Source organism: Serinus canaria, chromosome 3, assembly GCF_022539315.1.
Source record: "Serinus canaria isolate serCan28SL12 chromosome 3, serCan2020, whole genome shotgun sequence".
Lineage (NCBI taxonomy): Eukaryota > Metazoa > Chordata > Aves > Passeriformes > Fringillidae > Serinus > Serinus canaria.
Genome location: NC_066316.1, coordinates 66,713,454 through 67,001,811, shown reverse-complemented (window position 1 = coordinate 67,001,811; position 288,358 = coordinate 66,713,454).

The following is a 288,358-nucleotide window of genomic DNA, read 5'->3' as shown; positions in this document are numbered from 1 at the left end:
TTTTTTCTAGTGTGACACTAGGAACTAGTTCTGTTAGAACTGCTAACATATTAGACCCCTGAGTATCTTTAAACAGCTGCAAAATATGCTCTCAAAAGGAAAAAAGAAAACCCCTTTTTCTTTCCTCTAAATAGGAAGGATTTTTCCTAAGAATTTGGGAGTCTATGAAAGTATCAAGAAGCTAGGGAGGCATTCAAATTTTTGTTTTAAATCAAACATATAATGATACTGTGATCATCCGTGTATTAAATGATGGGACTTCTCAATAAAAGCAGACACAGGTACTCTGTTTACATAGTGCTACAAAATGTGTTTGCTTCCTTCTTCCAAGTGGGATAGACAAACCTGTTTATAAAATGGAGGTCCCAGACATTAAAAAGTCACAACAGTCCTTTTCATAACTTTTACATTTCTTTAACTTTGTCTTTTCTTGGAGAAAATGGGGGTAGTCTATGGTGTTGGGACAGCCTGAATTTTCAAAGTTGGAAGAGTGAAAGCTGTGCCAATGCAACACAAAATGCAATTATCTGTGGAGAGGGGATGGGTGATGTGATGTGCACAGAGTGCCATGGAAAGGTGTTTCACAGGACCAGCCTTGCTTTTGAGTGATGTGGCTCTGACAAACTGCAATCTCATCGTGTTCACCTGGTGTGAGTCATCCCACCTTTCTTTTTTAATGTTATATCCTACTCTATTATAAGCTACAGAATCTCCTTCTCTTATTGCATCTACAACTTCATAATCGTGCTCTGAATTCCCTCAGTGTTTTTATTTGCCAAATAGCAGTGAATTGTGCTGACTTCCACATATTTACTCAGTATCTTATTTTAAACATTCTGCTGGGACTGTCTCAATATTCAGGTTACACCATTTGCTATCCTCTTTTGTCTCAGCCCCCAAGGAAAGTGATTCTTCCTCCCCTCAGTGTGGCGAATCATTGTTTGTTTCCATCCTTTGGAGTGTAATCCTTTTCACAAAGGATATTCTGTGATGGATTGATTTTGCCTCAGATGACAGTTTAGGCTCTGGAAAAACCTTTTTGATGAAAAGGTGGGGTTCAACAGGTCGCTGTATGAATTGTAGGTACCAGTCTCACATTTGTGTTTTGGATTTTGCAACTTAGTGAGTTAATGAGCAAAATAACAGAGCCTTGCAACTCCTCTAAGAGATGTACAGGAAGCTATTTACAAATGGGTCCCCTCAAAAAAAATGAAACTATTTTTTTCACACTGAATTGATAAGTGTTTGGTTTCATGTCCTCTCCTGAATTTCATTCCATGTTGTGAAACAAGAGTTTAGTTCAAATAAATGGTTCCTTCGGGGCAAGAAGAAGGAAAGGAAAATATTTAAATGCTTTTACACTCAAGGTAATGTATGATTTACAGTACCTGGTTATCTTATGGCAACTGCTGACAAATTCCACTTGAGAAAGAAGGAATAATTTGTGGAAGTTGTAGTTGTAGGTAAAAAGCTGACATAGTCTTATTTATAAGCAGAGTTCTGTGTATGCCATATTTTAAATACATAGCCTCTTCTGCCATTGGGTGCATGACCTTCTACCTCCTGCCTGTTAATGCTGAAATAAATATCTAATTTTTTTTATTTCTGCCAAAAATAGTTTCCAATTTTTGTTCTTGGTGAATAATTTCCATGACTTCATCATGCTTATTCAAGAACCAAACTAATTCGTTTTATAGTTTCTTTGATAAATCATGTGTGTGATTTTTGAGCTCTTAAATGGCAAATAAACTTGTTTAAACTTGATAGCTCTAATACAGATATACACTGGAAACATGGAGTTGAGATTTCTCTAAGGCTGACCCACAGTCCACACAACATGTTGCCCTTCAGCTTGCCAACAATATTAAAAAAAAAATCTTGGCATTAGTCGTGAACTTTCTACGTCATTAACACTCAGACAAATGACTAGTCAGAGAAAAAAACTAGCAGGAGGCATCATCATAATAATGCCTTTGTTTCTTCTACTCAATTACCCTTATTGCAAATGAAAGACCAGTTCAGCTTCAAACAAGACTAAGATTTTTTTGAACAAAACGTGCTCTCCAGAACAGGAGCAAATGTACTTATTTTCTAAGACAACAAACTAGACTTGGTCTCATTTGCCTTTACACATAAGCCTTTGAATATGAGGCAGCTTTTGGCTGTCTTCTGGGTCACATGGCATGAGACACCTCAGTTTCCACATGAAAGGCTCCACCTTCATTGCTCAGTCCCAGCAGACTGTGCCCAGCAGGCAGAGGCTAGAGATGATGATTTCATCAATGGAGCTGCATCTCTGCTTTGTAGCTGGCAGAAAATCGGGAGCTTCTTTCTCTCTGTTTCACTTTCTCTGCCTTTGTAAGCAAGTGATAACACACACATCATTACTGGAAAGTCTGTTTGAAGTCTGTGGTGCTTGTTTTGCCCCTTCTCCCCCTCAGAGAGGTGAGAGCCTCCTGGAACACAAATTGCCTTCTGCCATCCACATTTTCAGCTCATTTCTCTTTCCAATGAAGAATCAAATTTTAAAAAGTCTGTGAAGCATTCTGAGGAATTTCTGAGTTGTTGGGCTGCTTGTGTCCTATATTTCTTTCCTATGCTTTTAGTAGAACTGGAAGCATTACCTTGCAAACTTATGGCTTGAATGTCTCTGTTATTTAGTAGCTGTACCCAACAAGAACAAAACCCATTAGTTGAGCATGACCTTATATTTATTTAAATCTTTCTAACACAATACAGCATTGTCAATAGCTGAACACATCAGAGCTAGTGGATTTGTCAGGATATCCACCTCCTTCCTCCTGTTTCTACTGTATGACTGGTCTGATCATAAGCAGAGTTGGTGGCTGCCTAGGGCATCAAGCTGAAGGGAATGAAATTGCTGCTCTTGCCCTCCCTTTTGTGGATATCCAGAAATTCCCCAGTTGGCTGTGGGTGCTGCTTTTCAGGGAGTGTGTGGTGGATCCTGCCTGAGTGGCAGCAGAATCAGCGAGCTTTGGTTCTTGCCCTGGCCCCCGAAGCATGCACTGACCTGAACTGAAGTTTATTTTTGCTGAAAGTACTCTGACATCTCTGCTGTCTTCCCTGGCAAAAAGCAAGAGCAGTATGGCATCCTTGGACTGCATTCAAACTTCCCTATGTTGTGTTAAGCAGGTCAGCATTTTAATTATTTTGAAGTCTTTGTTTTTCATTTGTTTATTCACCATATTTCATTATCCTCAAAACAATGAAGAAAGATCTATTGAAACAAAGATCCCTGTAGCAAAGGCCACAGTGTTTTTTGCAAAAAAGGAACTTGAGGTAGAAGCTTAGTTTGAAAAACTTCTGTATGAATGGTTGTAACTTAGTTGTTAAGTTGTTCTTTTAAACCACTGAAATCCAACACTGTGTTTGCAATTTCAAATATTTTCAATACCAGATTGGACGTTTATACCCTGTTTTGCACAGGGGGTGACAGAAGAATTTAAAAACAAATGCATTCAGCTGGGTTGCTAATGAGCTTCTAAAACTTCTGATGAGCTTCTGAATTTATTTTTTTTTTGCCTCTGTTTTTGGTTTTTTTTTTGTATAAGGGCATTGTATGTTTACCAATCACTTAGTTGTATCCCACCCTGAGACTGCATCAGGCTGCAAACATCTGCAGGGGCTGTGTGATTACTGGAAATGCACTAAGCACAGTAAACCAGACAAACAATTTGACTATTCATTTAACAGCAGATCAGACAGGAAATTTTAATGATGGTTGTGGGTGCAATGTGACAATTATGGCACAGCCTCTAGAAGAAGAATTGTGTGCTGTTTTGGATGCACAACCTCTCTGTTAGATTAAATGAAGGCTGTGTGTAGCAGTAATAGGGCATCTTCCCTGAAATTCCATCTTTGAACTGTCACTGAAGACCACTAAAACAGCAAACAATGCCAGAGACCACTGTATCAGAAAAGAACAGGCAGCATTGCTTCATTCAGTCCTAATTTTTATCTGTTTCATCAACTCAGCCAAGAAGGGAATCTTAAAGGTGGCAATCAGAGCTTTGTAAAACTGAGTGAGTGCTGCATATACTTTTAAAAGGATAGTTATCTGCAGTTTAGGAAAAATGAATTATGCTTTTTTTCTTTGAGATAAATCTTTTCATCAATATTGGACTAGGTTCATTAAACTTTTTTGAGTCCTTTTTGAGGCAAGATGCAAGAAATACATTTATACCTTAGAGCTGGTAACTTGGGCTACAGATGCCCCTGATTTCGAATGGTATTTTCTTCTTTGCAGACCTGCAGTTACCCATCACATGAACTATTCTCATTTCAGAGTACTCACTGCACAGCCTTTTACTTAATACTAAATCATATTTGAACTTCTTAGTACTGAAGGAAAATATTGGCTGATAGCATTACACAGAGCCATAAACAAACACGACTTTTAAAGCTACTGCACTAGGAAGACATTTCCTATCAATTCAGACTACACGGACACAGTCTTTAAAAAATGCAAACTCTGCAGTGCAGCATAAGGCAAACCTCCCAAAATGTCTCACAAAAAGACCATTTAAAAACATCATCTCTCTAACCATTTAAAGTATGTGAGCAGTGGAATTCCCCTGCTTCGCTGCCAGTTGTAAGCAATACAGAGGGGTGGGGGAAATATTTTGCTAATAACAGTGTTTCCATTGAAATTGCTATCAACAGTATCAGCTCAGTGCCAAGAACTTGGGGAGTAACCTTCCCCCGTGGCTGCCCGCATGCAGCAAGAATGCATCCTTCTCGCCACCTCCCTCCAGATGCTCATTACAGCGCGATGATCTCTCCACAAGTGTCCATTGTGCCATAATGAGCGCCAGGACTCTCCCGCGGAGCAAACACATCAGATAAGGGTGTGGGAGCCTGTGAGCAGCCCTGCAAGCGTGACTGCTTGTGCTGCAGGTGCTGGGAATGACTCGGGATCTGCTCGGCAGCACGGAGGGGCAGCTGTGTAACACTGGTTGTGCCATGCGCTCTGCAAGCCTTCCAAGACTCTAGTCTGGTGTTATGACACTTTTTAAACACCCATATGGAATCATTTCTCTCTGGGATTGTTCTGCTTGGTTCAGAAACAGGGAGCTAGGAGAAAAAACCATGGAATTTATTGTGTGAAAATAGAATTTTGACCTGTAGTGAATTTATGTTTGTTGAGGATGAGGAGGAATTTGGTTAACAGGACAAATACTGTTTCCAGTATAAAACAGTCATCTTGTCAATTAGATTTTCTGATCTGTAACTTAGCCAGTTATAGTACACTTTTTTTAATGAAGCCATTTTTAGAGAACAGAAGTGATGGTCTGTTACCATCTAAGAATGCAAGTTTCCATAATTTAGATGCCAGCTGGATTTTTCTCAAGCAATCTCAAAGCTTGTGTAGCTCAAATATATTTTTTGTATCCTCCTTTTCTAAGGTGACCTACCTACTCTCTGTGTAAATGCCTAATCTGCATTGCCTTTGCAGATGACAAAGGCAGAACTTTACCAATATTTTTACTAATATTTTTGAAAAAGACATATCTGAGCATTTGAAGGAGTGTAAGGAATGGAGGGTGGCTTGCACATACACAGCTGGTTCCCTCTGATACGTGTTGGTTGTGTTAACGTTACCCTTCAGGAACACCAGGAACCATACGGGGGGCATTAGTTTTTAATAGTTGAATATTTTTCTTTTTCGTTCAAAGAATTCAAAACAAGAAAACATGCTGTGATCCACCAAAATAGTGTGGGTTTGTTTCAGGAAATGGTTCTCAAGTCCTGAGGTAGCTAGCACAATCACAGGTGAGGATGCTGGAGGGACAAGTCTCCCTAGGAAACTATTTGGGGCTTTCATGGATTTCTGGTCTCAAATTGAGACAGCCCCAACACATAATCCCTGTCCAGAGTAGTTCCTGTTTAGCTGAGGCCCGTCTCTCAGAAGCAAGAGCTGAGTAATATCACAATGTGGCTACACCGGCTTTGGCTGAGGTGGTGGAGTTCTTTGCAGTGGCGCAGTGTCTAGGGCTGTGTTTTGGATCTGTGCTGAACACAGGGTTGATAATACAGAGATATTTCTGTTATTACTGAGCAGGGCTTGCACAGACCCAAGGCTTTTCCTCTTTTCTTGCTGCCATGCTGGTGAGGAGGCTGGGGATGCACAGGAGGCTGGGAGGAGACATGGGTGGGGCAGGTGATCTCAACTGACCAAAAGGATATTCCAGACTGCATGACATTATGTTCAGTGTATTAACTGCAGGGAATTAGGAGAAAAGGGGGGACATTGGGAGTGATGGCATTGGTTTTTCCCAAGCAATTATTATGGGTGATGGCACCCTGCTCTCCTGGAGATTGTTGAACATCTGCCTGCTCATGGGAAGCAGTGAATCTATTCCTTTTTAAATTTTGTTTGTATGCAGAGATTTTACTTTCCCTGTTAAACTGTTTTTATCTTAACCCAGGAGTTTTCTGGCTTTTACCCTTCTGATTCTCTCCCTGAGCCTGCTGATGGGAGAATGAGAGTGGCTGTGTGGGGTTGGCTGCTGCCTGGGGTGAAATCATGACAATGCCCAAATGAGATCTAGAAACTCCATGGGGTAAGTAGCCAGTAAAACAGAAAAATGAGACAAACTGGAGGCCCATGGAGAGCTAGGCCAAGTGACTTGCTTTACTTGGCCTGTGGGACCTTTCAGTTTCAATGGAAAGAAGGCCTGGATGAGTGCCTGTATAAGCCAAAGCTGTGCAGAAAAGGGTAAACACATTCAATCTTGCTATATTTGTGGTAGTTCAGAAAGGGAAGTAGTAGGCTTGGCTTCTTTCAACCAAGTCCTTGATATACCCTTCAAAAAAGACAAATTGTGTTCCAAAAAAAGGAATGTCAGGAGTCCATAGATCTCTGTAATCCACATAAGACAGGATGCAAAAGATGTTTTAATGAACCAGCAGTGATCCCCACTGCTCTAACCTGGTCCTTACTGCTCATGTAAAGATGTACAGCCATGACATTGCTTTGCCTTATGAAGGTCTCCTCTCCTCTTGAGTAATAATTGTTGTTTGATTGGTGTGTTGATTGGAGACCTGTTACATGGTGGCCCATCATATGCTTATCTGCTGATGTTATGTAAATAGAGAGTGATTGGCTTCTTATCCAGTAATCAATAGCTCAGTAATGCAGTAACTAATCTTTTTTAAGCACGCAGTGTTGAATGGAGTTGTGCTCATAAACTACACAACTCCAGTCATTTTTCCAAGGTACTAACCTAGAGTAAAAATACCATACATCAGAAATCACACAGCATGAAATAGGATGTTCCAGTATATTGAATAATTTCTCAGTACAGCATCAATGACATTTAGAATAGTGAAAAGGCAAAAAAAAAAAAAAAAAATGCTCCTTTGGCCTGCACACATTGAGTTTGACAGTCTGTTTATATCCCTTTCTGCACTCTATTGAGTTCCTAAAGAAATAGCAAAATGTGAAGTATAGACAATGGACAAACAAGCAGAACCAGTTATTTGAGTATTCTGTTCAAAGATACTTAATTTTAAACTAAATCAAATTTGGGTTTATTTGTCAGCACATTTGTCTTCATTTCTTCTGCTAAAGATCTAAGCTGCTTTATTGGCAAGATCTGTGAAGAGCAGATTTCAAGAATTCACTGAAGCCAGGTGTCAAACTGTCTGTTTACTGCCACATTGTAAACCAACAATCAACATGCTAAGATGATTACTTAAGAGAGCCTGAGCCATACAGGGTAGGTGTTTTTCTGGCTGGATGAGGAGGCTGGAGGATGTTGTGAGGACCAGAATATGTCACATTAAGTAGAATTGTGCACATGTAAGTTAAATCCATGGTGCTGTGGCTGATCTACAGGAACCCTGATTCTTTGCTAAATGTATGCCAAGCATACTGGGCTGGGAGTCAGGTGAGAAGGGCTTTGGTATTGGTTTGATGATTATCCTGTGCTGTGGCCTCGTGAGAGTCACTCCACCTTTCTTTTTTATGTGTTATTTATTGCTTTATACCATATAATCTCTACAACAAAGACCTTGTCTTGGCTTCAGGAAAGGAGTAGGATACCTGAAGCACCATATTGCAGAGAAGAAACCCTGGTGGCATCCAGCCTGTCCTGGAGGAAATACAAGGTCAGTCTCAGAAAAAAAAGGGAGACTCTCTGATGGTACTGCCGTGTTCCTGCTCTGTTCTTAGAGCCCATACACTTTGAATTATTTCTCCTGCATTAGTCCAGGAGCAGACACAGACCTTCTGTGAGGTTCTTGTTATAGGTTTTTGTGCAGACTGGGTCAAAGGAGATCCCAGTCTCAGCAGAGGCCTTGTGGGAATATGGGAACACAGACATCAGGCAATAGTGGGATTTTTGTCTGATTCCTCGAGGGGCTTTAGCAGGAATGAAGTGCCTGACAGCTGCTGACTCTGGGCCATTTTCAGTCAAGCAGGATGTATAGACAATTTGGATCAGGAGGCAAGATATCTAGTGACTGCAAAACCCTCTAGGGAAGGAAGAGGAAGGATATTTCTGGATGGGACACTTTTATTTGGATCTAGATTTTCCTCCTGGGGACCTGACTTCAAATTCTCCTTAGGTTCCTTTTGGATTAACTCTTTTTCTTGACTCAGGACTAATTTAAATTCTGACTTGTCTTTTATTTTAGTTCTGTGTTCTATTTTTGGTTTAAAGACACTTCTCTATAGCTATAACAAAATCTTTTGTGGTACAGTTCTCCTGCAGTGATTAAAAAACCAGTATGTTATGTCATGTCAGTAAAAGCAAGTAGTAGCTGCTGTAAGAAAAAAAACTAAACAATATAACAGCAAATATTTAATTGCTTGGGGCTTTTTAGACTTTTGAGCTTTCAGAAAAAATATGCCATGGAATTGAGAAGTTTGGATATTGACTCCTTCCTATAAGCCTTATTTGCCTCCCACTGCTCTCTGTCACGATACACAAAAGATGTTAGGAGAACATCAATTGAGATCCCTCCAGAGAGCTGTAATGGAGTTACTCCTTTAAAAGTCCTGGACTAAGTAGTTGATAGGTTGAGATCAGTGTCAGGTTTGAATTTCAGCTTTTTCAGTTAACCTAAGAAAGCATGTTGGTTTTGTCTGTAATTTCCCATTACCTTCCACCAGGCAGGAAATTTGGGAAATTCATATGGTTTTCCATTTTTATGAATGTAAAATCACCCACAGAGACTTTTTGACCACATCTCCAAAGTCTATACCAAAGGCTATCTCTTATTTGGATTTTCCTGCAAAGCTGACCCTTGTGCAGAAAACAATTTAAATCTCTGATTTGGTGGGAGTAGAAAGGAAGGTGCCAAAGTAATTTATGCTGGACAAAAGGGAAAGAAATTGGAATTTTGACAGACAATGTAGATAGAAAGAAGGAATGAATAGATCTGCAAATATGTGTGTAATTTTTTTACTTGGCTCTGCCTTTAATTGCTTGTGACATCAGAACAGAGAACTGGATCTGAGGTTCCTTCAGGCAAAGATGGTCCACCTGGCACACTTGTCACCACCAAGATTAGTCTCTCAAAATAAAAGAGAAAAGGTGCTGTGCTTGCTTCCATGAGTCGAGCACACCTCTGGAAAGCTCCAAATTTCAGGCTCCATGGAGAGCTGAGCACTTTACTCCACTCTTTCTTGTGGGCTGGAATTGGGGCTGCTAGGAGAGCCTGCCCTGCCCTGCACTGAGCCAAGACACTCAACCCTGGCATCCTCCAGCTGCCTCCAAGGCAGTGCTGCAGCTGTGCATCCCCGAATGCTGCAGCTGTGCATCCCCAAGTGCTGCAGGAAGGAGTGGGGAGCTGCACCAATTCATATGGTTGACAGCTGAGAGCTGCCTAACATGATCAGGATGAATCTGTTACTCAGGCTACATGTGGATCTGCATAGATTTGTCTGATAGATTTTAATACTTTGCTCATGCCTTCATGCAAAACCAAATGTACAGGCAAGATCTTCCTTATTTTGTTTTTATATATCTCTTCATTCTCCACTACTTATTTTATATTTCCTTTTATGACTCTCTTGCCATAATTACTTTTTAAAATGTTTTCGTTTTTACTAAATAATAAATAATTTTTTTGTCTGAAGAATTCCCTGTGCTGCACCTATCCTATCACATCCCAAATCCCAGCTTTTGTCAGAAAACTCTCCTTTCAAGGTACTTCCAATACTGAAATTTTTGTATTACATAAAGAAAACTGAAAGAAAGCAGAATCAATACAAGGGGGAAAAAGGTAATCTTAGATAAACAGAATCTCACTTGATGAATCTACTTTCACTGGTCAGGAAGAATGAAGCTGTACAAAATATGTACAAGTTCATATTTCATCTTCTGTTTTTACCTTTGCTGTCTTTGTGCTTCCTTTTATGGTTGCATTTCAGAGTGGAGCACTTTGATTTGTATCAGATTTCTTGCACAAGGCTCTTGCCTTTCCTCTTCTTGATGTACATTTCTGCTGTGAGATCTGGAAGGAACAAGCCAAAATCGGTAGTGGCTACTGACTTCCTGAAGTTGCTGCATGTGAAGAGTTGTTTTAATAAAATGGTTGGTTGAAGAATGGTTTTTTCCTGCTTGCTGGAAAAGATGTCTGATGGGCTGATGTCTGGCATCCTGAGTGCCTCCATACAAATTTGATAGAAATGCACAAGTCCAATATTATGCCCATCATGGATCCTGGATGAGTTGTTACCTCCCAGGGCAGAGAAGATTTTTAACTCCCTGTCTTTGCTCAGCTTCTTTCTGCCCATCTCAGGATTGAGTCCTGCCATCAGGTGAAACCTCCCAGCTCTCACAAGCCCAGCTCCTGAACGTGCTTTTCTGAATTTGCATAGAGTAGAGTCAAAGAATACTCTGAGTGGGAAGGGACTCAAAGGAGGATCGTGGAGTGCAGCTGCTGGCTCTGCACAGGATGTGCATTAAACTGGAGGAGGAGAGGCTGCCTCTTACATTGCCCTTGAGCAGAACACAGTGTTTAGTGGCCTGCTGGCTCAAAAAGAAGTTCAGTTCAACATTGCCACAAAGGAGACTTCCCAGCCTGAAAAATCTAATTTTTAATTGTTATGCTAAATCAAGGCCTTATATTAACAATTGTACTACTCTAATTTCATTATTTGAAATTCTGCATTCCTTGATGCCCAAACATTTTTGTCCCTGAAATTTAAAGACAAATTTTTATCATTGTTTTGCATGGATAATTCTCACAGCTGCTGGAGTATGGATTTCCACCTTGTGTCCATGATTTACAGTAGAGACAAAACCCTACAAGGCACAGAAGAATACAGTAATTAACTGGATGTCCTCCAGGGGCTGTCATACTGTTACACTGTCAGAGCATGTGCCTGTGTGGAAATCAATTTCCTCCCAAGCATCAAATACTATTTACTCTATCAAGTAATTTACACAGCCATTTTGCACCTGCATATAGATCAAATTTTAGTTAGTCTTTTCTTCAGCAGCTAGTCCTATCTGAACATATCTTTCACTAAAAGAAACCATTGGTCAATCATGCCTGACTAGCTTGCCTTTACATTCCAGAAGTGACAATTGTTCAATTTTAAATTGTTAAGAAAAGAATAAATGTATCTGCATTACTAAAACATATTTATGAATTAAAGTACTGATACAAACACCAATCACTCCTACTGATGAATGAAAACTTTGAAGAATCTTTCTCAAAGGAAAGGAACTGCACTCTATGTCTGCCAGCGCTCCTTAATGACAATGACCATGCAAAGCATCTGTTTCACTATATAGCATCTCCATAAAGAAAACTGAAAAGTTAACACAGAAACATTATTAACACAGAATTTTGTGTGGCCCAGTTACCTAATTTTTACTTTTATCTGCAAATAGCCCTGAAAATCTTTGATAGGTAAAATGGGTATATCTGTTGCTACTTCTACTAATAAGCCTCAACAAAGGAGGCCATGCTCTGCTTCTTTCATGTGTCTTGAGTAATTTTTTATATAATTTTCAAGCCAGAGGCACAGACAGCAGCTGATATGACTTATCCACAATTATTTTTCCTGTTTTAGTATCTTGGAAAAAGCAGTTCAGTTCAATCAAGAGATCTCTCCTAATTGTGTTTTCCACAATGAGTTAAATTTGCTCTTTCATGGCTTTTATCACATATCAAGAGGTTTTGGAATTAACTATCACCCTGTCCTCTCCATCCCCTTCCCATATACTGTGTTTTAGAGCTGGTGTCCACACCATGGTGAGGCCTAAGTTTAAGTGCTTGTTTAAGAGAGCATTTGGGCTAGGCTTAGCTCCTCTCAGTGCTTGATGCAGTATCTGCATTGATGGCGCTGAAGACATTTAGTTTCCTGTACTAGTTTAGCTCTCTGTTAGAAATGTCGGATCCAGAACTTTGCCAAGATGGATGTAGACCACAACTCTCTTTTGAAAAGTTTGTACCAGCTTAAGTTTGGATAAAAATGAGGATTAAGTTATGAAACAATGTGATCTCTTAGTGCAGGAAAATGATGGTGAAATTACCTTAGCGTTTCCTACAAAATTAAACTGTTTTTAAATGTAATTTTGTCTCAGTAGACATTTCATACCCTGTAGATATGAGACCTTGTAGATGCAGATGTTGAAATGCCGTCCATCTGAGAAATTTCTGACAGTGTTTTGCATGTGAGGGCGTACTAAATCTCTCACTATCCATGTGGTCAGCCTGTGCACTTGTGCCTTTACAAACAATACTGTCCAGGGTCTGAGTCTCTGAGAAGCAAGCTACTAGCACACCATGAACATACTGTTTTAAAAAAAATATTTCAAATAATAGAAGAAAACTACCTAGAAATGTTAAATATATTTCTCCTCCTTCTGCCACCTTCTTCTCCTTGGGAAAAAAATCAAAGAAGTTGAAAATATTGTTTTTCAGCCTATATGGCCATGAGGCTTTTCTGTGTTGCTCAAAACTAATATTAATTACAATCACACTGTTCCCTCAAACTAAAAAAAGAATGATTGTTTTTTCTCATGCATAGAGTCCTTTTAATTTCTGCTGGTATTTGACTCACAGTACTTGTATGAAATTGTTAATGAAATTCATAGGAAAGCAGGGAAAGTGAAAGAAAACAAATGGTTTGTTTCATTTCAACTGAACCAAGGGCTGAGCAAAGGCTCGAATATTTTTCCTCTGATGTACGTGTATGGCTTAGATTAATATATTGCCAGCCTTGCAGCATCATACTGTCTTTCACAGAAAGCAATAGGACTTCCAACCTCTGTGCTCTGTGTTGGGATTGAGCTGTCAAGGGGTGAATAGCTATGTCTAAAGACAGAGGAAAGGCTGAGCAGAAGACTCTTGTGGAGCTCATTGCCTGAAGGACACTGCAAGTGCTGAAGTGGTGACTGGTGAGCTCAGTAAAGAGAAATCTGTTTAGTGAAATAGCTGCAAAGTGAGTCTGGTTTTAGACAGGTATTTGCAATACAGAAGAAGGTTTGGGTTGAACAGAACATTTATATTCTCCCAAGGCATTCATGTTCTTCAGCTATTATCAGTTGATGAAGAGATTGATGGAAAAAGGGAGTTTACCAGGGGTGGTGCCACCCCTGTAGTTTTTTTTTCTGTTGTTGTTTTCTTTGAGAATCACCTCTGGAATCAGTGTCATTAAAAAAATGCTTAACTTACATTTTTATAACCTCCTGTCTGGAGCTGTGATGATTTCTCTCTAGCTTCAACTCAGGGACTTGGGTTTAAAGCGCTTTACTATTTCTAGGCCATGTTGCATGTAACCAGAGCACATAACGTTATTAATGCAAAACTTAAGCATGTGTTTAAGTGCTCCTGTGGATGGTGGCCAGAACAGTCAGCTATTTACATGCATAGTGACCAAGGCCTCAGCAGTGCTCAGTCAGGGCTTCCTTCTACAATCCAAGTAAACCAGAAAAGAAAACAAATATCTCCTTCTTCATAACCTGTTTGTTATTACTGTGAACTCAAATGCTAAAGTTCTCAGGAGATAGGAACCTTCTTACCAGGAATTTTTGCAGATGGACCACACTGAAACTGTTGGTCAGCTCATGGCCTCAGGTCTAGGTATAATGTATAAGACTTCTCTTTCCAGTCTGTCTCTTTTGTCTGAGGGACTGAATTTTCTAAATCCAATGTAATATTTACAATAATTTATAATTATTTATTTTATCCCCCAACTTATGTAGAAATTCTAGAGGACTTTTTAATACATGCACTTGAATGTTAATGGAAAGCATAATAAAGCAGAAATAAGGGGTTGAATATACTGAATTCTTATTCATCTTTATTCTATCAAGATTTGTCTGGATTTCTGCAACTGCAATTGCAAATTCATCTAGCATAAGGACATCTAGGAAAATTCATCTAGCATAAGTATCCTTCCTTCCTTCCTTCCTTCCTTCCTTCCTTCCTTCCTTCCTTCCTTCCTTCCTTCCTTCCTTCCTTCCTCCTTCCTTCCTTCCTTCCTTCCTCTTCCTTCCTTCCTTCCTTCCTTCCTTCCTTCCTTCCTTCCTTCCTTCCTTCCTTCCTTCCTCCTCCTTCCTTCCTTCCTTCCTTCCTTCCTTCCTTCCTTCCTTCCTTCCTTCCTTCCTCCTTCCTTCCTTCCTTCCTTCCTTCCTTCCTTCCTTCCTTCCTTCCTTCCTTCCTTCCTTCCTTCCTTCCTTCCTTCCTTCCTTTCCTTCCTTCCTTCCTTCCTTCCTTCCTTCCTTCCTTCCTTCCTTCCTTCCTTCCTTCCTTCCTTCCTTCCTTCCTTCCTTCCTTCCTTCCTTCCTTCCTTCCTCCTCCTCCCTCCCTTCCTCCCTTCCTTCCTTCCTCCCTTCCTTCCTTTTTCCCTCCCTCCTTCCTGTCGTCTTTGCACTGACCCTTTCTCAGTGTCTTTTTTATCTCTTTCCTCACCAGAAAAGTTCAATGGATTTGAGATTCAAATATCTAAATATGTTTACTGCCAGGGGCATTGTGTGGTGTAAGACATCTAAGCCTCATAAAGGAACTGGTGGAGGTCTAGAGCATCCACAGCCATTTGAGATCTGGGGTGTCCCTAAATGTCACCCATAAGTACTAAGATCTAACACTAAGCAATCGTTGTGGGTAACCCATTGTGGGTGTTTCAAAAGCACACTCTGATATTTAGGTAGCAGACATCTGCACTGTCAATGCCTAAATTTAGGTGGCTGAATCTGGAGCTGGATCTGACCCTTGGAATCCCTTTTTTTTCCAGGTACCTCAGCATTGTCATACTTGGGATGTGGCAGTAGGAGGGATATTTGCCAGAGGATTTCCTGAGTACCCCAGTCATTGCCTTTGGCAGGTCAAGCCTCTCCTGTGACTCCTTCAAAGCTAAAGAAGTATTGGAAATGTATGTGTGGTAGACTGTAAGCTTTCCAAAATAATTAAGTAGTCTGAAAACAGAGATTAACTGTGTAAATAGAGACAGCACTGTTGAAAGGAAAAGACAAACACTGTGACCCACATTAGCTGCAAAATTGAAGCCAGTCTGGCTGACAACAGTGGTTTAAAAACAAAATAGTACTCTTCATTTACACAGAAAATAAAACATCTTCATTATCCCAATAATTTTTCTCTAAAAACATTTAAGGGGAACAGAGTCACACCTAGTAAGAAACAGTTCATAATCACAGAGAATCACTGAATGCTGCTGTTTGATGCACTTTTCCCAAGTGTTGTACAAAGTAGCCATACAAACTCCAGCTAATTATCTATGTCAGAGTTATTCTGTTCTAATAGATGGCTTGAAGCATCACTGCACATGGGTGATAGTTAAAACTACAAGCGACCCTCAGAACCAATTTACAGTAGAGTGGTATTTATGCACTGAAATTGTAAACAAGATACCCAGCAAATTAGCACCTTCCATCTTCAGACTCTGCAACTGAAGTGCAGTTGGAAAGGATGAGCTGCTGAAAAAGCAGGATTAGGGGGATGGAGCGAATGGCTGTCACTCACTTTAAGGAAAACCTAACAAGTGAAGCGCAAACTGAGCAGCACAGGAAATTGCTGCATATGCTTCAGAGAAACTCAAAGGTCTGACTTTTAGGGGAATGCCTGCCTGGAGGCTACCTCACCCCTAACTGCTGTTTGCCTTGGCACAGCATCTCCTGCCTCCACCCTGGTGATGACTCAGTGAATCACATGGGAATTGGTGCATTTTAGGATAGCTCCAGACTATTGCTACTGAAAAATGCTGAATTTATCACAGGGCAAAGTGGCAGTAGAGGAGGTCTTCAGCCTCTCCTAAAAACCCTCAAGAAAAAGGAGATCTAGAGATTTTAATTTCCACTCTCTTCTAGGCCATCAAGAACCATGTATTCCCTCTCTGGTTGTCCAGCTGCATTTGGTACTGGTTTTGCTGCTCTGCTTGCTAACAGCTGGGGATCCTCCTCTGAGGAAGAAAACAGCTCTCAGGTGCTGATTCATAACAACTCACCTTCTCTGATAGTTACTGGAGGGCAGTTCAAAGCTGTTTGAGATGCAGATCCTGAACACAAAGAGGGTATGGGTCTCTGATCAATCATGTGCTATCTTTGCAAGCCCCAAATGGATGCTTTAGATACCCTGTGGTACCTCAGAAGTCCTTACCTCCAAATCTGTGTGCATCTGAGACCTAAGATGTTTATATAACCTTGGCTCTTTAGTTTAATTTCCTCCAGGGAGATTGTGGTCAAAATTCCAGCTGGAATTTGAAAAATGAGCTGAAGAAAGGTATGTTTAGTACAAGTTTGTAAAACCGCCAACTTAGCATTTTGATAAATCACTCACCAATACATGGCCTAAGAGCCAGTGAAAATACTTTAAATACTGACTTTACTCATGGCAAACACATAGCTGTGTTCTCAAGTCATTCTTGGATTCTTGGATCTCTCTGTAGATGGATGACGCAGCTGTACTCTGCATTCTCTGAGTTCCACAGAACATCCTTGAGTCAACACTGTCCATGGGCTCTGATGCAGCTGGGGTGGATGGAGAGCTCTTTCAGCCACAAAACTAACCTCGTGTGTGTGGGAAGCCACTCTCCCAGCTTTTGTGGGTCAAAGCACTTCTTTCTTGGCACTGTGTGGAGTGACACAGCCTGTGTGATGGTGAAACAGTTAATATCACAGTGGCAAGTTCTTTGCCACTCTAACTTGTAATCACCTCCCCATCTTTTAGGGGCTCTCCTCATGAGCAACAGTAGCTGTTGCAGAGCTGATTCAAATCTCTCAGAATTCCATTATCTGCAGTCTCTTTGTAACTGCAGGAGTTATTTCCAATAAAGTAATTATTTTATTAATGAAATCTAGCATTAACGCACCATAAAATTTGAGCACACACCACTATGTCTCATTCACTGCAATAGCAGTCATCATCTTTAAAGATTACATAGAAGAATGTGAGTTTCAATTATAAGGCACCTCAGTAAAAATAGAACACGTAGCTAACTGCAGCCAGTTAAGTGACTGAAAATAGTGTGTCTATTGGGAGGAAAGAGTGTGCTCCTAACTATGTATTTTTTTCTTTGCCATTCCAATGGCACTCCAGATAGCATATCAAGCAATATGAAGACAACCTTTGTCAATTCTCCTCACACTTACAATCACCATTGTGGATACTCAGCCCTTGCACATGACATGGTCTAATGGAGTACAAAGCCAGTTTTATTCCTTGTTTTTGCTGTGTTCCTTTAGACAGTGTAAGGAAAAACCTGAGGCAAATCATGAGAAGTCAATCAAAGTGCTTGTGTAAATGTATTAGTCTTCAGTGTTTATATTGATTTTAACAAATCACTGGCATTTGTTATGTAGCCAAATGTGTTATTGTTCCACTGGGGGCTCATAGCCATATACAGCTAAAGCAAGGAAATGTATTGTTTTTGGGAGTGCAGGGTTTCTTTGGGGATTAAGAAATCCTCAAATATTTCAACATTTTCTGGAGTGACAAGTGCAAATAGATAACAACTATAGTAGCAGCAAACTCCCCTGAGAAGCACAAGGGTCCACACCCACTAAGGAAGATTGGTGTCCCTTTCTGGGTCTGGAATTTCAGTCCTGATTTCAAAGCCTCTGGTGGGATGGAATAGAGCCATCACTTAGAGGCAGCTGGGCTCACCAAAGTTGGTGAGAGATCCACCTCTGTTTGAGGAAAAGTGGGGATTGGAGCCAGAAGGTGTTCCCTGAGCACAAAAGACATGCATGTAGGTAGGTGTGATGGACTCACTGTTTTCAGTGAAAACCTAGCAAGTGGCAGTGGTGCTGTGCTTTCCCTAACACGTCACAGTCTGACCACATATACACCAACAGGACAAGCTTTTTTTCAGACAGTAAAGGAATCCATCAAAGTTTTGACTTATTTATGAAACACGCAAAATAGCCATGGAAGGAAGACTGACACTAACCTTAAACAAATTAGTGTTACAGTAACAGAAAACATCCCAGATTTTTTCCAATCCCACACTAGGATAAAAACAGATACTTGAAGACAGGCCTCTGTGGCAAAATGAACCATTCCTAACTATTACTATTGTGCTTTACAGACTGCTGAAGATTAAATGCATATGAGGACTACCACAGCCTAGGCTTCAAAGCCAAACAATCATATTGTCATACATGAATTCGTCTGGCAATTATACTTAATAGAAGACAGAAAATACACTGATGCCATTACATGAAAACAAATACATACAAGACTTAAATCAGTACAGACACCACCCTGCCTGAAACTGGATACTATGAATGCAACAAGCTTGAGCTTCCTCCTGGAGAGCTTGGAGCAGGAATCCCAGCAGTGGTGATCTCATGCTGCTCTAAGCAGGTTGGGCTGTCTGTGGGGTGCAGAGCAATGATCTCTGGAGAGGGGAGGCTGGGCCAGGAGCAGCAGAGCAGTATTGAGTTGGTGCTGCAGCCCAGCTAATGAGTCCCTCTGCCCTGGCAGTAGGCCAAGCTCTATGCTGTGCTGGTTTGCACAGTGGAGACAGGATTTTCTTGGTGCTTTTGAAGCCAGTGGGAAAAAGAACATATGAATTAGCTGAGTAGAGACTTTCTGGGCAGTTATTTAAGAGGTAAAGCATTCAAGCAGCTTGCAATGTAGCTGTAATGCAAGCAGGCCAAATTAGGATATTATCAATATCAGTCCATGTTACCTGCTGGGCCAGCTTCTGCTCCTGTCTATGCCCATTTGACCCCTGAAAGTGCAGGTAAATTTGACATAATTTTTACAAAATTAGTAAAATAACTTAGAACTCAATCGGTTCTGACTAGGATGAATCTGTGCACAAAAATAGTCTTTATTTTACACACCTAATGTTGAACTCTTTCTAAAGGCTTGGGTTTGTCTTTGATTACAGGAAAAATTATCTAAGTGTCATTGATGATCATCAAGTGTTTGACAGCCACATAAACCTGGAATAATTATAATGTCTTTTTTTCATGTTATCTCCTATTTATTTCAAAGTAGCAGAGAACACAGATTTGATTCACATTTGATTCAAATGTTGGAGTAAGTTATTTTTGCTGTACATCCTGCTGCCTGCAATGCATATATATAGATATAGATAGATATAGATATAGATTAGATATAGATATAGATATGGATATAGACTAGATATAGATATAGATATAGATAGGTATAGATATAGATGATATAGATTATATAGATAGATATAGATGATAGATATAGATATAGCTATAGCTATATCTATAGCTATAGCTATAGCTATAGCTATAGCTATAGCTATAGCTATAGCTATAGATATAGATAGATATAGATAGATATAGATATAGTGAAAACTGTGTGCTGGGCAGCAACTGAAGGTGAATTCCATGCTGTAAAGGCTAACCTGCTGCCCTGCCAAAAATGTTTTCAGTGGTGTTGCAAATGTGTTATCTTTCTAACCACGTGCTTTCTGCTTCATCCTTCATCTCTTTCCTTAAAAAGTGAATTCTTTCCTCCTGTTTCTGAGGTTAATATCCTTTTGATTTTCATATCTTGTTGCAGCAAAATTAGGCAAACTCCAAGCCTCAATATATCTGGCTGATTTGGCTTGGTTTCTTCCCAACTGCATTAAAATGGCTTTTTCTGTAGCATTAGCACCTGGATTAATTTCTTCTGCCTGCATCACACTGCAGCTGGCTCCACAATGGAGCTGAAATCCAAGGGGTCAGTAATTTAACACAGAGCTACAGTGATGGCAGCACCCCTTGCTGGGTCCATGTTGAAAGCCTGAATGCATAATAAAGTTGTTACACAGGAATCCTACCCTTTGCTGTAAATCCTTATGCTTTACCACTGAATTCAATAAAATTTGTATTTGTGGTTTTCTTGGCATTGCCTCTATCCCAAAGACAGACAGATGCACTGGAGCTCACAGGCTTTGAGTGTCCTTGCACCACAGCCTGGGCATTAGTGGCTATTCTGTTACTGTCCTGCTGTGTGGATAATCTCATGTGTTCACTCAGTCTCAGAAGCTGCAGTAGCTTTAACCCCTTCTCTGTTATTTGGAGGTATTTCTCAAATTACCTGTGTCTTATCTCTCACAGAAGCTAAAATCATGCATCCTACCATCTTAATAGAAACCTCACAAATTTTGAGTTCCAGAGTTTCTAGCTATGATGTATAATTATCCCTTTCTTCTTCTTTTTTTTTTCCAAATATTTTGAGAATCTCTATCTTGTCAAAAATGAAATGCAGAAAAGTTTAGTGTATCAACAACACTTCACGTTTTTTAACGTGTTCTGAGATTTGTTTCATTTGTTGTTGCCCTGACAAAAGTAATATACTAGCTGTGTTCTGGAAAATACATTTTACTCCCTTGGCATTTTATTCCCCTCAGGAGGATAGAGAAAACCAGCCAGCAAAAAACCCTCAAACAACAAACCTCTTTGCAAGCCAGGATAACAGCAACAAAATGTTGATTATCTTATCATTATCTCCCATGGTCAGCTGTGTGTATATAAAATTAAGATCTTGCACTTCTTCTATTCTTCAATATATTTTATACACATGTGGATTCCACAGGAATCAACTCTGCAAGTTGGTTTGCTCTGGTTCTGGTTCTGCTGTGTTTATACCTTTAATCCCTTCGGTGGGAGTCACTCTACCTGTTCATATTACACTTGAGATATTGCAGATACTCATGCTGTGCAACAGCAGAGGAGAGCATGTTTATAAATATTTTTTCTTTATTAAAAGGTGCTTCAGCAAATATTGTAGCACTGCATACAGCCTTACTTCTGGGATCCTTCTCAAAAGCAGTTCCATTCTGCAAACCACGCTCTCTCTTGTGTACCACAGATCTTTTCAGATACATCCCAAATTCAGCAAAGTTAAAAGATTTTCCAAGAGAGGATGCCAACATATGAAAGAGGAGAGAAAGTGAGGACAATTAAACATGAATTCTTGAGGTCAAGGGTCACATTTGCCAAGTTAGGCCACTATAACTTGACTAAAGATTTTATTTTTAAGATTTGATGCATTTATTTCAGGAAAGAATTATTTTTTATTGTATTTGGATGGTCTAAGGATTACTTGCAAGTTTCTGTAAGACCAGAAAGGGAATAAAAGAAGCCACGACCAGTGTTTAGTGGATGAATTTCTGAACATTTATTGTGATTGTAGCTTCATTCAACAATTTACTTGAAGAGTCATTGCTAGGCTAGGTATCGTTTTTGTTGATGCAGGAAATTCCCTCCTCTCTTGTCAAAGAGTTACATGCTATTGTTCCCTGCAATAGCAGGATGAACAAGCACAAGAAACAGAAAATAACACAGAAAATGCACCTTTTTTCTAGCATTCATTTTTCTAGGCCATGGTCTGAAATTGAATTTGTAATTAAATCATTACTGCAAAACTTTCATTTGGGAAACTTTGTACTGGTGAGCTACTAAAGCAACAACTATGGAGCTGCTGCAAGTGGAAAACAAGGTCTGATCTATTGTCCTATGACTACTCAGCTTATTCTGTGATTCTGTGTGACTAGGGTCAAAATTTTAAAAGAAATAATCTCAGTGGAGTGCTTGAACTTGTGTCCCAGGGTCAGTCATCAGAGTGTGAACGTGCTAAGGCCACTGTCTCCTTATAAAAGATGGAAATTCTTCATGGGCTACAGCTACACCTGAGAAAATATATCAAAGGTGAAACCTCTACAATTTTCCCTTTTCTAGTTTCTCTTGAAAATGTTCTACAGGAAGATCAAGGTTCTCATTTTGATCTAGGTCCTCCTTTTCATGAGGAGAAATGATCTCTGATGTGTCTTGCCTGTCACAAGTGGACTGAAAAAGTCGAAGGCTTTGAAAACTCTCAGGTCTGTGGCCTGACTTTTACAGGTTGTAAGCATTTGTTTCTTCCAGTTCATTGTCAAAATGTTTCTCACTATTCACACTTATTTTCTAAGCTAGGCTGTGTAGATGAGAGTTATAAAGGAGCTGCTCTAAATGACAGTCCTGTCAGTCTCTGAACTTCCCCATCATCACCATCTCTTTGCTGGTTCAGAGATGGTGGCAGAGAATTGTTCTGCATTGGCTTCTGCAGCCTAATGGCACATCAGCTCTGCTCTTCTGACTGTCTCTTACACCTTGTGCACAATGGCTGAAGACTTAGTCATGAGTCTGGCTAACCAGAGGTCCCAGGTGGCTGGGTGCTCACCTAAAATAGGGGTATGAAGGAGGATCTGGGCAACTACAGACCTGTCAGCCTGACCTCAGCACTGGGGAAGGTCATGGAGCAGATTATCCTAGTGCCATCATGTGCCATCCCCTGGAAGGGGGATCAGGGGATCAGGCTCAGCCAGCATGGGTTTGTCAAAGGCAGGTTCTGTTTGACAAACCTGATTTTCTTCTGTGACAGAGTGACTCAGTGGATGAGGGAAAGGCTGTGGATGTAGAGTGGCCAGCAGGACCAGAGCAGTGATGCTCTCCCTGTTCTTGGTGCTGGTGAGACTGCAGCTCAAATCCTGCATCCAGTTTTAGGCCCCTCACTACAGGAAAGACATTGAGGTGGTGGAGTGAGTCCAGAGAAGGGCAACAAAACTGGAGCAAAAGTCTTACAAGCAAGGGAGTTATTTACCTGGGACAAGATGGCTTAGGGAGACCTTATTGCTACCTGAAAGTGGGTTGTAGTGAGGTGGGGGTCAGTCTTTTCTCCCAAACAGCAAGAAATATGACAATAGGAAATGGCCTTAAACTGTGCTAGGGGAGGTTTAGATTGGATATTAGGAAAAATTCTTTCACCAAAAGTGCTTTCAGACATTGGAACAGGCTTCCCAAGGAAGTGGTGCAGTCACCACTCCTGGAGGCATTTAAAGGAAGTGTAAATGTGGTGAACTTGGCAGTGCTGGTCTAATGGCTAGATTTGAGGCTCTTACAGACCTTTTCCCACTTAAACTACTCTATGGTTCCATAATCCTGCTCTGGCCTCAAATCCAGATCTCTCTCCATCATGGACAGGAACCACCAGCAGACCCTTGCCCTCCAGAGGGCAGAGGTGAGGTGTCCTGTAAACACTTCCTAAATCCCCAGCAGAACTGAAAGCATCATACTGAGGCACTCCACAGATCAAAAATGGTGGGTTTGCTTCAGCTGATGTTGTTGGTGGCTTGGACTCATGGTTCTCAAGCACTTAGTCACCACTGGAATTTGGTAAATGTCTAATGAAGTGATATTTGCTTCTAAAGTGTTATTAAAAATAGCATTGGTAAATAAATCTCTAAAGCTTTTTATATATATATGTATTTTAGGAAATATGTTTGTATCCTTCTTTCTGTATATATTTATTTCAATTACTAAAATACTCACTGTGACAATGATTGATGTATGTCATTAATATTCCAGAAAATATATTGGAATATATCAGTGGTTCAGAGGTTTGTTTATATTTCATGTGGGTGACATCAGTGGTTTTGAATAAGTCTCCTGCAGTTACCATAGAAACAGGATTTCCTCAAGTAGCACAGCAGAGTGGCGTGATGTTGAGTGGGGAGTTCTAACATTTAATTTTTAAATTAAACTGTACAGATAACCAGTAGGGAACAGTCAAACCTCCAATTTAAAATTAAAATGATGATGAGCTCTGCTTTTCTGTGTTGAATGTCACCTCCATGATACCTGACCTAACAGCTAGCAAGACTTTATGAGTTCTCAGTCTGCAAAGATGCGAGCTGACAAATATTTTTCATACATGCAAAGCAACCTATAGATGATACCTGTGAAAAAGGAACCGGCTTCTCACACAGCAGTACAGTAGCACTGCACATTTTGATATGGGCTTATTTCCATAAAAAAATAATGGTTTGTTTGTTAGTAACCTAAGTATTTTCAATTAATTATAAATGTTGCCTGTAGATCAATATGAAGTATTCCTAGAACCTGATGTTAAGGCATATTTTATGTGAATGACAATGACTTTCAGGGCAAATGGGAGCTGCTTAGTGGATCACCATGGTAACTGCAGTGATAGTATATGCTTGACTACAGTATTAGTTTTCTACAATCTGATCTATGGCCTGGTTTGAAGAATCATTGCATAATCATTTATTCTTTTAATGAGGAAATAAAATTGATCGGTTCTGCAGTTCACTTTTCCAGCACAGCACAGCACAGGGCTTTCCACTGTGTCAGAGAAATTACTAAAAACAAGAGTTCTTCATCTGAATTCAAAATCTCAAGGAATTGAAAAGCAACATCACAGCAGAGCTTTTCTTTCCCCTCAGTTCTAGTGAGTCTGTGCTCCTTTAATCACATTACTATCAGATGTGAATAACATGAGGACCAATCTGGAGAGAATTACAGCACACATAACTATTTTTTTTTCATCCTTTATTTTTTCCCTTTCCCCAGATCAGTCCATTTTACCCTGTAATGAGAACTCTTGACCATTGAATCCAGGTCTTGATCCTTAAGTTCTTATTCCTACCAATAGCTGTATTATGCATTGTCCACGCTTGTTTACTTCTGGGATTTTATACATCCTCAAAATGAAGTCTGTAAAGGGGAAAGCACACAATTTTCTGTCCCAGAAGAAATGCAGGTGTTGAGTTATGGCTAAAAGATGTTTTGAGGTACTTCCTCTACTACACAAAAAGAAAAAATGGTTTCTCAGGTATAGACTCACATTTGAATGCAAAATCCCCTCTGAATCACCAAACACCATCAGGATGTCAATAGCCACGAAATGAAAATTCAGTCCTGCTGAAACAGTTTAGTGCTTATAGAAAACACAGTGGGTGGAAGACAAACTGTATGTTAAATAGGAAAGCCTAAGCATAATGCAAGCACTGCCTTATGTGGATACTGTTCTTCACTTCAGCTGCTCTGATCAAGAAGAGCTTGCTGGTTAGAAGATTAATCCAACCATGAGGAGGCACCCTTTCATTAAAAAGTTTTGTGAACCATACTGCTTGTTTCTGTGAACCTTTCTGTGGTGAGGAAAAACCAAGACCCCCATCTGATTTTTACATAATTGCATATCCCCCTTAAAAGCACATACTTGTAATCAATCATTCCTCTCATTTGAAATCCCTAAGGAAATAGCAAGTTGCTGTCACTTATGAGCAACTTGGCTTTGCAATATATCACATGACTTAAGCTCCCACACGATGCAGATTCCTGCCCCGGGGAAGTAAAGAACCCTGGCAGGCTGTGGGCAGGCTGGTGGCTGGGGAGCAGCTCTCTGGGATGTGCTGGTGCCCTGGAGCATGAGGAGCCATGCAGGAACCAGCAGGAGCAGAATCCATCCACACAGGAGTGGGATTATCCCCTTCTGGTCCACTCTGGAGAGACCACGGAGAGGTTCAGTGTCTGGGTTTGGGCTCCCCTCCATGTAAGATGTGGGCAAACTGGTGTGAGCTCATCAAGGGCTCCAAGCCAGATGGGCCTGGCTCAGCCAGGGGCTCAGATGGCTCCAGAGGGGCTGGCAGCAGACAGAAACCTAACTATGGGCAATGGAGATAAGAAAACTTCCTCAAGTCTCTGAAGGTGAAGCACATACAAGGAGTCATCCAAAGGTCCCTGTCTGGAGCTCCAGGGTCCTTTTCAGTTTGTTCTAGGAGGAGAGTCCCCTTCCTGCATTTCTTTCCATGTGGATCTTAGATGTGCAGTAGTGATTTGAACAGGTCTGAGAAGACCTGTAATTTTGAAAAAAAATTTTATTTCACACCTTTCTCTGGTGTTTTGATGGACCTAAAATTACATTAAATTGTTCCTTTAAGGAATGAATTTTAATTCATTCTGTTATGTAGAAAAATACATGTTTCCAGAATAAATAAAAATACAGGTACACAAACTGAACTTTCCTCCTTTTAGTTTTTCAAGAGCACTTCTCTTGAATCAGAATTTTATTTCGCTGACATACTATTTATCCTAAAGGGATAACACTGAAGTACCTACCAGGCACTTTAGTAGTAGTTGCTGTAAGAAATTGTACTAGTGCAGCCAGAATAGTGCTCCAGAAATATTTGCTTTTTAAAACCTTCTCTAACATATCTCTCTTGCATTGTACTGGGGACTGCAAATCCCATTCCAAGGGAAGGACAGGTGGCAGCTGTCATTAGAAATTGGGATCAGGTGAAGTCAGTGCAAGCTTCTTAGTCACACTGTTACTTTCCTGTTGCTATCTTGCATATCCCATGGCAACTTTCAGCTGGGCTGTCTGCTGACTTCACTTTAATTCACAAATTACACCTGACTCAGCTGCCATTTATCTCCACAAATAATTTTTTTTTTTTTTAATTTTTTTTTACGTCTGGAGTAGATTTTACAGCTTCCCATATAGCCAGGGAGGAAATATATATATTATGGTGAATTCAGTCCAGGGAAAACACTCCTTAGTGTAAGTTTTAGTAGAGGCCTTTTACAGCTGAGCCTGCTAATCCAGTTGAGACCTCATAGTGAGCTTGTCATCAATAATGATTCAGAGAGAAGAAAGACACTGGGGGTAGGCCAGATGGGTGTGTCTTGTAGAGGTCAGCAAAGACCAGGGTGGATCAGCAGGGCTGGAGGGGAAAAGATGCCCTGGCAAACAGGCAGGGTCTGTTTTGTTGCTTGGGCATTTCTGCCAGTCCCTTTTGAAGGCCATCAAAGGATCCCCAGTGGCCTCTGGAGCACACCCAGTGTGTACATGAGGGTAAGAAGGACAAAGGAGTGAGTGACTATTGAACTACTGACCCTTTGACCACTGCACGTATTTTGAGGCATTTCAAGAATTTCTTTGACTGATAATGAGTGGAGTTATGAACTGTGTTCTGGCCAAAGTGGAATGAACATAGTACTGTGTGTGAGTTGTAGGAAATGTAATAAGTCATAAATAAGAATGTTGCCAGACTTCTGAGAAATTTAAGGAAAATTCTAAAAAGAATTAGCTCTGTAATTTTTGATGGTCTAATGTGTTTTTACAGTATTCTTGGCAGACCAAAATATCTAATAATCTTTAGATGTTTAGGAACATTAATTGTGCCTTCTAATTGTGTCTGAAATAATTCAATTATATCAATTATATAAAAAAATGCAAGGAATGATAATATAAATCTCAATTCTTGGGCAAGCAATAAAGAAACTATTCTTATTGATCTATCAATAATCCGTGTTTTGTGCTGCTGCAATTTAAAATGTCAAATGTGTATGAATGACTCCATTTATATGGTAGAGCTTATCTATTTTAATCCTTCCAAACAAGTTTAAAACAAGTTTTTGATCATTTCAAATAATTCTCTATTTCATCATTCCTCTGTGCCATTCCTTTGCCTTTAACCAAAGAAATTTAGAGCTGGTTTTGGTCACTGCTGGTTTTTACATGATTATCTCATACTAATTTCTTTGCTGTAGGTAAAGGCAGAGAAGACTGTGATTTCCATTCCATGGACAAAACTTTATTATATTTTTTACTTATTACCATTAAATCATGGGTTTTCAGTGTTTGAGACAGAAAGAATAAATACCTTTTTTGGCTTGACCTATTAAAAATGCTTCAAGTCTCATAAATACTATAGCAGTAGATTTATTTTTAATTATTTATATCATGCACTATCATGTGATACCCTATAATGTCTTTGCTTTACTGCATTTTAATAGATAAAAATATCTTCTGGCACTGAATGCTCCTGTAATACGTGTCTCGACCAAAGTAAGGTCTTTCCATCTTGTGCCTGAAGATATGTTCTTCCTTAGTTTCCTTCCCATAGGTAACATATTTAGAGTTCATGTGACTTATTTAGTGTCAGGAGACAACTCTTTTACAAGTTCTTTATTCAAAGAGTGAATTTTAATAAACTGTACCTAAGATTGCACATGAACTTTCATTGTTAGTGTCCTTTTTCAGACAACTATGGCTGGTACTGAAAAAAACAGGATTCAGGAATACTCTGACAAGAAACATCTTTTTAATTTCTGACAAAAAATATCCTAGAAAAGGGCTTGTCCAATAGGAGGCTCTTACAGCTCATAAGGTACTTCCTGAAAATATTGGACTAGGAGAACTTTAAGTTAACAATTATGATTGTCCAGTAAGGAACGAAACTAACAAGATGAGCCATTTAGACAATCAGATAAGATTAAATTCAAAATATGGGTTTTTTTTTTTTATGATGGGATTTTGACAGCTGAAGCCTCAAACCAATAAAAATATATTTAGTGGAAAATTTCAGAAGAGGGAATGACTGCATGGTGGTTAGCTCCTAAATTGAAGAAGAGGTGAAAGTCAATTAGCAAATGACTATAAATAATTCAATGTACAGTATTTTGTTAATTTGTGAAAAGAATATAGCTTTGGGATTACTTTCAACATACATTGGTGGTTGTGATATTTGGTTGGTTGGTGAGTTTTTAAATTTTTTTTCTTTTTTTCCTTTTTACCTCACAGTCAGAACCAGACTAGCCAACTAACCTTCTTAAAAAATTCCAGACATCTATTTTTCTCTCAACTCTTCAGCAAATCTATGGGGACATGTTTTCCACATCAAACCCTGTATGAAATTCAGCATACAAGATGCAATGCAATATGACAGATGTCCATGTGGACAACGCTAATGAAATGTGATTTTGTCATGAGCAGTAAAAACCTGGACATCAACTGCAGTGCCAGAATAGATGCTGGTGTGCAGTAGATAATGTGAACAGATAAGCAGCTGAAATGCAATATGGTAACAAAGAAGGGCAGCAAAACTTTGGTTTCTGTAGGCAGAGGGACCTTATAATGGATTTGGGAACACTAAACCTTTCTGGGCTGAATATCTTTTCAGTCTGATCATTAAATATCTAGTCTAAATTAATAATCTATTCCTTCTTTCTCTTTCAAAGAGAGAATATATGCTTTATGACTGATTCAATCTTCCAATCTCAGATAAATATCTCTATGGAATAGATTATATATCAGTATTTCAAAAGTAGAGAAGAGAATTAGGAGCTCATACCATTATCTGTCTAAAAATTTAAAATTAAAATCAAATCCACCTTTGCCTTAGTGCATCTCCAGCATCTGGCCTGAAATATTTTGCTTTGCACTATGACTGGCATCCCATCCACATTTTGGAGAAGTTGCATTGTTCAGGTGTATAGACATATGCTTATATGGATATAAGCACTCATATTTGGCTATTTAGCATCTGAAAATGTGACATTTTGTTATCTGTGCTCTTTTTTAACTAGCTAAGCAAGGACTGTGAATATGATCATGAATACATGGTTATCCCTTGCTTCTTCAGTGAGTCTGTTTTCCACAAAGAGCTGTCAAGGTGGTCACTGAAAAGATTTGGCTGAGGACAGTCTGTTATTTACACAATTATTCCTTTGCTGTTGAGTTTTCTCACAAATTTTTTTCCCAGATGCTATTTTGTGTGTAGTTTTAGAGAAAATGAATACCAAGACAGGGATCCTGGATTGCACAGAAATTAATCTTGACCTTTTATTCTAAAGGACATTCCAGGTATTTTTTTACAATGTCCTTATTTTTTTCTTTAAAGTGTGTGAGGATTTCCAGTTTTTGTTCTTTATTGTGTATCAATGTCTGACTAATAAATAGAATTATTTCCTTATATATATATAAATATATATATGTATATGATATAGTAAATCATAAATAAAGTCCTCCAAGTACATGTCTGAGCATTAGAAAAAGGTTTTTAATATTCACAGACTAATGTGAGACTAGTAGTTTTGCTTTTAAGCTGAAATATCATATCAGTGGACATCTTAGTTGGTTTGGGAGCATGTTGAAGGAGCAAAGTGGAGGTAAGAAAAGTAGAGGTAAGTCTGTCAGCAATCAGCCTTACGTGTCGTCTTAATTATGTGTAATAGCTCAGTGAAAACTGCCACGGGTGTTAAAACGAGAAGAGCTCTTAATAGAAAGGAAAATATATTGCTTAATATTCCAATTTGTAATAAGAACTGTAACTTGTTATTGTGAGAAAGTTTTAAGGTAAATTAGGATGACATGAGGATGCATCTATCACTTTAAAATGCGCATGGTGGATCCCCACATATTTGGTCAGAATTACTCAAATTCAGTCACTTGTTCATCACTGAACTGGTACTTGGGGGTGTTCACTACCTCTGTCTGATTTCAGATGAGCTGCAAACAGCACCAGTGAAGGGAATGATGGTAATGATTCAGCAGAGTGCAGAGATAGGGCTGTCGCAATGAACTGTAGCTGACCTGTAGTTAAATGCAACTGTTGTACCCAATTTTCTCAGGTCAGAAGAAAAATTACTGGCTGATTGATTACTAACTGGCTAAAAATGACTGACTGATTGAAAACATAGCCTGGTATCAACACTGAATTTTAGCTCTGTGGCACAAAAGGGCTGTGGCTGTAACTCTAACTGTGAGAATGGTTGGGACAAAGTAATACAGTCAATACAGATATATTTCAGCATTATTTTTTCAGCTGGCCTGGTAAGACATCTGATTGTGCACATGTGGCAGTTTGACCAGATGTGACCGCATTACTATACACAGTTAGGCCTCTGTTATTTTCAAAATTATATTGAGTTACCATTGCATCATTTATTTTGTAAATCCAGTGTAGATATGCCTATAGATTGTTTATGACCCGTGTCATTTTATGGGTTTTATGTGACAAAACACAGCCTGGACCTGCATAGTTTTCTGCAGAATATTTACCAGTTGGCATACCAGAACGAATGGTGGGAGGCCATCAAACAGCTCATCCAAGCCTTCCACCCATCTGTCCACTTGCTGTTCGTGGAACATGTAGTTTTTTTTATATTTAATGATTGAACAGTTTTCTGTATATCACATTTTCAGTTTTCCCAAGCAATGCTTGCATGCAGCACTTAGTGTTCATTTAATGCTCATTTCCCAATGTGTAACTTTGTGTCTAACTTCAACTGGTTAAAATAAAAAGTAAGAAACACAATGTAAAATATTTATTTGCTACTTCATTTTCTCCTAATTTTCATCAGCACTGTCCCTCCCTAAAAGCATCTATGTTTTATATTTATATATATAGGGTTTTTTCCATTAGGGAAAAGCTTCGTTTAAATATTTTTTAGGAGAATCTTGTTCTGTCTGCATTGATTATAATGTTTCTAAAGAAAAATAAGTTTAGTGGTACTTTCAGGTACATTTTTTAAGGAAATTAATTTAATTAGTAACAGGTGACTTAAGAATTAACTACTGAGAGAAAAATGTACTTAAATTCATAGATGTGGTAACTGAATGTATTAAAATAGAGCAACATGTATTGATGTCTATATCTTTCTCAGTATATTTGCCATTAAATGTTTTATAGTCTGCAGCTGTATTTTTTCTCCTACAAATATGTGATGCACAAACCCAGTGGATGCTGCAAACATTTCAAGTTACTTTGAAGTAAAAGTTTTTATTTTTCTTTTTGTTTGTTTGGTTATTGTTAACCTCAGTGAATTAATAGTCCTGTGCCTTGGAGATGGCTCTCTGATGCAAAAGGCATCACCAAAATATCTGACAGTTGCCTCTGAGCCCATTGTGTTTGAAGCAGGCAGGAAACCTCTCTACTCAGCCAGCTTCCTCTGTTTAACAGCAGTATATGTAGGACATTCTCTGCTCCAAAAGTCGAGCTGCACCCGGCAGAAATCTCCCCACGCACCCTGTGGGAGGCTGTCACCTCCCCACACTGGCTCTGAGTGCCCAGTCTGCCACTGCACCTGATCCTTACTGCAGAGTGTCATCCTTTTTTTTTTTTTTTTCATGTCTTACTTCTGCTCAGTGGAAGCTGGAATGTTTCTGGTCCCTCTTTTTTCTCAGTTTCCTTGAAGTTTCTGATCTTACATTTTCAAGATGCTGAAGTGAGATATTAGATCAATGGAAAATTAAGCTGTGTGAGGTCGTGCTAGATCATCCATTACATTCCCTATTTCAGTGTAAGATCAGCTATAAGTAAATCTTTACTGATAGATGTCTCCCCAACTTTTAAAAAATGTCAATCCATGTATTTGCCTACCTTTAGAAAGTGAGCTTTCTTTTCTTTCCAAAAGTAAAACTTTATATGTAGAGGTGCAACAAACCTATACCAGTCTTGCCCTGGTGGACAAAGGAAATGGTGTCTTCCCTTTTGATTTGTACCCTAGTTTGTAATCTTTGCTACCGGGGGCCTTTCAGTCATCTTAAGAAAAATCCTCTTTTCAGTTGTGTATCATAGTAATCTTCCTAGACTTTGGACCCTTCCTCTTTTCCACAGAATCTCCTCTGCTCACTTATGCCTTCCTTGAACTGTGGCGCTTCCAACTGGTGATGTACTTGAGTGAAATTCCTAATTCTGCATATATTGGGAAAAACTTTATTTTCATAATTAACTGTGATTCCAAGACTTTAATGTACTAATTGCCGTTTGGTCAGCGTTTACTCCTTTTGTGTTTGCAGTTGATTAAATTTGTTTTGACCCAGTTATTTTTGCTTCTATCCACACAAAAGAAAATCTTTAGTGAGTATCTCCCCAGAAAGAGGAATAAATAGGAATTTATTTATTTTTATGGCTGATAATCTTACTCAAGATTTGAAAAGTTTATAGCAATGATCTGGATGTCTCCATCACCATGTCTTCCTTTACTTTGTGTCTGCATCTGCATGGTGACTTGCTGGCTTACAAAAGCCTGTCTGAACTTAAGCTAAAAGCGAGAGATGTGCAGCTCATACAGAGTGGCATCCACCAACCAGCCGTGCCATGAAATACCTACAAACAAACAGCATGAGGGTGTCATCTTCATCTGCTGAACTGTGCTGCATCGAAGGTAATTGGGGTCTCTGAAGCAAAATGCTTGTCACAGGGGTAAAAAGGGCAGCAACATTTTAATCTCATTGCTTCTGAGACCACAGGAGTCAAGTATTAGCCCTTTTCTTTCTACGTATGCTTACTATAGATTGCGGTGAATTTATATCTTTACTGGAATGGGAAAATGTATTTGTGTGCACGCACGTGATCACACACTTAAGAGAGCAGTTATTATTAGGCAGCATTCCTATGTGGTCTACATAGGATAAAGATGGATTTGGCATCATGCAGGCCTGTTAAACTAGCATGAAATGCATAAAATGTGGATGCTTTATTTCTAACGATCTCTGTAATTTTAAGCCAATGGGGGACTCTGAAAAGGGCAAAAAAACCCCAAAGATTTTAGCTGGGTGGGAAAATAGGATTACTTGGTGAAGCTTTCTGCTACAGTAAGTTGGAAAGAATTTTCACAGATAATTCTTTGGCTGATATTTCCCGGCTGACTTACAGACAGAAGGTGACATGTGCAGCTAGGATTTGCCTGTTAGTCCTAATATGAAAGCAGAGCTCCTCCCAAATTCCACATGGCACTGCTGCAAGCCTCTGGGAATTATGTCTAGCTCTACTATTTTGGGAAATCATTTTGTCCTGGTAGATGCACCCTAGCTATGCGCTTTAAGTTTTCTTTACATCCAGCCAATGGTTGAAGATTCTATAATATTCAGTGAAATCAGAATAAAATGCTTAATTTGAGCTTAATATTAAAATTTATAACAGAGACAAGTAACTCATGACTAAGGCATTCTTGATCAAAAAAAATCAGTAAAACAAAAAGTGGCTTGTCTCATTTTGTGAGCAAGCTCTTCTGGAGTTTAAAGGTTCTTTGTCTTATCTGACACTTCAACGAGGCGAATCATTTAGTGAATTAAAGAACGCATGCATTTCCCTTGCAGATTACTTTTAAGTAATGAACTTAGTGTTTGGGCAAAACAATCAGCTTTACTTAATGGTGCTTTGAAACGAAGTCTCTAAGAAGAAGCTGAGTGATTTCTGCATGACTGCATTCCATGTCATCATCTGGTATGAAAAATGCATTATGCTCTCACTTCCTTCCTCTCTAAGCAAACTCAATTTCCAACACCTGTGATTTGAATAAACTGTACACAGACTCTTATAAAAGAACTCAACTGTAAAAAGGTTATGGATTTTTAGAACTGCATTTTGAAGTCTTATATACCCACATTACCCACAGGGAGCATGTGAGGCCAGCAAGCTGTAGGAAAGAAGTCTCTCTGTTCATGTAACACAAGTAACACAGTGAGTAGAAATGCTGCCTTGTGAAGCAAGGCAATGAACCAGAGAAGCAAAGAAAGTGGTCCTAGGCAGGGCTAGCATCTTTCCCCAGCTGGAAGGAAGTCTGGTTGGGATATGTGGCGACAGCTTTGCTGTTGTTCTTATCCCCTGCTGGCAGTAGCTAAGCAGTTGTCTACTCCAAGAGAGGGACCTGTGGGTCACTCCTTTCAGTCACGAAGACAAAGCACTTGAAGTGCTTGCTTGGTTTGACCTTGAGCTGCCTGGTCTCTGGGTACTCTGTCACTCTCACACTAACTCACTTTTGCCCTCTTATTTTTCTTGTCTTTCACAAGTATTTTCCCTAATATATTTTTTTGAGTGTGAGCTAAACCACATATCATTAGGTTGATTTTTACAAAGCTATCAATGTTGTACCTTTCATGGTTTGGGTTATTAGTCTTTTCAAGATTGGGTATTTTAGCTATCAGAATGCCAGAGTTCTGTGGAATGCCTAGTGAGCTCCTCTTTTTCATCATTGTATTTTGTCTGGTTATCTGATGACTTCTAAGTTCACTTTTTTTTTAATTTGTACAGTAATTCATGGTAATGATATGTATGAATCTTGGGGTGTTTTGAAAACTTGAAATCATTATCTTTTATCAATGAGGAAAGAATTGATGGCTTGGTGTTACAGAACAATAAGCTAAGGCTTTAATTATCAACTGATTAAAATTAAAACGCCCTTAACACCAAAAAAATGCTGAGTTAGTTTTGTTAAAAATACACTTATCTGAATTGTGTATAAATTATGGGAAGAGTGTGAAAGTGGTTTTAGTGATTTTAGTGACCATACTGGCATCTCACACGTATCATTAAAGTTTTTCTGCTTTCCAGCCATCTTAATTTTCACATGAATATTTTAAACAAGAATCTCCAAAGTGTGCACAGAAATACTACTCTGTAGAACAGATTGCTTAAGTCAATTAAATTAATTATTAACATTAAACATGTCATTTCAAGGAATGTTTTCTGCATTTTTGCTGCCTCCAGCATCAAAAAGTATTCATAATTACAGTACCTGGTTCAGGAATATAAGTAATTTAGTTCAAAAATATATGCTACCCATACTTTTGTAATTCCTACTATGAAAAATGGATTTCTTAAATCTCAGAGTTGAAGGTTTCGTGTTTTTTTTTTATCTTATTGCTTGCATTCTGACATTTTGAGACATTGTACATGGTTATCTTACCCACTGCACTTTAGGAAGAATGGCACAAGTTTCTGATCTCCTTCTGTACTTGCCAGCAATTAATCCTGCATATCCTGTAATTCATCCACTACATAGATGCAGTCAATTTTCAGAAACCAAATGTCTTGTGACCTCAGGATCTTGTCATGCCCAAAACAGGCAATATATCTGAAATAAGAGCAACAGGACTGTATTCCCTTCAAATTTGAGCAGACATTGCTTGTTTTAAGATCAGAATACTTATGTGAAAAGAAGCAGCTCTCTTCTGTTTGTGGACCAATCTTGTAGTGGTAACTCATGCTAGAATCAAATGTTTATACACTGTTGTTTTGGAGGGATGCAGTGTTTTAAAATGAAGAGGAAGGAGAATTCTGGCAACAATAAATCAGTCAGTCTTGCTTTGCTAGCCAGCAGAACACCAGCACCTATAACTACTTAGCAGATAATGAGGCAATAAATAAATCAATGAGCAATTCAACTGACTGGCCAACCAACCAGCAAGACCTGATTTGGCAAGAATTTCACAAGACAGGATCATGATTAAAAATGATCCTGACAAATGGGAGGAATAATCAGAAATCAACAGTGGGTCAGAGAACAAAAAGCAGTTAGTAGTACAAGACTGATGAAGAAAAGCAAAACATTTTTTGTCATGTTTTGCTAAGAATTTATTTAAAAGGTGATGAAATTTATTATCTAAGATGATGCTTGGAAAGCCTTGATTGGGTACTGCTTCCTGGAATTGTTACCACTGCAGTTGGAAAGGATCTATAGACTAGTGGTGGAAATAGGAGCTTTGGGAAACAACTTTTAAGGACTAATTTAAGGAATCAGAGTTTTTTAATATCTAGTAAATAGGAGACTAAATAAAAAGTGGGAGATGTGGTAACAGTTTTATAATGTGTAGGAAGCCAAAATGAATAGGGGAGTAAATGTATCTCTGTTTCTGTAGCTGTCCTCCAGAAAGATGTAGTTGTCCTCCAGAAAGGTATAGCTGAGGTTACACCTGTGAGAGTTAAGGAATTTCTTCAGAAGGTTATAGAGTTTCCTTCTTAGACAAATATCTGTCAGGGATACTTAGGGTTTTTTTCATCTTGTCAGTGTGTGTCAGTATCTGTTCCTGCAAGTTTGGCACTTCTTTGCTCTGTGAAAAAGCTGTCAATTTCATAGGGAGAAGGGTACCAGCACTGTAATTCCATCAGACCTTGTAGCTAGTGGAGGGTGACTCTGCTAACTGGATGAACATCTAACTGGTTTATTTCTACTAAGAAAGAGCAGGCTCACCTTTATTTTATGCATGAAATAATATATGTAGTTTTAAAAGCATGTCCATTCATTCTATTTTGACCTTATCGTGTGTGATTACCAGATTCTCTTTTCTTCTTGTTCCTTTCCAAGTTTCTCTGAATTACTCTAATTAAGTGGAATAAAGATAGATTTAGGCTAAAGGATCCTGAACAGAAGGAATAGTCTTATCCATCAGATAAATAATTTCCTTGTAAACTGAACAATAACGTTAATTTGAAGTAAGTCTTCATTTATTTATGTGCCCAGAAAAGGCAAATGCAGATTGCCTTTTCAGGAGCAGATACCTTCCTGTTGAGAGGGTAGATCACACCTTGTGCATTCAATTCTGACTCACAAAAGATTTTGACTATTTATCTTTAGCTGCCATTTTCAAAATCAAAGTTCTAATTCAACATTACAGATGAACAAATGCTCCCATGTTTTTATTGTTTTTATCTGAGACTTCCTCACAGAAGTCTGGGTGTATTTCCAAGGTGTGTTGCATGAGGATATGCACACCTGTGCTATGTATGATACATTCTAAGTCTGTTGGGTTTTCTGCCCTGACCAGAGGTACAGGTGCAGCAAATCCTGCACATCTGTAGCTATAGGAACTAATTATGTAAGCACTGTGTTGGAACTAAAAAATGTAACTTAAGTTAACTTCACCCAATTTAACTTAACCTGAGACATATCACATTTGTTTTCTTGGGGAGAGCATTAGCACCTTCCATAAGTGATAGAACTTATCTAATGAGTCATAGACCCTTTTTTGGACATACCCCATGTACTGATATCATAGGCAGAGACAATGGGTGTACGAACAGATATCCTACACTGGTATCTATTTACTAGCATAAATAGTCATGTAGTCATAGTTTGCTTTCTTAGGCCACTATAAATCCAGGCCTGTAGGTTATTTATGAGCCACAGTTGTAACTAATTCTCCTGTATTGTTTAAGAGAAACAGCAAAAGACATGAGCAAACATAATTTGAAATAGGTGTTCAAAATGTGCCAACCTGAGTGAGCTCACTCAACTGAGTGAGCTCATAGCTCTGTAGTTGACCTGCTGCCTGGGAGTGCATTTATGTTCTTAAACAGAAGACCAAAAGGGTTTGGCCTTCAAACACATATATGGTAGAAACTTACCAGACAACACTCAGTAATGCTCTTAGCACAAAAAACCCCAAACTTGCAAATTAATCTACATGGAAATGAAGATTTTTTTCCTCTGTAGTCAATATATATGAGCTGCACTATTGAGTGGTTTTCTGCTGTGATATGGTAAGATTATGTTTGGAAGCCTTTATTCATGAGCAGACATAGATGGATGTTTCTGCCTATTATAATTAGCAGTTTCCAGCATCCACTATACTAACTTGTGATCTCCAACTATTTGAAAATATGTGCATATCTTTAGCAAAACTCTTTCAACTTCCCTGCAACTTTGAGATGAACCTTAGTCAATTTCAAATATGAAATACCAAAAGAGACTTTGTTGTCATTAAATAACCTAGATAGGTATACACCGCTCCAGGATGGGAAGCATTTTCCTTGTTTATTTGTCAAGTTAAAAAGCAATGGATTGGGAGTATGAGCAAAGAATAAGGGTTTTAAAAATAATGAGAGAGATTTCCTAGATTGGTGAAATGGGAGAATTCTTTGCATTAAAAAGCTCTTGTCATTTCTTCAAACACACATGATAGAAAGCACAGACAGTGCTTTAAATTCCTTTCCTTAACAGTTGCAAATGCCCCTGAAAGAATTTAATCAAGTAATTTAACAGTGCATAGCTTTACAATGATGATTTTTGTGTAAGACAGAATTAAATTAAGCTCTCCAAGTTTCATGCTGAAGTGTAGACTCCATATTCCAAACAGGGAGTCATGAAGATCCAACTGAAGCATAAACTAAAATGTATTAAAGAGACAGAAGTTGACCTCCAGCATTGAATTTTGGATTGCTATGGGTGGGGGTGAGGAGCCTTCTTCCTGTTTATTATAAGTGATGAATAAATATTGCAGTGTAATGTGATCACTAACTGAGTGTAGGTCATGCCAACATCCCTGAATCTGTGTGTGACTCTTTTATAGCAGAAATGTGGTTCCAAGAACATAGGAAAAATAATAGTTAATGAATACATCCTTTGCACTCAGCTGGACTGGGCTCTGGTGCATGAGTCTAAGGCAATAATTATGGCCTCTTGGTGATTTCTGCCATTATCTTGAGTCAGAAAACAAGTACTGGGCAGATTCCCATGAATAAGTGATGAATAAGAAGAGAAGGAGACCAGTTAATGTGGCAGCTATAATATCATGGCCTGATAATAGGGTAGCAATATAAAAAAATTATGGAGGTGTGTTATTAGAAAATGGGACAGGAGAGAATAGAAATAAAATAAGAGATAATTATCTTAAAAGTTAGAGACAACATTTATTTAAAGGGTCACTTTAGGGGAAAATTATATAATTTAATTTTTTCCAAGTCTAAATTTCCTCCATTATTTGACATACAGCTGAGTTTTAAAAGCTTCCATTTCTTTTCTAAATGGCACCTTTCATTCATTTCAATACATCTTTATGTTTGCAATGGAAATCAACACATAATTTGAAGCTTAGCTTTAGCACAGATGTCTGTTAATACTGCTTATCATCTGTCCAAATCTTTTTATACAAAGAAAATGGTGATTTTAATTGCTGTAGCTCATTAAGTTTGAATGAGACTGAATAAACATCGTATTTAAAAATATTGCAGAAAATAATGTGAACTTTAAAAATAATATGATGTTCTAGTAAGACTAATATGGCATATTCAGATGTCTTAGAGAATTATTCTATTCAGCAGTTGTACAAAACCAATATATACATATACTTGCTTTCCATATTTCTAATTTTCTACATATATATTTCATTTTTGTCCTCTTCTAGAAAAAAAATGCTGCAATTGTTAAGGTTGTTTGTGCTTTTATTAAAAATCTACAGGTAAAAAAATTGTTTTAATTTAACTATTGCTAGACCCATTTTGTTATTACCTTCAGCATGTTCAGGCCAGATATTCTATGTACAAGATTGTTTCAGAGAAGTTCTTAGCTGAATTGTGAAAGGAAGAGAAGTGATGTGCAGTCATGGAAGACTTCCTAAAGTTTGGTCTTTATCACCTTTAGTGGGAGATAAATGTCTCAGAGCAAAATTCAATATTTCCAGATTATGAGGATGAGAAAATGTTATATCACCCATATGGTTGAAAGCTTTTCATAAGTGAAGAAAAATTATAAAGATATTTGTTATACAGATTAGAACCTAACTATGGAATTTTTCCATATTTGACATGTGATACTGAAAATTAACTGGACGTAAATGATTTTTATCATTTTCTGTTAATTGTAAATGTTCCCTCCATGGCAGTGAATTTTAGAATACTTCTAAAAGTCCTTCCCACAGGTTCCCTTCTTCTTGGTTTAACTCTTCATGCTTCAAACATTACTTGCAAATGAAAGAACTGGAGGGACTTCCATCAGTGGCAAGAGCTACAGCAATTAAGTTAAAGGTGAGATATAAGTATTAAATTGAGCATTGCTTGCATTGGAGACACCCATCACCATCTAGAAAACAACTGTCCATTCCATTTGGGAGATCTGACTTCTCATAGGGACTTTAGTTATGAGGGCTGCCAAGGTCAGGTCCAGGTCTCCCTTGAAACTCCTGCCACATTTAAGCTCAAAAGGAGCCTGTTTTTTTTATTGCTTATCATGACTTTGGTGGAGGCTTTTGGACTGCTTGAGCCATAGGCAAGTGAGGTTGGATGAAAATTGCCATAAATATCTGGGAAGATGTCTAGTTAACTTCCAAAACTGTTGAACAATCTCACATTTTGCCACTACTTAAATCCCTATCTTTTCTTAAAATCTCACCAACCAAACCCTAAACCAATGTATTTTATATAGCAAGATTTAAAGTAAGGCATTTTAGAAGTTTTATTTCTTGAATGCTATTTTTGAGTGCAAAAAAAAACTGGGGGTCAGATCCTATTTTAATTAGAAAACCCTCAGACTGGAAGCCACATTTCTGATTTTCATGGCAGATGTGTAATTCAGAGCAATTTATGAATAACACAAAAGGAAACTTTTCTTTTTGCACTTGACAGGTTTTGTTAAATGATTAGTTTTCTTCAGGCTGAATTCTACTCTGAAAAGAAAATTCCATCAACAATCATGCTCCCTATTGCTACTTAGCAAATGCTTTTTCACTTGTTTCCATCTTTCTTCATTCATGTGAAAAACTAATGGAAAAATTACATACTCATAACCCGAATATGAATGATAATTTGTTGCATGCAAAGTAAAAAAAATAAAGCACAGGTTTCTTAAAGTAAAGCAAGACCAGTGAGTTTAGAGGAAAAGGATGAGGGGGGGTAGTCAATACTGCAGGTTTAGAGAAGTCGGACACTAAATGTTTCATTGTTTTTGTTTCTAACTCATGCAAGGTTGGATGCAGGCGTTAGCCTTGAAGTGGGTGTATCAGGGCAGGTGAGGCATCTCAGGTTATATGACATTGATTAAATCTTTCTTGATCACTGACATTATTTAGTATCTTGAAATTGAAAGCTTTATGGCTGAAAGTACTTAATTTCAATTCCAGAGATATGTGGCAGCAGAGATGGTCTTTTAGTGTAACTGTTCATTCCTTTGCCTGAATCTAGAACTATTTTCAGACTATTCTTTTTTTCAGGATATCAAGGAAGAAGCGATAAATGTGCTTCCAAAATGTGTATTAAGTCTGAACAAACATGAAATTTAAGTCCAAATATACTTTAGGTATTAACAGGCTTAAATGATTGATGTTGGCCTAGTTTGTACTTAGGATGGCTTTTGGGACAGGATGGGATCCTCTCAGATCCATAGCCTTAATTTAGAGGGGGACAAAAACCTTTCAAGGATTAATGTAGTGTAGAGCTATGGATACAACAATGGTCTTATAAATAAGAGGTTTTGTTCCTTTCAGTTTTTTTACATTGTAAAGTAGTATGACAGAGCTCTTCAGCAGACAGAAAAGGAATCTTGAAGTTATTCCGAGACAGCTTAAATAGATGAGGATAAAAGTTTATGCCAGGTCTTCTTTTACTCAAATCATTAGTGGCATCTCTAAATGGTTAAAAAAAAAAAAAAAAGAGTTGTCAAGTCATTTAATGGGGTTTTCTCTTGCAGCTACCCCTCCTCCAGCAGATTTTGTGTCAGAGGTTCTAAACCCCTTTATGTTTTAAAAAAATTAAAGTGAAAATCCCTTGCTCTTGTCAGTGGAACTTGCTAGAATGAGAATTGTCACAAACGAAAGTATATTTCTACAAAGAGTGTCTAATGACAAAAGAAAATATGAATCTGGTAGATGAGATTGTTTGTTTTAATTTCAAGTGCTTTTTTTCAGATTATTTTAATGAAGAATACATTTCCGGAAGGTCTGGGACACTGCCTAAATCCCTTTCTTGCTGGATATTTCCCATGCCTTTCTGATTTTTTTACTCTGTTGCATATTGCCTTGGAAACCCAAAAGGAGCTTTTCCATTGCTATGGAAACAAATCAATATAACTATATTTACATTTTGTTTGTAGACCAAATAGTGTAAAAGCCAAAACACATGCCTGCATGGATAGAATATGATATATAGTTGGGGGTATTTGTTGTTTTCTTTTTAATTAAGAGAAATATTAGGTGATGCTGAAACACATATTTGTTTTGTTCTGCTGCAGGGGAAGAAGAGACCATTCCCACTTTCTGTCATGTGTTATTTCAATTCATAGGTTTTACAGTCAGTCTTTCAAAGATTATGACACTAATCTCAGATTAACACTGACTTTGGTTTTGTAAGTGCTTTAACTGGTATTTTACCAAACCTAAATTATATGCTCCTCTAAATGGCAAGAATGTAGTTATGTTTTCCTATAAACATTGGAGAATTACTGTCTTAGTCTGACAGCTAGAAGAGCCTTTCAACCCACACTAAACCACAAACCCATACTGCCACCTTCTTTGCTACCATATTACCTTCCCAGAACTGTTGGCAAAACATTTTACACTCTTGTTTGACTTATGAGGGGCTCAGAAAACCTCTTCTGAGCTTTTCAAAGACCATATTCAAAGAAGAAAGCTGTAATTTCTGGTTAAACTATTCAAAAAATGACTACATATTTTTTTCTTTTATATTTTACTTTGATAATTTTCTCTGACTGGTCTCTCTGTAAAGTGCTCAATAAACTATCACTGTTTTATTCTTCTGTGTCTTTATACACACCTTTGTATAACTGCAGAATCTTGCAGTAGGACCTGGTTTTGACTGACATCAAATGTGCTTTACAATGAACAAATTACAAAAGCAAATTTACATTTTGCTTTTGCACAATGTAAATTTGCTTTTTGATTAGTGACCATGTAGAATTTTCAATGCACATACACAAAAAAAATACACACGCAAAATCTCATCCTTCCTATCTGAGGAACTTCACTGATGTGGGAATATCAAGCTAAAGTAGCAGTATATGACTTTATCATGAATATGCAATTTAGCAAGTATTTTCATTGGTTTAAAAACTACACCTACTGAAAGACTTCAAATGTATAAAAAGTTGGATTTTTAGTCATAGGATTCTGTGCTATGGCTCCATTTCTGAACTTGCATCTATACAGATAGATCCTAGCTCCTCTGTGAAGCTCTACTGACTTGAAGAAACAAAGCAAGCAGTCAGTGGGGCACAACAAAAAATTCAGGGTCTGTTCACAGGAATTAAATGATAAATGCAATACACAACAGTTTTTGCATTTCCTCAAGCTGAAATTCCATTTATATCAGCCTGCTTTAAACAAACTGGTTTAAGAGATAATATGCAAAGCCAAGTCAGAGGTTATTCTGCCAGCCTGAGCTAAGGCAGGATATTTTCTAATCAAATGTTTTGCCCATATCTATCTCTTTACATGGAAACCGTCAGGTTTCTGTGGCATTCTTTTTTTCTGATTGTAGAAAAATGCTCATTTGAAAGTATTTTGACCCCTATACCATAACTTGTTGAACTGAAGCCAAGAGTGAAAGATAAGAAGAATATTGATGGGTATGGACATGAGTATTTAATTACAAGGATTTTCTACTTTTTCCTGTAATATCCAGAAGCTAATATAAGTTGCATCTGGCAGGAATCTGTACATTCTCAAAACATTTGGGGAAAGAAGCACATGTTGGCAGATTTGAGATGCAGGGTCATTTCAGGAGTAAATAAAGTAGCAAGTGGTGAAGCAGATGGTACTTCCTACCCCATTAGGGTCCTGTTAGAGCTCACAAGTCATGAAAGAGATGAATGCATGTACCTGACATACCTCTAAAGCATACCTGTCCCAGAAGATTCCCCTTTGGAATCACAGGAGGAATTATCCTCAAATTTGGGGAGACAAGGAGCAAAAGTCACTGAAAACCCTAGAGCAAGGTTCCAGAAATGGAAGTCCATTACAGAAGTCCAGAGCAAGTTGCTAAACTTCTCATTCCTCCACTTTGAGCTCCTATTCCCATTTTACATCATCTAATTTTTTTTTTTTTAATTAATGTTTTTAGAAGGCCCAGATTTAATCACCCATAGAAAGACACAATTTTTTTGTCTCTGGTATTTTTTGGAGCAAGGTTAGAGTGGGTGCAATCCAGGTGAGTAAAGAAAAATGAAAATATTCCTAGTCTCCCATTCTGTAGGCATGTGCTCCTTTCAGAAAAGTGAGTATCTCTATTGAAATTGCTGAACTGCTCACCTGGGCACTTTTCCAGAAGTAGGATATTTGGTATTCATTCTGGATTCATACTCTTGGAAGTGAAAGTTTATGCAACTCAAATCTAATTTAAAATCTTAACTTAAAGTTTTATTAGTTTAATATTTATAATTAGATTCCACCATTTGGTTTTCCTGTGTGTTTTCGGTTTTCACAGTGTTTTCTTAGCCCTTCAGGTTTATCTGCTCTCTTGTGTTCTTGCTGCTGGCTATTGGAGGGAATGAAAAACAATTCCTGAAAATATCCTTAACAGAGATCTATGATATCAAATGTCATTTGCTGGTCACAAAAAGACGGGAGCATTTTATTTCCAGTGATTGTTAAAACTAAAGCACAGCACTCCTGGAAATACAAGGCACATCCTCCCGGACACTAAAATTCCTCTAATCAGATGAACTTAATTCAGTGATGGTGAGATGCTTAATGGTATTGAGTATTATCAGATAGACAAAGGGAGAGATGGAAATAAGCCAACCATACTTTTAGGATTGGCCTTTTTATTTTTTTCCTAATCTCTTGATTGCATGTAGTTTACCATTCAATCTTGCTTAGTTTAATTTGTGCTCATTTGCTGTGTAGAGTGATCTATTTGATACTTCTCTTTCTCTGGGTGGTCTTTATTTATTGAATAGTTTGTTCTGTGATCTTCACCTCATTTATTTTTCTTGTGAAGGGTGATTTGATAGTTAGGACTACAAAGTCATTGTTGATATGTTTATATTTATATTTGGTTTTTTTTTTTTTTTTAAACTCTCATTTCTTCCTCTCTAAGGATGAGGGGATGGTCAAACATCTGATACTTGTCTTTTCCTAGCAGACAGGATTTCCTGACAGCATTAACTTCCCTCCTTTAAATACCTAGGTAGGGTGAAGATCAGTTGCTCAGTCAGCTTGTAAAAGGTGTTGATATGTATGAGAGAAAGATGTGATCCTACTGAGTTTGTCTAAAACTTGTGAGGTGGGGGTTTGGTTTGGTCTGAGGTTGAGCACAGCCACACATGGAAAGCACATTGATGGATAACTCCTGTGTGTTACACATGTCAGTAAAAATGACCAGACTGTTAAAACTGCCAAAGGTCCTACTGCCTAGAGGAGGTTAGAGTAGTAATAAATCTTGCCAGTTGGTTTCCTGCAGGCAAGGTACAAATATTTCCATCTAAAAGTGAAAAGCACAAGTCTTTATCATCACTTTGTTTAAGATAGAACAAAATGTCAAATGACTGAGCAGATCCATGCAGCCTTCTCATTTGATTGCTGTCACAGGAGGAGTTTGAAACATGGCTTTGACATGCATCCAAAGCAATGACTCCCTTCATGCTTTATGTGGAAGGTGACAATGCAGTGATAAAAGTATTCTTTACAATGGAAATAAATTTTTTCACCTCTTTCCAATCTGGTTTTCTGGGCAGTGGAAAGGGAAAAAGCCAAGAAATCAGATCATGAAAACTTTGGTGAAAGCCTGACCACCCTGTATTTAGCTATCAAAATATCTGAAAAGCAATTTTAACAGTTGACAGAGAAAACTGAAAAGTTTGAGCAAATATTTAGAAATTAAAACTGCTCTTGCATCCAAAAGAACAGATGCTTCTTTCTGACAGAGGACTGGCTTTACAGGGGCTGTTTGAAAGCACTGATACAGTGACATGATATGCAGCCCAAAATGAGCTGGAATAACACATACACACAAAAAATTACAAGCTATAATATGAAAAAGGACTATATAAGAAATAGACATCCTAGAAAATTAAAACCTAAAAGAGTAAAAAAACAATGTTCTTTCATTGTATAATGCTAAACTTTGCATTAACTATAGTAGAAGTAAGATTTAAGAAGGATCTGTGATTTTCAAGATGACACTACATCTTTAAATAAAAAAAATATTTTCCAATCACTTTCTTGTGCCTTGTTTTTCCCCTGACACTAAATTTTTTTCATTTGAACTGTTTCTACAGGTCAGAAGTGTGTCCTAATTGATGTGGCATGGCAGAGTATGGCTCATTTTCAGCACAGCTTGCAGGAGAATTGAATGACTTTGATCACTATTAATAGGAGTCCTACCCCCTGTCTCTGCTCAGTGTGTGCTGAAGATTTGCCCCAATGTCAGGACATATTTGCAGCACGATAAAAGCCTTTGAGAAACAAGCAATGTTTTATGCAGGCTTGGAGGGCAAAGGTGGGGGTGGGTAGAAGAAGAAAGAAGCAATTTTCTGCTTGTAAAGGTCACATCTGATGTGGTTTTGAACTCTGCGGCGCTGGAGATAATCAGGTGAGACAACTGTCATTGGTGATTCAGCCTGACCCTTGTCTGCTTAGGTTATAGGACCTGTGGGTCTGGCATAACCTCAATTTACTGGAGACCATATCAATGTCTGTCAGCATCTGAAAGGAGGGGGCCAAGAGGATGGAGCCAGGCTCTGCTGGGTGGTGGCAAGCCATAGAACAAGAGGCAATGGGCAGAAAAGGATGCACAGGAAGTTCCACTTGAACATGAGGAAGAACTGTCCTGTGCAGTGACTGTGTGTTAGAACATATTTCCCAGAGAAGCTGGGGGGTCTCCCTCATGGGAGGTATTCAAGCACTACTGTCTGAACACAATCCTGTGCCTTATGCTGTGGGATGATCCTGCTCCATCAGGCAGGTTGGACCCTCTGTGGTCCTTTCCAACCTGATCCATTCTGTGATTCTGGGATTTTTCCACTGAAGACCAAGGTAACTGGCATTTTATCTTGATATTCATCTCTTTTGACTGTTATTAAACAAGAACTAGAGAGTCCAGTAGAGTAACTCCTCTCCTTTGTATTTTCATGGGGTTCACTGGCTCCCCCTCCATTTCCCCTCCCTTATCTTGGATGTTTGTCTATGCAGATATTATAGCTTGAATGGCATGCTGTCTTCTTTTCTGATTTGTACTCTGACATGGAGAAGTAAAACAAAGAAATTACCTCATCAGCAAACAAATTGCACCATCACTCTTGATATCCCTGGTCATCATTTCTGTTCCTGTTTCCTACAAGACCCAAGGGCTTTGGATGAATAACAGTGGGGAAGAACCAACACAGAACATGCATGTTTACCATGACAAGAGAGCTTTGGGCCTTGAAGCTGTCTGAGGAAGGACTCAAGCTTTTATGTTTTTTGCAAGGAAAGGTGCTGAACTGGCATATTGGGTGGAAAATAAAAAATATACTGTAGCACAGAAACATTCTTACAGCACATCTGCCGGAGAAACTAACAGAGGGTGGCAAGACATTGTTATTTTTAAAACAAATGTACCTTCTAATTAGAGAATTTGACCCCAAGTCTGTGTCTTGTCATATGTCACTAAGAAATTTGCTGTACCTTAAAATTGCTGTACCTGTGTGGATTTTTTTTTAAACTTTTTCTTTTCCCTGAATCATCGAAGCATTATCTTGTTCTTGTTTCTTTCAGAAATTATTACATTTGTCATATATTTAGTTTTGGAAAACTGCCATAATTTTTATTTCATCATGCAAACTCATGTCTTAGCTGGACATCTATTATTGTCCCTGATGGCCTGAGGGTTGTATCAGACACTATTAGTTTAAAGAATGTGACTTTAAGCCCACCTAAAATGGGAAAGGTTAAACTCTGTAATTAATCCACTACACTGGGTGAGTGACACCGCACACGAACATCCACTTGATACTGTGAAGTTCTTTATCTTTTTTTCTCCCTCTCTAAAATTGCCATGGTGGAGCCCTGATTCATGTAAAAATTTAGGGTCCAAATGTTAGGTTTTCATTTGTTTACTCCAAGCTTTCCTTCCCTTTTTATCTTATTTTGGGGACACTTATAATTTGTGTATGTTTCTTATTTTTCAGTACTTTATGCAGGAATATTTGGCCTTCAAACCTCCACACCATTTTAGCCCTGGAAGTGCCAATGCCTAAACTCGTGTGTAAGCACAAAGAGCCTGCATCAGCCTTTCTTATGCTGCCTCAGAGAAACTATTCTAGTCCCAGATTATTCCCCAGCCAGCACAGCTGAAAAAAAAAAGGTGGCAGTGGATTCGATGGGATATTTTTACTGAAGAGATAGATGTTTATAGGTACAGTAGCTCCAAATAATAGCAGCTTTGATTAAAGTTGAACTACTTTATACCAGCAGGTGTGTTGCCAAACACTAGAAGCAGCTTTTCAAAATTTTTTTCGAATTAGTTTAGTTCTGCTCAGCTGTTGACTGAAAAGAGAAGCCAATGTAGATCAACAAAGGTTAAATAACCCAAAACCAAAACAGAGCCCTGTTCTCCAGATGTTGCCATCTGGTCTCCAAGATCCTTTTTACTTATTAATTTCTCTTTAAATCCCTCCTCAAATCCCTTTTCTTTCAACCTGACTGCAGAGTTCCAAGTGGGACAGAGTAGGCAGTGGGCTTTTGTTTTGCTTGGAAAACATTCACACCATCACTTCTTTGAAGAAATGGCTGCATTATGACTGACGGTTTTCAGACTTTTTTCCCTGCATTTGTTTGATAGCAGCCTCCAGTGACTGCTGCAGCTGGGAGCAGAGGCTTGCTGCAGTCAGAGCCAGCCTGCAGGAACCCTGCAGGACCTTGGAGCACCTGCCCCAGCCACAGGACCTAACACCATGGGATGGTTCTCCTCTGCTGACAGGGCCAAGCCCAAGGATCTCTGCATGGAGGGTGCAGCTGGCCATCATGGCCATGGCTGCTCACACTACTGCATTGTGCAGACCTCCTGCTCTCAGCCCTGTGCTGAATGCAGCACCTTCTCTTCCACTTCTGGTTTCCTGCCTGGTCCTGACGTGTAGCATCACTCTAGTATCCCACAGCTCTCACAGGTCTACCTAATCTACAAGATAGGAGAGGATCTGACACTGCTGCATGTCACAGAGCTCTTTCCCTACACTCATTGACAACTCCACTCCAAGCTTAATATCAACTGGTTTATTTGCTGTGGGTTTTTTTTCCTCACATTTCTTTCAATTATTGTGCGTTTACACATGGTAAATGAAAATTGCTGTCTGCAGAGAGTTCTATTTTGCTATCAGTTAAACTCATGTAGCATGGCTGGCTTTTGAAGTAAGCCAGAAGTGGTGGTAGTGATTAGCTTTCTGTTGGAAAATTTTCCCATTCCTCAGAGAAGAGTGCAGGGAAATATGCTGGTATGCAGACATAAGTTCACCATGTAACTCATCATTGCAAGTCAGTGCTTGCTGCCTCTGACTGCTCACAGCCTTTTACCAAGGTGGTTCAGTATGATCCTACCTGGATCTGTCCCTGAAACCACTTTGCCTTTAGGACACAAATACCAGATAAGAAAGAGTCAGCCTTGTCTTTAAGGGGTCTAATATCTCCAGATCCTAAACATGAAAGACCTGAAATTCCAGTTTGTAGATCAACATTCTTCAAGTGGGAGCAGCTGTGAAATGGGCACAAGCTGCAAATTCTGAGGAGAAGCTTGAAAGCCAAATTTTTCTCAGACACTTTATGAGTCCTTGAGGAGCTGTGCTGTAGCTTGTCAGCTGTCATACTAAAAATGCCCAACCCAACCACCACTGATTTTTGTCTGCAATGTAGGCAGTCTTTCCTCTTTTTTTTTTTTTTTTTTTTAAGAAGGAAGGCAATGTTTATCTCTTGACATTCTTTCCCATTCCATTGCAGCAGAGAACAATGATACTGCAGCCCAGTTACTGTTCAATTTGAGTAGCACAAGGAGAGAGAACATGTAGAATAAAAATCTGCCAGCTTCCCGAATTCCTGTGCCTGCATGTTCCATTAGGGATCCAAACAGTTAAAGATCTATGAAGTAAAACTGGATCTTGTACTGCTTTGGGGCAAAACAAGACTGGCAGAGCTGTTTGAAGGTGATGGGATATCTCTCTGCCAGTGGAATGGGAGCAGAAGGATGGCTTTAGGGCCCATGTGAAACCCATTGCACTAAGTAGAGATTTTTGTTTCCAGCAAGGGCATTTAATCATGTCTGAAATGCCTGTCTAAAGGGATCTGTAGTCCTGAGATTATCTCTGTAAACTCCTGCAATAATAAAAATGGCTCCTCTCCAGAAATGTAGGCCCCTGTGATATAAATCACAAACCACTATGGAATAGCAGTTAATCTACCAGCAATCCTGACTTGTTTCAAAAGAGGCAACACAAGCCCATTCTGTCGTCACAGAGCCCCAAACACCTTCAAACTTGGCCCTTTGCATGATTATTCAACAAGAGTGAATAAAACTGTCTTACATAGCACTAAACATTTCTATGCTCTGACATAGGAGGAAAAGATTCATCCTGGATTTTGTCTTGTACTACACTGCAATGGCTCTCTGTGGCAATAGCACCTAGGTGTTACCACGACATGAACAGTTGCACCAGGGAAGGATCAAATATCTTAGTTAACCTGAGGAGATTAATTTAATCAAATTTCATCCTTTCAGAAAGTCAAAGGAGAATTTCAGTTTGATTCTCCAAAAGTATAACCTGGCTCCAGACATCCATCTTGCCCATTGAATTTAAAAAGTGAGGGGTCCTCCTGTCCAGTTATGGGGGGCATTTAATCAGCCCCCCATAACTGGACAGGACTCCAGAAAAAGCAGGAAGGGCTGAACTCCCACAAGTTTTTCTATTATGATTTGATACAAGCTGCCAAAAATGATTTATTTCAGAATGTGTGAAGTGTGCTTTTGGCCTGAGAGATGTTGGTTTTCATAATGTCACTGTGGAAACTGTTGACAGAACAGGCAGAAAGTGATCCACTTATCCCACAAGATTCAGGAAAAAGCAGTGCAACACACAGTCCGTGCTATTCAGGGATGGCATTCAACGAGACTAAATTCTGGGGGTTATGAATACTAGTTAGCCCTCAAGGTGCAGGTTTAACAGTCAGTGTAGCAATCAATTATACATATCTCATTAAAAACGGTATGAAATCTATGCAGACAGAATCACTTGTAATAGTGAACAAACTGAAAAAATATCTCTAATAAAGACTGATAAAGGCATTATGACATTTTACACTAAAGCATCATAATTTATTACACTAAGATTGAAATGTTACATGTTGTTAAATATTGAACACAGCTAACAGCTGACTTTTTATAAAGTGACTTTCATTTTTTCTAGGTTAAAGATGGATGATCTCAGGCAACAGAAGCTGTAATTGTGACCTCTTCATTTACTTATTTAATACCTTTCACAAATAAATGATGGAAACTCATTTTGATGAAACAGCCATCTCAGCACATCCCTGGAGTAGTAAATATGAAAACCACCAGGAGTTCATCACTTTAGGTGAGCCACCATTCAAGTTGCATCGAAGTTTTTTTTCCAAGTGGGTGACAGCAGAACTCTCTCAGCAACAGGAGTAGCTTAAATGCTGTTGGCACCGAATATTTGAAGACAGCATGATTACCTGGGCACTCAAATGCATGGTGAAAGACACCCATAGTATGTAGGAGGTATGATCCAGCAACAATCTTGCAAGCCCTAAGCAATATCCCCTGCAAAGAAGGATTTAAATACACCTTGGGCACTGTCTCCTTACTATCCTAGACTTCAAGCACATCCTTCATACTTATCCATTTTAGCACATCACACTTGAAAATTGGCAAATGTTATCTTGTTTTAGTTTGGCTAAATTAGAAGATCACTGATCACTGAAAATGCCTAACTTCTCTGTATATTTTTCTTATCTAGTAATAATTACTGAATCCAAATTAATAAAATAGTTTCCTTTTCTTTTTCTCTAATCAAAAGATGTAATTTTTACCACAAGTAACTCACAAATCTTATTTTTAGAGAAAAAAGCAACCGAAATCAAAACAACTGAAAAACACTTTTGATGATATCCAGTGGTTTTTTTTTGGTAATACACTTCATCTGATCAAGGATCTACTTATTTCAATTTGACAGTGTTTTTTCCAGGGGGTATTAGCATTGCTCCATACACACTGGAAATTATTTGGAAGTTCACCTAGATTAGATGTTTCCATGCAGTACACCACAATAATAAAAGCAAGAGGGAAGGGTAATAGGTCTTGAGTTTTCTGTTTGTTGGAGCCCAAGTTAGAGCAGCAGTTAGATGCAGGCATGACAGTCAAATATCAGTGGTTGTATGGCTACTTAAACTGCCACTCTGATAGGAGCCACGTCCTGTTTTGTTGTCTGGAAGGTATTAAAGAAATAAAAGCAGATATGAAGACATTCTTCAACATATGGCAACATTTTTTCTGCAAACCACATTCCACAGTCGACACTCTCAATGCGAAAAGCATTTTATATGCTTCTTCTTACCACCAGCTCATCTGTCTTTTAACCCTCTGGGGAATTAAATGAAAAATCCCTGTTACAGGAAGGTTAAGGGTGAGATTTTGTAGTATAAAAGGCAGGAAATTCAGAGTTAAGAGTCTATTGTATCTTGGTAATAAGTTCCTTTGCTATGACCCAAGGAAGGTTGATGAGGTACCCAAGCACAAGGTAACCTTTAATCTTAAACTTGGGTGCCTTGCTTAAACACACTGCTGAAACAGGACCCATGTGATCCTCTCCATCTATTACCATTTTTGGAAAAAGACCAGGATAATACTTAGCCTGAAATATGTTTCACAGGAACTTGCTGAACACAAATTGTGAGAGTGTGTTGCTATTAACCATAGGCTACAAAAGTCTGTTGGGTGTTGCTAGCTCTTATCTGGTGATATTGATAATTGCTGTCACCTTCTAGACATCTGCTAAGACATAATCACAAGAATGTAACTGACAGAGAAATCTCAGTGACTGGAAAGTGAGTGGAAAAATTGAAATTTTTTTGGCAGGGGAGTTTTGACTTTCAGAGACTTGTGGCTGGAAGTGGTCACATTTTATTGCAAGAATATAACAAATATCTGCTAACAATGGCTCTCAGCATTGGCACAATTACAGTAAAGATTTGAAAGGTAGAAAAAACTTGCAAGAAATCTAGAAGTTTTTCATCAACACTACAGTGATGACGACAAAAGTAAATTCCAAATAGCAAAATGACCAATAGGACCCTGGAAAAATGTATTTGCAATCTTCACTGATATAGTGTACCACTGAAGAATTACAATTTCACAGAAACAAACCATTTTGTTTAAGTGATAGATCTACATATTTATTGTAAATGTTTAAAAGATTTTTGGAGGGAAAATTACCTCTTTTTTTTAAAGGGGAAGATTCTACTTTCATATTCCCTCCCGCTTCCTCTTCTATGAAATGGGAAAAGCTAGAGAAAAGTACAGTTTCTTCCTCAGCACAGTCAATCAATGTCCTGGGCGCCAGGGGTTGTATCCTTTAAGAGATGACATTGATGAGACACATCAGGTATGTCTTGGGTGAAATGCAGGTTATTAACCAGGAACATGCACAAGGGCCTATTGCATTCATCAGGGAAGAAAAATGTCAATAGCAAAGCAATCTTTTTGTCCAAGCACCCAACTCTTCTCTAGCAAAGAATTGGATTTTTTAAGACCTCAGATTCTGGTTTCTCCTGGACCTGTTCAACATCAGCAGCTTGGTGTATTCCTGCCTGGTAATTACTTTTGTCTCTTACACCAATGGAGGTGCCTGCTGCCACAAACAGCAAATCCCTTTGCTCCCCAGGGATAGTTCTTTCACAGATTTCTCTCCAGAAACTAGTGAGACCCCATGCCAAGGACAACAGCTGCCATTTTCTCTAGTGATCCTTCTCTATGAATGGAGAGTATTTGAATCTTCCATTGCTGTGGGCTTTGGTTCTTGAACACTTCGAGGTACATTAAGAAAAACTGTCATTACAACAATGAAAGCCTACTAGGAGACTGTCATAATCTTTCACTATAATAACATGCAAGAAAAATTTCTCTTTATATTGTAACACTTATTTCACTCCATCCTTATTAGTGTGGATTTGTGAAAGTTAAAAAGGTTTCCCAAAAAAAAAAAAAAAACCAAAAAGTAAAATTGCCTATTTGTCCTACAATGTTTAGATTAAAAAAAAATCATTGTTTTCAATTTCATTTAAAAAACCCCCAAACAATGACAACACAAAACCAAAAAACCCCAAACCAAAACTTTTAAACCTTACTGGAAAATGTCTTATTTTAAGTTTTATTCCTTTAGAAGATTAAAAATTTTATTTATATTTTTTCAATATATGCTAATTTGAGTGACACTTTAAAACATTCTGCTACTTCTGACATGTATTATACACAACTAGGTGAAATATCATAAAATTACATTTCAAACCCAGTGATCTGGAAAAATTATTTTTAATATTACTGCTTTTAAAATGTGGGTTACTGCAATTATTAAAAAAGTAAATCACAAAAAGTCAGCAAATAAATTAATATACTTAAATAACTAAATATACTTTAAAAAAAAAATGGAATTATTTGGAAATATCTTCAAGAATTCCTAGAAAGTGGTATTGTTTCTCCAAAACTGGAAATGAAGTAGCTTTTCAGTTTTCAGAAGTGTGCTTAGATTGAGGGGTGATTGCATCTTTAGAGAAGACTGCAGGCATCTGACTGTTCACCTGTCAAACAAAAAAATATCCCTTTAAGACAAGATTTTCTAATTTAAATATACTTTTCTCCCCAGTCAAATGCTTTTTATTGATTTTTTTTTTTTTCAGACAGACAATACCAGTATCTATGTAGACAGATTCCAAAGAGGGCTGGGAAGGAAAATCCTTATTTGAATAATCCTGAAGGATAGATTTTAGTTGAATTTCTTGCATTTGACACCTCTGCTGGGTAAGCCCTTGAAACAGCACTGGGTGTTTTTCCATAGATCATGCAGTGCTCTATGGGTGCATGATATGTATGCTGATAAAAAGACTTATCTCCTTTTCCATTTGTGTTGGTATTTCCCTCATTTCTGAAACTCACAAAACCCCAAACTACTGTTTTCTCTGGTTACAGAGGCTGACTTTAGAATAGAAAGCTGCTCTGTTAGCAGGCCATTAGCACTTCTCCTGTGCTTAGAGCTTTGTCTCCAACCTCCAGTGTAATTAGTAGATAGAGTCTGTTAGAGGTTATAAAGCAATCACTGGAAAACTAAGACTGCTGCAATCTCTGAAACAATGAGATGACAGAGGTAGTTGGGAAGTGCAGAATGGAGTTTCAGCTGTCCCTAAACAAGCCAGCCCCTGAACATCATTGCAAAACCGTGCCAAGTTCTCAGCTGTTTCCCTAACTGTAAAAAGAACAAAGTTTTCATCTTGCACTATTTACTCATCTTCACCACACAGAAGAAGTCTTTTAAAACTTCATGGTACCTATAAAAGCAAACTGCTCTTGATGTGTTCATCCCCCAGCCTAGACTGAAACAGGAGTCACCCCAACACAGGTGCAACACCTTGCACTCAGCCTGGTTAAACCTCATGAGATTTCCATGGGCCAACCTGGGTTAAACCTCATGAGATTTCCATCTGTAGCTTGTCCAGGTCACTCTGGAGGGTATCTCATTCTTCAGGTGTGTAAGGTCCCAAAAATCTTACCTATCAAGGCTTTTAAAAGGCTTCTGGTTGTTCTTGTACTCTGAGTTGGTCGCACAGGAGAAACACCAAGAAGACATTCTCAAGAGGCAAAAAAAAACAAGAAAAGACTTTACTGGAAGCTTGAGAAAATTAGAGAACTTGTAAAAAGTTTAGTGCAACATTCAATCAATGTAAAATGCTTTTCAAAGCATTATCTTACCCCATTGAAAGTAGCAAACTTTAAGGCTGTCTGATTTTAAGTTGCTCAAAAATTTTGAGAGGACATAGTTAGAAGGAAAAGAAAGGCAAAAAAAAAAAAAAATATGAAAAACAACACATACAGACACCAGTTCCAGGGATGTTCAGCTGATAGAAATCCCCAGAGAAAGGAGAGTTAACACATATGCTTGCCTTGTGTTCAGCCTTAAATAACCCTTGGCCTTCCTGGGCTTGTCCCCCAGGTGGGATTTCCAGTCATTTGGCCAATTAGGAGCTGAGTTAGGGGCTCCAGGGACAGGTGTGGAGCATTGCCTCCAATGTGCCAGTGACTGGCAGCCAGTACCAGGCTCTAGAGGTGGGGGGTGTAGAGAAGGGCACTGACTCACCGAGGAAGATCTAACCTGCCCCTTCCTCCCTTCACATGCACTCAAAAGGTCTTGAGACATCCAGCTCTCCATTCTCTCCCACAGGTTTGTCAACTGCACCACACAGCTTGGTGTCATCAGCTAAGGAGAGGAGAGTGCACTGGATCCCTTCATCCCTGTGGTTTATGAAGATATTGAATAACTCTGCTCCCAAACCAGAGCCCTGAAGGGACACCACTGGTCAGCTGATGTCCATCACGACTCTGAGCTCTTGACCGCTACCCTATGGATGCTGCCATCCAACCATTTTCTATTATGTGACCTAGAATAAAAAGTGGACCCCTTTTTCAGTTTAGACAGGCAGCACTGCTATAGCACACAGGCAGCAGTTAATGGGGTTGGTTCAAAGAGCTGTAAGTTTTAATTCCAATGGAGGCTTTTCAGTGACCCAGCCTGCTCTCCCCAGCAATACTCTTCATTCAAATCTGCATTCTTGTGGGCAGAGATTTTATCTCAATGCCTCAGTACCTTTCAGTGTTCCCACTGCAGACAAAAATGCAAGCTTCAACACAAAATGAATCTTTAGTTGATGTGGCTGTTCCTCTATTCTCTTGTTTTCATGATGCATTTGTGTGCTTAGCTGCGAGCTACAGCAGAAACTGTGTGTGCTGATGTACTCACAGGTTCACATGAACGCTTACTTCTTATCTATTTTATGTGAAGAAAAAGATTTAATTCAAAGGTTTCACCTGGTAGAGTGAAATCTTTTTAATAAGATTGCAAGATTGGTTCTCTGTGTGTCTTCAGCAGAATTTTCTTGATATCAGCAGTTATTCCCTTGGTATGTTTTTGTAATATATGGAAGTCATTTACTATATGAAAGGTTGTTTATGACCAAGGAATTTACTACAGTGCTACAACTGGACGGGGAAAGTTCTGGTGTTACTTCAGAGACTGAGTTTATTTGTTAAAAAAAACATCAAAACACACTCCCAAAAACCTTACATAGGTTACATGTCACCTAAGAGGTCTATGACTCCCTGTTGCTTTTATTGTGTTCCCACAGGCATAGGCTAAACCAGACAAACTCACAGATATTTTCTCTTGCACACAATTGTTCAGAGGAAGAGTGAGGAATGCACCGGGACTGGCAGCATTTTACCTTCTGCCTGCTTTCCTTGTTTAAACTGGAAATATGTGCAGTCCAATTTAGCTACATAACTCCACAAAATGCAAAAGTGACAAGTTGTGTGGGATTTATTGCTCAGTATGTATGTTTTCAATGAAGTAAACAACATATTGACTTCAGGGTTTTAAAAATATGATTGCAAGTTTGGATGTTCAATAGTGATATCTTCCAGGTGGCTTTGATAAAGACTGGCTCAAATCATCCCCTAAGGATATTTTGTTTTGAAAATGTTTATACTCTGCTGCTGAATACTGGTGCTAAAAGGTATCTTAATTTTTTAGGTTATTTCTTACTTATTGTTAGGAATAGGTGGTTGTTATAGATAAAGTTTTCATTTTCTATGTAAATAACATTAGTAGCAAAATGCTTAGCAAAAATACTGTGCTCCTTTCCCCTGAATATTCTGAGGAATAAATGGTTCTCTACTGTATATTAATGCATCTCTATTAAGTGATATGAAAACTATCATTGACAGAAAAAAATTCTAGTAGTATTATTCTGCTTTTGTGTCTATTTGTTGTGTAGGTACAAATGTCTAATGATCCATCCAGCTAACTAATGTGCAACTACAGTGAAATATTTTTTTCAACATTTAAGGATATATAATGCTCCAACACCTATGAGTGGCAGAAAAAACCCAGCTTCAAATCTTATTTCTGGCCTCATGACGCAGTTCAGGAGCTATAGATCTTAAAATAGACAGTGTTTTACTCTTTGATGGCTCTGATAATGTATCACTTTATTGCATCACATATGAGATCACACAGAAGATCTCTGTAACACCGTGAGCCATCTCTGGAATCCTGCTCAGTGCTTGCTAACAAGCTAATAGCCTTGTTGTCTGGGAGACTTATTTTTACATGAAATGGCTATCTGTTCACTCTTAGAGTTACTACATGTGAAAGCTATCAGCTCATTTTGAATCCATCAGCCTTTGTAGGTGATAATTTTTGCCAGTTTATTCTATTTGTGGTGATAGAAGCCATCTGTCCCTCTCTGCTTTGCACATGCTCAAATTAGTTCTTGCATATTAGGGAAACCTTTTCCCCTTTACTGTTGATGTGCAGTTGCCATATTGATAGTAATTATAACACTTTCCCTTAAGAAATTCTTTTGAACTCCACCCTTTCAAAAATATCTGCCTTAATGGGCTGCTTATTTCTAGCTAGAAGCATGATTGAAATGTTTCATATTTCTCCAAGCAGTGACTATTAAATAATTGATAGTTGGAACAAATTCCTAAGCTGCAACTTAATCACTAACTTCTCAAGCTACCATTTGTATTGGCCCAAACCGTGAAGCACAGCTTTTTATTTAATCAGGCCCCTATAATGTATTTTTTCCAGAACAATTGCAATCTTTCTCCTTCTCATGAGGCCCTTATCCCAGAGGCTTGCCTTGCTACTTGCTAATGGTTAAAATGCAGCACCCATGAGAAAAATCTGCCACAGCTTGGCCTTTGGGAAGGAGGAAGCACAGACATTGTTTTGGCTTTCCTGGGCAGGATTCTGTACCTCACTCTGGCCTCTTGTTGATGAGAACCTCGCTTTGTGTGCAGCAAGCTCACTCCCACCGTTCTGCATCTCAGACCTGGTGCATCCCACAAGGGTGGAGTGCTCCAAGCTGTAACAATATGAGGTTGCTGGCGCTCTGCAGGTCACTGTTTTCTTTGGAGGCAGATGGTTATTGTGCTTTCCAATAGAGCAATGGAGTCCCTCTCTGAACAGCATGACCCTGGCTGCTGGGACTTCCAAAATACCGTCAAAAGTATTTTTTGTTGTTGCTGATGCTGCAGAAAGATATAAGTCATGGCTGGGTAAATGCAATGAAATAACACCAGGACAGATATCAGTTACTTACACCTCAAAAATTTCAGAGCTCAAACTAGGCAAAATTTGGACACTTAATCTGACACACTTCATATATGCTTTTTCTGATTTCTTGCAATACCCCAAGGGGTTTCCTGAGAGATTTCTGATATTTACAACCTCAAAATTTAATCAAAACAGTCCTTATGCTATTCTACCTAGAATCCAATATTTCTAAGAAATGCAAATGCAGAAACAACTTTTTAAAGACATTTTCTTTTGTTTTGTGTATTTAACTTGTTTTAAGTGCAAGAGCCTCAGCCTTTAGTTGACTAAGACATCATAGTTGTGTATCTAAAAAAAAATCAGCATTCTTTTATAACTTGCATATAAAAAGAGGTAATTTATATGTAGAAAATTGGAACAACCGATATTTGTTTTGGAATAGAACAACCTACATTTGCAACACTGGAAGAAACTTTATTGCAATGGGCTGAGGAAATAAGGGAAACATATCCAGCAGTATCCTTGAAAACTCTTGCCAGGGAGCTTCAGGTATTTGGCATGTGTTGTGAGTTAACCAAGACACCCAAGGGCCCCTAAATTTGCTGATAGGAAACTGGGTGTAGTGGGCAATTCAGTCTTGAGGTCTGTAGAAGGAGCTTTTGCCTCTGAGAAAGAAGTGTGTCCTATTCCTGCTGACACCAGGAAACACCGAGGAGGTACTGAAATAGATCTTGTCAGGAATCCCCATGCAGTCACAGAGCTGTAACAAAAGTATGATGCCAGCACAGATATCAATCTGCAACATCACAACTAGGTAATAATATAAGGTCATGAGCCTGAGATACACTGAATTAATTTAAATTTGATCTCCACAGAATATGACACCCCTGTGTTTTCATCTGTTAAACTCGTGTGTCTTTAGGATCAGCACAAAGACCTTCAAAGCATATGTTTCATGTCTGCTAAATAAAGAGCCAGCAGTTGATGCACCATAGGAATCTGCTCAGATGTGCATGCACCAAGGTTACCTTAGCAGGCTTGAGCAGTAGTCTTTTACCTAATTCAAATAATGTAGAGACACAAAGGTACAAATATTCTCCTGTATTGTGTTTTGACCTATTGAAAAAAAAAAAAAAAAAGGAGAGAGTCCTACATTCCTAATTCTTACATGACTGTCTCGATGCAACCTAGGAACATGGAATGGATTACCCTAGTCTAGGTTGCTGGAGGGCATGAATGGTTCTTAAAAGGAGAGTATTGGTTGGACTACGTTGTGTCTGGTTCAGCAGCAATGTTGGCTGGATTCTGTAAAAGCCCCTTGTGACTGGGATAAATTTAAAAACATATGCACCCACTTTGAAAAAAAAAAGTTTGTGGTGGGGAACATACTTCTTTTGGCATGTGGAATGCTGGCTGAACAATATTCCTAAATAGAACAACTGGAAAAAGAAAAGGCTTTCTCTCCTAGAGGGAAAAAGTTGTCAATTAAATATGGACTAGATCATCAGGTGTTGCTTGATGAATTTAGCCTGTCATGGTAAGGCTATACCTACAACAACTATTTCTAAGTAACCAATCTCTTGGTTCCACATAATTCAAACTCCTTGGGTCTCTGAAAGTTCTTCTTAGGTTCTTGGTACATAAAAGGAAATAGATCGTTTCCTAAAGGAGTATTCCATGCACAGCAGGACACTTCTTTAACTAAGTATAAGTTTTGCAAAAAGAGTATGACAATCTGTGCAAGTCTCCTGGGAGTAGAAAGGTGGAAAGTCTAGTGCTGAAGTCAGAAATGCAGATTACCCTTGTCTGACTCAGATGAGTCACATTCCATACATTTTCAGACATTCTCCACTGGCACATGCAGTTCTAGCTGTTGTCACATGTAGGTTGTCTAGTATCCTTTATCTGCTATTGCAGAAGGAGTTCATTTGGTGCCTGCCTTTTTCAAAGTTTTCTTTGGAATAGGACTGCGCATCCTTGGTGAGGAAAGTTTAGAGCACCAGTCAGTGAGAGGAAGAAATTATGACGTGAATGGGGAAACAGGACACTCTCTTTCCTATTCTCCACAAGGGTGTGGTTGGGGAAAGGTACATCTGCTGACCTTCATCTATATAATGTGAGTGGGAAGGAGCAAAATTATTCTATTTATATTCAGAAATCCGGCAGCCTTCCAACAGATGTCAACTCAGATCAGTACTTGACAGAAGGCAAGGAATTTTCTTTACCCTGAAGTTCAAAACATGCAGCAGGTATAGGATAGGTTTGGCTGATTCCTCCAGTCTCCTGATATCCCAGGTAGGTTCAGCTCCTCCTTGGCTGGGGTTAAACCACAACACGGTGCTAACCCTTCCCAGCCACTCCAGGCCTGTGTTTTGGCACTGGAAGAGAAGGATGCTGGTTCTTCAACAGGTGCTGCTGCTGCCTCTGGGAAAACAAACAACATCCCACTGTGGACTGCAGATGTTTGCCTCTGCTACCTCCCCCAAGGCATCCTACCTTGAACATGTTGGGACAGACCACAGCTTTCTGCAATAGTTTGTCAGATGCCTCAGATTCCTCCATGGGAACATGCTGCTGTCATGCAAGATGATGTGTTATTAATAAGTTTGCCTTTGTCCCACTATTCTAAAAATACACAGATAATGTTACAGAGGTTTGCACAGTTTGCCAACACGTTTGGCCGAAACAAAAAGTTTCTTCTAGTGAGAACTAAATCCTGGGAACGAATTTTCCATTGGGTTCAATTAGTGGAGTCCCATAGAATATTTTATAAGAGTACTGTAATAGGAATAAAGTATTTGAATTCTAAAAAGACTTTGAAATTGGGGTCAGTTTGGGGCATTCTGCTTCTGCCCATGGTTAGCCAAGCATATTATTTTATTGCCTGGGAACAGTCTTGGAGGAAAATTCTTACCTACAAGATACAAATTTCCCTTTAAAAATCACTTCACTTTCAAGGAAGCTTATGCTGTGGGAGGTCACTGTATCGTCTCTCACATATTGCTCTGCTCCTATTCCATTGCAGTCTGGTTTCGATGACTGAAAGAACTCCCAGATAAAAATAGGAAGGTATGGAAGATACCAGGAGAGAGAATTACCTGGATCCACGCAGAATTCAGCAGTCCTTACTGCACTTTTGTATATTGCACATCACCATCTGCCATGTTTTGCTTTAGATTTCCTAGATGTACAAAGAAAAGTTTACTTTGCTACTCACATGGCCTATTAAGGGACTGTGAGTTTATTCAACATGCTTCAGAGTTATTATGTGTTGTGCCATGGATCTCAACATGCGTTGTTGCAATTTGTCAGAACTATTGCCAGATGTCCAGAAAGCTCTGTTGAGTGTCCAAGTGGGAGGGAAGGGGAGAATGGAGGAGTGAGATTCGTTCATTCTTCGATTCCCAGTGTACTGATTGTCACGGGAGATTGCAAAATACAAAGAGAAGGGAATGTCACACCGTTTTGCATTGTAAAGTTTTTTACAGCACCCAAACCACTTTGCATCATCCTCTTACAGGCCTTACCAGGTCGGAAAAGATATTACCTGGAAATCCTAGTACACCAATGATCTTAACAGCGCAGGACTGATAGCAGCAATATTTTAAAACAAGCAAAACTTGGGCCCTCAGCCCGGTGGCCTTGCCACTGCCACAAGCACAGAGCTTTGATAAAATAATGGATGCCATATGTTGTTTCTTAGAAATGTCATGCAGTTTGAGTAGGAGAATAATTTTCTAGTCCAAGAAAGCTCATGGGGAGCAGAAAAGTCAACAAAAAGCTCCTTAAGAAAACAGTAACATCTCCTTACCACTAAGCCCTTGACTTATTTTGCATTTTATTGAAAATTATTTGTAAAAGACATTATCTGGTGACCAAACTCAGTAACTTTCTCAGCTGATTCTCATTGCAAAAATCTTTATCTGTTTCTGCTTTTTATTTGCCATTTCTGCAAAGCTCGTGGATTATTATCCGTAATATTATCAGGGTCATCACAACTGATAACTAGTTTGCAAATGACTGGAGATTTAAACTGCCAAATATTATTTTCATTTTTCAGTTCAAAAATATGAGCTGGATGTAGAAACCATCTATTGTATTTTTCATGAAGCACTGTTTTTCTCATTAAGTGCTTCTCAGGTAAAAAATATTTTGCAAAAAGAAAATCATGAGTGGTATAGTGCCAGTAGCTCACGGGATTATGGCCATTTTGTACTGACATTTTTCGTTCTTAACACCAATATGATCAGTGCTATCTAAACAGTGCAGAAAAGAACAGCCTTGGGCGTTAGACTGAAACCAGACAAAGGAGAAAAATCACTTTTCTTTTCCTTGAGTCTAGAAAACATTTCTAAGCTCTTTGGAATTATTACAGCCTCGAAATGTTCTTTTTTTTCCCTCCACAAAATGCTTCCTATCTTTTGGGTTTTTTGCACATCCATGGGAGTGCTTTGTTGTAGGTAAGAGTGCTTGAAAACACTTCAGAAACAAATTTAAGTGCTTAGTTCTGCGAAACTTTGAGATACTTCTTGCTCAGATAGCGACATCCCTAAAAGCTCTCTTCAGTCAAATGGATAGCAATTTTGATCAGGTTTTCTCAGATATTCTGGATTAAGATATAGGTAAATATGACCATTCTTCAGTGTGCAGCAGGCAGTGGAGAAAAAGAAAGTGATACAGCAGATACTGTAGGACTTTCTTTCATAGCTTTTTTCTCTTTAATGTTGAATTTACTGTTTGGGAATCTGTGTGTGTGCTTCTGTGCTAGTATTTACGATACAAATGTAATTTTTCTTTTTTCATTTTGTATTTCTGCAGCTGAATACAAAAAAAACCCCTACAAATAACTTGCAAACAAGATTAAAAATTCTACAATTCTTTAGTAGAGCATAACAAGAAACACTTGCCTGATTCTCTGTTTCTCTTATCATTTAACTTGTACAAAAAAAAATATCATATGCAAGAGAGTACAGAGAAAGATGTAGAGGAAAACAGCTCTTTTTTTTTTTTTTTTTTTTTTTTTGAGTAGGGATGGCAGCAAATATCATATTAAGGCCATAGTTGGCTTGATTTTCACACATTAGTTTGGCCATTATGTGTATATATAGGAGCATATGGGAGAGTTACTGCTTAGGGCAGATGGGTCATGTTCCCCCGGGACATTGCATGCAGAGTGCTCTCTTTCAGACCATCTAAGGCTGCAGCAGACCTCATGCAGGTCTTTGAAAAGGTTTTTCTCCTCTAGTGAATTTGCCTGTGTGATTTGGTTGTGCATGAGATTGTATCTTCAAGCTGTCTGCAACTGGGCCATTCTTATTTAATAGTCTTGGTAATAAATGGCATATGCATTTTTCATATGGGTCTAGTGTATGAGGGCATGTATTTTTTTCACATCAGTTGGGAGCTGTGTCTCTACATATCTCTTCCTGAACGGTGTTTTGAAGATTGTAGTTCTAAATTACTCTTTTCATACTAATCAGGTACCTTACAGATAGAAAATTAATGTATTTTATTCCCTTATGTGTCAGGGAAAACTTTAAATAGTTGGTAAGAATTGAGTTCTAATAGTACAAAAAGGTAATATTTAAAAGTTTATGTGTCTTAGCAAAGCAGAAAAGGTGGAAAACATGCCTGTTAGTCTATTTCTCCCATGATAATTTAGAGAAAAAATTCTTATTGCCTAAATAACCATGAGGTGAAGTTTGCTTGACTGTCCTATTTATGTGCTGCCTGGATGAGTTCCTTGATAGCATTTGTTATAAAGGGTAGGAGAGTCTAAGGTTAAGGCTCTCAGATCATATATGAGTCCAATAATTTTTTCAATTTAAATATGCTGAAGAGCCATAAATCCTTATATAAATTTGGGAGAACTTGTGCATGGTCTAGCTCCTGGAGAATAAAATTGACTTTACATACTCCTAACATGGTGTGGAGCATCACTCTTGAAAAACCTGTTCTGAAACACATGGTGCAAACCACAACATATTGTGTTTCACTGCTGAATGGCCACTGGTTAATGGTTTGCTGCTGCTTCTGCCCCTCTAATTTGCTCATTAAGTCTTGTGACAAGTTTCTGGCAGAACTTCTGTGAACTGGACTTAGGAAACCGTTCCAGACTCAGCCTTTATGTGAGCACATTTAATATTCCACCAGATTCCAGGCATGCATACCTTTTAAAGACCATAGGTGACAAAAGAAAATAGTCATTCTTGCATAAAAAGTTAGGCTGGAAGGGACCTCTGGAAGTTTTTCAATTTATATGATGATACTAAATTTAGGCGAAGAGGAAAATGATAAAAAACTAAGGGCAAATCCTTGGCAGGTAAATGGATTAATGGTTTCTTCACTGAAAAAGGAGTTTGTTTCTTAGTTGATTTATAATTTGAATGAAAATTATTTAGGCTGATGATGTCTAGTAGAACTTGACCACCAAGTAGCTTTGTTCAGGTTCGAAGAGGGTTATAGGATAATTGAGGCAGGAAAGGATTCCAAGAGGTTTTGCATGTCAGATCTGAAAAACATCCAAGGACAGGGATTGGACAACCTCTCTGGGCGGCCTGTTCCAGTGCCTACTCTCCTCATGAGCAAAATGATTCTCTGATACCTAGTCTGATTGTCTCATTTCAGCTCATGCTTGCTGTTCCTCACCCTATTGCCCTGCACAGCTGAAGACCCTGGCCCCTTCCCAGCTGCCTTCCTGTAGGGACTGGAGGCTGCTGTTGGACTTGTGTAGAGCCATCTTCCTCCAGGATGAGCCAGGCTGGATCTCAGTCTCTCTTGGCAGGGCAACTGCTCCAGCCCAAATCAGCTTGGGGGTCCCTCCCTTAGCTCCTGGAAATTCATGAGTGTCTGCTCTATATTGAAGGGCAGAAAGCTTCATGCTGCATGCTAGATGTGGTGGAAAGTACTGAGGGGAGGAGATTAATTCTGGTACTAAATAGTTGGTATGTTCATGTTCTTCATCTGGAGGTTGTATTTTTAAATTTTTATCTTTTGATTTAAGAAAATGATTACACATCTACTATGAATTTCATTGTTTCAACAATAAGCCATGTGTTCTATATATTGACATTCTTATTAAATATGTACTAATGGCACTTCTGAATAGTTGAAATAACATCGTGTGGTTCCTCTGGTTGAAACTCATTAAACAGTTCTAATTAGTGTTTCATGACCTTATCTCTTTTTAAACAATAAAAATGATACATTGCTGCTTTTTGTACTTGCTTCATTCAGAGATTAGCTGGCCAAAAATGTCTAATGTATGCATATGTCATTTATTAGATAAGAATTTGAAGATACTCTGCAGGATTCATTTGTGAAGCTGATTTTGCTTCATTTATTTTTAGAGACATACTCTACTTCCATTTAAACAGACTCAAAAGCCAAATATATGATTATCCTAATGGATAACTAATTATATATTAATTGAAATCTTATTTCTGCCAGTAGAAGCAAACTGTAATTGAGATATTTCCTTTTCTATCAAGAATAATATCTATCAAGAATATTTTCTAACACTTATTACCATCAGAAGACATTATGCTTCTGTTTAATTCCTTTTTATTACTTCCACTAGAAATCTGAGCAGTCAGGCATGAACTAACTTAGGTAAAATAGGAACTGATCTGTATTCCAGTTGAAAGACATATGCTATTGAACCATGGTTGCTTTAGATCTTGGAAATTTCTATTATCTTAGATGCTGAAAGAGCACAGAACAATCAATTAAAATTAAAATAATTTAGTGTTCATTAAAGCTGCTAGATTGACAGTTTTGCCAAATTAAATCTTGCTTTTTTTCAAAGGGGAGATGGTTATAACACACACAAGGATGACACAAACTTGTACACAGCATCTGCTAATATGCTTCAAACCTCACCTCAAGGAGGAAGAAATGGTTCTGTTTACATGCCATCCTGTCCCTAAAAAGCAGCTAATTTTTCTGGCATTTTTCATAATCCACTAAGAGATTCATTAGCTTGAAGTGAGAGAATAATTGATTTTTTTAGTTTCAGTGGCAAAAAAAGGAGAAAAATGTTTCATTTTAATAGAAATAAAACCATTTCAGTTATTTTCATCAGTCATTTTATATTAACCTCAGGAAAAAAATGGCATTAAAAGGTATCTTTTGAAACTGGTAATAAATGACAGAGCAATAAAGATCCACAATTATAATGTCTATAACTTCTGCACTACTTTTATGATCAGCCAATTCACTTATGGAGAGACATAAGTTCAGATTTTCCCCTGCAAAATGTGAGTGAGGTCCTGTGTTCAGGAAAGCTTTCCATTTCCTTCTGTGGCTCATGGAGTAAGTAGGCTGGAATTCAATTTCCCATGATGTTTCAGTGATTTTACCCTTTAGAGTCACTGACTAATGAATGGCAATAGTCCACAGGAGACACCTCAGTGGTCTCTGCACTGTGGCACTGGCATTGGCAGTACCTAGGATGAGAAAATAACATGAGAAAAGTACTCTGCAGCCAGAGTTAAACCCCGAGTTCAGCCTCTGAGACTCAGGCTGACAGAGCTGCACTGTCTTGGCTAAATGAATCTCTGCTTTGGCCACACGTGTGAATGCAACCCTTCATTTGCTTACCTCATATTACAAGTGGATAGAAATAAAATATTTCTGAATTCCAGAGTCAGTTTAGGACTGGAGTTTCACCATTTTCCTTTTGGCTGCTACTGCTAGGTTAAACTGTATAATTTCGGTATCTGTGAGAAACATTGTCCCCCATGTTCACATACACAAATTTTGGGAGAAACTACCATGCTGTTTCACCTGTACCATTAAAGCAACACAGTCTAAATTTGTGGAGAAGAAGAAAATATGAGAAATATTTTAATTCATATGCCTTATATACTTCTGTTGTTTGAGATCTGAAGACAGAGAGTGCAATCACACACAGGCTCCAATTCTGCTTGTCAAAAGAAGTATACAGTGACACTGAGTTCAGGTATATTAGCACTGCAAGAAAAGGATAAATTCACCTGAATGGAAACTGCCACTCACTTCTGGAATTACATCCTACTTTGAACATTTAAACTTAAATGCCAGAATTTAAAAATTAACAGTAGGATTGAGTCAGGTCAGCATTTACTTGGGAAATACAAGCAAATTTCAACCAAGGGTTTCATGCAGAAGACATCAATGACTCTCTAGAGAGTCATATAGCTACTCTTTTCAGAAAAATCCAGTATTCTGGGGAAACCTATAGCCAATATGTTTATCAGTGTTAAAATGGTCCATTTTATTGCAAATTTATGTCATCAAATTATTTTTCCTACATTATGTATAATATCCATATTGTTTAATGACAGAACATCTCTGAATAGCCAAATTGAAAGTCTACTTGTTAACATTACTCACATCTTCATGTTTATATATTATGTTTGTGTAAATAAAATTTGTCATTTACGAACTAATCAAAGGTCTTGATACAAAGACTTTAATAGTCTTTGGAAAAAATTTTTGATAGATATCTCTTACATGATTCCTACAATGGATATGAACTCGATTCATACACCTAATTTTCACAAACATCATTTGGATAACTTTCCTAACAAATAAACCTTTTAAATGGCATGCAAAAAGTATAGGTAACAATAAAATTTATTTTTTTTCTAGTAGTTGTAAAAACTCAGTCTGCAGAAAATTCTAGATATTTTATGTGGACAAGTCATTTTGCAGTGATCTGAAAACAAACAGCAAATTTTATTTTACATCCTAACTTCTGTGGTCTTCCAATTGTTTCCAGCTCTTAATTTTTTTAACCTGAAAACCTTTCTTAAAACTTTTCTGGAAGGATGTGGACAGGTAAGGTCACAGCCTCTGTGATGATTTCCACTTCTTTAACTGTTCCAGCTATACCTTCAAATAATTCCTGGCTTTTCAAGTCTTTTCACATTGCCAAAATCACACCAAGGGAATTTGTGTGGGAGCAGATACACACAGCTGTGCATAAGCTTTACTTATGGTCTGATCTCAGAGGAGAATCTGTGTGTAATGTCCCTAGGGAGCCCAGGTTATGTAGCTGGCACCTTGACCTCTGTCTTAAGAGTTTTTGAGTTCCATTTCCGGCACAAAACCTTGCATAACCACTGTCATCAGACAAAAACAACGCAGACACAACCTTGTCCTGTCCCCCAGTGCCGTAGGAATCAGAGATCTCTTGGCTGGTCAATACTCTTATGCAAAAATCCTGTAAGTAGATGTCTTATAGTTCAGTTGCCCAGTCTAAACAGCCTTCAAAATTTGTCTTAGGATTTTTTAAAAAGGGAGGAAATATAGTGATTGTGTTGTTCATTATTTAGATATAAAACTACCTTTATAGTCTCTAAATGAGAGAAGCTGAGGAGACAGGATGATGTGAGTGGTGTTACTGAAACTGTATTGTTCCCTTCCTACTTTCCCTCTGTTTTATGCATAAGTATTGGAACTGATGACAATTTCTTAATTTCAAAATTGGAACTAATTTTTATTTCTCAGAATGTTAAATAGTATTGGAAAAGAACACACTGGAGGGCTAAAAAGTCTTCCCATAGAAGATGAGAGGGAGAACATAGTATGAGGCTTGGAAACAAACCGCAGAAATAATTTCTTTCCAGGTGAGAATGAACAGATTTCCAGTACTTTTTATATGGGGGACTTTGACAGTGTCACCTCAACTTTTCAGAGTGCCCCGTGCTGTCATTTGGGAGGTGACAGGAGTTACGCTATTAGCAGAGCCTCCAAGTGACTAAGGCATTGTGGTAATGGATATAGATCCCAGCTGCAGTCAGGATCAAATGGAAGATAAATGGGCTTCTGTTATCCTCAGCCCATTTTCCAGGAAGCACACTCCACTCAAGTTTGACGTGCACTTTGAAGAGAGGGAGGTTTTGTTTCTTCTTCACAATATGCTGGTACATACCATATGTCTGTCTCAGACTCCCAGGGAGAAGAAAAGAGGCAATGCAGTGCTTCCAGGCAGATTGGACCTGGTGTCCCAAGAGGGATTTGCAATGTACCAGCTTTTCTCCTTCTAAAGGGCTAATAACAAGGTAATGTCTCCTATAAAAATGCTTTTGTGGGCACATACAAATAGACAAATGCAATGTTAACATTTAATAACCTGTAGAAAAAAACCTATAACTTCTTAGGAGCAGAGCTGACTTGTTAATTTTACATATAAAGTTGAAAAAAAACGATCAAAAATAGTCCCCTCTTTATCCTTAGTGAGAAGCTGATAAATTAAATGAATAAAAGATTATTTTGGAACAAGAATGCTGCTTTGTCTTGTTGCATTCTCTACCCATAACAATCCTGTGTCATATTTAAGTTTAGTTTTCTGAGTAATAGGCAATCTTTCCAACAGAGAGTACAAGTCAGCAAATCAGGCTTTGATTTTGCCACTTCAACCTCTGTATAATTTAAAGATTAAAAAAATCATCTATCCCAAGACTTTTATCTGTAAGAAAAGATGCCTAGTTTGAAAGGAAAACAAAACATTTATAGAAATATTGCAAAATTTCTATCTGCTTCAAAGCATGAACAGAATCCCCACAGGCTGATAAAAAGAAGGTGCCTCTTGCCTGCCATACAAATGGAAAGTTCAGTTCATAAAGCTGTTATGCATAATTTCCATGGATGTTCCATAAAGTCTGCTTGGGAGTAACATAGAGGAAAAATTAATTACCTGCTTTTAATATTCATTAAGTCTTTTTTCCCCTCTGAGCATGTGTTGGAGCTCAACAGTACATTTCCAAAACTGCATAAACCCAGGAACAACAGCTAGGTGAGGATTATGCATCAGTGCAGAAGGACAGTAAAGGAATATTGCCTGCAGCTCAGCTCCTGCCTTTGGGCTTGCATGTGGCAGAGAGGGTAATGCAGCTGCAACCAGGGCACTCTCTGCTTACTCCCTGGTGTGTGGGAAAGGACAGCATTCCCTTGTAGCTGCTTTTAAGGAAAGAAATGTTCCTTAAAGGAACAGCTCAGAGGAGCTCCTTCTTATCTTTCCAGAAGGAATCATGATACAAGATCCAAAAGGAATATTGCTGCAAAACTAGCAACACTTCCAAAAGATTAGATGGTTGCAAGAACAACTTCAGATTCAATTTCTGGGCCTGCTTACAGCTTCCTGGATAAACTTAGGCATGCCACTTAATCTTTTTGTGCCTTAGTTCCCAATCTGCAATATGAAGATAACACTGCTTTCTTCCCTTCAGACTTTATCTTTTTGGAAGTTCATTGAAGCTTTGGGCAGCTCTGTGGCTAGCTATTAATTTGTGATAGATTTATCTGCAGTGATGCTGAGAAGAACAGGAAGAAAATGTGGGTTAGATTTAGAACTGCAAAGACAACAAAATTTTTGCTTTGCAAACACATAAAAATATTTTTATTACCCAATCAGGACATAAAGTTTAAAACTGAAATTCTTCTATAGATAAATTGCCATATGTTGAATCATTTCAGCACCTACATCCCAGTAGGTGCTATCTCTCTTACTTAGCAGGGAAACAATTTTGTATCATAGGATTTGCCCTCTGTTGACAGAGTCCATTCCATAGGGCAGAGTAGAGGGAATCTGAATTAGGATTGTCACAGGGCAATGTGAGTGTCAGAGGCACCACATGGACAAAGGGAGGCCAGAAGAACTGATAAAAAACAATATCTGGCAGCTCCTTCAGTGAACACTGCTCTGCCCTAAGCACTGACTGAGTAAGGCAGAATGCTGTAGAAGTTGGCAACTGTGTAAACAAAGACTAAAACACAGTGCTTATAGTCAAGGTGTCCAAATTAAGGCAACCTCTGTCATTCCCTGAATTGAGGAAAAGTGTTTACTAAATTAGCATTTCCCAAATAATCTCTAATTTGTATGCCACTTCCTGCCTTTAGAGAGATGAAAATATTACAAGGATTTGCTTTTTCTAATCCTTTCCTAGAAAAAGCCAATTTATTTCTACAAAGTTGATTAAAGGATTCCTCCTTCAATGGCTGTATTCTTTACATTCTTCTTTAACCTCTTAGCAAATTTTAAAATGTAATTACTTTTATACTAATACCTAGATATGTAAAAATAATTAATTCACAATCCATCATCTTCTGAGAATAGTGAGACCTTGTCCTTGATCCCATTGAGCTCATATAGTTATTACTTTTGCAAATGCTACTATTATTTATCATGTTTATAATTTCTTTTTTGTGTAATTGTGGTGCTTTTAAGATAAAATGGACTGAATGAAACATGAAATCACTCATCCTGACTCAAAGAGACCAGGTTTATAAAGTATGAAATATAATGAGATTTGTGAAAAAATGGTGACAGCTTGCAATATTATACAGAATATCTGTCTACATGGTATCACCTGGCTTGTTGTAGTCATCCTTAACTTTAGGACAGAAGTTAGCCTTTGGATTTTTGCATGATTTGAATGGAGGTTTAATCGTCTTTGGAAAATAATTGTATTAATAATCACACTTGTGAATGGTGCTGTTCTGTATTTCTTCTACGGTAGTTAGCAAAGTTCTAGAGGTTTCAGAGAGAGCTCTCTTTTATTATCAATATACTTTCTATAAAATTTCAAATTGAAACAAATATGGGGAGATTTTGATGCCATCTTACATTTCAGTCATGCACAGCTTAATTCTTCAAATAGCCCTGAACCAGTTGGTCTTGTTTGCTCAAAACCTGACTGCTTTTACCTTTGTCTGAGTTAAACCTTTCTAAACAGAAAGTGGGGGCCTAGTGATTTCTTCAGTTTCTTAGAAGCTCCCAGCAGCAACACATCTAATGATGTGAAACCACTTTCCCAGCAAATGTGTGGAACCACTTTCCTTCTGGAGCATGTAGGACATCCTTTTTCCCTTTATCTCTACTTGCTAGTCTTGTCTGGTAACAGAAGTGACCTTCACTTCTGACTGAAAACAGGTGCAAAGGAATGTGAAGTATGCATGACTGCCAGGTGCTTACTGAAAGTCTACCATCCTTTCAGAGGCTTCTTCAACTTGACCTTGATGTGCTTCAGACAAGTGCTGGAAGCTCAATGCTTTCAGTTCAAAAGAATAAGCAGTATCCTTTTGAGCTTACAGGAAATTTAGGTTGTTTGGAATTTTTAGTTGAATATAAAAGACCAGAATGTTTAGAAACAGGTCCAGTTCTAACAGGCTTGTAAAAATACGAGGAGCCATACTTAGTAAGTCAGTCTCCTGGAGAGATGGGGGGAGAATACAAGTATTTTATGTTGAGCACCCTTTTTTTTTGTTTTGTTTTGTTTGTTTCCAGTCATGCTAGAGACAAAGAATTGCAAGTAGTCCCATAATTACATATTTCTGTACATGGCAAGAGCCAGAGAAAATAAGAATAAAGAGAAAGAACCTTTTAGAACACTTTCAAAGTGAAGATGTCTTGATGTTAAAACAGCACTGTTCCAACAACTGTGCTCAGGAACAGTGCCTCAGTTATGCTTTTAGGTCTTAATTCCTTGCCAGCTTCTTCCTTGACCCCAAAGAGCTGGAATTTAAAGCTGTTCTATATTGGATGACATGCTTTTCCTCTTTTGAAGGACTGCAGATCCCCTGTCACAATCAATCACTTTATTGTAGAAGAGATTTGAGTCCTAGCATGTGAGTCACACTTTCCCACTCTACTAAACAGAAAAGGCCAACAACTATTTTCTTGTTCAACTTTTTCACAGCAGTTAGGAAAAAAATATACAAAACAAGCTAATGGTGTACTTCAACTTGCCTCTGAACTGCAGGTATAGTTTATTTAGTCCTTCTTAGAATCCCAGGTGTGTGACATTATCTGGGTCCTGCAGGGAAACTTTTTTTCCCCAGTCTCACATTATTTTGGAAAACATATGTGGCAATCTGCTGCAGTTTCAGTTGTGAAACACTATGAGAGCAGATGATAAGAATCATAGGACCCTTTTCCAGGTTGGAAAGGACCTTGAAAGATGAACTAATCTAACCTTTTGGGGAAAGGGAGCCTGGGTGACATTATTAGGCACTCTGTCCAAATACATCTCAAAATCTTCCAGAGATGGAGTCTCTATCACATCCCCAGAAAAGTTGCTCTGGTGAGTGATTGTTCTTGCAGACTGTAAAAAATGTCTTTTCTACATGAAGATGAAACTTTTCACAGTGAAATTTGTACCCATTGTCCCTTTTGCATGTGGCTTCTTGTGAAGAGATCTCCTGTCCTCTTTGCAGCTGCCCTCTAAGTATTGGAATACTGTGAGATGCCCTCTGAACCTTCTTACAGGGAGAGAAGACTTGTAAGATCTAACTCTTTCAGTCTTTCTCAGAGGGCACGTTCACCAACACTTTGGTCGTCAGATCTCAGTTAAAGAAATAGAGAAGGCAACTCTGAGTGTTTGCCCTCCTTGTTGCATAATAATAAAATACCACGAGCCCAAATTAGAAGTATATAGAAAAATACAAAAAAAGATACAGAAAAGAGCCTTAATTCAATAAAATTGCATTAAATATAAAATATATGCATCAAAACCTCACAGGTTTGTCTCTAATATATTTTAGCTACAAATAATTTACATTTTGACCATTACCAGGTTAAAGTAGCAAAGTCAATGCATGTAGCAAACATTTCACCAAGTCCATAGTGACTGGGGAATAAAATCTAATTTGCCTAACTAATGCTTATTTTGTGAATGTAGGTGGGTACTTCAAGGGAGTTGCTGCCATTTCTCCCCTGTTGGCCATCCAGATTTCCTGCTTTGACAGGATGTTACTAACCAAGCAGAGTGAGGAAGGGACTGGCCAGGAGAAGGAGCCATCTGAAATTTCTGTGGGAAACTTCACAAAAATCTTACCGCTGAATTTCTCCTGGTGGGTTTATTGGTGTTGTTTTGGAAGTGCTTTCTAATGAGAACAAAAGCATCACCTCAGCAAGTGTAATCCCGTTAGCCTGACATGTTTCTAAGGTTGGAGATGTCAGAAATATGTTTCAAGTGTGTTTCAGCTTGAGAAGCAGCTGGAACACATGAGCAGATGCATCTGAAAGCGGAGGCAACCTCTGATTTCAATTTAAGATGATGTACTGCTCCATTAAAAGACTTATTCAGAGGCATCCTGAGCTTTCAGTTTGGAAACTGTAGCTCTGAAACTGGGTGAGCAGTCCATAGCAGACTTTAGTGAACACTGCATCCAAGACACAATATCAGGAGATAAGTACATGTGGCAGCTCCCAGGAACATGTCAGACAGGCAGATGCTGTGTGAAAGGAAGATATATTCTTCAGCTTGGCAGCTGGGGATTGTGGTTGTTCATCAGATGAAGAAGCATAAGAAACATTATGTGATCTTACCTCTTATGCACCCATTTTACAAAAGCTCCAGAGAAACACTCCCATGCAAACACATTTAATAGTATCCAAAGCTAGAGAACTAAATATGAATGTAAGAGACTAAATCCACAGCCTAATTTTCCAAAGTCACCCACAAGCTCAGCTGGATGTCTGTATTTATTTACCCCCTCCTCCCCCCCAACCCATCTGTTTCTGACTAGTCAGCACCTCTCTGAGCAGCAAGGCCCAGGGATCTGTGTGTGCTGCGGGGTTGTCTGTTGGCAAAATATTAATGCAGGGAACACCACAATTATTTGCCATAGTAATAAGCATGGGAAATGAAGACAGGTTCAAAATGTGATCAATCTAGTCATGAACTGGATGGTAGCCATAGGAGTTAATCACAGTGTGGGGAGCTGGGAAGGAGGAGGCAATGCCTGTGATTGGAGCTGGTAAGGAATGAGGAGGAATGCTGTAAAGCTGTGATGAATTAATTTGTAGAACTCACTGATACAACCTATTATCCATGTAGAGATTACAAGGTAATCAGTCCCAACACTCCATGGCAAAAGGTGAGCAGTAGATGAGGTCTCTGTACACACTTCCACCCTGAGGTTTTCCTGAGCTTTGTGTGCCCTGTGGAACATTTTGAGCCTTATTCTCAAGAAAGCAATGAATATCACCTGAGGACATCTGGTTACTTGACCCTTGTGATGTCCTTAAGCCTTTCATTCCAGACAGAAATCTGTACTCTCTGGGGCTTATATTTCTGTTTCATATTTTGAATGTTATTTTTTTTTCTTCTCTCAACCTGCATTCCAGACACAAAGACTGGTTCATTCCTGCAGAGAGGAAACAAACCTAAAGGATTCTCTAGCTCTCTTTGCTGGCTTCTGGCAGCTTTTCTCAGGCACAAAGCAGACATATCCCATGCAAACCTTCTAGTGAGGCAGTCTTTGGGGTCTGTGGACCTCTTACATAAACCTCAGCAGTGTCTTGGCAGTGTTTGCACTGCCAGTGCAGACACTACTTTCTCACACTGGCTCCTCAGGCCTCCTCCCTTTCCATCAGCCAGACTTTGTGATGTCATGCTTACCAGCAAATATTTCAACAATTAGTCATCCAGTGGAAGGTGTCCCATGGCAGAAGTGTTAGATAGTTTCTAAGGTCCCTTTCCACCCAAGCCACTCTGTGATCATTTTATGATCTTCATTTTCTGATCTCAGTTAAAGAGGAGTTACTTATATAGACTTATTTTCCTAGTTATTAGACATGTTGTGAAGCTAAAGTACTCTGTGCTCGCTTAAAATATGGTGCACTGCTACTAAATGGGGTGCTAGCCTTTCAAATGCTGCCTGTGCAAGCTGATCTTGTTAAAAATATTCTTTCTGTCCCCAAATTTATTTTGAAGAATAGCTGGAGGATTTCAAACATCAATGCTTCAGGAATAACAGGCATGCTGGTTCACAGATAACCAGGCAGCTTTAAAGCAGTTGCAGCCTGACATGAGAGTTTTTCAGTTCATCGGGTGGAAGGCAGTGATGTCTCAGCTAATAAGCCTGTTTCTCTGTTCCACATAATTAGAATGAACAGGGACTGCAGAGGCTGCTGGTCTCACCAAGATATTCCCTCCATCAGGGAGCTGTTTTCAATTTTTACCTGTGAAAAATGAAGAATCTTTGCACAGTTTCAGAGATATTTGCTTGTGCAAATGGACTTTATTCAATTAAAAGTAATAGTATGAGATATTAGCAACCAGTCTCCAGCATTGAAACATCCTCAATACAGAAAAATGTCTTTCTTGCAGTCATTCTGTAGCTCAAGAAGTTTTTGACTGAAAGAGGTGATAAGGCCTGAGATATGTAAAAGATGAGTAGAGTTAGTAACCCCCAGGTTCTGCGTCATCAGTACATCACTCACCACAGACTGAGATAGGATCTCACAACAAATCTTTATTTTCTGTGAAAAAAGAATTGTCAAGTGTAACTGATTCAAGAAAAAAACATCCTGCACTGGAATTTTAGGACCTGCACTTGCAATATCTCTGTTGTTACAGCACTTTATGGCCTGTCTTTAACTAAGCTAATGCTCAAAAGGAGTTTGAGCTTGTATTTTAGAAAATATAGATAATCTTATGCTTCCTATTCCTCTACTATGGGAAGACAGATCTTTTAAACAGTGAAATACAACTTAATATATCCTTGTGACGCTGCTGATGAATGACAATGTACACACCTAACATGACAGGTCAAGAAGACAGCAATTGTGTTTCTCCAATCCTTCCTTTCCTTCTATAATCATATTTCTTCCAGTTATGATTCTGCTTAGGGCAGGGTTTCTTCTGCTTTGGCCATGGCATTCTTCAGTGTGAATGTGGATCATATTGTGCTTGATTTTGTCTGGAAAAGCAGTATGTATTTAGGATTTTATTCTTGAATGTAATACATGAGGATCATGGTGCCCTTCCTCTACAGAAATCAATAGAATTGCTGTGACAAGACCATTTATTTTTACCCTGCCATCTTAGGAATAAAAACCCTTTGAATATGTTAAAGATGGCTCAAGACAAGTAATTATTAGACAAGTAATTCTCAGGAGAGATATCAGTGGCCTCAACCCACAAAGAACATTTACTGTAAAACAACAAAAACCTCTTCAAATTCCAGGGAATGAACAAAGGCCCATTACTAAGTCTATTTCAGTAGAAGAGAGGATTATTTGATTGAACATTATGGTGAAGACCAAAACAAAGTATCCATTAAAAGTGTTTATTGTTTCCTATCAAACCCTCTGATCCTCTGTATCCAAATTATTCAAGTTCCAGTTTTAGATGTTTCAAGGCAGACTCTGATCTTAGTCACATTGCTGTAAATAGGATGTAACTAGAATGTCCTTCCCCTGTAACATCTGTGTTATTAAATTCTGACTTATTCACAAAGATTGCATTCAGAAAACTGGCAAATGCAAGTGTGATTTCATCCACTATGAATTTCTCTTTGCTGACAGCTTTGTCCCTCACACACTTGAGCAGAGGCATCGTGTAAACAGGGACACTGTTCAGTAACAGGCATGACTTTTCTTTTGGACACCTCCCCAAGCAGCCTGACATATCCTCTCAGCAAACTGTGACAGCAAACAGAAGCCTCCTTCAGATATTGCCTGTGATGTGAATTAATGTCTGACAGTTTCTTTTGATCTTGGCACTGGTGGACTTAATCAGGGATATCCCACCTTGTGTGGCCAAAGAATTACCACTGGTGTCTCTCTAATAAAGCAGTTAGATATTTGGTTCAAATTTATTGGCCTATAATGAACAGATTTGCTTTAGTTCTTCAGGATTTAGAGGATTTTCTTTTTGCTTTATTCCCTCATATTACATTTCTCTTAGCCAGAGTGATATTTTATGCTACTTAAATGACACACTTACTTAACAGCCTAAGTACCATTATTATGCCTTTGCACACCAACAACTGATACAAAGTGCTTCTTAGAATTTTCTCCCTTTTTTTATCTGGGTTTCTTCTGCTTTGATAGAAAGGAAGTTACTCCCTGCCAGCAGAAAACAGGTTATTGCAACTACCATGAAATACTATGGTAGTGCTGAAGGGTTAGGCAAATTCATTCTTTAAAAAGATAGAATGTTTGTTGTGGTTGTGGAGAAGTAGTATAATTAGCTTTGTGCTACTATTTTGGTGTAAATATGTGTCCATTTAACCAGAAATTCTCTTAAATTTTAATCATAAACATAAATATTTCAGCTGTCTCTGGGAATTATAGGCTGACTTGCTGTACTGTACCTCAGGACCGCCTACACAAAAAGGATTTCAATGTTAAGGCTGCTGGCAGCGTTTGTGGTACCTAAATTAGGTACTGCTGTCTGTGCTGCAGGGATACTACTCCACAGTGTGGGTTGCCAGCATGATCTCTGGCACTGTTTTATGGAAACTCAGCCAGGCAGGCCTCCTCTGATAGCAATCATTGCCTGGGGACTTTAAATGGGAGGAGGAGCTGACATGAGCTGGTTTGGGCTGGGGGATGGAAGTCGGCTGGGCTACAGCTCTCCAGTGGTGTGAAGACTGAGGGACTGTAGAAGGGACAGGTTTGGTATCCAGGGAAGTTCATATCAGAGGCACATGTCAGGGGTCTACACCTAAATACAGCACAAGTCCGTTTGCTGATGTAGCCAAAAACTTCCATGTCAAGTTGCATCATCAAAAGCTGTCAAGAGGAAAATTAATCACAACCTCTTCCATACTGATCCAGGATATGATGTTCTATCCATATCCTGAGACTAGCCCTATTGATATCCAACTTTACTCCCTGCTATTAAATTGACCCCTTTAAAATTACACTGGCAAAACCTGGTATAGCCTAGAGCAGGACCTGGCCCTTTGTTGCTGGAAAAATGAAAAAAGGAGGTATCCTTAGCAAAGAGGTAATGAGAACATATTGCTGTGTTGGTTTTCACTGCCTTGGGACAGTTCTGTCACATCATTGAATGCACGGGGGAAAGTGGTGTAGCTTGGGAGGGGCAGGATGTGATTGATGTGTCACTGTTGCAGAGCCATGTTTAGAGGTGCACCAGCAAGCTCCAGATGTTACAAATGTTAGCATCTCCAAATATTGGAATATATTTGGATTGTTTGTGCTAGTAGGTGTTTTTAGTGGGAGTTTATATTATTGTTTCTTCTTATTTTAGTAGTGACTGTCACAGTCCTGGTGAATTCTTTGTCAGAACATTTCCTTTTGGAGTATCACTTCAGGCTAAAATAAAATCCTTTTCCCAAACAGAGCTTGCCTTTTTTTTCTGGTTTTTATTTATTTTTTTTTTTTTTACAGAATAGATACAATGGGCTATTTAAGTGAATTCTATTGACTCTGTAGATTCAAGTCTTAAAGTTCATTTTTTATGATCTCCTCCTTTTCATTTTAGTATTATTCTGCTTTTCCTTTTTGTACTGTGCATATCCTATTTTGTTCCACTGAAATAATTTTGTAAGAAATCTTTCATCAGAATAATGCTGTCTATTCACTCATCACAAGCAGAGTTTTGTTCTGTGAGCTTTGGCTAGCTTACATCCACACTCCTACCCTTCCAGTGATTACTTCCAGTGCCAGCTGGGATACCTATTGCTGAGTTCAGAGCTGATTAACTGAACAAGACAGTTGTTGCTCCAATTAACCTACTCCATGTTTCAAGGGATTTCATTTTTTTTCATTAAGGAAGCAAGAAGTGGAGGTAGAGACTTTCTTTAGCCAAATTGCTCCATCCTTCTCCCCACAGGGGAGAAAACAAGTCAATTTGGTGAACAAAGAGCAATCATTACTGGACATCTGTGGCTAATAACTGGGACACAGCAGAAATTTGAGGGCTGGTTCCTAACAGCACATTGTATATTTTGTTTGCATATACAAAGCTCCTTGCCAGCAGACTGTGAAAATAAAATTTCCTTTAGCTGGTTCACTAAAATTTGCTGATTTTCTACATGACAAACAAATGTGTTAAATAATTGATGTAACCATGAAGGTGCTCTGCCTACATGCCAGCTTTCAAAATCAATGTGCTTTGCTTCACAGAAGTGCTTTACTTGTGTAATTTGCTACGTAGAACTGTGACTGACCTCTGTGGAATTGCAGAGAAAGTAATGTTTCCATTACTTTCCATTACATTCCAAGTTTCCCCTTTGCACCCTCTCTATAGGAAGAAGTAAACAATTGCAGTCCTTGTCTTCTAGCACAATGCTGACAAACAAGCTCTGGAGAAACTTGGTAAGCAGCACAAGAGGTTAACACACCCTGAGGTTCCCTTCATGCCTTTATTGGTTGTTTCTACTCGCACAGCTCGGTCAGCAGGAGGGAGCCTACATCCAGAACTGTCCTGGGAAGGAGACCACAAGCACACTCAGCACCTCTGTGTATGTTCAGGGTCCTGTTCAGGTGGCCTGGATATTCAGATCAGCTGCATGAAACTCAGTTCAGCCTCACAAGCTGTTTCTGAGGTTGTTGTGAATGTCGGTGGCTGAGGCTGTGGGGTGACAACCAGCTGTGTGGCTGCAGCAAAACAGAACACAAGTCTCTGCATTTTCTGGTGGAGTTACATCCTGTAACCCCTGAGCCCCTTCTTTGCTTTAAAATATTGTTAATATTTCAGTTAAGTAGTCATAAAGGTTTGCAGGGTTTCATGATGATGGTAGTGATAAAAATAGTTACTGATGTCACAGTTAGCTCTCAGCCTTTGCTGCCTTCCCTTTAGGGGAAGACATTGATCAGAAGCAATATGTAATAAGAGCTTTGTTTGCTAAAGCAGTGTGTTGGTATCTATTCATACAGCTGGCCTGGAGCAGACTATTACTGAATCAAAGGAAATGCTTGGTTTCAATATCAGCTTTTGTTCTGATTACAAATAAAATTTAAAAAGCAACCTTACGACATATATAACGTATTTTGGTGTCAGCTTATGTGTGCTCTGTTCTGGCTTGAGTCATAAACCAAAGTGCCATGGGTGTCCAGCTCCAGAGAACCTTCCTCCAAGGGCTTACTGCTGGGACACAGACCTTGTGCCTCCTGGTTCCCCTTAAGTTCTCTTCCACCAAAACTCCCCTGCCTGTGGTTTTATTGGCTTTTACCAAAACTGAGATGCCTCCATAAAATGTTTCAGTCTTTCAGCTGAAACTCTTCTATTGAAGCACTTCCCAGCACCCCTATTCATTGACAAATGCACTGTTTATTTATTAGTACGCTGCTGTTTCACCTCTGACTATAGCCAAGAATTTAAGCCACATCAACTGAAAGCACTTGCATTTGTATGTCCAAAACGTAGTGGCAAATAGCTTCTGCCTTTCTCTTAAAGAGCTACAGCCTTGTACTCCACACATGATAATTCACAAATCTCATTAAGACACAGTTTGTATATGAGGTCAGAATCCAAAGCCCTCTATTTTTGGTGGCAGCTACTTAAATACAGGACCTAGATTGATAGATTGGACCAAAACAACCACAACAAAGCTACACTAAAATGTTAATTATATCATTTGTAGCTATTTTTAAAATGCAGCGTTGTGATTGTCAAGCAAGTGGGAAAGGCAATTTCTGTGTTCTTCTCTGCAGAGTAGGTAAGGTATTCCAATATGAGTTTCAGAAACTGGAATTCCTCAGATTCAAGTCTCTTGTTCATACAATTCCAAGCAGTGAGGTGATATTCAGATTTTTGGATTCTAGCTGACAGTTTCAGCTGTTACTGCAAAGCTTTGGGAAAAGTTGAGGAGGGCTGGTCAAGATCTTTTCTAAGACCCTGTCACTGTGAAAAGATATTCAGTGCTAGAACAAGAAGGGGAGGGGAAAAACTGCACAGACAGATTGGTAAGGTAAATGGGGCCTTCTCTTGTAGCTCCTATTAAAAACAAATTTGTGCTTTGGGCTGGTGTAGCAACTCTTTCTTTTTTTTTTTTCTACCTTTTTTTTTTAAGATATAAGGACCCCTGCAGAAAATATACTGCCTGTTTTACAACATTAATATGATAATCTGAGATACTCTACTGACTTACCTTAAGGGTATAAGTGCACAGTGAGGTTAGAGTCTCTATCCTTCACTCACTCTGTTTGCTTATAATCTGTCCCTTCAGGCACTTCCTCATTTCAAGACACCTTCTCTGTCATAATAACAAAAACTCTTTACATCAGAAATAAAGTCTTTTGTGATTGATTCTTGTGTCTCTGACATATCTGTGCACTGCAATACAATAAATGAGCATAAAGTCTGTGTGCATTATACACATGGAGAGAAAAGACCATTTATGCCATTTTTTGGAACAAAGCATGCCCACTAAAAAATGGAGAAAACAGGCCTTGAAACACAACACTGCAAAGCGAATTATAATAGCAAAGGTTTTCAATGCAGTCAGAGATCTTAAAGCTGTCCAAAGGGTTTATTTAACTTTCCTATCAGTGCAGTAGCCCGTGGTGATTGCATCAGTCAAAACATGATGCTCCTCCTTTTCCACTGCATCTCCCTGCCTTTCACACCACCTCCCCTGCTCTGGTCCTAATGGCTCAGAGAAGCAGCACCAATGAATGTGGTCAGTGATGTACTAAAAGGCACTTTCCCCACACTATAATATTGAAACCTGAGGGATGGGAGGACAAGAAAGTCAGCTGCTGTTGTCAGTGGTTCAGGCTGGGGGTCCCTGCTGGCCTGTGCCCTGCTGTCAGTCCCTCTGCCCTGTCCCCTGGGCCCAACCAGCAGGGCCATCCATCATTAACAAGCAGGGTGTAATGACTTGCTGTGCCTCTCTCAAAGGCAGAGAAAGAGGGAAGAGGCAGTTTAAATTTCAGGGGGTGGTGTCAGGAGGGGTTTAATCAGATGGCAGCCTCTCCTGATTGCTTATTCCAGTGTCAGCTCCCAAGCACAGACAAGCTGATATTCTGAGCTCTCCCTGAGGTTCGTCTGGAGTCAGTCAAAATATAAAATATGAATATGGAAAGCAGTAATCTCTTCCTTGCCAGATCAGAAGCATGTAAAATCGAATGCCCTGCTTGACAGTTCTTTCAACATGGTCCTGTGTTCTGAGAAGTCATTTATTTTTGTATTTTCCTCCTGTAAATATGTAATTAATGCTGCTGCTCTGTTTAGAATTCAGCAGGGTATGTGAATCTCTGTGATAGGAAGCTAACAAAAGCTCAAGAGCTAAATCCTGATTTCAAATGGGTAGTACAGTGACCCAACACAAAGCACAGCCTCTCTGGAAACTGAAACCACAGGAGACATCATCTTAAATGAAATGTTAGACTTTGTCTTAAATGAAATGTTAGTGTCTGTGTGAAGCAGACTGTCTCCACTGAGGCATGAAACAGTTCCCTCATGGAAAATCATTCACTGACATCTTTAAGGGACTAGGCTTTAAAATTTCTATCCCTTTGTAACTGAAAGAACCATTCTGCAGAGTATTCACAGGAGGCTGGTAAGAAATTAAGTTACAATTGTATTTACATTTATTATAAAATTAAAATTATATTGTTCCTTATCTCTACTTGGCCTCATTGTATATCACTTGCTCCAGGAGTCCCATTGCAGTGAAACGAGAGTCACATTGAGTTTGGTGTCAATACACACAGCAACAAGGTTACTAAACTAGATAAACTAGATAACTCTAGAGATAGCTATTCCCACAGTTGCACTACTTCCTGAGATCTGTTCTGTTCCAAAATGATGTGTCAGAAAGAAATGTGACATTTTTTCCAGGCTGTGTGACAGCCTGAGATAATTTTATTTACCTCTGTGAGAGTCCATGTGTAAGACTTCACTGCTTAAGCAGAGTGCTGACACTGGGACAACCTTATGGTATTTCCAAACTTTATGGACTTGGAAATAACTCAGTGCACAAGAATGCTTTTACAGAGATAATATGTTGTCCAGTTGGAGATACTTAAGTACAGGCAGAGTGAACATCTGCAAAATATAGTTATAATATTGCAATACCTTCTGAACAGCTGTGGCAAAATAAAATTGCAGAATTTATAAACTTTATTTTGGGGCTGTGATATATACTTTTTATGGAGCCTTGGGTATACTCAACACAGAAAGCTCCCATGAATAGAAATACATACAAACACCTAGGAATAAAATAAACATATTATAAGGCCTTTACCTTGAATATATAGGAGTGATACAGCCAGCATGATGAGAGGCTGCAGAGCTCTGCAAAAATGGAGCTGTAACCTCCATTTTGTTTTGCACTGTGCCATGGTGGCACATTCTCTTCACTGAAGAACAGATGCAGTAAAAATGTACATTCATAATGGCTTGTCTGTGTAATTTTTCAGAAAATGCCCTGCAAAACTGGGCAACACGGTGCAGTGAATCTATTCAAAACAGTGTGGATGATGATTGATGGTGTGAGACTTCAGAGGAAATATCATTGTTCAGTAGGAGCTCTTGCAGCTGAATGTTGCATCCAATAGTTAGTAAGTTCCAGGTGAAGTTCTTTGTTGGGAACAGCTGTTCTGTGGAAACTGCTAGGAGTGCTTAACAGAAAGGGCCTTGGAATGAAGTGTTGTGATCCAAACATTTTACAAGCAGAAACTGCTGCTCTTAACTTCCCAGTTTGCATTTTGGAACATTAAAAATGTTCCATATTTACTCTTATTCTAGATTCTAGCCATTGCTTTCCAAATTATCCCCTTCCAAAATGTTTTTATTCTTTCAGTTTCTCTCGAATGAAGACTTAGGGTGGACTAAACTAAAGCTGACAAAATATTGGAGGATGCTTTCATTATCAGGTGCCCGGCCAACAAAATGGGAGATGAAAATCATGTTGATATAGTCAGAGTTAGGTGCATGGGAATAAAACACTGTAGTTCTGTACTTCTGCCTGCTTAGTGATTGGCTTTTTCCAGCTGGAAGAAGGAATAAGTAATTACTGTGGACAGCTTTGTGCCAATGCCAGCTTCATGCCTGGTGCCAGCCAGAGAGGTTGCAGAAAGGTGGAAACAGCTAGGGAAGGAAAAAAAATCAAACCAAAACAGAAAATAGCTTTGTATCTTCATAAAAATTCATACATGCTCAGTGCCCCAAAATGTTGGTTCTGCAGTTTTGCTCTCACAGAGAACGAGCAGAGGACTGGGGAAAGGTACATGGAAAGGTGACTGGTAGCTTCCATAAAGGGACTCAGGAATACACAAATATTTTTCAGTATGGAAAAAAGTATCAAAGGGAGAGACAGCAAAATGATGACAACAAAAGCCAACATTGTAAACTGGATATTTACTGCTTTTCATAGCAGTGCAACTAATGGAACCACATTAAATAACAAGATAAAAGGTCTGAGATAGACAAGAGTACTTCTCTCTGTCAAATTTTCAAGATTGCATAAACGGACTAGATACCATTATTGTAGCTTTTTTAATAGTCTCTGTTATATTTTCTGGGAACTTTGGAATTACAATAAACCTATGGTATGATGCAATAAGACATTTAATCAATTCAGCTGTTCAACTGGAAATTGAATTTACCCTGTGAAAACATGCTTTCCAAAATGTAGCTGAAGAAATGAATTTGAGGTAGCCTTTAACCAGTTTCAAAGAGCTCAGTCTGAATGTTTCTCTGTAGTGCTCCCTTGGAGTCTTAAACTGCATTTCAGTGAATGGCCTGAAATTACAAAAATTGATTCAATTCACATGCTCAGAAAATGTATTCAGTCAAAACACTTCTCCATGCTATTTCCTATAATGAAGGGTTTGTATCTGAAGTACAGTTGTTAAAGAATGAAATAAGTTTTTATTGAATTTTTGAACACAAACAAGAAAATGTCTCTTTTTTGCTGTAAACACTTGACTTTATATTGTCTAGCTGATACATTAGATACACTTGCCCTACCTGGAAGAAATTCAGTGCACCTCTCTATCTTGGCCTTAAACTTTGCATGAGGTTTTATCCACACAGAAAAGTTAGTGTACAGTGAGATTTGTGTTCCTTTATGAGTTTTACATCACTTCACCTTCCTACAGGAGTATTTGTAGCAAATATGAGCTATGTGCAAAGTTGTTACTCCACTGAAAAGTGGAAAGGAAATGTTTTGCACTTAGCAGACTATATTATATGCTTATGTATCAGCCTGTAAAGGAGTCTTGTGAAGACTCCAGACCTTCCCTGAACACTGAATTTCTTAGATATTGCAAACCTTAAAGCAAGGGAAAGAGACACAAGAGGACAGTATATTAAATGAAAATAACTAATGGAAAGTACTGATTAGAGAATGCATGAACTACTGCCCTTAAATCAGAGATAAAACTGTTTATAAGTCCTCACACTACATTATGAACTGAAAAAGAAGTTAAGAAAGTACCAGGCAGTTTATAGTTTTTGTTCATCAAACAGCTTTTGTAACCATGGGTTATTATTTTCTAATTGAGCCAAGCAGCACTTTGATTGCCCTACAATCAATCATAAGAGAGAAACTCTCAAATGGTCTTATAAGCCTGATTTATTCTGACAAAAACCTCCTTCAGCAGAACTTTATTGTGTATTTCTCTATTCTGCATTGTAGCCTGTGCTGATGGGGTAAAGTACTTAAATAGTCCAGGGAACAGAAGCCAGAAATCTTATTCCTAATGGAAGGAATGAAGATTTACACCTAGAACTTAAGGGGAACACTTAAGGGGAGATACTATGTTTCAGTGCTACTTTGGAGATCAGTTATATGCTGTGTGCAAAAAAGACATTGGTGAAACTCAGCTTTGAAATCAGAACCCAGGATTCCTCTTCTGCTGCCTTCTGCATATTAATCTACCACTAGGTTATGGCTCCAGGATGTCTCCTCCTTCCCATCTCTCTAGGCTCCTAATCCTTGCATTCCTTTTTGCTCAGTTACACAACTTTTGTGGGAGCAGTGGAGAAACTGCCATTTAGTGGGATATCAAACATTAGTTCTTGGGGGATAGGAGGGGTCTATCAAAATTCCTTTAGCCTCCAGAAATCTTGCATCCCAGCTTCCTCCCAGTTTCCAGGACATATTTCAGGTACTGAGTTCTGTGCAAATGTGTCTTCTTCTCCCCATACTTTAAAGAAAAGCCCATCCAAACAAAATGAGTTTCAACAGGTCTTTGTGGAGGTCTTTTAAGTTTGGGTTGTGGCCAATGCACCATGAAGAAGAAATCCTCTGCTTTTCTCTAGGTGTCCTGTAACTGCAAAGTGCCCTCTTTGGGTGCCCTTGGGGTAGCATGTGAGTGAAAGAAGGCTCGTGATCCATACCGATGTTTCAATTGCACTTGGAATAAGACCAGGGCATGCATATTGTTTAAAGCTTCCAGAACATTTATTTAAAATAAAGCTCTAGATGAAAAAAGGAGTGACCATTTTTTCATTCAGTTTTAAATTTCTGTATAAATATGCATATATTTGCCAAAACCAGAGAGACTTATACAGTAGATAGAGAACTGATAAGGAGATGTAAAATCCTTGCAATCAGGCAGAAAAGCAATAATTTAGTTGACTGATATTAATAAATAAAAAGTTGGTCAATAAACAATTTTAAAGGTGTTTTATTGAAGTATAAAACACTCACTAAAACAAAAAAACAAACTAGTGGAAGAATCTTTCTTTGGGAATTTTAAAAGCAGTCTGGAGAAATGGTGGAAATATAGTTTAACCATTGCACTTAAAAGGTGGGCAGACTAGGTGACCTAATTAAAAGATAAGACATGACAGGGTGTGCATTATGGTCTTGCAGGGATGTGCTTTGGTGCCTTTAAATGTAAGACAGAGTACATAAAGCTGTTAAACATTGTGATGTGTCACCACTAGATTTTACAACCCCTCAAATCTTGTTTTTAAAATATTAATTTTCAAAGGTAAACCATCAATTATTAGAAAGAAAAACAGTCTCCACATAAAGCAATGACTTTTCTTTTCTTTAATGCAATTTAAGTTTGTATTAAGGGAAATTGTCTAGACAGGGTTTATTTTACTAATTCTCAATGACAATAATATTTAACGAGTTAACAAAAATGTGGTGAAATGCAAACATTTAGTATTTCAGGCTGAAATAGAAATGCATGTAGGAGGAAGGGCTGTCTGGGAGAGAGGACTTACAAGCCCATCAGGTTTTCCTGCTACCCTTCTTCCTAACACTGTTGCTCTCTGAAGGCAGTAAGCATTGAAGGAATAGTATAAGGACAATGGGGCCATTTAGTGGCTGACATCTTGCAAGCTTAAGACACAGAATTTTTTTTATGAGTTTAAGGTGTGGGGTTTTTGTTCCCATTTTCAAATGTCCCCTCCTCTTCCCCCCACCCTCCTCAGCTTCCCACACAGATGTGTGTCTGCTAGCTGCCTGAAACACTGCAGGTGAAGGTCAGAGTTTCCCATCTAGAAATTTGCAATATGAAAATACTTGTGCACTACTACTTCACGCAAGGAGAGTGACAACATTTCCTAGTGGCATCTTCACTGTGCTTGGGGACATGGTCCAGTAATGCACACAGTACTGCCAGTTAATGCTTGGACTACATGATCTTTGAGGGCTTTTCCAAGCTTAGCAATTCTAAGTGTTTTATCAACAATTATTGCCAGAAGTGAGCTTAGTCCTTGACTTAAGAAAATAAAGTGAAAGATTAATGATAACTCTTGGTATAAATTAAATGCTTATTTTTACTCCTTACCAGCCATGACCAACTGCTTTGTAGCCTGTTCACCATTTCCAGTGGTGGGTCTTGAGTCTCCTTGGTTCCCCCATGGGCTTTTCCTCTCCCTGAAACCTAATGAAATTTGAACTACACAACATTTTAATTACTTGGTAACTTGAAAGTCTGTGTCCCAAAGGCCAGCCTCACACAGGCCTGGCTGTATGAACAGGCCTGACAAATCACCTGTGTTTCTGAAAGGTTTGGGGCTGATTACATGCTGTTTATTTTGTTATTTAAGAAGGTTTAATAGCCCTGGGACACTTCATGGGGCCTTGTATTTGTTTTAAAGTGTGACTTTCAAAACTTTGTTATTAATTGAAGAATTTTCATTCCTGACACAATGTTTATATTACAAGGAAATTTTAAAAAGTTTTCTAAAAATTTTACTGCTCTGAAAAGGGAAAGGAACTATTCTAGGATTTCTGCGGGATTTTAATACTCTTTGTGCTGAATTCAAGTTCATTTGGCATTTTACATGAGAGAAAGAGAAACTTGGAAGGTAGATATTGTGTGTCAAAAGCAAAATTATTCAGATTCCATTTCTACCTTAATCAAAGACTAGATTCAGAAAAAACACCCCAAACCTTATACTGGCAATTTTAAAAATATCTTCTGTGAACCAATATACTTCTTTATCTACGTAGCTGTGCCTGATAGAAGCATATCCATGGGATTTCTAAGTAGATCATTGAAATTAGAAGCATAACCATGGAATATCTAAGTAGAGCATTGAAAATTCATCATTATTTGTTCAGTGTGCTGGTCAGTCATGTTGCATTTGTATTTCTTCCACACTGAGAGAAAGAGTGATATATCCAGTCAGTCCCCATCACATTCTGCTGATGTGAATTCTGCATATTCCATTTTCAATGTCAGCACAGTCTCCACTGTGTCTCTCAAAACGCAGCTTTTTCTTACAATCTCTTACATTTCTTCCTATGACCTCACCACACATCCACTTAAATACTTTACCAAAAATTTAACTGAGATTATAATCTGGTGACTTCATTATGAACTTGATTTATCTGTCAGCAGGTCTGCTGGATCCAGTGTTGGCAGGAGCTGTGTTTTCATCATCCAGTTGACTGGGTGGTGCTGATTTTAATTATTTCTTTTAGCGCTAAATTTTACTGCAAGCCTATACACATACCACACAATTACATTAGCTGTCATTTCTTTCTGGCTATCCTCAAAGCATATATTCCTCTCATTACCTAAGCATTTTTCATAGTTAAGCAATCAATTATATTCTCTTGTAGATTTCAGCTCCCTCTGAATGCCCCACATAAGGTATTTAGAAATATTGGATATCCTAATAAGCAAGATATGTTTAAAGCTGTTTGCATGGGAATTTTCAGAATTAGAAGGCAAAGAACTACATTTACTCAACAAATATTAATTTGTAGAAAGGCTATAAACAAAGAGGTTACCCAAGAGAAGGGATAGGAGGAGAATGAAGAGATTCCTTATTGCAGTATGGAGAAACCAAACGTGTTTTAGCATACGATAACAAGATTAGGATTTAGCAATCCTAATATCCATTAATATTCTGAAACAATTAGTTACAATTATATCTACTAAAGAAGTCCAATAATGATTTTCCTGTGATAATTTTGGTAATATAACAGCCTAAGATATAATAATAAAATTACATATTTATAAAAAATATAACTTTTTGGTAAAGGCTTAACTTTGGCATTTGAATAATGAAGTACTTCTCTTTGCAGGGCATAGTCATTAGCATATTCCATTCAGTTTTGGGGCAAAAGATGACCTTGTCTGAGCATGCCCAAAGAATATTAGTATTTCCAAAGCAGAAGGAGTCCAGAAATAGTTTGGGGACAGAATTTTGAAACTACATCCTATTGGTAGTTATCTATAAGAAGTCCTGCAAGAGTAGAAGAGGAAGCTGGATTTGCATTTCAACTCACCCTAAAAAACATTTTGGGCCATGAAAAGGAAGAGAAGCCAGCAAATCTGACCTTCTGTGAGATAAGGTAAGGACTTAAGATTTGCATAGAAAGATACTGACAAGGCCACAAAGAACCTCATCAGCTTTCCAACTGCACACTACAGAGAAAGATGGAACTTTGAAGATTTTCTAAGTTGCAGATATGTACATGCCTCTATCTCTTTCTAAAGATTTGCAGTGGTATTTTTTGCATTTGATAAATACACTCTCTATTTTTCTTTTATCTTAACTTTGCTTGCACTAAAGGTCATTGCAATATGATTAGAAAATTCAAAAGCCTGTTATTCTTTGAAGAAGAAATTCTTAAAAGTAGCATCATGACCTATCTCATGAAATGGACTGTATCATCTCATGTTGATCAGCTTTCAAATGATATGTCATGGAATGTCTAAAATATAACTGGATGTGCCTCTGTACAGAATGGTTTGGGAGTCGTCAACTCAGCTGCTTGCTGGCTAAAAACATTTTTAGGGCTAATGTTATTTAGGAAATTTTCTTTTGCCGTACAGCAGTGGTGGGAGTGCCTCAAATATATGGAACCAAAGGAAGCATTTAGCCAAATTAATGTAGGAAATCTAATGTCAATTACCAGGCCAAACCTTCTGAGTATGGGAAAGAGATTTACACAAGGAAAAGGAGTATCCCAGTTGCAGAGTAGATCACATCATACACAAATCACCTTTGTGGGTCTCAGTTTCCTCTTGCTATGACAAAATTTCTTCAAAATATATAGGATGCCATGGAGACTGAGATAAAGCCCTTAATCCTTGCTTTGCTGGTGCTGACAAAACAGATCTCTAGGCATACATGGGATGTCTGCATGCAGGAAATGGGACTGATGTGCACAAAGGGGATAAAGTGCTGTATGTCTGTAGTAGTCCAATGTCTTCCTATAATAGTATAGCAGGATATTAATTTTTCTGAACTGGCTCTAATTTAACTTCAAAAATATGAGCTTTAGGGCATGCTTATCATGAAGCATATAACTTTACAAAAAATATAAAAGCAGTGAATGTTTTTATGCCTGGAATGGCAGAAAGATAGCTTAGAAAAGATTTATAGCCTACAGATTAACTTCACAAATGTAAAGAAGTGTGAGCCTTTTATCTTCTATGCACTTTTGTACTGAGACAACTCTGAGAATCTTCTTGGACAGGATTCCATTTTGTTTTTCTTTTCTTCTATTTCTCATTCCCCATATGCTTCTAGCGCCATGTGCTTCTTCTGATGTTCTTACCGAACATGACAATTTTTTTGTTAGAGTTATACTATCAACTTGTATTGGCTGGTTTTGGACTGTATAGGTCACAGATTACTGGTTCATATCTGTACAGCAGGAATGCTATACAGGTGTGTTAGCTAAAGTGTGGTGTCTCATGGACTGCTGTCAGTGCAGTCTGGTGCCAGTGCTGCCTGGTGACCTTTGGAAATATTACTCTGAGGTCAGACATGTCTCAGTTGCAGGGGGTGCTAATGAGCATGCATTAAATCCAGGGGATGAAGGGATAGTTTCCTTTACAAATTTCACACCTAGCAGAGTTTCTTCCAGACCTATTCCAAGCAGAGCTACCATCCTCGCTCTCTTCCTCTGGGTGTCAGAAGGGTCCTGTGCTGGGGCCAGCCCTGGTAAGAAGAGGGGGTGGTGTTACTGGCAGCCTCGGCAAGGGCTCACCAAACAGACCCTGAGTGACTCCTGATGAAGCCAAGGATGTGTCTGTGTCCCGAGTGCCTAAGGGGACACTGTGTTACTCTGTCACTCAGGGCTGTGCATGATTCAGGGTAACTGAGACCCCAAAACCAGAACATCTGACTGAATTAATCAGTTTCTGTTGCCTAATTATTCACCTTAGTAATATTCTGAATTGCATCGTCACATATTCCTGAAAAATCTGCAAAAATAGGCAACCAGATGCAGAACATTTATATTTTAATGCAGTGTGTTTCTTAATGACTGCAAGTTAAGAATAAGACAAAAAGAAAAGAAAGGGAGATTTTTCATTGACCTCAATATGTTCATAGCTTCTCTTACTCTCCTCCTTGAAAGTAAGATATTTGAGTTACTCTCTCCAGAGATATAAATCGATGTTAATGCTGAAAGACAAAATAAAGTATTTATGTTTTCCACACATGTTAGTTTAGAGATGGTCTCTTAGGGGCTAACACATTACTTGCAATTTTACTTTAAAATGACGTTGTAATTGACTGCTATTAATCTGCTTCACTTGTAGGTTATGTGTACTAAAGAGATGATACAAATAGTTTTTCCTACTGATAAACATTCAATTGTCAATATAATTCAAGCTCAAAACTGATGACACTACTTTTTATTAATCCAGAAGCACTGATTCCCAAAGCATCCTCTACAGTCATTAAATAGTATCTGCTTACTATGGAATTTACTGATCAGGGCAATTAATCTCTTAGAAACATCTGCTTTGACTCAGAGCACATACCTCTCATTTATAAGTTAGAGAAGCATTTCTCTGGCTTTATGTTATTAGGCTTCAATTTATAGTCAACAAAAAGTTACCCACTGATTTATTAAGACTTTGGATTAGGTTTTTGGCTGTGGTGCTGAACAGCAGGGAAAACTATACCTCATCAGTCCTGTAGTGTGTCTGGAACATGATCATGCATACTGCACAGGGCTCACACTGCTTCCTTCATCTTGATAATCCAGGGCAAGGGAAGGCTTACCTGTGTTGTACAATGGAAAATAATGGATGAAACAAGTACATCAGGGTCCATTGCAGATGATACAGAAGTACTCCTGCAAGGAACCCTGTTTCTCTGCTGGGCTGGCATGACTCAGGCTATTCTCTAACATTTGATTGTCAACTTAAGCTTGTACACAGACAAAACTTGGATCCATCAGAGTCTTTGACTCAAAGCTCTGTGGAAATTTAGGCATTGTAGTTCTGGGTCTATTCCAGGCGTGGAAGCAGTAAAGCTGTATTCATCATGTTCTTCATGTATTAATGAACACCCTGCTGGACATGAGGGTTTGTATCCCGGGCATGGATGATCAAAGAGCGCATTACCTGCTCAGAGAGAAAGGAGAGGTTGCCAAACACAAATACGTGTATGTGATAGGCAGGGCATGTTAACTTGGAGTTAAATATTGAATTTTTAGACTATAAACTCCCCAGGATGCCTATTGACTTCTTATCATTAGCAGAAAAAGAATGTTGACAAAAAAAAAAAAAAAAAAAGGAAAACTGTGATTTCCTTACATGTTGAAAAAAACCCTGTAATATCTTCAGGATCTAAATAGGCTTTTCTTTGCTTTCATTACATAGTGCAAATGGTTAGAATTTTGGTATTTGACAGTATCACTTTGAATATTTTATTGCATTTCTGTAGAGAAGACCCAAACCAAGCTGTTGGAGAATAATGGAAAAAGAAAATAAACCAGAGAGAGACAGGGAAAAATGGAGGAGTGTACATTTGGGTTGATGACATTTGGGTCATTTCAAGTTAGGCTGTGGGATGAACAGATGGAGAGCAGCCCTGCTGACAAGGACTTGAGGGAGCTGTTGGAGGAGAGAGTGGACATGACCTGGCAATCCAGTTGCATCCTGGGCTGCATCCAAAGCAGCATAGCCAGGAGGGCGAAGGAGGAGATTCTGCCCCTCTGCTCTGCTGAATTGAGACCCCAGCTGGAGTGGAGCGCCCAGGTATGGGGTTCCCAGGAAGCACAGGAAGGAGGGAGAAGTCCCAAAGAGGGTCACCAATATGTTTAGAGGGATGGAGGACATCTCCTATCCTCTCCTAAAAGCTGAGAGAATTAGGTTTGTTCAGCCTGGGTTTGGGGCAACTTTTTGCTACCTTTTAGTACCTGAATGGAACCTACAAGAATGATGGAGAAGGACTTTTTAAAGGAGCATGGAGTGACAGAGGAAAGAGGAGTGGTTTCAAATTGAAAGAGAGTAGGTTTTGATTAGACCTTGGGAAGAAATTCTTTACTATGAGCATGGTTAATCAGTGGAATAAGTTGCTCAGGGAAATTGTTGATGCCACATCCCTGGTATATATTCAATGCCAGGCTGGATGAAGCTCTGAGCAGCCTGGTCCAGTGAAAGGTGTCCCTGCCTGTGGCAGGGGGTTGGAACTAGAGGGTCTTTAAGGCCCCTTCCAACCCAAGCCTTTTTGTAATTTTATTATTTAATCATGTTGATCTGTTGAACTACAGCTATTGGGATTCAATTAAGATAATTCTGAGATTATTTGTATTAATACTATGCTAATAGTTTATTTTAAAAGCTGGCCACAGAAAAATAATTGCTGTCTTTAAAATCATTCTACTGTCATTCTGTACTTTGTATAAATATGTTTAAAACAAATGCACAAATATCAGAGGGCCTAGGAAAGACAGAGTCACAAGTTTTCTGTGAGTGTCCTGAATCTGTTGGGTAGAGTAACATTTGAATAAAATTCCAGGAGCCTTTCAGGATTAAGCTAAGTTTGGATACAATACAGAGAAACAATATTTGATTCAAAGTTGGATAGTAAGCTATTCCAGTCTAATATTAATTACAAAATTTGCCCTCTTGATATAACTGCAGTATAGACTGGTGTGGCTCCATTCCTGTTCCTAGACCTGCCCATCTTTATTTGGAGCCCTGGCTCAGCTAAAGACAACCTACGTGACTAACCTTTTCACATTAACATCCTCCTGAAGCCCCTAGAGTAACATTTAAATAAAGAAAGGCATGCTCATGCATCTACAGTGTCATGCTCAATTCCCACCATGTTTTTTATTTTTAATATGTTACCAATCCATAGGTCACTGATAAATCTCCTGCACATTGCAGTGCTTGTATTCAGGAAAGAGGGTGTCACAAACTGCTGTGTATTTAAGGGGATTACATCCTTTCTAAGGAAATAGAAAACTGTTGTGAACAGTAGCCAAGAAGTTGCCTGGTGCAAACTGAAACCAAAATTGCTTTTCTGAGATGAGGTAAGCAAGAAAGAGCTGAGAAGGAGTATTTGGCTGATACAAACACACTGGCAGCTAGTTTGGTTTTTTTATTTTGCATTGTGGGTCCAAAGCATAATCCTGTTTTCATTGGCAGTGAAGACCTTAATGAGCATAGATAATTCTTGGCTGGATTACGCTACCAAAATCTCAGCAGTCTGCCAGTTAACTCCAGCAGCTGCACTTTCTCCAAAGAAGAATTACCTGGAAATAGATTGACAACACTGAACTGTCCCAAGTCAATTTCTAATGAAAGAAATTAGATCATTTAACTCTTGTTTTACCCCATGATACTGGGTTCTGTTATGCTTTGTATACTTTCCCAGAAACGAAGCAAATAATGTATAACTTGAAATAAAATGGAAGACTGCAAGCAATATTAGAAATCATTCAGAAGGCAGTGAAAAGATAATATTTGTTTGTTTCAAACTTTGAAAATGTAAAGCCAGACAATATAAATTACAGGTACTTTTCTTACCTGTTTCACTCTAACCTGGACAGGTTCAAAACTTCAGAAACTTGGGTAAAGAGACAAGAAGTAGCTACTTTGAGCCAGCTTGTGTATATTCATGAAAAGGAATTGCAGGCAATGAATTTCTGAAGTAAAGAGGTAGAGACACTAAGAAGAATGTGGTTGGGTGTGGTAGGTCACTTGCCTGGCTTTAGGTATGAGAAATCCAGGTAAGAGCTTTCTTGTTGGTCTTGAAAACCAATTCACTAACAGACCAAGCTGAGCCACACGGAATAATAAATCATCATCATCATCATCATCTATGCATTTTATCTATTACTATTTGTAAATATTTGCAAGATGTCAAAATACTCAAGTAAGCTGCATCAATATCCCAACAAATACAGAAATGACAAATTCACCATTTCTTCAGGGAAAAAAAATGAAGCCACATTTTTTTTTCTGTTTGAGGATCCTTGTTTTGGCTGCAAAACTTAAAGTTGTGGTTGTTCTGAATTCCTGCTAGAGAATTTGTTTGCTCCGCAGGATGCCCAGGGTTTCACAGTTTGCATGAACTCATTTCTCCTTTAATGTAACAGGTATATAGCAAAGAGTAAAAGAAAGGATGTGAAGTTACTTGTCTTACTTCTCCTCTACATCAGAAGGTATTTTGATATTCTAGGCCATGCTGATGGCATGAATCAACATATTCTTTTCTCTTTGTCAAAGAATTTTTAGTTTTGAGATACTTACTTAAACAAATCAGCTGTGCAGGAGAACCTAGGCTTAGGTTAAATCCCTCACATCCACAGCACTGCCTGAATAATATTCCTCCAATTTCCAGCTTGGTGCAATTTGTTACAAAAATGTCAGTAACTCATCTTTTCCTCTGTTTTAAATGACAACACAACCAGAACCTGCACTTTGCATTGATTACTAAACAGATTTACATTGATCAGCCATAGACAGCCATTTGAAACATATGAAATAAATCCTAAAAGTGTCAGTATGAACATTTTCACCATTCTTGCAGTCTTTATATCAGACCTTTGCTCTGGCAGCAAAGGGATTTCCATGCAGTTACTATCCACAAATTGGAACTCCAATAAAAGGTCAAATCAGCAGCAAAACCAATGAAGCTCAATAAACCAAAATTAAAAAAAAAAGGTAAAAAAGAAGGACCAGAGTAATTTATGCATGGTTAACTTCACTATCCAAGTATTATCTATTCACATTATGCTTGTTGTGCCCTGTTTTATTTGTAAGTCACGTGTAGATGCCAAGATGCAAGAGGAGTGTGCACATCAGGAGACACAACTGCTTACCCTAACCAGCAACCCTAACTGAGAATGGTAACACAAAGGAGATGTTGATCCTAACAGAAAACTGCAGGATTTTTCAGGTGACCTGACTCAGGAAGTGAAAGAAACACAGTTATTTGTATAGGTATGCTGCCAGGGAATTCCCTGAAGTGGTGAGACCTGGAGAACTCCTGGCAAGGGCTGGTGCTTTAAGCTGTGGAGCAGATCTTATCTCCCTTTACTTCTCCTGGTATCCACCAGGTTTCAAATATGCTTTGATCTCCACCCCTGCTGTAAACTGGAATTTATTCTTAGTTCCTAGCACAGAGGCAAGAAAAGAATGTTAACCTTAGCTCTTACAAAGTTTTAATGAGATGACACAAATAAATTCCTTAATCTAGCTAGAGGTTTATTCATGAGGTCTTTTCTTTCTTTAAATGAAAAGAAAAACAAAAAAATAATGCTGGTCTGACAAAAGGAAGTTATGTTTTTCCTCTGATTGAAAAGAAAGATTCCAGCTTGCAATAGCAGTACTGGCTTTGCCCAGGCATCCTGAGAAAACGCAGAAATGTAGGAATACAATTTCGAACTCGCCTGGAATCAACTTTCTCATGTCTCTGTCATTCAAAACCATGTGTTGTTTTGATTTATTCACATACAAATATCATGTTACGGAACTGTGGTGAGGAAGAAGCAGTGCTGTTTTCCTTTCAGTTATGCGATTTGCAGAGGGCAGGCGTTTCTGATTTTTTGTTGTCTTTGTCTGCATGTGATGTATATTCCTTGCTGATAAATAAACTTGTGTTAGGAGAAACCTTTTAAAGAAGATGCATTTGAGTCATTCAAGAAAAATAAAAGCTTGCAGAAATAATGTGCTCTGCAAGTTAACTGTAATTTTCAGGGAACTTTCAAAATGTTTACACTTAAAAATATTAAGAAGGAAAATTTCCCACCAGTCATTGTAGCTATTGCAATATTGTATGAATAAAAAGGTAAGCTTACTGATTTTGTTTTTCTTTTACAGTCTCTGTAATCTGCAGTGAACCATGAACTGCCTCCGATGGTTTAATGTTCCCTCTTCCATTATAATATCCTCTGCAAAGGGCAGAATACAAATAACGTGACAAGAAACAGTTCCTCATAATTTTACTCAATTTTCCCCCTTCCTATTCAGAATAATAAACCAGAGGCTGCCAGCTTGTGTGTCTTATTTCTGAGTTGATAATAAAAGATGGTACAGAGATGGCGGACATGGATCTGTCCATTTAGGTAGTTTAAATTGCAGCTTAATGGGTTAACTCCACAATAACCTAATTTTAAATTCTTTATCCTCATGTCTGTATTACTGATCCTAGTCCCACATGGATTCTCTTGCCATTCAATATTGAGAAAGTGCTTCTTTGTTTTATCTTTTAGGGACTAAATAACACTCATAATCTCTCCATAAGAAGCTGACCTCACTGGCTGCTGATTCCCCCTCCCTGCACAACCACCTGACACTGAGAGGCATGAAGGCATGGAAAGTGATAGTCCAGCTGCAGCGTGGGAGTGTCTGCTGGGTGGTGGCAGACTCTTCCAGGCAGCCATGGAAATCCCCTTCACTCTGCATCCCTTAAAACAACACTGACTAAAAGTACTAGTGAAGAAACTTTGAAGAATATTTGATAAACCTGTCCTGGCACAGGTTTATGAGACTTAACCTAAGGGATATCCTTAAGGGACCAATGTCTAAGTCAGTATATTATAAATGGCAGTCATGAATCTAGCACTTTTTCTAGCCATTCTTGCCCCACTTACTTAGAAGTGACCCAGGTGTGAGTAACCCCCCATCCCTTATCATCACTGCTAATTGCTGTTAAGAATTTTTTCAAAAGATCTGAGAAGATTTGGCTGCTTTTATTCCACTAAAATAAATCAAATAATAATTTATTTTTTTTAAACCACGGAACAGAGAGAGCACAAAATCTATGCAAGATCCTGTGTTAGAGAGATGCCCAGCAAGGAGCACAAAAGAAAGATGATGGCATCCTCCAATCCCAGTGTTTACTTCTCCAGAGGGTGCTGGCTTTGTCACTGCTTGGGTCTGGGCACACTCTTGAAAGTTTAGGAAATAGACAACCAGTTTTGCAGTGCAATGCTTGGGTGTAGGATTGGGCCTCATATGGCACCACAGGCAGCACAAACAATAAGTAATGGAAATGTCTGTTAGATTACATTTAGATTACATTTGTAATATTTATTACGGTATAAGTCTAATGTGAAACTGTGAAAATATCAGACTCACTGAAATCAGAGGGATTATATTAGGACTGCAGTGTTTTTTGCAAGAGTTTTATATTGGCTATATTGGTTAAGTATAGCCTTGTTCATTCACTTAGGAGGATTTCTGAGATTCATTAACCTTTCAGAGCAAGTTTCCTGCCAACTGTTCATTTTGTCTCAGAGATTAATTTAATTTGCTATTCTTTACTGCAAGCAAAGCAAGAGTTCAATTTGAGCTAAACCTTAGGCCATCCTGCAGTGAATCCCTTACAGGTGGTTAAAAGGAAGTGGTGTAAGAGAGAAAAGGAATTGTAGCAAAATGAAAATGTCTCAGGAACTTCAAGAGAGGAACCAATTAGTAAAGCAAGTCAGTATGAGAGTCAAAAGCACTGAGAAGGGTTCATCTGGTTATTGAGCCAGTTTCACACCAGCATAGAGCAAAAGTCGTAATGGAGATATGTTAGAGGAACTGGTATCCCCAGCCAGAAATTTCAGTGCAGTGCAATGATACACTTTTGTCTTCACAAGTGTTTCTAGTTCAGAATATTTTCCACGAAATTTGGAAGTGATATTCAAATCATATATTTATTTCCACAAAATGTACACCCATAAAATCTTAAAAAAAATTGAGAGTTTATTGTCATAAAGCCAGTGAAAAAGCTCTTTGGGTTTTCAATTTCATGAAGAGCCATTAATTTAACAGAATTCAGTCTGGGATAATATGGTTTTTCTAAAGAATATTATTTGCCGCGGGTGCTGTGTCGAAAGCACTCCCCTCCCGTCCGAGCGGGGGGGAAGGCGGCCGGGGCTAGCTCGGAGCACAGCAGCAGCTAGCAGCCAAGGGGGCACTACCCAGATCCCTCAGGGACGTCCGGGCTGCGCCTTCCTCGGCAGGACAGCAGCAACAGTATCGAAAAGAAGCGGCAAGGCGGAGAAGCCGAGAGAAAAGAGGGTCTTGACACGCCCGGTGTAGCTCAGTGATTTTAATGTATCATTTCTCCACTGTGTCCAAGCGGGAAAAGACAAGACAAAAGGGGGAGAAGCAGTATATAAAGGGGTGTACAAGAACCAATCGGGGGAAACTGAGGAGGGGAATTCAACATGACTGACACCAGGGGCAACAAGTGATACACGAACGAAGGAGGGGCTCAGGGCACCTGCCCAATCACCCCCTGTGGAAGGGAGAAGTTTCTGGAAGGATGGGGGGGTTTCAGGAGATGAACGGGGCTCTGGAGGAGGAGAAAGGGGCAGTTGCCAGGGGAACGGGGGTGGAGACAAGGGCTTGGCAGCGAGCCCAGACAGGGAGAACACCATTCGAGGGAAAGGGGGAACCAGGACTGAACCATCGAACTGGGTATAGGGGTGTAACTGGGTGAAAGCATCACAAAACAATACAAAACAGGGAAGATAACTCAATTGGGAACTGAACACACACCGCAACAATTATTGGAGGCTTTTTTTTTTACCAGGATATAGCAAAATAGATGATTTATATATTCAGCTAGCATAAACCCCATATTAATCAGAAGTTACACACATATTAGTAACCAAAAGGTTTCACTTTTTGTAGGAATATCCAAAAAAAATCTCAATAAACATCAAACATTTAGAGTTAAGGTTAAACTTCAAAGCAATTAAAAAAGTATTTGGTATGGAAATATGAGTTTGAATCAAGTTGTACTCTTTCACCTCCCAACCCTCAACACTCTACCCTGAAGTCAGACCATAAGGTGACATTTAACCATTTATTCCTAATAACTTTGATCACTTGGACTGGATTCACCTAATCTTTAGCCCAATTCCTGTTAGAAAGAAGGCAGGTATGACAACACTTTCTGTCTTGCCATTTATTTCTGAATCTGCTGGCCAGTTTTAAGTCAAGCTAACTAAAGAGTGGACCTATCTGAGTTCCCACCAATTTTATGGAATAAGGAACTAAACCAGAGGAGGGAAAGCTTGTAAAATCCTCCGTAAATACTGTAGCTGAAGGAAAGTCTATGGCATCAGTTTGTGCACTATTTTAGACACCAGAGAAGTTGCATAGTAGATAGACTTTTCTGATAAGGCCTGTCATGAATGGAGCTGCTGCTGGAGATCACAGGATACATGCCATTGCCCAAATCCAAAAAAACCCACAGTTTGTTACTTCTTGGTGGTGCCTCTTTGGAGTCTACAATGCAGACATATTTCTGTGTGAAATGCTAAGTTCATCTTCCCATCTGTTTGAATATTTCTGTACACTGTTATGGAGTAAAATTGGACAGTAGTCTTTGGCTCCAGGAGGAGGAATGATATGGCAACAAGCTTGGTGTCCTTTCTGGGAAGGAGCACAGGGGTTCTGACCTCCCACTGCAGCAGCCACCAGTGAACAGCTGGCCTCATTTGGTACCTTGACTGGGGACAGCAGTTCCTGGGTTTTGCCTTCTGGACAACAAAGGCTTTGCAGTTTCTTTGAAAGAAGCAGAATGCCAGTGGTCTTATTCCTGGTTCCCTTGCCTCCTTCCCAGTGGAGACCTTTCTCTATCCATTTTTCTACTGAGGTCTAGGAAGTGTTTTCCAGCTGAGCTGTCTGCTTTCCCCTTTGCACAAGAATACTTTGCGTTATGCAATAAATTCTTCAAACGTTAGAGAGTTAGACTGTGAGTTCTGGGCCCAAATATCTACCTCTTTTTGATGTAAGTAACACCTCACTTGCTGCTTCTATAGCCCTCAGAATACAACTGGTAAATGCCAGCAGAACCACTGGGATCGCAGGCCTGGGCATAGAAACTGCTGGAGCATAAATGCATGGACCTTCACACATGATATGAAGGTCAAGTGACAATTATTCAAGTTTAATTTTTCATCCACCACGTGAAACCTGTTTGCAAAAGCCAATGACCATCCTAAATATCCTTGTGAAACACCACTGCTGTTGTTGAGAGCTGCCAAATTTTGTAAAACTCTCCATTTTTTGCTTTTTAAAAATTCTTGAAAGGATTATAGATTCCTTCAGTACTATCTGCAAGCATTCAGCACTTCTCAGTATAGACAAATGTTAAGACATAATTAACTAAATGCCAGCTAAACAATTAAATCCCAAATATTAGTACCTGTCAAAATAATCCTGGTAGAGTAATCAGTAGGGATGGTTTTTTGCTGACATGCAATATGTTAACAAATGCAATGTGAAAAGTTTGTTATTATGCATAAGAGGTTTATAAAATGAAATTAAATAGCTCTTTGAAATAAGCATCTATTCACAGGTGTTATTTTAGCCAAATATCAAATATTTTGCTTGTCGATTACTGGAGGAATAGCAAGAAAAAACCACCTTTTGAGCCTTTTTTAATCCTTCCTTCATGTAAATAGAGTTTGGTTTTAATTCCAGAGTGTTTCAACATGGATTTTTCAAGTTACACGTTAGTTCTGTCTTCTCAGTGATGATTCAAGACAGCAACCAGTGATTTAAAAATGTACCAGCTCCTTATAACCAACACTGAGATGCTAAAGTAATAGGAACTTTATTTTCCTTTCCTCTGTTTTATGGCACAATTTATTGGAAGTTCACACAAAATGTCATGAGGAATTTTGGTCTTTGGAGGATAAAAAAAGCAACAGAAATGAAAAATGTTCTTGTAGTTGACTTACAGCTTTGTGTGAACATTAGGGTTTGAAGGGAGTCTAGAGTCTGAGATCTGAGTTGTAGCTGGATCTTAAATAAGAAATATGTTTTTGATTTGTTTTTGCTTAACTACAGTGATGGAGAGATGTAGTGCAGTAAGTGCATTCTGTTGTACAATCCCTGACCTCAATGATGAGGGAGAAAATGGGCTTTTGCTGTCAGCTTCTCCTCCTATTACAGATTTCAGTTTTACTCCAACATTACTTCCAGTCTAATTGCATTTGACCCGGCATTCTTGCTGTGCTGGTGTCAGGCAACATGTCTGGAGGCCGATGCAACAGCTAGTATTTATAGAATAAATATAATTACTTGCTAACCCCTAGAAGCATCAGCCTTATGAACTTCCCAGTTTTCATTAAAATCCAGGTTTCTTTCTACTTACCTTTGGAAGCAATACAGACAAGGTATTTATGTGTCCTAAGTGGAAGCTGTTTGCATTGAGAAATTAAGCTAGGAGATTAGAAGAAGGTTGCCTAATTTAGTGTAAATTCAAACTAAAAATAGAAGGTTGTGGTCAGGTGTAAAGACTCATGTGTATGTTTACTATCAAAATATTGATATATGCAGATTGCTGGTGTCTGCATGTTTGCAACTTAAAATTGCAGAGCTGTTTATATATTTGCACAACTTGGGGGATATACTGTTGATTCCTTGCTTCTTTCAATGGGGACAAATTCAGTCTTCAACATGAAAAGTTTTGTGTTTCTGCTGTTACAAACCAAAGATATCTATATCTGTTTGCTCACCTTTGCTTACTTACAGAAATTTTTCTTCATTTTGAGAAGTTATTTGACATTTCTGAATGGTAGCTTCCATTCCACTATTTTCTGATATTTGTTTAACACCTGAAATGAAACATAGGCTAGACCTGCTCTTTCCCTGTTTGGGGCAGAATTTTATTGCCACATTATCAGCATAATCTATAAACAATAAAATGAAATTTTCATTTCTCTAAAGTTATGCCTGGAGCACGTTGCAGTATTAGTGTTTTCAGGCTCATCTCTGCATGATTCAAAGTGCATCTTAAAGGATGATTGGCATCCTCAGCTTGGGGCTTGTGTTTTCACCCATGAGAGGTGAAATTGTAGAACATTTTGCAGCAGCAAGCTTTGCATTATGCATATCCATTACTCTCACAACTTAGAAAACGGCAGTGTGTGTGTGTCACAGCACAAGGGGGTGTGTATGCTGACCTCAGTTCTATCTTTCCAGCCATTTTTATGTAATAAATCAAAATAATCTTCAATGTGTTAGCTGGTTCATTTTTTTACTGCAACCTTCCCATTCCCACTCAAACTACAGCATAGCAAAAAGCTCTAATACAGTAGAGCATGCAAAGCTATGTATTGATTCACATATGTATCAAAAATCTGAAGGTTCATGCCTCTGTTCAGTGATGATAATTTTAGACCTATGGAATTTCATTACTCAGGATTCTATTTCATAAAATAAAAAATGAGCCAGTGCAAGATCCATCTACTGGGATCCCTTGATATGCAGTCCTGTGACTTTCCTGTGATTCACATTCCTACCTTTCCCCTCAAAATAAATTTTCTTTTCTGTATTTTAAGCCTTAGTGTAAGATGCTCCAAGCAGTATCCCTCCTTTGCCTGGATGCTCAGATGGATGCTTTTACATATTAAAGAGTATGAATCAATTATTTCTAGGTTTCTGGTAAGTCTTTCCTTTTTTGTCTTTGAGTTTATACTTTTTTTTTTTTTTTTTTTTTTTTGTAAGGATTCTATTTTTGTCTTGGTGTAAGACTGAACACTTAACAAGCACACAGGGATACACACAGGGCTGAGTGAGCCCTGAGTCTCAAAGGGATTGCTAGGTGAACACAGCTGGGGTCTCTCTAATTATATGGTAAAGTGGCTTAAGGCTCCTATTTTTTTTCTCTGAAATATTGGACAGAAAATGGCTGTGTGCAATGCAGAGCATGTGTGATGTTAGCCTGTTTATATTCTGGATGTGTCAGGCTTCCAGCACATGAGCAGATGAGTTTTCCAGCTCATGTACATTGAATCTAACAAATCCAACTCTGCAGTGTATGGATAGTAGAATGGGCAGGCTCAGAGGATTCATTTCCACCAGGAGAAGTGTGCTGTGCATGTGGTTTGCTCTGTGTGTGTCCATTTTTCTGCACATTACACAGTTGGGTCAGATCTGCTGCCAGGATTTCTGCAATCCCTTAGAAACATTGTCAGCAAGCAAGCAGACAGTGGCTCCTGCCCTGTAGCTGGCACAGTAGATGTGCTCCAGGCTTCAGCATTCTGCTGCTCCTGCACAGGCATCCTCAGGTCTGGATGGCCTCATCTCATGGAGATTATGTACTTCTGCTCAGCAGAGGTGTGGGAGGCACAGAGGAATCTGGTTTCAGCCAATACCTCCCTGATGTTTTGGCATCCAGGGGCATGCAGGATCCCGTGGACATTCTGAAATAAAGTAGAAATCCAACATGGAGCCCTGGCATCAGTGTTCAGTAGCTTTATTAACAATGCACTCCTCTTGCACAGCAGCATCTGTGCAGTGTTCTGCAGCTTCCTCACGTTCCCCTGGGCTCCTGCTGCGGTGTTTAGCACAGGACTGGTCCTGAGGTCTTGCTCCTGACTTTATGAACACAATTCCTCCCCCAACAAAAACAGTATGATGCCAGCTGAATGTCAAGGTTTTGCTCTTCACCTCTTTAAACATCTATGAATGTTACAAAAGCTTGTAGTGCTACATTTTTAATGTGCATCACATCTGTATATCTCTAGAATGATCTGTCTATATGAACAACAGCTGAAACACCTCGATCTGTAGGGCTGCCAAAACACTTTATGTACATCACATTAGTCAACACAGAAGGAACTGGTTATTTTTATAAGGAAAATGACACCAAGTCCTCTTTCAAATATTTGAAATATTTTTGGCAAATCACATTTTTATAATCCTTATACAGCTGTTTCATACTGAAATGAAACATTATACTGCACATGATGAACATCCCAAGACCTCCCCTCTGGTTTTATTAGCTCCTTTGCACAAACATAGAAGAGATGAGACTTAACATACACAAAAAGAAAGGCAATGTGATATAAACCCATATTTCTGTATGCAGTCAGCTTGTTATGCACCAGCATCATCAGCTTGTGTGGACCATGTCACAAGGAGGCACCCAAAATGTGAGGTGAAAGGAAGCAGAAAAATGTATGGTCCTTTATGGAACTGCTGGGGGTCAGCTTCTCTCCTGGTATGTTTGCCCAGTGGCAAGGGACTGCAGATGCTGCAGGTATCTGACCATCCCGGTATTCTGCTGTAAAAAAAGTCTGCAAGGTGTGATCTGTGTATTTGGTGTGACGGAATGCAGGAACGGTCATACCTGATTAGAGCAGAGCTTTGTTCATTTTGCTGAAGTAAAACATGCGCTGCCAGCAAGACTCAAAAGGCTGATACTTCCTTCTACCCTAGCAGCCCAGAAGCCAGTGATCACTGTGATGCAGCCTATCTTCTTTCTGTTTCATTTTTTTAACCTTTTTTTTCTTCTGTGTCTTGTTATTACCAATGGACCAAACCACATTGCTTTATACTGTTCCAGAATACCCATGAAAACAAAGAGAAGATTTACTCCAGACTTACACTGCTAGGATCAGTATCAAGATCTGGCACATTTTGTTCGTGAGCACTTCTTTTCTTTGCCCTCCCAGCTGAGTGGCTTCAGAGCCTGGAAAATGAGAGGCACTATTTTTAATCTCTCATTCAAACAGCAATGTGTCAGAAGTGGCAAATAATAGTTGCTTTCAATAGAAGAAACAACACACATTGCAACTGCTCCTACTTTAAAAGTTAGTCTTAAAAATCTCTTCATGTTGATTGTAATAATTATTTGTGCTACTCTAGCCAATAAACTTCAATTTATGAGTTTATTGTTAATCAATGTTGTAGTTATAGCTCTTGTTTTATGTGTTTGTGTGCATAAGTTTGTGAATTGTAAAATGCTAAGGAAACCACTCAGTAAGGTGTAAAAGATTATTTGGAAAATAAGTTTTCAAAGTACTTTACTAAAATAGCACATACAAATAATATACTGGAAACATTATCAATAAGGCTTGAAAATAAAGCGCTTATGTTTGCATGGATATCCTTAATCCTTATCCTTAATAAGTGCTTTTTTCCCCCTGAAATTTGGCCTATAGTAGATATTTGTCCTTTAACTGGCAAAAGGTTTGCATTAATGATAAGACTATGATGCCAGAAAATTTCCAGTCTCTGCTAAGGGATAAAAAGACATTGCATACTATAGAGGTATCAGAAAATAACAGTTTAATACAGGAAATAACAAACCTTATTTTCAGCTTTGTTCCAAGAAATGAGATTTGGGTTGATTTTGAAAAAAAACACCCACTCAAAAATATAATCAGCCAGAGGAAAGCGCTTTGCGTGAGAACATGAAAATCTGGCAGAGAAACAAGCAAATAGAAGCACTATTATACTGACGTGTTGGACAACATTGATAATGGGAGGTTTCAAATATCATATAAACAGAAGTAATGATACAATTAGATAAATGCTTTTCAAATTAAAGAAAATCAAAATTACCAATTGCCTTCTGAGACAAGGGGTGTAATGTGTAGGGAGTTGTGGTCCTTCACAGTTGACCTTCAAGCACTGAGGTGCTTCGTGATGCCAAGCCCTTGGAAGAGAAAGTAAACTCAGAGGTGGATGGGGAACAGGGTTAGGAGGGAGCCTGAAGTCTTACTGAGCAGAGGAATAGCTGACTAAACTATACAGCCTTTATTTTTCTGCTACAGCAGGAAAACAGTCACAAGTAACTGCTGGCTGAATGCTTGTAATCACAGCTTGGGTTACTGAGTGCAGTTCCCTTCACAGATCTTTGTGGACAACCACCCATTTTCTTTCCTGGGGTAAAATAGTTTCTTTGAGTCAGATCAGGAGGTTCTGCATTAATCCTTTCTTTTTTCAAATTATTAAAACACCATGCTGGGAGTGTATTTGCATAGCTGGCAACTTTATCACAAGCAGGGCTGAGCACATGGGGTCTGTGGAAACCTGCTGAGAAAATCCTGAGGAAAGCCTGGTGCTCTGATGTTGGCAGAACTTGTGCCAGGCAGAGCTGTTGTGGAGAACAGATGAGATCTGCACCCATTTCACACCTCTGTGTTGCTGGTTGTTTCCCTTTTAAATTTGTGGATATTGAGATGAAGAGGAAGACCCAGACCCATGTAGGGGTAATTAAAAATTCCACAGGGATCTTTTCCTAGAGCTGCTTATATCCCTAAGCAGTCTCTTAAGAGGCAAAGAAACCCCAGGAGCTTCCAGGTCAGCTAAGAGGATGTTAATTATGATTGCTATAAATACAGAGGAGCTCTGGATTGGTTAGTGTTTTTGTTATTTTCATTTTTATCTCTGAGACAAGAGGCTGAGGAAGTGCATACCCTGTCCCTGACCTATGTGTTCCTGGACACCTGACTGGAGGAAAAGCCTCAACACAGAGCAGAGAGAGGTCTGAGGGAAGAGTTAGAGGGAGAAGGGTTGCAGAGCCAGAAAAGCTGTTATTCAGATAGGAGCAGGAAGATCAACTAGCTGTGAAACTGCTCTTTTAGTGCCTTCTTTTTTTCACAGAGTCGATGTTTTCTTGGTGTCATCAGGATGTGAGAAAACCCCACTTCATTATCTGCTGTTTGGTGCTGAACATCCAACCAAGAGCTTATCTTTTATTTGTGAAAGGTGATTCTAAGGAAAAATATGAAACTGTTATGTCTTATAGTGGAAGCCTTTGACAAAAAGGTTCAGCTTCCTACCAGAGGTCTCTATTTTTTTCTTCAGGCTGAAACTATTATTCTGCTACAGAGAAAAAAGGGTTTGTCTCCCTTTCCATAAAAACTTCATCCATTTTAATAGGAAAAGAGGAACTTTTATCTTCTGATCCTCATCCAGACCTTCACAGTCTTGTAATGCATTTATCCTGGAAAACAGGGAAAAATTTTCCCCATATTGCAGATAGATAATTAAGGCAGAAGTGGACTAAACATTGATTGGAGCCCAGCTCAGCAGCCCCAGGATCAACACTGAAGTTCATGAACCTGAGCTACGAGCTATGCTCAAGCTGCTGCAAAGCAGGGAGGGAGCAATGCTCTGACAGCCAAGCACCCACATTTGTGAGTGTCTGTGTGGACCCAGAGCTCCTGCTCCCACCATCACCCTGTCAGCAACATCCTGAACAGCCACAAGGTACTTGGAGAAAGGATCTAGGTGACATGTGCTTGCAAAATGCCTTTAATGCCAGGCATAGCACAGTTCTGACTTTTGGTGGGCCAACAACATGCAGTGCAATGTGCCTGGTCATCCCTGGGAGGTTAAGGAAGGAGAGCAGTGCAGGGAATGAGCCCATTTCCTCTATGCTTCAGGACAGACCCTGGGTCCCTTCTCTCCTCCCAGATGAGCAGGGCTGGGCTGTGCACGCTCACATCTACAGCCTCTCCTCCTTCCTCTGGGAGAGCACTGCTCCTCCCTGCTTGCCTGTCCTGAGCTCCTCGTGGCAAGCCATCAGAAGGACAGAACTGGCAGTGGCAGCTCCTGCTGCAGGCATGTTTGAGGAGGGCTACTGTGTTTGTGGTGGGGAAATGTGGAGCAGGAGGTGGCTGCCAAGGCAGGCAAGGGGGATGTGGAGACAGATGGCTGTGTGCACCGGGAGCAGTGCCTGTGTGCAGAACTGCGTGTGGGAGTTGTGCAACTCGGAGCTGCTTCCCCCTGAGCAATCCAGGCTGGATTACTGCTGTGGGCACTCACCATCTCCTTCCCTGGATGACTCTGCTAGTATGGGGTGGCCACACAGCCAGTGACCTCCCCACATGCCTTATCTCTTCTTTCTACCCTTTGGTTTTGATTTGGGGTTTCCCTGGATGCAGCACTCCTTTCTGATTATTCTGGAAGCTCTTGGGGGATTTGTAGCAGCAATAATATATGGTAGGTTTGGCTGGGAAAATTCTGTTTAACAAAAAATGTTGAGGTTTGGAAACTTATTTTTGTTCTCTGTTGAAATAAAATCTAAGTCTTCCAAAAACTGTTTTGAAAATGGAGCAGAGCAATCTGTTAGGGACCCACTGGGTGGTAGGAGTTCCTTGTTTGGAGCTGAGCACAACAGGATTATGGGTCTCAGTCTCTGCTCCCCCAAAAGTGGGCCCTAGGCAGGGACTATTCAGAGGTGCTGCTCCTTTTTTCTGGTTCACACAGAAATTCCATTCTGGATGTCATTACAGAAAACCAATATATTTTCATTAGAAAAATTTCATTGCAATGAATTTGGATTTTCTTTTGAAGAACTCCAGGTCAACCTGAAGCTGGGGCCATGCCACAGAAATTAAGTTCTGCAGGTTCTTAGCATTCATTTAAATTTTCTTCTAAGCATGTGTTAGGCTACATAGCTTAACTTGGTGTTTATTTTTTTAATTTTAAAATGTGCCATTTACAAAATAACAATATAAATCAAAAGCACAGCCGCTGAACTTCTGTGGGAAATGGCCTGGCTTGCCTCTCAGCCACTGCTTGCCAGCTTCACTTCAGAAAGTCATCTGGCTCTGGAGCTGCCTTCAGAAATGTGCTGAAGGGATTCCAAGGCATGTACAAGATTAGCAAAAATCATTTCAGGAGCAACAACAACACAGCTCTCCACCTCAGGGCCCAGCCAGGCTGGAGGGGAGAGCCAACAGCAATCTTGTGAAATTCAAGGAGGATCAATGCAAACTCCTGGACCTCTGAAGGAAAAACCCTGCAAGGGTGGAAGCTGGGGGTGGCTGAGCTGGGGAGAAGCTCAGTGGGAGTTTCTGGTGCCCTGGGGCATCATGAGCCATTCATAAGCCAGCAGATACCAGACATAGTCCATCCATGCATCCTGGGACTGGATTTACCCCCTGTACTCTGCAGTCATGAGACCACAGCCCAATACAGTGACTGGTTTTGGGGCTCCCTTGATACAAAACATGGACAAGCTGGTGTGAGGGGCGCCCAGGCTGATCAGGGCTGGAGCAGTTCCCTGTGAGGAGAGCTTGAGGAATGGGCTGTCTCCGTCTGGGACAGCGATGGCTCCGGGGAGGCTGGAGAAGAGTGGCCCAGTTTCCTCACAGTGATGGAACAACACTGCTGATTTTGCTGTTGTGTACTCCATTTCTCATAAAACTGCTCACTAAAGATTGTTTGATTTGTCAGAGCTTCATTCTGACAGTCCTAGAGAGAAAGGGCTACTTTATGTGCATGGAAAGACAAGACATTTCACCTCCCCTTGGCACGGGGAAGAGTCCTGCCTGGGGAGCACCAGGAGCCACAGCCCCTTACCTGGACCCCCGGCTTTTGAAGCTGCTGCATGGTGGAAAACATAAATCTATGCTACATCTTTTGGAAGGATGGGGAAAGTTTAACTGCCACATACACTGTACTGGAGGCCCAGGGAAAATACCCACTGGTAAATACCAGTATTTTGTTTAAATCCAGAGAGAAATTTCACATACCATACCTCCCCATCTACAACTGCTTCAGTGTGTCTCCTAATAACACAGTCTAGCCCTAGAGATGGACCAGATCTACAAGTTCATCTCATCCATCTCTCTTCTAATCCAGAATTGTGCCCTATAACGGGTAATTTCAAGTGGTTTTGCCAGTCAAATTTGAAGAGACTCCTGCTTTCCAAGTTTTTGAAATACTAATCCCCAATAGATGTCACTGTTTAGTAAACATCACATGGAGAAAACTACTTTAAAGGATACAACTGTTAAGAGACACCACTTGTGTTGTACCGTCCTGCATCTTCAACTGGTAAGAAGAAGTAAAGGGTGCACACTCCTTTTAGGGTGAGGGAGAATTTTCTTTCTTTGGTTTTGTTTAGTTTTTACTTGCTGTATACATTGCAGATATTTATAACGTGATCCCAGTCTCCATTTAATAAAATCAATTTGAACTCAATTTCTCAGTCTTTGATTGGCTCGATCTCTTTGCAAATGAATCCACTGTAAATTAATTTACAGCATGAGACTTTTTTCCTCATTCTTTGTAAAAGGGTTTCATTTCACTTTCAATCATGTATGACTATCTAATAAAGGCATGGTACAGACCCTCATGCAGGTGGAAGATCACTTTGCCCATTAGGGGGCATTAATGACATTTATTCCTCATTTCACAGAAGACTTTTATCATAATGTCACCTCTAAGCTTATTTTCTGTGTCTAACAGGAATTACATTAATAGTTGCTCCTTAAAGAAACATTGCAGCCTCTTCTTGATGTCGCCTCAGGCTTACCTTCAGCCGTGTGTGATTGGGGCTGAGAACAGGCTCAGCATTTGGAAGATAGGAGCTGGGGAGTTAGAGTTAGAAATATTTCCATCTGAGGGGAAACCAGACTGCAAGACTCTGCTAAAAACTTCAGACCTTGAAACTTGTGGAGCTTGCTGAACTGGGGTTTTGTTTCAGCCCTGGAAAATGACAGGAATCCATTGTGCAAATTGTGTGCAGATGTGGCGCTGGGTATCACACATAACCCACATTCTTAGCTGTTTGCATGTCGGATTTCATTTGCAGACCATATCCAATTTTCAAATTGCACTCTCTTTCAGTCGCAGAAGTGGCGGCAACTGCGGCCAAATCCCAACGCTCCCTGGCTGGCGGAGGGGCACCCTGATCAGGAAAGAAGTTTTTTTCTTGCCTTGCTGTGCTCTCACAGAGGGGATGGAAGAAGAGGGGGAGAGATGAGAGAGCACAAGAGCACAGCACACTCAGTCATGTGGTGCACCCCATCCCTTTGTGATGGATGTCCTTCCCTGCTGCCCCAGGACTGGATTCCCACATGTGTCCATGGGGCTGGGCAGAGGGCCAGTAGGACTGTGACTCCACTGTGCCCTAAACTCCACACTGTGACACTTCCATCTTATGCTTGCCTGTGCATGGGTGGCTGCCTGTTCTGCACAGTAGAGCTGGAAGAGAAGGCATAGCCAGGTTACATCAAGGTCAGCTGATTCCTGGTTGTATCCTGGGTACGGTTTCATACATAGAGTGTGAGGAGTACGCTGTCTACCAGCAAAGCATTGCACTTATCCCAGGAAGGGCTTGGGCTGTTCCAGTTTATCATACGTAGAGTACATTTTTGTTGTCTGCATTGGATAGAGATGAGCCTTGAGGGAGTTGATAAATCTCATGCTGAGAAGTTTTAACTTAGACATGCATAAGGAATAAATTAATTTTTAATACATTTTTCAAGAAGAACTTTTTTGGCTCAAGACCATCATGCCTGGTATGTTTATAAAGGCACATGTAGCATGCTCCAGTTGAGAGTCTGTGAGTGTTTCCATTGTAAACCTATTTTCAGAGGCTTATATTGTAATTCCAATATAAAAACTCAATCCCAGCAAGAAAAAACTGGCATCAGTGTTGGCCAGGAGTGATGTTTTCTTAATGATTTTTTTTCTTTTACCAGTGTTTGATTAATGTTAGCTAATGAGAATACTTTCATCTTTTGTCATTGTTACACTTTAAATCACGATGTACCTTGTATCCTAACAAGTTACTTGGTGTATCAATGAACTTCTGTTTGTTTTAATGCTTGCGCAGCTTAAAGACATTTCCAAAGACCTAGTTTGCATTTTGTAAGCCATTAACTAATTTTCTGCAATGTTCTACTATAGCATTTAGGAAAAAATATTCTCCCAAGTAGGAACTGGAGCCACAGAGTCCCACAGAAGCTCTCCAGCTATGCCCCCAGAAGTGCTATGGGGTGTGTTGCAGTTGGGACTCCTGCCCTGCTGTACAGCTGCTGCAGTCTTGCTTGCAGGTAATGGATGGTGAAAGCTCACTGGGTGAAGTTCAGCTCTCCAGCAGAGAGCAGGCTTAATTGGCATCACGGAGAGGTGGAGAGACCAGTGCACATGCCTACCCTCCCCTTATGCAGTTTTTTCTTTTCTCTTAAACACAGGATAGCAAGACCTCCACAGGAAACAAGGACTCACAGTTGCATTTATGCAACCTAATAAAATCTAATATTAGTTTTAAATTAAAAGCTTTTTTATTCAATATCTGCTCATGAAAGGAGAAAAATCCAATGTTAGCCTAATGATGCAGTTTTGCCCTTATCAGTTTCTTTTTGCCCATAGGCTTTATAAAAGTCCCCTAGCACTGGGTAATGTTATATACCATATGCACTTCCTACAGTACCTCAGCACAACAGGGCAGACTAAGGACAGAGTTTCCACCTACCCTTTGAAGATTTATGTCAGTCCTTTTAACCTCCTGCAAAAACAGTTTGGTTATTTAATTCTTTTTATGATACTCAGCAACAGCTTTCATACTTCCACAAACACTCTGTAGCTGTCATACCATAAACAGTCATAAACTAATCCAGGCTTCTCCATATTGGAGCAAGGTATGACAGAAAGCAATGGTGTTCGAGGATTGCGAATTTTTTTTCTGACAGCTGAGGTTCACAGAACTTGTTGAGTTTGTAAATTTCCCCTCCTCTCTAATCCTCTTTTCACCCCCATTTAAACAAACAAATATGCTTGGGGTTTTTTTTGTGTGTTTCACATAATTGGGCTTGAAATTCAAGGCACACACATATGGAGACCATATACAGTGCAACATTACTGTGGCCCACTAGCCCTTTGCCTCCTTCATTGGGCTCAACACTGCACTTCAGGATTTTCAAGACAGCCTCCCTGAAAGACTTGCCTGTTTTATGGACAGATACTGAGCTTTCCAGCTTTTATTCATCAAAGAAAGCCTACCTAGATGCATTTTGGGCCTCCTTTTGTAATTTTCATGTGCCTTACAACCATGAATGGATGTGTCATGCACTACATTACTGAGCAGTGCTTTTTGTGGTTGTGGAGCTGAATCAGAGAAAGATTAAATGACTTGGTGAAAGTCACACAGGAAATTTGTGACAGAGCCAAGAATTTCCTGAAAGTGAACCTACTGTTTTCAGTTATTGTTTTTCTAGTTCTTCTTTGGCAGTATTCAAAGTAGAGGTGAATTCTGTACTGAGCATTCTTCTCTGTGTATGTACTCATTAAGAGAAGATCTGCCGACCTTTCTTCGAAGGGCATCTGTAAAGAGAGAAAGCAGACAAAGGGCAGGAGAAAGGACTTATTAGTTGCACCCCATGCACGTGTCAAAAGCTAAAACACAGACCCAGTAATACAGTCTGCTCCAGGCCACACAGGAAGTTTGTAGCAGAGACAGGGAATTTAATCCACATTCCCTGAATCCCAGTCCAGGGGTGTCCAATGTCTTCCTTAACCAGTTCATATTACATATGATATTGTGGTCTGTACCATATAGTCTTGGAAATTCTTTATTTATTTATTTTTATTCTCCCTTCCTCTCTGAAATAATCTAATCCAGCAACATTTGCACTGAACTTTTGAACCTTTGATGTTTAAGTAGGTTCAAAATTAGGCAAACTGTGTTTTCATGTTGCTAATTGGAATCACTGTGCCTGGATCTTTTAGCAGCCTCCACATGGTTAACTTCAAACTCCCGTGTCAGCCTGAAAGAAAAAAAAAAAACCAAAAAAAGACCAAACACATCAGGTCCCATTAAATGTGTTAAACATTTTAACTGTACAAAATGTGGAGTGAGGTAGATCTTTAGAAAACTGAATCAGGAGAGTGACAGGCATCTGTGTATATGCTTCCTCCTGCCTGGGCTGAAGGTCATTATTTTGAGCTAATAGCTGACCCCTTTGGCCTCTAGAAGGCCATTATGCTTAATGGCCTGAGCTAATTTGTTGTGCTACAGGGTTGGTTGATCTTTATTTTAATCTGCACCTTCTCCTGCTCTTGTGGGGAAAGCAACTACTCTGATATGATCCAGTTGGCACCAAATTGCCTAAAGGAGGGAACAGGCAAGCAGATAGGAGACAGAATTTTACTCAGTAATTTACTAAGGATTGACTTTCTTGCCAAAAAATACCCAAGCAACCAGTAAAAATCAAGGAAGGGAAAGCAAAATATACATATACATATGCACACATTTAAAGTGTGCACAGAGTGTAAGAGAGTGAGAGATCAGGAGTGAACCAGGGCAGAGGGAATGGAAAAGAGGGAACAAGGGAAACAATGATAAAGGAAGACACACTTTCACTAGCAAATCTACCTTTTTCACCCCATTTTCCTTTCTTTGAGAGACTTTGGAAGAATAACACCCACATGATTTGCTGCCAGGAAACAGAGATAGTTTTGTTAGTTCTCTTTCTCACAAAATAAAGTACCTATTTTAAAAGCAAAATCTCTTTGCCAGCCACATGCCCATGTAACTTCTGGCATTCCAAACAGGCTGTTGTGAGTGACACAATTAAAAATCAGCTAAAATAGAAAGCAAGCACATAAAGAGCATCAGCTGTTAGTCACATTCTCAGAGGGGAGGCAAAATCTCATGGGGTGCTTCTCTCACAATATTTTCACAGACAGTACTGTTTTTGCCTCCTTGAAACCTTTCTTCAGTTTCTCAGTTCAGGAAGGAGCAGCATTGCCCAGATGGGGTATGGGGCTGCACCACCAGCAGGGCTGGGGTTGCAGGGCAAAGAGGAAAACAGGCTCTTGTCCCTTCTCTACCCTCAGCATTTTTCCTCTGCTCCAAATGGCAGCGTGTCACAGAGCCTTTCTGTCTAAGCTGATACAAATTTACATTTGCTTCTTCCGTTGCTGAATCCTGGTCTTCTGCACACATCCTGTGCCCTGGGTGAAGAGAGGGAACACAATGAAAAAATGTCAAATCAGCAGCACACTGAAGATTTTACAGCTTACAGGAGCTCGCATGCAGAGGAGCAAGGCTGTGTGCACATGTGTGTGCTTTTGTATCTGCAGCCACACATGCATGAAATGCCCTAGAAATGCTCACAGCATGACCAACTACTGCAAATCACAGGTCCTTGTTCCTCCTTTTCCCCACTAATTTTCCACGGTCTGCTGGTCTTGCTGATATCTTGCCTGATGTGCTGTGGCTGGCTGTTTGGGGAGGCTTGGGCACTGCTTCATATCTGTGCTGTGCAGGAAACTGCAGAAGTGACAGGGCTGGGAGCTGTGCAGGGCATTTCCCCCCAGCTGCACCCATTGCAGCTGGCAGCAAGCAGTGCTCCCCTCGAGGCCCCAGTCCTTCCCTCTGGGGCTTCAGCTCTTTCTGTTCTTGAGCCTTCTGCATGTGGGTGGTGAAAGTCATGGGCATCCCTGATCCTGTCATTGAGGCTGACTCCCCAGGCAGTGCAGTCCTGCCAGCAAAACCGATGGAAGTGCAGGGTTTGTTTGGCTCAGCCTTGAGTCAGGTTCTGTCCCTATTAATGGTGTCTGGGTTGCCAGGACTAAATTACCTACAGCAGGAACCTTGACATTCACGGATGGCGGGGAAAGCTCAAGCTGAAATGCTCAGGTGTCCAAGTTCCTAAATATATGAGGATTATATTCTTGTACTTAATTAAAAAAATAAAAATACACACAGATGAATTTCTATCACATTTCTGGCCCACACTCAGTCCCAGTGGTTCCTTGCATTTGCTGTGATGGATGCTCAAAATCACAGCTGCACAGGGGAGGGGTTTCTGGTCCAATGGTCCCAGGGCATCATGTGCCTACAGCATGTATGGAAATGAGTATGGGGCAGCCTGAGATGTGGCCTGTGCTCAGCCATGTGGAGCCAAGCCCTTGTGCAGCTTTTCTGTGTGTGGGAAATCTTCCCCTGTCCTTGGAGGGCAGGTCCTTCCTGGCTTTGGACTTCCAGGAGAGAACGGGCCCCAGGACCTTTATTGTTTGTCAGAGGGTGTGCACCTCAGGTATTAAACACACCTCTAGTCTTTCCATCTACATCAGCCTGAAAATTTGCAGTATTATGCTCTAGAATTTAAGCAATTAATTGAAAAACAATTTTAAAAACCATTTCTTGCAGCAACTCAGTAAAAAACTCAAAAATAAAGATCTAAAAATTATCTGTCTGAAACAGCTTCTCATGGTTTTGCCATGTGTGCAGCGATGTTATCTTTTTGTTTTGTTTTGTTTGTTTTTTTTTTTTTTAATTTCTCTGTAACATTTTTGGGCTTCTAATCTTTTAGTTTCCAATGTTCCCACAGAAGATCTCCCATGGTAGCCTGAGTACCCTAGCAAAAAAAAAGGGCCTCCTGCAGGTGGTGCTACAATGCTGCAAGTATTTTTAATTAGAATAGGCACAAAAAGTGCCTCCTTTATAATTTTCTCTCACTTTACAACAAATGAAAATTTTTGTGTGGGAGGTAGCTCATTATAGGCAGCCAAGTTCAAACTAGTTTTAAATGAAGATGTACAAGGTAAAGCATCTTGGAGACCTGGACCTAACCCACTCTCAGTAGCCCAAATCCTCTTTCTCAGCATAGCTAGCAGTTGTGACCTATTAAGAAAATAATTTCTTTTCCCCCTGCAAATTCTGAAGAAAATTGTTGCTTTAATCTTCATGCCCAATGACTCGTGCAGTTCAATATTATGTCCTGTAACAGATGGGTTCATATCTTACACCTCATATTAGTGCAGGAATGTACATGCAACAGACAACCAAGGAAAAATTGTTGAAAAAACCCTTAAATGTCTGCTAACAAGAAAAGCTTCCTATTTTATGCATCTCTGATTTTCCACAGACTGGGCAAAATAGCTTGACTAGGCCAGAGTAGCCCATTGGGCCACCTGTGAATCGACACAGCCAGTATTCATTCCTTTTTGCTTTTAAATGACATTGGATAGCCCTTAAAAAAAAAATGAAGCCATTATCCAGGAAGAAAAGTTAACCTGTGGAGAAAAATACTTTCATTTTAAACCTTTGTAATTTCCATTATTTTTACAACAAAATTTTTGTTCTACAGATTTTCTTGTCTTTTAAAGTGTGTCTTCTTTTTAACCTTGCTTGACTGCTGAATTTTTTTTTTTTGTCTGTTTATGGATTCATTGGTTATTGGAAAAGGAAAACATTAAAACTAAAAATCTGTGGGGAAAAAAATTCAAAAAACCTATCTTTTCTGATTAAATGTGATAATTTGGTTTTAAATATCCTTTGCAATTTTTTTACCCCAACCACACTCATCAGTAATTATCTTCCTTTTTCTATGAAAATATATTTTTGAGTGTGTCTGCTTGCTAGTCACAAACTGTTGTAATCCTTGTAGGTAAAATAACCTAGCATGTGGTAACCTGTGACATGACCCCACTTGCATTTGCACAGGGACAGAAACGATTGAGCCATCAACACAAATGCATTTAGGGCTGTCAGATCAGAAAATAAATGGAGGCTGAATGATGATGTAGTAGCAACACTTCTATAAGAAACAGATGCAATTAAATTAACAATGCAGTGACAAAAATTAAAATAGATGAAATATTTCTCTCAGGTAACATTTAATCTTATGCTTCAATATGATTTTTGGTTTTTTCTCTCTTCCTTATGTACAGCACCTGAAAATTCCCAGGGAATTTAGAAGGAGAGGTGTATATTTGGAGACAATATTGCTCCTCAGTGCAATTTCTAGGAATGTCAGGACAAGTGCAATATCCATTTATTCTTCAATCTCATTCTCAGAGAGGTAAAACAAGTCTGGGTTAGCATGGCTATTAGCAGTTCAACAGCAAATTGGGGGGTTTTTTTAATAATTAGAGAAGAGGTTGCTTCTTACAAATTGAAAGCCTATTAGTACTCACCAGTTGAGCTAATTGGATATTGTGTGACACACATCTATTTCTTTGCAATATGCTGCTGTGGTCAAGAGGACACTCCTTATTTAATGTAATATTAGCACAAAAGACTTTCAATTTTTTTTCCATGAGGTGAAACCCTGCATGTAGATATGGTTTTAAAACACATAAAGCAATACCTTCACTAAACAACCATGTCTTCTTGAAAGATCAGATGCACAGAGGGAGCATAGAGAATTTTCTGAGGTTTCTTTGAGAAAGTCTTACCTTCAGAAGATTTTTCTAATGAAAATAAATGAATAGAAAGATTCAGTGGCTGCATATGCACACCTTCTGCCCTCCTGGGAAAAAAGCTTTGCCTTAAAGTGTCATTAGTTCATTTTTGAAGACACTAACCCTGGGGTCTGTTCATATGGATGCTGTTTATGGCTTTCTTGAAACACATCAGTGTGTCCTAGAGGGCAGAGGAATGACACCAAGTCTGGACCCAGCACTCCAGGGGTTTCTGCAGCAGCAGCAGGCCCCTCTGGGGGACCCTTCCTCTATGACTGGTCTGTTTTATTCCTCTGTGTCTTTCTTTGGGTGAGTCCCAGAGCTCTGTACGGGTCACACCACACAGGCAAGATTAGAGGGGGACACCTGGTTAGCTGAGGGCAAAGGCTTTATGTGGTACAGATGCTCAGTGCTGGGGGATTGATGTGATTTATGTGCACAGGCACACAGGAGACCTCTCAGACAGGGACATTGAGACTCAGGTCCCACTGACAAAGAGAGTTTGAATGAAGCCCACATTGGCTTTAGACACATCATGTAATGTTGAGGCCACCTCTAGAGGAAATTTGCCCTTTTTGTGGATTTATTTTTCTGCATAATTTAAATTACTTTCCATATTTATTTTTATCACTGACATGTAAATATCATCACAGAGCTTAAGTGAAGGCCAACCAGCTGCTGGCTGTAAACCTTGTAAAACACTCCTATTATTATTATTATTATTATTATTATTATTATTATTATTATTATTATTATTATTATTACTACTACTACTACTACTACTACTTTGTAGGAGCATAATGCTCTTCTGAAACAAAATCTCTGCTTTTGGATCTCTTCATACACTGGAACTACAGAGTAAACTTTTAGTGATTGGAAAACAACCTATTGTATCTTTACCTGTGAAGGAAACAGTTGTGCTGTCTCCTTGGTGAAGCTACTTTAAGATACTTCTGGAGCTTATAATCTAATGGCTGCACCAATTTTAAATAAACAGGAAATGTGTTACTGACATAACAGACATCTACCAGAAACCATCAGAATAAAACCACAAAATCTGTTGAGACAGAAAGAGCAAGGCAATACCTATATCAGAGAACCACAGGCTTTTCATATTTGCTAAATAATTTTCCCTGGCTGGACAGTCTGTTGACATAAACCTGAAGTAACTGAGAAACCATTTCTATATAAGTACTTTGCTCAACTGCTGATAAAAAGCCTAGTTGTTAATCCTTTCTATATGAAAATAAGCAGAATTTTCTTTTTTTTTCCTTTTGAACCATCATCAGAATCATTTGATTTAACATCACTGCAAGATAAACCTAGGCAAGAAGCCTGCAGATTGAATCCAGGGGCTTTTGGCTGTAGCAAGTTTGTCTTGCCTAAAGGAAAGGACTCAAATGGATACAAAGCAGAAGAAGTTTTAGACATGCCCTTAGCTTACTGCTCTGCTAAACATGGAAAGTTCTTACCTCAATTCTCTGTGAAAGGAGGTCACAAACCACCTCATCTTTCACCATAATCTTATAACACTATGAGAGTAACCTGAGAGTAACTTCACTATATATGTGAGCTGTCTATGTGAAGCCTTCCCACAGGCCAGCTCCCTGTTAACTTGGACAGGTCATGAGCAGACTGTGAGACTAAATAACTGTATTAAAGAGGACTTTATCTGTTGGCAATTGGAAGGGGCCTAAAGGGAGCCTTCAGAATGTCCCCCCTCAAACTGAACTGGCTGTAGACCCGAGGAATGTATTCGCTAAGTAAATTCGCCGCTCGACTAGGCACGTTCCGTGACATACCTAATAATATTGAGAACAAAGTAGAAAGAGATTAAGAAAAATAAGCAGTATTTACCATGTGGCCTGAAACTACTTTCAGTTGCTTTGGTCATGTATAAACATTGTATTAATTCTTGTGCAAAGTGGTGGCTGCAATGCCTCACACAAAAGCACAATTATTGTTTGCTCTGGGTAGGCATTTACGGCTACATTCTCTCAAAGAGAAAGATAAACAACATGCATACATGTTTATTTTCCTACTGTGCAGGGAACCTTTTCCTCTTATTTCTATACACATTAGATGGCTCCCCTCCTACTAGTTTTTGTAAAGAATGGCCTTAGCTTGTAAACTGCAGGATAAAGTACTTCAAAGGCATGGCAGCAGGAGTGTAGATTTTGTTCTCTATTTTGTATTAAACATCCTTGAATGCAAGGAAGCAAATACATCGTCAGCAGGTAGCTCAAGGGCTGACTTGAATGCCACTTGTGAGTCCTGTTGGGAAGAGGAAGCCATCCCTGTCTGAGGTACATTTCCAAAAGTTCAAAATTTTTATTCTGAATCACCATGAATAGTTACTGCCATAACTTCTTTCTTTTTTTGCAATTATTTTTGATTGCAACTATCTCAGATAAAACAGTGCTGACTGGGTTATTTTAGGGGTTGCAAAATGCTTATTAAAATATTTCTCTTACAAAAAAGTTTGTATTTCACTTTATATAAAATTCTGTTTCTAAATAAAAAGATTCAGAACAGAAATGCTATGAAAAGCTGAAGTTTTTACCAATTAAAAAAACCCCAAAAGCATTGAAATCTGTCGAACTAAATTCTGTGAAGGTATTATGAGAGATGTAGCCTTGATCAAAGAGCATTTTCTAGTGAGAAATATTTGGCTGTGCATGCCCAATTAACTGTTTGCCTTTCTAACAAGGTGAACAGATTGGCAGACAGAAAGAAGTGTGCCATTTTGAAGACTGCTATTATAAACATTCATGTCTGTGTCTGAGGAACAGTCAGCAGAACACCAAACCCAAAATCAGCCAGTGTAATACCAGGATTTACCCTGCCTGATGACCACGTTTCTTCCTGTTCCAGTGGAGGTACTGTAAATTGAGTTATGCTTGCATATCTTCTATATTTTTTCCTCCAGAACTGTAAAAAACAATGTACTATGAAAATAATTTTTCTTGAGTAAATAGTCACACGACACCCTAAGAACACATAAAATTCATTTTATCTCTCCAGTGTTAACTTTTAAGATTTTTCTGAAGTAGTAGAAAAGAAATCAATAGTAGCTAAAGAAATTAGTTTTGACATTTGAAATCTGATACACAAGGTTGGCATGTTCTCAGTGGTTTTTTTGCCATTCCTTTGCAGCTACTGCTAATGGCTTTGCAGTATTCTGAGCTTTGGATGTGCAGAAATGGTTCCAAGTAATATGTCTCAGAGATATGAAGGCAGAAAAATGCTTTTTAAAGGAAACTTCAGTGTTTTTCTCCACTGTGAAATTTTATGTAGGAGTGTTGCTTTTTTAAGTTCTCTAACATGTGATGGGAACTGGTGGAGCAGCAGTTACAAACTTTAACATTTTCTGGGAGCTGACAAAAATCTTTAATTAGACATTCATTTTAAGTTAAACAAATAAATATTTATTTATGATTAGTATTTGCTTCCCACAAGGTTATTTTGACCTTTTATGAAACAAAAAGTCAAACCAATGAAAACATATTTAATAATTTAAATCCGGAATTATGGAATAATTCCAGAAACATGAGCATGGTCTCTCCTGCTCTGTTTCCCTCTTCTATCTGGTTGCTGAAAGCAATAGAAACACTTCTATCTTGGTGGTTATAGTGTTTTTCAGTTTTTCAGCAGAATGGGGGGTGAGAATACATTGGGTGATCTTCCTGGAAGGATGGAATGAGTAGAGAGTACTTGTGGTATGTATGATTGCTGCTGGGCATCCCCTGTCCACTTCCACATCTTCATGTGGCAGGAAAGGTACCATCCCACAGTTAATATACACTAGGGAAATATTATTTACAGGCTAACAGACATAAAGGTATATCAGAACAACAGGCTGGAATACTGGTATTTTTTTCCTCAGTGTCAAAACTGGTTAAATATGTATCATATTTGCCTAGCCTATCTGAAATGCAGACTATGCTTATGCTGGTAATAACTTTATGTAAACTGCTATTAAAGGCAAACACACGAGTTCTTCACTAATGGAAGAAGGGAAATAATGTTGCTGTGCAAAATGGAAACCTTTGAGGAGAAGAAACAAACCCAAGGAGCCAAAGAAAGAAAAGAAAGATGCATTTGCAAATATATTTCTACCTGTACCCACACAAATACATGCATGTGTGTGTGCATATTTTCATTCCAAATGCAAAGTGGGATTGATCTTGGTTAACACTGGGCAGTAAAAACATAGACTCCATCTGAAAAGCTATGCTCTGCAGTCTTATTAATATGTAGACACAAGTAGGGAACTCCCATAGCATGAGTAGATTAATCCTAAAGCAGAAGTCTGAGATCAATCCATCTAATTCCTCCTCCCTCTTTCTCCCCCTCAGCCACAATAATTTCTGGCTTTCTCTTCTACAACCTATGAGAGTGTAATCATCTCCAATTAACTTGGGAAAAACAAATCCCAGAGCTGTGAAGTGCCATACCAATGGAAGGCTGAAGGAATAGCTCAGGGATAGAGAACAGCTCCTTTCTACCATGTAGACTGGGACCAAGCCATATTAAGTCTTGTGGAATACGTTTTAACATGTATAGACTTTTTGCATAAAGTCTTCCCTTACTCTTCCTAAAAATTGAAATAAATAAACTTTCTAATGGGAAGACTGTAATATTTGAATGAATTTTTTTTTTCTTAAATGCATTGCTAATATCAAAGGTGTTTTCCTGAAGCTCTTAAAATAATAAACTGAGAGTCATTTTCCAACCCAGATTGTAATTTAGAAATATCCAGAAAATAAGCCTGTTCTATTTTGTGAGTGTGAAGGGGTGACATGACAATCTCCAGTGGCTCACCAGATAACACTGCTGTTGGGAAAGCCTTCAGATAATATAGGAGCTGATCTAAAGCAATACAAAACCAGCTTCAATTTAAGTTAAAATTTTAGCTAAATCCTCTTTATTTTAATAAACTTTTTCATTAATATATGTTTATTTGCATTTTGATTCCCCAGTTAGGAAGAGAGGTGGAAGTTCAGAAAAGCTTTCTTTTTTTTGGTGTTTACTGAGAGAGGAGAGCTCAAAAAGGCTGTGAGAAAACTGGTTTTTTAAGGATTTCCACACACGAAACAGAATCACAGAGTCTTCAAGAAGGGAGCTTATATTAATTGAGGTAAATGACTCCATTTACAGAAGAAAGTTTCACTTACTGAATGCATTTCCAGTGAACACCACGTATACGTTATCAACAATGATATGACCACTGACAGAAGAAATGTGCCTTCAGAGTGCATTGCATTTAAAATTTCCTCCTTCTCAGTAAGGAAAAGATCCAGCTGGATACAAGGCATTCTAGTCTACACCTACATTACATTCAAAATGCCAAGTCATATCCTTTACACTATTTTATTACTAGCACCACTTTGCCCTCAACCAGCCAGTGCTCTCCCAGAGATGTTCTAGGGAGAATAAACCTATCCTGACAAATTATCTGGATGCAGCCAGCCTGTCTTGGAAGGTAAGGGACTTTAAAAGCATGGATGTGGGCCAGTCCCCACACAATGAAACCCAGAGAATGGGCCCCAATACCATGGCCTCTAATGGGGTAGAAGTTGCTTTAGAATTTTTACTGCCTGTGACTACACGAAAGAGCAAAGTATGATGAAGTGAAATAAAATACTGAACCTAAATTGATGTACTTTTGGGGCTATAAGAGTAAATTTTTGGTGACAAAAGTGGAGTCAGGGATTGTTACCTTGAATTCATACTTTCCATTCCTCTCCTGCTCTAACTAGAAACAGATGACCTGAAAATCACAATACTTAATCCATGATGAGGTCTCTGATGGGTTCTGGTTTAACCATACATGAGCCTTTTGGCAAGGTATATTTTGAAAGGAATCAGGAAGCCAAGCCAAAGCCTTATTGGGGGGTATTTCTGCCCTTGCTATGTTGTGGTCTCATCATGTCACTCAGGAATGAGGCACTTGCTGTTACATTAAACACAAAAATAACACAGGAAATTGATTTATGTTGGCACAGTTTTCCTATTTTAAATTATTTACCTGAAATCCAAACCAGAACTGCAGTCAAAGTATAGTTCAGAGCTCAGATTTCTTGAGCTCACATGTTAAAGAACTTGACATTTGATCCAGATGGTCCATCTGATTTTGATTACTGTTTTCTGGTAAATAAAATGAAGAAGGTACATACATTCACTGCCACGTTGGAAAAAAGCTAAAATAATGCCAAGAGGCTTATAAAAAAAGCTAATTAAAGTAGCCAGAAAGTGAGAACAAATTTGTCTGCTTTCACTACAGATCTTTAGCATCGCCTTTTATCTACTGATGTTTTTGTTGGTGTTTGGAGCACATCAGTGAGTAATTAGCAAATTCCACCAACTGCAACTGCACATCTTTTCCAAATATGGTCTGAAGTGAAAAAATATTTTTCATTTTTTAATAAAATGCTTTATCAGCAGAGATGGAACTGAAGGTCAGAGAGCACCTAACCTATAAGGCTGTTGAGATGGGGAATATGTTAAGATATCACATTGGGTGTGATCAGTTTGATACCGGTTTTTAATGTGTCTACCAGACTGTAGTGCAAGTATTAGGGGGAGATTTTTGAGATAGGAGTCTTTTGGTTAACTTTTAACTTTATGATTATCGTTAGGTTTTTTCCCTCATTCTTTCGCACTTTGGGTCCTAGCCAGAAACTGAAAAGGAAATACCTCTGTACCCCGAGAGAAACTATTTGTGAAGAATTTCTGGCTTGACCTTAAACAGGAATTGTCTGGAATTACAGGAAGGACTTTTTACAAGACTTCCCTCCTAGCTTTGCAAATGCAAACCATTCAGAGGTATTGGGTGCTTATCAGCAGCTCCAGGAAGCATTTAAGGTTTGTCCAGTTTATAGCTAACAGGGAGAGGTCCTTGCAAATGGCAAAGAATAGTGCCATTTTCTCTGAAAGTTTTTAGTTTCCTGAGTATGGGCTGGTTTGGAACAGTATAGAAGCTACAGTAAAAACATGTGGACAAAGTAATCTAATTTTCAACCTCAAGTTTTCTAGCATGACCATTCAGTGCTACCATAGCCAAGGAAAAGCAGTAAAGAAGGCAAATATCTGTGTGCTTTATTCCATTGATATTAGCTCTTTAAATCAGGGTCCCAAAGTGGACCTCTCCCACTGTGCATGCAGAAGGTATTATCTCTCCACATCCAAACAATCTAAAAGCAGCTCTGTGTTACAAAAAGGTTTTATTTATAAAGCTTTTATAAAGGTTATTTATAAAGCTTTCTGAAAATTTTGGTAAATATCTTCACAAAGGAGACATTTCCAAATTCATGGAATGAACTGTACCTGCATTGAGAAATTAGGAGAAAATTTAAGGTGCTTGTCAGGTTCTGATGTGATTGAAAATATTGCTGTGTAAGTGCCAGTCCATAAGGATGCTGACCTTAGAAGAACTACTGGCATCCCACAGTCTGTGCTCCACTCGTAACTTCATGCCTATTAGGAAACTTCTGAAGCATTAGCATGCCCAGATGGCTGGGGCCTCCTGTTTGTTTTGCCTGTGGCCCTGCTCTTTGTTATTGGGTATTTACTGCAGATTTGTTTTTGGGAGAGTTGCTTGCCTTGTGCATTTACTGGGTGAAGACTGTGTCTACTTCATCTGAACTCGAAAGTGAGAAACCAAGAGAGGTGTTCCAGTCAAAATTACTTGCCCTATTCATTTCCATGAACAAGGACTCATATTTCTTGGAGAAATCTCCAACTGTTTTGCTACGTCTTGTCTCCCTCAAGAAGGAAGCAGTCTCCCAAATTCAACCTTTTGGGAAATACCTTTATAAGATAATTTCTGGAAAGAGAAGAGGCATGCCACCTCATCAGAGCTTGTCTTTACTAATATATATGAGTTTTGCATTAATGGGATCACTACCTCCTCTTGAAATTTTACTGTTGACAACTAATAAAGTACACTTATGCATGTGTTACTATGTTACTTCAAAGAGCTGTTTCTTTGAATCTCAAATTTATTGAGATAGTAACTGAGATACAGTTTAAGATCTAAGAGCCAAACTAAATAAATACAGCAATTTTCCATTGATTTTCAAACTCTCTAATAGTGATTAACTGTAGGCCCTCTTCAGATCTACCTGCAAGTCTGAAAGCTGTTGCTGTTGTTATTATTATATTACCTTATAAATGATAATTACTATTTTTACCCACTTGATTAGGTGCAGACTGTATCCACATGAAATGCTTTTGCTCTAGGGAACTTACAATGGAATTAGCTCATGGTCTAAAGAGTCTAGTGATATTTAATCATAGAATCATAGAATTGTTTGGGCTGGAGGGGACCTTAAAGATCATCCAGTTTCAGTGCTCCAGTCATGGTCAGGCACACCTTTCACTAGACCAGGTTGCTCACAGCCAGAACCAACCTGGCCTTCAGGACTACCAGATGTGGGGCATCCACATCTTCTTTGGGCAAATTGTTCCAGTGTCTCACCACAATGAAGAATTTCTCACACTCACACACGCCCACACTCACAATGAAGAATTTCTTCCAATGATTTAATCTGAATTTTACTCTCTTTTAGTTAGAAATAATTTCCCTTTGTCCTGTCACTACATTATCTTGTAAATAGTCTCTCACCAGCTTCCTTGTAGGCTCCCTTCAGGTACCAGAAGGCTTCAATTAGGTCACTCAAAGCCTTCTCTTTTCCAGCATGTACGATCCCAATTCTCAGCCTTTTCTTGTAGGAAAAGTACTCCATCCTTTTAATCACTGTGATATCCTTTCTCTGGACCTGCTCCAACATCTCCATGTCCTTCCTGTGCTGGGACCCCAGAGCTGTTGCAGCCCTGCAGGTGGGGTCTCAATAGAGCAGAGGGGCAGAATCCCCTCCCTCGCCCTGCAGGCTGATCAGCTTTGGATGCAGCCCAAGGACACCTTTGGCTTTCTGGGCTCTGAGTGCTCATGGCTGGGTCATGTCCATCCACCTGCACCCCCAAGCCCTTCTCAGCAAGGCTGCTCACAAGCCCTTCACCCCTCCCCCTGTATTGATACCCAACACAGCTACATTGCACTAGACAAAAAAGGCCCCATCATTTAGTGCTTTGCCCAAGGTAGCTCCTCAAGCAGTAATAGATTAGATCAAACTTTGCATAGCTTTATTTAAAATAAATTGTGTACCAGCATTATACCTGAAAGCCTGGAATTCACTACTGACCTTGTGTGAATGTCTCACTGGTGTGTCAGTGTTCCCAAAAGTGAAGAAATATCAGGCATAGATTTACCAGAGGAGAAAGGATTTTTTTCACTTTTCCTGTTAGTCATTGAAGTGAGCTGGTTGTGACATGAGGGGAGAACTAAGCTGAGCTGAGCTGAGCTGAGAGGGAAGGATTCCTGAGAGCACAGTATCTCTCTTTCTTTCACCCTGAATTTCACAGAAATTTGCTATAAAAATGATCCTGTTTTTAATTCCTTACTAGCCTTATGTTAATATAATAAATGTATTTATTTAAGCTACTAAAATTGCCCAAATTCATATACTATTTCTTTAAATATTGATCCATCTCATATTATGAAATATTCTTCAGCAAATGATAGTTGACCCCTCTATCAGTAGTGTGGGTGTCTAAATGTTTTTCTTGCTTTGTTAGTTAAGCATTCTGTCCCCTACCCACTGAGGACACATATTTTTAAACACACAACCAGAGTCAAATCCAGAACTTACATACAATAACATTTTCATTAATTCACCAGTATTTTTGTCTGTGTATTTTATATTTCAAAGAAAAATCTATGAATAGTGGAAACCAGTTGGATTTAGTATCGATTTTTAGTATCGTGAGCTGGGCAACTCAAATACTTATATTTTTTAATGAAAAAATTAAGTGTCCTAATTGTTTCATGTGTGGTTGCACACAGATGTCATTGTAATGATGAATGAGTGGTGAAGTTATTGGTGAAACTATGTAGTCCCTGGCAGAGCCCCAAGTACTGAAGGCCAGCTTTCCTGTTGGAACAGCTCTTTCCAGCTTCTTCCATTGAATTCTTGAGTAAAAGTTGCTCCAGGCTGATGAACCATGCAATGCTGACCAACATAGAACTGCTCCAGGGTTGCAAACCTTGAGGAGGCTGCACATGAATAGGTGGTCATTTCACTACACTCAGCTTGCAGCTCCAAAAAGGGGGTTGAGCAGTGTTATTTGGACATGCATACAAGAAATTTTCAGCCCAATATTTTCATTGACTCAATTTTTCATTTTATTTACAAGGAAAACAATTGTGCCAAATATTGCCCCTCCCATCTGGACTTTTTCCTATCCAAACAGCAGCCTCTAAGTGAACATTTCCCAGTTTTTATAGCTTCTGAATGGCATCTATTAAGCACTGGAATAATTATAAGAATAACATGTTGATAATATATTATATATATATATATATATATATATATATATATATATATATATATAGCAAAGTACATAATAGTAACTTTTAAGTATCTCCATCACTGGCAAGAGTAAATAATATTACTGTTACCAATGAGAACTTTAGACCTGTGCTGGTGAATAGTTCTTTGGAGTAGAATGTGTTCCAAAAATCAAGAACTATGGTATTCTACTATGTAATGTATCTAATATTTTATTTAATAATGTTATAATTAAAATTTCTTGTCCACAAACTTGTCCACAGACTCCAAGTAGATATGGCTTTTCTTGCTTTCCTCACATTCTCCTTTGTGGATTCACAGAATGATAGGATGCTGAGACCATTCCATATCATCCCCCTCACTGTAAAATTTATCCAATATTTTCAGCACAGGAATATTTTTTTTTCCTTGTTGGCTGATCCTCTGTTATGAAATTTACCCCACTTGTGTGTGCAGGGAGAACATCTCAATTTTCCAGCTCCAAAATATGTACTTTTGTGCCAGAGTCAACAGGAAAAGTAGACTTACAGGATCCAACCGACTTAGTTTTGTATTTCCCTGATGCCCAAACAATTGGAAAACAGCAAGACCAAAACATTTCATAAATTTCTTCCTAGGTGGTACAGACACTAAAGCAGGATGTTTGGATCTTTGGCCAGTCCCGGCAGGAATATTACAATACAGGAAAAATTTGTGCACACTGCACACATTTATGAGGGATGTTTAAGACTTATCTGGACAAGACATTAGTGAGTGTGCTTTAGGGAACAATCCTGATCTGCCAAACAGTTGAACCATTTCATGTAGAAGGCTTTTACGTGTTCTAATCTTATTATTGGATCCACTGTTACTGTGTGGTTCAGCGGCCACACAGGTGGTAAATCTCTTCCCTTCACCACACTTTTTTGTTGCCTTAGGTTATGAATCAGGTAACCCCGATGTCTTTCACTCTTTTTAATGTGATAATGATAATTTCCACAGTAATAAAAGCTAAAAAACCTTCCTAGTAAGACAGACATTTTAGCAGGGGAAGAAGACAACGGTGGATGTTATGTCCAGATGTTCACCTGTATGTCGATGTCAGTGATTTCAGTTCTGCTTATGGAGGAAACTAGAAAAAGACTTAGTTTGGTTTCTCATGCTAGATGTGTGTGGTTAATAGAATGTTCATTGGTTTTTCTTTTTGTAATTAGGAGTCAAACAACACTCAATGATCTACTTCTGTTTTACGCATTGAATAGATTTTTTTAGTTATTATTAACTTTTAGTTCCTCTAGACACATCTTTCTGCTAGGCATTACACAATCACCAGGAAAAACATATTCCATCCCAATGAGCTTATAATCTAAGTGGTCAAGATAAAACCAGGGATATAGTGACTTTTCCTGTATCACCTGATAAGCAGAAGAATAGAAACAAAAATGACACTTTTAACATTTGGTCTTCCCCTTGGTTTTCTAAACCACACAATTTTTTCTTGGAAATACTCTTTGAAATATGTTTTCTTTGGATGTAAAAAGAGATGTGGTACAGTATGTTATTACCTTGTACTGTTCATTCATGTGAGTCAAGTTGATACACCCTTCAGCTGGTCAAGCTGTTTGTTTATTTTTTTTGAGGATCTCTTCACATTAGAAGCAAAACCAAAAAATGGTTTTGCCAGATATCAAAGCCATACTAATTTTGTTTGAAAATAGGTGGTAATTTGAACAAAGATTGTGTGAGGAAGGATAAATTCCCAACATTTGAGGCAAATAATCTCTTTTTATGTACACAAATCCTGATCAGTTTGAGACTGTGAAACATTGACTGTACTTCTCATGCATCTTTAATCTTCTTGATGATTTTTGTGGGGTGTCATTGGCAGGTTTTCTTCTGCAAAATGTTTCAAACTTTCGTTTTGTCCATGATATTTTGACCTGTCCCTCCTGAGTTCACAGTCTCATTTCACTATCTTTTGGGCCTGGAAGAGAAGCTTGTTGTGTAAACTGCCTTCCTGGTAAACCATGAATGGTGTTCTCCTGGAGAGTTCTCTCCACTGACTGCACAGAGGATAAAATGGTAATAGTCTAGATGACAACTTGCAGTTAGCTAAGTCTAGGTGGGATTAATTTTTCCACTCAATAAGTTAATATCTTAACAACAATCAGAAAAAGCACCAATTCTTACAGTTAAATGATGGTAGAGCAATTTATGGTAATTATTAATTCTGTAATTCTACCATGACGGCTGTAGTTTTTCTGTGGTATTAAATACATGCTAAAACTTCAAAATATCACAATTTTTTCTTTAAGCACCTAAATATGCTTAAAAATCCTCTATGTGTTTAATCAAGCACTTCAAGTCTAAGCTTCCTCCACCAGGTCTGCTGAATCAGAACCCCTATTCTCATCTACAAAAGAAGGCTTTGTATTCACAGTAGTTTGCTGCCCTTTTTTTCCTCCTTTTGGCTTAATGTCTGTGGAAATTCTAGGAAATGAAAATACTGATCATAAGTACTGCAGGAACATTGAATCTTAGGAAATACTAATGGAAAACTAATTTTGGTTTTGTGTAAGGCACCTCTGTAGAGGGAAATCTGGATTCAAAAAGCTGTGGTCAAAAGCTAGGGAGCCAAAGTAATGCTGTATAAGCATTGTGTCATCGAAAATATCTAGAGTGGCTCAGATTTTATACATTTGGAAGGATCTGCTAGAGTACAATTGAAAGACTACAAAGCATTTGCACAAAATAGACAGCAATTTTGAATCACTAATGTGCATGAGAAAATTGTAAACTGCTTATAAAAAATCAAGCAGTCAAGCAGAACATGTCAAATGACATTCATCCAAAGGCTTTAAACACCACTGTTACATATTTGAATGGGAAGTGAGGACTGAAAATATTCCTTCTAAATTAAATACCATGTCTCACAGGACTACAATACATTTGAAAGACAACAATGGCAGCAACCAAAGCTAAAGGACAATCTCCTTCTCTATATGAGTAAAACAGGTGAAATCTTGGTTCCTAGAGGATGTGGGTTAAGTAAGTTATGTATGGGCAAGATGCTGGATTCTAGGGTCTCAGTTTAGAATAGCATATGGAAGATTTTTGAAGAATTTTGTGCAATGGGAAGTAGCTGTACTGCTCTAATCGTGTGGACAGATAATGTATTAGTATTGCAGTCCACAGGTGATCAAACTCAAAAACCAAGTCCCTAAAATTTTGTGATTGGTTTAAAGATCAAGAAACATTACAGACCAGTGCTGAATATCACAAAATTTATGATAAAATCTCAGGAGGCAACAGGAAGTGTAAGTTGCACTAAGGTTTTTTACAGTAAAAAAGCGCTTTTTTACTTTTTTTTTTTTTTTACTTAAAACTAGTCCAAATAGATGAATATGTTCTTTCATTTGACTTAAGTAAAAAATAAAAAGTAATTTTTCACTGACTATTGCAGTTAACCAGTGTTTACACTTTTGTAGTGCATTCCCATTGCTTATTTCAGATGGCATTTACTAAACATTTTTTTCCTGCTATTATATAATGGAAATGACTGTCTCCATAAGCATTTCATTGCTAAGATTTATTTCATTTCAGATAAGTCCAAACAACTACAAGTTTTTATTTTCCATATATTACTTGCCTGAACTAAAAAAACGTTTTGGAAGCCTGGGGAAGGAGAGCAAAACCTGGGCAGTGTTTCATCTGAATCCTTCCTTGTTTCTCCTGCCTTATTTTCCAGACACAATACTGTTGACAGCAACAACAGGAGACCTTTGTGTCTTTGAAACTTTGTCACTACTGAGCAGTCAGCAATGGGGACTATGGGGAGAAAATGTAAACATGAATGTGCACATACATTGATCATTAATGCATTTCTCCATCAGCAGGTGCATACCTTAGAAGCCACTACTATAGCAAAAAAGGTTTTAGTGGCTTTCATAACTTGAAAATAATGTCAGAATCATATTCAGGAGGCAATAATGTTACTTCATATAGAATTATCTTTTTGAAACTGAAGAGCTGGCTCCCACTGCTATAGAAACTGCCAGGTCTGGAAAGATGGTGAAGATGAGTTTATGCAGCCATAAATGTCTAAGAGAGAATGAAGTGTAAAACCACATGAACAATTACCTTTTTTTAATATAAGAAAAATTTCTTATCCAGAAATTATAGATATTTTTTAATGTGTTGCACAGATAAACAGATTTCTTTGCTAACTGCCAATGAAGAAAAAGTAAAGTGAAGTCATGTAAAACTGTCCTTTGATCCACTGAACAAAATGATAAAAATAAATAAATAGTTTTTAGGGCATTTTGAAGTGAAAGCAATTTTGGTATCACCAGTGAAATGCAAAGTTCAGATAAAGTCATCTCAATGCATTTAAAAATGAAAAATATTTCTTCATATTAGGTTTTTTATGGAGCTGGAATGACATCTGGTCAATGCTGAAAGAAAGACTCATTTAAACCCAGAGAAAATGGAAATATTAAAGTAAAATACTAAAAATATTTACCTTTTCTTTCATTAGGCTTAAATCATGACTTTCCTTCCTTTTTCCATCTTATTCCGCAAGCATCTGGTAAGAGTTTTAGTCAACCAATGGTTAACTACAAATTGGTTGGATACAAATTTTGCCCAGCTCTAGTAAACCTACTTTTGGTTTATATGACCTGAGCTACCATTTTGTGACACACGCACACAAAAAAAGCAAAAAAGCTATGAATCAATAGGAGATCACAAGTGAAAAAAATAATTTGAGCAAATGTCACTGCAGTTTGACAGAAATAAGGAGTGTGAAAAGAACTCAGCAAGTTTAGACTTTGCTGTGTAGGAATTTTCCCTGCACCAAGACTAATAGTGAAGTATAATCACTTTCTGCTTGCTGCCTTGTTATAAAGGTATTATTATTTGCTCTTATAAAATATCAAGGATCAATGCTTAAATGTCCAGAGTATAATTTTAACATCAAGATCCCTCAATCATGACATTTGTCAGTAAAATATGGAGGCTAATACAGTTTGACTATTATCAGTATTTTATTTTCTTTGATATCCTTTTGAAATAAATGGGAGAGCATCTGAGGCAATATGAACTTCAAAGTATTAGAGTATATGCTGTGGAGTATATATGTCCATGCTGCTGATCTCCATGCATCCCTGATTTGTAATAAGACTTTTTCTTGAAAATGCTGACAATATTGACATTGTCTTCAATAATGGCAAGATATTTGGCTTTATTCTAGGGTTTGACTACAGGCTTTGATCTAAACATCCTATTGTTTTGAGATACTGAAGTCAAAGAAGGGTTAGAGGTTTAAAAAGCAACACTCTGTAAAACCATTTAAAAAAATGAGAACTATAATACATTTTAAAATGCAAGGAATTTTAGACTCTAAATAGACATATTAATGAAGTGTTTTTATCAGATGTATTTCTATGCTGAGTATCAACTTTTTAATTCTCAGTGGAATAGGTGTTACAGGACTAACATACCAGTCAGTCAATGAAGAAAATTAGACACTCTAAAAATATTTTGTTGTTAAAAAGCCTATACTTTGGTGGCTAAAGGCACATTTTATTACTGCAGCAGACCTTTGGGCCACTGAATGGGATCAAATGTATGTGATAATCTCCTGTTTCAACCAGTGTTATGGCATTTTTTCTTAGGTAATGCACAGATAAGTGAGTATTCAAAAGTGTGAATGAATACTGAGAATATCATACATTTAGCAGGAACAGAGAAATAATCCAAAGATTTGTGCCAGAACTGTGCTACTAATTTTCCTGCTATTATATTTTTAGAAATCATGATTCTAGATTTAGTATAGCATTAATTGACTGTTGCATTTCCTATGTCTCTTTCAATTTCCAAGCTTTTGGTTATGTTCTATTGACCGTGTTAAGGAATTATGAGTAAACAAGAGATAAATATTCTTTGTCAGAATTTTTTAGCTACTTTTAATTGTGAAGTAGACCTGAGATGCAGATCTGCAGATCAAGTTGCAGATCTGCAGATCAAGTTGCAGATCTGCTACTTTTCTATTGTAACAGCCATGGATTCTTGCAGTGCTGAGGTCCTGGCATCATTTTCAGCCTAGTAGACCCTCAAAAACCATAGACTTTTTTATTTTTTGGAAAAGAAAAGAATAGCTAAAATGTCACCTAGAAGCCTTGTAGTCAGAAGAAGTAATGAAAGCTGGGGAGGGTAATTACTAGAAAGGCTATGCATAAGCCTTTCCCACATCTATCGGTACATGAATTGAGGACTGTGTAAGTTCTGTGCAGTTTGGTAAAACAAGAGTCATACTTGCTTTGTCAGCAAAGCTTGGTTTTCCACAGAAATTTTGGGAATATTATAGAGAAAACAGAACAAATACATTTTCTTGAAGCATTGAAGAGGCCTTGTTGCAAGTCAGAAGGATAAAAGAGAAAACATCCCCACAGGGTCTTTTTATCACAGTCCTTTCATTAAGCCAAATAGAATTTATCACTTCCTGTTAACAAACTTGGAGCTCTTATATTCATGAACTATTAAACACTTGAATTTTCTACAAGATCTAAGTCCCATTGTTTGCACTAGTTTTTTACAAGTGAAGGAAAAGATGAAGTCTAGAGTACAATGTCTAATGAATTCTGGAATTATAAAAACTGGTATTTTATCCATATTTAATTAATGGAGAGTTGCATATTGGTCAGAAAACTAACTCATGTCCATGTACCCTTTTTTTTTCATTTCACCTTTCAGGTCCCCTTGTTATTTAATTATAAATGTATAAATCTGGGTGTGTATAATGTCACTCTCAAGAGGACTTAACAAGATCTGCTACGAGATATTTTAATATTACAAATCTAAAAGAAGTGTCAATGTCTGTGTCGCTCCTTGATCCAAATATTCTGAAAGTAAAGGAAAATTTAAAGAGTATCTAGCAATGAATATTAAATTATACAGTATTTATAGTAGTTACATGACAAGTAACTATATTTGGCAACCTTAGATGAATCCTTTTTTTTTTCATATAGGGCTTTTATATATCTTACAGATAGTTTGAAGGTTGGTTTGGACATATTTCATCAGTATTTCTGAAGATTGAATGAACACTGGTAAACCCACAGAGGTCTTCCAACACTCTTGACATGAAAAGATTGGGATTTTTACAGAAACTTGGTGCCCAATGATGTCCACTTGGATGAGTCCAATGCTCAGATTCAGAAGACTCTCAGAGGCAGGCCACAAGCAGAGAGCCAGAAGAGGTTGGAGGAGTTGGACATAGAACCACAGAACAATTTGTGTTGAAGGGACCTTTAAAGAGTATCTCCTTACACCTCTCCTGCCGCAGCCAGGGACATCTACTAACCCAAGTTGCTTAAAGCAAAGATGGGGCATCCCCAGCTTCTATGGGCAGTTGGCTCCAGCATCTTGATTGTAGAGTTTCTTCCTCATGTCTAAGCTAAATCTAAGCACTTTTTGTCTACAACTGTTACCCTTCCTGCTATTAGTACCTGTACTGCCTATACCACTAACAAATGTATTGATCAGTACGAGCCCCTAAGGGTCACCCCTTGTTACTCATCTCCATTTGGCATTGAGACATTGACTACAGCTTTGTGGATGCAGCCATCCAATGCACTCCAACTCCTTATCCATAAAACTGTCCATCCATCAAATCTGTACCTCTTAACTTTGACGAAAAGGATGTTCTGTGGGACCGTGGCAAAGCCCTGGCAGAAGTAGAAGTAGGTGCTAGCAGCTGCTCTTCCATTTTCCTCCAACAGAGTCACTTCACTGTAGAAGATGACCAGATTAGTCAGGCCTTTTGTGAAGCTGTGTTGGCTCTCTCTAATCTCCTTTCTATAATCATCCATATGCCTTGCATAGCTTCCAGGAAGATCTGTTCAATGATTTCATCAAGCACAGAAGTGAACGCAGCTAGCAGGTAGTTCCCACAATCTTTAATTAACCCCTTTTTAAAAATGGAGACAATGTTTCCCTTTTTCTGGTCACTGGTGATTTTGCCTAACCATTGTGATTTTTCAAATATGATGAGTGGCAACTGCATTTGCTGGTTCCTTCAAGACAATTGTCTCATTTATCAGAGAGAAGTACAATTTCTTTTGTCTTCTTTTTCTGAATAATGTACCTGTAGAAGCCCTTTTTATCATTCTTCACATCCTTTGACAAGGTTCAGCCATGCCTTAGCTTTTCTGATCCCACCATACACTCCAGAGAATATCCGTATATTCTTCCTGGGAAGCATAACCCTTCTCCCACTGCCATTTTCCTTCTTGTGTTTCATTTTGAGTGGGAGGTCCTTACTCAGCTATGCTGCTCTCCTGCCTTCCTCCTGTCAACTGTGGTGCTTTCCTGCAAGGCCTGCAGCATCTTCTTCCCTGTGTTCCAAATTTATGGCCAACATTTTTTTTCATCTTACCAGTCTGTGGAGAAGTAGAAGCATATTTCCAAGCATGTAAATTCTTGAAGTTAATAATGCTATGGAATACTCTGTCAAGGGGACTCTGTAAAGCCATGTAGAAAAGGACAGAAATTGTCCCCTTTTCTTTTAAGTGAAATTGCTTTTGTGGGAGGCTGTTGTCCTGAGGCAGCAGGCTTCACTTCATGATACTTTTAATATTTTGTTTAGTGGAGACTGGATAGCTGAAAAAGAGAAACAAATTTTCTAAGTTTGCCTCAAAGCTAGAATATAACTTTTCTTGTAGTCCAAGGCTGGGAAAAAAAAACCCAAAAATCTGGGATAATCACTCATACTGCATTTATTCAACTATTCATTGAACCATTTATATTTTAGTGTCACTTAGTTGCTCAGGAATTGTTTTTTCCTTGTTAAAAATGTTTGGTTTTTATTTAGGTCTATTTTAAACTGTTTTCAGGAATAATCTTTCATTTTAGTTTAAGAATATGATGGCAGGTAGGGTATCAGCTGAAACCTTTGCATTGGTCTTGCTGGCATACTGAATGTATGTAATTGAGCATCTTTCCACCTCTGGCCATGTCATTCTGGGTCCAGCTCTCAGTAAAACAAATATATACCAATTTACATGGTGATACTCTAGGGATACTGAGCACATTTTTTCTCACAGTTTACAACACAGCTAAGCTTCACAATACAAATGTTTTTTGGTTTTTTTTCAGCTACCAAAACAAAAATAACAATTTTGATAGTTATTGAAAGCTGTATGGTTTTCAGGAAAGAGAAATGCATCTCTATGATTTAAATAATACATTCTTTTCCATGTTTATTTGTTGTGGTTATCAGAAACCTTTAAGAACTTCCCACAAGTGATCAGCGGATTACAATTACTTCACAATTTACAAGAAGAAAATTAATTGTGGCTTGGATTTTCCCCATCTGCTTTTCCCCAGGTGACCTCTGCCTAAGGCAGTTTATCATTTGATTGTATTTGACCCAGCATCCATCTGATGCCATTGAGAAAATCACTTCAGTTAGGAGGTGCTCAGACAAGGACTTTTCAATTGTAGAAGTCACTCTATGAAAACCATTTTATCACTATGACATCACATGGAAAAAAAGTGATCTAAAGTCTTTATTTTTTTTCTAAAAACTCTTTTCAAAGTTCCTATTGAAGAGCTATATTTTCTGTACAACAGATTAGGTGAAACTTTAGAAAAATCTGAGGGTTATGATATTTTCCCATCTGTCAGGATAACTGGAAAGCTGTTAACATCCTGTATGGAATAGACACCTGAAACAGTAAGAGTCACTGCCCAAAGCACATTTTTTCTGATAAATTGGTTAAGATTCAGATATATAGTGTGAGTTATCAGTCATCTGAATGTGCAGCTGGGGAAGTGAATTTCAGATGACAGTAGCATTTCTGTGCAGAGTAATGAAATCACTAAAGAAGCACCAAAAAACACAGGAGTATTTCTGTGCATCTAAATGAAAACTAAAAATCCACACTTAGGTAGCATATTTGCTGTTATAAGGCACAGTACTACAAATAAATAAGAAACCACTGGTCTTAAGGCTCTCCAGTACATAGAAATTGACATTTCATGTATGACATTTATATCTAGGATGTAATAAAATAATGCAAGAGAGATATTTGATTCAATGAATAATTTCTTCCCTAATGGAAAAAAAAAGCCTCATAAAAAGCCTGAATACTAACTATCACTATTTGTTGTAGCTTGTATTTACCTTCCTGCTATGTTCAGAAGTATTTAAGAAAAAATGTAAAGATTCTTCCCTAAGAAAAAGAGGAAGACTTGATTAAGAACAAAGGAAAGGCAGGTGCTTTGTGTCTCCAATATCAGAATTGACTAGTATGGACTTTTACTCCCTTATCAGTGATTAGCAGGCACTAAACAGAATGGGAGATCAGGTCGGCTGAAACTGCTTTGAGCCTAAGTACAAATTTCATATTTGGTACAAAAGGAAAACAGTTTTGTGTGGCCTGTCTGATTATGAACTCAGCCATATGGGAAAAACTATCATTACTTTGTTCAAAATCACATTTTTGCTCCAAAATCTCAATTAAAGAAATGTTGAACCTTTTTGGTTTTTTTTTTTTTTTTTTTTTTTTGGTCTGAAGGAATTATAGAATTATAGTTTCTGCAGCTGTGCTTTTTGGGCTCAAAGGGAAGCCCAGAGGCAAAGATCAGCCTCAGATCATCTGCTTGTGCACTTTTAATACTTAAAACTGGAAAAAATGAACAAAAGGATTTATGCATTGGCTTGCACAGTACAACCAATACCTTTGGATTTTGTTAGGTTAAAGATCAGCATACTTGGCAAGGAGGGGGAAGAAGCCCAAAAGAACTCTATTATTCTTACACTCCCATGTAATCCAAAAGATTTTCACTGGGTGGAATCAATTACTCTGAAATATTTGAAGTCAATTATTCTGAAATACTTGAAGTTAGTTATTCTGAAATACTTGGTTCTTCCTCAGCAGCAGAATGAATGACTAACGAGACTGAAATAAAGCAATGTAAAATTCATTTTCTGAAACAAACCCAGAAATTGAATTAGTCAGTGGTGACCGACAGATTTCATAGGGAGCTCCAACAGGTTTACAACCTGACCTAGTAGTGATACCTTTTGCTCTAGCACTGATCAAAATTTTCATGCAGGGATCAGAGAAAGATTATGTTATGTGAATCTTCCTTTCACCGCTGTTTTTATGGGTCAGCCAGAAGGATAAAGATGCTGTGTCCACCATTAGTTGCCTTGGGAGAGTTCTTGGCCTGTGCATGTTTAAATGACCCCTCACAATACAGAGTATATGTCTCATGCTTATCACTTCTTGAACAGCTCTTGAGAGAGAAGGTGACAAAAACTAGCTGTGGAATTCACTCACATATGTTCATTCATACAAGATTGCTTCCTGCACAGATTCTTTAGGGTAATAGCCATAATAATCGTCCACTCTGTAGTGTCACTGCAATAAGGTTAAACATTTAAAATTGTTGCTGTAATATCCCATAGTATTTTGTAAACATGATAAAATTAAGAAAGGCATGTACTTTGAAAATATATGTACCAGCTGAGAGCCATCAGAATTAACACATAATTGAATCCTGATTTCAGGTCACTCAGCATAAATTCAGACTTGCTTTGCTAATGTCAATAACATTTATTCATAACACTTCTGTAAACAGAATAAGTGGTTGATCTTTCATATTTGCAATTTCTGCTGGGAGATTTTTTAAATGCATTTTTTTCATAGCTGCCAGAGCTGTAGAAAATTTTGCCAGTACTATGTAAAAGAGAATTAAATTAAATAGATGAAATTTCTTTACTATTTTGCAATATTAAATTTTTTTTGCATATAATTTAATATGTAAAATGTATGTAAATTTTTACTACATATATATTTACTGCACTCTTTCAGTTGCAGCATCACTTTATTAAACATCTGCATAAATATGAAATGCAGAATAAGAGCTGAACATGATAATAGTGTTTTGTCTTTACTGAAGGACTGACCTTTGCAATGGGAAGGTTGTCTGAGGGTCTGCATTCAGGTTGCATTCACTTCCTCCCCTGACGGCCTCATTGATTTGAATATAAACAGGGGAATCAAGCCAACACAACCTTCTGAATCAGCTTTCCATTTAGATATTTTTGTGCTCTCATAGCTAGAGGCAACATTATGTCTTAAGAAACCCTGCTAGACTCTTTCAGTAAAAGGGTCAAGTAGAGCACTGGTATTGAAGCCCATGTTAAAGGAATATGTGGCTCATTCCAGGTGTTCAAACACTGGGGGAATCTGTTAGGTTGAACAGTCATGGGAAACTGGAAAGGAAAAGAAAATCTCTGGGGTATATGGAATCTAAATTTTTATAAGGACTTTATAAATAAGGACCTTGCATGGCCCTCAGATCTTTCTATGAATTCAGTGGAGTTCTTGGAAAATATGTTTTTGTTAGCTACAAATGCCAAAAAACCTGCGGTTAATTAGTAACTCATCTTGGTTAATTAAATATATCTGTATTGAGGAGGAAGAAGGTACTATGAAGTGCTATAAAAAAGCCTAGGTATATAGTCCAGTGTTTCCGTGCATTGCCCATTATAGTGGGTTTTTAAAATGACTCTAATTGGTCTGGGTCTGTGTTGACAGACTGATTCCTGGGTAGGAAGGACTGATTTTCTTACTTTTGCTGCTTTAAACATCTAAAATATTTGACAATTTATTAAAATTTACCCTCAGTTGGTTTGGGTTTTTTAAAATTGCTGTCAATATGAAAAAAAAAATAGTGAATACATTTTTTGACTCTTTGTGTTTGGCATGTGCAGGATAAGTGAAGAATCATAGAGTCACAGATGGTTTGTGTGGGACCTTAAAGATAATCTACCTCCACCCCCCCTTGCCATGGGCAGGGATGCCACCTACTAAATCAAGTTTCTCAGAGCTCTATCCAACATGGCCTTGAACACTTCCAGGCAGGGATGAGGCATTAAATGCTTGAACAGATAAGTCCTTTGTGCAATACAACTAAGCATACAGAGAGGTAAAACAGGTGATGTAAATAACTTCTCAAGAGATCTGGGAAAATTTCTATCCAGCTATGATGGAATTGAAAGAACTATAATCACCTTTATACACTGTGCAGCATCAGGACCACAAATTAAAGCTTGTATGACCACATTATGCTTCAGCAGAGACCAGCCTTGAGATGAGATCCTGGATCTGAGATTTACTGCAAACATCTGAGTGTCTCCAAAGGAGCAGAGTTCCCTATGACACTGAAGCTAAATTCTCACATTAGCTTGAGTACTCCAAATAAGTGAATAAATATTAAAATAAAAGAAGCAGCTGCTTCAAGAGGACACAAAAAATTATATTCTGGTAAAATTTTATTGGGCAAAGCGGGGAAAAATAGTAGGGAGAGACTGCTTTGGTAAGAGAGAGGCTGTGGGAAGGATTTAGGAAATGAAACCCAGGCAGGTGATCCATAGATCTTCCATTTGAGGTTACCATGCCTTTTGTTGATGGTCTTTCCAGGCATACATGAAGAGCCTCTAATGCTTAGCACCTATCCATACCCATGCTACACCATGATTCTGGGTGACCTGGACAGATCCCAGCTGTCCCAAACATCTGATGGAAACAAAACCCACTGAAAGGGCACTGCAGCCCCATAACCCCTCATTGAAAACCCTGGTGATCATGAATGTGCTGCCTGCCCTCATGGCATCAGCCATGTGGCCATCTGTACATCTGCCCCAGGAGCTGGAGAGGATGCTACCATTGAGGAAGACAGCTGATGGAGGACTCAGACTTCTATGTTACAGGGTAAAAGGTGTAGCAGGACAAGTATGCCCAGTATCTTCTCAAACAATAGTCCTTGCTCAGTTTGCTTCCTGCTCCAGCATCTTGAGAAGGCCATGGGACAGCTCTGAGTTCTCATCCACAGTGTGCCCATTTTTTTCGAGGGATTAGTTACAAATTTCTCCATTCTCTGAGAGGATTCTTATGAAAACTCTACACTGAGTGAGTGCCTGCATTAAGGGCCTTTTTCTGTTTTTAGGATCTTTCATCAAGAGATAAACAGATAGTTTCAGGCATTTTAACAGTGATACCACAAAAGCTGGAAGTACAGGTTGCACTTGTTTGTGTCACACCCTTAGCGTGTGAGTTAGCAAAGTAACTGTACTGGGGTCAGGCCTGTTTAGTAAAAAGAAGGAGCAGTTCTATAAGATGTCACTGTATATCATGGATGTTTCTAAAATCATTTAATAGCTCTGTGTGATTTTTCGCATTTCTAATGGCTATCTTTGCCATGGTGTCCATGTAATTCGCGGAAGCAGAAATCAACAATGAGTGAAAAATGCATGTGAGAGATGAAAAATTCCCTCTGGAAAGAAAAGTCCCTTAGGAAGCAGCGCAGGCATTTGAAAAAATGTGTACACACAGATGAGGAAATGTGCTGCCAGTCACTGAGGACTGTGCTCTCTGAGACCAAGCACCTCTTTCTAGGTTGCTAATTTCTGCTGAGTGACTGGCAAAGAGTCAAAGCTGCCTACCAAAGAAAACCCATTCTCAGTTTCAACTACATTTCAAGTCCAGCCTTACACTAGCTTCACACTGAACTTGGCTTCAGGAAGATTTGGGGTGTAAAAAACAATTTCAGAGCATGTTTGCATAGTGTAAACTGAGGGTGGTATAGTGTGCTGCATTTTGATTCTGATTCTTTTACTCGGGATACTAGCATGTGTTTTGATAGTTTCTCTTTCAAGGTAAGAGTGTTTTATTTCATTTTTTTCCAGAATGTGTAACTATGAAGAGCACTTAGATGTTTGGCTGGCATTTTCCCCTAGACTTTCCAAAAGAACAGTCATCATTGTCACATCCTTGTCTGTCCCACCCCCACCCACCCCTTTCACTGCCTCCTGCTGCTGTCACCATTTACTATGGACATTGAGGCAGCTAGGGAAAAAACAAGAAAATGCTTAAGTATTTTATCTGGAAAAGCAGAAAGGGTGATATGTGGTGCATAAACTCCTAGGCTGTCTCTTGACTTGTTTGTTTTCTGCACATAGTACCTGGGGTTGCATGGCAGCTGCAAGAGAGATCAGTCTCAATGTTTGGGCTTCATCTGAACTCAGAACTCAAAGTAAAGGTCAGGAGCCATGACCCTAAATAGATTAAACTAAATAGAAAAGTATATAGAAACCCTGCTGTATGAACTGTTAACCTGAGGGGGGAAATCACTTTGCATTCATCTCTAGACAGAGGTTAAACTGAGTTTGGAGACATGGTGCTTCAGCGCCACTTAAAATTAGTTAATATGTCTGCAACACTGAATAAATGAGAAACAATAATGTATTCATCTCAGATGTTCTTATTAGGCTTTTTAAATTAACCTGTCCCTAAAACATAGCAGATTTCACCATTTATTCTTTTTATTTTCCTTTAACCAGCTCAGTAAGGTGGCTCAGAGTTATTTCTCACTGGGAAGATTTCTTTGCAAATAAAATGCTAAAATGAGATTGCACAAACCATTAGCCTTCACCAAGCTTTGCAAACATTTTTAAGTGGAGAATAAATCTCATAGCTGCCAGGCTTGATAGTTTTTGTTTTCTGAAAGATTAAAAGAAAGAAACCTACACTTTTTTTAGAAGTGAAAACCCAGAAGTTTAATTAGCAACCAAATGACAAAGACAAAAAAAAAAAAAAGACATTGATGTCTTTCAATAGATGATGTCTTTCAAAAAGACATCATATTTCATTGATGTCTTTTTGTAGCAACTGTTATGCTACAAAAAATATTCTGTTTCAGACTTATCCTAGTAGCACTTCCTACAAAGTAAAGCTCTCCTTTAGGAGTTTCTCTGCTGGGAGCCTAACACTATTAATGAATTAGTGAACACTGATTCTGATTTAAGACAGTTGGCTTTTAATGAATTACTCCCATACACAGCACAGCCTGTCCTCTTCATGCTGCTTTGCTGCTGATCACATTATCTTAAATGAGAATGAGAAGCAAATTCAGTGACTGTGTTCTGGGCACAAAACTTTCTGAAGGAATTGTTTTACTGTAGTATCACTAGGCTTTTTGAGTGATTAATCATGGTAAATATAGTTTCAAAGTTAATAACTATATGTACCTTCTATGAATGTATCCTGCATCTTTCATTCATAAATTAAGATGCAAGAAAGTGTTTTATAGAGCATGAAGAAGATTATTTGCTTGTTTCACAAATTACATTAATTCACTTAAGTAAATTTCATAGGCTGTGAAAGTTTGAAAGTTATGTGAAATGATGTGATAATCCTGGTGCATGGGACTTCTTAAATGCATTTCTTGAGTTCAGAATTCCTTGTAATGTACAGTTGTTCTACTGATTTGGTAGTTGTGCATAAATATCACAATGTTTAAAGAAAATACCTTTGCTTTCCAAATGTCCATGTATTTGTACCATTACCATCATCACAGAAATAACCTGAGTTTTTGATCAACAAATGCAACAACATCTATCTTATACTACAAAATTGAGATTCATTCAAAGATGGGGATAACTGTGGTTTTGCTATCATTATGAAGAAGCACTAACAAATAGAAAAAAAACCTATATCTGTGTCTAGGTCTTCCCAAGTTTTCTTGTTATAAGACAAGATTTCTGCTGAAAGAGGTATGCTGTGAGCACCTAATTTTTTTAAGAGACATATACATATGTCCAAGATTTGGCAGGTCATTTTTTCAGGTTTTGCGTGAGTTTGTATGGTATTCAAAACCAGAGATTTAAGTATTAATATGAGGCAATATCAATTTAAATATCCAAGAGCTGTAATGTGAGACATATCTGGGGTGTAAGATTGGAACTCTGTGTATGAAACACTGAGAAACATTTTTGCTTTTAACTCCATTTTCTCATGTCTAATCCTAGCCCTAACAAACAAGCAATATAGTCCAAAGAAATGAAAATGATATTTCATAGCTACAATGAATGAAGTAAGATGAGAAACAAAACATTTTCTCAGACCAAGTAGTGGAGCTGGGAAAAACACACGTTTTTTTGAACAAGTCCTCCCTGCTTAAAAATGTGAGACATGAATGTAATTCTATCTGAACTCAGATACCTTAATTTTCAAACCAAAATGTTGCACATATGTTCAGACTTTACATTTTTTCATCACTATGTGTACATATTTTTTATCATTTGTATTCCTGGCTGAAATATGAATTTTTTATTCAACAATCTGGGGTTTTAATTTTCCTTGTATTATACCATACTTATTAGAAGACAAGAGAAGTATGTAAAAGATACCTCTTTTCCCATTAATGTTACTTTGCAAATTAAATTCAGAAGACAATTTCCCCCCTTATTAGAAGTGCCTTGGCTTCAAGGTTGAAATTCCTGGCTGTTTTGAATTTGGAAGCCTTCCCATGGTAATCATATTCTGCATCAGAGTGTGGTCTGTATGCTCAACATTGCCTTATTTAGATCTGTCAGGCAGCACTGACTAGCTGCAACCAGTTTAACTTTCAGCAGGAGAAGAGTAACAGGAGCCCAGTTGAATGAACCAGCAGGAACTCAGCAAGAAGCTCTTCCCAGATAAGCAAAAGCACTGTCCTACAGGGAACTTGTCTCTGCTGAAAGTCTGGAGATACATTGTTTTAATGAACTTGCCTCAAGCTGTTGAAATCATTTGAAGGAACAGATTTGGGTTTATGAATATCCTAAATCTCTTTGATTAAAAAAAAAAAAAAAAGTGGAAAGTTTGATTTGTATCAAGATTTTTTTTTTCTTCTATTATCACTACCACATGCATGCACTCTTCAGGAGTGGCTTTTTGTGTGTCCATGGGTATCCTGTTAGGAAGACAAGACAGTTTCAGGATAGGATTTTATTTAATTTTTTTTCTCTGTACTGCTTAGTTGCTGATATAAAACTAGTTTATAATTTAAAAAAAGATAAAACTCAAGTCAGCAGCATTGCACCCTTTCATGATATTCTTTGTCTGACCACTGTTACCTGCCTCTAACACATTAGAGAAATATTGGCTAGGACAGAAGATGATTTAAGTTTTGGCTGTTTGATAGTTGTTCTTTGAAAAAATGACCTATCCTGAAGTACAAATAATGCAGCTGAAAAGGAGCAAATTTAGTATCAAGAAGCTCTGGATTTTACCAGAGGTGGCAATCTGATGGATCACTTTACTAGCTCAGTCATAGCATGACATACTATCCTGCTTCTTAAAGTAAAGGGTGGGGAATAAAAAGGAAGAAAATGTCCTTTTTCCTTGCCTGTTGTCATGGACTTTGATATGTGAATAGATCCATGTGTAATTTTGTAGCTGTGTCTCTGTCCAGTTTTCTCACTGTCTCTCCCCCTTTCTCAGGATAAAAGAAAAGTATGGGACTGGATTGCTGGCTGGCCTTCCAAACACCTAGTAAAAAGTTAATATAATTTGAATCTTTATAATTAAAATTCAAGATGTCCCATACAAACATTATCAAGTTTTGAGTTGTTCAGACCTGGGACAGAATCTCAGATAAGGCTTCTCCCTTATTCAGGTAAGCCTGAGGCTGATTCAATGCTCACTTCTCACACTTTTATAGCAAACCCACCTTGCACAGGCTGCCTAACCCTAAACTTCAGAGTGGCAGGAGAAGAGGCTCAGCCTGCAGTGCTGGGTGTGATGCCTCTTCCTGTGGGGCCACTGAGCCAGATGCCTCTGTCTGGCATGGTGCCCATGTGCTGGCACTGGCTTTTGCCTGCTGTTTTCACCTACAGCTCTTTTGCTCCCCTGTGATCCCTGAGATATTGGCAAATCAGGAACAGAACATCACTGATGGGAAGAAAGCAGCAGAAGTTTCTCTCTCCCCTACTCTTTTCTACCTGTCAGAAAAAAAAAGATGTGAATGTGGCTTCAGGGCTGTGGAGGTCTGAACTACTCCTTTTTTTTTGAAGTTATTCTGTTTTCCAATGCCATTGAGACAAATAAAGGTGGAATTGTTTTTAAAGCCTTAGCTAGGAAAATCAAGGTGGCAGAAAATGAGGAGGGGAGGGGAGAGGAGAGGAGAGGAGAGGAGAGGAGAGGAGAGGGAGAGGAGAGGAGAGGAGAGGATGAGGAGAGGAGAGGACGAGGAGAGGAGAGGAGAGGAGAGGAGACGGAGAGGAGAGGAGATGAGAGGAGAGGAGAGGAGAGGAGAGGAGAGGACTGAGTCGAGGAGAGGAGAGGAGAGGAGAGGAGAGGAGCAGGAGAGGCGAGGAGAGGAGAGGAGAGGAGAGGCGAGAGCGAGAGGAGAGGAGAGGAGAGGAGAGGAGAGGAGAGGAGAGGAGAGGAGAGGAGAGGAGAGGGCATGGCAGTCCCTGGCCCATGGACCATTTCTAACAAAATGAAATTATGCAATCACCTTATCTCTTTTCACTTACTTATTCTTATATAGATCTCTATCTACAAATAAAGGCTATTTATATCTGTATCATTTAGCAATATTGTTGTAGTATAAATTATACATATATATTTATATATGTATGTATGTATCACATTGTCTTTACATGTCCATATTTTTTGACGTTTTAAGCCAAATTACAAATAACAGAAGACTTCTCAATGACAACTTCCAACAAATTCCATAGAAATAGGTGGCTGAATTGAAGACAGAGACTTAAATAAGTTCCTGACTGATGGAAAAGCCAGACAGAAATCAGACTTGCCTTGTTTAAAACAACTAGATGGTTCCCTAGCCAGTACACATACCACAGATACATCACTTGGTGGAGATGAGAGAGGAGCTTTGCGGACCTGGGTGAGAAGTAACGACATAAATGCATTTTGGTAATTCTACAGTTCAGAAAATAACTTATAATTTATACTAAAACAGTAATTCTATAAAATACTGTCTATTTTCTTTCTACTGCATATCAACCCCTTGTCATGAAATTGTCATATACACAGAAGTGCCCTCAGTGCCCAAAGCTCTTCAGCAGCAATGAAGGGAGGTGTGACCAAACCAGACAGATTTCCTGCAGTAAAATGAAGAAAAAACTCACCAAAACCAACCAGACTCGTGATGATCTAAGGGAACATGTGACAATCAGTTTGATGCTGTTAATGGAGAAGAAGTAATGTACCTCTAAACCCCTTGTTATATCTCAAGTTGTAGCCTCTTACTCCATCAGTAGGTCTCTATTTCAGGTGCTTTCAAAACCTTCTCCAGAGTCTCCCTCCCTCTGACTATGTGAGGATCTTTGGCTCCTAAGCATAGCAGCTCGCAATCTCCACTTTAAATCTGAGACATATTTTAAGTAGTGTGAATAATGTAAGTTTATAAAGTGATATAAATTCTCCAGTCAAATTCTCCACTTGTCCTAACTTTCTTAAATCAGTGAAAGAAAACATTTGGCAGACGGAATCGGAGTTACATGTGTAGATTTAATGGCTAGAAGAAAGCATTAGCATCTGACAGTGTTCCTGTGTCTAAGGATTATTGAATAAATGGTTAAAAGTAAAGCCTTGCTATACTTCACCATTACCACAGCAACACATCCATGATAGCTGAACCATTACTGGGACTTTTGCCTTCAGTTCTGAAGAATGTCTTTCCTGCTCAAGGATAATGCGTGATACTAGGAACTCCAAAGGAAGATTACTTTGCCATATCCTTTTGCTATTTCTCTTGTACAGATAAGCCAGGTTTCATCTGTCAGAGTCGTCAGTTCACTGTCTTTTTATGAGAGCTACATCCACTATAAAAAGGAAAATAAAATAAAAAAGGTTGGTGAAAAAGAAGTTGTTGCCAAATATGGTATGCACAGGAAAACCCAGACTCTTATTATAGGATGGAAATGAGCTTCAGTGTGTGGTAGGGATAGATGGATATTAGCCCACTTACACCATGGAAAAAATGAAAGTATCATAATGATCGTGCCCTAAGCAAGAGACACAACAACCAGATGGCTCTTAAAACTGAGTGGAAATCCACAGCATGTGGAGAAAGGGCAACTAGTGAACTGTGGAAGCAAGAGTCATTGCAAAGCTTAATTAGCTCTTTTTTATTTGTTCTAGGATAAAACATTCTGGGGATCCTGTGCTGAGGCATATGTCTTATAAAGAGGAATCTCTCCTTAGTTTTTCCACAATGATCTCTGCAAAATCACTGAAAACAGAAATGTGAACTCAGCTAAGGAGTTGTACTGAATCAGGCAAAAGAGTAAGAGTCATTCAAAAGGGAAAAACTCCTCCAGTCCAGCTACAGACAACACATTTTGCAAAGAATTAGAAATTTTAAAAAGTGATAAATAAAAATACAGGCTGTGACAATAGACAACTGAAAATTTATCAACCCCCACATCCAAGTGTTGGCCTGAACCTATAAGCAGTGATCAGGAAACACTGGCTGGAAAATAATGTCAAACATGTCTGTAACTGATTGCACTGGAATGATCATTGACACTAGGATGGGGACACTGAGAGGAAAACTGAAAGATGTTAGTTCAATAGATAATTCCTTAAATCAACAGAAAATGTAACAGGATAACTGAAAATTTTCCAGGTTATAATATTTCGAATAATTCTTAACTACTCTCAAAACAATCATTTACAGCTGAATTTAACTTAATACACTTTCCTAGTAGCTCTGTCTCAATTCACCATGCAGATAGCTGTCACACTTGTAAAACACTACTATTTCCAATGGTTGCTTACTACCCTTCCTCTGGATGGTGCCACCGGAATTGACAGGATAGGCACTATAATAGTTCTTCACTTTCCATTCACCTTCCTTGTTCTACCGGTCTGACATATTTGCACAAATTTGCCTTATTTGGCTTAATTTTTCTGGTTTTGAATTCTAGAAATAGCTGATAAATTTGTAAGTTTGACTTATAAATTTAGCCAAGAAAAAGATATTCTGAATAACAGAATAATTATTAGAAAAAAATCCCCAGCCCCCCTCACCAATCAGTGCCAGATGTTTGCATTCCACTATTCCACTATTGATAACTGGCTTCTAAGAGATTTCCATAAACCTTACAAAAATGATAAATTTCAAATACTTATATTCAGCATCATAATAATAGGATAAGCATTGTCAGTCACTCAGCAAATAATTTAAATAGTACACTTAAATTATTGAAATTCTGGCATGGTTCCTTTACTTACATATTTTGCTATGCTATTTTAATGGTGACTCCAGTTACACAGCCTTTGGTTTATTTCAAGTTTGTCAGCCAAGTAAGTCAGGATGGCTGCATTCACGCTGTGATTTTGGAGCAGACATCTGGATCTAGTTTGGTACCTTTGGTACCTTCATTGTATTCCAGCATGCCAGGTCCCCTTCTGCATTACCCAACCCACGTGTACCATGATGACCTGTGATCTGTTGCTGGATTAGATACCGATAATTTTCTAGCCTACTCCTCTGAGAATATAGCTTTTGCCACCAGAGCATTCTTAATATTTGATAAGGCATATATTAAGTAAACTCTGAGTGCATTGACCTTTACATTCTTCTGCCCTTCCCACAAAAAAAAATGTTGGGTTGTTTGCTGAAGATCTGCTCCTGAGGTGCAGGGAGAATATCTGAGAAATTATTTTTTTTCCCGTCCCTCTACAAGCCCCACTCTAGGATGAAAACTCACCCCACTCAGTAAACCATGTAAATCCTGAATACTTTGAGTTTCCTGGTTCTTGACTGGTTTCCATACTTAGTTGACCAGTCAATGTGGGCTTTCAATCCTGCTGTGAGGAGTGTTATACCTATTCCTATGGTTTGGAGCATCTGGGGTCACCAGTGTCTGGGATACTCACCTAATGTTTCCCTGCATCAGTAGTAGCAGAAAGGGCAGAAGAGACTGTCTTAGTTCTTGAGTTTAATCTGTCTTGAGCTTTTGAAGCACATCTTGGCAATTCTAAATTTAACAGCTCACTCATATCCAGCTGGCTGTCAACCAGCACTCCCAAATCCCCTTCTGCCAAGTAGCTCTCAAGCCAGTCTTCCCCCAGCCTGTAGCTCTGCACAGGGTTGTTGTGATCCCATTGTTTTAGGAGGGTGCACACCAGAGTTGTCCTTTCCAACAAGAGCAACCAACAACCTTTGTGCTTGTTTCCCCAAAGCCACAGCTGGCATTGCCCAGTGTGCAGAGGTGGGTCCCAGAGACTTTTCCTGATAAGAAGAGCGCTTAATGCCCGACATGTTAGCAAAAAATGGAACAGGCATAGGGATGTTTGGGGCTGACAAGATACAGTGCCAAAGCACTGGATGGTTTGGGAGGACAGCGTTTTGCAGGACACAGTGCTCCCCTGCACTTCGTGTTTAACTTCTAAAACCTTCAGTTAAAAAAAATAATAAATTCTTTTATTCCTATGATGATGGGAACAGGAAAAATAAAAAAGAGAAAATAGTGGAGCACATTCTCTGGCACCACTGAAAAAAAGATGCTTTTTCAGGCATAAACATTTTTGAGACACCAAAAAATTCAGTTTATAGCCTTTAACAGATTATTGGGTATTGCAATCCACAGAAGTATATATGCGCAACCTGCTAACCATTATTTTGCTACTATTATTTGTCCATCATATCACAGATAAACTGTAAGGATGTCATTAAAGAGATGATAATTAAGGTTTGTTTATGAAGTAAAATGTAACACTACCCTGCCCTAACTGTGACAGCATTACCCTTTATATCAAGTGACACTTCCAGTCAGTGCACATAATACTGGAGTCCTTGAGCTTATTTAAACCTACTGTGGTGCATATTATGCTCGATATGAGAAGATTTTTCAGAGTGAAAAATGCCACATTGAGTGTGCAATAATTGTACTGATACACCAAAGTAAAAAGAATGAATAAGATTATATTTGTTTTTTCACTACAATGCTCTCTTCAGAAATACTTGCAATGGTCTGAGAAAAATCCTAAAACATCAAGGATCTTCCAAAGCTATTACAAATGCCATCCTCTCAATTTTAAGTAAAAGGAAGTAGGAAAATATTGAAAGGATTGGTCTTCTCAGATGGAGGAAGACTTTTTACATTAAAGATAACTTATTGGGTAGTTATTCTTGGAGCAAATGATAAAGTGCCATATAGACACAGGTTAAACATTCAAGAGCACTGTTCAAAAAAAGGTTCAAGAAGACTCCGTGTTTTCCATTCCCATTGTTTTTTTTATGTTCTCTGTGTAACCTGACTGTTCTGAAAAATAACGAGTTAATGATTATAACTTGCAACTAAATCATCTAATTAGTAATTAACGTCATGTTTGCAAATTGCTTTAGAAATACATCATGAGTTCTAAATGTTATCTTCATCTACAACAATATTTCAGTCTTAGGTTATTCATTTTTTATCAGACAAGTGAAAAAATCCAATTAACAAAAGTTTTCTGGGCATTTGTGCATAGCTAAATAAAACTTAATTTGAGCTCTTACTTATTTCTTGTATTATGAGCAGAACTAACTCTCCAGCCAAAAAACCCTCTATCCTTTAAAGAAAGGATAGTAAATTTTCAAGCTCTGTCAGAGACATGAACAGTTTACTGAGAAGATGAAAAGCTTGAGTACATATAAGGTTAATTTATTATATATGCATATACTGTTATGTATCCTATAAAAGACATATGTAATTAAGGGAGGATGCTTCTAAAAGTCTGACGTGTAAATCTGAGGCTTGTCGTCTTTGCGTTTTGTTGGATCTTAGTTATTGGTGTTAAAGAGAAGGCTGATGAAATAATTTGTCCTCTGGCTAGAATTCTATACATAGTTAGAAAATCTTAAATTGCATCTAGAAATGCCTAATTGTCTTACAATTAATAAATATGTTCATATATTTTTAATAATTAATGAAATAAAAATGAATGGATGTGGCTAATTAATGAACTAAGAAAAAACCTGACATACAGCAAATGAATGCCACATCATGTCAGAAATTTGTTTCCCAGTAGCATTGAGTAGTAAACCAGTGTGTTCATTGTGTATGGTAATATGTGTGAAAACCTGGCTTCAGATGTATTTCCCTGTTCTCTAGATAATTGTACAAACTTTGTTGAAGGATGAAAGAAATTCAAAGTTTTGTAATGCTCAACAAGAAGAGAACTTCCATCACAGAGAGAAGAACATTCTCTACATTCTAGTAGAATATAACACATGGTTTTAAAGACACTCAAAAACATAAATCAATTTATAGATCTACTTTCTTCAGAATTGTACAAAACACATACTATTTAGAGTCAACCTGGTGAGATTGCTGGTGCTAAAATTGTTCCTTGTGCAGGGGATCTTGGCGAAACTCTGGCACCTCCCTGCAGCCAGTGCCAAAGGAATAACCTCTGTGTCAGGTACCAGCAAAGCATTTGTGATGTGCCGGGAGTTCTAGAGTGTAAAGCAGGCTGTATTCAAGCCCAAAATAAATGGCTTTTGTTAAACATGGTGTTCATTCAACTGTGCCATTTTGGGAGGGATAATAAATGACTGTGGCTACTTCTTCAGCTGAGCTTGAAAGCCTCCAGCAGCTTGCTTTCGTTCTGTGAGCACTGTCAATTGCTGTGTATGGACAATTTTGTGTTAAGGAACAACAGGACAAAAGCTCAGTGAATGGTGATGAACTTTACACAGCATAGTGGTTAGTTGGTAAAATATTTGTAAAAAGACACAGGGAGCTATAGACAGAGAGCAGCAGTGATAATTCACATCACTTGAACTCTAGCTGGCTTCCTTCCTGAGATGAGGGAGGCTGCATGCAGCCTGGACCCTTTCTCCTCCTCACAGACCTGGGCTTTGCCCTCATGTCTCTCTAGCTATCAAGCCCAGTTGGCAGCTGCAGCAGTGTCCTTCCCTCAGGCTTTTTTGGAGCAGGAGGCAATTCAGATATATTGCCTCAGCTTTCCAGACTGCCAAAGGAATGGGAAATGTCCCACATGGCATTGCTTACACGTAAGGCAAAGCAGAAAGTGGCTTCATTCAGAGTTCTTTTGTAAATGATATGGGGCTGAGTTTTTGAAAAAAAGCTTTTGTTTTATACCCCACTCTTTGGAGTGTTTTCCATTCACCCCCCCTTGCCAGTTTTCAGCCCTGAGCTCTTTGCTAGCTGTCTGACGTGTCAAATGGTAGTTCCCTGTGGAGAGATGCAAAGCCATTTTGTCTGACTTGCTTTGAAATCAGTTCCTGTTACCTCAAAACAAACAGTAGGAAAGACCTTGACATAACCTGGCCCAAAGAGGAAAAAAAATGGTCCTACAAGGAAAAACTGGAAGAGCAGCTATGCACAGGAAAAGCACTATGCTCTGGTTTATGTTACTTTGAGGTTGTTTATATTAATATTAAAAGGCAAGCTTCAGGAAGGAGATAAGTTTACACGGTATAGATTTTGTGCAGATTCTCATTGTATGATGGAAACAACACCTGCTGAAAACTCTGAAACTTGCATATATTTTCCATGCAAAACTACACACTTACTTTTCGTCTTCATCCCAACTATTATAAACATCACTTATTCTTCTTTGTATTATGTGAATGAGGAGTAAATGTACGGGCTGCCAATGGAAAATTCAGTTTCCACATCTCTATGTAAACATGAACTTTTAGCGTTTACACTGACTAGATTTAAAAAAAAAAAATACCATACAATCCAGAAAAAAATACTGAGGCCTGTGTAAAGCTGGAGTTGTTTCATTTTATCCACCATCATTATTATCAAAAAGCAATCAGTTCAGAGTGACTAGATTAACCGACTACAAAATCTTCTGTGAATAAACCTCCACCCTCCCCTTCTAGATCCCATCAAGGGGCACATAAAGCTTTCATGTCTCTGAGCATGTTCTGATATCAAAATTGACACCTCACTTACTGAGAATAATTTCCTCATTTGAACAGGTGAAGATAAAATAAATGGGAAATGTGAATTAAAACCTAAGAACACATGAGCTGGAATGAGCTGGATTGATGTAGATAGGTGTTAAAATGAAGGCTTCCTTGTGCTGCATAATATTACAGACCTCTTTTTCCTCTTCATGTGGGCTGTGTGTAACAGGCTCCAGTGTGAGAGCACAAACAACCTGCTCCTGCTTTATTTCTAGCAGAGAAGTGAGAACTGGGCAGTGATTTGACAACAATAGCAATAGCAATAACCTGCACTGGCACAGCCTATTTCTGTCTGGGCACAAGTGAATAATTTGGGTACCAAAATGTGTGTGTTCTGCCACCTCTGCAACTATCAATTAGTTTTCCATAGAAACAACATAATTCTTGTCAATAGCATCTTTTGCTCTCTATCCCACCCTTAAAACCAGAGCTGGACTGTCTTAAAACTTAACTTAGCCCTCTTCAAAACTGTAAGATGCCATTAAAATCAGGAAAGGCAGCGTTGAGAGGAGGAGACACATAGTAGTTGCAGCTCTCAAGAGGGATGGCTGGTCTTTAAAATTAGGCATTGTCTTCAGTTCAGCTTGTCCCCTTCACTTAGCCTCAACCTTGCCCCTTCTTTAGTTGCACTTCACAGACCATAATGAAAGGGTGTGTGGAAAGCAAGCCTGCTGTCTACAAAGATACTTAAATAGTATAAAACCCCTGACCTGTTGGTAGCCAAGAAAAGCCTGAAAAATATTCCATATTGGAGAAACTTTTAAAATATGTTATCATAGGCAGCTTGTTCCGGCCCTGGGAAGTTACTGTGAATCCATAAGCTCAAATGCAATATGTGCTGGTGTCTTTCTTGCACTTACATTAGTCAATAGGATTCATACAAATACATACAAGAGGCAAATTTGACCTGTATTTCTACCTTGCATACCTCTAAAGAGACTTCTTATGTTTACATAGACAAAGCGCCTATTAATTTGGCAATATGAAGACTGTATGTAGAATAAAATAAGAATGTGTTTCAGATCTGTGGGGAATGTTCTCAAACTCACATTTAATACAGAGTCAGATGTTACTGTCAGTGCTGTGCCTATTTCTCTTCTGCAAGAACAACAAAATGCCTGAGGAACTCATGGGGAATTTATTATTTCACTGAAGGTTACTTGGAAGACAAATAAAGATGCTATTAGAATTAAACTGCAAATAAAAGAATAGCTAGAGATAACATGCTGTGTAGAATGCTTATTACAATTAACAACTAAGCCTCTGTAATTTAAATATTTAAAAGGTTTACTGACCCTTAATTCCCCGAAGAAGAAAGAGAGTGATTGTTTAAATTCAGACTAGTCAAGCATCTGATCAAGTACGTTGAAAACAGATGCTGACCAGCTGAAGTTTGTTTAGCTTGTTCTTATTCAGGTCTCTCCTGTGGATGGGGTAGTGAGGCCATTAGCATTTTGTGATAAACAGCAGCATGTTCACAATGCTGTAGAAATAAAACAAATGCTAGCTGCTCTAACTCAGTTATATTTATTTGTGTTCTCATGCCTTAAGAGTTAGACCTATAAAACAAATTACTTATTTAAATAAATTTCATGGAGAGATAATAGGTTTAGTTTTTTCAAGAGTTCAGCATAGTATTTGCATGACATGAGAGGAACTTATTCCTATTGTTTCTTTTAAGAAGCATGAGGTTTATTCTGAATACACTGTGTATGGAAGATAGTCAGTCTGTATGTAATGAAAACACAAGGATTTGTGGCATAATTTGACAAAAGATAATGATTTTATCACGGGTGTCTATAAACACTCTGTAAATATTGGCCATTTTTAAAATATATATACATGTATGTAAAGGGCATACATGGCTTTAAATTGAAAGAGGGTGGGTTTAGATTAGATATTAGGAAAAAAGTATTTCCTGTGAGGGTAGTGAGGCACTGGAACAGGTTGTCCAGAGAATCTGTGGATGCCCCATCCCTCAACGTTTTCAGGGTTTGATGGGGCTTTGACCAACTGGCAGGGGGCTTGGACTAAGTTATTTTTAAGGTCCCTTCCAACACAAACCATACTATGATTCTTTGATGACTTTTCAAGTGACATAAAAAAAGGAATAAATGACCTTAGCACCCTTGTCTATGGATCAACTAATCTTTTTTGGTTTTTGTTTTTTTTTTTTTTCCAGTTGCATAATAATGGGGCACTTCTCTGGGAAGCTGAAAGGACACAGACAATTAAATATTTTGATGAGTAAAGATCTTTCAGCCCAAAGTACTTATCCACCCTGGTATTGTATGCTAATGCCATTTCCCTGAAACAGAAATGCAATACAGAAAAGAAAAAGCAAGAAAATTGTTCTAGCCTTATTTGTGAGTCTGACTGCAGATTTGCAATGCTGGAACTCCTCACTTATAATTCTGTGCTGGGCTTAAATACCATGGCAATGGGTAATGAGTAATGGGTAATGGGAGAGGTTGAAGATCTTGGTCACCAACATCTTGCTGTGTCTGTTTGTTTGCTTCAGTAAAATTTTCTCTTGAAAACCTGTTCAAAAACATTAAGAGCAATGAGACTGAGTGGCTTTCACTGAGGGTGTAATTTGAATACCAGGGGTTTATTCAGATGTAGCAGTGGCCTAATTTGTTTGGAGACCCTTTATTGTTAGCGATGCAAGAAAAGAAAAGAGCTTACAGAATACATTGAGTTAATTGATGGCAGTTAGGGAAAGAAAATCTTATTGCTTATAAGAAGAACATATGTGACATGGAATCACTGAAAGTAAACACTAAATCCTATGGTGTTTTTGAAGAAAGGATTTAATTTCAAAGAGGAATTGTGCTTTAAACTGGTGTGGGTTTTTTTTTTCTTTTCTCCTAGAATATACAACATCTTAAATACCTGTTGACAGATCTGTACACACTTGGACCAAACTCACAAACTTCATATCATTCTAAACAATTCTAATATCTATGAAAAGATGTTGCTATTGTATGGGAATGACTTAAATCAGCGGGTGCAAGAACAATTCTGTTTTACCAATAGATATGGAAAGAAGGCAAACAACAGTTAAGCTGCTTTATAAAACCAGATGACAGAAATAATAGCCCAAAAAATAGACATACATCTTCATTTGGAATCAAAAGATATGCAAATCTTGTGTGGGTGTAATACTTTGCTAAATTGTATCCAAGGATATGTGATAAAGGTCAGCAGTTTGAAGGCAGTGTTGTTCAAGAAGAATTTAGAATTAATTTTCTTTTGTTTCTCACTTAAACAAAACCAGTTTCCCTCTGCTCTGCATAAAACTTCTGTTCATCCTGAAGGGTCTCAGTACTTGCAAGAAAAGCAAACACAAACTTCAGAATTTTATAAGGAAATTCCTTCCAAGTATAGCAATCCCAACTTCTCAGTCTGTCTCCTCCCACTCAGTGAGCCAGAGGGTCAAAATCACCTTTTCCCTCTGGAACTTCCTGGAGCACAATGTGAGTGTTTATGTCCCTGCAGGTTTAGGCACGATGGTGCAGTACAACAGCACAGGGTGAGCTGGGGGTGCTGCCTGGTGTCTGGGTTCTCCCCTGCAAGGTCAGGTGGTGCTGATTCCCCCAACAGAGAACCCGAGTCTCCAGGTGCTACATCTTTCTTTAGAGCTCTGAGCACTGACACGGTGACATGCTGAAGGGGTTTGACACAATTCCTGTTATCAGAGACCTTCTCCAGCCTAAAACTATGCAGTCAGGTTGATCTGAAATCAGGGTCCCTTTTCTGGCAGCCAAATACACATTTTTCAGTGTTTCCTCAATTTTCAGCTTGTTCATCGAAATACCCCTCAAAACAGAGATAGCCTTGACCTTTCTGTCTCCCATCTTCCAAATGGCCTCCAAAGTAGAGCAGACAGGGGCCTCCACTCCAGGGCAATGAACATTATGTCTTGCAAAAAGAAAGATCATTTAGGTCAAGAGGAGCATTTGTGTCTTAGGGATCGAACTGCAGAGCAGCAGCCAAGAGAGCACAGGGGCTAAACTAAGCCTGAAATCCTGCCCTGGGGGCTATATGGGCTCTGAATGATGTAAATATATCCTGCTTCAAGATAAGGAAAAGGAGGAAAAGGGATGCCACACAATACTTTCATAGAGCAGTTTCAACATAGAAAAAACCCCTGTATTTTTTAAATGACAGATTACATGAGATACAACAAAGTCTGATGTAGTTTTCCCCAAAGAAAAAGAAACGTGAGAGCAAAGACTCAGTAAGCTGGAGCTGATTCTTATTTAATGAAGCTGTTTAAACAGCTAATTTTGTTAAATGTGGTACTAACTAGGTTTTCATATTTTCATATGGAAAGACTGCTCCCAACTGACTCATTTTAAACAAGAAACACTTTTTAAAATGTAGATATAAGAGTTTAATTTCTTGATTTGGTATCAAAATATGACAAAACCTTTATAAAAAGAAGGTACTATTGCAACGAATGATGACTTTGAGGATTTAAGGACTTTGAGGTTTGAGGATTTAAACTGAAAACATGTAAGCAGTGGCCATGGCTCTCAACACCATAAACCATTAATTTGAAATTGTTGAATTAATAACTAGGACGTCCACTTGAAAGTTTTTACAAGGTTGAATCTTAAAACAGAACTGTAATAATCAGGCTATATACTCTTGGTTGAACATCTGTAAATATTTATTAATGGCACCAAAAAAAATATAAAAATTACTAATGTGAGAGATATGAAGTTCATTCCTTTTTTTATTCAGAGATTAACTGCTCATCTAATACAAAACTTCGTGTGAATCAGTTTAATGAGAATCAGAAATTTTTCTCCCATCAAATTATAAAGAAACAATGTGGGAAAGCAAGAATTTTCCTACTTTTGGTAGTCTTGCATCTCTCCATAAATAAGGATTTTTTCTGGATTACACCTGTAAGATGTGCTAAAACAAGGAGAGCAAAGACTATTGCATTATACTCTGATAATTTATCATGTGCAGATTTTGTGCAAGATCGTGTCAACATAAAGAGCAAGAGACTTAGAAAATCCAAAAGGCAGCCTTTTTTTCCCTTTCTGGTTTAACCACCTAGAATCACTGACCAAGCACCCATTAAAAACGTAGGGGTTGACTCATATCTGTTGCCTTTTCTTTCTCAGAGAGTGAATACTAACAGCCCAGGGTCCAGCGCTCAGAGATGTCCAAGGAGCCGTGCCAGACTGTGGATGTAGCTGGGTCCCACTTTCCCCATGCCTGAGTCTCTCAGTTCAAGGGACTGACACATCTGTTGTGTGGGGGTCTCTAGCTGGTCAGAGTGACACCAAGATAAGTTAGAAATTCTCTTTTCCCAGCCAGGTGCTCAAAGGAGTCAGAGCTCTTCATTTCTTGGTCTCAAGGTTGTTTATTGTATCTTATCTATAAAATTCCTTCTCCTGTCCAGCCGAGGTGTACTCAGCAGGACAGTTCGGGGCACTCTGCCTGCCCCGGGGTGGTGTGATCTTTTTATACTAAAAACTACCTGTACAATATTTACAATTACTTTCCAATACCTATCACCTATGTTAGACAGTGAGCTTCGACTCTAAACCAATCTAAAAGTGCCAACATCACAGCAGAGGATGGAGGCCAAGAAGAAGAAGGAGAAAGGCAGGACACTCCCAGATCCCTCCATCTTGCCCCCTGAACCTCCATTCTAAAAAACTCCAAAATTTACTTTTTCACCTTGTGATAAATTCACTATCATACTACTTAATTTGTTGTGGCTTGCAGATCTTCATCTAAGGTTGGTAATTTGCTCCACAGGTCATAATCAAAACCACAGGCATTTTGGGCTCTGTGCCAGGGTCTCTGAGACCCCTGGCAGGTGTCTTGGCTGCTAAGGACAGCCAGAGGGGTGTCCTGGGTCCTGACACTGTTGCATGCTTTCAAAATCTCACATCATCCCATTTAACTATTTTACATCTGTATTATCCAGTTTCAAAAAGCTTGAACACCAACATCATGTTTAAGGCTGTTCTGAATTCCTGCCTTGTCTGCTGTTAATGGGGATATTAGCCTTTGGTCTGAATAATTAGCAAAAGATCATGTCCTTTCTAGTTTTGCACTGGACCTCATGTGTAATGGAAACCACCGAGCCTTTCTATAATTAAAGCATAATGTGATCTTTTTTCTGTGCTTTTCAAATATAATCTGAATTTGAAACCATTACATAAGAGACATCTTCTACATCCTATATGGTTTGCATCTCAAGCTTTATAGTAGCAAAGGAGCACTATTGCCTTTTTTTATTTTGCAAATAAGCTATCTTTTCCTTCTCTTACTTATAATTACTTCTAATACTTATTATAAGAAGATCCAATAAAAGAGAATCTCTTTGCAATTATGCAAACAGTAGACTAATTTTCTAATTAACAACAAAAAGTCATGATATTATAATTGCTCCATTTCCATAGCACATAAGTTATACACAAAAAGAAATCCTGATGATATAATTGCCTCACATATATTTTATAGCACCATGAATGAATTTCTCTTCCACTCTCAATTAAAAAGAAAGTTGCTCTATATAATTAGAACATATTTCCTTCTTCCTTTTTTAAATGCATGTAATTAGAATACAGAAAGGAATACATTTTTGAAAGCAGAACATAATTAAAAAAAACCCTCTCCTTGCATTCTCATGATTATATTCAAAAATATAACAAAATATATTTCAAATTTGAAAGTCTTCAAATAAAACGCTCAAGGTATTAAAAAATAATCAAGAATCTAATGCAATTTTGGGTACTTCATTTTTATTACATTTTACCAGTATTTTATTTGACTGAAAAATTTTAACAGGAAATATGAATTTGCTATATATGTAATTCATGCACAGGAATGCACACATGTATAGATTCACATACAAAATATAATATACAAAACATACAAAGTTTAATGAACAACATGGAAAACAGGAAAAAAATATTGTTTTCTCAATAATTTTTTCTATATTTTTATTTTCTAAACTTTTGAAAATTATGTCTAGGACAATAAAAGTGCAGTGTTTTCCACATAGTCCAATGTCTCCCAGGAGAACTGTACCTATTTCCCCGATGAGTAGGACTTGCTTGTTGTATTCCCAGGGAGTCACAAATGACCTTACTTTGCTTCACATAATTTCTCAGATATAGAAGTCCTAAAGGGCAACTGTTTTCCTAGAGAAAGGTCTCATATGGCCAATCTGTGTGCAACACACAGCAGTGGTTATTTCAAACCCTCTGCAGTCTGGCTGGATTGATCTGCTGCATAAGACCCATTTAATGAGACAGTGCAGAATTTGCTCTCAATTTTACTGCTAGGAGTGCATAGCTGGTGCTCCCTCGGGGCTGGCAGGATGCAGGATGAGGCCATGGCCCCATCCTGGGCAGGTGGGACCCGAGCATCAGTGCTGGCTGCAGCCCCAGTGCTGAGAGCAGCACTTTGCTGGGCTGCAGAGAGCAGCCCCAGGTCCAGCCCCAGCCTGGAAAGGCAGCCAAGGAACCACTGCTCTCTCAGCTGGCCAGGGCTCTTGAGTGGTCTACTGGGACTGGGGAATATGAGGGTAGTGGAAGAAGGGAAGAGAAGGGACCATGTTGACTCTCTGACCTGGCAAATTATTTTGTCCTCACCTTTGAGGCAACAGTATTCAGTTTGGCTTACACAGCTGAAAAGCCTTTAACAGACTCCAGCTCCGTTTTCGTTAACATTGCAGCACCAGGTTTCTCACTGGAGCTGGATTTGAGGCAGCTGGGGTAAATCCTTTGATGCACAGTATTGATGATTTTCAAGCAGACGCAACTTACATTTTCGCAGGGAAGAGGAGAGAATAGAGCCTTTCCTCAGCAAGCCTGAACAATAGCCCTAAGGTGTGGCATGCTAGCTTTCAAGAGGCTGTGCTGGAACAGAATAACAGTAGTTTTTTCACTTCCAATACAAAACACTGTGAGATATTTGGTTAAGTTCACCCCTCATGAAAAGTTCAACAAAGAAACTGCAGAGATTTAAACCATATTTTCTACCTCCATGTCAGGATTATGTGCTTCACTAGCTCCAAATTTCCTTTTCCCTCAATCTGGAGCCCCATTTTCATCCCAAGTGAACAAGAGAGGTGTCCAGGAAGCCTTTGGGAAGTTGTACAGAATGAGGTGAAGTTTGAGGCTTACCATATGCAGCCTGCTTTACTCTGTTATCACCTCCCATGGAGTCTGGAAAGTACAAAACCAGATTGTATGGTGAATTTTTATTCCTTGATGTGTTTTGTAGTGAAGGTGCTGGACACTAATGGACCATCTAGTGTTGCAGAGTGTGTCTATTTATACATCTATATATATGTGTGTATATATATATATATATATATATATGGCTACACAGCCATTCAGATGCTGGGATGGTGACTCTGAGTCAAAGCCCCTTTGACTTGTGGGACTCCTTGGGAAGGTGTAACTCACTCCACCCTACCTCTCTTGTGGCTGCTCCTCAGCCTGTCTTGAAACATAACCAAGGAATTCCATTGGGAGAAGTCTGGTGTATTTGACTACAGGTGTTGCAATTCAGCTGTGCTGGTTCTCCAGGGTTAGCCCTCAGAAGGCAGTGGCTGGGTGCAGGTCTGACAGAAGAGACCAGATCTTGTACAGCATTGTCTCTATTTAGTTAGATATGCCCAAAGTCTTTTTACCTGAAGCAGCTCAGAACTCTAAATTATTAATTTATGGATAGATCTTTCTAGCTGAAAGGTTACAATGCTGAACTTCTGCATGGCATCTATCTGGTCCAGAATGAGTTTGACATGTGACTTACTGGGTTTTGCTGATGTGAGCAGGCTGCCCTAACAGGCTTCCAAGCAGAAACTTTTCCCATCATCTGCTGGCATTTAAGCACCACTTAACTTTATCTCCTCTGTTTAGTTGCTCCCTCTATGGCAGCAAACATTTCTGTGCTTAGCAAGTGTGTATTAGATTAAGAAGCATCACCAAACTGTCTCTCCTCACTAGTTCTCCATTTGTCTTAAAAACATCCACAGCAAAAGTACTCCTCTAAACATTTAGAAAATTACACTTTAAGTGAAAATGTCCATTCCAGAAAAGGCAGCATTCAGTCAGTAATCCAACCTCCTTTCCAACTATGGCCATATGATAAAATTCATCTCATTCTCTGAGTACTTTGCTCAAACAGAAGCCAGGGACACTTGTGCTGGTTAATATTGTGTGAGCCTTCTCTGTGCCCTTTCTCTCAGCAGAAGTCTCACCTGTCTCTCTTTCATAGCTCAGTACACAGGCCAGACTATGCTTGGAAGATAAAGAACCTGGCTGGGGAAAGAACTGGGGATTTCTTTGCTTTTCCTGGATAACCATAAAACAAAAGCTGATTTTGCATGGTGCCAAAGCAACCCTATCCTCTTGATAGAGAAATGAGAGTAGAACAGAATTCTGTCCAGAATCATGAGGCAGTAGCAACACAGGATGTAAAATTTAGATCTTCTCATTTCAGTTAGCCGCCAGACCATCCTTTGGAAATACTGAAAATGAGCAGGTATTATTTCATTATATCTACCCATGGCTGACCTCCCAGCAAGAAACCTTTTGCCATAGTTTCTTCCTTACAGAAAATAAAACTTTGTAAAGGACAATAGTTATTTTAATTTTGTTTGGGAGTATGGCAGATCTGAGCAGCATGACTTTTTACCAGCAATAGGACCAATAATGAGATTTTCTACTTAATATGCTATCAACATTGGCACTGAAGAAACTTTTGTGCTACTCCCTCCTTCTGCCTCTATCCACAGCTGAAATTGCCCCAAAGGATGGCCATGGTGCATCTTTAGCTGGACTGGAGTGCTAAAAGAATTAAATGCAGGAAATTAAAGCTGGAATGGGGCTTCTCAGAAATTCTGAGAGAAAAAAGGGTCAAGAAATAGCCTTCCAGGTTCTCATAACATTTCTGTATTGCTCCTCAGAGGGTCATTACGAAAACACTTTCAGGAATGCCAGTTGGGCAATGCTGCTGTTGATGTCTTTAAGGAAGCCACCACCAGAAAGTATGATATGCTGGCTACATTTTGCACTGCTAGTATTAATTACCTCCAGCCCTTTTTGACAGTTTGGTTCCTGCAGTCTTCTAGTGTGTATCTACATGGGAGGAAACTAATTAGGAATGCTATAATTATGTTGTTAGGTTTAAATACAATTGCCTTGGCTCAATCACTCAGCCCATGAACACCTAGCCTTCCTGCATCAATAGAGGAGATTTGTTTTACATTTAAATCTCTGTGGCATTCTTTCAACTATTTGCACTTATCAGTAAGTGTTGTTTTTGCTTCCATTTGAAAACTAGTGGCAAGGGTGAGAAGTAGGGGCTTTCCTACATGAGCCAAGGAAATGTTTTACACCAGAGGAAGAGTTTATGGTCCAGCACTGATTAGTGAACAGGGATTGTTCTTGATTTGCACTGCCTGAAATTCCTCTGCAGGCAAATCTTCTGTGGTTTGTGGTTTATTGAAACCCCGTCATTTAACTCTGGAGTGTGAGTTTATTCTTATGTACCCAAGAAATTCAAAGTGTTTATTGTAGCAGTACTACTTCCAGGGTGGCTGACTTTGAAGTATTACTCATAGTGATTCCCTATTTGCCCTGCTGCCCTGTAAAAAAAATACTTTTTTCTTTTCTTCCTCCAGCACTGATTTTACCAGCATAACTAGAAATCTATGTGCAGTGCTAGTTCCACATCTTCCCCTCAGGTTTTGGTCTGTCAAACTTAGTATCCTTTCAGTATCGTGTCCACATTTCATGCATTTCAGAGAAAAGAGAAAAACTAATATCTCAGATGAAATGTGCAGGTTTTCTCAGTGCCTGGCAACATGAGTGCTTGCCTTCCTCTCCCGAGAGAAGTCAGCCAGGTGAGATTAAATCACTGGTGGCTGACCATCATGGTATTGGTCTTCAGCATTTCTCTCCCAGTAACACACAACACAGAGGTCTGTGTTGTGTCTTTATAATTTTGCCCTAAAAAAATTATTCAAATACACTACAAAAGCTGGATTGCAGTTTATGCACCTACTCTCAGGTGTGAATGTATTCCTGACCTTCAGTAGGCTTGCAGCTGCTTCAGATTAACCTGCCATGGTGGGTTGATCAAGACAACAGCCAGGTACCCCCTCACAGCTGCTTTCTCCCAGCTTGTTCCCAGCAAGACAGGAGAGAGAATCAAATAAGAAAAGAGGGGATGTATTAAGACAAGGGCTGTTTAATATGCGAAGCTGTGTCCGCAAGGAAAGCTAAATAAGGGATTTATTCACTGTTTCCTGTGTGCAGCCTCTTCCCTCCAAAGCAAGGCCTCAGCACATGCAGTGATTTCTTGGAAAAACAAATGCCAAGACCATGAAGATCCCCAGTTCCTCCATCTTTTCCCCAGGCTTTTATTGCTGACCATAATGACATTTGGCATGAAGCATTCCTTTGGTCAGTTTAGGCCAGCTATACTAGTTTCATCCCCATCTTGATGCTGTGTGAGCTGCTGCTCATAAACTGACAAGACACTGGTGTGTAATCAGCACAGTTTTAGTCACAAAACCAATCTGTATGAAGAAACTTTACTTAATCAGAGCCAGAGACATCACACCTGCCCCCAAGTTCATCAAGGAACATAATTATATTCTGATGGTAGAATGTCTTACAGTTTCAAGCTATGAATCAAGAGAAAAAAAATGTGGGCAATGGGATGTTAACTTTCTGAACAGTCAATAATTTCAGCGAAAAACTTGCTCTTAGATATGGTTCAAATAGCTGCATAGCTGTGTCCAGAGGAACCATACTGGATATAAGTAGAATTCACATTAAAAAAAAGTTCTATGCCAAGAATAAAAGCCTTGGGAACTGTTCAAATATTCAGCTATAGATTGTTTCCAATTTAGTTTCTGCATGTGTTGAAGGGTTGTTCTTTTTCCATATAAAAGTCTCCCAAAGGAATTTCAATGTACCCTCTTAGCCAATTAAGTATGTGTGCTCAGGAACAGAAAAAATTGGATACTTCTGTTTCCATGAAAGTAATAACTTAGATACACAGAAGGATTGAATCACATTGAATATTTAGGATTTCTTCTTTTTCTTGGCAAGGTTAGGAGTTATGAAAAAAAAGCTATGCTGCTCAGAAAGTATGTCTAAAATACAAACAATACCAAGCTTTTAAAAGAAATAGTTTTTTAAAGACATAAAAATGACAAAAAATGTTTGATCAATAATTTGGCTAAATTTAGTTGGAGTGTTTTTTTGGTTTTTTTTTTTTGGTTGGTTGATTTTATTATATTGGGAATTTTTTTTTAGTATCTTCCTTTTAATTGAAGTTATTTTGACACATGTTTAAAACATTTTTTGTGACTAGTTCAGTCTATTGCAAAGGGCAGGAAGGGTCAAACAACAGCTCGTGAGCTGTGTGGAGTTTCTGACATGTTCAACTCCTATGCTGTGTGTTCATCATGTAACTGGCTCCTCCAGATCCATTGGGATCCATGTCTGCAAAACGAAATTATTTTATGTGGGCTCATTTGTTTGTGTTTCACAGCATTTGTCAGCTCCAAACACTTCCCCTTTATGTATTGCCATGGAGACATGAGATGCCTGAACAGTTACCACGTCATCATGAGCTACTTCTGCACAAGCAATGCAATGCCTTATGATGTTTGGTCATAGGGAAGCTCACGGCATTGAGTTCAGACAATCCAGAAAAAAAAAAAAAGGATAGTTGCATGTTACTATGTTCTCACCTAAAATAAAATCTAGTTTCTAGTAGTACACTTGAGTCTAAGGGTGTGCACCTGAGATTCCATTTAAATCCTCACGTTCCCAACTGCGGTGTCAGAAGGTGACAGAGTTTCAGTGGTGAAGGAGAAGAAGAGAAAAAACTAGGGACTTGTCTTGGTAAAAGTAGATATTGAACTTAAATAGTCTTTGTTCCTTTCTAAGGGAAGTATTTTGCAGGAAAGTCTCTGGCAGCCGTGGGAGAGATTGAGAGTTGCACATAAAAATATCTGCATGCTTGCACACAAAAACACACAGTAGCACACAGTCACTTCAGACTCCTGTCCTTCCTCAATTCAGTAAATAAATCAAGTAACAAGGCAGGTGATCAGGGCACAATTCAGGTGTTTCTGCTATGAAGTGAACAGAGCATTGTATAATCTGAGTTGTAAGAATTTTAATTTACTTTTTTTTTTCCTTTTCAGTGGTAGTTTAAAATTCATCTAAGTTTTAAGACAAATTTCATTACCACTGACATGAGCTTAATGAAATACTGTTAAGGCCAGCATAATGTTGATTATGATCTTATCCTATCTGCTTATAAGATCTGCTCTTATCCTTTAAAGGCTAATAAGGTAAAAAGTTGGGATTTTTTTCGCTGTCAATTCCCAAAAGAGAAAAAGAAAATGTAACTTCATTAGGCAAGTGCTAGTAACTACTAAGAATCACTGAATGGAAATATTTGTAATGGCAGTTAAGCTAAACAGAATCAAGAAATTAAATCCAGTGTGTTTCACAAGGAAGGTTCTAGTTTTACCTGTGTATCTGTGGTGGGAACAGGGGGAGCTATAAATCATCCCTTACAACTGGTAAATAAATCAGAGAGTAGAGTTGCAAAGGATGTTTTTACAGACACACTGGAGATATTGATCTTCAAATGAGGAAAGAGAACCTAAAGGAAAATGTAAAATACACTGAAGTTTTATTTCTTATATAATTGATATCATTGGGACACATGAATCAAAACCATTCATGCTTGCACCATAATTTGAAGTTCATGGGTGTTTGAAAGGAAAAGAAACATTTTTTAGTAGTCCACATTAAAACTACTTCTATCACATTAAGTAGGGGAGGTACTCACAGAAGTGTGCAGGCATAAGCTGGAGGAGTTATTCAGGCAAAGCTTTGACTTCCTCCTCAGTTCAGTCAGTAGAGTTTTAAGAAAAGTTAATCCTGCACTCAGTGTACACTCTAAAAGGGTCTCTTCCTTTTCCCCTACAGAGAGCTGAAGAAATGTAATGCCTCTAAAATGCACTGCCATTGCTGTACCAGGTGTGTCAGCACCCACAGTAAATGAACAACAGGTACACTGATCTAACCTGATGCCAATTCATATTCCTGTTTATTCATTTCACATGGGACCTGCAGGACTGAAAAGCATAACTCAATGAAACAGATAGAATCAGGCATTCCATTTGACTGATATTACATTTCCAAATGCTTTAAAGGATCTTGTATTTCTTCCATGGAAGTAAGATAAAGTGTTTCATTGGTATTCAGGGCAGAAATGAATGAAAACTCAGCATCATGAACCTTGAATATAGAGTTTAAAATGCTTACTTAAGAAATATATAACTACTGCATCATCTAGATGAAACTCATATTGTGCAATGATTGTTATTTGAGGCACAGATGAACCTGTTAGACTTCTATTCAAGTAAGCTATGCAACCCCTCTTATACAGGGGCTATTCTTTGCTAGTAATTTTGGCACAGTAACATTAAAGAAACTAAAAAAGAACTCATGAAGAAATTGGGTTACTGGATGTAAGCTTGTTTCTGTCAGCAGAGCAAGAGAATGAGGAGTGTAAACAGGTGCATTGTCAATAACACAAGCACTCCAAGATATTGCTAACAGACACAGTGATTAGCACAGATGCTACAGCTGAAAGCTCTTAAACACTGTGACAGATAAATCACAAAGCCTCCGTGATGGTATGCTTTCCAAGAGGCATATTTAGAAAAATGCCAGATTAGATGAGAAGGGAAATCACTCCAGCCTGAGCATGGCTGAGGACCTACACCTCTGCTTCCTGTGAGCCAGCAATTTGTGCTGTGTTGTGAGGCTCAAAGTCTTGTGGCAGCCTTAGCCTGAGGCTGAGAATGTGGTTTACCTCTTACTCCCCATATGTGATTTATTCTGTGATTTAGCATTTTGACACTTCCCTCTTTCTCCACTGGGCTCTGACCACCCACCTCTAAAACCCATTCTGAACTTTGGGGTTTTAGTTCCTGAATAGAAAAAAGTTGTTGGAGAAGCAGGAGAAAAAGCTTTCAAAGGCCCTTACAAAAGTTAGGGTAAATGATTTTCAAAGAAGTTTGAGCTCATGATGATCAAACATTCTGCTGGAAGGAGCAGTCTTATGCCTTTCAACTCACTAGGAATATTTAAACATCTGCATATTATCAGTCAAAATATTTCCACTCAAGTGAGGCCAAAAAAGTCAGATCATCCCAGCTGATATGTGTTTGTAATTATTTATCTCTTCAGCTGGTATTAGAGATAAAATGAGTAGCTAACTTCAGATTTAATTTCAACAAATTTTACATTAATCATTTGCAGAGTTAAAGGTTTCTACATAATTTGATTTATTGTAAAATAGTGCGTAAATTTATAAAATTTTGTTTATTTACACTTTTTTCTTTACTTCCTTAATTATCTGTGTAGCTGTTAGATTAACTCAAGAATTACTGGCTGACATATAATTATTATTTTTTACTTTTTGAAAGTTAAGACAAATAAAAGTCTTTAAATTACTCTGGCTTTCCTTTTTTCCTTCTAGCATTACTTGCATAAAATAAAATCTTCTACATTCTCTATTCACAGGTTAATTAAAAAAAACATTCTCTAGTCCAGTGACCCTTTGAATAACCTGTTTAAGAGAAATGACACCTGAAAACTTTTTATCCTCACAGTATGTAGATGCATTCTGTAGTGGACTATACTCCTTAGAATCATCATGGGCATCAAATTCAAAGTTAGAACAAGTTGGGAAGTATGAAGAAAAGAAAGAATTTCAAATAAAACTGAAAATATCTTTATATGGCAAGTGGAAGTCTACTTTTTCTTGAAGAGACAATTTTTTCTTTGATTCCTTCCTATATTTTTAGTTTCATTATTAACAAATATAGGTTATTTTATACCAGTAGAGACAGCTATGTCTGTGAACTGATTTTGGAAAAAAAATTGTTTTTCCCCACACCAAGGAAGAAACATTCTTGTAAGCACAGCTGTATGTCTGGATAATCGAAAATAGACACAGAGAGATAGTCAAGGCATGATCTAAGGGAAAAGTGGTGGGCTAAAAGCCCTTTTCTCCCTCAGCTCTAAGGTACCTCAGGGTGGGAATCCAGTGGCTGCTGTTCCTTTGGTGGCTGCAGCTAAGGACATGGGAACATTCACATTCCACTGATGCAGTGGTGAATAAATCACTGCGGAAAAATCCAGTGTTATGAGGCTTGGTGTACAACACCCCTGCCTTGCCCATTCCCAATGCCTTACACAGTTCTGTTTCCATGGAAAGCAAACCCCCAGGGTAGAGAAGACCCTCAGCTTGTCCCCCCTATGGGCAATGAGTGACCATGACTTCTGGATACTAATTTGACTGCAATATTACTGATGCATTGTCATGAAAAGCACACCAGAGACAGGATTATCACTTGAAGCATTCAAATTTACTTCAATTTTTTTACATATTTGTAATGAAACAATTTAAAACTATGTGGAAGTCCCAACATTTCTGATATTTGTTTATTCATCAGCATTAGAAAAAGTAACTTTTTCCTGCCAAAATCTCAGAAAAAAACTTCAAAATAATCACTGAAAACTGCCTGGTTTTCTTATTGTAGTTAAAAGGCAATCCCAAATAAGACTATTTCCTAAGGAAAATACTTATAAGAAATGTCTATAAAAAGTTATTGAAGAGAAATAGGTTGGCCTATATGCTGGCAAATAGGGACTGGAGAGTGAGAGACAACAAAAGAAGGAAATCGAAACAAGCTGAAGAGAAACAACGGTGTGCCAGAAACTTTTGGAATGAACTACTCTGACCTGCAGTCTGAGCAGTGACCTGCTCTGCCAAGGCCCCTGCAACTGTAGGCTTCTGAAATCCAAAGAAAACAATCATTCTGTCGCTGCTAATGGAAGGCATCAACCACAGTTTAGACAGGTGAATCTGCCAGACTCTGGGAATAGAGTGTTATTTTGCCACTACTGAAAACTTCTGTGTTTGCCAAATATCACCAGTACAGCTACTGCTCTCCATCTAATTTCTCACTCTAAGCCAAGCCACTGAGACAGCAGCTCTAGCATGTGCAGAAACCCAACCTGAACTTAAAGAGGCTGCCATGAACTTGTGTTTTGGTGCTGTAATCCCAACAGATACAGAGTCCTTTCTTTTAAGGACACATTGTTGATCTCAAGGCCATCAGTGGTTTAAGCCATCAGTGACTTAAGCCAAACTGCATCATTGATTGCATATGAACACACAGTGCAGAAAAACACATCTCTTCCCTTGGATCAAACATGGAGGAGTGATGAAGTAAAACCTGTTGTAAAAGATTCCAACCAGGTAGAAGTTTCAGAGTAAGAGATATAATGAGGAAAGTAGTAATTTTCAACCTATAACAAACTTTCTGCACACTTGTGCAAAAGTTTCCTGTTACAAACATGTCAAAAGGCAGAGATTGAAAACAGGAAAAACAAAAGAAAAAAACCCAAAAAATCCCAGGCAAAACCCCATCCCCGGAGAGCAAATAAAGTTTCTGCCATTAAAAGATCTTTAACTGATTTAGATCACCATGGATCTAAAATATCAAGTAAAATTTTTCTGGTTTATATCAGGCAAAGATTAAGATTTTGAAAACAAAACACAAGATATTTTTAGATACAATATAAATGTTGTATGAAAAAGGATCTCTGAGATAACCAGATGTACATATACAAAATACAGTAGAAAGAGATTTGATCTTAGTCAGATTCCTCAGTCATATCACCCACAAAAAGAAGGCACAATTAAAAGAAAAGTGTAAAACTTTACATCACTTAAGGATGTTTTCTCTTTTAAGTATTTTTTCTGTTTATTATGTTTTTCGTGAATGAATAGACTTAATTGTACAGTCAGCTAAATGAAATAACTTATTTCTCAATTTGTGTGTGTTGTTTGCTCTTAGTTTTATTCTTCCATGATTTGCCTCTTGCTTTCACTTCAGTATTTGATCTCACAGCATGAAAGCAGAATTATCAGAATATATAGCAATATTCTGGGTCTCCCAGGCGTTTTTTAGTCTCATTACAATAATCTCATGGTACAGCTTGATTAAACTACTGCTCCTCTTGGAGCCTTCAACTTCTTTTTTCTCTTTTGGGTTTACCAGAGAGCAATGTGCAGGTTCTGAAACGCCCTTTTCTCTCGCAGGCTCTATTCTACTGCTGGCAATTTAACTAAACTATTCATCTTCTGAGAGTTACATTTCCTTTTTTACAAATGAGAAGGCAGAAAGGTAGTTATAACTTTTTCTTTCTGCCAACTGAAATTCCTCAGAAAGAAAAAAGGAGCCATGCAGACTACACATTAAATTGCACACAGCTTTCTTTAACCGACTCCTCTTCAGCCAAAGCAAAGTCTTCTATAGACAAGTGCAGGAGAGACCAAGAGCCAACATGAAGTCCACTAGGGAACTCCTTTTTCAATACCTTAAAAAGCTCCTAGATACTATGGTGATGAGAGCCTAAAATAGCTGTAAGCTAGAAATATACATCCTAATGACTTCCTATTATGCTACTAGCTTTCTAAAGATCTGTGGGAGACTGTCTTAATGATAAATTATAGTGTATAGATAGAAGAGGGACTTAATTATCATGTTCTATTTTTACTCCTGTGTGAATCTAAATAACACTAAATGATAACCTAATTTATGTACTGGATACAATTCCTGCAAATCACATGTTTAGAAGAGGATGTTCTTATCTTTTGCTTCTAGGGCTAATCCAAGCTCTTTTCAGTATTGCAAAAGATGCTTTGTGGCTATTTTTCACCGCCTCACAGGGTTATTGTTCATAAGAACATGGCAGTACTTTATTTCCTTTAATGACTTTTTCAATTGAACTCACAATAGGTGTATTTTTGCCTTGTCACTGTTTGGGTGGAAGTGACAGAGGGACTGTGCCTTTGAGCTCTCTTTTCCTTGGCTGTTTTGCAAAAATAGTTTCTTCAAGCACCAGTAACAGCTACATAAGAGCATCTCATTCTGCTAAAATCTGAAGAGAGTTCAAAAGTGTGCTTAGTGATGAGATGCTGATGGAGTACCATTCTACAATAAATCTTCCATGAAAGACAACTGTATCCCTCTAGGTCTTTTTACTTTAACAGATGCAGTGATCACAGTTTAACAAAGGAAAATGCTTATTGATATCTCACACTTTGGTCTTCATCCTTTTAACACCCTCCTGAAATTTTTTTGTATTTTTTTCCCTTGGAAAGAACTAGCATGGGAGATACAGAGCCAAGGTCAATCAATGGGAATATCTAAAGAGTATTTGTGTTAATAAAGGAGAACTCATTTGAAAACTAGTTAATGTTCTCCCCTTCAAAACAAACAGATAAACAGACATAAAAAGGAAACTGCTATGAAATGCCTTTAATTCTCTGTCTATACTGCAAAATTACTAACATTTCATTCAGGAGGTCACATTCATCAGTGTGTTTGAATCAACAGTGCCAACTGTGTCATGTAAAACTGTGGGCAGCTGGCACTGATGCCTCTGCTTCAGCCAGCAGCCCAGGCAGCTCCTACCAGCCCCCAGTGCAAAGAAACTGCTCTGGAGTCAGCCTTGTTCTACATCCATTTCTTCCTCCCAGCATCAGTCCCTTCTACCAATTCTGCTTGGAGCTCTGGATCCCATTTCATTTTCTGTTACAAATGAATGAGAGTTTGAAGGTAATTTGGAGAGTGTTCCTGGATGTTCTAAAAATTCCTGAATAAACAAAATCTTTATTTGGAAACAGTCAAATATTATCTAAACACAAATTATGCACTGAGTGAATGAAGTAGATGTGGACCTCCAAGACTCTCAATTCATTAAATGGATGTGATTCTTTTAAGCAACTAAACTGGGATTTTGGCTGAGGTGATTTTGGTCATATTACCACAAATAAGAGAGGAGAAAATATTTATGTTGAAATATCTACTGTCAGGAAATCTTGATTAGAGGTTGATTGTTCAGCCAAGGCAATGATTTCACTAGAAAAGTCTGGTTGAAATGTTTAAAAGAAGCAATCAGAACATCAGAACAAATGTGGGTAATAAGTATCTACATCTTTTATATCTTTTTACCCAGGGTATTGAGATGCACCCACAGCATTTATATTTTTACATACATTCATGTTTTTCTTCATAGTTTGATTTGTCTCTACAGAAATGAATAAATCTGGAACAGTAATAGCAATTTTACTAAGATAGGCTTAGAATCCCTCATTCATTGTTCAAACAACCCTCTTCATTCTCCGTTTTCCTTTGACTTCACCTGAAGTGAGTGACTTCACCTCTTCATTCAGTTTAGCAGGTGAATGACAACACTTAGAAGAGGACCTTACTCCTCACATGCAGATGACTTTCACTGATGTTAAAAATGGCTCTCCCTCACTGATGCTCAAGAAAGCTTTCAGGCTTTTTCTCAATATTTTTGCTTTCCAGTTTGTTTCAAAAGAGATTTATTTTCCTTCAGTTCTGGTTCTCAGTGATAGGGACACCAGAGTAAAAAGCTGTTTGCTTCAACAGGGGCAAAGAAAATGAGACTTTTCTTGAAATTCAGCAGATTTGATTCCCCTCCTGAGTGATCACAACAAAGACTCACAATTTTCTATAGCTTCTTGATGGGATTTTCTGTGATGTTTCCCATACTGAGGCCACAGTTGTAGTCTGAATTTTCAGATCTGACTCATGGTTTACCATTAAACATTTTACATCATTGCTGCTTTGTACCAGAAGAATGTGAGCCCCTGACATTTGAAAATGCTAAAGTAACTGTGGCTCTTTTCTGAAATTCCCTTGAGATAAACATTGCTCTTGCATTAATTAGCTGGTTTTGCTGGTCATTGAGATTATCTCCAGATATTCTTTCTTACTGAAAAAATGTGTGCTTATCTTCCCCTGCAGAAGAATTGCAAATCCAATTGCAAGAAGAAGAGTTGTATGCAGATGAATTATGCTCTGCATCACTAGAGCTCTGAGAGGATGAGAGTATGGGGTCTCAAGCTGCTCCTTTAATGCATTTTTACACCGCATATTTGAAAAGGGAGAAATACAAGGTACTTTCAAACAGTTCCTTGTATGTCAGAGTGTTTTCAAATGTGATATTTAGGCCAGAATTTTGATTAAATAATTGATTTAATTTGACTTAAATACCAGGAAAAATTATATACTTACACATGCAGATGACATATACGTGTACATATATTGTATGCACATGTATTATTCTCTCTATATTGCTCTATAAAATATATAATTAATCAACAAGGTACATTAAATAAATAAATATATATATATTCATATTTTAAAATCCTTATAGTTAGCTCATGCTTAACAAGACAAGCTGCTAAACTATCACTGCTCCAAACAGCCTCCTCCTGACACGTCTGTCTCCTGACAGCCTCCCAGCTGCTGCCAATTTTCCTTTTCTAACTGGATCCAGCCATTTAGTTTACAAATCAGCTTTGTTTTTTAGTCAATTTAACATGCTTCAAAAGTCCTGTTGCATAATTGGCTAATTGCTTACCAGCTAGGAAATAGTGATTATGATTTTTTTCTTCCACAAGTCCCTGCAGTCAGGTTTGCTTTATATTCAGGAGCATTGATAGGTCTGCTTAAAATACAATTTGAATATTTAGAGGGGGAATCTGTTTTTGCAACCTTCAGTGTCAAAATCTGCTCAAGTGCACTTCTTTATCAGGAGCATGTCTTTGTAATGTAAAGTGCAGTGTGGCTTCAACGTCAGCATCACAAATGTGCAGCAATAATACAAACCATGAATGTTGCAACTTCCCAGCTCCTGACAGGTACTGATGCCTGTTTCCATGGCACTGGCTCAGATTCCTGCCAGTCCTGAGCTGCAGATTGTAGGTCTTCCTGCATCCAGCTGTCACTGTGTTGTAGAACATTTTCCTCTGACATTAGAGTGCTCAGCACTTTAACTAACACTCTCCATGTCTGGGAAAAACAGGTGTATTTACCCAAAATAATTTTGCATCTGATCTTCAGTTTTAGTCTGCATGCAAGTGTGGAGAGTGAGAGAAGGAGAGATCCACCGAAGAAATTATTTGTGTGAGTAAGGCTGAATGACATTTATTACTGAAACTCCAGGAAATCCTCACTGCTCCTTGTCCTGCTCAGTGTAGGGGGTGTGAGGTCAGCAAAACAGAGCAGAATGCATCATTATTCATTGAGTGCAGAGTCAGAGCTTAGGAACCAGACATGATACATTAAGCAGAAACGTTACTTGGAATTCAGTGCCTGTTATCTATGAATTTCAGGATGTTGCTCGGGTATGAACTTCTTGAGATAATATAAAACACAGAATAAACTCACATGCTTATTCTTCAGTGCTGGGGATCACCCTGATCCCAAAGAAGGAAGATACGGACTTCTTGCAAGCCTTGGTCTGTGCTCATGAGAAAAGAGCAGAACCCTTGAAAATTTTCAGAGGAATCTAGAGAAGAGGCAGAGGATAGAAACTCTTGGAAACTTGATATAGTAGTCTTTGAAAGGGTACAGAGGGTTTTGACAAAAGCCAAAGAGTCATGCAGTTCCACATACCCATCACCTAGGAGCTGAGATAACTACAGTCTGAGCATGGAAAGGTTAAAATTTTGCAGGATGTCTGGACTTTATACCTGATTAATCAATCATGAAGGTATGCCTGAAATAAAAGATTTTTCTTGTAGCAACTGCAATCAGGTAAAATGCTGTTTGCTCTATCTCTTTTTCAAATGCACACCATGTTGGACTAAGTTAAAGCGAAGAGACACAAACTGTGTTGTGATTTCATGGTATCCACATCAGTAAAGGATGCAAAAAAACTTGGCCCTGCTACTTTTCCTCTAGGAATGGCTCCTTTTTTAGACTCAAGGCTCCAGTAGCAGGGGCAGAAGGTGCTAGAAGAAAGTTTCCCTTTTCTCCTTCCCCCTGCTCTGCTCCCATCTGTGGGCTTCCTCTGAGCACTGGTGGTGTGCTACAATAGGAATACTTTCAATGAAAGGGTAGAGGTGAAGAAAAGGATCCTCACCTTGTGCTGAAGCTTGAAGTCCCAGAGGAGCAGATCTCATCTGCTCACACAAGGTCACACTGGCTCAGGAGAAGGGACTAATGAGAAGAAAAAGAATTAATCTCCTGCTACCCACAGAATATTTATACTATATATGCATACACTTAAATACATATCTTCTGAGGAAGTCCTGTGTCTCTGTCTTTTGAGAATTTAACTCTGAGTTGCAGTCTGAGGGCTAGGGGGGAGACCAAAGGAGATGAGTATCATGGTTATGTTTTGGAGTCTGAGCTCTGACCAGTGAGATAAATAAGAAGAATGGCTTTTATAATATCTCTTAATGCCCTCCATTTTACTTACAGAGTTTTGCTTTCCCATTGTGTTTGAGTATTCCTCCCTTTGTTTTTCCACTCATGCAGTACATTGTTCATTTCTTTTCCTGCCTATATGCTGCTCCAATAAGTTCCCTAACAGTTTTTAGGTTCCCAGAGTACCAGAAGAACCAACATTACATGGGGAGAGATGAATTATAGTTATACCAAGTGTAAACTGAAGCATAGAAACTTTAGGACACGGAATTTTTGGGGGGAGAAGCCTGGCCTCTGGAATGCCCCTTTCCTGCTTTAACCCCTAGACTACAGCCAGAACAACACTGCAGTCTGGAACTGAACAATGAATTTTTCTGGTAAATTCTGCAAGTCTCTTTCTTTCTGTAAATCTCATGCTCTCTGTATTGACTAAAGCCTAAGTTAATGGCTGCCTTGAGCTTTGTGAGCACACTCCTCAGGGCTGTGTGCACAAGCCAAAAAGGAGGGAAAGGAGATGGCTGTAAATACTTGGCTCCAGTATGTGCATTTCATCTGTCACAAGGGAATCAGTAAGAAACGTTTGAAAAATGCAAGCCAGTGCAATTTTTACTGGCCGGAGGTAAAGCAACATTTTCAAAATCTCCTTTGAGCAGTTCTTCTACGAGAGATCTTCATGTACTTGCAAAATATACACATATAGTTAGAAACAGGACAAAAAAACAATACTAATAAAGAAATTGTTAGGCAAATATGCCAAGTCAGCCTTTATACAGCTCAGCTGGAGTCGACCAAGATATGAATATGACTGCAGAAATCAGCAGTGGCCTCGTGGAAAAAGTATGCAAACTTATATTTTTAAAAGTAATTTTCATAATGAGAATTTCATTATGAAAATCCAGAATAGAATGACCACATCAAAATAAAGGCTTAAGAAGAAGAAAGGGTCCAAGCCACACATCTAAAAGGAAAGTAGAAAAATTAAGGCCAGAAGGACATACTACCAAAATCATGCATATTTCCCTTAATTCAGACTTGCTGACTTTCAGAAAAATTACTTGATGAAGATTCAGAGGTGAAGTTTAAGGCAACCTTGCTTTGGCTGAATCCAATTCCTTATCTACCATAAAGGAACAGAGAAAGCAGGCAGTGCAGTCCTCAAAAGAATTCACAGGGCAGATTTTAGGACTAATCCCTTACTTATTAGTTTTGTTCTCATTTGGGAACCAACCACCTGGCTTGAGAAACATGGAGACTAAAAACCTTAAAATCACCTGCCATATTTTGATCAGCTGTGTTTGGACAACCTGTGGTCCAAGTCACTTCTCTGCTGTATGTATTATCATTGATGTCAGATGAGAGCGTGGAAGACAGTTTTACTGTCTCCAAAATTGTGTTCCATTTTTAAGAGCATCAGCTGGATCTAGCTACATTCCTTCATGTGAATTTAGCTGCTGATCTGCATGGGCAACTCATTACTGGAGACTAAAGAATGTACTTTCTGCTCCCAGCAAAGACCTATCCCCAACGCATTTGGTTGGCTGGAGCCATGGGAGCACGATAACCCTAAAGCATGAGATTTTCAGGCTAGCAAATCCCATGTGGTTAGGCTTTTAACAGTAGCAAAGACTTTTTTGAGACCTTTAAGGAAGTGGGGACAACTTCATGAGGTGTCAGAACAAGACTTGGCTCTCATTTGTAGGAGATGTAAAAGCCAGGTAAATAAAAGAGGGTTATGCTGAGGCATAACTAGGGCACTTAAGCAGTATTATCCCATCTGTAAAGAACTGAGACTGCTCGTGGTCTCACTTGCAGGACACTGAAAGCACTGCTGCATACTCAAACTCTGACCATGCTTTCAGATCTGATGCAGAAGAAGGTGCTCCCATCCCTTCACCATTCTCTGATTATAAATGATTGGAGGAGCCAAATAGGCTGCCTATTTGAAGAAGATGGCTGAAATATAATGGAATTGCACAAAAGTAGTAGAAAAATAGTGAGAGAACGTTGTGCTCAGAAAAATTAAGAAGAATGTGTTTTCTCCCTTCCTTTCACAAGAAGGAATGTCAGATCTTTGATACTCCCATTTCCTGTCTCTTTCAGTTGGGCAAGGAGCCAAAAAACAGAGTCTTATGAAAACAAGAAGCAAAAAATAAAATGAGTTTGAGGTCGTATGAACAGTGTTTCATATGAAAGCATGTCTTGCATATGCTTACCATTCAAGCTTCAGCCAAAACTCTCAGATGCAAATGTATGAGTAGAAGAATGGATTGGGGAAATAAATTACTCTCCAAAACATGAATGCTTTCACTTTATTTGAAGAGACAAGACACATACGCTTACTGTAAGTGTACTGACTGAGAGGGGACCTCATTAATATCTAAAGGAAGGGTGTCAAGGGAATGGAGCCAGGGTTCTCAGTGGTGACAGGCAATAGGACAGGAGGCAATGGGTAGAAACTGGTGCACAGCAAGTCCCACCTGGGCATGAGGAAGAACTTTTTACTGTGCGAGTGACCACACACTGGAACACATTGCCCAGAGAGGTTGTGGAGTCTCCTTCATCGGAAATATTCAAGAATCATCTGGACACAATCCTGCACAGTGTGCTCTGGGATGACCTTGCTTGAACAGGGAGGTGGGAACAGATGACCCCCTGTGGTCCCTTCCAGCCTGACCCATCCTGTGATGCTCTAAGTCAGAACATGTATCGAAATGGAGCATATCTGAAAGTTGTCCATAAAGGTATGATTCAGGAGCTGAAGCTCCTCAATAGTCAGCATTTAAAAAGAATGCACAGAATCAGGCTATACCTGGAATTTTTTTTGTTTTGTTTTTTATTTCCTGATAGGTTTAAAAGCAGGTTATTTGTTCAAATACCACATGAGGCTTGTTAGTAACCATTCTGCTCTAAGTGTTTGTCAGTGTGTGTGAACACTATGGCACTCTGGGATTATCCACAAAGGGCATTATTCCTTATTACAGAATACTGTTATTGTTTTTTTCTTGGTGGTACTTAATTTTATTTAGCTTAAATTGGAGAAAAGAAGGGAGAAAGAGGATCAAGATTTTAATTTAAGACAAAATTGCTTTCAACAAAAATCATGGAAGGGAGTAGAACTGCTGATAGTAAAGAACTGCTGATATTTGTGGTCTCCACTGACTTTCTCTGAGCAGCACTATCATAATACAACATTGCTTTCACACTAAAAAAAGAGACAGGGTTTAATTTCTTTTTTTTTTTTCCTGTTGATGACAAAATTATAGGTTAAAAATTTTTGAGTGGTTTTGAGTGCTGACATCCAAGGAACTGTATTCAGAGGTGAGTGTATTAGAGCGGGTGATCTTTGAAAAGACAGTTTCTTTTAGATGTGTTTCTTTTCACTACTTTTATAGGGTTTTTTTTCACATCACATTCACTTGCATTTAGGAAGTGCAGTGAAAAGGTGATTCACCTATATTTACAGCAAGACACTGGAAAATACAATGACAACAGTAGTTGTGGCTTTTGGGACAAACTATGATTAGATAGTTTAGAAAGATTTCTTTTCATTTAGTCCTTCTGGACAAAGTTATTTTCAAGAGCTTCACTGAAGGTAAAAGACTGATGGTGTCATCATCTCCATCTCTCTTGAGGAAAATATTCTTGACCCTCTAATGCCACCACTGACTTTTGCTTCCAAAGTCCCTTACAAATTACCATATTCCTCAAAAGTTTAACATTCCCCTTGTTTCCTTTCTTTGTCCTTATGCATAGCAGAGGCCTCTGAGTGCTTGCAAAGAAGGATGACGCCAATCCTTTTCAATACAGAAATGTTCCCAAGGAAATGGACGGCTCCTGGACTCAGGGAAGACAGGGAGCAGAGCAGGATGTGCTGTAATACACAAAGCAAAGACTCTCTAGCAAAGGTTATGCCACCTGCAAGGGAGAGATGGACAGGATGTGACTGATGCACAGGAAGTGATGCAGGCAGGAAACAAGTAAAGAGATTTCCAAAGTAAAACAGGAAAATGGTTGAAAGGAATGAAAACTAAATGACGTGAAAAAAGATGTCGGGGTTTTGTTGTGTTTTGTTTTCATTCAGACTAATAGTAAAACTTTGTCAAAATAACTGAGGTGTGCCTCCTAAACTGATGTAGCATGGAGAACTTTGCAGCTTAGATGTGAGGTCTTGAAGTGGCCTTCAGAAAGCCTTGTAAGTTGTAATTGTCTCGTCTTCATTTGTCTGCAGCATGCGTGACAGCTATATGTGTACAAAGCATAATAAAATCTATATGTGCTCCAAAAAGATCATTTCAAAGAGACAGTAATCTCAAATTTCCTTTTCTTATGATAGAATCTTTCTTTTTATGTTCAGGGTTTGTGACAGAAGGGATTTTGTCTCATATCAGTGAATTAATCAAATCCTGCATCCAAATTTACCAGTTTCTCTGAGACTGAAATCAGGCTCACTGTGTTTCTCTGGGGCATATTTTAGTTTTGACGGGATGTAGACTGGATCTTGACATATTTTATGTTGCATTCCTGGATTTTAAAGTAGCTCAGGAGTCTATTTATTCCTTTCAGTTTATTTCCAGTGTCACCAGTATATAACATTAATTACACAGTTATTCTATCTCCATAAGGGAGACAAAAAAACCCCACAATATTTTTATAATTATAAAACGCTGTAGTTTTCAGGACCTCTATTACTGCAGAAATACAATGTCATTGTTTGCCTCAGTTCCTACACACACAGTTTGCAAAAGCATGTTATATCAGTAGTATGACATTATTAATATATGTAAAGTATTATTTACACAAATTTAATCAGTTATATTAAGATACTCTGAAGCTTCATGTAAGCACACTGTAAAGAACTGACATTTTTATTGTCATTGTAATTATTATTAATAATATCCACTGTTATTAAAAATTGTGCTATTATTGCTTATAAAGGTCCAGGTTCATTTCTTGTGATGAAATAAATCCAAGGGGACTACACTCCTAGACCTTTCTCTGTCCCAACTGCTTTTCATGGCTCTGTGCTGCTTCAAATGGAACTTTCTGATTATTAAGAAACCAGCAACAGTGCTGAGACAACAAAAAGGAGGTGGCAATTACAATGTATAGACTCTAATACGAGTGTATCACAAGATGGAGCCAAAGAGACTCAATAGAAGAACAGGAATGAAAAGTGTGAGTCTCCAAAGAGCTATTTTCCAGGAGTGCAATAATTCATATGTCCCTTTGTTACAAAGCAGTTACTTTCAAGTAAATAAAATAGTGCTGAAAAACAGTGTGGTTTTTAGCATTTGCAAGAAAGAGTATTAAATTTTGGACTCCATCTTGAAAATAAAACAAAATACAATTGAGTCCCATTTAATAAACTGCTGAGAAAAAGTGTTTACTCAGAAGACAACAGGTTACAACCCAGCAAAATGAGGGAAAGAGCTTTTAACCTAAAATACCTTGGGGCCTCTTCGCGTCCTTGCTGAGTTCATTTGTGACTTCAGCAAGGTATGGGGTAGTATAAACTGCCATTCTCCAGTTGTGATTAATTGACAGCACAGCTTTGTGAGCTCAACCCCTGGTGCACTTCCACAATGAAACATGAAGTTGCCTCCAGTGTTTACATAGCCTATTTCTGAAGTCACTCTTTCACTAACATAACAATTGCATTTGACCTCATTTCTGGACTGGACTCCATTCTGACTTAAAACAACTCTTCCTGGAGTTCACGTGACCTGCATCTTTTGAAAGGAACAAGGAGATTTCCAGAACAAGGGAAGTGAGAAGTAGGCATGGCATTTCCAGTGGAAGAGGTCCTATTTGCAAAGCCCACATTTTAGGTGTTTGTTTTCTTTCGTTTTTTACTTATCTGATAAGATTAAGGTGAAGAAAAACTTTACATATTACAATCTGATAACACTACTAGGGATAAAGAAAAAAAGCAATGACTGTCCCTGAGAAAAGGGATATTTTTACAATTCATGAATGATGCCTCTCAGCTCCAGCACTGGCAGAGGACACCAGTCTTGGAGATGGCAATGTTAACCCAGAGCCTTTATGGTGAAGCTTTAAATTTACTGAAATTTGGGTATTTTACTTCAAATGTTCAGATTCACAAAGTTGAAAAGTAATCTCTATTTCATGATTTATCAGGTTCTACAAAATGGATTTGATAGATTTAGTTTAATTTCCAAGAGAGAGAAAAAATAAAAACCACTGACATGGTTCTTGCCTTGGAAAGATCTACAGTGTTGGGGCTGCTTTTTCATGAACTGAGCAGACCATGCCCCTAGCCTGGGAGGGAGCCCTGGCCGCTCTGACCACACAACCTCTGAATAAATACGAGCTCTTCTTACCAGAACTATAGATTCAGATTCTGGAGCAATTCCTAATTCTTCCAAGTGTTTCTCGCTGTCATTCCCTGCAGTGATGGATACCTGCATTTTCCAGAGCTGTTGGACAAGACCCAAATATAAAGCAAGACTCATTTAAGGGAATGGTTATTAAAACCAGAGCAGTAGGCTGCAATCTGGTGCTCACAGACTGACGTTCTAATTTTCTCTGACACTAGCTGGTATCCAGTTCATTCATACTCATACTGAGCTGAGGGTGGATTTTCTTTTCTGAAAGAAAAACAACCGGTAAAACGATAGTCAACTATGGATCCATGGAGAAGTATTGAAGGGGCTTGGGGGGTGGCTACTTTGGCCTGATGCATCCCTGGCTCTGTTTTCACCTCTGTCATGGTTCTCTCATGATTCTTGCTTACAGAAAGCCAATCTGTGTCTCTAGCCTGTGCCATGAAGCAGGTGCTCTAACTGTGAAATTGGGTCAAAGCCGAAAACCAGTCCCTTTCCTGGCACAAGAGACTCACAGCTCATCTTCTGTGTAGATCAGAGTTAGATTAACTCCTCAGAGATGCTAGAGAGCATTTGCTTCCTAGGTTTAGTTATTACACAATTTTTACTGCACCCATTCTTAGCTCTGTTTAGATGCATGTAAAAGATACTTGATATCTTGGTCTCATAACAAAATGACTCCTGGTAGGGTTATATAACACACTATTTCAAGGGTGCCCCATGTGGGCCATAGATTGGATGCAAAGTTATTTTTATTTTCACATATCCATCTGCCACAATTCATGTTTTATCATAGCAGTTTACATGATTTCAGGCAAGGCTGTTAAAGAGCATTGGTTTCTGCAGTTGCCATGGATACCAAGCAACACATTTTTCTTCTATGACGTGATAATTTTTTACAATTCTGTGTTAATTTATTTTTTCATGACAGTAACATCTTCCTCCAGTTCTCAACCACAGCTTGTGACAAAACCTGGACAGAAGGGACTTAGTGGCCTAAACATGAGGATTGCACTGCTTGTAAACACAATAAAGAGCCAGGCAAAACTAGATCATTGACATATTCTGAAGTAGTAAGCTGAAATCAGGGTACACTAGGAGATGATGTTTCCATGAGCCATGCAAGAAGCTGTCTTCCTCTTGACAGATTATTTTCTTGATGCTTTTGACAGGAAATCTCTCTTCCTTTCATATTCAGAGTGATGCAGGACAATTGTTTGGCAAGATGCCACTTTCCTTTACAAACCCAAGCAAGATCTTTGTTGTTGTCAATTAGTATCTCACTCTATAAGAACTAAATTTTCACACATGTCCAGTATCACAGAACCCTTTGTTCCTCAATACCAGCTGCCTTTTTGCCTCAGAGGATAGCTTAGTGCATTTCAGTGATGTTGTGCATATAGTAGTGGGATGTTTTGGGGTCTATCGTGGTAAACACTGCTCTGTAATTGAGGACTCTTATTGACTGCTAGAAGAAGTATGGTTCTTCAAAAATTCTGTTTGCTTTTCCCATAGCTGGCCATAAACGTTTATAGAGACCTTTTTCCTTCCTCCTTTTCCTGCCTTTCAGACCAGATATGTGATTTATCAGCTCTGAGATTTAGTTGTTATACAGCAATATGTCTTAAAATATGTTCTTCCAAAATGTGCTGCAAGTAGAGTTGTGACAAATTCAGTGAAAGCTGAAGGCAAACAGGTTCCCTCTGCAGAACCTGACTTTAGTATTTGACTAAGCCCTTCTGTTCAGGGAAATGGATTCTGGACAGTTAAAACAGTTGGAAGCAGGTATCTGCTGATGCAGTAAAGCTCAACCCCTTTACTAGTTCATATAATTTGGTGTGCAGATTTAATGAAAGTCAAGTGAGGACTAGTCACTGAGTCGTTACTACCAGTGTAAGAAGATGTGGCCATGAACATCAGATTAAAGCTAGAGAATTCAGCAATAAAAAACTATAGCTATATGTTCAGAAATAATTACATGTAGGAAGAAATAAACTTGTCTATACTTAGTGGGACTGTAACAGATCAAGGGCAGAGATATAGCAAACAGCTGGGCTCTTCTCGTTGGTGCCAAACAATAGGACAAGAAGCAGTGGGCAGAAAGCAACACACAGGATGTTCCACCTGAACACGAGGAAGAACTTCTTTACTGTGCAGGTGTCTGTGCACAGGGACAGGTTGCCCAAAGAAATTGTGGAGTCTCTCTTAGTGGAAATATTCAAGAACCACCTGGATGCATTCTGAACAATGTGCTCTGGGATGACCCTGCTTGAGCACAGAGGATGGACCAGATGACCCCCTGTGGTTCTTTCCAACCTGACCTATCCTGGGAACAGCAACACAAGGAAACTTTTGATTTTCGTTCCACATCGTGGCTCATATCCATCTGCACTCCCTAGCTCTGTATCTAAACTGGTGTTATAGTAGTCTTGATAACACTGGGCCTGGGATCACTAATTAACTCATAAAAGCTGTGGAAGGTAGCATGCATTAAGCAATTTCTTCTTTAACATTACCCCAGGTAGCTACACACATGGAAGCCCAAATCAATATGTCCAAAATAATCTGTAGGTTATGCTACCAACCCTGAAAAGTCTTAGATTTCCATTCCTAAAGATGAAGAAAAAAGTCCCTTTGTTTCCAAGACAGTGACAGTATTCTATGATTAGTTGCTGCTACTATCTTTAGGAATAAACAGTTGGAGGGATGGTTGGAGTCCCTATTTCTTGTGATCCATTTGGCCTGGCTCACCTGCCTTCTGTTTGCTGTGGTTCACCTATTTAGGCTCACCTGCTACCTGCCTCTGGGATGGATATTCTCCACAGTCATGCATGAGATACTGTAGCTCTCTTTTAAATAGGAGAGGGCAGCTGGGATTTGCAGTGGCTGCATCACTGGATGAAAAGAACACCTGTGTTGGGCATGACTGGGCTTTGGAGGCCTTGGAGAGGACACATTGGAGGAAGAATTAGAAATGGTACAGAAAGTAGAAACAATGGAATAATGGCATCCACTTTGTAAGGAAAGAGGGTGAGAGTAGGTAAATGGAAACTGGGGGAGTTAAGATGGGAAGAGTGTTAAAAAAAATTCTCCATATTTGGCAGCATATGGGGTTCGGTTCGTGTCTGAAGAAGGTGTGATATAAGGATGAGTGAGGGGACACTGACAGAGATTCAAGACTGGAGTTGAACTATTTCCCTTGTGAAGCATTTTTCTTTTACACTCAATTTGCTAAATTGATTGGAATACAATTACCAGTCCACTAGATAGCAAGATGTTTCTTATGCTTGTCTCTCTCTGCTAGCTCCCAAATGAAGCATGGGCTCGCTGTTTGACAACATGAAATTAACAATAATTTTCTGCCTTCTAAAATAAATATTTGAAGCTGTTAACTGTGGCAGAATATGTTAAAAGCAGCTCAAAAAAACCTCAGTTCAACATGAAAGCCTGTCTAAATGAGAGAAAAAATTCATCCATGCAACTCCTCCTTTATGTGATTGTATCCTTGTTTTGTTTTAAGAATACACAGTGTAAATCAGTGAAAAATTGCTTTATAAAGACCTTTAGTTCAGCTGAAAACATTTGTCTCCTTAGAGAAAACTTGTGTTTCAACAAAGCTATTTATGTGGTTCAGTGGGAGATACTTTCATACCCTGTCTCTATTTACAGTCTTTACTAGTACAACACACTTGTTTAGAACCTGCCTTTACCTTACCTCTTCTGCTCTGAGACAAACAAAGCAGAGCAATGAATGACAGGCAACAACGACAAGACAGCCTTGTGTTTGCTGCAGGCTGCTGCTGAAAAGGCCAAAGAAAAACAGTCTGGAATGACAAATTGCCAGTATTTTTACAGTTCGTTTTAACCACAAGTTGATTCTTTCTACTCAGTAAAATTAGCTCCAGAAGAACTACCAGGAACCAGTAAATAATTGGCTGTAGACATAACTGTCAATTACTGAGAGGTGCTGGTGCCATTAATACTTCCTCGTGACAATGACTGTTTGGGGCATTTTCCAAGTTGCTTTTCTAGAGTGATTGATGCCACTGATTTTTCAATGCCTCTGAAACTCTTTTGTTTTAGCTTTCCTTTTAAAACCTGTCTTTTTCTTTGACTGAAATTTTAGCTGCACTCTATGACTTTAATTTGATACCCATCGGCTATTCCTGTAGCCCAGGAAAGATAGACGTACAGTAATCTGTGTATTGAAGTAGCAGAATAAATAATTTTCTTGCCATTTTCTTGAGGAGTTTTAATTAATCTCTTTATTTTTAATGGTGTCTGTTCTGGCAGCTAGAAACCACTGATCTCTGAAATAGTGCCAGCATTTTCACACTTTACTGCTAGTGCACTTCAAGCCTGACCTGCAGAAATAATTTATTATGAGCTCTCAAAGGCCCTGAGGCACTAAAGCATTTTGTTTTATTAGGGCCTGAATTTCTCTGAATCCCTTTGGATGACAAATATATTTATACATTTATACATAATTAGATATTATACATATATTTTTTAAATCATTGATGACGATAAAAAAAAAATGCTCCTTCCAGATTCTTGGCCAAGAGAGGGTTGTGCCAAACATGAAGGTTTCGTAATATGTGGCTGAGAATGTCTTCCTTATTTTCCACCCAATTAGCACTATTTTGAAACATCAGCTGCCTTCTTGATTATGATACAGTTTTTGCATTTTACTTGGAAAAAAGTATTACCTGCTCCATTTGAGGGTGCTCCTATTAGCATTTTGTATACTACTGGGGAATTGATATGACAATGATCAGCTTAGTAAATACAATAGTACACTCAGCTGTACCTTCCAGTACCAGAAGTATTCCTTCCAGATCAGTTGTGTTGTTCTTGCCATTTGCTACACAATGGCAGAAAACAGAATCATTCCTCAGAACTGAAAACTTCTTTCTTGCCTTCCTGTATCTTGCTGATATAATGTGACATTTCTAATACTGCATTATAGAGTCATAGAATAATCTGAGTTGGAAGGGACCCACAAAGAACATCCAGGTCCAACTCCTGGCCCAGCACAGGATACCCCAAGAGTCACACCGTATGCCTGAGAGCATTGAGAGCAATTCAGCACTTGAATTGTCAGGTTTGGAGCTGTGACCACTTCCCTGGGGAGCCTGTGACAAAGTTTTATGCTGCAAGCTGCCTTTTTTCTGAACAAAACCTTCCCCTGGTTTACTCAGAGTTCATTTCCACTGTGCAGTTCTATTTATACAACCATCTTCTGCTGATGTGTAAACTGGTTCTCATTGACTTTCTTATCATATGCCTACCTGCTCAGCATGCTCAATGGATGGCTCAGTTTTGCTGGCCATGCTGATATTTATTCTATTGTATTATATATAAACCAAGTTACAGTCTGTCTGCATTTCAGAGTGTCTTGCTTTTGTTTTATATAAACTAGCAGTTGGGAAAATATTCCAGCAAGACATCAGCAGTTGCTATTAGCCATTGCTAACAAAGAAAATGATTCGGGTTGGTCCATCTGGACATGTATCTGGATGCATTTACAGTCCAACAAGGAATTCTTCTTACTTTTTTTTTAGTGTGTTTTTTCATATTCTAAGTCTGTGTTGCATTGTATGATGATGTGCTATGGACTTGGTTTAGCAGAACTAAGTTTTATGCTTTCTTTATATTTCCAAACTCTGCTCACGAATTCAGTGCCTTGAAAGGATAAATTTGAAATTACATATTAGTAAATCACCTAATGGTTTTAGAAAATTGCATTCACTGTGTTCCAAATGCCATATGGATTTAATACAGATTGAAGTAATTTTTTTGTTCTAACTAAAAAGGAAAAATAGTAAACCTCTATGGCTGATACATTGGGAATATTGGCTGTTGCAGCAATAGCTAGACAGCTTTATTCTGAGGAATGTCAACTTTGTAACAGATTCTTCTGGTTCTCCTTTTACAGGATTCACACCCACATTCCTCATGAATGTATTATTTATGATCTCACACTGTCTAATACGTTTCCCCCAATAGTTATGCAACCTGAAAACTCTCCTACAATGAACAAATCTTCCCCAATATTTTTAAGTATCCAGGTATCTCCCTCCTTGCAAGACAAATTATTTGTGTCACCAGGAGCTGATCAGAATTTTATCAAGAGACAGGACATGCAGGTTTCAGTCATCTCATGGATGCAGTGTTTTATATTGTGTTCCACTGTATCTTTGGCCATTGGTTAATATACCCTAAATACCTGCTATTTCAAGATCCTGTCTTTATGTAAATATGGTACAAAGCATGAGAATTTAAAGAGATTCTTACATATTATATGCCTATATAGTTGACAAAACTGTTTTAATAGTTTTGTTCCTTCCTTCTACTTAACATCTCACAGAAGTGAATTGTATGCTCAAACCATTTTTTCCACTGAAAATTTTTTTCTAGCCTAGATGGAGCATGTTTCTAAATGCTTCAGGTATTGCATTGCCTCTCAGCTTCCAAGCAAAGGGCTGGCCTAGCTACCTGGGTAAAACATACCCAAAGACTCTATGCTAGTTACTATTTTTAATAAAAAATTGCATCACCAAATAGAAGGTGGACTTCACCAATCAGTCAAAGGTGGCTTTAGAATGGTTGTCCCTGCTTTTCTGGTAGTCATTTAAAAGGAAGCCTTGTGTGCCCATAGGGTGGAGCAACCAAATTTTCCAAACTGTTTTGTGAGGTTTGGAGAACCTCTCTAGTTAATTTTATGCCATATGTTTAGCTTTTTTTTAAACTTTTTCTCTCTATGACATCAGATAAAGGATTCCAGCCTTGCCATTTCCAGGTTTCCAGCCTCACACACAGTCACATCCTGATAACTTTCCCTTTTAGCATCTATTTTCCGCAGGCATCTCACATTTTTCTCTGCTACCATCACTTTCTCATATTTTAGATCAGGATGTCAGGGTTGAAACTGAACAGAGGTACCTGAGTTTGTAAATTAAAGGAAAAAAAGACACATTCTTCAATTCTGAAATAAAAGATTTATGATTAAAGTTTTACAGAGATACCAAAAGGTAGACTTAATTCGATTTAGATATGGGCGAGAATCAACTTTCTTTTATAATTCACAGGTAATATAAAGAAAGAAAGAAAGAAAGAAAGAAGAAAGAAAGAAAGAAAGAAAGAAAGAAAGAAAGAAAGAAAGAAAGAAAGAAAGAAAGAAAGAAAGAAAGAAAGAAAGAAAGAAAGAAAAGAAAGAAAAGAAAGAAAGCCAAAAGTTCATAACTGAGGGTCTATTGCTCTTTCTCCATTGAAAATACCCAAGGAAGACATTTTCAGAGTGTTTTGTTAGTTTTTGTTTTCCCTCTTTCTTCCACAGGGATGTGTGCTATGGCATGGGCATGAGCTTCAATGAATGCTTTGATCTGTCCCTTTTGCCCTTAAAAGTATAAACACAAAGTTTTGCATCTACAAAGCCTCTTTTTTTTTTTTTTCTCCAGCTCTCTGGCTGTTTTTCACAGTAAAGTCAAACGTATGAGTACAGATTAAATATATTCCTTATCTAGACCACTGACAGCACAGACTGAGAAGGGGAGAACAGTAATCAGACTCCAAATAATAAACTGTCCCTCAAATAATAGATCTGTCCCTCAGTGTAACTTCTCCAGACATGTGGATGCTGTCACTGTGGCCCATGTACACTGCTTGCAGCCTGTGAAAAGTTCTGAAACATTTTGCATGAAGCTGCTGCTGCAAAAGCTTATACATTCATTAGGAAACAACCTTCCTCTGTCTAGTCTTATTTACACAAAAATATTTACACAAATCCCTTCCTTTTACTTCTTTTTTTTTGTTTGTTTTTGCTTTTGAAAGCTTTATAATAACTCTTGAAGATAATTCTTTAGCTGGTGTAAGACTATTTGTGTCACCTCAGGAAGCCCTCAGGAAGCCCTCATTCCTTTTTTTTTTTTTTTTTACTGAAGAAGGGAGAAGAGGTGAGGAGAAGAAAAAAGAGAACAGAGACCTGGAACCTAAAAAGCTTCCCCATCGTCTGATTTGTAGGAGTCTCTGGAGAGAACTCATACCACCCAAGGACTCTACAACATGAGTTTGTAGTGGTATTTTAGAGTAAATGAGACACTGACCTCTGAAGTACAGCTGTCTAGCTAACCAGAAGTCAGGTGATGGTGGTGTAAGTATCATATTTACATACATACCAAACATTTGGATGTTCCTTACAAGCTACTAAAGGTATGTAACTACAAAAACCAGCAGCCACTTCATGCAACACGATGTGCTTATTAAATAGAGTTTAAATACAGGTTTAATTCCATGCACTTACACATATTTTTGTGAATACATTTCTCCATCCATCCATCCCTTTGAGTCAGTAAATGTTCCTGAAGATGTGGCTTGTGTGACTTGTGCTTTTCCATTGTTCATGAGATAAGGACTAAGGAGGAAGTCCTGACCTTGTTGAAGTCGGTGATAAAGGCTGTTCCCTCCACTGGGGTCAGAATTTCACCTGGGTGTTTATTTTGATTTCTAAAGCTCGCCTTTGACACCAGTGAATTGACGCAGTAGGTTTTGAGGCTATCAAAACAGCAACTTGGAGAAAGAGCTACTTAACTTCTGGGTAATAACCTTCCCAACTAAAGCCCTACATGTAACAGTATTTTGCAGAAGATTTAGCTGTAGATATTTCTTGTCAAGCAGTGTTCTTATAATGAAAATTTAAAAAAAAAAGAAAACTAAAAAGTATTAGAAAAGAACTGAAGCCTGCAGCTTTAGAAAAGTGCATTCTCTAATTTTTAAAGCATACTCATTTTCACAGGCTAGTAAATGATTTTCTCTTTTTCCCTTAAAAAAAAAAATAAAAGACTGTTGTAAGACTAAGGGTAATCCCCAGTGGGCTTGACATTTTTCCAGAAGAAATTAAGAGCAGAATTCATCAAACATTAATGTTAAGAAGTCAGAAATTCTGGAATGTTTGTCCAAAGTCCCAAGACCCTGAGCAAACACTGTCATCCTGCTGGGCTCCAGCCGAAAATCAGAGCCAAAATAAACAGAGGCAGAAACTCCATCTGACTGATCCTGTGGAAACAGCTGTAACCACTTAGGTGGAAAACCACCTCAAATTCTTCTCCCAGAAAACACTGATGACATGGGAGATGGCAAGCAGGAAAGCCCTGTCAGGGTCTCTCTTCAACTGTGGTCAGGAAAATATTTTCTTTCTCCACAACTGTAAATAGAAGGGTTCAACCCTGGTCACAATAAAATGCAACCACATAAAAGTTAAATGCATTCTTTTTCTTGCCCTTTTCTCTTGTGTATTTTTTATAGTTTGATCTTAAAATTCCTTCTGCAAATGTCTTATCTGTGAAAAAATAAAAAAACCCCTTTTTCTTCCATTTTGAACTTCATGCTTCTATCAAAAAGTGAAATGTGATGTGTCTCTAGTGCTTGTATTCAGATTGTGATTTACACAATTGTCTGAAATACTCACTTGGTTTGTTGAAATGAAGCCAGCATTCAGACTAAACACCTTCTGTTCAGCCTTTTTTCTTATTATTCTCTTTAGAGGGCTTTTGTGAGCGCTATTTGGCAGGAAAAAAATAGGAAGCATGTTGGAATAAATAGCAAACATAAACAAATCTTAAGGAGAAAGAACTCTGGTTTGGCTTGTCCAAGCTGCACATGTCTTCCCTAAGGAATTTGACAGGTAGAGGAAACAGAAAGAGAGGATGAATTGAGGGGGGGGCTAACAAGGAAAGAAGACTGGATACATGCCTCTATGCTTTCTGTGAAATAATGTTTAAGCATACTGGATCTTCAAGGTGGAATAGAGAGCATTGCAGGAACACTGTGTGCTTTCAAATTTACAAGTTTTCTTCACGGCCAAAGGCAATAATTCTGGATTCCCTATTTTTTTAGTAAGGCAGTGCTCATTTTCCTGAGATTTTCACTCTGGTCCTGGAATACTGTTTGGTGTTAGCCCATTAGCAGGCTTAGCACAAACACTTTTAGATGTTGCTAACAGGGAAAAATCATTAGCATTTCTTGTCCTCTGTGTCTTCTCCCATTTGTCAAGACTATGCCTTACCTGCTTAACTGCAATTCATTTTGTCTGTTTTTCCTGGATGTCAGTTAAGAGCATTTTATTTTCATTCTTTATGATTAAGTCAGTGTACAACAGTGGCACTGGTTTTCCTGGCAAGCTGTAGTTTCAGGGAAGAGTTTTGTGTTAAAAATAAATGGCCTCTTACGAGCTTCTGCAAAATTAAATAAGAGCTATAACAGGCCTAAAAATTGTAACATTTCCTTATTTTTGACAAATTTGACTACACAGCTTTTCCCATCATTGTGGCATAGCAGACTGTGAACTAGTTTCTTTTCCCTCAAGTGTTCCCCCTGCCTCCTCATCATTCTTTATGTGCACAGATTCTGCTCCTTCTTGCAGTGAATCCCTATAGGATATAGCCAGGGACTGTTTGCATAACAACTTGAAGTAGTTTTGTGTATATCTTTCAAAAAAGGTGCAACTATATGCAATACAGATACCCTTCAGGGTATTTCCCAAGCAGTAGGGATCCTTCAGGGATGTAAGTGCTTGAGATATATGGAATGGAAAATATTGCACAAAATCCTCTTTAAGTCTGTGAAAGGAGCAACTTATATTTCACTCCTTAGAGAAGGCATAAAGCAGAGAAGCAGTCTGTAGAAAAGACACTGACACAGGCATTTGTTACTTTGCAAGCAACACACTGCCAGACTTTTACCTGGGTACACCATTACTAAGTGGATCGAGCTTTCTGTGTTTCCAAATGTTACAGTTAGCACATGCAGGAGGTATGAGCTGAGGAAATGCACAGTCAGCAGAAAAGCAGCTCCTTATTTCCTAGGTCTGAAATCCCTCCAGTTGGGATGGAGTGGGAATAAGAGGGAAGGCAGTGTGCAATGGAGACAGAATGGTGGTGGTTTGGAAGAGTAGCCCACAGAAACCCCGTGACTGACTAATGCTATCTTGACTGCTGGTGCCAAGATGATGTAAGCTGAAAGGACAGAAAGAAGATTCCATTATTATTATTATATGTATCCTTTTTCCACAGCTGCAGCTGGATGAGAGCCCGGGAGCCCAGAGAGGCTCCTGTCCCCAGAATAACAACATAACAAGAACATCTGCTGTAGCTATGAAGGTCAGAAAAGTAAGGTCTGTGGTGGGATATAGCACAGATGACACCTCTCTTTGGGCAGACAGGTCTCTGGACTCAGATGTGATAAAGGCATGTGATCTTTCCAAGAGCCTCAAAGGAGGGGAGCAGATGTGATCTCTGAGTTTTGTAACAACTCGGTTGTGTTCAGGCCTCCTCTGCAGGGAAGGGAAGAGCATGATGGGGAATGACTGCCTGCCTCTAGTGCACTCTTTACTACTTTTTAAATACTCCCAAGAGTTATGGTAGCAGTTCACAGCAGCTGAACACAGGATTGATACAAAAATGTCTAGGAATCTCTTTATAAGTCAGACTTAGGCAAAGTTGAGCAGCCAAGCTAGCTGCAGCAAATTCAGCAAGCAAGCAAGCAGGGAAAATAATGGAAGTCTGCTTCAGTGTTGGGTTTTGTCTCTTCAAGCAAGACTGCATTCAGGAATGCTGGAGGAGAAAATCTAGCTGAAAGACAACTCTGTCTGATCATATTGTCATTTGCATTGCAACTCACTGTGTGATGCCTCAGTTCTTCTTGCAGCCTGAAACCAGTTCTCCAAGGATCATGGTCCAGTCTAAGTCAATCTGTTCTCTAATAGCTTCTTTGGCATTCATCACAGCCCATGAACATGAAGAGCATCTGTCTAGAGATTAGTATGACTGGAGGAGCAGCTGTGCAGTTCTGCTGCCTATATGCTTAATGACCTCCTAAGAGGGTTTGGGGTTCAAAATGGCAAAGATTTTGGAGTGTGGGCTTTAGAAAAGCCTTAAAAACAGCTACTAGTATTGGATAAACAGTGTGAATATCTATTGTAATTTTCAGCAAAACGCTGTTTCAATCCTTCTGACTTTTGAAATTGATTAAACTGGCTAAATATACAAACAGATTCCACTACACTGAATCTCACAAACCCTTTCTTGTCACACATTGTGTTCACATAGGAACATAAAAATTTCCAGCAGAAAATGGTTATGAGCCATGGGTAATTCCCATTGCCCATGTTCAGAAAAGGCTAATCCCCTTTCATCCTTTGCACTTGTCTAATATTCTGAAATGCACTTCTGTTACTTACCATTGCTGATCAGACCATAAAAGTCTGCTAGGACCCAGCACCACACGCTGACTAATCTGGCTGCTTCGGGTGACAAGGTGATTGCTTATCCAGTAAGAAGGTTTTTCCTCTCACGTTACATACCTGCAGCAATGGCTAAAAATGTTACCCTTAATTAATCTTGAGCCAGATGGTTGGTCTATGTGATATAACTGGAGCTCAAGCCAGCTTGTAGTAGACCATTGCCCGCATCATGAAAAACAAACAAATAAATCTATAAACACATGGTGATATCATCTTTGCTGGAAACCACAGCAGAGATGCCAAAGGCAAAATAGCTGGGAGTGCTGAAATATTCTCTCGTCACTGCATAGAAGGATGTAGACAGATAGTGGAGTTAACATAAGGATGGTTATGCTTTTCTCTGAACAGGAGATGGATGAAGAAATATAAGCCTGTCAGCTCAATACTGTTCATCAGCATGAAATTTCCTATTAGAAAAAAACCAACAAATTAATCTTTAATTTTTGTAAAGGCAAGAACCTTTTGGTTTTGCCAAGCCATCTGCTCTAGTCCCCTGCTACAAGGGCTGAGCTGGTAAACACACAGCCCTGAGGGTGAGATCCTAATCATTAAAAACACAAGATGTGCCAGGAGCCTCTTCAAAAACCTGACTCTTCGTATTCTGTGTATTAACCTCCCCAAACCATCCAGAGATTTGATGATTGGCTTCTGTGAGGTGCTCACCTAGTACGAGTGGGCGTGATGCCATGGTAAGCAGGTGGACCAGGGCATAAATTTACCAGTGGACATGTGGGGTTGTGAAAACTGAGGAAGATTGTCTTTCCATGCAGGACTGTCGATTTATTCTTTGTGAAAAATCCCCACACAGAGTAAAATGCAAGGTACATCAGCCCTACTCCTTCCTGAAGTTGGAATGATTCTCATGATTTACATAAAAATCTAAAATGCAAAGATTTTTTAAAATTATTTTTCTCTGAATGAATGTGATTTTTACTTTAATGCACATGAATGATTTTTGGTTTTATTGGTTTTTTATCTGATGAAATAATTATTTTTTTATCTGAGGAAATAATTACTTTTTGCCTCATTACTGCCTTACTATTCCTTTTCTCCTAGAATTAAAATAAAGTTTTAAGCTAAAAGGAAAAATGTCAGATAGAAGCAATTTGTTCAAATCATATTATCCTGAAAAGGATAACATAAATAAAACTCCATTTCTCATGGAGTCTACTCAGGACAAAAGGCAGCATTAGGTAGCAAAGTTCTGTGATCTGTTGCAAGAGGGAATATGTAGAGGGAGTTCTAGCATCCTTAAATAAAGTTCTTAAATTCAAAAGGGGAAAACAGATCTCTAAGGAAGAGCTAGTACTCTAGCTCCAGGAAGTATATGACCTTCTGAAGGCCAAGCTTGCCAGTTGGGAATGGTAGACACCCACTTGCATTTTGAAATACAGGCAACACATAATAGATCAGGCCTGGCTTGATTTTGCAGAAAAAACCAGGATTATCACCTGCTGTTCTCTAGCGATCTCCCGGTTATGTTTACTCCAGGGCAGGATCCTGCCTTTGAGCTATACCTTGATCTGTGTGTATCTGCGTATATATGGAGGAGGGGGGGTGGTGGGTACATGCAGTACAGTTTATGAACCTTTGGATGCTAGAAATAAGAAGGAATGGCTATGTCCCAACCTCCCTGGTGAAGTTAGACTCATGAATCATCATGGACACAAGCCATGGAGCAGCCCGTGACCTATGGAGGGTGTGGGCCCCCAAGTATGCTCTCTACTGAAGTCACACACTATCCTACAGAAGAGAGAAAGGAGCCAGAAGCAGCTTTCCCCTCTGCTAGCCAAACCCTCTGACTTTTAAAACAGATTTGTTTTCCTTCTTTTCTCATTTTCCTTCCACATGCACAATTTCTGCCGTTGCTTGTTTAAGGATAACTGGGGAGAGTGAGTGGCCTGGAAGGATTGCCCAGGGCACAGTGTTCTGTTACCTTTCCTGGTCCATTGGCTAGCACTCCTGTGAGTAAACAGACTTCAGTGTGATTCCATACCTCCTGGCCCAGTGCTCCCTCCCATTAACACTTGGTTTTGTGAAAAGTTTCCCTCTCTAGTAACTAGAAACCTGTTTCTGGATGCTCCTTGGCATGAATGAGCACCTAAAGCTAATGGCTCTGGAGGCTTTCTGGTGAGGAGAGGCAGTGTTTAAGGAGTACAAGCACCTAGGGGGACAGGACATCTACAAAGGAACAGAACTTGATGGGCATAAGATGGTACCTGGACTGGACTCTGGTTCTCTGCTCAAAATCTCAGCAGAGAAAACACCAAACAGCTTTCTTTTTTTTTCAGGGCTGAGTAGATGGCTCTGGTCTTTCTTCTCCATAGGGGACCTGCCTGTACCTCATCTGCCTGTACTTTGAGGTGACTTGACCTTGAACAAAGGTGCTTGGGGCTCGCCCAGGATGCAAAGTTGTGATGTGGTTGCATGTTTGCGTGTAGGTTGTTTGAACATGTGGTACTTCAGCAAGGAACTGATGCTGGAATTGTCAGTCTGCTCCATGTGTCCCACCCTTGAGAGGATGCCATCACTTGTCAAGCCAGAGGCACTTGTGGCACCACTCTGGGTTTCTTAAATGAACACACAGGACAGCAGTGTCTCAGTCATATCTCAGAAACTGCTGATGGGTGGCCTAATAATGGTTGATGCAAGACCGTGAGACTCTGGGCAGAAGCATGGTATTGAGATATTGCTAGTTCTTCAGGTGATTAAATTTTTTAGTAGCAGAAACTTTTCACTGGAATTTGACACAACTAGGTTTTGCAGAAGATCAAGGTAAGCAGAACAACACTGTTTTTGCTGACTTTGGCTTTTACATTCAAACAAGTTTTAGAGGTGCTGGGAAGATGATTTTTTCCCCTCGATTGATGATGTTCCTAAAGAGAACTACTTCTAGCTATCCATCATCCATATTTTCCAGTTATTAGGTACCTGGAAAAGAATGACAAAGATCCACAAGATTTGATTCCAGTACAAGAAAACTGCCATGCTATGTTTGAAATCAAAGGAGATCTGATAATATTTTCAAATGGCAGAAAAACAATGTCTGTTAAAACTGCTTCTTGAAGTGGTTAAGGAGTATTTTTCAGGGGAGAACATTTCCATATCCCTAAAGAACATTAAAAACTCCTACTAAAATTAGCAATTGTCTGCAACATCCTTAACATGTGCCTAAGTGGAAGAGGAAACATGTGAGATCTTGCAGCAACAAACCATTGAGTTATGTTTTTTTCCATTTTTTTTCATTAAACATCAGTAGCATTCTAACTGGTCTTTTGAATTTTTACCATCTTTTGTCTAAAACCACCTGCATCATAGAAGCATTCATTCTTCACACGTACAAGAATGGTTTTTTTAATATTAATTACAACAGATGTGCACATATTTGTATCCTAAAATGTATGTAGCTATGGCAGAGTTAAAACCAGCTGAAAAACAGAATTTTAAAGAATAGTAATGTGGACAAACCCCCATTTCTTGCAAATTGTGTATATTCATTGGCACTGAATGTCTAAATTCCACTGAACTTATATTTTCTCACATTGTATCCAGAGATATGATTGGGTCATGTATGTTAAACAAAGGTCCAAAAATAATTTTTGTTCCAAGGCTATAAACCCTTTAAAAATATTGTTTTAGAATAGAAAGCATGACAGCCCTCATCTATAGCATTGCAAATGTGATGCTGTAATGTCCTTATCATCTTTTCAAAAGGTATGTCACAAAAATATGTCAGAATACTTGTCATGTTGTGAACACTTGCAAGTGGCAATTGGAGCAAATTTGCATAAACATATTAGAAGCAAAAAAGCATATGCCTAGGGATCAAAATAGCACAGAAAGGAAAGCAGCCAATGGAAAGAATATAATTGCACATGCATTCAGGTTGTCTCTCCTTTATTTTCAGAAACTCTCTCTGAGTGAACCTCGCCTAATTGTGCGCAAATTTTTGGTTGCTCTCAATGATTATTTTTATAAGCAAAAGGTAAAACAACTTTTTTTTTCTTCCCTCTATCTGCAAATATCTGCAAAGAACCTAACCGTGGATATTTTTCCTGTGTAAACTCCAGGTTTTGTAAAGTATAATGAAATCATGCTACAAAGGTTTTCCATAAATGCCACAATTAGAACCATGTAGTGTTTCTGAGTTGCAAAGACCCACGTGGATACTGCAGGGACCTTCAGGTAACCATCTGAAGTACTGCTTTCAGTTCTGGGACACCCAGGATAAGAAGGATATGGACCTTTTGAAGGAAGAACTTGGGGATGAGGACTTTGACTTGGCAAGGTTCAAATCACTGACAATTTGCAAAGAGAGGCTCCAGAGTTGTTTTTATACATGACCTGAGCACCACCACTCCAGGCAGTTTGTATAGCAGAGCTTCATGCCACTGAGCACAGTTTGCCCAGAGAAAAGCCATGCTGTAGTCATGTGAACATTGGGAAATGTGTGTGCCCCTATCACACACTGGGTGTCTCAATTAAAAATCTACCCCAATCACTGAACTCTCTGATAAGTCTTTAAGGGGATATGATGGTCCTGTTTGAGGAAATACAGAGATAAAGGGACATGAAAGACAGTGAAATAGGGTAGGGTTGCAAAGGAATGAAAGAATATGAAGGAAAATTGCAGCAAAATCCCAAATAGTTTTGCATAATCAGAACTGGTGATGAACCTCATGTTTTCTCTGGCAGTAATTAGAGCCTTTTGGAAAATGAAAATCTATACCATGTTTTTTTTTCTGTACTGTCCAAGCTAACATGTAGCAGTTGGAAGCTATTTTAAAGGCTTTTTCTTATTACTTTTCAGGACATATAAAGAAAGAAATATATGGAGAAATGAGTTTGTGTTGTAAAATCCAATGAGCAGATCAAGAGATTTTCAATTTGGAGAGAGACCTCTTGGGCTTTAAAATGCCTTGTTAGCATCTTCCAGGTTCATGGCCCCTGTTGCTGACCCTGGGGGAAAAGAGATTGCAAAGATTGCCAAGTGACATAATTTGTGATACTCACTCACTGATATTTAAACACATTTTAAGAGATCCAATTACACAGAATAAAAGGATGCTGTTACACAGAGCTGCCTACTTTTAAGAGAGCAGAGTTCTCTCCCAGTGAGCCTCATGTTTGGTATTATTCTGGCTTGTTAAAGGCAGGCTTTTCCTCTTCTCTTGCCTTTCCCCTTCAACCTCCAGTTAGGATGCAGAATGCCACATACAGTGTGTATTTATGTGCTTATATCATGTACATTTTCTTAGCGTACTCACAATCTGTAGGAAGGAGCTTCCACAAAAGGAAAATGCCCTGGGACTGGTGCTGTGATACATGAAACTGCAATCTCTGTCAGAACACAGAAAGGAAATGAAAATTCAGAAAAAACTTTCAGATTTTAATTCATGTTAAAGTCAGAGGTTTCCAGACCCAACTGTTTTACTGCAGATCAGGTAATACCACCAACCTACTCCCTTTTATTAACTTAAGCTGTCTTTGGCTGTGCTGAATGGAAAAGCCTCCAAGTCGCCAGTGGTTGGGAGTTAACCTGACTGCTGAGGAGAGCTCACATCAGCAGTTTTATTAGAATATTCCATTTAAAAATGGAGAAGTTTTACAGGGCAATATAAAACTCATGTCTCTCTTGCTTAAGACCCACATTTACTTTCATCTACACAGGTGCAGCAGGTGCAGCCTACCTCACCTGAAATACTTTCATACAAATTAAGACAGTGTCATAAAAAAAAAAAAGAAAAAAAAAGGAAAAAAGAAAAAAAAATACAAACTATCTGGTCAGAAAGAAATGAATGCTCGATCCTATCTAGTTCATTTTGTCCTGTATCCTTTCTAACTCTGCATGTTCTGTCTGCAGCACTAGGGAATTCATGAGGCCAAAATGAAAAATACGATGATTATTTCCTTGGTTCTTTAATGCCTTGATTTAGATAAACCTGTTTTATGAAATTCTGTGCATATATTTATGTATACACACAAGTACATACACACACATACAAGAAATCTATCTGGTGATGTTGTGAGATTTATACTTCTTTTCTAAATCACTTTCCCTTGGAATCGGATATCAAACAGGTTTGAAATTGAGACTGCTTTAATAAAGCACAAAAGATGGAGAGAGGATTATGTTACAAACTGCTGCATGCCACTCAAAATACTTAAACAAAGATATACATTTTTGAACAGGGATGCTTTTACCTCAAAATTTCATACTTCTCTTTCCAGTTATGATGGCCAGTTCATTATTTTCAAAGGAAAACCACTGCTTTAATTACCTCGGGTTAGAAGAATAATTCTAAAGAACTAAAGAAACAGATTAAAATTAAGTTTCAGTGGTAGAGGAAAATTTTCATATTTTGATAACCTGTCTTCATCCTAGCTCATGATTTTTCTTATTTTAACTGTTCTGGTTCTCTCCCCCACTCCACCAGGAGGGAGGGAGGGAGGGAGAGTGAGTGAGTGAGTGAGTGAGTGAGTGAGTGAGTGAGTGAGTGAGTGAGTGAGTGAGTGAGTGAGTGAGTGAGTGAGTATCTGTGTAGAGCTTAGTTCCCATCTGGGATTAAACCATGGCACATAGTAGCACATCTGGGTTTGTTTGGTTGTCCCAACATACCAAGTACTGTGAAGGTATATGGTAAAAGCATGCTATGTAAAGAGCGTGCAGTTCCAAAGGCAGAGATCAGGTATTTACTCTGATTTGTAATGCCTTTTCTTCTGTCCAGAACCTCACAGCTGGGTGTAAATTTTGCATACTGGCTTACAGATTGGACAGGCATTCTCCAAATAGGGCACAAAAGTACAGCACTCAGAATGACACAAAATCAGACCTGGCAGCCAGCTTAGGTGTTATCCTTTTCAGTTGCTAATGGACATCATTCACCTTTTGTGCACTCTGAAGTACCTAAATAATTTATGTGTCTCATCACCTCAGTACCTTAGTGTCACCGACATGTTTTATGAAAAATCCTTTCTTTAGGATTTTTCTCCTCCTGAGAAGTTGAGAGGCCTCAGGAACAAACTGTAAACAATTCTTATCTGCTGCTGTGGAATGCAACAGGGGGAATCTGTGATTGGCCTCGTCAGGCTGTTTCCAATTACGGGCCAATCACAGTTCACCTGTCCGGCTGGTCTCGGTCTGAGAGAAAACTTTGTTATTCATTCCTTTGCTATTCTTAGCTTAGCCTTCTAGTGAAATCCTTTCCTCTGTTCTTTTAGTATAGTTTTAATATATTATCTATCTTATAATAATAAATCAAGCCTTCTGAAACATGGAGTCAACTTTCTCGTCTCTTCCCTCATCCTGGGACCCTTGTGGGCAAGACCACACCTTAGTATCTATGAGTGATGTCATAAAAGGCTTTATAACACAGGTAAATAACCTTGATTTTACACTTTGTAATGTTGGGTAGGCATTAGAAAGCCCTTTACCCTGCATTTTTTGCAGTGTGTAACAGTTGAGATTACTTTTTATTTAGTAGTTTTTTCTTCAGTTAAAGAGGGTCTGCTTGCACTCTCCCTGTGAGAAGGCTTGTGAGGACATGGAGCAGCTGTCTGTAGTCCATGTTTCTCCCAGAACTTCTGGGGACCTGTATTAGGGAGCCAAACTGACTGCCAAGGGGAGGCCCAAGCATGCTGACCACACCTGTGAGAGAGAAAGAGCATCCGTAGTAAAGGAGAACATAGGTAAGGCATGGAATGAAGACTAACATCACACTTACCTACTGGAAACAGAACCCAGGAAACTGCAAGGAGATCAGCAGCTCAGTCCCTGGGAAGACTATGAAGCAAATTCTCCCTGGAGCCATTTCCAGGCACGCAAAGACCTGACTCAGGTGGTGACTGGGAACAAGCAGCACGGATTTACCCAGGGCAAGTCATGCCTAACCCAGCTGGTGACACAAGTGGCTGTGCAGATAAGGAGAAAGCAGTAACAAAATGGAAAAATAATCACTGTGAGGGTGTCTGAACTAGAACACATTTCCTAGAAATGTGGACTCTCTCCTCTCTGGAGGCAAAACTGAAACAGACACAACCATGGGCAACTTGCTCTAACTGTCCCTGCCTTGAATACAGGCAGATCTAGAGATATCCAGAGGCTCACATGTTTCTGTAATCCTATGGCAAAGGGAAGTCCACCATCCCACAGAGCTTCTAGTGCATTTGGAAAACAATTGGGATCCCATGTTTTAAATGCCAGAAGGTACCAGGATACAGTCCCAAGATGCATTGTAAACTCCTGTTTGATGGTTTAAATGTACTCAATGTTTTCCAATGGTCCCATTGATAATGAGTGAAAAAAAACCAAAAATTCAAATACGATTTTTTTTCCCCTCATCTGGTTTGCCTGACAAGCTGGCTAGATAAATTTGTAAAAAAATAAATATATAAACCAGCTACATTTCTCTTGAGTGACAATAGTCTTGGAATGTAGTTACTGACCTGCTGATATGTGTCCTGAATATATGGTCAGAAAATTAAAACAGTTAGAATAAGATGTGTTGATCTTGGATCTGAGCCTGATTTTGCATATTTTTATTTAATCAAATCTAACTAAATGTTGGACAAATGACAAAGCAATCTTCCATTCCTTTTCAGGCAGAACCAACTGTGACATCCTACTCTATGATTTATTTTTTATACTTCAAACTGTATAGTCAATGAGTTTTTTAATTACTTGTTTTATCTTACCAAAAAAATTTCCATATCTTTTTTCTAACAGCTAACCAGGCAAATACAATTGCTTCAAGAACTGCAATATAAAAATACAAATATAAACCACAAGAGCCTGCTAGTACTTCAAAACCCCTTGTATGAGAAAGAAGAATTTTGAGAAAAGACAACCTAATGCAATTATTTTATTACTTTTAAATATTTTTTTTACATTTTTTGTATATTTATACACTTATGAACTCTTATCAAACATCAAGAAAAATTTTCTTCAAGACATAAAAATTTACCTAAAGCCATCATTTTCTCATTACCATTTTTAATGATGACTTCAGCCCAAATTTGCCAAATCCTTTCAGTTGGGAAAAATGTGGGGATTATTTTGTTTTCTTTTTATTCAATTCTTTGCCCTATTCTCATTCCTATATCTATACAACTCTGTTTAAAACCATCTTTCAGGACTCCCAAACAGTAACTTAAGTGTCACACTTTAGTCCTTTGGTGATTTGGAAATTTTTGGCTGCTTTTTACTACTATCCTCGAATGCAGGTGTCCCACCTCCAGGTTTAGCCCTTATTCTCCAAGCAGAAGACCCATTCTAAGTCTTGTGCTCAATCATAACTGCAGGGTTTCATGTGGAACAGCAGTTGTTGCAGATGAGTTCACAGTCAAATGAACAAGCTGCTGCCTTGGAAGCTAGGAGCTATGGACTGGAATTCCTTCAGGTACATGTGGAACAGGGGGCTTTAGCCACTTCCTACAGCATGGTAGTTAACAAATCCAGCCCTTCAATTCCTCTTCTTCCTTTACAGTACTTTTAACGTTTGATTTCACCAGGTAACATTTACTCAATCTGAATTTTCAGATTCTTAAAACTCTACCGGTAAAAAAACTCCAATGTCAGAAATGTTAAAATCCTGTGGGATCTGATAGAACTAAAATAACTTCTTTGCTAAACATAGCAACCCTTAAAAGCCCTGGAAAACAGACGTGCCAAGAGTCTTGAATGGAAAACACTGTATACTCACCACCATCCATTCTCTAGCTTAGGATGGAAAATAAATGACACCAGTCTTCAGAAGTTCCTATTTAAAGATTCATTGTGCTCCTGGCAAATGTCAACAATCAGGATGGGAGAGAGGAAAGTGTAGGTGATCATAAAAGGAGAATCTGGTTGTCAGCTTGTATTTAAAATTTCCCTCTGGGGAAAAGTGGGGGGGAAGGGAAGGTAGAGAAGGTGAGATTTCACCTACTCTCTATGAAGTCATTATTTTAATTTGAGAAGACCTCAAGAAAGGGTTGTGCTTCTGAGATTTCTGAACTATAGCAAGTGCTTTTTGTTCCACAAAATCCTACAACTACAGATTAAATCAATGTGCACAGTTGGTAGCCACACATTTTTAACAGCAATGAAATAAAATGACTGGTTCTATGACAAAAATATCCTTTTAATTGTCCAGTCTGGGCAATGACCCAAGGTAAAAACAAGCAGGCTAAATGGCCCATTGCCAGATCTCTCAAGAAACAATTATATTATTGTTCTTCTATTCGTTGTGTTGGCTGAGTTCCCATTTCTTAATCTGTCTAGAAGGGCTGACATTATTATTTCTCTCATTTTGCTTTTTAAAAAGAGTTTTTTAGAGCTTCTCTTTTCATTTACCTCTCATCCTCTTTCTCACACATTTCTGCTTTGCTACTGAATTTTTCCATCTATTTCCCTGTGGTTGGTTGGTTTGTTTGTTTTGTTTTGGTTGCTGTTTTTCCTTTTTGTTTTTTGTTTTTTGTTGGGTTTTGTTTGTTTGTTTTTGGTTTTTGGTTTCTTCCCCCCCCCCTCCCCTGGCATAGCTTGCTAGCACTAGTTGTGCTATTAGATTAATTCTATCTGGTTTCCATTCAATTCTCTAATTTACCCAAGATGGGATCATGTTATCAAATACTGAAAAAGAAGTCAATGGTACCTTTAGAGGATGTCTTTTAGAGAAGGGAAGTGTACAAAAGAGTCTCATTCTTCAGGGGAAAAGGAGGGCATCAAAGGAAGGATTACCACAGATGGCAAATACTGGTAAGGTGGCATGCAGGCAGTAAGCTGAAGAGAAGGATCCAAAAATGGAGTGCATGCTTAGCACAGAAATCAGTGCTGGGGGGAGCACAGAGATACTCACACTAAACAGAAAAAGCCATCTGGACCACACAGAATATCCATCATTGTGCTTCCCTGTGGCCTGCATGAGGCACTTGAATGGAAAAGTCGTGTTCTTGGCACTGATGAAAGCAAGAGTGGAGAAACAAAATTTTCAGGCGAGCTGATGTCAGAGGACTTTGCCACTGTCTTTGATGATGTATTTTGTAATTTCCATTCATAGAGGCATATTAAAACTGAGAATCTGAGAGCCATTTAAAAAGTATAAACAGTGATACTCCATGTAATGTGAGCCAGGATGGTGTTATAGCAGTCTGGATATGTGGCTTCTCTGAAATTGATTTAATAGCAAACTTAATGTACCTCTGTCCTTCATGGAGAGTCCTGCTGACTGTTCCTCGTGACTTGGAAGGACAAAGAAATTGGTGTTAATAAATTAAGAGTGATAAATGGATAGAAGAAGATAATTCTGTTTTGAGAATTATGTGAATAATTCTGTTTTGAGAATTATATTCTGTTTTGAGCTCCGTTTTGATAGTTCCAGAATGAAATTTGGTCTGCTTCTCTGTGACCCTATCCCATAATTTTCACTTAGTATCTTCACTTCTTGTTTTTCCACAGGAAACCTACCCATTGTATCCACTAAGCTGTCTGATATTAAAAATGAGCCCAGTAGTAGCTTGTCAGTCCAGGGCACATCCATCTTTAGTAGCAGTGAACTTAATTATAGTGATGTATTAAAACAATGGCAAGGGACACCCGTAACACAGCACAAATTAAGGAGGGCGGGGAGCTGGGAGAACTTTCAAACACTTTTGATAGCTTCAGAGCTGAGATTAGATTGCCAGGCACCAACTACTAAGGAAAAGCTTTTACTGGACTGCATCAGCCAGCAAAAAAGCAGGCAGCAGAGACACAGCCCAGGGTCATGCCCAAGCTGTCATGCAATCACACTCCAAGCTTGACTTCACAGAATCACAGCATCATAGAATTGTTTGGGTTGGAAGGAACCTTAAACATCATTTGGCTCCAATCCTTCTGCAATGGCCAGTGGCATCTTCTATTAGACCAGGTCCCTCAAAGCCCTGTCCAGCCTAACCTTGAACACATCCATGGAAGGGGCAACCACAACTTCTCTGGGCAGCCTGTTTCAGCTTCTCACCACCCTCGGAGTAGAAAATGTCATCCTTTTCACAGTTTTAGTTATTGCCAAGCTCTGCATCACAACACCCAAGTTCTTTTGAGATCTGGAACTTTTGTCCTGAAAAATCAATATATATCAGCATGTTTTTGCAGAAGAGTTCAGAAAATATACAGAAGGAATGAATCTCAAACATTGCTCCTACATGGACAGGAGGAAGCCTGTGTGTTCACTCATGACAGCTAACACTGAAGAAACACATTAGTAGGAACAGTGGGCGACTAAACATGCCATCAAAGCTAAGCTGAGGAAATTATATGGACCTTTTGCTCTCTTCTACAATCTCAGTGGCTCTTTTGATGCCCAGGGCAAAAGACAGCACAGATCCACTTGGACACAGAGCTCTTCCTCCCATGTGCACTGACCAAAGAGAGAACTGCATCACCCACAGCCACAGTAAAACATTCGTTTTTATCTGTAGCTGTTTGTTTGCAGAAAGTGATCAGAATGATTGCACTTCAACAGTAACTGAGTTAGAGTTTATTATTATTATCATATTTAATGTAAAGCAATTGTCCTTGCAGGGTGAAATTTAAAGATAACAAGCTGGAACCATGCATAGCTTTATTAACAGTGAGCTGAATTCCTCTCTCCCTTCCAAACACAAACCCATGCTGGGCCTGTGAAATGAAAGCTGTCTTTAATGAAACAAGGAAATGACATGACTGAATGAATGGAGCTGCCTAACAGCCCCATGTCTGATAACTGAAGAAACTCTTGCTGAGAGAAATGAACTGTGAATATTCATTACAAAAACACCGATTAAGAGATGAAGGACAACAATCTGACTCCAAAACAAATGTTGTTTAATTTATGCCCTCGATCATCTTTTTATCCTCACCTACATATTTCTCTTGAAGTAAAGAAGTCATGTCATCTAAAGAGCTTTCTCAAAGACTGCTGGCAATTTCAGCAAAGGTCATCCTTAATTGAAAATTAAAAGTTAAGTACATACTTCTGTGTATGTGTTTTAGGAGACTACTTTAATTACTGGGAGCATATATACTTATCAGCATCTCAGACATGAATATACTATATTTTATTTCTTCACATATGGATTTGCTCTTATTTTTTTTTTGCATGCCTTCTTCCTTCAGGGCTGTCTTGAAAAGTTAGTATCAGTATGTGCAGCTATACAATACCACTGTATCCAGTACACTCTTCACAGAATAAGAAGGGCATAACCCTGGTGCTTATCTGAACAAGGACATGGTTTGATCCCTGTACTGTACTCACCCATCTAATTTGGTAAATCATAGCCTCCTTTGTTTATTTATTTATTTTAATGATTAATTACGTCTAGTTTCTCTTCTTTAACTACTAATTTTTTAATAGTCTTTATCTTTTTTAGGATAGATTTTTGTCACAGCTTTCCTGATTTATAGATTTCATTTATTTCTTACTTCCCTCTCTTTTCCATCTGCTCATGACTTTTCACTAAGTTTCCTTAAGAATATAAGTAAAAATGAGTACATTAGTTCTGAGCAAATATTTATTTATCTTTTTAACCCTCTGGTAGGCATTGGTAGTGAATAGTAAAGAAAGCAGGTATGGAAGAGTTCTTCCCTCTACATGTCTTCCTGGCTTGTAGCAGTCAGCAATTTAAGGACTTCATTTGCATTAGATTGTCCAGGCCATTGACTTTCTAAGCCTGCTCACAGCCTCTCTTCCATCTATTATTTTTCTACTTTATATCTATTTTTAGTCTACACAACATCCTGATCCTGCAGCACTACTGGCACAATGTGTGTGAAGAAGTTCTTCCTTTTATTTTGATTGTAATTGTGCTTCTTGCTAATTTAATTGGATGACTTCATACTTGGGCACTGTGAGAAATACCACAACCTCATTCACAATTTTATGAATCGTGATTTTCTTGACCTGTACTATACTAACTTTAAGATATTCTCTGTCAGTTAAGACTTTTGCGCTTTTTGCTTTTTACTTTGTGATTCTTCTTGGGTGAAGTCTGTGCAACACTCTGGTCATTCTTGTTTCAGTGCTGTTTCTTTTGCATCTAACTGTACAATTTCTGGGATTAGGAAACTAGAATTGCATGCAACATTCAAGAACAGCTGCAAAATATTTTCTGTGATTTCTTGCTTGAATATTTTCCTTTATTGCTTCTTAAATGTATCTGAACTTTGTGTATGGCACTTTTTAGCACAAATGTTTCCCTCAAACAGTGCTCCCTGGAAATCTTTTCTACCTTCTTTAATGGACATCATCATAAGTGTATGTAAGTAGGATAATTTTGTCTACAATGTTCATTGATTTGCACTCATGAATACTGAATTCAAATTAATAATAGTCATTTCTAAGTTTGACTACCCTGAAAGATTTTGTATAAAATGTGTTATGATGAAAATTAAAATAATATGCTGACCCGATTGGTACATCATTTATTTTGTATTAGAATTCTGTTTGACTTTTTGGGTAAATAATGTCTGGTAATTATAATCTGATAACATTCTTTCTGTTCATTTTTTCCAAAATCCTTTCTATAATTGGAAGAGGGGGTTGTGGTGGGGGGGTTAGGAAATGGTGTTTGGATCAGGTAACCTTCAGAGGTCCTTTCCAACCTCAATCCTTCTGTGGTTCTGTGCTTCTATTACTTATTTTTGACATTTTTTTCCCTGCACAGCCAGGCAATGGTATGGAAACTCCCTATACCCCTCCACTGATAGTGCATATAAAGAGTCCACCTAATTTTTCTGTCTTATTTTCCCTTCGTTCTTTTCAACTGAATTGCCCATACCAGCTCTCAGCAAGCTACCTACTCATGAGAATTTAAAAATGGTTTTATTAATAGATTTTATGCCTTTAGCAAGTTGACCAGAAAAATATTTTCTGGTTGACCTTATTATAGTTTACATTTAATCTCTTTTACATTTTCTTCAGTTAAATATTACTTCCAATTTTGTGACATGCCTTTTATTCTTTTGGTGGCTTCATGGTGAGCATATTTACTGTGAGATTCTAATTTGATGACTTTTACATCTTTTTTCTTCTCATCTCCTTTCAAGTAAAAATGTCTCTCTTTATATCATAAAAATCTTCTTGAAGTAAAGATTCTTAAGAATAAATGTCACAGAGTAGATTTCAGACTTTATTTTTTTCTTTTGCATTTATTAAGACTGTTTCATTCACATATATGATGGTTAGTGTCAGAGAATAAATCTTCCAGAATAGTATTTCTGGCTTTTCAGTTATTTTCCTTTATCTCTAAGAATTGTTGAGAATATCACTTGGGCTTGTTAGTCCTCAGTGATGTGACTGTAAGTTCCTCCTTCAACTAACTCCAAAAAGCAAAACACCACCTCCTTCCATGTACTACAACTGACTCCACAGACAGGTACAGCCTTCCCTGCTGAGGGATTTGCTTCTTCGTCATATAAATAGAGTATATAGTAGGTAACGTGTACTTTTACTGAAAATTCTACCCAAACTGTATCAAGAAATGATTTTTTAAATTAGGACAACACGGAAAATCCTTTCAAAATCTGATTCATAGTGCTTCCTACCAGCAAACAAATAAGATTCCTTCCCCTCCCCTCATCATATTATTTTTGGAGAGTTTTTTTGTTGCTTATAGGAAAAAAAAAAGGCTAATATAACTTGCTGAGTAAAATGTCCCTTTGGCAACTATCCTAGAACAGCAACTATAAACACATGTTTAGGTTTTAAGCAGTGTTATACACTAGATAATTTATCATCTCCCTGCTATAACCATTTCACTTTAAGTCATTAGTCAGAGCTGCCTAAATAAATCATAACTAACAAAATGTTAATTATCCATATAAAGGAAATAGCATTCTTGTCTTTTCTGTATTTGCAGAGAAAACTCATAAGGAAAATTTAATAGAGGTGTAAAATGCTTACTTTGCTTTCTAGCTTATTAAATTAAATTCCTGGATATTTTGTTTCTCCAGGGAATTTGGCCTTTCGATAGCACTAGTCTTATTTCCCTGATTTCGAGGATACATTCCTCTGTGTTTTGCTTGGCTGAGGAACCCTTCCCTTGCTCTTCTATCCTGTGGGTTAGTCATCATATTTCCCCGATTACTTGGAGAGCAGAATATGCTTTTCAGGGTGCATATCATATCAATCTAGCAGGTAGGCTGATGAGAAAGAGTTTGAATACTGCTGGCTGAGGGTTTTTTTGCCAAGAATCAGTGAAGATTTAGAGCACATTTCATCTCCATTTTGAAAGAGAAATATAGGTATTTGAATGTGGTCCATTGCTGATTGCTGTCTGCAGTAATGTATTGATTGTGTGAGTGCTCCCAGCAGTAAGTTTGGGGTTTGCCTTAATAAAAGTGGCTATTCTCAAGAATTAAAAGGAAAATGAAAAATAATATATTAAAAAAACCAAACCCAAAAAGCCTTCTAATCCCATTTCAACCGTGATTCTCAGCCATGGGATAGGGTTTTTAATTCTTTAAGCAAAGCAAATTGCAAAACTAAATTGTTTTACAAACACTGTCCAATAATGCAACCGTAATCCTTTCTTTATTCTTCAGGGATGCCTTGTTCTAGAAAGTAGCCCTAAGAAAATGACTGCAGGACCTACGAAATCTCAATTTTAAACACACCAGAAAGTTTTTCAAATAGCTTAAAGAAGAATTTATATCCATGCGTTTCAAATGAGACCAGGGTGGGCCAAGGAAAAGCCTATCAACCTAAACCCATTAAGACAGTCATGAATGAAGGGAGGGCAGTGGAAATGACAGGGATATTGTCCTTCATGAGCCTTCTGTTTGATCGTAATTATATTTAAATTTGAGAGCTTATTATATTTACAGCTGTGACCACGTTGCTATGACAGCAGCAACACTACCACTCCTTTCACAGTAAAAAGTATGGATACTTCCATATCCCTTCATACAGCTTGAGTTTCATTCCTTTCTTGCTGAGAATTCCATTGTGACTTTTAAATGAATACATTTTGCCTCCCCCTCACCTGTCTTTCTTTCCCAGAAACCTGGGAAAGTTTCCTAAGATAGCTGAGATGTACGTAGTTGGGCAGGGAGGGGTACTTGCTCAAAGCCTTCTGAGGTTTTAGCTCCCAACATTTTGCTTTAATTTTCACCCTTTCTTCCCTGGCACCCAAACAGTGCTGCGCGCCCTGCTTTCGGCCACGCATGCTCCTGTCTTCATCATCACAATAACACAGCTCAAGAGCAAGCAAGACACTCTCTTGTTTCTTGGAAAGAGAGGCCTGTCTGCCTGTCTGTCTGTCTGTCAAGTGTGTGAGCTCCTGCTGCTCCCCAGAGTGCCAGCAGAAAGCAAATCTCATTTGGCCTTCCATTTCCCAGCCAACACCAGCACAATGGAGGGCATGTAAACAGTTGGCTGGGCTGATTGTTACAGTGACTGAAGCAAATCAAGGGCAGCTTTGCCATGAACAATGAAATCTGCACTCTGTATGCAAATTCCTCCCTGCTTTCACTTCTGTTTCTCATCTGTGCCAGCATGCTCCTAGCAAACCTCCTATGAACTACCTAACGAGTTGCAAAATCTTGAAGATCACTGGTCTTTTGTTAAAAGCTTTCAGTTTCACTTGACACAAAATATGCCTGGGTGAAGAATCTGAGCTGCGCAGCTGTACTCTTTCAGGCAGCTCAAATTTCTCCATCCCCATTTTTTTTTAATATTGGGCTTAGTCTTCTTATTTGGAGTGTTATTAAATTAAGTGATAGAAAAATGTGACAAAGTGTCTGCATTCTGTGAATCCCATGATTCTCCCTATTTTACTGCTAATCACAGCACAGGCTGGCTATTAGATTTACCAGAGTCATTATGGAACAGAAATGCCTTAGTAATTTTGGAAATAGCACCATTTTTACCTTTCTTGCAGAAATAACCTGATGTTTCAGTGCTGAGGTCCCAGCACCTGCTTTCCTCTTTGCTATGTGTGAATGGCCACATGCCAGGTGCTGAATTTAAGCATGTGCTCTGCTCACGTATGTGAAGCCTGAGAGGTTCAAGAGGCCAATTTGCCGGCTTTCAATGTTGAGCTAAACTGCCCCGTGCAAGCTGGTTTTTTGTGCTGTTGGAAACACAGTGGTCATTTCAGGACCCTTATGCTGAAATAGATTTATATCCTCAATGCAGTTATAATTATTTCTGCTTTTTCAGGTTATGCATTTTCACTCAGGCCATTCTTATATGTAATTCTAATTGGGATGGTTTGTTTTCATTGTTAGCAGCCATGGCTGAAAGACCTTCAATGGACACTCTTTGTTATTAGGGTAAGTTTTAAGAAAATGTTGCAGTTTTGTTTCTAGAGATTTCACCTTCTGCTGAAAAATTATTTTAAAATTTTTGCACAGGTGAACCATATGTGAGGGCTGTACTCACTTGGTATCACAGCTGGTGACATATATGACTGCTAACAACCCGTGTTTGCTGCATTGCTTGTCAGGCTCATAATTAAACCTTTGCAGATACACTGCAGTGCAGGTAATTGAATATTACAAAACATTGTATGAATCCAACATAGCATCTAAGAATGAAGAAGAGTAGGACAAGAGCATGTACACAATAATCATTGGTTCCTTTTTTTTGTTTCCTGACCAAAGAACTGTTCAGCTTCATGCTATTAGGTTTCATTTGCACACTGAGATGTCATCCAGACAATCACTTTTTTCCCTAATTTTCTGGAGATGACATGATATGCCTGAAGAGCTGAATCAAATGGATCTGAATTAAGGCTCTCTAAGAATTTAAAGGGGAGGTTTTGGAACCAGTCTGCAACATACAGAAACACGATCTCTCAGGTGCTTTCTGTCTTCAGGGGTGAGGCTGGTGTGAATGCAGAAACATGGCCAACACAGGGATGTAAGCAGATCAGTGATTTGAATTGAAGTGGAAAAAAGCAGATAGTGGGCAGAAACAACCATCTACTTTTGGAAAGTAATACAAGATAGGAATCCAAACTGAATTTGATGAAAGAGAATCCAATATTGCTAAAGAGGTTAGTCACAAGACCACATTGCGCTCAAGTTATTGTAGCTCTGATCTATGGCCCTGAAAGCATCAGTCAGTCTAATCTGAAAGCCATCCTAAACTAAACCTAGATGTTTTGAGGTCTACACATAAGAATTAAAAATAATTATGGTGGTGTTTGTAATAAGAAAATGAGAAATTTTTATTTCTCTATCCTGTGTTAACAGAAAAAGCAAATCAAAGCCATCTAAATTTCTTTTTCTTTTCTTTTCTTTTTCTTTTCTTTTCTTTTCTTTTTCTTTTCTTTTCTTTTCTTTTTCTTTTTCTTTTTCTTTTTCTTTTCCTTTTCCTTTTCTTTTCTTTTTCTTTTTCTTTTTCTTTTTCTTTTTCTTTTCTTTTTCTTTTTCTTTTTCTTTTTTTTTCTTTTTCTTTTTCTTTTTTTTTCTTTCCTTTTCCTTTCTGCCTGCAAGAAAGTCTCTCGTTAAAAAGAACTAAAGTGTGTCACATGTATGCAGCCATCAACAGAGTGCCCATACACCAAGTAGAGCCTCTTTAATGCTTAGTCTAAAGGCTGGTTTCCATTGTTAGTGTAAAACTTAGCCCAGACTCAGATGTGTACTAACGTGACCAGCTTTCACCATCAGGGAAACATTTGCTGAAGGTGTTGTGTACATCTGGCTTGGACACAAACATTAGTTCAGTGACAAGCAATCCTTTCTAGTGTTTCTGTATAAACAGAACAGTAATGAGACTTATCTTGAAGAGCCTCTCAGCTAATCTCCCTTAAAGATATTTTGCTTGATATTAAATATCCCATTTTCTTTCAAAATTTATGGGTATAGGAAATCTTTCAGTCAGTCATGTTTATATCATTAATGTATTAAGAAATGAGTGACCAATTAACCTGTTAAAACCTGGTTTCCCAAAAACCTCTACTTAACACAGAGTTTCAGACTTTGTTTAATTTTAAAGAAAATAAATAGAAGTAAGTAAATCAAATGCTTTAGTTAGACCCTTCCTGATGACATTCTCCTTTACTTTGCCTCCTCTCTTTTTTGCTTTCAGTCCAGACATTTGATCTTTATAAAATATACTTTCCAACAAAAGAAAATATTGTACATTCTTAGCCACAAAACGCCCAGACTGTTCATTACTTAATCAGTTATGAAAGCAAAGTCTCACAAGTTGGATTGTTTAAAGAAGCTGTATTTAACTTATGGTCTGATATTGCTCTCCCAAGACACTTTTAAAAGAGCAGGGAAAGATCTTGTGCTGAGTATTTTTATATCCAAATAACTACTGTAAATAAAGTAAATAAAGTTTTTTCCAAGGAATTATGGTTAGCACACTGCAAAATGGGTCGGAAAAAGTAAAATTATGAAGGCAGTATATCAATTCTTTACGAGGTAAGTCTTCCAAAATAAATCAATCCATTAACCAGTGTCCCTTGGCTGTGGTTTATGGCAGTACTGACAAAAGTGCAGAGCTTTACAGAAGAGAGGGTGTGTAGAGCATGCAAATAGATAAATGGCTATTACCTGGAAGAAACTATGGCAGCAAACGAAGTTTAGATTTTTCTACCAAGTCAGCACTTAAGCAGGGCAATTCAAGTTTGTGACCTCCTGTCACATACCTGAGCTGGAGCCAACACCAATTGGCTGAAAAACTGTAGAGATCATTTCTCTTATAATCCATCCCACTGTATTTCTTGGGATGGAATTTTGACATATGTCAGGCATAATTTCCCCTTTTGAAAGAGGCAAAATTTCATTCAATTTCCCCCTTGTCTCTTGGGCTTTTTAGAAATAGGAGTTTATGCAATTTAGACAAATGTTACAGAGTTTTGACTACAATGGCCTATATTTTTTTTTGGTCTGGTTCTTGAGGAGCAAATGTATTTTGCTGCAAACTGTTCCTTGCTCTTTACTAAGGGCTTTTAGTGTTCAGCAATATCCTTTGAAGTGAGATAGATTGGTGCTTGCTCTTTTTCAACTTCTGATTTTTAAAGGTGCATTTCAGGACTGAAGAAAAAAGCATGCCTCCAACAGAAATTTGTATTAGATTTGACACCACTTCAAATGCTACAAGCTTGATTATTAACATGCAGATAAGTAAATAATAAATGTGGAATGTCCATTTAAATTTGAATGGATTAAAAATTGAGTAAATATAATGATAGCAATTTCATTTAGTTAAAATATATTGACATCTGAATATTTAGACTAAACAGAGGAAATTGCCACTAAATTCCAGCCAACCTAAACCATGTCAACTATTTTCAAAATGAAATAAATAGAAATATTTATTTATTTATTTACTAAGGACATTATATTTCACTCTTACCCCTATTTCCAATCTTTTGAAGCTTATTATCTAAAACCAAGTTTCCTCAGCATATTTTACAGTCTTATTTGCTTTCAGAAAGAGTTTTTGTTTTATATGATATTAGTTTTGAGTAGGACATGGTGAAAACTGTGGTGCTAAAAGGCTTAAAAAGACTTATACTACTGCAGCATTTATAGGTATATTACAAATGGAGCTAATGGAATATTTCAGGTTGAACTATTTGTCTTTAGTTTTTTTTTTTTATTGCTGATAAAATGTCTTTGATAAGATTTCCTGTATTAAGCAGAGTCTCGACTAGTGTAAGTCAGCATGTTTTCACTGCATGCAGTACAGGATAAGGATCTAGACAGTGAAAAGTTCATAAATATTCATCTTGTTAGGTGTGCAAGTCAGTTTTGACTGGGTGATAAATCACAGGGCTTCTTTTCCTTCATGGACAGATTGTATAAGAACTTGAAGAACATGTGTTTCTGACTACAAAAGTGCATGGCAGAATGGGTTTTAACAAAAGCTTCCGAATACAGCCTTGTTGTTTTTTTCACAACTCTTTGTGTCAGTAAAATTAAGAATTTTGAAATGTATAGGATAAACAAAATGGCATGAGAGCCATGGAAAACAACAATTTTGTGCAATTTTAATTTTTACCTGTAAAACCCTACCAACTTTCAGTTCTAATGAACAATGTAAAATTTTATGGATATTTTCTATGAACAATGTAAAATTGTATAGGTTTTTTCTTTGCATCATTGAACTTCCAATATTTTTTTAGACTGATTAATAATCTTGTTATAATAACTTTTAGACTTTGGCATTATACCCAATCAAATAAATTAATAGAAAACAGTAAGAAAATGCTGGAATCTTCTTACTGGAACCCCCTAGCACTGATCAGAACACTATAAACAGTCTAAGCAAAGATGAGTGTTTCAAAGGAAAGAACTCCACTTTGGTTTACAAGTTGTCATTAGGAAAGAGACTTTATCTCAACTTTTGCCAGGTTTGCCAATGCTTTAATTGTTCCTTAAGTTGTGTCTCTTGGAAATAAAATTTCCACTTCTTATTATCTAGACTGCAGCTGGGGAATAAAGAGCTGTGCTACTGCTTCATTTTTCCCTTCGTAGGGGTAAAATTTCCCCAAGACAAGCAAGCAGAGAATCTGAGATTTCTGATTCAAATAGAATAAAGATCACAAATTTCACACTCATATGAATTATCCATAGAAGTTAGCCTCTCATGATTTAAAGAGGTCAAAGAAATCCATAAAACTGGGTACTATTTTGATAATGGAATTTTACAACTACCCATAAGAAAGCGAAGAAGATGCAAGTTATCTGTACGGCATTCAGTTTGAATCAAGGAATTTTTTCTATGGGAAATTAAGAAAATAAGAAAGATTTATCTGTCTTGCCTTCAATAGAAATGTGATCAGAAACAGCTGTGATTATAGACTAGCTAGATATAGGCACAGCCTAAGTATCAAGTTAAAGCAGTAACGCAAATACAACAAACTATTCAGGGACTGTAAGGCTTCGGAGTCACTGGAAAAAATAACTAGGATCATTTGATTTGCCTTTCACACAGTGGGGGAATCCTTCTGTCCTGAAGCACAGACACAGAGCCTAACAATGAGGCAACAAGGACTTTTGACTTGCTTACCAAATCTTCTTCTAAACCTCTAAACTTTCACTGCACAATAAAGTCTAAATCTCAGAACTCCGCAGTGCTGTGGTTGCATCTAGACTCAGGCTGGAATGCTGTTCCACAATGATTTCTTCTCATCCTTGCCTGCTCCCATCCTTACTTTTCTTCATGCCCAGCCTGAATGTAGATATTTTTAGGTTGATTTTACTTTAAGGTTGATAGCTTTTAATCTGGCTTTTCTCTGTTCTTTAATCATCTAGTACCTAGTAAATGTGAACCTTGACAATGAACTTTGCTTTCACTTTTGTATTAAACATGCCTTTGCCTGTGATCCTTTGGGGGACCTAAACCATTCATTCATGGCACACTGGATCCCACCCTTTCTCAGGAGGACTCACAGTGGAAAAAAAAAAGAGGAACTCTGCTGTTCTCAAGGTGCAGCAGACTGCAGATCTCTTTTGTGAAGGCACGGGATGACCACTCCTTCCTTGACATCTCCTATGGATGGCTGAAATTTGTGGTGTCGTTCTCCAGGCAGGTATATCTTGCGGAAGAATGGAGCACAAACTAGTGTATCCAACCGAAGAATGAATGAAATTCATGAGAATTCAGTTTAGAGAAGATTACTTGCATTCTTCAAAGGGGAAGAACATGCTGATTTTTATTCCAGATATATTTTGCCTTTTCTCATTGAGACATTGCCTGCTCTGGAGGCTTTTATCAGATGCTATCAGCCCCTGTGTATTAGGATTAATAATTAAAGTACTAATATATTTTTAACTGTAAAACTGCAAATGCAGCCATAATACAGTTGTACAGAATCTTCTTAGCATGCCTGCTGCAAAAGGGGATCTATGAAATTTTCATTAATGTTTTATATTACAGATAGGCAGAATCATTCAGTTCCTAATGTTGCTTAATATTAACATTGCAGTTTTCTAAGGGGGCAATCTGTGCTGCCAAATTTCTAGTGTCGCCCATACCACCAAAAATAAGCCTTCTGATGCTTCCAAGATTGTTCTGTGTACAACCACACACACACACACACACACACACACACACACACACACTTGCACCCTCTCATCTCTTTCTCTCTGCACTTGTAGGCCCTCATATGGAGTAAGCAGCAAAGCATGATGCTCATCTTTTGAAAGGGTATCTTCAGCCTCACTGAGCTACCATTTGTCTCTACAACTGTCTCTACCTATCCGAGTAGATGATAAAAATAAGATAAAAAGTGAAAGATAGAGCAATCTGACATTTTAATCACCATTTCTGCTCTGGTCACGTTTCAGCATTTTGCTGAAGAGGAGAAAATAGAAAGAATGAGAGATAATGAGGTAAGGAGAAATACTTGCCATGACATGTGCCACTCCTTATCAGCATGTTCTCAATTAAGCAGACACAATATATCTCTTTCAACACTTTCTGTGTTGTTCTTCTTACAAATATGCTAGAAATGAGAGAGTAATTTACAGGGAAAAAATGTACAGTAACCTCAGAATGTGCTTTTGGTTTTGCTCATTTTTCAAAGTGTTGTTAACAATTGTGTGTGTCACATGAGATTTCTCCTGCTTCCTCTCTAAAAGAATATGACTTTCCAATCAGGAAGGGGGTAAGAGGAAATCACTCAGACTTCAACTTTATGGAGAATTAGTCAAGAGGCGATTAGTCAGAAGGTAACCAAAACCTGAGTAACATAAGAGCATTTTTATTTGCTTTTTTCCCCCTAAAAGAGATTTATTTATTGCAAGAAGTCTTTTTAGGTATTCAGACTGTTATGACACTTAGTGGTTTGAATGGGAAATTTCAACAAGTTCTCTCATCAGATAAGTATTTGAGAAGCAGCTGTAAAAAGGACACAACTAGATTTCTATCTAGCTCAGTGTGCCAAGGCTCTGGCCAGAAATGATTTTGCCAAGCCTTATCTTAAAAGCAGACAGTCACATTCCTGACCTATGACAGGAGAAGTAGTCTCCTCATAATCACTGCCTTGTTTTTTTGAGTATTTTGACTGAGAGAATGTAGAAGGCAACACCAGCTGCTTTGTTTATGTTTCCAGAATGTCTTACATAATTGTTCGCACCCATCTATTTTCCACTGACCAAATGACAGAGCAGCTGAGGCATCCAAATGAGAGATCTCACAGAGTCTCCATCCCTCTCTAATCCACAGCAGAGCTAGAGTCTGCAGGACATGCTCTCTAACCCGCTTGGAAGCAGCAGAACCAAATAATTCCTCTGCTTTTCAAACTGCTAAAATTTATTGCTTTGTACAAGAGCAGATACCAGTCTTTTTTTTTCATAATGAACTTACCAGAAAGTTTTTGTTCTTCAGGATTCTTGCTTGTCAAAATTTACTTTTGTGGTTACCATTATTGTTTTTCCTGCCAAAAACCTTCTGATTTGGGGTCAGACAGTGCTGTTTTATGAGAATCTTTTTTTTTTTTTTTTTTGTGTGGATGTCCTGAAATCATCTGTATTTCATGGCCCTGAGCATTACAAAATTATGTAATTAATTTAATGACTTTCATCGAGTTTGTTGCTCATTTATTTTTCTTTTAATTTAGTCTGAATTCATCTCAGTGCACTTTATCTATAAGGTTCAAGAATTGCCTAATATTTACACCTTTAAATCTAAAGACTGTTTTTGTTGAGACTTCTACCAGTGCATATTTGCATCCTATTATGACTTCACTGCTGTGAAGATTCTTTACATTCCCATTGCCAACAATTATCTCAGTTTATCCATGCACTGTTATGAAGTGCATGATACTAATATGCTGGGCAAGAAAACAACCTTGTGTCACCAATACACCCAGAAAATTTAAGCTCATCTTATAAAACTGTTTGAGTCCCAGTATTTATAATGTTTTTTAATGTTGTCCTGCCTCTCTTGTGGAAAAAAATAGTCGGTGTGGAATGATTTAGAGCATCTATGTCTGGACAAGCTTTAAGAATTATATTTCATTGATCAGAACCAAGTGCAATTACAACTCAACCGTCTTTAAACACTCATGGTAGCAATGTTCCTAGATGAACATTGTTCCTGGTTCCCTTTTCATAGTTCACCTCAGTCAAAATATTAGTTGAAAGTGTTCTTTTCCAAATGCATATTTTGTGTCATAATGAAATGAGATAGAGCCCAGCAGGATTTCCTTTCCAGTTAGCACATACGTTCTACGCCAAGAATTAGGATCCCTGATGGGTCACAAAGTACTTGGATTTGGAGTCAGTATTGAACAAGAAAAACTCCAAAGAATTTAATAGGCATTATACTAATAGCAGTCTTGGGTTTATTAGATTTACCCCCCATAATCTTCCCTCTGGCAATTTACACAAAATTGGCTCTTTCACAGCACTTTAGCTGTTCTCTGCCTCCTTCACAGCTAATGAGACTTTATACTGCTTTGCAGCTGGAAGTGTGTGTCTCTGTCCCATGCATGCAGATTTGCACCATCCTGTGTTGTGGTTGTGTGTGATTTACCATGCAGAGTGGGTCTGCTGCTGTGGGATATTACCTGCACCCAGGAGAAGGAAGAGAGAAAAGTTCAGCTCAGGCTGCTCCTGCTTTGGTTGAGCGCACTTCTGTCCAGAAGGACTTTAGTATGTGTTAAATATGTATTACAGCACTATAAAATATCCCAAGTTCAAAAGAAGCTGTAGAAGATGGAGGACATCAGGCATATGTCCTGAGAGAAAAACACACTTAAGTGGGAACAGTACTTGTACTTTTATTTGTTTTACAATCCTATTCCTGAATAAAACTCTTCAGATATTTTCAATCCTGTTTTCAAAACTCCAGAAGTGAGATTTTATCTGATTCTGCATGACAAACTGTTTAAAATGTCTCATGGATTCAGTACAGTGTAAGGACTCCACTAGATGCAGACAAATGGGATTGTTCCCATTGAACTATGCATTGATTATCAAATGATAAATCCATGGCTGTTTATCTACAGGAAGAAAAAATTTGACCTCTATTCTTTATCTGAAGAATTTTTCATCAGTCTTCAGTAAAACACAAAAGACCACTGTAGCCCCACAAAGGCCTTATGGATAGCCATCATAGAATTAAAACCAAATTGCCTTGTTAAAAATCAGCCAACATTATCCCATATTTCACTATCATCACATATCTGAAAAATCTTTGCTAATGGGAATCTGAAATGGAGAGTGGAAGTGCTGTGCTCATTTGACTTTCATCCTGCCTGCCACCACAAGGTCTGGCCTAGCCAATAACATAGTAATTGATTTTACATCATATTTCAGTGGCTTAAGGAGCTGTAATTAATCTCCTTACGGTTCTGTTAAATGCAAATCCCATAAAGCTGACTAATATGCTTATGAGACCAAAACACCAGGCCAGTGGCTTAGGATCTGCACCATGCTGCTGAGCACACCCCTTTGTGCAGCTTTTCCTGATGAGCTTACAGGCAGGAGCGGTGAGATGGGGAAAGCTGAATTCTATGATCTTACGATCGTGTCTTACACAAATGCTACCAAGTGTAAACACAACAGGGACGAATTTTAATTTTGGCTGGTGTTCAAGATTTGTGTTTGCTATAGAATGGCCAGTTAATTAGTGTTTCTTCTGGCCTAGTATCATCTTGGCAGAAGATTCAAAGGATTTGCATTAAAACCTAGAGGATTCCAGTTACTATCAATGCTGAAAGCTCTGCAGAAATTTCAAATGTAGGAGGTTAATTGTCTTGAATTTGGAGGTGAAAAAATAAAAGATGTTTGTACAAATACAACCTCTCTCCTAATTTACAGGACAGTAACAGATAAGAAAGATTCTCTTGCTAAACTAAACTGAAGACCCAATTTACCAAAGGTGAAAGAAATCTTTAGGTGGAAAAACAAGACATAGTATGTGGTAAAGGGTACTGAATCACTTGCTATTTTATCATAGAGATTGCATAGAAAATGTAAAATTGACATGCATGCATTTTTATAGTCTAAGTTTTCTAGCAGAAAATCTTTAAATAGCATTAGTAAAAAAATAAAAGGAAAAATCTGACAGGAACACAGAGCAGTTTCAACGTTGTATATAGATTTGGCTCCTCCAAGTGAGGATTAAAGTGAGCTTGAAATGAAATAAACAGAACAGCTTCAGAAGTGTAGAGCTGAAAGGAAGTCATCCATCACAATGGAGGAATGTTTGATCTGATGTACAGTAGTTTAGCTCACAAACTTCATTGCTAAAAAACATTCATCTCTGCGCTCAGTGCAAATTCTAATAATATAAAGCATGTCCTGAAGAAATTCAATATACCAAATAACTCTGAGCATCAGTCTAATGGAATGTGTAAAAAATAGACACAGTGGACATGCAGATACATTCTGTTTCTGTCTGTGCTTGACGAGAATGAAAAATAAGTCTCATAACAACACTTACATAAAATATCTCAGTTGTTTAAGAATTTTTATATGATTCTATTCTAAAAGAAGATATTTATATGTTAGTGTCTTAACTGTGTGTTGTTTGGTAACTGAATGTTTCATAGGAACTTTTCTGTCTTTCCTTCACCTTGTTCTAGACACTCCAATCTTATATTCTTATATTCTTATCATGCTTGTTGCATATTGTGATTTCCACAGTATTCACATGTGTTGAGAAATACAGTCTGCCCCAAGGGACTTGTCTTCCAAAAATATATATTAAGCAAGTAGCAGTTCAGAAATAACCTGAGATAACTGGTTATGTTCAGCCTTGTCATAAATTCTTTTTGAATACATAGTTAAAAGTGTCATCCAGAAATAGTTCTCAATAACAGATCTGATAATTTTATCAACTTGTCTTTTTCCTCTTCCTTTTCAATCATTTTAATGTATAATGTGTGAACAGAGCATCTTCCTTCCAGGCAACAAAAAAGAAGCTATTTTGACATTTTCAGGGTAGAAAGAAAAATGGCATTTTTTCTTTGGAGAACATAGTTATCATTTCTGTGATACTTCAAGGTTAATTCCTGCTGTTCAAAGGAGATTACACTTTGACAGTGCTGCGTGTTGACCTCTAATGCACCTGTAAAATGTGATGGCCTACAGAGGGCACAGAACTTTATAATAAATACGAAGCTTAATAGCAATATCAACATTCACTCAAATCTGGGGTATGAATCCTTTTTCTCCAGAATATTTCAATGAGATATAGAAGTATGAGAATGAATAGCTTTAGGGTTTTGTATAGCACAAACCTAAAGATTGGTGAAGATGTAGAGGAGTAGACAGATAATCCTTTTTAACTGGGCAGTAACTTTAACTAAAGGGTACAGGGACAAAGAAGTAAGGTGTCTCAGAAAATTAAGTTGAAAGAAGTTGTTGCGACTCCATATATTCAAGTTGGATTAGATTCACATAAGATTTAGAAAAATATATATTCATATTTAAAGTAGAGTGAAACACAAATATCATATTGAGTAACGTAATTTTAACTGTTGTATGACAGTCGTTCATAAAAAAAGTTATTTCCTCAAATTTAATACAGGTGTCTTGTGGTGTGTTTTGTTTTTTTAGTAGATCTTGTTAATGTGTGGGATTTTTAAAAAATTTTCAAGACTTGAAAACATTTTTTGTATGATCATCTTTATTGTAGAGTAAAATGTGCCTTGGCAAAACACACAGCCTTTCATTTTATTGACTTGTTCATGTTTTGACATCTTCAGATTTCATGAAAGTGGAAAAGGTAAGCCTTGACCCCTTCCATTTTCATGAGTCACTGATTAGCTGTCCTTTTTCAAGAGCTGGCCCTCAAAATCCCTGGGGCAGCAGCCATACATATAGACATGGCTGGGGTTTTTATGCGTATGTGCATGACTGACATGTGATTTAACTAGATACTAAAAGGATCTGAGTAAAATAAAAAAATCTAAATACAGATGAGCTTTTATCAAAAATATACACAGTGAATCCATATCAATCATCTTTTTAGAAGGTACTTGGAATTCTGAATTCTTTGCAGATGCTCCTTCTTCCAGGTACTTTTCTCCTTTTGAGTCATATTTATCTGTCTTAGTGCAGATAGTAACTAGTTCATTAATTGCTTGTCTCTACCTCTGTTATAAAGTCATGTTTCACATGCTTTACCCATGAAGAAGGCTTTCAGAACACTTAGACTGCAATTTTCTACTCTACATTTTTAGCAACACAGGCACATGTCTTCTTATTGAAAAGAACAATCTTTTTTATTCTCTTGGGGAACATGATTAGTTTCAAAGGTAAATGCCAAACCCAGATTTTATTTTTTTCCTCTTTTATCAAATACATTTTAGCTGGAGAACCACTTCTTTTCAGCACAAATCTTCCAACCAGCTGTCACCAGTGCACACAACAACATTACCACCTTAAAGCTTGTCAGTTCAATTTTACATTTATCTTCTTCACTCGCTATCTTATGAAAGTCTCATTACTTTTCCCATTCCTGTAAGTCAGGTCCTAGATCAACACAACAAAACAGGAAGTAATACAGCTTCCAGAAGGTAAAAGACTTAACAGTTTTAATTTAGAATTCCATCCAGTGGTGCCATATTATCATCAGACTGTAGAAAGCTATTGTATAGTCAGTTTTAAAACAGTAGTTTGCTCCTTGGTGTTGCTTAGGAGGCAAAAGTGGGTCTTATTAGTGCTCTTACATGACCAATAATGAAGGTGTCACTATTGGAGACAGTTTTTACTGAAGTTTATGACAAATTAAATAAATCTGCAAATTTTAATACATGCCTACTGCTGTAAAAACAGTTAAAACAAATTCATCAAGTTGGTAAAACTATAAAAGGCCTTTTGTGAAGGCTTACATTGACAATACTTTAAATGTTCAATCTGCTTTCAGTACCAAAAAGCATCCTCGAGCTACCCTCACTACAAAATCAGATTCTATGTCAACAAGAGGCACACAAATGGAAAATTGATCTCACAAATTGGGCTGGCTAGCTCGAGTACTCAGAAGCAGTATAGAAGTATAACCTTTGTCAAATCTGATCTTGTTGTCCATGCACCCTTTATAAATCACAGAGGTAAGTGGGAAATCCTGTCAAAAGATGGTAGCAATATCTCATGTCATGATTGTCTGTAAGCCTTGCATAAACAGTTTTATCTTAAAACGTGGTGTGTCTTAATAGAGGACTTTCAACAGTGCTTTCAACAGCTGCTGTGCCAACAGTTGCTAAATGCAAAGAATGAGGTACTGTAACCAGCTGAAATGCAGGCAAGTAGCTGGCATCTAAGCTTGTTCTGTAACCCAAATATTTCAATAGTAGAAAATGGAAATGTGAATACTGATGCATTTTGTGTGGGGCTTAACAGCAGCAACCTTGATGGACTGCACAAAAAAAAAAAATCATACTTTGTTTATCTCTTCTTTCAGTTTGCATAAGTCATTACAAAGCAGCTCTAAAACCACACAGTATTTTTTCCTAGCCACTTAAATTTTTAATAGGTAAGTTGCAAAGATCATATTAAGTAATTTAGTGCTGTGATAGGAAATACAAAAACACAGCTAGAAATGCACAGTCCTTTTTGTCAGACTGCTTTCAGTGTGCATCTCAATAAATTGGAGTATGAATTATGTGGATGGAGCCAGAAAGAGCTCATAAAAATGAAAAATATAAACAGGTGGCTCAGGTGTGTCCCCTTACTGAGGATCCCAGCAGTAATGATCTTTGCAGTTGGTGGAGAACTGGCTTCTTTATTAATTAGAGAAAAAATGAAAAATATGGCAGAGAGAAATATAGCTATGACTGACAGAAAGGACAGTATAAGCATAAAGAATCTTCCTAGTGATCTGAGAGAGAAATAATCCTTCATTGTCACTGCAGGTGATTTTATTTATCAGCTCTATTAAAGATATAGGATAACACAGAAGCAATAATTGACAGAAAAAGCAGCAAATTCATCATTATAAAGAGCCATATAGAATGGATGAACTAGCTCTGACAACCAATTATCTTAAGAAATGCAAAGTAAAAATTGTTTCTGACCACACCTGAGTGGAACTTAAAAATTGTTTGACTGATCTTTTTTGTTCTGTGTTTATCTTTGAAGTATGCTGACTTTATTAACAGAAAGTTTTTTATTGCTTGAAAGTGTATCTATTTTTTTCCCCCCTTACCCTAATAATTTTTTTCTCTCTTTCTATGAACCCTGACTTGTATCATGTAGACATATCATCTCATTTGGAGCTTTCTCAGAGCAGCTCTTAATATAACTCTGCCTTAGCACAGTGAGGTCACCCTGAGTGAGTGGTGACAGCTGGATTCAAATGCTTGAACATCCTCATTACTTTCCAAATTAGCCTGAAAGACAGAAGGTTTTCGTATCCATCTTGATACATGGCAGACAGCATCTCAGAAGAGTTCCCCCCACAGACAGAATGGCTTTCAGGATGTGACTGCTAGAATAGGCTCTTCAGTACCTCTTACTGGGATTTCCAAAGAGAAATGCAGCCATGACAGAATGAAGACCTACTAAATAGATAGGATAGGAAAGTGTCTGGTAATTCCACTTCATGCAGAAGCTATAGCTAATAGCTCTTTAAAATTAGTGTCTGCAGAAAACTTAGATTTTACTAAGCTTAGTTACTTATGAGAGCCCTTGTAACAAAAGCTTCAAAAAAAGGTATCAGGGGGAAGAGGTTCCATCAGGTACGTTCTGTTATTTGACTGTGGGTTAAAAAAAAAGGAGAAAATCAAAACTTTTGGTAAGAATGAAAGGTTTAGAAACTTCTGAGAAAGTTATAAAATGCAATACAGTACCTATCCTCCTCCCATGGTGATAAAAATAATGTTATAACTTAGCATGTGTAATCTGTAGCATTCACATTGATACACAACTAATGTGTGGGCACTCATCTAAAGAGATCTTTTAATCTTGACTGTCTGAAGAGCACTGTCAGCAGTAGTGTCAGCTACAGACAGGGCCATCTACACCTTGTGTCAACTTTATAGATCTGAGAGCTGTTTCAAGAGCTACTCTGCTGTAGGAGGCTCCCAATAAATCCATCCAGCAACAGTCTCTGAGAGAAATAACATATTGAGGGTGCTGCCACTTTTGTATGAACAAGTTTTTGTGTTCTAGATTTGAAGATTTGTTTTTCCTTTGTGCTTCAGAAACCAATTCCTTATTCAATGGGATAATATTTTTTAAAACAATTAATTTTTTTTTCTCTGAAAAGAGAAACAAAACCATGTCAGCATAGGCATATCTGAATTACTTTCCTTGCATGTGGCTTTCTCAATCTCTGAGCATTCACTGAAGACAAAGTCAGATCATAATATGATTGAAGGAATAATTTTTTTCCAATTTACATAAAGCACAGAAACAGAGGAGCACCAAGCATCTCTGAACAGACAATGTTACTAGGATTACTGTATGCATGCATCTTAAAAGATGTTTTCATTTGTTAGACTTAAAATCCACTGTAAAAACAGATGTAGAAAGTGCAAAGCCAGTTAGATCTAGCAGGACCTTGGCTTGCTCTCTAGATCAGGTAGACAGGTCTATTTAGAGCGCCACTCAAAACCAAATTTCATCCATGCAACCTGACAAAGTTGGCTGTCAAAATTTTTTAGAAAGTAAATACAAATTTCCCAACAGTTACTGTGTATTAAACACAAGTTTTATATGTGGTTTCAGTTTTCTTAGTCAGAGATTTTTCAAAACATTACATTAGTGTATCTGTACCTTTTTTTTTTTCACATCTATGATGGTCCAGCTGGGGAAAGAGGTTGTGATAGACCCCACCAGAAAGGAAATGTCTTTTCCTCATATTAAAGTCTTGTAAAACTCCAAAGTAAATTGTTATCTTGGCCCTAATATTGAAATCCTAATGCCATTTGCAATGCCAAGAAGGAAAATAACCCTTTCTTATGAAGAAATCAGGTGAGATGCCTCACTGCCTGTCATAAAACATACTTTTTCCACCTCAAGCACATTGGTTTCATGACCAAAAGAGCCGTGCAGTTACATCAGACCTGCAGGCAAGGTCTAGAAGGAGAAGTACAGTTATAGCACTTCCAATGAATGTTGTAAATAGCTCAAAGTTTCCCCACAGCCCAGTGTTTAACCACAGCATACTTCATGAGAAAAAAAAATATTTTAAAAGGGAGGTTGAAGAGTTTTATAGAAGTGTTCTACTATTTATTGGAATACTTTAAAGTAAGGTATGTTACTAGAATGAAGGAAAAAAAACAGGATGAGGGGTTGTGGATTATATTATAGCATATGTCATGCAAGATAATTCAAATTATTTTTCTGGCCTTAAAAACCTAAAACCTATGAACCTGTGGGTCACTCTCACATCTGTGCTGTACTTTCATGGGCTGACTGACCCTAATTTATTGTTAATCTTAATTTTTCAGAAAAAGCAGATATGTACTGCCATCTTAATCTTGTCATACAAGCTGAAAAGACATCCTTTTTTCTTTTATTTAGTCTGCTTTTCGGCAAATTTACTGATAAATATAATATTTTCTGGAGATCTTTTTCCAGAACTAGTGCTTTAGAAATCAAATTAATATTGTATTAATCCATATTAATTACTGTAATTATAGATTCTGCGCATTGCCAGCCAATATTCAAATGTGAATGTGACAAATTATATTTTGATCCTAAGACATTTAGAAGTAAATATTTCAGTGATTTGAATATGAATTCCAATGAAAAGCTCATCTTGTGTGGTTTTCCTTCTTTTAAATTTTGAAATTAAGATTCCAAACCCTAAAAATTTAGCTGATTAAAAGAAAGGTGTCAGAGTCCACACTTAGACGGGAACTAAACATTAGCTATCTGAAACAACCTGAGATGTGACTTTTACCCTCCAGGTTCTTCTGTAATCAGACAGTGTTTATTGTTCAAAGAAGCCATTACTGTTGCTAAAAGTATCTTTATAATTAAGATGTCACAGACATGTTTCCTTGAAATCATCTCAAGAATTTCTTATAGTAGCTCCTACTATCTGTAGCTGTCTGATATCCACTAAAGCAAGTGTTTTAAAGTATGACTTATTTTTTATGATATTGTAAGTTACAATGATATAACACTTAAAGTCCCAAGTGATATTTTCACCTAATTCACAGTGTGGATGTGGCTGGCATTGGAAACTGAGGCTAAAAGAAAAAAAAGAAACTGGTCATAGCTAATTATTGGTCTAAGGTACGAAGCAGCTCTGACGTTATCTTCATTTGAATTCTAACATGGAAGAGCCTAACTTAGGAGGGAACATGGACACAGAGTTGTGCATAAGGCCCAAATGTTCATCTTTTATCTGATCAGGACTCAGATGGTTCCACCTTTCAAAAATTGCCTCTCATGTGTTTTTTTTTAAAGAATCTTTACTAAGTGATGAAGCTGCAGCTACCATTCAAGGCGCATCTTGATTCCAATTCATCACTTTCTTGTTCTTTCAGGCAGTAAGCTTCCAAAAAATATTTTTTTATTTGCTGTTGTACATGTCTCATATAATCTATTGTGTGACAGCAGGTCTTAATTGACTCTCCACCGACTTTGTTGCTGCAGGCTTTTTTTTCCATCATCTTTCTGACTTCAACACATTGCATGATAACTTCCTGGTCCTGACTAGACTTTGTAAATGAGCTACCCAAACCAATCTCTGCTTTTCTTTATACCTCTTCATCCCACTCCCTTACAACAAAACATAAAAAGATTTTCCCTGAATGAACCTTGGCCCTGTCTGTTCAGATGGAGGTTTGCTTCTAATAGAAATATCTCTGATTTCAGCCCAAAGATTGCTGAGAGTCTAACGCTGACTCTTTAAGAGCTCTTTTACCCATAAATTTGGAATTTTATTGTTAGACCAAGAGTGGTGTGTTTGAGCTCCGTTCTCACCTTGCTGGTTCCCTTGATGCTGACATTTCAGATAGGTATTAACTGGCTGTTCCTGTTTCCTGATTGTTGTATTTTGTTCGACTGGGGTGTTTGGAGCACACCAAACTCTGACAAGAGATGTGTTTTGCAAGGTAACACGAAGCTGGCATTCTCTGCTGAGACAATTAGCTATTGTACTCTGCAACAAATGGTTAAACATCAAGGTGTCTTACCTTGGGTACTGGCAAAGCAACAGGGTGACTGACTGGATGAAAGCACCAATTAAAATACAAACAACAGAAGCAAATAGGAAAGCAAAGAATTATTGTGCTCTTGCAACTAGGTAGTACTTCCTCAAGATGCCCTTTCCATGAGGCAAAGATCTCTTGCTGCCTCTCAGAAAAATAGGTACAGCTCATGGGAAAGTGAGACAGATCTAAATGAAACCAATGGAGGTGTTGGTCCATGGAGTAATGAGATCAAGCACAGAATTGCATGGGCTTGGGGTGAGCAACTTTTTACCCCTATCCCCACGGAGCTGAACAGATAATCTCAGAAAAGATGTTTGCAGCTTTGCCCAGGCACCATCAGAAATAATAACCATGGGGTAATAGTAAGCAAAAGTGGAGAAAGATGCCAAGAGATCAGGAAGCTCCAGGGGACCTCAGTGAGGCCATGCCTCCTCTTTTCATTCCTGGAACCTCTTCAACTTTTCCTCAGGAAGAGAGTGTCCACATTCCCATCTCAGTTCCTCTTTCCCATTCTTGTTTCTTCCCTTTGGTGCGATAGCCTGCACTAAACACCAGTGTTTCACATCCAAGTGTCCCTACTCTCTTCTCAGGTTCCTAAGAATTGCCAGGTATCTGGAAGAGCTCCAGCTCCCTGTGTGGGGGAATCTCAGGCCCAGGCCAGGGAAAACAGCCAGAAGAGAGTTTCACAGGAGGAGCTATTGTAGTCAGGAAATATGTCCTTCATGTTTTTCCAGTCCTCCCTCTTGTCTTTGGCAGCATCAACCGAAACTCAATTGCAATGATGAGGTGGGGATTTGCTGATCATCCTGGAAAGGCACATTTTTCTTTCCTCAGGCATACTCACAGCAGGCAGTTTGCCATTCCTTTTTGGCTGCTACTACTTTTGCATCCTGCCTTACTCTGGGATGTCATTAAGTCGTGTATCTACCTTACATTATTTTATAGAGTTGGGTTGAACCAGTCCCCTTGCAGACCATCTTGGTCTGGGTTGAACCAGTCACCTTGCAGACCATCTTGGAATATTGTTTTCCATAGCCTTTTCCACAGTGTTTCATGTTGATATGAACATACCAACATACCAAGTAATGGGGTGAACTTGTGTCAGGGGAGGTTTAGGCTGGATATTAATAATTGGTTTTCACTCAGAGGTGGGTTGGACACGATTGGGAACAGGATTCTTAGGGAAGTGATCACAGCACCAAGTCTGCCAGAGCCCAAGAAACATCTGAACAATTCTCTCAGGTACATGCTGTGATTCTTGTGGTTGTTCCACGCCGAGCCAGGAGTAGGGTCCCTTCCAACACAGGATATTCTATGATCCTTTATTTTATGTTTTTTCACTTCTGAAATCATGCCTTTTCAGTGCCCTTGAACCTCCAGAGAATTTTGTGTGCTCTGTTATCCATCTTATTAGAATTCCAGTGTAGCTTCCATAAATTAAAAAAGAAAGCAGAAGGCCAGGAAACTTTTGAATTTCCTATAGGCCAGCAGGAAAACACATACACATAGTAAGAGTGACAAGCCTGCAAGAATTATCTATGAATACATTTTGTGGTCTTGATGACAGATTGACATTTGTTCTTGAAGGGGAATGATAGAATGGGACTGGAAAGACAAGGGTTTTTTACTGTAACTAATAAATTTTCAATGCTTCACAACCCTATGATTACTTTTGGTGACCTTTGGAGAGGCCATGACCTTCTCACTGAAAACATCCTGGATTCAAACATGCCTTTACAGACTCAAGGAAATATTGTTATGGGCTTTTCATTTCATAGGGATTTCACTATGAACTAGTTGTGAGTTTTCTATTTTTGATTTATCATCTCTGACTGATCCTAAATTTCTTCATGATAGCATGCTGCTGGAACTTTGGTGAAAGCCAGACTAAGAATCAATCCCTTGCTTAGCCTTTCAGTCCTTTTCCTTTACTCCATCTTGTCTGCTCAGAATTAGTGTGATTTAATTAAATTTGCTTACATTACAACAACAAATTGGAAAAGAGTATTGTTTTAAAGAGGGTTGTTTAAAATCTGTGACTAAAGTATGAGAATGGCATGGATCAAGAGAATGGCATGGATCAAGAGAATGACATGATCTTCTCCAAGGGCCTGGACCCTCATCTGTACTGAAGGTGGAGATGGTCTGTGCTTAGACTGAGTAGGGGAGATTTCCATGATGATGGAGACTGGAAGCTGGTGACTTCTTATACTGGGGGAGGAAGGCTCCTGCGTAATCTGCAGATTGCCTGAAGTAACCATGGTTGGTCTTATACAAAATTTGATTCATTAAGCACATTTTAATTTGACCAAAATCATCAGGTCCATCATTATCTCACAATTAGGCCCAAAGGCTAATTCAGAGATGATCAGAAATGATCACTAGGATAACCCTAAGAACAGAAACTGCAGAATATACAGAGAGAGAGCAATGACATATATAAGATTTGGTTGGGGATATGATATGAAAATGCTTCTTGCTGTTCTAGTTGGTGATTTCTACATTTGAACATGAACATGACATTTTCCTCATGTCTACTCATTTATTCCCCTTTACTGTTTTAAGATTCTGCTTTCAGATTTGTGCACTCAATGCCTCTCTCTTTTCTTTTTTTTTTTTTTAAAGTGTATTTCTGAATAACTTTTTTCATCTCCTCTGACTCAAAAGTCAGACTGTCTTGACTTCTGCATTTTCCACTGTCAGTTACTTTTCCCTTGCAAAGATTGCAGAGTTGTAACCCCAAACCCCTCTTTTCTTGATGTGAATTTTAGGCTGACTTGTTTTCAGCTGCTATGCTTCTTCCTAAATTATTCTAAAAAAACCCACAGTATAATGATATACTAAGTATGAACAGACCATTATATTCATTAGATCAGATGGCTGTCATTATTTTCATCTTAAAATGGGATAGCTTGTGTAGGTAAGGATTATACACAGTTTTCTAGAGTTCAGCATTTTTGTTATAAACCATTTACCATTACAATCTCTCTTCACTTCCTAACCAGTTATCCAAAGCTTTCACCTTTTCCCAGTGTAAGTTTCAACATGTCTATGTTTCTGAAGAGTGACTTATTTTTTTAAGAACGTTTAAGCACAATTTCCTTGGTTATTTTTTAAGTTTCATCATATGGCTTACCATTCTTTTAGTTTAACATGGATTTTCAGAAACAACTATGTTTTGGTTCCTGACAGACAAGGGGTAGAAGAACAAAGGAAATAAACGTGTAGGATCTGCATTATTTACTGAGGCAGCTTGGAATTCTGTTTGTGAGCATGCTTGTAAGTTACCTTAACAGATCCTTAGTAGGGCTTGGTGGAATCCTGTCACTTTTTTGCTGCTCACTGACAGTCACCAAGACTGGAAAAAGCAGGTATTCATAAGAAGACCCATCTCCTCAAGGCTTTTGTAGGATTTTTAGCATGTAATTAAATATATATATGTGCTTGAAATATTCAGAATATATTCTGAAAAATTCTCTGCAAAGAGATGAGGGTATGGATACTAAAAGTACTAAAATTCAAGAGCCCTGGAACTTTAAATTTCTCTCAGTGAAAGAGCGGCACTGAGGAGCCTGGCAGACCCTTGTACAGAATGTTATTGTTGATCCAGAAACAGGCTGATGTGGTGATTAATGAACAATAACAATTGCTATTTCCATGAGATACCACATATATGACTGCTAGTCCTGTGCTGGTTCAAGAAAGCATATAAAGAAAATTTTAACCAAAAAGAATAATATTAAAAATAAGAAAATATAGTTACTGAGATTCTTCAACAAATTCAACTGAAATTGTGCTGCAAAAATTCAAACTCTAATGAAGAAAATGAAATTAAATTACTAATGCCTTCTATGAAAAAAAATATTGCCTGAAGACTTTCCAGCATTTCTTTTAAGCCCTAGGAAATTTAATCTGATATTATTTGTTTGTGTTCAAAGAAAAAAGTGAAGGCTTCAGAGGAGAAAAAAATATCATAATTCACATCTGCATTCTTGCAGTAAATGGACTTGGAAATCCAGGCTTCTACAAGAAGGATCAAGATGTTGGATTTTTTATAACACACTTAGTTATATAAGTGTGTGCAGCCCTGAAATTTTATGTTTTGTCTTAGCAACATATTGCCAGATGACACATAGTCCTGTATCTAAGATTCATAGAAACTGGCCAGAATACTAAAGATTTATTTTAAAGGCATTTTGTCTTCCATCTTCTTTAGACATGTTTGAAAATCTTTGTTACTCCTAATGACTTTGAACTAAAATCCACCATAATTTAAGTTTCTGACTTTAAGTTGTTTTTTTTTTTTAAGAGAATTATCCTTTCTTACAAATAATTTACTGCAGCATCTGGGAAACAAAACAAAACAAACAAACAAATAAATATAAACCAAATAAATAAATAAATAAATAAATAAATAAATAAATAAATAAATAAATAAATAAAACAAAAAGGAAAACAAGAAAGAAGAGGTTGTAAATCTTTTGTTAGAAAAACAAGACAAAATTGATTTTGGAATTATTCTATAAAATAGCAATGACAAATATTTAAAAGTTATTTTTCAGATGGTGTAGCCCTCTGTTTTTCTTTTTTCCTTAACAAATTTATTTGTCAATAAGACGCTTTCAAGCAAACCTTTGAAATGCACTCTATTTCTTCTCTTTAATAACTGGGTTCTAAAAGGTCTCAATTCATCTATATCTTTTCCCACCTTCTTTTCCAGCTGGGTCAATTGTTGCTGTGGCAGAGTCTGCAGAGAACTGATGCTGCTGATCCTTTCTTGTGCCTGGAGCCTGCCAAAGCAGCAGTGAGAAGTTCAGTCACAGCCTCACACCTGGCACTCCCACTGGCATCAGGGGCACTGAAACTGTCAAGCAAATTAAGTGCTCAGAAGCTGTGATTGGCATTTTGAGGGGGCACATTTTCAAAAATACTGAAAAGTACTTTCAAAAATGTGCTAATCACTTGTAAGCTTAAGTCTCATCTAAGTAATTTTTGCCTTTTTTGGAAAAGAATAATTGGTTATATTTCTGTCTCAGTAAGATTTCCTAGAAGGTCCCACTCTAGCACACACATATGTATGTTTAACTTCCTGAATACTTGGTTCAGCTGAATTCAGATTGACACTGACTCTGGCATGTGTTAGACCTTAATATTTGCAGGGTGTAGAACTCCTTTTTGAATTTGTAGGATAAGTATGAATGAAAGATCAAAAAGAAGGATACAAGTTAAAAGAATTTCTTGCTCGAAGGTTTAGTCCAACACAAACATTTTCATCCTGTCACCATTTCTAATATTTCATTTTTATTTATATATTCAATCAAAGTTTAAATCAAAATACCAGATTGCAGTATTTTTATCTCTACTGATTTTTTTTAAATGCTTTACTAAGATATTTCCTAGTTAAAAATGAAAATTACACAATGAAAAAAATGCATCTCTTATACAAAAAGATATTTGAGTTAGACTTCATTAGACATCACAGTAGTAAATGGCTTGTTGTTGCAGATAAATCACATCTTATTTATACATCTAACCAGAGATGTAAATTTATGTATACATGATAAAGAAATGAGATAAAGTATAGCTGTGGGCATGGCAGAGTAGAAAGAAAGTACCTTCAAATAAATTATTTTTCAGACAATTGCATGGTTGGAACAAATGAATCAGAATGAAGACTCCCACTGCCTCTGGTGCACTACTTTTCTACTCATTCTTTACTAGCCCCACAATCCAAACTTTTACTGAGGACACATCTGAGGCCCTGACTGATGTGCAAATAAGGAGGGAAAGGCCTGTACTGTCAAAATAATTGAAAGAATTTTCGTCTGTCTGAGAAGCACTGCAGCTGTGTGTCTGTAGAACTTTTATTTAATTTAAAACACAGAACATGGTTGTTACGGTGAGTCTTAAAGGACAAGAATATTGGTAAGCTGCTTTTGGTGTTGGAGTTGTTGTAAAACTATTACCCATGGGTCAGGCAGACTTCAAAGGGAAATCACCTCATTAAGGTGGCTGTTGGAAACACGTCTCTCTAGGTGCTAGTAGTGTTTCATTCCTTCCAGTTGCTAACTCAACCAGTTTGTTTGCTCAGACAGTTCACATTGTCTCTATTTCCTATTGCAAAGGAAAGGAAATAATCTTTAAAAGAAATATCAAAGAGATAAAGGCAAAATGTGATAACATACCTGAAAATGTGAGTACTTGCACATATTATTGATTTGCACCAGCAGATTGAGTGTAAGAGAAATGTCTTACTGTATATTTATATTTGTTAAAGAGATTGCACAAAAGATTATCAAAAAAATGACAAAAAAAATTATTCCCAGTTACTCAGACATGTCATAATTCCATTAAAATAGTTATTTTTCAACTTGTTACTAATTTTCTTTTTTACAGCATTTCTGTGTTGTAGCTTCTGCTATGACTTTTGTCATTCTGAGCCCTACAGAGATCCACAAGCTACACTGCAAAGTCCTTGTAACCATCCACTTAAACAGAGGTGATTTATGCCATCTAACCTGAAACTCTGCCATGGACAGACCACGCTTCACTGTCACCTGTCACAGCCAAAAAAGCTCCAGCAAGATCTCTGGTTCTCATTGCTGTGGTTTATGATATATCAGAAGAGCTCTGTGTCTTAGCAGGATATTCCTCAGCTCCTTTCCTAGGATTTGGTGGGTCAGATGCAAACCAGCTTCCAACCTCTGAGCTTTTCCAAAGCCGTAGTTAGGGCTGTCAGAGGAAGCCATCAATCACCCAGGCTGAAACTGAGAGAATACATCTTCACAGCCATGCAATCTTCCTACCTCTTCACATAGGAATAGTTGCAGACTAAGTATCCAAATTATTCTTACTTCAACATTTGCCTATCCAAGGAAAATTCCAGCTCTATGTTTCCTCTGTAAAGATGATCAGTACTTGGTTGGTGTTCTGTGCTCAACCATATCTCAAAGCAAATATTAATCTTTTAACAATATTGTATTAAGCCTCTAATGAAGTTAATATTCCTTTTTAAATGATGGTATTAGGGTTTTTTGCACACTTTTGTCTTCTTTGAGATAAATAACTTTAGCCATCTGGTGAAATCCTACTATGAACACATGTGTGATAGGAATTAAAAACAAATGTTGCAAACACTTCCTTGGACTTGGATGGCTCAGTGAGAAGTTTCTTGTTTCCTTCAAACACTTAGCTTGGAAAAATAACAAAATCAGATGGCTATTATCACAGAATTCACTTGCCCCATAGAATTTTAGAACTACTTTTTTTGTTTGCCTTTTTTTTTTTTTGTTCATTTCTCTTCCCAGACAATATAACAGAGGACATATTCATGGATCTCAAATTTTTTAAGATTTAGCTTTGCTTAAGCTGGATGCTGCACTAGGTTGACTTCATTTTTTTTTCATGGAAGTAATTTTTTTTTTCCATCTTAAATCTCTTTATTTAACAGATTAGCTAAGTAGGAAAAAACATGAAGAACCTTGTTGTTTGTTGAAGTTCTATATATGATTGTAATTTGTGTGCAAAAGAGTCAACATAAGCTAAATGTAATTGTTCCAAAATTTTTAATGGGGACATTTTCTGGTCTGCATGGATTCCAATGTAAAATCTGACTTTACAATGGCAATGCTAAATTTTTCAATCAATAGTGTAGATATCTGGCTGTCTTGAGAAAATCCTACACATCCATTCCTATTATTTAGTTAATTAGACTCTCATCACTCTTTCTGGAAGATAAAGAGTTATAGGATTTTTAGGATTATTTCCAGCATTATTTCCCATGCTTGCTGGAAAGACTCACTTCATAAGACAATACAAATTTTAGAATGGTTAAATAATATTAATTGTTTCAAGTTTGGAATGTCAATATTCAAGGATTGTTTTCCAGAAATGCAAATCCTGGGAATAAGCCTTTAAGGAGCATCTGAGGAGTAAGCAGATTGAAATGTGAGAGTGAAGAGGTGACAAAGAAGGTAGAGTTACACTTTCCTTAGTTCAAAAATGTTTTACATCCTTTCCCTCTTCCAGACTGTGTTATTCCCTGTCATACAGGGTGGTTTCTGCCAAATAGGGAGTTCCCCAACTCATTCCATCAAAACTACTCTCAAATGAAGACAGCTGGGAAGGTTATCAAAGGTAATTTCACTGCAGCATTTCCCTTTTCAGATAATAATGGGGTTTCAGTATTACAGAAAGGCAAAAGGAAAAGAACAAGCCTTCAAAGACACCGAGTGAGAGAGGACTCCTCCCACAGGACAGCACAGGCAGCTGATGATGTGAAATCAGTCCTGTACAGACTAATTGCTTTTATTTTACTGCATATATGTAGATGTGTTTTTGTGATTATTTTGGTATGGTTTAGGTACATCAAAGACTTTGATGAAATTGCATTGAGTATTATTCATATGGTATATTATGGTATCATACAATTAGGGCATTTTAATTATGTACCATGGAAGTGATGGTAAAAAGAAATGATTTTATATAAATTAACTAGTGCTCATTCCTGAATATGCAGGAAACAAGAAAATAAAGCTAGGAAAATTAATAAGGAAGTATATTTAGAGGATATTGGAAAAGTAGTTTTTAGAAATGATTTTCCAAAGATGAGAGTCTCACCTCTTCTTCATAATCTTAATAATTCACTCTGAAGTAACAGTATGAAAGAAATAAGAGACTGGGGACTTTTATTATTATTTTTAAGAGTTTGACTCCTATTGTACACATGAACAGAGACTGCAGCACTAAACCAAATGTAATAGTTTAGAAAACAGAGTTTTGTAAAGGCACTGATATCTAATCTACCTGTACCTGCAGGTAACACTTCACTAGAGCAGAAATTTGAGTACTTTTCAATCAGCTAGAAAAACAATATGTGACACTGTGTTCTGTAACAGGGGCATAAATCTCATTCACCTAACCACAACTATGGAAACATCCATACTGGTGTCTTAGAACAAATCTCCCAGTTATCCAAAATTTACTGAACATCCGTTCATATCACAGAGCACCCTCAGAACACACAAATGGACTTCCTCAGCTAAAGCAAAACATTATTCCAAGAATGCACCTGAGGTACTACATATTCTAATGATAGACATGCCAATGTACATTCCTGATAGTGAGACTAGGAAAAAGCCACATAAAATACCTGAGACACAGAGGACATATCAGATCCTCAGCATCAGGTGCTTTACTCCACAAATCTTCTCCTACTGTTCCATATTACTTTTTAACGTACTACTGTACATGTATACTACATATCCCTGCATCTGTGGAAATGATCTCAAATTTTCTCTATAGGCAGTAGAATGAGAAAGAAACACAATTTTTGGGGCATAATTGAGATTTCTAGTCAATCAATTTAATTTTGTTTTATTTTAAGCCTTTTTTGTAACTGATGACTAGCAGGATAATTTTTACCCGCTTTACCTGGGGTAATTGTAGAAGTAAATTACGTGTTGACATAATGAGTCACTCTGATCTCCACCACTCCTGTTGGCTGAGATCTTGGGGTCTGGATCAGCTCTACTTTACATTTCTTAGCAATGATATCTGGACCTCTCCCAGTCAGACACATCATGCTGCAGATTGCTGTGATTTTGTAAGCAGCAAGAGTGGGCTGCTCCTGGAGCTGGCAACAGTGCAGGGACAGTGATTACTCTGGCACGGGCAGTGTGCCCAAGAAAGACCAAGGTTTTGAACCCACCAGGTGCCCAGGTTTGAGCCTAAATGGAACTCTGGCACCATGGGCAAATGGTGCCCTTGTGGGAGTCCAGGCAAGATGGATCGAGTCAGGTCCACTTACTCCAATCAACAAGTTTTAGATTTGCAGAAGAATTTTTTTTTCACAGCTGTTGTAAAATTAGTCACAGGGGAATATTCTTGAGGAATAGGAAAACTCAAAGACTGTCACAGCTCTTAATACACCATTAGGTGCTGGCCTGAGCCTGAACATCCCTACAGGATTCTACACATTGATCTAGGGTCTCTGTTTTGCTTCAGGCCTCCACTTCCACCTCGCCCACGCTGTTTCAGAGTACTTGTACTTGATCCTGCCTTTTCTGACTGGACTCTTTGGCTTCTCTTCTGGGATTGGTCCCAGTTATCCTTGACTCCATTCCTGTTTTCAGGCATCCTCTTTTAATTCTTTCCTGATATTCCTGTCTGGGACCAGGTTCCTCTATCATCCTTCCTGGAATCTCTGGGAGAGGCTGTAGCTATGATTTCCCTGGCTTTGCTCTGCTGGAGAGGGCACAGCCTGCCCTGGGGCCACACTTGTCCCCCAGCTCATCCCCTCATGTCAGGAGCATGGACAACAGGGACTGAATGCATACATGAGCCTGCAGTTAGCCAGAGATTAACCAAAACCTTCTTATTCATGCAAATATGATCTATTTAAACAGGTAAAAATTTGACAGGAGAGTTCTAGAGCAACTCAAAAGACTCAAATATAAATTGGAAGAGTTTGTTTAGTTCTACTTTATGTAAGGATGTCAGATACAAAAATCTAGTATTTTTGAATTTGGCATTTTTCAGTTTTGGTACAATTTACTCTTTCCCTATTTGGATTAGCTGCTGCCATTGTGTCTGTATGTATACTCATCCACAAATCCCCATTTTAATCAGAAATATCATCTCTAGATGGTCTGTGTCCAGAGAGGACATGGCTTCAGGACTCAAATCATGCTTTGGCTTATGTATTATAGCAACAGAACATGGATGGTTATCATACTGCTTTTCTATCAATGGTCAATCATTTGTTAGCAACCAAAGTTTTATTCAGTGATCTGAAGTGTCTACACAGTGAGTTTGTGGATATTTTTAACTTCCTTTCTTATGCAGATGATAGTTCTAAAAGCTTGGTTTTTTACTAGCCACTGACTCTTTGGAATTTGACTTTAAAACAATGCTTAAGGAAAACTTCTGCTGGTTGATGGATGGGATTTTGCTGTCTAAAACCAGATGCTTTTCAGATTACCTGGTTCTAAGTTTGCAACCACTCCTTGTTCATAATTTATTTTCCTTAGGACCCTGTTCTGCAACTTGACACAATAATGTAGATAGCCCCACCTCTCCAATGTCAGAGGAGAATTTCCACATGATCAACTACAAGTCTACTATCTGTAAAGTGCATTTATTTTACTTTGCCATGTGTGACAGAATTTTACAAAGTCTTATCTGCTCTGTTTTGTGCTGGCAGGGTGTATCAGCTGCATAACCTACAATGCTCTATCAAGAGCCTTGAAAATTCATGATGGAGTGCTTGATCTGCCATTGATAAGGTCTTTGACAAATGTGTTTGAGACAGTGACCTGTTCAGATACTGTTACACCTTGGACTACATGGGAGATGGTTCTTTGCTTCATTTTTCCTATTATCTCTACCCAAACATACCACTATGAACCAAGACAGACCTATGAGTCTCAAAGCAGGGAAAACAGGATCAAAGGAGTGTCTTCAACAGCCATATACAAATCTAATGAGTGTACAAATAAATATTTCAAAGGAAATAGACTAATGGAAGAAAGCACCAACTGTTAACATTGGTGGAAAATGTAATTGCTTTTCAGCAGCATTTTTTCCTGTTTACTTTCACTGTGTGCAGTACCTGGTTCAAGACTTGAGTCCTCTATTTTGAGGGTGAGCTCCTCCAGCTGATGTACTACAACATATTCCACTCATCCTGTTCCTTTTCAACACAGCACCTGGGCTTCCAAGTGCTCCCCATGAGCAATTTCCTACAGTCTTTGTGTTTTACAGGAGTCTGGTCATATCTAAAAAGATAGATATTTCCTCATGTCAAATAATCTATACTCTTGCTGTAGGAAAATTAAACAGTTTTTTTTCACTTATTAAATTATAGTAGTGCTACACTAGCAGCAGTATTTCTCATTTATTGTGATCTTTTATCTTCTGATTGGTGATTATTTGTTTTCATCTTTCTTTTGTAAAATGACCTAATGCTCTGTGCCCTTCTCTGACTGCAAACCAGGAATTATCTGCTTCAGTTGATTGATTCTGTTTGTTTGCACTGAACACTTTGCTCCTTTTGTAATTGTATAAGTGTGTTTATTTCAGAAGGAATAGGATGAGAGAAGTGATGTGGTGTTACTACTATGTGAGGCAGCACAGAATGGCCTTGGATTTTAATTTTACTTGTTTATTTTTCTGAACCACTACTAAAATGACAAACATATTAAGGACAGCAAATCCAAAGAGCAATTAACATAATTCAATTGCTGACTTTTAAAACTCTAAGTAAATGTTTGTCTCCAGAAAACCTCAGAAAGCAGTAATGAAAGTAGGCTATCTCCAGCTATGGATTAATTTTCATATCCTTCGAACTACATATGTTCAAACACATAAGCATCCCCCCACATAAAACACTAGAGCAATTATGGCTTCCCACACGTTTTCAGTCAGAATGTCTAGAAAACCACTCCATTTGCTGGAGACATTATGATGAGATAGAGTGGGATTTTCCCTTGAGGACTAATATTTATCCAGCCCTTCCCTGTATTTCCCAGCTGAATTTGGTCTTGGAAGAACAGACTTGAAGCCCAAATACAGAAAGATGCTCAATGCAGTGGTGAGGAACAGCCCTCTGAGCAGCTTCCTGAAGAGGTCTGCATATAGAGGCACTGCAATGGGGCCTTTAGGAGAACATGTGAACACCACTGGTTAAGATTGCCATCTTTCAATAGCAGCTGAGTAACAGCTGGGAGTGTTTTGCTTAGAAAAAGCCTGTTAGGAACTAAAAGTCATGTAGAAGTGAACCTCTAACCTCCAGGGTTATTTGGAGCTGGGAGGAAGGAGAGTTTACAAAAAGATATTTTGTGAGAGGGAAAGATAGATCCAAAGGTCTGTGCTTCTCTGTAAAATGGTTAAGAGATCACAGCTGCCAAGCAGTAACTTTTGCTGTCAGATGCCACATGGACATTCTTAAGGAAATATATTAAATATGAGCAGTGGGGCAATGAAGAAATACCAACTGTGTCTGTTAAATGAATAAAGTTTGAAGAGGTTTTTGAAGTTAGAGCTTCACTACAGACTGCCTAGCACCAGGTCTGCAATAGCTCAGCTGGTGTAGTAGGGGGTGCCCTTGAAAAACGCAGTTTTAGGAGCTCATTGCTCACCTGTGCAACAACTGGGATTTGTTTTGAGATTTTTTTTCTCATCTTGAATAGCCACAGTGAAACACAGGAAGTTGCATCTGAACATGAGGAAGAATTTTACAGTGAGAGTGAGAGAGGATCAACAGAGGACTGAAACAGCTCACCCAGAGTGGTTGTGAAGTTTTCCTTCTCTGGAGATATTCAAAAGCCATTAATTCTCAGCAACATGCTCTAGGGTACCCTGCCTTAGCAGGGAGGTTAGACCAGATGAGAATTATTCTTTCAGACCTTTCCTTGCCTTTATGTGTGTGTGAGTGCATGCTAATTTGTTATGAAAGTTGATATATTCCTTACAGAAATCTGAACTAATCTAAAGTAATCTGAACTGGCATGAGTGGGTTTATTTAATATCTGTATTGTAGATTAATGAGCAACAGGGATATTTAGGTTCAGATTGAAGCAAAAAAAAAAAAAAAAAATTAGTATAATTTTGTAAAGTCCACAGACTTAGGTGGGCTAAATACTATTCCTAATCTACTTTGGGTATTCTAAGCAATGGAATTTCCCAATGCAGATGACCCCTTGTTTATAATATGGCTCATTGGTTTTGTTGTTCCAACATTTTAGAACTCCAAAATTGTTTCCAAAGTAAAGAGTAAATCTCTACTCACTCCTTGACATGGTTTCTTGTTTTTCAATCTGTGGCTCAGCCAATGGTATTTATTAGACAGAATTAAAAACAATCAGAAAAGTGAGTACTAAGAAGTCCTGCCCTCATAACTGCACCTACATTCTTCTAAATGATGATTTTAACCCTCTTAGGAATGTTATGAGAAGGATATATAAGGATAAGCTCAACACTAATAGATAGAGCACCCAGGTAGCAACTTGGTTTTTGATGTCTGGCTGAGGGTGGATTTTTTTCTTTACATATCAAAAGTTGTCTCGTCTCACAAACACCTGTATTCACCATGAGAAGAAGTCAGTAGCCATTATCTGTGAAATATTTTGTAACCTAAATATTCCACTTGCAAATGCTTGTGTTATAAAATTGTTTTGCAATTAATTTGTTAAACAAAACTGCAGTAATTATTCTGCATGTTGCTGTAAAACAAGCAAGAGAAATTGATCCCATTTGGAAACTAGGGGAAAACCTTATTTATGACAGCTGGGTTAGCACACTGATTCTATTATCAAGAATGAGCTATTGGTTTTTGAAAAAGATCATCAAAATTATAAGGTGCCATATACAGGGCAAAGCCATTTCTAACAAGGGCTTACCAGGGTGGGAAACAAACCCTGGGAAAATGTGAATTTTAGTCAGTGTTGTATGTGTTTCTTGATCCAGTTTACAAGAGGCTTTGTTACTCAGTAAACTTTGAAAGATTTTAGAAATCTTCTAGTTTTGTCCCCAAAGGCAACCCGAATTATTTCAATATTTTTAGCAGATGTATAAACTATACGTGTGAGATATGTTTTGTACATTTCATTGCATATCTTTCAATGGAAGCTATTTTTAGGCATAGCAATTCTGTGGAGGTGATATTTTCCTTTCCAAGGAAGCAAGGAGGTCCCATGGGTTTTCCTATAGCCTTTGGAATGCAAAGAGTAACACAATGCCAAGTCAGAGCCCAGAAGTGAGGAACTTAAAGCTGTATCCCTTCCTCAAGAATGTTTTCCAGAAACTGTCTTGCTTTTAATTTACCCATGTGTTTACTGATGTCTTGGCCTGGAACCATGTGAAGTTGCCTCATTATATTTAATACGGGACACAGGTAATATGTCTACAGAATTTGCACTGCTGCTTAGTGAATTGCAGTTCTGCTAAAAAAAGCACATTTCTCATGAGGCTGAGTTCAAAAAAAGGATCATACTTCAAACACAGTGGTGAAATTAGTTATATAATATAAAAATAGGCACTCACACAATCTAATAATAAGAACTCATTCATCACACTTAGTGAACTTTAAAATATTTGTTTTGTTTGGATACCTACCTGTAGACTTCTTTCATCTGAAAACTGAAATTTCTATAGGGTGCTATGCTTCTTGATTATTTTTGATTATTATTTTATATTTTGCTTCTCAGAACAGAAATGCCATGGCCACAGTCTATTTCAGATTACGTTTTGAACTTTATTTATTTTTCTCTCCTTCTTTTCATAATATTTGAGTGTTTTTCCAAAAGACAGCAGAAAATGCAAAGCCTTACAAAATGAAAAGCAATCAAAGAACAGTTTATGAGACTTCAAGTCTTTACTGCCTGCTCAGAACACAGTAAGACAAACTTTCTTTGCTTTGTAAGAACATAACCTACCCCATGGCTGTTGCTTACCGTGTTGTTGCTCCACCTCTCTATGTTGACAATAAATATTATAAGACAATAAACACACAACTGGAAGATTTTCCCTGCAAGTTTTATGAATTAATTATCTTTTTGGTACTGGATTTTCCTATGGTACCTCATCTTCTATCTTCTACAGGCAGATTTATTCTCTAGTAGTGAGGTCCTGAAGTGTGACTTTGCATTGACTGACATTAAACAGTTCAAAATTTTTACCATCATCAACCTCAGTTCAATTCTTATCACCAAACTGAATAATTAAAATGATTTTGAAGAATCTTCAGAATGGAAAGAGAATAGAAGTTTTGTGTAAGTGTAATAAGATCTACAAAGTAAATTGAGGTATTACTGTAATTCATCATCTTTATAAGTCTATCACACCATCTCTTTTTCTGAAACCTTGACTAATGTTTTTCTACTGGAAATTTGTATAATAAATACTTTCATAAAAGTGGTATTTAATAATTCTTAAGGTAATTTTTTGTTCTGTTTTCTTCAGTTGATCCTTACATGTGTTTACAAAGTACATAGAGTACAAAGTAAGACAGTGCAAATCTCAGCCACTTTAAAAACCGTGGGCAACAAACAATATATTTTAGCTGGATTCATCATGTTAGACAATAGAGTTAAATTAGTTTTCTCCCAGCAGAAAAACCCTATTGTGTACAAGAGACTGTACCAGTAGAAGAGTGGCATGAAAGGAAACAAACCCAGCAATCCCTTTTACTTTTTTGAAATCAGTAGAATATCAAATATCAAAATAAGCTTTGTAGCAAGAAATGCATTTTGCCTAAAGGAAACTTTTTATGGACCATTCTGATTTAACACAGGAGTTTTTAAGTAACTTCTTTAATAGCAATGAAAGTTTGACTTCTAAGGCAAAAAAAACACTGCAAAAAAACCATAAAAACAAAAAACCCACCTACCTCTAGAAAATTTAAAGTCCTCTTTACTGTGCCCCACCTCACCGTTACAATTTCAGGCCCTGTTCAAATTAAGTCTCCTATAACAAATTTATAAGGCCTCCTACTGTCAGCCCTCTTTAAATGCTGATGGGTCTTTGCTGAATCATCTATATTGCAGTCTTTTGCTTTGTCTGATTATTGTTTTATCAAAGAGTAAGCCACATCTCTCACAGAACATCATGGTCCCAAAAATGGGAACATGTGTGTGACACACAGTGGTGTGGACAATTTTGTTTGCATGGAATGTACCTCTCTAAGCAGGGGTGTGGGTGTGTAAGGCTCTGGGAGTTAATAGCAGAAAGGTTTTTAGAAATGTGTAGCTGTTTATTAACATTTTTGAGCATCTAATACTGGGGTTTGCTTGTGTTACTGCTATTGAATTTTGAATATATAGTTTACTGGTTGGTAGCAATTTTATATCTCTAATAAATTAAAAGCCTCTTCACTCTTGATTTGGTAAACTATGAGAATTGAATATTTCTTCTTTCATTGTGACTAACCTCTGTATCTGTAAAAAAAATATTTAGGAGACTGTGACAGTACTGTTTAGGGCTCATTTCATTCATGACAGGGGCAAAAGCCTAAAAGTTGTTCAAACCTGGTCAGATTATAATGTCTTGAAGTCTAAGCATCTTGAAGTCACCAAAGCATTGCAGGATTACCTAGGATCATTGGAGTTTCTCTGGCAATTCCTTTTTCACTTCAGATTCTTTTGTGCTGAAACAACAGGGCACTAAGACTGGGATTCATAAATCAAGTGAAAAACATAAAACTGGGACAAAAGGTAAGTAGGCATTAATACCTGACACCACTGAAGCAAGAATGAATATCATCCCCGGTTATTTACACCTCAGCCTAGTTTTGTGGCTAGCACCCTGTTAGAGGATTTGCCACTGATTAGGATCTGATGTTGTGCTTGGCTTGGTTCCCTGTTTGGGGTTTGCTGTTAGAGGTGCTCATGAAGAAGGCAGAGAAAGTCAATTTCAGGTGGGACAGCCATCACAGTGTTCCAAATTCCTGTCTGCTGTCACTCACCCATAAAGTGTTTCTATGCCATGTTCCACTATTGGTACCACTTTCATTTATATTTCTGCACAGATATGATTATACTAGGGTATTGTGAAGGAAGATCTGCAAACTTGATGTAAGTATTATTGTGAATGTTATTAACACACTCTTTTTCTGCTTTTAGTCACAATGTTTTACACAAAAGACTAGGAAAGGTACCACGTACTGAAACAGTCTCCTTATAACACATGTTGTACTTGGTTCCCTTTAACTTGCACAGATGAGAAATAATTTTCAAATGTCACAACTTCATAAATTTTCCTTCTTTTTCCTTTTTTGTATCACCATGTCTGCACATCATCACCAAAATTTCTCAAAATTTGCCACATTAAGAAAAGGCTTTTTGTTTGAAGAAAAATTTATTTCAAAAATTCTGAGTGTAAAACATGGCAATATGACGAATGGAGAGCTGTTTAGTTGGCTTAATGCAGGTGTTTACTTGAGGCAGAGCTCAGTGGGCCTAGGTGGCCTTGTAGCTTCCCCCACTAGCTTGAGTAGATCTCCATGACCAGGCAAGGACCTCTGGCACCCAGTTACACAGGTAGACCCACATTCTATACACTTAATGTATAATGTGCATACCTATGAGTCTGGAGCAGAATCCCCAGCCCATACCCTCAGCAAGCACCCCCTAGAAAGGACACAGTTTATTCCCACAAATGAGGTTCAGGGACTCCCATCCAGCATTTTTTTCTTTAGTTGCATTGATAGTGAACATTGTGTACCTGAATGCAGTGTTTGGTGAGCTGAAGCAAGCAGAGCCTACGTTGCGAGAATCTTTTGTTTCCCAGCACCTATTTTGCACAGAGGAGGTGATGTGTCCTCTAGACTTTAATCATTATCTAATTAGGATTTTTGTTTGTGGGGTTTTTTTTACTGAGAGGCCACATGCCCCCTCTTTGGGGTAAATAAAACAGCACTGACAGGATTGCTTTGCTGCTGTTTTCTAAAGAAGTTAAAAGGCAAGCGATCACCAGTCAAACACCACTCACAGAAGATCTGAGAGCAGTGCCAGCCCCTCAGTGACACTGCTACTTCAGAGGCTCTGCCAGGAGAGAAAACTGATGCAAATTGGAGCTTGTGTTAATGTGTTTTCCTCCTCGTGAAGCTTATTGTTGTTCAGAAGTGTCCCAGAAAGTTAAAGATGGTATTTTGGGCTGCCTAATCTTTTGGGGAATGTAGGTCAGCCTAAAGCAGCAGCAGGATCTGTGGTTTTCCACAATGGCCTGCAGGAATTTTAGGATCACAGCAGATAAACAGAGCCCCAGAAAATTGATAAAATTGTCAGGAGTGACAGAAAGATGTCAGACATTTATCTGCTTGACAGAAAAATATGTCTGATTGCTGACACACGCTGACTCATATTTTCTTTTTTGAGGATGGCTGAGATGTGATGCATGCTTGCCATGAAGCTAACTTGTAAGATTTTTACAGCAACTTGGCGCCTTTCTGGTAAATTATTGTTCTTCAAACACTCAGGAGCATTTTGAAATGATGAGAGAGGTACTTTGCAAAGACCAAGAAATGGAGAATAATCTCCTATGAATGCTGACTAAATTTTCAGGCTTGCCTGACATGTTTTTTGATGGCCTCCTGTTATTTCTGATAATCTTTGGAAATGCAACAATAGCTGGAAGTGTGTAGCAACAAAAATCTTTTATTGTGAAGCAGTGCCAGAGAGCTGTGGCTGCACGCTCATGAGTGACATCCTCAGAAATGCTGCCTGGTGATAGGGATCCATCCCACTCAAACCTGGCTTTGGTGTGAATGGAGAGGAAGGAAATAGAGATGGGAGGAAGCTTTATCTATTCAGATTATGAAGAGTTATGATGGACATCTATTAAGCAGAAATACCATAAAGAAAGTCTGCGCTGTAAGAGGATTTTTGCTTATTAATTATTCCAATGAATACTGCTGTATTAGGAAGATGTGTAAACAACAATAGCAGCTGATACTTGCAAGGATCCTGAGATCATGATATTTAAACCTTTCACTTTCACTGCTTTATCAGATGACTCCAGAGGCTGAGGAGAAACAGCTTCTGCTCTTCTGACTCATGGTTTAAGATTCTTATGAATTTTAAAAGCATAGTGAGAACTGTCAGAACTACCTTATCTGCACTGGCAATTTCATGTTGCTCTCAATGTTGTGTACTCACACAAATGTATGGAGTGAGAAGAGCTAGGAAGAAAGAAGCTCCCTGTTAGGGATGAACTCCTTTAAAATTTAGCTTTTTCACAGCATGTGGGGTGAAGTATTTTTGCTGTCTTAATGGTGTTTGGGCAAATAGACTATGAAATGTACTTGCTCTCCTGGCTTTTTGGAAGGAAGCCAAGCATGCATAAGGGTCTACAGTGATTAATGACATGGACTGAAATTACCCAGGTATATTATTAATTTATGTGTTAATGGCAATAGGCTACATGAAAGGGGCAAAAAGAAGATTTGCTTATCTCACATTCTTGTCAGATTTCCATGCATTATTTTGATGGTTCATAATTTTAGTAAGTACTCAGTACTACTCAGAACAGTAAACCATTTAACTCATTAATGTTTGTCCTCGTGTGACTAATAATTGGTCTCTTACAATTTGCTGTCCTCGCATATGAAAATGCTACTACCACTTCACAGCATCTTATCTGATTATTGCATGTCTTTATGTTCATCCCTAGAGTTGAATTTTAATGAATATTTGTGATATTCCCTTCTGATAAGTACAAGTGATAAGTCAATGCATGCTGAGTTTTATTTGGGTATGTTTTTCATCTTGGTTTGTCTTTATAAATTAGAAAAATGAATATATATTATAGTTGATTTTATGATCCTTTTGACAGTTAATTGAAAAAGATGAGCTTCCATTGGTCCTTCATTTCACAGTATTTTCTTTTTAAATAACTATGTGCCACTGCTGAAAGCCAGCTGGTACATTCTGGTAATAGGATGGATGCATCTGAATATTGAAATACATTAAAGCTCTTATCTTTTTTTTTTTTTCCTTAGTAGCTCTTGCAAATTTTTGTCTCATATATACATATAAACACACACACACACACACACACACGCACACCCATATATATATATTCACCCTGCCATATGAAAATATCTCCCTTTTTCTATGGGAGATTTCAGTCTATAACAAATTATTGACCTAATTCTCATTTTACTTTAAATTACTTTTAATAGCTCTTCCTGTATTTATTCAGTGTTAATGCATCCAAGTATCCTTAGACTCTGCAGACAACACTGTTGAACTAATCCCAATGTTTCAACTAGTAAGCATAGGAGAATCTTGCAAATTCAAAAGACTTTGGAGTTCATGAGAAAACTGGAAAAACTATAGTTTTTTACAGCTTCCTTGCTAGTTACCTAGAGACAATAAAATGTTTGAACACAGAGGGAAATTTGTCTTTTCAATTTGCCTGACACCTAATTATTCTGTAAGACAAAATAAAACTATTTAAAGTTCTGTGAACGAAGTTAATTTTTTATTGTATAAATGCATTAAGCTACCAAAGTCAGGCTGAAACAGCATGGCAAAAATAGTGGCATTGTGTTTTGGTGAATTAAAATTACTTTTGAGTGAAGACTAGATTGAGTCTCATGACTAGTTTCAGGCATCTGAAGGCACCCAAGTGAGCCCCATAGTGAGATTTCCTTTTCTCTTCCCTTTGGCTGTCCTCAGGGATGCATCCTGGCAATGCCAGCTCTCTGTAAAGTCACTGCTGAGATAGACACCTCTAGATGGCCAGTTAGCACATTAAAGATAAATAAAGATAGATGTTGGAGATACATGAAAAATAATTGTCCTTTGGAGTTATTTCTCTCATTTCACCATTAAAGATGAATCCTGAATGATTTTAACTGTTAGCTGAGCCTTTTCCCAGGAAATTGTTCTGCTTGTCTTCTTGCAGGGGAATGGCTTGTCCAGCTCCATCCAGAAAAAAACCCTACTGCAGCTACAAAAGACAGAAAGAAAAAAATGAATTTTCCCACCAATTTAAACTTAGGCACAAATTCCATAACATAAGATTTTATGGTAACTATTTCCAAGTCTTGCATCTGAAGCTCCTGGAACACAAATTTACTGTGTCTTAAAATGGGAGTATTAAACTATGCAACCTGGGCTGATTAGGAATTTTAAGGATCTTGTTACATCCTTTAGGTTGCTATTAATGTATTTTTTTTTACATATTACTTCACTGGCAGATTTCATGTTTATTATTACCATAGGTATTACCTTCTATTCCAAGGCAAATCTTTATGAACTATATCATAATTGCTATTGCTCTTTCATTATTTGCATGTATGTGTAAAGATAAAATTGTAATACCTTATTTCTTTTAGATTTCTAAATATATTGCTATCAAAACCAGTATCATCCAATTACAGCTTTGTGGTCAAAGCTTCTGTTGTTTTAATTATATGGTTTGAAAAGCATAAATTTCTTCTGACAAAAAAAAATTAATCACCAGTGAAAGACATAGATAATGAATTATTCACTCTTTCTTACTAAGGTCATTATAGGTGTAGTCCCCACTGTAAAAACTGTAGCTAATCCTACCTTAAAGCTCCCACAAGATACATTTTTTTTCCTCCCTGTCTTAGTGGCCAACATTACTTTCTCTTCAAGTTCATTAGCAGAGTTAGCCCTTTGAACCCACTTTTAGTAGTATCATATGTAGATGGTATGTTAGGATATTTTGAGAAAAAATAAATTCCACTCTGATAAATCATGTATCTTGTCTTGTACTTCCAAAGGCAAAAAGAAAAAGACATAGGAAATAGAAAAGAAAAAAAAAATAATTTACACTGTTGAACTTGAAGGGAGTGTTATAATCCTGCTATATTAAAAGATTAAACTATGCTAATCCCACTTCTAAAGTTACAGATATAAATTGATTCAGTCTCTCAGAGCAAAGCAAGCTGACACATTCAAGTCATGGGTGGATGCACTGATGGGGAGTTCAGGAGCACTAATACCTTTTTTCTGTGCATTACCATCTCTTGTTTCAGATGAACATTCTGTTGTTTCAGATGAACATTTACTTAGAGCTATCTGCTACTCTATCCAAATGCAGATAATTTTATAGTGGTTTCAGTCCATTTTCTGTAGGAGGGATGCATTTCTTTATTAAATATAATCTTGACTGACTACCAGTAATGGCTGAGGTATTAATTTTAATATAGAACCCCTATGTAGTTTGAAGTCTGCAAATATTTCCTTAGATGTTGAACCAGATGTTCTGCTAATTTTTTTTCAATTACACCTTGCATGATCAGCATTAAAGCAGTTTTATAGGAAGGTCTTAAACTTTGAGATTAATTTTTAACTCTTATCTAACAAGGCAGTAGTGTACATGCTCCTGATGCTGTCTGAGATATCACACTGCTGGAAGTTATGGCACAGACCAAGAGGAGTGCTATCTCCTTCTGAAATGGCAGCTGGAGCCCAAGAAGGCTTTCCAAAAATGCCTAACATTCTGCTGGACACCACTGTGTACCACCCCAGATTACTCCCTGCCATAGCTGGCTGTCTCTTCAGTCTGAAGGGTTACTCTCATAAAGCTGGTATGAATTTTGTGATGGGGCAAAAGGAGGGAAAGGGGTTATAACTTGAGAAGCTGCAGAGATACCTAGTTTTCATAACTTGGTTTAGGTGTTTCAGCACATGCTTCCAACTTGTAGCACATATCTTTTTTTTAAAGTTAGAAGTAAAAGCACAGTAAGGAAATAGTGAAAAAAATATGCCTGAATCAAAGAAATTTTTTTTTTATAATCAATGGCTTTAGAGGGACTTCACAGTTTTAGGATTAGTTCTAAAAATTCTAAACCCAAAATAGGCTGTTTACCTACTCATGTGTGTCTTTTGACGTATATTTATTTTCTGCCTGACTTACTGTAAACCTCATTTTTCCTTAGTAAGCACTTTCCACAAAAATGTTTCCAGATGATTTACTATTTCATTCTTATTCATCCCCAGATGTACATATAAGAATCACTACTCTTATGGTCCTTAGTTTCTAGAATTAGTTAGTTATGAACTATAACTTTGTAGTTTGATTGTCTGTTTTTCCTGGACCAGGTTCTCAGCTGATATCCATCATATGGCTTCCTGATTTCACTAGTGCTGTTTGACAGGCTGGACCATTTGAAGAGGTTTCATTTGAGGATCAAATTTTCTGTGTATGTCATCAACAACACATTGCTATAGAGAGTAGTTATGTACATTCCAAACTGAATTAGGGCGTTGATACAACAAGACAGCTGTAGACATATTCAAATTTTATGAGTCTTTAAATGTGGTCATGTAGGTAATGCTACTTAGCATTAAGTAGGTGCTTTAGTGTTCTGCAGAGCATGAACTAAATGCATTTATTTAGAAGCCTGTAAACTCTCCTAGTACCCTTTAACTGGGCAGTAAATACAAATAGTTTGTAAAGTACAAATACTAGCATAAACAGAGAAGGTACTATTAAAAATAAAGATCTGCTTTAAAGAAGGGATTGAAAGTGTGCTTTCCTGTCCTGGCAATTCCCTGCTACCAATGAAATAGTTGAGTGCTGAGTGAATAGAATAACATCTAAAACCCAAGGAAATATCTTACTTAGCTTGTGGAAGATCCCAACACAATAGTGAGGTTTGTAACGAATCTCTTGGAAATGAAATAACCCAAAAAGTGACATAGGGAAGGTCAGTGGTCCTCCAGACCTTAATATCATCCTTAAAAGTGAAGTTGATACATCATTGCCAATGTCTTCTTCAGCTCTTCCACTGATCTAATAAGAGTAGAACATGTAAGTTTCAAAAAAAAGCAGCCTGAAATCCAATAAAGAGAATACAGGGCATGTACTGGAATCTGGATGGAATATACAAGACCTTGCAGTAACACCAGGCAGGAATATCACCTGGATAGCAAGTTCTTCACCTTCTCTTTGTTCCCTGTATTCCCAAAATTTTTGTTTAAGGCTCTGAACTCCATTGAAATACAAAATTTACAAAGGGAAGGAAAAAGAGCTGTTATCTAAAGTATCCCATCAAAAAAGTAAGCAGCATTTCAGAGGAACTCTTGAGGTGACTTTGTTTAATCATTTGGTCATTGTAAGAATTTGAATTCTGATCACTTCAGCAGCTGTTACATGAGGCTGAATAAAGGTCTGATTGTATTTAAAACAAAACATTCTCTTCAAAAGAGATAAATCAGAATTGGTGAAATAAGGATTAATCTGGGTTCCATCTAGTACTTCTGGCTCCTAATTATAAACTTAGACTGCTATTCATTCAAGTTTTACTACTCACATTGACAAATATTTGTTTGTCTTTAACAGACGCTGTTTATTTTTATCATTTCTCATAAAGTTTATAAGGTCTTTAAATTTTTAAAAGAGATACTTGCCGATTTTTTTTTTTTGCAGCAAATGTTCAGGAATGAGAAATCGGGTTTAAAAAAAGGATCAGTGATATGGAAGGTGTGACACTTTCCATGGTACTTATTCATGAACTACTCCCCAAGCATTTCCCGCTACCCACTTTTCTATGTTTGCTTCCATTTGTGAAAGTGCAGATTACCTACTGTCATATTTGTTAAAATTTAACTTGTTTGTTTCCTGGAATAATTTTGTTACTCAAACACATCTTAGCAGATATGACTATATATTTACACTTGCTACCTATATTAATTAATTTATTGTTAAGAAGCTTTCCTAGAGCAGGAAAATATCTAGATCAGTGAACAAGATGTGTCTCATCAATATGTTAAATTATAAATGACACATTTCATGTGAAATGGGCACAAAAAGCCCTTAATTTTAATGACATGATCATCTGCATTCCAAGATGAAACGTTCAGACCAAAAATATGCAACCTTCAGTCTTGAGACTAGTTTTTAAAGTTGAAGATAAAAATCTTAGACAAGCTGGATTGAAGCTTGATAAATGCCACCTAAAAGTTGAAAAATGCCCACATAAAAAAAAAAAAAAGCCAAACCAAACAATCAACAAGTAAAAACATTCAGTCAAGCCAAAACACAAAATCAATGAAGTTTTTTTTTTTTTTAAGTATAGGCCAGTCTATTTAGCAGAACTTTGCGTCTTTTTGCCTGGAAACAGGATATCAGCAAATAAACAAAAGAGAAAAAGGGCCTATTTTTCACGATATGAAAGATTTTATCTTTGTGCTATGACAGAACCTATTCCCAGAGAAATTGTTTTCATATCTGCAGGAGGCAGTGTTATTTTATCAGTGCTTTACTTTTGTCTCACTAGAATGCAGTGGGAAATAAATTGACAGCTCTTTCAACAATTATTTTTACACCAGGTGGTTTAATTTTTTACTTAGCATAAACATGTATTTCTCCATGGAGAGAAAGCATACCAACAGGGTATATGTTTGAGAGGAAGATAAGGGGGGGATGGAAAAGCCTAAGCTAGTTAACATTCACAGAAATTTTAGCATCAAAATTGTTCAAGAGCTCATCTTATGTGATAACCTATCTCCCAAGAAGTGTTCACTGACTCCTTGAATGCAACTTTCAGTTTTATTATGCAAACAACATAGAATGATAAAATTCTTATTCCTTACAATGGTAACTGCTGAGGTTGAAGTTGTAGAGTCTAATGAAGATTTTTTTTCTATACCAGAGTACCCCTGTATTCAGGAACTGAATGCGCCTAAAGCATTTGACAGATCTACCCACAGGTCACCTTTTTTGTGTAGCTTGACATGACCTGATTTCCAGTGTCTTACAACAGCAGCAATTCATATTCCATCAAGCGCCTCCATTTTTGTATTTATATCTTTTAATGATCACATATTTGATACTTTTACCACTTCAGACAAGAAGAAAAGATTTCTACAGGGATACAAACACTGTGTAAATGTCCTGCAGGGATGACCAAAAGAGGCTAGGATTAAAGCTTTCTGGATAGCTTCAGACATGAGTCTTAGGGTACCATGCTCAAGTGGAGCAAACCCTCAATTTTAATTTTTTTCACTAATTACAAAGCCAAAATTGGATCATATTTTGGTTTTAGACCCTTGACTGATAGAACTGAATCCCTTTTTATTCTGAATGATAAATTTTTTCCAATTCACTTAATGGAAAAGGTAAATCAATGTTATTTTAAAGGAGATATATTGACTTTCTTTTTGACATTTCAGCTGACATCTTGGTTAAAGTTACTAACTTTTTCACTGAAAGGTATGTTCTTCTGCAAGTTTATCAAGTTAAAACTGTATTACACAAGTGATGAAAATGTTTTTGATTGTAGTGTAAACGCATAAATCATTTTTCCTCACCCTGACAAAAAGCAAGAACAGACTGGTCAAAAAATTACATGAAATTAAAACTCTTTCTTATGTGTTACACTTACACATCCTCCCCAAAAATTTTATTTCTAGGATTAAGACATTAAGAACAAATCTTGCAGCTTTTAAGTCTGAGAGTATCAGAGAAGAGAAATATGAAGTGTCTTGGCTGTGGGATGACCTCATCAGACTGAAAGTAAGAACCCAGAACTTGAAGTGTAGTGAAGTTTTACTGCTTATCAGATGTCAGCCACCAGCAGGGCAACACACCCTTGGCTAAATCACAATCCCCTCAATAGACTATTATTTCATTCTCTGGTGAACTTCAAAAGGAATGTTTCACAGATGAATCTGTGAGGGCTGCCATTTGACAGCTTAGGTTGCTTCTTTGTAAATGAATCTGTTTCAATTTTGTTTTCTAAGATTCTAGTTATTTCTTATATCTAGCATCCTCTCTAGAAATATAAATTTCTTTGACAGACATAGCCTAAAATCCCTTTAGTGATCCTATAGGAACACACACAAAGGGGTAAAATAAAATAAAGCAGCAAGAAGCTAAATCTATGCACAAAATTCTCTCCTTTGTGTTTCACACATGCACAACCCACATCTCCAGTAATCGACACTGCTTTAAAAATAAAAGTAGCTGAAGAAAAGCAGTGGATGGCCTGCCTTATCACTTAACCTCTGCAGCCAGAGATTGGGAAAGGGGGGCTGAGAAGTTGTCAAAAGATAACAAAATATCATGAGCAAGGAGACTTCACAGTAAGGTAACTTTCCTCTTGTATTACCTGAACTTTACTGCTCAGTTACATGTCTCCCTACATATAAATTCATGCTTCATATACAAGTCATATACATAATATATAAGGCCCATAATATACACCACACACACACACACACACACACACACATATATATTACATAAGCCTATAATTAACTAATAATTATAGGCTTAATATATATTCAAAAATATATTTTTCATGCAGCTGTTCAGATCATGAATTTGCATTTTGTCTAAGAAAAAGTATCCAATATAAAAAAAGTCTGTCCACTTTATTTAGTCATAAAAGTTTGCTGGGTATGCATTTTATCTAATTATTTCTTTAAGACTTTAAACAAAGAGAAATGAACTATTTGCAATTTTTTCTCCTAAGATAATTAAAGGATTGTCTAGAGTCATCTCATCTAAATAATCACTCCAAACATCCCTGTTCAGCAATTTTTGTGGTTACATCTTAAAACTGGTTATCATATTCTCTTACTGCTGCCTTTGTGAAACCATTTAGAGCTTTACCCTCTGATGCTTATGAGAATTCCACTAATTTCCCACTTTACTTATTCATGGACAACTTAAGATTCTTTGAGTCCCTATTAATTTTTTCCCACTTTGTTCTCATGCTGTATATTTGAAGAATGAAATGACACAAGCACTGAATTGTAGAAATGCTGAGACAGCCAAGACTCCTGAAGAGCATAATATCTTTGGCTATAGGTGATGGACAAACCCAGAATTTCTGTACTGAGCTGTGTCCAAACACATACCAAAATATTGACATCAGTTAACACCTTATCAAATATTAAATCCATATTCAAATAAAAAGGATCAGTAGGCTTTTTCTGTGTTTGTTTAGGTAATGCTTCTAAAAATCTTTTATCAACCACACTCATTGTAAATTCATTAATATATTTTTTCCCAGCCTTGATGTCTGAATATGATTTCTTTAGCTTTACACAATACATAATGTACTAGCTGATTGCTTTTTGGAGGTCTTACCTTATCTAAGCTTGGACTCTAATTTTTATTCAGTGATATCAGATTTTTAAATTAAGATGAGGTTATCAGAGCCACACATGGTCTAAGGAATGCCTGAAGAATGGTATGATATTGCAAAGAGAGGGAGTCACAGCTTTGCCTTCTTAGCCAATGCAACCTCTTAGTTCTCAGTGCACTAAAACCTATAAAATATTGATCAGGTATCTTTACTATGTCAGACATTTTCATCTCAAAAACTTTCCCTCTGTGTAACAGATCAGGGCATGGGAGCTATATAGGTGTAGTGTTTGAAAAAAAAATTAGTAAGTTTTCCACCAGAATACAGATTTTTCCTTAGAAGTATTGCCTCTGTGCTTCATGGATGTTACAAATTTGATGGACTTCAGGATGGAAGATAGTTCCTGAGCTTTCCAGAGAGTAAAGCCAAATTTCTTTCTCTAGGGGAGAATAGAAACACAGAGAAATGACGCAGCTGAACCATATTTTTCATGACTTGTATCTATTTGTATTTATAGAGATACTTTTCCATAAAATATTTTAGATGTCAATCAATGATATTGCCACTTTCAAAATAATACCTAGCTTTACTGTTATTTTAGGCATTTTCTATTTTGACAACAGCAGCAAAACAGCTGCAGAAGGAAAGCAAATTTGGGGTAAGATGAAAGCAAAATACCATTATATTAAAAAGCAAATTTTGTGTCAAAGTGTTCTCCTGAATACATTTAACCAAACTAGGTGAGATGATGACACAACCAGATGCCATTTTCTTGTTTGGAACCTCTGATCTTGACTAACATTCACTAAAAAACTTTATTTCTGTTCTACTCTGCACTTGAGCCTAACCCAAAAATAAGAGCAAAGCTCTTGACTGAAATTATTTAAAACTGTCCTCCACACATGTTTTCATGACAATCAATAAACTCGTGTTACAAAAGCAACTCTTTTGATACCAACATATCCTCTTGAAGGTCTATGAAGGTGGTTCACAAGGACTTACACTGCATTATCTGTACAGGCACACAAAATAATTCTTAGTCATTATTTTTTACAGAGAAATACAGAGTTTAGATTGTTGTTATTGGTAAAAATTATTACATATGCTATAAAAATGAATTAGCACTTACATAACTTCAGAAACATTTGTAAATCTTCAGTTCCATGTATTTTAAGCAGTTTATTATTAACTTTTATAGAAGTAAAAGCTTATACAAACTCAGAAATCTGTAAAAGGGGCACCTGGAAAAATGAAACGTAAAGAATGACCATAAAAGATTAGGTAAAGGCTGAGAGCCCTTGTCTTGTTTGTAAGATGTTACCAACAAGAAAATATCTGCAGTCCAGAAGACTCAGCATCCAGTTTCAGCCAGGCAGATCACCTACCAAAGACTGATGTATCTGTTTTTTTAATTATTCCCTCTCCTAACTGGGAAGTGAGAAAGAACACAATGAACTTAGCTGCCCTACCATCATGGATTGTGTCATGTTAAATCCAACAGTTTGCAAAAAATGTTTAAGCTGAATATTGTCCATAAAGATATTGAATTAGAACATTAGGACTGGTTCATTAATAATCATTTTAGTTACCTAATATCAAATCTTTTGATTGTGACTGTTGTCTGCCATGTAAAAAGTACATACGAGGCTTGTGCAACTTGGGAAGCAATATTTTTTTGTAAAGCAAATGCTGGGAAATAGACATTTTTGTGAAATAATCAGGACATTATAGTGCAAACTATAATCTGTGGAAGTCACACACATCGAATTTCCTATGGGTTTGTTTGTTTGTTGTCTTATGAGGAAATAAAATAAAAAATTTTAAAAAATGCTTACTGTCAAAATGACCTTCCATGACTGGGTAGTGAAACACTTACAATTATTAGGAGATAAAATTTGTGGAATCAGCTCTTAAAATGATTATTTTTAGAATAAAACATTGCTACAGAGTAAATATCTTGCAATGGATGACTGCATTATAATCTATTTCAGGATTGGTGTTTATCAATAGCATAATTATATTTAAGATAGATTTCATTTCAGCATAGCCAATTTGCTCCTCATTTGCCAGGCCATCTGCAAAATCCATGTATGTCCCTCATACTACTTAGCAGAATCCATTTCACTTGAATCAACATTTCTGCTGTCTGGTGAGGGTTTGATAAATTGATTTTAGACTTTTTTAGTCATAATATATTACTAAGTTTGTTCCAGTTTTTTTTTTTTGTTTGTTTGTTTGTTTGCTATATTTGGAAGCTAGTTAATAAGCTTAAAGGTAGTGTTGCAGTAAACAAATTTATCTGATTTTTGCCTGGTTGCACTTTAAAAATAATGCTACCCTTGAAGTCCCTACTGTCTTCTCTGAAATTATTTTCAATAAAAATTGTAAGGAATTTTTAAGACTTTAAACCATACTATTTCTACTGTAGAACAACATAAGTAAGTAGGAGTTTTTTTCCCCTACTTCTCTATTAACACATGTATATACATGAAGATATATGAATACCACATTTTCTGTTTTAGCATGCATTGCCAGCCCAGACTATAATCCAAGCACTGCTTACTCACATTCTTGCTCTTTGTAGTCTCTTACAAAGTCCCTTTCTTGCACCAGTACAAGCTTCCCAGACAATTGATGAACAATCAAACTGACAGGGTGGAAGAGCAAATGCCCAGTAGTTTTTTTCGCACAGACACTGCTACAATTTTTTTTAACTGATAATTTCCCTTCTGCCTTGACTTTCTGCAAAATTAATGATTTTATGTCTTAAAATATTAAAATCTCCCACCAAGCTTGTGCATTTGAAATGCCCAAACCATAGTCTGCCATCATGTCAGGACAAAGGGTAAGCTAAGAATACAACATTCTTGAATTATAGTTGTCTTCATATTGTTATTCAATTTACACAGATTGCATTTTTTAATAGCTAAAAGGGAAAATTACATTTACTTTGCTTCTGAAAAGTGAGCCAGGTCTGACCTTATGTACAGGAAGACATTTTGGGCAAGAGGTTTTCTGATCAGATACAGTTTGCTCTTCTTTATAAAACTTTGCAATAGCCTTATCCAGAAAATGTCATTTTGAGTTTAATTAAGTCTGGCATGGTGATTACACCAACAGACAACACGGCTCTGTGCGAGCTGTGCAAGGCACTGCTCTGCAGTGTGTGCTCCCACAGAGTTCATAAACTGTGCCTCACTATTATCTGGCAAACAGAAGGACAAAAACACTGTTAGTTGATATCTTTTTTAGTTTCATTAATGTAGCAGTAAATTTCATTGTAAAGTGATGGCATTATTGCCACCTCATCAGGCAGTTGGCCTAGTTGTAAAGATGGAGCTAGGGCACAAGTGCAGCGTGGGTACAACAGCCTTGGACACTACTGGATCTACTTTTTTGGCCACAAAACAATCCCAAACATGACAGGCAGGCCCAGAAAGAAAATGTCTAAGAAGTGAGAAATAGAAAATGAGCTCCAGAACATGACATTATACTAAAACGTGTTATCAGATCTTACACCCATTATGCAAGAGTGAAAATAAATTTGCTTTTGAGCAAAAGCATCCAAAAGGGGATGAGCCTCACTTTCTTCAAGTGACCTATTCTCATTTTTTCTTCTCTATATTTCATTTATTCTTGGTGTAAGTTGACACACTGTTGGTATAAAGTATGATTAGAGATGAAAGAGCAGGCTTGAACAATTGTTGGTTTTGGTTTTGTTTTGTTTTGTTTTTTTCCTGGAAGCAAAGATAAAACACAGTCCCCTTAAAGGAAAATGTTAGTGTTTGTTAGTTATATTGTTAAGACTTCCATCCTGAATTTTCAACACATTTAAGTGTTTCCCCAGCCTCACAGTGGAAAAAAGGTTTAAAACAAAATCAGGAAATGGGAAAAGAAATAGAGAATAGGAAAAATAACAAGAAATTATGGAGCATATAATTTTGTTCTTTTTTAAAAGCTGTGTTTAAGTTTTTCTTCTCAAAATCTTTTTTGTGTATTTAGCCTGCTTGCTCATTCTGGTCCACACTACAGCCACAACAGTAGTCTAAATTCCTCACTGCTGCAGTGTATTCTCACACATTTCTGATGTGAGCCATGCAGAAATCTTAGCTCTGTTTCTAGTTCCATGTGGAGAAAGGTCTGTGAGAAAATCACAAGAATGAAAATAAAAAGCAAACCCCTACCAAACAGTTTAAAATATATGGATAGCAGCCAATATTATCTTGTTCCAGTGCATATCAACCCATCTTATTGGTAGCAAATATACAGATATCTCATTAATGAAATGAGCTATATGCTGACTCTCAAAGATGTAGTGAAAGGTTTTCCAGAGATCCTAATGAAATGTAGAAAATGATGAATGTTTGTTGATACTGTCATAATTAGGGTGGGCTAGACTCAATTACCACATTAGAAACAGGTAAAAAAATTGATATAGGTAACTAAAACAGGAGTTACACAAGTTTTGAGACAAGGACCAATATGTTTTCGCTCTGTGTCATTCATAGATTAGAAATTTATTTTCTCCAAACAGTCTAACAGTGTGCTCCATTCTGTCTACATGGATGAGAAGCCTTGAACTCAGAGGAAAAGATTCCTGAAGGTTGGTTGCTGCCTGAGCTCTGTCAGGACACTTCAAAACCACCACAGTGGTGCCTGAGGAGGTCAAAAGAGAGATGCTCTCCCCATGGACACCACATGCATGGCATGATGGTGAATTCTCTGTGGTTCTTAACAATTGGACATTTAAATAGCATCACACAGTTTTTTCCATTGCATTTTATCAACTAACTGGTTTATTGCCTAGAAAAAGATGGATTAATGTAGGTATATAAATACATGGTAAAAATGGTACTACTTTAATACAATTCTAACTGTTCACTTTGCATACATCTGCCTGACTTGTGTATACATGATGTATGATCAGTTCTGGCCTTTTTGACTTGGTGAGCAAGTTTCATGCAAAGAAAGGTGTCCCAAAGACTACACACTTTACTGTTCAGGTGAAGAGAAAAATGAATTTATTAAAAAGAAAATAAAATAACAATAACTTATAAGTGTATGTTAATGAGCAACTCAATACACACAGGGTGAGCTGGAAATATTTGCAATCATGGTGACGTATTTTATAGGCATTTAAAATTGATCTAAAAGATTAAAAATAGCTGAAGATATCTTTTCCTCAAAAATCATTTTTAGAAAATAGTTTTCATCATAGACCTGTTCTAAGTGAACTGTGTGGATTTGAACGAAATTAAATTTCTTTCTCTTCTTTCTTTCTTTCTTTCTTTCTTTCTTTCTTTCTTTCTTTCTTTCTTTCTTCTTTCTTCTTTCTTTCTTTCTTTCTTTCTTCTTTCTTTCTTTTTCTTTCTTTCTTGCTTTTCTTTTCTTTCTTTCTTTTCTTTTCTTTCCATTAAATAACTTGGATGTCAGAGGACTTCTATAAAAATTTACCCTTATTGATGTAAACTCTTCCTCACTATGTACATAATAAAGAATAATTTTAAGTTGGGATCTGATTCAATACTGAAATATAGAAGAGTTTTCCTTATATGCAAGTAATACTTAAAATCACAGACATGAATTAAAAGATAGTAGTAAAGTCACAACTGCATCCATAAATTTGTCATCTGCTGAATTTCCTGAAAGGAGGAAGACAAAACAATCATTATGAAAATATTTTATGATATCTCAATCCTACAATATGAAAATAGGTAAATACATAATAAAAGGATTTTTCTGCTTGGCTAAAACAGTGGCTGTAAAGCTGAAGCAGTGCATGAAATGCAATCAGGCTGGAAACTCCTGGAGGGTTAGGTCTGTATATGCAAAGATGGGGGATTTTTTTATATTTCATACATGAGGTACACATAAAATCTGAGTGCCATTCTTAATTTTATCATGAGTGAAAATTTCTTACTATGGATTGATTCTTTTCTCCCCTCTGTCAGTGCTTGTGTCATAATGCCTCTTGCAGACAGAGGGGGCTTCTAATAGTCTTCTAGATCCTTGCACCCACTCAGTTTCCATGACAGGATTGGGTTCTACTTTTTATCTCATCTTTCAGCTACTATTTTAAGAGTTCATATGACTGTCTTCCAGCATGTCAGAAATCTGTCAAAGCTCAAAGCCAGGGGAGTTTAATAGCAGATAGTTATGAATTGCTATTGCAGCAGAGTTTAAATTTCAAACTGATGTCAAAAAAGCTGATAGGCGGGAGCGGAGGGAGAGGAGAGGAGAGGAGAGGAGAGGAGAGGCGAGGAGCAGGAGAGGAGAGGAGAGCGAGGAGAGGAGAGGAGAGGCGAGGAGAGCGAGAGCGGAGAGGCGAGGAGAGGAGAGGAGAGGAGCGGCTAGTCGAGGAGATCTGGCTCTATCGCTAGGGTATCGTTAGGTAGCGTTCTGTCTCTTCTATTCGTCTATGCTCTCTCTTATCTTCTCTATCTCTCTCTTCTCTTCTCTTCTCTTCTCTTCTCTTCTCTTCTCTTCTCTTCTCTTTTTTTTATAATAGCAGTGAGAGAATCAGCTTCTACACCCAATCCTCATATAGGAAATTGTGCTCCTATGTGATGATTAGGATCAAATGTTCATGTCCGGAAGCTCAAAAAGGAGCATGATGTTTCATCCCTGAAATTGAAATGCTTTAATTCTTTAATTATTTATAAGCATGATCAGTTATTGGATAGTAACAAATCTCCTGGATTTAGGCAATCAGATGTCAAATCATCAAGGCTTTAGGCTGCTAGCATACTTACTCTCTATTGATATTTGAATAAAATGTTTATTAATTGAGTTCTAATACCAAATAAATTAACAAAAATGCACTTCTTGCACTTAAAAGTTACCAAAATATAAAGGAATATTATTACTTACTGCTGTAAATAACTAGGTTCTTTCTCATTTTGTTTATTAAATTGATAGGAGATGCTAGTAAGAGGCAGAGAACTTCCTCATGTCTTAAGTCCCATTTTTTCAGTTGAGATTATTAGAATACTAGCATTAAATATATACCATACCTTAGCTGCCATTGCAAGATCTTCTGAAGAGTTTTTTCATGAAAAGAGCAAACAGTTGGATTTAGTGCTGCAATATAACAGTGTGCCTCTCTTTTTTTATTATTCTTCTGCACACTGTTCCAGATTATTCAGCTAATCACAGTGAATTGTTCTATTACACCTCCCTAGGCTGCAAAAAGACATGTAAAAATCTGCTTCAAGCACCCCAGGCTCTGTATTTTTAGTGTTCTTCAAGGTGACTGCCTTCCTCATGCCATCCCCCACAGAACATAGCCATTAAGGAATCAGCACAGCAGAGAAAGCAGTCAACAGCAATGAGCACTAACCTGCTCTTGCACTGATTTCAGCCCAAGAAGTGGCTGGTAACAAGATCATAAGTTAATGCAAACAGGCCTTGAGAGCTAAGAGCTTTCTCAGGGGAATAGCTCCCTGCATCTGTGGTTCCATCAAAAGAAATCAGGTTGCACTCTAGGAGTAAGTGCAAGTTCAAAAAAATGCCAGACTAAGGACTGAGAAATGATGGTCCTGAGGAAAAAATGTAAAATACGCAAAGAAATCCACATAATAAAATTTAAAAAATCAAAACCTGTCAAAAGCATTTACATATTTTGAATCACAGATAATGATGTCAGTAAAAACAATAAGTGTGAATGGCTAAAATAATGATTAACTAAACCATTTAGTCTAATCTAACATATGGTTTAGGTTCAAATGGATATTGGTCAGCAACAATACAAAAAAAAAAAAAAGAATAAATTGCTAATGCCAGTGATAAAGAAGAAAATTCCAGCCTAGTAATGGAAATGTATGAGGTGGGCATGCTAAAACCCAGAAAAATATCCAGAGTGTGCTGTATTGTTTCTGTGCATCCTAATCTAATCATCTTAAAAGTGGTAGTAGACCTTAGTGTTGGAATACATGAGAAGGAAATGACCAATGGGAAAGCCTAACAAGAGCATGATGCCTTGATTTTGCTGCTGTGATATTATCAGTGAAACTGGGGTTCATGATCTGAACTTTTTCCTCCTGTCCTCAAGAAAAAAGTTTAATTAGTTTTTAGAAGTTGGTAGACCAGTCATCCAAAAATGTAGGGCCTGACTGGAGAGCAGCTGAGTCCTCGTGGTCTAGTCTAGACAGGGATTATTCTCAACCTTTTGTTTTGCAGAACAAAATCTGATACTAATTGGGTTATCAGTAGAAAAACATAAGTAAGCCTTGCTCTATAGTCTGAGGGGTATTAATAAAAGTTTCAGTTTCCTTTGCTCACACTGGCACTACATTTTGTGTTAAAGACTCATCAGATAAGGTACTGAATTCAATGGCCCTTTTTGCATTTACAAATTCATTTCAGAAGTCCCAATTACTTGATAACCTAAAAAACTGAAAGGAAGAAGTTATAGCTGCTTTAAAAGTAGATGTTGCTACAATCTTGTACATTTTCCTTCTGATTTTTGTTTTACTGGCATCAACAGTTTTTATGTTTGCATTTGACTAAATTTGTGGAGATAAGGGGTTTTTCCTTTTGGAGTAATGTGCAAGAACACAAGAGAGGAGAAAAGGGAGGAAGACTGTAAAGAGGTAGGAGGTAGCTGAAAGTCCCTGGAGATTCCCTGTGCTTTTGGAACACAGAAAACTTTGGCACTGAGTGGCAGAGAGTTTGAAAGAAATAACAATTTTACCATTCTTAAACAGAGTAGATATCCTGTATTCTGAATCTAAAAGAATGACATCAGTAACATTTTTAAAGAAGGGAGCTGCTAGACCTTACAGCAGCTGTTTCAGAGAGAACATCTGTGATATGACCTGAGATCAAAACAAGAAATAATTCATAAAGTACACTGCGCTTCTCACATTATCAGCAATCAAACTACAAGGAAAAAATCTGAATTTACAGCAGCTCAGTAAAAGGCCCAGTATAAGCAAGGTACTTTCTAAATAAGTTCCACAAATATCTATGCAAGAAAGCATTAATTGTGGAATCCAATTGTATTGAGAAGTGCATAATTGGGCAGTAATAATTTTTAAAAACTCATAATTTATTGGTCAAAATCTATGCTTGTTACTATGCTGTTTGAAAATGATTTCAAGGAAAACACTTTGTTTTTTAAAGATCATTTTACAGAAAGATTAATAATTACCATAAATAAACACATTTTTTATATTTAAATTTGTTTGAATATTTTTTAGATAAATTTAAAACTTTACCCATTTTTTTTACTGGAGATATTGATTTAGCAACAGATTGGAATTTTTGTTAGTGCTTATTTTCCCTTTGTTTTTCAGTTTGTCACTTTACATTGCTGTTTAATAAAGCGTAAACAGAAGTAACATTCTAATAAATTACTAATTGTGAATTTGAAGTTCAAAATGAGCAGTTAAAATTCATTTTTTAGGATGCAAAATGGATAGAAACTTGTAAATAATTTCAGGTAGGGAATACTTAAGAGAGCCTTGTAATCTGCTTTTGAATATTTCATGAAAAAAAAAAAAAAAAGAAAAAAATGGCAGCAAAATCCAGTACATAAATTATTCATTTTGAATTATTCACTCATCTGTATCCTGGTAAAAGCCTAAATATAGTTTCACCATGTTGGACCATGATGTGATGACATCTAGTGTTACAATATTGAAATAATCTATTCTATCAGAACATGAAAAAAGTCCCAGCAATTTGGTGTTTGGGATGAAGTCTGCCTTCTGACTCATTTAATATCTAAGCCTGAGACCAGTTTGGTATGTTTTGTAACTCTTCTTAATGTTACAAAATACAAAAGTATAATTGAATTCTCCCAGAGAGTAGAAAAAAAGAAAAAAGAAAGAAAAAAAAAAAAAAGGAAAAAACCCCACCCAACATTATTAAATCTGTAAATGCTTCCTGGTCTGCTCGATTCAGTTTTTAGAAATATTTTATATAGAAGAAACAAAACTGCACCAGGTTTTCTGAAAGGATAAAAGCAGCACAAGGGGTTAGCAAAAATGATGTGGTTCTATATTAGTCCAGAGCAAGGTCACAAAGATGATCAGAGGGCTGGAGCACCTCTCTTGGGAAGATGGGCTGAAAGTTGGGGTTGTTCAGCCTGGACAAGAAAAGGCTCCTGGGAGACCCTACAGCACCTTCCAGTATCTAAAGGGTGCTGCAAGAAAGCTGGACAGGGACTTTTAACAAGGGTCTGTAGTGACAGGACAAAGGAGATTGGCTTTATACTGAAAGAGAGTGGATTTAGATTAGATACTGGGAAAAAATTCTTTACTGTGAGGGCAGTGAGGTGCTGGAACAAACTGCCCAGAGAGGCTGTGGGTACTCCATTCCTGGAAGCATTCAAGGCAAGACTGGATGGATCATTTGGACAATACTCTCAGGCACATGATGTGATTCTGGGAGTGTCCTGGGCAGGGCTGGGAGTTGGAATCAGTGATCCTGACAGGTCCCTTCAAACTCAGTATATTCTTTGATTGTGTGATTTGAGGACTCTGGTCTAGGAGAAGGTGTTTTTCCCAATGGCAGGGAAGTGGGAGCTAGATGATCTATAAAGTCCCCTCCAAACATAAATTCCATGACTCTATAGAATCATAGACTGTCTTGAGCAGTCAGTGGCACAGAAGTTCTATTGAAATAAAACTGGTTGTACAAGAGGTGACAAAAAATTTAAATCCTTTTAAATGAATGTTCATCCTCTTAAATGGCAACAGCTACTGAAATCAAAAACAAATTTTCCACTGATATGGCTGGATTCTACCCCATTCCAAATGCACTGATTTTGAAAATGCTGAGAATTCATGATTCCTTGTCAGTAAAAAGACTTTTCTGTTCTCAGTAATGCCTCAACAGATTTTGATTCTGACATCTGTGTAGCATAAGCTCAGTGAACAATTCCAATATTAAAATCTGAAAATACTTTGTGCTTTTCCATAAGGCTGGTCAGTATAGTGGAGATTCAAACCAGCCCAGAATGCAAATATAGAAATCCATAGGCTTTTAAGAAAATAATTTTTAAAAACTACTTTCAGATGTATCAGTGAAACCTAGTTTTACAATGGCCAAATTCTTCTGTGATTCTGCTGAATTGTAGCTTGATCATGGAAAATTTGGACTCATTCAGCAAAGCTAAGCAGAAAACAATTTCACTTTTAAAGATTCATATACTACTTTTAATATCATGAATGGCACTACTCTAGTGCTTACTGCTAAGTGAACACTTTAGTCTTTTGTTAAATTGAGCTTTAGCTAGCAATAAAATTAGTACCTACTCACCCAGTCAATCAGAAATGTGTAAAAATAAATACTGAAGCATAGGCAAATCCAGTACAACTATAGAAACAGCTACCCATGTATTCAGAAAGAGTCAAATGACTCCTAGACCATTAAATATATCTGACTATATATTATTTCAACCAGCTTTAGTTTTATTTTGCTTTGTAATGGCTCTCTTGAACTTCTGGTCTCTTGTCCATGTTTTAAAAACAGAAATTTAAAAAAAGAATAAATGAAAAACTGATTTTGCCTGGGAAAGCCTTGAGTTGTAGAGGATGGAAAGACACTAAACACAAAGTTCAATTTGAAAACACAAAAGAAACCACTGTAAATATGAGGTTGAATTTGAACTAATTATGCTTTTCCAAAGAAGAATAGGTCTCACATGATGTGGCTTGACTGGACAGACAGCACTGTTTGTCACCATTTGCAAGTATAACACGTCCTTAGCACAGATACCAAGTAGTGCTTTGGTTGTGTCTGTCACCTTACCTAATACAGACCTACTGAGTCAGGCTTATCGTCCTTATTGTCTCTGAAAATCCCTCACAACGGATTTCAAAATCTAGTCTAACTTCCTCACAAAACTTTGGCTTAGACTGCAAGTTCTTCAAATGTGTGGAGACAGAAATATATATATATGCATATATCTCCCTTGTAACTTAGACTTTGTGCTTGGTCCTGTGGAATTCACAAAGGTATGCATTTGTCCAGATCCCCAGTGTGTCAGTCAGTACAATGAGACCCCTTGGACTGCCTCTGTAATTGACAGAGCAGAGCAAGGCAGCTATGTGAATAGAACTTCTCCATGGGTGGCTTGATGCCCAGCATACGAAGAGAGGTAAGCCTAAGCTGGCCAAGAAGCATGTTTTGGGTTGCTTCCTCAGGCTAAAGCACCAGCTTGTGGCTTTGTCACTCTTTAGAGCTGGAATTGATAGACAGAAATTCCTTTATGTCTTTAGGAGCCTGGAGAAAAGCCACATAATTGTCATCACAGCCTGGTGATAGAAAGTGTTGACTGCGGGCTTTGGTCCTACTTTTCTGAGGAATAATACCACCCAGAAGTGAATGCACAGTGACATCACTGAGTTGCATTTTCTTTCTATTCCTCCTTCTTAAGAATGGACAGATTTTAGGGCCTAATGGAAACCAGAAAGTCCTGCATTTGGGTTCTGAAAATGAGCACATTCTCCTGGGATGACAAGTCCTGGATTCAGTTCCTCCTGTCAATGCAGTTTTTGCCAAAGACTTTTTAATTCCAAAAATATAAAAATCTCCCAAAGTAAAGAGCAAGGACCATGACTCTGGTACAATACAACCATTTTGTCCTTACTACTCTGTGGAGATTGTGCAAAGATTTTCCTTTGTATTTTCTATTTTGTCTGTATAGCAAAATAGTTGGCAAAAAGATCTCGGACTGGTTAGAACTTCTTAGTGATAGAAAATATGTTCATTTCTTACCTTTGTGACATTTCCTCCAATGCTGTTAGGAAAGCACATAAATCAGAGAGTCTTTATGTCAAAACTGATCAAGGTGCTTTTGTTTTTCTTTCCATATGTATTTCAGCTTCTCTTCCTAAAGTCAGCATTTACAACATGAATCAATGTATATGCAGACAAACCCTGCTTGAAAAATTGGTCCAGAAATTGCTCTTGAGTTCAAAGCTGAGTTCCACAGCTTCTTTTCTGGAAATGTCTTCAATGAAAATGCTACAATTGTCAGCAATAAAAAAGACTGAGTTTTGAGAACCTACGTGCAATATCAAAGACAAGACTTTAATGATTATAAAAGCTAAGCAAAACATTTAAGATTTTATTTTATCAAGTTATGATATGTATCAGCACCTAAGTAACCTGTCTTAATTTTTTTTAAATAAAATACCAACACACTTACTTACACACACCATTCAAAGTATTAGGCTTATATTTGTATGGCTTCAGTAGTTTGAGATATGACAACATGATAATGAATGGAGTGTAAAATTAAACAAATCATTAACACTTCCAAAGTATTGCATAATTTTTTTTTATCATACTAGTTCATCCACAAGCTGATATAGAAATTGTTTTATTCTGCAATTTCTGGAGAAGCACAATAGCATTTGAAAGGACTCGCTTGTGCTGCACACATGTGAGAAGATGTGGTAATGCTGAGGATACTACTGCTCAAGGTGTCTTTTGGACATATTTTTGTCTCCAGGTTGCCTGTGATACTTGTTCAATAAAGCAAGATTTTGTTTTGTTGGGTTTTTGCTTGGGGTTTGTTTTTATTTTTGCTATTTAATTTTTATTTTGGTATGCTTTGTCTCTTGAAGATCTACCCCAAGCATCTGAGTCTGGCAGTCACTTCACAAGTTCAGTTTGCCAAAAAGTTTAATACTGATTCACTAAAACCTGCCACCTGCCAGGAATCATTTGCTATGCAAGTGGTGAAACATTATCTTACTGATTGGGTCAAGCCCAGTTCATTTTCACTCTGATTTTCATCTTGATAACAGTGTATAGAAATGTAAGTTAAACCCTTCAGGGAGTTAACCAGCTTAATAGTCCAGACAGTAACACTCTGCCAGTTATTTCCTTATTCTCTTATTTCTATATTTTTTCTGCTTTTAATGGCAGCCAGATCTCTTAACCTTGAAAAATAGGAATGAAGGATGAACAGTCATACCTGATGAAAATGAATGTGCTTGAACTTGCTTAAAGAGAAAGAGTCTTTTTTAATCTTTAAAGTTTTTCAAATGTGCATATTTTTGGAAATATTTTCTTTAGTGCTTCTATGGCATTAAGATTCATGTGATAAAGATGGGAAAAGAACACTATAATTTGCAGCATTTATTTTCTATATAATTTTATTTCTACCAGCAAAAGAAATTCTCAAAAAGGGGGGAAAAAAAGGCAAAAAATAAAGCAATGAAACAGGGCTATCTCCTGCCCACCAGTGCACTCCAAAGTGAGCACTGGTTCTTTCTCAAAATCTTACTTGGTAAGGATTGAAATTTCAAACTGCAGTCTAAGAGTTTCAAGCTGTAGTCTAAGAGTTTGAGTTCTTGTCCAAAGAAGATATGAGAAAAGCTTTTCATTACCTGGTTTGCTATACAGAAGTTTTCACTACAAGCTAGTTCAAATTATGTCAAATTTTCCTACAGCTGGAATTACACAGCTGCCATCAAATGTTGGAAGTTGCAGGATTTCTAATACTTTTATATCAGAGGAAGTTTTGGTTAAAAAGTTAAACTTTTTTCTCATGTGATGTGTTGACCCTGGCCAGCAGCTAAGCACCGATCAGTCACTTTCTCACCCCCATAGTAGGATGCAAGAGAGAATTGGAATAGGAAAAGTGAGAAAAACTCATGGGTCAAGATAAAGACACTTGAATACATGGAGGAAAAGCTGAGGAAAAAAAATCCAAGTGATTCAAAAGCAAGCATTCAACACCTCCTACCAGCAGACTGATGCCCAGCCAGTATCCGAGCAACCGCTTCTTTGGAGGGACTAGAGAGAGATAAAATCTGCACCCAGAGTCTTAAATGAAAAATAAGGTTTCAGTGAAGATGCAGGTAGAACCTTCTGAAAGGAAGACAAACAGATTAAGTTTGATAAGGAAGAAGGGTTAACAAGCAGAGGAATGTACAGAGACATGTGACATGATCATTGCGGAAAATGTCTTATATTGCAGCATTTAGAATGGATCTGACATGATAATATGCATCAGGGAGAAGAAGAAAAGATGCAAGATGGTTTGAATTTGATGGAGTTTCATTCTTTAGTTGAATGCTTTAGTTTAATTTAGTTCAGACAGGAATGTTCTTAAGCATATTTTTCTGACAGAGACTAATATTTGGGCAAAGCCTAGGCAGAGAGACCTACAGAAGGGTCTGAGTTAGAGGGGGCAAGCAAGACACAGATCAGAAAAAATAAGCAGTGAAAATATTGTCAAATGAAGGTGTGGGGAGGGAGAGGATGAAACTTCTTTAGGTTTCTCCTTGAGTGACTCTTGGTCTAGAGAGAAGCAGATCAGTCTAGAATACACGTCTGGGAGTCAGTAAGAGAATAATTGTATTTGGTTTTGTGATGAGGTTGCAGAGAAATGAATCACAAGGGAGGATAAACAGAGAAGCTGGTCAAAGAAGAAGCAGCAGAAGTACTGGTTCTGAGATTGGCTAACAGCCATTATTGGCTGTAATAAGAGCAGCTTTATTTTGTGTAAAAGATACAAGCAGATTTGGGAGGGATGTAGTGCATGTCTAACAGAGAGACTGTCAGCAATTATAAACAACATGTTGAGTTGACTTAGAGAGGCAAACAATAAAAGAAGAAAGACAAATAGCTGAAGTATTAGCAGATGATGAGATCTGGAAATGTGTATCAAGTACAAAAGTATTTCACAATAAACTGTTCATCAGAAAAAATGAAAATTTCTAGTTTTCTCAAACTTACTTAAGCCTTATAATACTCTGAAAAATTCTTCAGGCTGCATATCCTTCATAACCTATGCTCCTCTGCATCCTTCAACTCTTTAAGCCCTTGAGTGCTTTCAGATCTGGCCACCACTTTTTACAATGAACCTGTGCAAAAGTAAATTTTTCAGTATGTCCATTGAACATATTCATGCATGGAGCTTTTTCATTATTATTTCACTATGTCTCACAACTCTAACACCAAATCTCTTAATTATGAAAACATTAGATTCATAGCTAGAAAATAGAGTTACTCAGGGAGATTTCTGCTTTCACAGTGAAATCTGAACTTTGTGAAAGATGTTTGTCACTGAAAATTAATAAAAAGTCTTTTTTCTACAAATTAAGCAAAAAATAAATTATTAGTAAGTATTCCCCTGTAATCACTTAGTCAACCAATGAATGCCCATTCATTTAATACTGTCTTCCAGAATAATGTGGAAAATGGTGAAATTTCAAAATTTTTAATTACTTTAGACTTATGGGGTTTCTTTTTAAAATACTTCTATTGTTCCTCATAGAGAAAGTATTTAGACACAGATTTTTTTTTTAATTTTTTTTTGCGTAAACACTTGAGGTAGTATTATTACTAGCTACAGTTTTAGTCATATAAAGATATCACAAAACTGCGGCTTCTAAGACATATAGTTGTTACTGGCCTGTTATGAGAGAAGTTTAAACAACAGTTCTTCACACCCCTTCCCTATTTTTTCTTTTCACATTTGATAGTGATCAAGTTGCAGGAATGATTTTGCCTGTGGATTTCTTTATTTTGGTGCCAGTACATGTGCCTCTGAATTTGAGCCAAATGGAACAACTCTGCAGTACATCCTCTGTGCTGGGTGAATCTGGGACAATTGTTGTCTGTGGTTGTTCTATACCACAGTCCTCCTGAAAAAATCTGGAGAAGGAGAGGAATGACAAACAAGCCTGAGAAACCTCAAAACCATTCACAAAAATTAAGTTATCACCCCCAAAAACCAAGTTCACATTGAGCCAGTCAACCACACTTGTTTTATGCTCTTTTGAGAAAAAAAAAATTGACATCCATCAGCTTATCCTTGGTTCTGTCTTTTCTGGTACTGTCTTTAGATATAGGAACATATCAGGGCCACTTCCATTCATTTTATGAGCACAGGGGTTTGAGTATATGCTATTCTAACCTTGGAGAAAAGCACAGGTGTCTCCATGTCTGTCACCTTTCTAGTTAGCAAGGAGCAATAAATTAGGTGTGGTTTGATTTGTTTTCCAACAAACACAGTTATACTAACCCAGCTGCAGTCCCTACTTCTCATGGGGCAGACATGAGAGATGTCAATAAAGCTCTGCTTAAGTTAGCATTCTGGAGTTTGCTGGATTGATGGCCTCCTAGAAAACCCTCTGCATTAAGAATAAATTTTTATTTTTTAAAAAACAGTCTGGAATTGTTATGAACCAAAAAGTAGGATTAGGTCACAACCAGAGTAATTCCAAATCTGAAGGAGAAATGGTTGAAAATTAGAGGGCGGGTGAATAAAATCATAATTCTGCAGCAGAACACACCTCTGTCTACTCCAGCCAATATATTTTTGCAAACAGAAATGTCTTCTCCACCACATCTTGGTAAGCATATGGGTACAAACTTTCATGATCATGAAAGATTCTGAATATAGCAAATCATAGTAACATGAGGCCCTGCCAGTTTATTTGCATTAATTACAAGAGGAAGTTGGTATTGGAAGGTAGGAACAAACCCATTTCTGAGGCCTCATTCAGCAAACAAATTACAGAAACCTTCGTCTTCTAAAGCAATGCAGTTGAACTGTAATTTATGTTACATGCTTTGAACAAATTGCATGCTAGAATAATTTTACAAAATTGCAATGTACATTTAACTGTGAGGGAATTTAAAATTATAACAATAAAAGAGAAATTAGGAGGTATTATTAAAACTTTCAATTAAAAAGTCTTAACTAGAATATACTGAATTAAAAACCTCAGTTGATGAGAGTCTTTCCAGGAAGCTTATATAAACCAAATATATCTAACAGACTAATCTTCAATAGCTGCTGGTGCTATTGGGCAGTTATACTCTTAAATGGAATTCTTTGGATTCATTTAGCAGTAATCCAAATGTACTATGTATCTTCATTTTCATACAAGATATATCTTCCTCTTAACCCAAGTCCTATTGTCCTGAAGTTGCAAAACGCGTGAAATATCATACTAATGCTTCAATTACTGAGGGAATTGGATATTATGCCAGGGAGTTTGTGACAAAAAGTGTCTGAAAGTGCTTGTCAAGGTGCAGGCTGAATCACCAAATGCTTCCTTCCAGTCCTGCTTGGATGACTGGCTCATGAAGTAACTCCCTGACTTGGGGTCACCCTCAGTGCAACAGCTCCTAGCGTAACAAAAGGAGTCGTGTAGCAGCCAACATGGATTTGTCAAGAACAGGTTTGTCAAACTAACCCAATTCTATTTCATGACAGGATAACAGGACAGAGCAGCAGGGAAACAGTAGTATCACTCATCCTTACTTTAACGGAGATTTTGATACTCTCTCAGGTGTCATGCTCACAGCCACACCAGGGAGCTATGGTCTTGGTGAAACCACTGTTGGACACAATCCTGCTGGATAAGTGTACCCAAAGAGTGTCTGGGAATGACTCTTAGCTGGGATGGAGGGATGTAACAGGTGGAGTTCAGTAAGGTTTTCCTTGGGCCACAGGCCAGACCTGCTCGGTCTATTAAGTGCTGTAACAAGGGCCAAGTCTATTAAATATACAGAATATGAAGCTGAAACAGCATTGGGAAACATTAAATATCACCAGGATGGCAACAGCACTCTGGAGAGAACCATGCATATTTCCAATTAACCACAGCAGACTTTGTGTACTTTCTTAAATTGCATTGGTCTCCAAATGTATTTGCCATCCTTTGATGCTCTCTAGCAGAGAAAAAAAATGTAAAGTTGAAATTATCTGTATTCATGTTTATAGCTGTTGGACAGGAAGCAGTAATCTTAAATTGAAGATAGATATCAAGAAGACACTCTAAGATTAGAGACATTAAAGATCTGGAGGAGATTGTCTAGAGCTTGCATCTCCTTCACTGGTTTCAGATAGCTGAGCCTGACGGGGTGGAGGTCCCAGCTGATCCCCCTCCTCTGGCTCTACAGAGGTGAGGATGTTCCAAGTCCCTTCCCTGATCCCAGCCATCCATCTGGCTGGGTGAGTGTTCCTGGTAGGTGCACACACACACAGACACACAGACACACAGACATACACACACACACACACACACGCACACACACACACGTACATGCAGAGAACAGCCATGCCTGTGCTCATGGATTCGCTGCAGTCAGAGCATGCTGCCGGTACCAGGGCCCGTAAAGGGCTCAAGTGGTCCCATCCTGCTCCTTCTCTCCTTCCTGGAGAGGACTGAAACTTGCAACAATAGAATATATAGACAAAAAATACAAGTCTCTTTAGCAACTGACCTTCAATGCCCAGTTTATCTGCTTTCTGGCCAATGGACTATGAGTCCTGAAGAGACCACTCCAGCCACTTGGCACTCAGATCTCTTCTCAATGTAGCTTGCTAACATTCTCACATGCCCAGGGTAGGGAGTACACCCAAGTGAAAAAGAAGGAAAACTTGATAAATGCCAAGAATGATGTAATAATTTTCTGATGCTGTTCAGGAGCACAAGACATTATCCTGGAGTCCACTTAGGGCCTCTTTACAGGCAATGTTATCAAACAACTTTGCTAGGCAAGAAAATGCTATTTTATATTACATCTAAGTCATGTTTTTCCTTTCAAACTTTATAAAGAAGTCAATACATTATTAAAAACCCAGTCAATGTGGGGTTTTTTTTTTGGTTGTTTATCTTTGTGTGCCTGTTTACTTGTTTGTTAGCTTTTTCTCCTGGTAAAAAGTAATTTCCCTAAACTAAGTAGAGAGACAAGTCATAGATCTGTGGCACTAATATCCTGATTCCCACATGCTGAATCCATAAATGGCAGACTGAACTAATGAAATTGTGCCTGCCCACAGCAGGGGTGTTTGAACTAGATGATCCCTTCCAAAACAGTCTGTGATTCTATGAAAGGTTGAAGGGCTCCTGTCATTGCAGAGATTTTGTCTTCTGTGTCCAAAGAGTCACAAAAAGTGAGAGCAGAATGAAAACTTTCAGAAGGAATCTGAAACTTAATGCCTCAATATTTGGTTTTGTTCCTTAAAATGTCAGTGAAAATAACGTTTACAGTGAATGAAATAATCAGAAGTGACTTGGTAGAATAAATACAGGAAAAGCAAACGCATCCTAAGTTTCAGACATTTACCCTAAGCCATAGCCTTTCCAAGTTATAGGAAAAGCAATTATTTAAGCACTTTTTTCCACATTTTGGAGTTTACTTATGCTTTTCAACCAGTGCCATGGTCTCCTATTATTTTATTTACTAGACACTTTGCCTTTCCTTGCTGACATCCTACCAAGGGGAAACAAAGGATTTATTTAGTTTTTCTGTTTTCTAAGAATCTGTGTTTGCATACATTTCAGTCCCTACACCCAGAATTTACGTGCTCATTCTAGGTATGGAGAATTTCAGAACAGTCATATTTTGCTGAAAGAACAGTGGCAAATGACTGAATTAATGCTGCTGTGGCCAATTACTCTGCAGTATTTGGTTGAGATGGACAGAATTCAGTTAGCTAGGCTGGTTACTAGAACCAAGTGTGTGATAACCTGCACAAAGCTCATTGGAGTTAGATCAGAGTTCATCTGAGAGCTTCCACATAAATTTTTTTGCTCAATATTTAAAAGAGACCTTTAAATGACAATTTCAAACATGTGTGGTTTAGTTCAGGTTATACTATAATAGGCACTATGCTTCATTTCTGGAAATCCCAACCAACACTAATACTTAAACAACTTATTTTGATCCCCACAGAAATTATTTCTATGCTCTTAAGTTACCACCTGCTGCAGACAATAATGATTTTCCAGTGAAACCTGGCAGGATCTCAAAGCCCTCCTCAGCTCGTGTCACCTTTCAGACTGTGCTGGGTTACAGATTCAGGGGCAGTGACAGCTCAGGCTGCCCAGCATGAACATGCTCAGACCACCTCTGACACTGATGTGATCTTTAATCAGAAAAGGCTTTGGCAAAAGCAACCACAGCAATTACCTGTGGTCCAAAGCCAGGCTGAGGCCCTGCTAAGGAATGTCAGGTACTCGAGCAAGTAATTGCAATGTGCTGGTGAGGGCATATGTTACCCCCACCTGACTTAGTTCCACCCTGGGCTCTCATGGATCTGCTGGTAGTTCAACTTCTGACTCTTTCAGCAACCTAAATACCGACTTGTGCATGAGTAGCTTTTAATTTTTCTCAGAGAAGAGTAGAAAATCAAAGTGTTGTCTCATGCACTTGCCCTGTGGTTCAGGACATGATCTTTGATAATAAATATGCAACAAAAATATGACTTTCACCTCCCTTCAAACAGTAGTTCAGGGACCACCTACCACACAGCCAATGCCCTGGATAAATGAGATTCCTTCATCATTCCATATTGCAGTCTGAGCTCTACTGGGAGAGCAGCTGAAAGAGCTTCTTGCTCCCACCCCTCCTCCACATCTATCAAACAGTCATATGGTTCCTGGTAAAAACCCAAAAGGAAATAAAGTCATATTTTTGATGAGAGCCAAAACATTGTTTTAGAATAACAGCTGTCAAAACCTGGCCAAAAATCTTGACTTTAACAGTGTATAAAATTTCAGTCTTCAGTGTGTACAATGATTTGTAAAAGGGTCAGTGGCATTGTCTAGGATTATAAGGAAGCACTGCTGAAAGCATTTAAAAGATCAGGGGGAAAAAAGTTCCTTGTCAATCAGCTTTTCAAACATTCAACAATTTTTTTCTCCTTTCAGTGGTAAACTGCCCTCAGCACAAAAGTCTTCAGTCTGCAATTAAGGACAGAGCAAAGCTAGGGAAACATGCTGCGCATCAGGCCTGAACTGGAAACAAAAAAGATTCCAAGCTATGAGTTTTACTAAGGTACATTTCAGAACTGTTTTTGTTAAAAGACAATAAAGGCATTGTCCCCTCCTCCTCCCCCTCTGCAGGTACTCTGGGCTATTCTCTTTTACTATGTTCAAAAACATTACCAATCCACAGCATATTAAAGGAATCATTGTTAGGTTGTGGACTCTTAATTCTATTGCCAGACTGATTTTCCCAGCCATCACATGTGCCTGGTATTTTTTTCCTGATGTGATCTATAGGAGTGCTTCCAAGGCTCCTAGCCAAATGGCCAGCCTTCACTGGGGAGAGGCCACAGCTGCCTGGCCCTCACTGAAGGACGTGCACTGGAGCATGGCTGGCACAGCTGTGCCGAGTTTATTCACTGGCAGACAGAGGAAGGAACATTTCTGGCTGCAAAAGGGGAGGGAAGGGTCTATCAATGCATAGAGGTTAGCATCCAAAGAAAGCTGGGGTTACCTCCACGTTTTGTTGTCTTGATTAGAGTCAGTGGCTTTTCATTTGTTACTTAAAGACTGGAAGTGAGTGGAAGAAGCTGGGGAATACATCTACCCCAGCTTTGACATCATCAAGGTTTGAACCATTCTTTTCACAGTCTACACCTACGAGGTCTTCAGACTTATGAGCAAGTTTTCTGCTGACCCATCATATGGCACATCATCAAACATTTTTCCCCTGTCCAAAGAAAAAGGTTTGCTTTTTTATTATCATGCACTTGTTTGGCTGGGGTGGGGTTAATCATCTTCACAGGACTGTGTTTTGGATTTGTGCTGAGTACAGTATAGAATATATAGAGATGTTTCTGTTATTGCTGAGCAGAGCCAAGGCCTTTCCTGCTGCTCACAATGGCATGTTGCCCGGGAGGCTGGGGATGCACAGGAGGCTGGGAGG